General features: G+C 39.2%; 6 protein-coding genes and 1 long non-coding RNA gene across 16 annotated transcripts; 3 read left to right on the top strand and 4 right to left on the bottom strand.

Moving 5' to 3' along the window:
* Positions 1–9,112: 9,112 nt before the first annotated feature.
* Positions 9,113–18,262, bottom strand: LOC116728351 (YTH domain-containing family protein 1-like). The gene is made up of 6 exons (XM_032576402.1): positions 17,824–18,262; positions 17,041–17,065; positions 14,970–15,049; positions 12,729–14,378; positions 12,542–12,586; positions 9,113–11,579 (listed from the first exon to the last, which is right to left on the bottom strand). The coding sequence occupies exons 1-6, from the start codon at positions 17,848–17,850 to the stop codon at positions 11,553–11,555; spliced, it is 1,854 nt and encodes a 617-aa protein (XP_032432293.1). The 5' UTR covers positions 17,851–18,262; the 3' UTR covers positions 9,113–11,552.
* A 917-nt stretch (positions 18,263–19,179) lies between these two features.
* On the top strand, positions 19,180–24,465 carry birc7 (baculoviral IAP repeat containing 7). The gene is made up of 7 exons (XM_032576390.1): positions 19,180–20,696; positions 21,231–21,330; positions 21,993–22,074; positions 22,225–22,270; positions 23,007–23,216; positions 23,924–23,989; positions 24,128–24,465. The coding sequence occupies exons 1-7, from the start codon at positions 20,204–20,206 to the stop codon at positions 24,325–24,327; spliced, it is 1,197 nt and encodes a 398-aa protein (XP_032432281.1). The 5' UTR covers positions 19,180–20,203; the 3' UTR covers positions 24,328–24,465.
* A 3,140-nt stretch (positions 24,466–27,605) lies between these two features.
* On the bottom strand, positions 27,606–79,222 carry nkain4 (sodium/potassium transporting ATPase interacting 4). Of its 2 annotated transcripts, XM_032576370.1 has the most exons (7): positions 78,909–79,222; positions 60,761–60,898; positions 57,174–57,254; positions 51,528–51,728; positions 38,527–38,587; positions 29,432–29,516; positions 27,606–28,423 (listed from the first exon to the last, which is right to left on the bottom strand). In XM_032576370.1, exons 1-7 carry the CDS (start codon positions 78,960–78,962, stop codon positions 28,414–28,416), a joined length of 630 nt encoding a protein of 209 aa, XP_032432261.1. In that variant the 5' UTR covers positions 78,963–79,222; the 3' UTR covers positions 27,606–28,413. The 2 variants fall into 2 exon arrangements, with proteins under 2 accessions (XP_032432261.1, XP_032432269.1); XM_032576378.1 differs by lacking the exon at positions 29,432–29,516.
* Positions 79,223–84,139: 4,917 nt separating this feature from the next.
* On the top strand, positions 84,140–138,844 carry LOC116728311 (uncharacterized). 3 transcript variants are annotated; one of them, XM_032576340.1, is made up of 9 exons: positions 84,140–84,636; positions 116,900–117,099; positions 121,442–121,496; positions 121,677–121,764; positions 121,899–122,344; positions 123,972–124,136; positions 124,581–124,742; positions 129,453–129,590; positions 134,627–138,844. In XM_032576340.1, the coding sequence occupies exons 2-9, from the start codon at positions 116,972–116,974 to the stop codon at positions 135,134–135,136; spliced, it is 1,692 nt and encodes a 563-aa protein (XP_032432231.1). In that variant the 5' UTR covers positions 84,140–84,636; positions 116,900–116,971; the 3' UTR covers positions 135,137–138,844. The 3 variants fall into 3 exon arrangements, with proteins under 3 accessions (XP_032432231.1, XP_032432222.1, XP_032432236.1); XM_032576331.1 differs by having other exon boundaries at positions 84,143–84,636; positions 121,674–121,764; XM_032576345.1 differs by lacking the exon at positions 84,140–84,636 and adding an exon at positions 117,750–117,807 and having other exon boundaries at positions 116,989–117,099; positions 121,674–121,764.
* On the bottom strand, positions 124,692–134,752 carry LOC116728322 (uncharacterized). 2 transcript variants are annotated; one of them, XR_004340980.1, is made up of 3 exons: positions 134,642–134,752; positions 132,313–132,400; positions 124,692–124,731 (listed from the first exon to the last, which is right to left on the bottom strand). It is a non-coding gene; the product is annotated as an uncharacterized LOC116728322 (long non-coding RNA). The 2 variants fall into 2 exon arrangements; XR_004340978.1 differs by lacking the exon at positions 124,692–124,731 and adding an exon at positions 128,582–129,579.
* A 2,542-nt stretch (positions 138,845–141,386) lies between the features above and the next one.
* Positions 141,387–186,893, top strand: slc2a4rg (SLC2A4 regulator). 4 transcript variants are annotated; one of them, XM_032576289.1, is made up of 9 exons: positions 141,387–141,860; positions 143,378–143,613; positions 166,400–166,500; positions 169,014–169,246; positions 174,724–174,824; positions 177,168–177,441; positions 178,154–178,303; positions 179,425–179,552; positions 180,357–186,893. In XM_032576289.1, the coding sequence occupies exons 1-9, from the start codon at positions 141,609–141,611 to the stop codon at positions 180,466–180,468; spliced, it is 1,587 nt and encodes a 528-aa protein (XP_032432180.1). In that variant the 5' UTR covers positions 141,387–141,608; the 3' UTR covers positions 180,469–186,893. The 4 variants fall into 4 exon arrangements, with proteins under 4 accessions (XP_032432180.1, XP_032432191.1, XP_032432198.1 ...); XM_032576307.1 differs by having other exon boundaries at positions 141,747–141,864; XM_032576300.1 differs by lacking the exon at positions 178,154–178,303.
* Positions 186,894–187,984: 1,091 nt separating this feature from the next.
* On the bottom strand, positions 187,985–277,118 carry zbtb46 (zinc finger and BTB domain containing 46). Of its 3 annotated transcripts, XM_032576276.1 has the most exons (9): positions 276,839–277,108; positions 250,340–250,560; positions 249,300–250,233; positions 213,363–213,644; positions 202,627–202,955; positions 197,887–197,929; positions 197,678–197,803; positions 193,069–193,244; positions 187,985–192,151 (listed from the first exon to the last, which is right to left on the bottom strand). In XM_032576276.1, the coding sequence occupies exons 2-9, from the start codon at positions 250,523–250,525 to the stop codon at positions 191,711–191,713; spliced, it is 2,517 nt and encodes an 838-aa protein (XP_032432167.1). In that variant the 5' UTR covers positions 250,526–250,560; positions 276,839–277,108; the 3' UTR covers positions 187,985–191,710. The 3 variants fall into 3 exon arrangements, with proteins under 3 accessions (XP_032432167.1, XP_032432157.1, XP_032432148.1); XM_032576257.1 differs by lacking the exons at positions 187,985–192,151; positions 193,069–193,244 and having other exon boundaries at positions 193,905–197,803; positions 276,839–277,118; XM_032576266.1 differs by lacking the exons at positions 197,678–197,803; positions 197,887–197,929; positions 202,627–202,955 and having other exon boundaries at positions 276,839–277,099.
* Between the last annotated feature and the right edge of the window lie 11,240 nt (positions 277,119–288,358).

The raw sequence follows: 288,358 nt of genomic DNA, 5'->3' as shown, positions 1-288,358 counted from the left end.
ATTCAAGAAACCATCACTGTTTGACTATGTCTATTAATGAGATGTGTGTCTATTAGTGCAAGAAATTAAACCCTCTAAGCCAAGTTTTTCAAATTGTTTATTGTTTAATCTTTTTTTTTTATTATTTTTAAATGGCATTAAAATTTTTCATTTTTAAAATATATTTTCAAATCTCTATCAGCTGCCAGTGTGGCTACCCCGTGTTTGAATACAGCTGTATGCAAAACCTCTCTGATGCTCCCAACGTCCAAACCTCCCAGTCTGCAAAATAAAGTGTGGGGGGGATGGGAGAGGTCATGGGGTGATGCTATATGGTTATTGTAGATTAATCATCCTCTATCAAAGAAATGCATCAGGAATAATTAAGATATATGTACAATGCAGAACGCTTGACACAGCAGGAAAGGTAAAAGATTGATTGGTGCATGGAATAAAAAGTAAAAGTTCAAAGCAATAAAAATAAACAAACTTGTTGTATTTTTGCAATTTGCTATGAGTCATCGTTAATTTCCGAGACATGCATGTCACTGTTTCCCACTCTTCCTTCTTATCTTTGTAAATCTCCATCTCTGTTTCGCTTCCTTTCGCTCCCTAATGATGTTTGGCTGAGGTGTGGGTTAATTGTGGGGTTAACTGACAGCGATGAGGAGCGGTGTGCTGTGAACATGAGACCAAAGTGAGGTTTAGCCTGTGGAAGGGAAAGGCTGCACATAACTTTATTGAACTGTTTGCAGCTTTACATGTTGTGCGTGTGTTAGCGTGGGTGTGTGTGTGTGTGTCATCCGATGGGCACAAATGAGCATCAGTAAGAGCAACGCTTTGAACGGAGGTTAAGCGTGTGCCTTTGTTTTCATGTGAATGCCTGACGCTAAAGATTTGTGTAAAACTCACCTCAGTTCTGGTATTACTTCTCTCCTCTATGCCAGAAGAACACACACACACACACACACACACACTCAAAGTCTGTGCAGCTACTGTGATCACGCACTGGGATTTGATTTGTTATACAGCATTCAGTAATGAATGTCCACAAAAGTGTGTCCTGGTACATTTCCTCTCTAGCTGGGGGTGGAGCACAAGACCAAGACAAATAATATGTATAAAGTGAGAGCAACTATACATTTTAAAGCCTTTATTCATTTGAAAATAAAATAGTGCAGTATTTTTGTTAATCTGTAAAAGCATCACAAAACCTGTCTGAATCTTAATAAAATAAAAAATCTTACAGCCTTTTAGCCAGAGATTGTAACATGTGTACCCACTGACACACCTTCAAGGGATGTTTCAATATTCAGTTGCTGTACAAACGTACAATAATTGTACAGAAACAGACAGGATAATGACTCTTTTTCTGCAGGTTGCATGACAAGCAGATCAATGCAAACAGCTCATGACATTTATCAGATAGAGTCAAGGACCTCTACATCAGTACTGACGCTGACCTCAACCAGTGGAAGTCGGCCCGGCATTATTGATAGTGAGTGCGCAAAGCCAGGGACAAATAGCAATTCATTATTCTGCCAAAAAAACAGTGGAATGGATATTTAATGGAATAAGGGGGGGGAAAAACGTGTTTTTGAGTCATTGTAGCACAGCATTGGAAGTTAGGATATGCTTCTAATAATGCTGAACAAATGTTCAAAGATGTTTTGTTTTTGTTTTTATTAAGCAATAAAAACAGGAACCTGCACACTGGACTGTGAGTCTTGAGGTTCACAAAAATTTGAAAGTTTTTCCAGTTTTCTATTTTTGTGCTTAAATTATATACATATATAATTAACTATTTTTTCACAATAACAATCTTTGAGCAGGTGTTACATGTAAATTTCAATAAGCCCACATTATTTTTCTAATGCTCTCATTTTCTATATTACATATCAGTATATTGTATTTCATTTTGTCCGTACAGCACACTTCTAAAGTCATTAATAGGAGCACACCTGAGTACAAGGGCTGGAATAAAAAAATAATTATTTGGTGATAAATTTACTGCAAAACGTGTGACACACACAAGCACTACAGAGGCTGTAAAAATTAATAATGATTACTCCTGTGAGCAGGTGTAACATGCTCCATCTAAAGCACATTGACGATTCCTGCATGTCTAGACTCACCTCTCTGCGTGTGTCCACTGAGTGTGTGTGTACAGATGCTTGCGGGCTTTAATACAGACCAGTGTTTGCGGTATATCTCGCCGTATATTACAATTTCTCCTCAGAGTGGCCCCTTGCATTCAGATCAGCGGCCGGCTGCCTGATCGCAGAGGACAGCTTACTAGGCCCCTTGAATTGTTCACCGGGAACAATGGCTTCCTTTGTCAACGTGTTTCTCTTTCTCCTGGTGGACAATGCTGGAGGGTCCTTCTGGCTCTCTACACTTAAGAAATGTTTGCAAAGTTACACCTCTCCCTACGCCTCTCAAAACATGTAGCAGCGCCGGTATAAAAGTGTGGGAGTTTGTTTTTTTTTTTCAAAAAATGCGCCAGTGATTTGCTCTTTGATAAACTTCGTCTACTGTTTTAAATCCTGGAGAATTAAAAGTTTGTTTTGTTTTTTGCTGCTGTCCTCACCTGAGGCCTATATACAATATATATATATATATATATATATATATATATATATATATATATATATATATATATATATATATATATATATAAGTGATTTCTCCAGACTCAGACTACGCTTTCTCTGTGTAATGTGGGTTTGGTTATAGAGTATATAGGTTGTGTATCTGCTCTGCATAACGAGCACATGGTGCAGAGCTGCCCACTCGGCTGCAGCCCTGACCCTCTCTCCTCCTGATGAATGGCCCCATGAGCAGATGCCCAGCTGTGCCTATTCGGGCCTTCAACAACATTTCAGAAATCCGTATGATTTTTCTGGGAAACATGTCTCCCCAGATCGGGGCACTTTTTCCAGTGGTATAACTTGACTATGGTAAAAGTTCGACTTGTATTATTTATTTATTTATTTATTTATTTATTTATTTATTTATTTATTTTTACCAATAATATGTTTTGAAAAAGTTCAATGTTAAATGAAAACAAATAACTACGTTTGAAAATTTAAAAATCCTAATTTTAAAATACAATCGCTCAGATTACACTATTGTACTGTTTTGGATACATTGATGAAGTCTATATTGAAAAAGGGAGACTTATTGCAATTAACTTTCCAGTAGATATATTAAGATATATTGATTATTGCCCAGATTATCTCCTGCAAGTTAGAGTCAAAAAATTATTTCCTTCCTTTAGCACCAACTTTTATAACTTTTGTTAAAGGTGAAGATGTCGAGACTGAGGAAGCATACAACTACGATAATAAATTTATTACGAAAAGCTTGTGTTGAAACTGAACGTTTCTGGATATAATTCAGACGCGCAGGGGGGAAAAAATGTTCCCAACATTCCTCAAAAGTCCAGGGGCCGCAGCTCGCACAACTGGGGCCGACTCTCCTCTCGTCTTTTGTTGAGGCTTTTGTGGGGGGCTGCGTGTTGGGACTGGGGGTGTAATGAGGGGGCTGAGACCCCCCGATGGGGGTGCATTTGCTGTCCAAAGACCGTTAGACAGTGGCTGAATGAATGGGCCCTGAATGTCATTGTAATGCACAGGGACAACTCCCCCTTCATTCAGCCTGAGATGTGGAGGCCGCTCAGCTCCGCAGAGGGAGAGGCGAGAAGAGAGGAAAAGCTGCAACTGCAATCCACTTGCACGGTCTCTCTTCGGCTCGTCGTGCAGGTGGAAGGACGCGGACCAACGTCTGGCTCAGGTTTAGGCGTTTTGCTTCTGCGTTTGCATGCAGTTTTTTTTTTTTTCCTTCGGTTGCAAAAAAAAGTGGAGCAGAAGCCAGCAGCAGCCTATGGCGCAGAGTTGGACGGCAGTAAGACGCTGAACAAAGGATAACGATTCCAAGCCGATGTGGATTTATCAGTATAGACATTTTTTGGTAAAGAAGACGCCTCTTCTGCAGCAGTTGGCAGCTGTGCCGCTTCGGGCTATTGTATTTTTTCCATATATTTTGGCAGCAGGAACCAACAGACTTTTAGGCCAAACACTGAATTAGTGGATTGCTTTTGCAATAACGTAAATGCAACAAGGGGCGTTTTGAGATGCAGATTGTGGTGCAGGCTTAAGTACGGCAATATGCACATTTAAAAAAAAAAAAAAAAAAAAAGTTAAGTGTTTGAAAGAGAGGGAAGCCGCATTTACGATTCTATGGCCTCAGTTAGCGAGAAACAACGAGCAGAGGAATCACTCTCAACACGGGCTGACAGTCCTTCCTCTCCGTTTCTTTGTTCAGCCAACAGTGGGAGGTATAGACGCAAGCCAAGAGAAACATTTGAAAATCCACTGACATTTTCTTCCGGGACAGAAATCGATGGGATTTAATTGGAACTGTGTTTAAACACGCAATGCAAATATGGAGCAGTTTTAAGAGCTTCTGTTTATTCAAGAAACGCGTCCTCTAGACAGTCAGAATAATTGGTCCTTTTATTTTATTTTTTTAATTGAAAACAAAAGTGGCGTTTAAAAAAAAAAAAAAACATTGACGTGCTTTGTATAAAAACTATGTGATGTTATTATTTTTAATGCAAAATGCCCTCAATTTGATTTATATGAACAAATAAAAATGTAACTATTTTAAAAATAATTCATTTGGGACTTTAAACCTAACCAAAGAACAATTTTAGTGGAAAGGTTAAAGATAAAGCCTTAAAAAATACATTTCCTTGAAACAGACACTCATGGCATAACTATGCAGTATATTATATTGCATATTCTGCATCTGAAATACATATTTTTATTTATTTCCCTGTTGTTCAAATTATTAGCTAGTGTCATATACTTTGTAGCATCACGTGATTGTGGTCCCGACGCTCTGGTGTCACAGGCCTGAGAGGAACAACTTTGACTTTGAGCATTTGAGAACTTGACATGTGGGCAAGATTTCAAGCAGCAATTAACGATTAATCGAAAGATAAACAAACAAAAAAAAAAAAAAACAACAACAACTGCTTGCGTTAACACACCTAAACAGGTCAGTTGTGGATTTACTTCTCAAAGCAAAAGCCATCCACTGGTTCAACCCACATATTGTTTAAATGGAAATGATAATGGAGGCGCTTTGTTCAGCTTTTTCAATTATCAAACATATTCACCGAATGCGAAAAATGCACGAAAAAAGGCAAACGAAAACAACAGCAACAACAAAAATAACCCATTAAGACGCGCAGGTGCACAAAAGCGATGGCGGTATTTTCTTCTTCTTCTTCTTCTCCTTTCTTCTTCTTTTTCTTCTTCTTCTACGTTACATTAAACTGCCGGCTGCACCACGCTGATTACAGGCAGCCGGCACCGACGCATGTTCGCATGTCGCGCTGCAGAAAGTCAGGTAGGTGGTTTCAAGGACGTTTGAGGTTGATGAGGATTTGGGTCTAATGGGGGGTGGTGGTGGTGATTGGGATGGGGGATGGCTTGGGCCCCGGGCCATGACGTCACTGTGCGCCCATGTAATCCTCTTGCGCTGAAGCCCAATCAGCAGAGACTCGCAATTGTCTAGGATGGGAAGAGAGGGGGCTCTAATCTGGGAGACAGTGGATCACACAGCCCGCAAGAGATGAGAACGAGTGAGAGAGAGAGGGAGGGGGAGAGGGGAAGGGGAGTGGAGAGCAGAGGAGGGGGGGATGCGACCAGGGCTGGATTTTTTACTCGAAATGGGTCAGATTAAAGAGCCGAATCCGAACGGAAGCGACTGACATCTTGGTTGGCGAAAGGATGTTTTTTTTTTTTTTGTTTTGTTTTTTTTTTTTGGCAGATGGAGGAGCTGTTTCTCCGACCTTGAAGAAAGAAAGAATAAAACAGCTTCAGCCTCCACCGGCTGTAGGGACATGCTTGAAGATTTATACTGTAGCATAATGTAAGAATAGCACTCTGTAGTGTCAGGTGCTCGAGAGGAGAAAGGAGGCACCGTGCGTGTGTGTCCGAGGGCGTTGATCGTGGACAAGGCAAGGAACTGCATTCAAGCCAAGTTCAATGGAACATACAGTTCTCTTCGCAGTGGGATGTATGGCTTCAGACTAATAACGCACCGCCGCTTGCGCTGCTGTCTTTAACAGTTTTCTCTTTGTGTTTCTGGACCATGTTGTGCATTTTTTATTGGGAAGGAGGAAATCGGGAGATTAAATAGCTTTCAGCTGTCATTCCATGTCAGGTAGCGTGCCAAGAGATGCGTAAAGACGCACACCTGCATATGTGCCCGGCTTTTTCCTCTGCCGCTAGCTTTGTAATGCAACGATTCAGACGTGGGGAGGCTTGCCTGCGCGTTGTGGCGCAGTGATCTTCAATATCAATTTTCCCTCACGTGAACCCTGCAGTGTTGCAGGAGACCAGCGCGTCCGTTAGTTTTGTAAATCCGCTTTAAATCCGAGTGTCTAAATGAGCGTCTTGCGTGCGTGGCGCGCGTGATTGCGCTGCAAATCGGCTTTAGTTTCGTGTGTATGTGTCTGTAAAGCCTATATAGTTCAGCACGCACACGGGACCTGGAGCTGTTCTTTAAATCTCCGGCATGATGGTCTTGCATCCTCCTTAGGGGGAAGATGTTGCAGGGGGAGGCGGGGGAGGGAAGTGGAGTTTGAGAGGAGGCTCGCTTGGCTTCATCCTGCGCCCATCAGCGGGGTCCTAAAAGGGGTTGTCACTCTGCGTGTTCACAGCGGACCTTGATTTAATGTCCATACAATTAAGGCACGCGGTGAATGCCAAGAGAGGAATCTACACAGCATCCTTTCCATGTTTTATTCCTTAGAATAATAATAATAATAATAATAATAATAATAATAATAATAATGCTAGTATTACAAAAATAATAAATAAATAAACATCCCAGGCCGCAGGGTAACTGACCCTTCATCCCTCAGAAACAGGCCCGCAACTGCCAATCAAAGCGGCTCGCGTGGATGTGCTTACGGGGAAAGCAATTTGCGCGTGCAGATCCGGTCACTCGCGTGTGTGCGTGTGCGTGTGGGGGTGTGGGTGAGTGTGTGTATGTGTGCTACCCGGGCTGGATGGGCGCAATGCGCAGATTTAAAAAGCGTGATATATGACCAGTTTGGTCAACCTTTATATTCCCCATAAAATCAATTAAAAGTGTTTTACTGGTGATTTTTAGTAGCCGTTCTCCACCGCTGGATTCTGGACAACGGTTTTCCAAAACAAATGGACCTTCAGGTGTGGTCAACTGCTCATATTAGGTTTACATATTTAAGACTCGAAGGAAGGTATTTGTAAGAGTTGCAGACGTGCCACTTATTTCTTAAGCTTAACATAAAAAGCATTTTATTGCTAGTAGAGAATGGGCCAAAAGCTCAGTTTTCACTGCAGACCAGATATAGGAAAGGATCATGGTTCTAGTTTAACAATAAAGAAAACGTAAATTAAATTTGTAACATTGGCGATTCATCTTTACTTGTGCAGATCAGACGCACGTAAAGTTGCAAGATATCGCTTTTTAAAAGGTTCTGCTTGTTTTTATAGTTCGCACTCGGCCATTGGCATAAGCCTGCTGAGTGTGTAGCGCATCTTCTAGCTGTTTCATTCCTTCACATCCTCAGTGTGTGGCTCAGAGCTCAGGCCCACAGCAGAAGCCGAGGAGACTATATGAAAGATACAAACCGACAACGGCTGCAGTGTTTATTCGGATGGAGTCAACATGCATCACAATAAGTGATTTAATGCCATCTACAGGCGCCTCTCTCACAGTGCATGTACATTGGTACACCGCTGAAAAGGAGCAATAAATGGCGCCTAGGAAAAGTCTTAATTAATTTGTCAAAACATTCAAGTCGTTTTGTTCTGTTGAGTATAAGACCTGGCTAAATTTGTAATATTTTACGCAAGCGTGATTAACTTCGTAAGTGTGCGTACAAAAACAAAAAGCCAAAGAAAGGTCTTGCCTTTTGAGAAATGCTGCAGTGATGAATGTTTTAGCTAGAAGCCGGTTATTTGCGCACCTTATTCCTTAAAAACAGGATGGCAGCTAAAATGTATGCTCAAATAATATGCATCAAATTTTGGTCTCAGGAATCTATTGAAGACGACTCAATTAATTATTGACATAAAAGCCAAGCAAAAATAATTAATGCAACCTTGGATGTAACATTACATTATAAAGGTTTCTGAACCAAACGCAAGACAACAGAGCCCCTAATCTTCACAGTGACAGATTTGACATTGAAAGTCACACTTCCATAACCTTTCACTGCTTTTTTTTGGTGTTGTTTTTCCTGCGTTAGATTTCAAACAGAAAATAATGACACGTATTTCCTTTGGTCAGTAGTTTTGACGTATTACTTCGGCTGATGTCTAGATTATGTGGGTTGTAATTCCTGCATACATAATTTGATATATTTTTATTATGTTAATATGTCTTGTAATAACATGTCAAAAATAAAGAGTGAGATATGCCACATTTGCTACTTGTCATTATTGTTCTAAACTTGTGCATGCACCAGTTTGACTTTCTACAGAGATGCTCAACCTTGGATCATTTGCACCAGATAGTTCCCTCGCCTTAACCTTATGATGGTTCAATTAGGGCAGAAAATCTCACCTACATGTAAAATACCACAACACATTTTCAGTCTGAACAGCTGTCTTTAGTTTATTTTGTGACAGGAGAATGCTAACTGCTCTTTCTCTAAATCAGGACCATGGAGAGTGCCAGTTAAGCAAAGTGAAGGGGGGGGGGGGGGGGGGGGGGGGGGGGGGAAGGCATTATGAAACAATTTTTTACATTTGAGAATCTAAAACAAAACCGTGCAAAAAATGCATCGACTATTTTCTTCTTTATGTTACAAACATATATGTTTAATAAATTTAATCAAATCTGAAATCTCTTTTAACTGTAAGTAACATACCGGGTTCGATGACAACTGTCTACACAGAATCTTGAGCGAAGCCAACGGGGATTAATAGACAGGCAAAGTAAGGAAATTATTTCTAGCTCGACAACCTTTGAGGGTCATTTCAGCACAGAGGCTGGCCTGCGAAGCGAGTCTTTAGATAAGGTCACTGTAAGAATTTCTCAAGGAACTCACAGAGGACTCACGAGATCAAGACAAAGTGATTTCTGAACTAACAGTTTATTAAGGCTTGAATTCTTCTATAAAGAAAAACCAAGATAGATCCTTTTGAACAGGTTGTGTCCACTACAGCTGTGGCCTTTTAGATAAATCAGAGGTTTAGCATTTCATATAATGGATCCTTCTGCAGTGCTGAAATCTGTGGCCGACCCGACAACCCCCTTACATCAAACATCTTACAATTATCCTTAATATACATGTAAGCCCTGTACTTTAATCCCAACCAGCTACCAACTCCAGAGGCAATAAAAGTCCTCGGTGACATCCTTTAGCGTCTCACCTCTGCCCTCCTCTGCATGTCAGAGTGGTGCTGGTGAGGGAGCGCGCATGTCCCCTATATTGATTCAATCAACCTAGCTATCGGTTAGTGCAAGTACAACGATAATGAAGATTAGAGGCTATGAGAGGTGATTACACTGGCAGGGTAAGAACACAATGCAGCATCACAAATTTACTTCCTCTCTGAAACTTACAGTTCATACTCGGGCGACTTCTGTAAAGTGCATTACTTGAGCCATTTCACTTTTATAATAAGGTAAAGACAAAAAAAAACAAACAAACAAAAAAACAGGATTGAAGAATATACATCATCTATAACCTAAATATGCAAACATCTACTTTTGGCCACAGTTATCCACACAGGTGACAATATTATCCGTATCATCTTCAATAATAAAGAAAAAAAAAAGAAAATTTTCAATAGAATCTGAAAAGTGAGTTTTAGTTCATTTGAGGCTACATCAGGATTAGAAAATACACAAAAGATGGAAAATGAAAGAAGCAGCAGATCTGTTTTCGGGGGCTTCTCTCTGCATCACAGCGGCCAAAGAGATACTTCGATAAATCACATGATCAAAGGGAAGAAAATCTGTGATTTCTTTTTTTAAAATGACTGTGTTCTTATTTAAAATGTGCTAAAGAGGGCGGGGGAGAAACAGCACTGTCACCTTTAGACGCAAGCCACATGGAGGACCTTCTTTTCAGACATCTTCAGCAGACCCACTGTATTTCAGCTTGCCATGCATCGGCACACACATCTCAATATTTTTTTAGTTCCCAAATGGTTTTTTTTTAAACATAATTTAGAACTTGCTGTATCAGGATCAGTAGATCCCAGCTAAAACAAACTATATTTGAAACAACCAAAAAACACACAGAAACCACATTTCATTCTTATTTTTTTTTCTTAGTTGATAGTAAATCAGTTACATTAATTTTTAGGTTATACATTTTTAGGCTTTCTCCATGAATATATAGACTCCTACGTTAAAGCTTAGCATTACGACCAACATGAAAGAATTAGCAAAACCCAAATTCAAGGAAACAGAGAAAAAAAAATACAAAGGATTAAGACAGAATGACGGTGAATGGACAAATATTTGAACCCTCTCCCCTGTTTTGTGGAACAAAAAACACAAGAGCATAAAATTCATTAAACTTAGCAGTTACATCATTATGTAATTCTAACAAAGCAATTCAAGATGGTGAATTTGACAAATTGCTCAGGTTGACCAGGTTGTGGAGACAAGCGGAATCTGTTGTTGAAACACAAAAAGACAACGCTCTCAGGACAAACATCAAAAGAAATTTTACAAAAGAAAAAAAAGAAAAAAAGAGGGCTGTGAAAGTGTCATTAGTACAATTTTTGATTTAAATGGTGAGAGTTCTGGTTGTGAAGGACATATTTGTTGTTTCTTTCCAAAAGCCCTTCCTCTTCTGAAATGTCTTAAGTCCTGTGTGACTTCACACTTTCCCTGATTTCTCCAGCAGTGTCACTGTTTGAGCAGTTCTTTTGACAAGTCACTGATAATTAAAAACAAAAATAAGGCTCCAGAGAAAAAGTTTCTGAAATGAAAATTGTCAGTAGTAAGCCAAAAAATAGAGATTTTGTTGATCTGAATGAAAAATAGTTAAACCACTTAAGTTTTGTCATCCCAGTTCCAAGTCCCAACATTGCCTTAAGGATCCTTCAACCCTGTTGGCACAGATAAACCTATAAAGCATGGCAATGCTGCCCCCAAATGGAGACAGAGGGGCATGACACGTCTGTTCCTGATTGTACTGAAATATAAAGTGGCAGTCAAACCCTGATTCAATTGGAGAGAGGAGGGGGCGGGAGCAAGAGAGAGAAAAAAAAAACATCCAGTAAGAGAAAAGAACGTGATGGAACAAGAATAAAAACATGTTTTAAAAAATTAGAGTGTGGTGGCTGCTAGGTAACATTTAATCAGCTTATTATTGTCGCACAAGAATCGATGGTTGGTGGGACAAAAAAATAAAAAAATAAAACAAAGAAACGTTCACCAGGATTAAATAGAAAACAGAAATGAGGGGCTTCGTTGCATTTTCATATTCTTCTGTCTTTAAATCGAGTCCTATTGTAAATGATCAAGCCGAGGATAAATGTCTTCTATTGTTTATTCCTGTTTTGGCGCTCCTGTTTGAGAGGAAAAAAATACATTAGACAAACAAATGGTAAATATTACTACAGTAGAGTTCAGGATATCATAAAACCCTAAATAAAAGACCCTTAAGAGAGCTTTATTTTTCTTTTCACACTACAGGCATAAACTTCAATGTATTTTAGTCAGGATTTTATGTGATAGACAAAAATGCATATTAGTGATGTCAAAGAGAAGTGTGTGTGTGGTGTGCTTTTATTATAAGCTTGACAAAAATCAATACCTTGTAAAACTAACTTTGGCTGCAGTCAGCCTCAAACTCTTTTGGGGTCTCTGTGCCAGGTTGGCACATCAATGTAAGGGACTTTCTGAAATGCTAATTCATTTTAGTAGGTTAAAAAGGTTCATTTTGCTCTCATCTAACTAGACCACTTTATTCCATGTTTGGTGTCACCCTAGTTTCGCTCCAGCCGCTTCAGGAAAGCTGGACTTCCAATGACTATCATCATCCATAAAGACTAGATTGGTGAACTGCAGAAGTAATAGCTACATCCAAAGTCACCGTGTCCAGCTTGTTTTTTTAAGTTTCCAGTTTTAGCACACCTGAACTGAAGAAATGGCCTCTGTAGATCTTGATGAACTACTGAGGAGGCAATTGAGCCATTTAATTCATGTGTGTCGGACATCCAACACAAAACTATGAGAATGTTGGATTCCCATGCATTAAGCATATTCTTCCACTTCCTAATTAGTTTGGACTATCACATAAAATCTCAATAAAATACACAGATGTTTGTGGTTGGAAAAGGACAAAATGTTAAAGTATTCAAGGGTCAAGAACATTATGGTAAAACAACGTTTTTTAAAAGGCAACATATATCTATTCAAAACACAAAAACGTTTTTTAAAGAGGTGTTTCTTTCTCCCTTTAAAATATGTATTCAATTAAAAATTCTTGGGATTTTAAAAGACCCTGTTAAGAAATCCAGATGTTTACCTGATCCAACCGAGAGCGGTTCTGTATCTGAGCAGGTTCAAAAGTCTGTCAAACAAACAACAAAAAAAAGAAAGATAAAAACAGAAAAATATTAGCCTCTTAGAAACCAGCATCTCTATAAAGAGCATGGTTGCACATCATCTTCAAGCAGCCGAGTTTTTATAAACAGTTAGAAGGCTTTACCCACCTTGCGCACTTCCTCTTCCTCCTCCTGCCTCTTCTCATAATGAGAAAAATCGTCAAAGATGGAGGTGGTGTGTTTGTAGGTGGCGATGATCTTCAGCACCTGCTTGGCCTTCTCCAGAGGAACCTCCTGGGTATCGCGGGAGTTGGTCACTGGCTTGTTGTCGTTGTTCTCCAAGCGGATGTGGCGCAGCTGGCTGTTAGGCACGTCCTTAACGAACAACCAGTCCACGTCAAACTTGCCTTTCCACTTGTCCTGCGCCCAAACACCAGCGCTGGTCCCGTAGTCCACTGGCGAGCGCATTTCTGCCACGCCACAGAAATGACCGCTGCCGTTGACGCTGAACAGCAGGTACACTGGACCCTTACCATTCATTGCACGGAAGGCTGAGTCCAGCCGCTTGTTGCCATGCTCCGTGCTACACCAGATGGAATACTTGATGGAGCGATGAATATCATCCTCAGAGTAGCTCTTAATGATGAAAACGCGGCCATTCTTCAGGTTCCAGTCAAAGTCCTTGGGGTTGTAGCTATGGGAGGCACGCAGCTTTTCCAGCACTGGGTGGGATTCTCCACCAGGTCCCTGACTAGTAGACGTTAAGGGGCCATTGTTCCCACCACCAACAACTCCCATCATGCCACTCCCATCTTGGCCGAGGCCACCCTGCCCGTAGCCTTGGTTACGATTGCGTGGCGCGATCCAGCGGGTCTGGGGCTGAGGTGGCTGGGTGTGGTTTTGGTAGGGTTGAGGTGGTGGCTGATGGTGCTGGTGGTGTGGCGGCTGAGGCTGTAAGGCCATAGGCTGCATCTGGGGTTGCACTAATGACTGGGGAGGTGGGGGCTGCATGGGTCCTTGCTGTATGGGGCCTTGAGGTGGCATGCCATGGGGCAGCCCAAGAGGCTGCTGCTGCTGCAGTGGGGCTGTGGCTACTTTAGTGACTGGGCCCTTGTCCCAGGTCCCAATATTCATGTTGTGTTTAATAGGTGGTGGGGGCAGAGCCCCCCCTGGATTGGGCATCCCTGGCTTCACCTTCAATTTTAACTGCTGCGGTTTGGCAGGCTTGCTGGCAATGGCAGCCCAGGAGGTGGGCTTAGGTGGAGGCATTCCTATCGGTGTGGCTCCATTCCCTGTGGCTGTCACTGCAGGCCCACCAATCACAGACCCCACTGCCTTGACTCCTGACCCCTGACCAGTGACATCCCCTCCAATCTTCAGCCCAACCATCCCCTGTTCTAGGCTGTTCATACCAGGAGCTTTGTTCAGGGTGTCGCTGTGAAACCCTGTCTGACCGTCAGGCACCAGAGTGCCCCCCAGGGAGCTGGGAGGATAGCTATAGCTGCCACCATAAGCTGAACTTTGAGTCTGCTGGCCCTGGGAGCCACTTGTGCCCCAAGCAGAGAAGGCAGGGTTTTCAGGAAAAAAGTTAAACCTGTGGGGGTAGATACTGCTTCCCAGTCCTCCTGGCTGGCCAAACACGGTGTCCGGCATAAAGTGGTGGTCTCCATTGCTCAGAGGTCCATAGGGTGTGAGGTAAGGAATTGGAGGGTCCCCACCTGTGGACCAGGGAGCCTCACTCAGTGGGTAAGGAAATCCAATGGAGGGAGCATAGTAGCTGGACATGTAGGGATCGGTGATGGACTGGTAGCTGTTGTTCTGAAATAAGATGGAATAAACAAAGAAGTGACACTGAAGCTCAATTTAAAACTGGCAAAACATGGTACAGGGTTTCCCCCAGTGTATTATAAGCCTGGTGGGCCAACAGGCTGTAATTGCCCCCCACCCCCGTCCCCTCTCCACCACCAGGAATAAGCGTTGTTTGTTTATTTTAAATAGGATTTTTTTTTTTTTTACATAAGAGTAAAGGTGTGACAGTGGACGGATTAAGTTCGGTTTAAAGATGGTGCAATGAACTGGGCGTGGGGGTGAGAAACCAATTTCGCCATCTCTGTACCTGCCCTTTGGCCTCACACATTATTATTTCAAATTATGATGTCTGCTCGTGCATCTCTGATTGTTAATAACCAAATGTTCCCCTACCACTCGGCTTAGCAGAGTTTCCAGGGGGAAACCTTGTGGTGTCTCTTAGTTTTGACATGTAAGCAAAATGACTGTTTTGGATAATTCTTAAAAGCAGAACACTTTAATCAGGTATCTGCTCGCAGTTATTATGCTGTGAGATTTCATAATGAAAATAACCAGAAAAAAAAAAACAACAACAACAACAACACTGAAAGTATGATTTACCTGAGTAGATTGACCAGGAAGGTATGGCTCAAAGTCATTGTCATGGACAGTCTCCTTCTGATGCAGTGAACCATTTTGCACTGCAAATATAACAAAAATACAAAAAAGAAGCAAATTTGAATTTACAATGATGGCAGATGGAGTGATGTTTTAAAGGGGGTATGGTAGAGAAGGTTATTTAGGTATGAAGACATGGGGCGCTACTAACAAAGCATGCAGCACATGAATGATTTCTTTGTTTCTTTGCAGCTGAAATAACCACATCACATTACTACTAGCTGAAACTATTTCTGATATATTATAAACAACATGTTTTCTTTACCAAAAGACAAAAAAATATAAATTTTAAAGGTATCACACAGACTTGTGATGCTATAAAATTACAGAAAATCTGCATCCTAAACCTCCAAAACAAACAATTTTGCAAAAGCAAAAACAGATATAAATATTACACATAAATATCAAGATACATCTAACAATGACTTAATTCTCAGATGTTTTAGCCTATTATGAGTTAAAATACACAATGTCAAATTAACTAACCCTCTACTACATTAACAACAGATAAACAATGATAAAACTCAAATACTTATTATAATAATGAAGAGCAACAAATTATTGGTTGTAATTTAGCCCATGAAGAGATATGCCACACATAATCAGATTGAACGCTTTGCTTCAGTAGGACACATTTATACTGAATAATCCTAATAATAAAATGCTGTAAAATATGACATCCTACAAAGCATGTGAACAAAAAGTGACTAACGTTTTAACTAGAATCTAAGCTAACATCTTGTTTCTGAGAAGAAAAATACAAAATATAAAACTAAATTAAAATTGACATATCTATTTACTCTGTGGTTGTGCATTGTAATACTATATTTATCTACAACAGCCCTCTTACCACTCTCTGTCCACGTAACAAACTCATAAATAATTATAATATAATTAATTAAAATAGTTTAACAAAAGAGTTTCCGTTAACAACTATTAACACTTGAAGTCTTCACTGGAATACTACAATAAAGACCATAAATATTCAATTTCTTTGATCAAACAAAAAAAAACTTGCATTAGAATAAGTCTTATAATATATGACAAAATACCAATATAAGGTAAATATTTTACATATGCATCTAATAAAATATGTTCTGTGGCTGCTGTTTGTGCTCCAATCGCTTGGCTGCTGTTTGCGTTACTGGCTTCACGCCCCCTCAAAAACAATTTGTTATTGCAAGTTGTAGCTTGGAGATTTTTCAGTGAAAACAGAAATGCCCAGAATGTAATTTGTTTTCCCCCCCTCACCTCCCATTTCTGATAATAAAAGCCATGGTATATGCAGGATCTGCCTTAAGATTTGTATCATTTTTAAAAATCAATAAAACACATTTCATTTGATAGATGAGCAGATGCGTAATTAACCCGGGCCAGATCCAGATTCCCTCAAATAATTTATGGTTTCATTTTAGCTTAACTCATTATGTTTTTTGGAAAGGAATGTATTTTTGATTTTAGGTAGAATGCTCTCTATTACTGTTTTTAGGACCAAATTACATTCCACAGTAGCAAATTTGATCTTTGAGCAGAATAAAATGTGTTGAAGTCAATTAATCATGTGATTAACTACTAAAAACACAAACATTTAACAAAAAATGTCTGTTAAATGTCTGATGAAAAGCTGCTTTGAAACAAAAAAGAAAAAATTAAGCATTTTCTTTTATTTTTGAGTGACAATTTATCACATGTTGGAATAGAAATTAAGGGGCATAAATCACCCTAAAATTTCAGCTTTTCAGATACATGATCTTGGTATAATTGAAGAACTTATTTTTGCTTTTAGATTAATTTCTGTAGACAACTCCAAATGCTGTCAACATACTAATTTAAAAGATTTTTTATTTTCCTTTGGTAAATTTGTACTTTCATACAGAAAATATGTCCATCACACTTTGACAAATTTTAAATACATTATCATAACTAAAAAGAACAACAAAAATACTTGTATTCTTTGACAAACTAAGTAGGACTGCCACATTAATACCATAAAAATATAATTGTGCCATCGTACCTTTAGACGCTTGTCCCTTTGATCTCTGCGTTTGGGTTGATCCAGAAAAACAAAACAAGAAACAATGTTATTTTTAGTAATTAAGACTTTATATTAAGAATATGTACTATTTATATATATAATCAATATTCATGACATCAGTCTGCCAATTTCATTAAAGAGACTATGCAGGATATTTATAAAACGTAGTCCTGTAGTGGACAAACACGATGCTTAGGGTGAGTTACTGTCGGCTGTATTGAATATTATATAATTTTCTGAACATCTCAAGTCAACTAGCCAGCTAATGCTAGTCAGACTTCAGTAACAACTTCTACATCACAGCAACCTTAAAATGGCTTTCTAAACGCCAGTGGTTCTTAAAGCAACACGAATACATGTTTTCCAGAAGGTATTTCTCTCGGTAAAGACACAGAAACACATTCCACTAAAAGTTACTGTTCAAAGAGCAAGTTACCTTGTGCCATTATGTAAATCTGTTTACGTTAACTAGCTTTAGGTTTTACCAAATCAAGTGGTGGGATTTTTGCAGCTATGTAGCTTGCAAAACACTCGATTTCTGTAAAAGATACATCCGACAACGTGATGCATGCAGAGCTACAGATGTCATCCCTCTTAAACGTCAATAAAACCCTTGATCATTTTCACGGAATGCAGCCAACTCGCTAGCTACATGCCAACGCTAATGGCTAGCTAGCACTTCCGAGGAATAGCCATAGCCTAATAAATCGATAACGTTAGCAGGTAGTTAGCTCGCAAGCTCTCAACTGGCGTCATTCATACCTGAGGGTCAATGCTTGTGGTAGACATAATTCATTAAGCAAGTCCCTGGTTTTCTCACGGAGCCTGAGCCTGTGACTGAATTTCAACCCCCGTGATTTGCAAGCAAGTTCACAGCTCAGTTGGAGTTAGCTTCGGGGCTAACAGCGCCGCTTAGCTTATGGCTAGTAGTTGTAGCGCAGGCTCAGCTGAGTATTCTCCCAACTTCCACAGTTCAAGTCAGACGCCTCGGATTCTGTATCCCAAAGGTTTCCAGTCCGAGTTCAGGTTTTCCGAGGTTAAGCGCGTATCGTCGTGTGGCACCCTGTGGATCTTGGATATTTATGACTCTGTGTTCGCCTCTCACTTAGTCTCTTTTTTTAATTCCACAGAGAGAGCACTCCTCGGTTACGTTAAAGCCCCGCACACTTCCCCAATGGCTGCTCCATCCGGGCTCTGAGCTGTCGCTGTAATTCACGTCCTCCCCCGCGGGGTGGCAAAACATTCAGCATCTTCTCCAATAACCATAGAAGCCCGAGATAATAAAAATCCAAGTGCGTATCAATAAACTAGAATATCTTCGGACAGGTATTCTTCTTTACATTTTGCGTCATATATTCACTTTGATCATTACAGCCAATGACGAACCCAAAATCCAGAGATTAACATTTTTTTAACAGATTACTTTTTCTTTGTTAATTTTGTTTGTGTTATTAAAACATGCCCCCCACTGTTGCTCTTAGCAGAGGTGGGGAGAGTACCCAAAAATTGTACTCAAGTAAGAGTAGCACTACTTGAACATATTTTGCTCAAGTAAAGGTAAAAAGTAGTCCTCCAAAAAATTACAATTAAGAGTAAAAAAGTATTTGGTAAAAAGTCTACTCAAGTACTGAGTAAATGATCAAATTATCAGTCATTTAATATTTACAAATTGCACCATCAAATGGACCAATATCTAAAGTTAAGAGGAAATGTGGGTATTTTAAGGACCAAAATGACAATTCATATAAGTAACAAAAAATAACAAAATCAGGCAAAATATATATTTTTATCCAAATCAGTTTCTTTCAACACAAAAATTATGGAACTTTAATAAAAACCGCAGGTGTGTGTCTTTGACTGGTGAATTTTGGGTTAAAAAAATGTTTGTTTCTCATTCAGTGGATAGAGAATCCAGACATTTTACTCAAGTAAGAGTAGAGATACTTCATAATAAATTTGCTCAAATAAAAGCAAAAAGCACAGCGTAGTAAAAGTTCTCCCAAAAGCATAAAAAAGTACCAGAACTAAAAAAAACTAGTAAATAAAAGCTACTCAAGTAAATGCAACAGAGTAAATGTAACTAGTTGCTATCCAACTCTAGCTTTTAGCAACTTTGTCAATACAACATAAAGAACTGAGCAATATTTTTAAAATGTAAAGGTAATAAATTTTATGATAGTTTCAGAAGTGTTGCACGAGTAGTGTTAAAAATATTTTTTGTGAAGTCTATTCCTACTCGTCACTTTAGTTTTGTGCTTTTCTATTTTAATGCACACAGTTGAGCTGCTGCTCAACCGTGTTTTTTTTCTGCAGTATCTGTGAGTGCAAGTGAGGCCAGGAGATGTCAGCAGACTGGTTTCCTGCAGGCCCTCTTATATCAGAAAGATCAGCTCATGTGAGACTAGTGTGGACAATGACACGTGGTAAAATATGGCCACAGTGATCATCTTATGTGCAATTATCAGATCTGGATGCAATTTTTGAGTAGATACATTTTATACATATGCACGATATGCATAATTGCAAATCACATGAAGTCTTTGGTTGTAAGCGCAGTTGAAGGCAGAATAATTCTGAAGTTGAGTTAAATGTCAAATGATAGTAATCAGGGGGTGAGAAGTTATCTAAGTCTAAACCTATATCATCAAGACCCATGAGGTCCTTATTTTATTTGTCTCATAAAAACTGTGTAATTGAGCCAAAACCACACAGATTCACATTTAAACAGGAGAACTACCCTGAACATACGTAGCTACACTGAAAAAGGGCCCTGTTTTTGATAAACAATTGTTCATGTTTATCAGATTTTTATTTACCACTTTTGAAAAACATATTTTCTTTTCCTTCCTCTTTACAATTATGAACTAATTTGTGTTAGTTTACTGTGTTATTTTCCCCATGAGGTGCAGCCATAGGACAGGCATGGCGTGTCATTCAATCAAGGATCAATGAGCATACATTCTGGCAGTTGGAGGATTTTCTAGAAAACTTTCTCCTGTAGGCCGCTGCACAGCGCCCCGCTGCTCATCATATTATTTCAGCTGTTGTTCTGCACTCACCTTCAGTGTGTGTTCCACTATGGACCGCGAAAGGGCTGACTGGCACAGGACAAAACGAGAGAGAAAAGCTCACATGCTGCAGAATGTCGGATGACAGGAGTACTATGCTGCGCATCCTTGAGGAGCCTCGGATGAGGGAAGAAGTGGAGAGACTTCGGACCTTCCAGAACTGGCCTGCAGATGCACCCGTGGCTTCAGGAGACCTGGCTAAGGCGGGCTTCTTCTTCCTGGGTTCTGGGGACAAAGTTCAGTGTTTCTGCTGTGGAGGGGTTTTAAGGTTCTGGGAGCAGGGTGACAGCCCAGCCGTTGAGCATAAGCGTCATTTCCCTACTTGCAGCTTCATACTGGGTCAAACTGTAGGGAATATTCCACTGACGGTGGGCTCCTCAGACTCTGTGGATGGCCAGCTGTTGAGTCAGCTCCAGAGGATGACTATGGATGATCAGGGAACAGCTGGACAAGCAGTATACCCCGAGATGGAGACAGAGGACTCTCGACTTACCACTTTCCACAACTGGCCCACTGAAGCCTCGGTGCAGCCAGATGTTCTGGCCCAAGCAGGGTTTTTCTACACAGGTACTTACTATCAATTCCCTATCAGAAGTACTAAAATATAACATTTTCAATGAGCTCCTTTCCTTAGCAGTTTTTAGGCAAAACCTGAGCATCCACTAGAATGTTTCAGTAGACGTTGACTGCTGTAGTGACCTCCTCTGTGTGAGAGTTCATGCTACAATAGTTCCAGCTGAGTCAGGATGTTGTGAACAGAATAAACTGGACAAAACAGGAGCTGCTAGGCAACATGCAGTGAGAACTCAAATTTATAAAATACCATTAACAAACATTTCAAACAAACAAACCTGTCATTACTATTACTGTCTTCTAGATTGGGAGAGGTAGGGTCAGAAATTTTAAGCTCATTTTTATTTATGTATTAAATGCAGCCGTTTGTTCTTGAGATAAATTTCTTTGACCATCTGAACCAGAAAGCAGTTGTATTCGGATTGTATTTGAAATATAGATAACATAAGAGGCTTGTCCATCAAGCTTGAAAGTCTAGCGAGTCTTTATTCAATCAAACTCTGTCTAAAGAATTTTTTTTAATCTCAGGTCATGGTGACAATGTCAAATGCTTCTTCTGTGATGGAGGACTGAGGAACTGGGAGCCAGGGGATGACCCCTGGCAGGAACATGCCAAGTGGTTTCCAAGGTAACAAGAGGGCTGTAATAGTTATATTAAAAAATATCAGCTAAAAACAAAATTGTATTTTTATTATACACAATGACATCCATAAGATTTAGCCACTACTTATAAATCAATAATTCTCGTGTCATTGTGTGTGTTCAGTGTTATGTCCACTGTAAGATTTGCTCCACATGTCGTATTGCATTTTAGCCAAAAACATTCTGATCTCATGTAACCACAGCACATTTTTACACATTTGCCGTGTCCCCTACATGACTTGTGGCATAAAATGAGACGTCATATCAGTTTCTTCCATCTTCTTGGCCCATAAAGCCTGGATTTAAGGAGGGAACAACTTACAGTTGTTCTGTCATCAAAATCTCCCATCTGAACGGCAGATCTCTGAAATCTCTCCGGGGATAAGACAGGGCTTTTGGCTGAATTAGTGATTAATCCTCTTCTTTCCCAGCCTTACAATTTAGTTGGACAGTCATGTTTTGGTACATATGCATTTATTTGATTTAGGAATATCCGAATGAAAGGGAATGAATACAATATCATATCACATTTAGTTTTTTAAAAATGTACTATTTCCCTTTGACTTAAAAATTAAGCCTCCCGCTGGGATTTTGTTAAGGGATCATACCTGTTGCCTATCTTAAAAGCGGCCTTCTTACGTTCCTCAGATGTGAGTTTTTAATCCAGTCACGAGGGCAGGAGTACATCAGCAACATTCAGGATGCTCATTTCCACCTGGGTGATACTATGGTAAGAGTCCTATTCCTTTAATTAATAATGACATATACTACATGGATAAATGAAAGCATTAGACTTGTGTATAAATGCCGGTTTGTTATTTATTGACTTAAATAATTCATTTAATTCACTGTAATTGAAAAACAAAACCTTGGTTTCCAGGGAGGATCTCAGACTTCCACAGGTAGAGACGTTGGTGAGAGAAATGGTAAGTCTTACCAAGATTGAAAATGGCACAAAAATCATGTATTAATAGAGAGATGAGAAACAAAATGGTGGTCCTACTGTCTGATCCCAGATTCAAAGTATCAATATGTCTTTTTGATTTAAACTTCTTGATTATTTCTGTCCAACTTTGCAGATTATTGCTTTTCTGGCTGACAAAAAGTATTGCACAATCTCTGTTTTAAGCCCCAAATTAACTTTAAAGTAAAATTTCTTTCTCATAAAGCAGGTTCATTTTCTTTATGTTGCTTTCAGAAACATGATAAAAAAAAATAACCTGACATGCATTCAAATCTTTATTTAATCAACTCTTTACAATTCACATGTCTTTTATGAAAGTGAACAGGCCAGGACTGGTAGCAGCACAGAACTGACTGAAATTATCTAAGCATGTTTTTCTTCAGGGACTGTGGCCACTGCTAAATGCATTTCAGGGTGTTTAACTGAGTGTAGTCACACAGTGAATGTAACACAGTAGTTATTGCGTGAAATGTTGGAAGAACCATAGCAATCAGATTTTCTGCAGGCATACAGAAAAGTACTGCAGCTAAAAATGTTTACTATGTTGCTATACAAAAAGTAAGGTGAATGTTTTCTGTTTTTCTCTTCCAGTTTTGTGTGATATCGTAGCATCTGAGGCCTCAGGTCGTGTGTAAAGCCAGTATGGTATTCTGTCTCTAGTTTGAAGTCATCTTCCTCTCTTCTCCCACTGTCTTCAGATATGGTCGGAGGTCTGGGAGCTTCATCAGCCATGCTCTCTCCTGTTGTGCAGACTGTGCTGCAGATGGGGTTTGAAGCCGGAGTGGTGGAGAGTCTGGTCCAGACCAAGTACCTGCTGACAGGCCAGTACTACACCTCAGTGTCTGAGCTGGTTACTGATGTTCTGCGAGCAGAAGAGGAGGAGAGGCAGGCAGGGCCAAACAGCAGAGGTAACAGAGATGGAAACAAACTTAAATATTCACCAGACTACTGTGCTTTTGGAGATTTGTCCATGTTTTATATGAGTAATAGATTTTTTTTTTCAGCTTATTCCTACCTCCCTGTTGAACAGAGACATGTTACTATTTATAGAAAATACTTTTTTTTATCAGTAATTAAGGGAGTGATTTTCTCACTTTTTGCATAATAAATAAGGTTTTCTGTTGTACTTGGATGTATTTTTCACAGTTTTACAAATTCACTGCTGATTTTGTAGAAATCCCAGCTTTATGAGCAAAACAATATATTCTAAAAAATCTATGTTCCTCCTTCAAATTGCAACTTCCGACATTTTTTTCTGTTGACCCGTGCCATCAGAACTAATACAAATAAAATTTCCAGATAACCTTTTGGGAAAGAAATACAGAGCATCAGCTCAAACTTTTGCAACAAGCTAAACATTAAAATCTCACAACTTTTGGTTTTTAAAATGAAGTCTGTTGAGCATAAACATTATTACAAATATATCACTTTTGATTTTGCATCAAATTTACTTGAAAATAAGTGGACATTTGGAAAAGAGGACTTCAACTTTGGAAGTATTTTAAAACGAGTAAATATAATGTAAAAACTCAACTTTGACCAACTGCAGAATTAAAACACTCAATTTTAATTAAAGCCAAGTGTTTATGTTCCATCTTAAATTTGTTCAATTTAGAGCAAGAGAGGAGCCTGGGATCCAGTGCAGGAAACGTGAGGACTGAGACACCCGTCCCAAAGAGAGGTCTGCGTGCGTGTGAAATCCAATTATAATGAATTGGCATTTAATTTTTTTGCTTTTTCACTATTTTATCTATCTTGATGTTTTAGTCACAGAGCCTACCCCAACCAATTGAACTTTTTTGTTTGTGTTTTCCACCAGTAAAGGATCAAAGTCCTGAGGAGCTGCTCAGGCAGCTGCAGGAAGAGAGAACCTGTAAAGTCTGCATGGACAAGTTGGTATCCATCGTCTTCATCCCCTGCGGTCACCTGGTGGTCTGTGGCGATTGTGCCACCAGCCTGCGTCACTGCCCCATCTGCAGAGCTGTCATCAGAGGCAGTGTTCGTGCTTTTATGTCTTAAGGCTGTAGTTAAAAACTGCCACTGCACTGGTGTTCCACAGGTTCCCCTTGAATTTGCACTGCCTGCAATCTTCAGTGAATTTATAAAAATAAGGAGTGCTGGTTTTATAATGTTATACAATAAAATTTTTAGGTTTAACTTGTGCACTGTCATCATTACATTCCTAAAATCACTCCCAAGACTTTTAAAAGAGCATGGTTTTTCTTTTTATTAACAAACACTTACCATATTTACATGAACAAAAAGTACAGTTCTGGATAAACAGGGTTACACAATCAGGTCACATGAGGTTGGAGCAACACAAGACAGAAAACAGGAGAACATAATTTACCACCTTTTAACACAAAGAAAAAAGAAATATTTACAAAGAAATGGACACATTTTCAGTTTGGACCAGCACAAGCAGAACCATAACTACAACCAGGACTTTGGGAAAAGTCTGTATTGCACCCAGAGGAAGACTAGCTTTGACATCTTAGAAGTATTTTTTTTTTTCTACTAAGACTGATAATGTTACAATATTAGACCCTTTGTTTTCCTAATCCACTGAGCGAACAATGAGTGCAGCTTAAATTACAGGAATGAGATCTGAATTATTGCAAAGTCAACCAACAGAAGTGTTTAGATGTTTTTCAGGATCGTAACATTTACATTCTGTTTGTCTGGCAGTGAAGAACTCTTCATATCACAGATAAATCTAATGCTTGCCATAAGTACCTGTACGGCTGCTGGCAGTACAGGAAAATTGTAAAAATGAACACTAGTCAAGATTTTTGTTTATACAGTGCTCTGCAAAAGAATTCAGAGTCCTTGAACTTTTTCAAGTCAAAACCACAGATGGAAGTTGCGACCTTATGCAAAAGAACAACACAAAGTTAGTCACAACGACAACAGCAAGCCTTTCAAAATGTAGCTACATCAACAGAAAAAAAGCACTAACGAGAGAAACCATCAAGAGGGCCTTAGAAACTGTGGCTCGGGTGGAAGAATCTGTCAACACAGATAATGATTCTAATTAGTCAGCCACACCACAAATCTGGCCTTTATGAAAGAGTGCTGAAGTTCGCTACATATAGTGGAGACAGCAAACGCATGGAAGAAGGTGCTTTGGCCTAAATGCCACACTAAATGTGGTGGAAAACTTTCTCTGCCCCAATCCCCCTGAATAGAACAACTCTACTATGAAGCATGATGGTAGGAACACTATGCTGTGGAGATGCTATATTTCAGCAGGGTCAGGGAAGCTGATCAGAGTTTACCGTATTTTCCGCACTATAAGGCGCACCACATTATAAGGAGCACCTTCAATGAATGGCCAATTTCAAAACTTTTTTCATATATAAGGCGCACCGCATTATAAGGTGCATAGAATTGACGCTACAGTAAAGGCTGGGGTTACGTTATGCATCCATTAGATGGAACTGTGCTAAAGGGAATGTCAACAAAATAGTCAGATAGGTCAGTCAAACTTTATTAATAGATTACAAACCAGCGTTCTGACAACTCCGTTCATTCCCAAAATGAATAAACAGCTGTTTTATTATTTTCCCCGAGGTAAAGTAAGTGACGTGGTATTTTCATGACACAGTTTATCTTTTAACAACAGCAAGGTATAACATGTAGTGGAGGGGAACTTTTCCTCGATTCAATAAACACGTAAAAAACAGTCTGTTACTGCTACGGTAAATCAAACGTTAGTGCAATCACAATATATGTCCACTTCCGCACCATTGATTCGTTCATGTTAAATTCTCTCGCTGCTGCTCTATTCCCGTGTTCTACTGCGTGACTGATCGCCTTGAGCTTAAACTCTGCATCGTAAGCGTGTCTCTTAATAGGAGCCATTTTGGGGTCTTTACACAAAACCCAGCGTGCACCACGCGCTTCTTCTTCTACGGGGGAAAATGAAGTCGGCGGCTGCTTACCGTAGTTGCGAGACCTCTTGTGGCTCAATATTGGTCCATATATAAGGCGCACTGGATTATACGGCGCACTCACGGCTTTTGAGAAAATTGAAGGTTTTTAGGTGCGGAAAATACGGTAAATGGAAGATGGATGGAGCTAAATGCAGTGACATCATGGAAGAAAAACTACTAGAGGCTGCAAGAGACTTTAGACTTCACCATCCAGTAACAATGAAATGTTTTTAATTCAAATATATCCATATTTGACAGTGACCAAGAGAAAATCCAGGCCTAAATCCAATTGAGAATATGTGATAACTCTTAAAACTTGATACTGCTGGGCTGTAAATGTGCAAACCCCAAGACTTAAAGCTGTGTTTGTTGCAACAGGTGGTTGTACTTATTCAGGGAGACTGGACAGAGATGACTTTACAGATTTTTATATTTAAGCATTTCCAAACTGATGCACCAATTTGTGTTGGTCTATCACATTAAACAGCAATAAAATCCATTACATTTTAAAGTTCTGATAACATGAAAAGGTTTAAGGGGTAATAATACTTTGCAAGGCACTGTAATTCTTTGTTAAAGCATACTAAAACTAAACAAATGAGAAGCTGAAGTTTAAATTCAGTTGGTATCCAACCTGAGTCATGTGGAATGGAATGTATGTTGACTGAGAAAACACACTTTTAAACTCTTCTACCTTCTACAGTTGACTATTTTCTGTTTTCCAAACAGAAACATGCCATTTCTGGAGGAGATATGAAAGCTTCTCACTATGCACATGATCCATTTGAAAACCAGAGGGCAGTAGTGATTCACATAACATTAAGGCAAAGGAAGCTCTGACAATACAAGACTGGTGGGTAAACTGATGGATATGTTCTAAAAAGTGCTGAAGTGAGTAATGTTAATTATGTGTGCTCAGTTTTGTTAGTAAAAAGTTAAAATGAAGCTGATTCAGAATAAAAGCCAAACGGGCGGAGACACGAGTCTTAGTAACTGGTTAACCAACTTCAATCAGTTGTAATTACATACAATGCAAACTTTGATAAATCCTACAACTGATCACAGCTCAGGCTTCCACCGTGTACAGACAGAATATAAGTGTTGAACTGACAGAGAACGAAGCCCCCTGATCTATTCAGGTAGAGATTTAATTCATCCACACATAACATCCATATCCAAACAGCTCAAGCTCCGCTGTTTGCAATATGAAAAGGTATAACAATCTCGGTTGTTTGCGCCAAGTTAAAAATATGCCTTGCAACTTTTGAAGGATTGTTTGTAATGAACGCCCTACCCAGACCTGTCTGCTGCTAGGGGAGAAGAGTTGAAGTCAGAACAAACGCTTTCAGGTCTTTGGCAAACACAACACCTGGCACTTCAGAAATACTGACTCAGAAAAACTGTTGTAATAAAATGCTTCAGATATAAAAGTAATACTTGCATGCCATTTATTGTGTTTGAGCACCTCTTTGCAAGGCGAACACTCTTTTCCAGTTCTTTGAAACTTTGAATTTCCTTATTTACATTTTCTATTTTTGGCAGATGTGCCTGTTGTACTGGTGCTTTTGTTGTTTCCCCGAGCCTTCACTTCTCCGCTCCCTTGGCTCTTCCTGCTTTGCTTCTGTATTTATGCATACAGATCCTAAAGTAAACAGGCAGCAGCACAATGGTTCATTCTGCAAACTCTGCCATAATTCAGCCCAATGGTCAAGATCTCAGCCAAACCAGCAGTAATATGCTAAATCACCATCCTCTGTGACACACAGCTACAGACTGGGAATGCTGGTTGCTCCATCATCCTATGTAGTGTTTTCATCTGCTGAAATATGTCCTATACAGTAGAGTTAGCTCATAGTGAAAGCTGACAGAAAGAAAATAAATGATACTTTTATATAAACACAAATACCACTAATAGTAATTCCCAAATCTTGTAACAATGGACTGTTATTGTGAAACTGACTTTTCAGGGCCACACACAAGTAAATTACATGTTAAGAACTGAAACCCAGAAGGAGACGCCTGGTGCTATGAGAAGCTGTGGGATGTGTGCGTGAGTTGGGGTTGGCATGGGGGCGTGTGTGTGTGTGTGTGTGTGTGTGTGTGTGAAGTCAGCCATTTTGGCTCCATGGGAATTTGCTGTATCACCTCCCTCGGTGGATGCCTTTCCTATTTACGTAGACCTGGAAGAGCAGGAAACATGGAAAGAGGGAAAAGAGGATTAGCACTTCTTGGGTTTCCTACTTACACACACACACGCATATATGCACAAGTGTGCACATGCAAAACCAGCCCTGGATGAATTCATTCAGAACATTACTCCCTGTAGATTGGAGAGAGGAAAACGTCCTCCCTCCCATTAGAGACGGAGTTGATTAAACTGTCAGGAAGCTCATTAAATATTCATGTCATGTTGGCTGAGAATTATTACATGAGTTCTGTGGCTTATTGTCATGAACTTCTTTGCAACATTTAATTAATTAATCCAATTTTTGGACAGAAATGTGTATGTGGTTAATGTGCTTCTCTTAGCTGCTTGTGACATGGACGGACACACACACACACACACGCCCCCACGCCCATACACACACGTATGCACGCAATCAAGTCACAACTGTGCCATGGTAGGGCTTTGTATAAAGTACTACAACAGAACGTAGCATGTTTCAGACTGTGGTTAATTAATAAATTCAGGTATTATTTAAGTTTTGAAGAACAAGGAATGTTAATAATTTGTAGTGCCATTAAGACACTATTTATTTTAGAACTTCAGTTCAGACTTTGAAACTAAAATTTATAACTTATAGAGTTATACATTTCAATAGATGTATTCCAGGTAATTTAGATGATTATGGTTGACAGCTAATAAAAAAGAAAATAAGTCGTTTTATCAGAAAAAAAAATATTGCAGAACATATTGTGATGAGAAGCATGTACAGTACATACACTGAATACCAGCTCCAGGCTCTTATTGCATCAGTTACTGCAACAATGCAGCATAGAGATGATCCGCCTGTTCATCTCTATGCTCTCTACTGAATTAATATTTCAGTGATATTCCAATTTATTGAGATGGACCGGCACAAAGCTTTTTATTTTAATACTTTGAAGAACATAGAATTATTGGCGTGAACAGTTAAGTTGTAGACATTGTAGATGTAGATGCAATGCCTTTTGGGTGACATACTTACAGGTGCATGGGCTTTAACAGGAGATGAGATGATTTTTCATTGACATGGTAGAGTGGAAATGGATCAAATCCACCAATAAAATCAACTGAAAATAAAAGATCAAACATATGATTTATGGAGCAAATAAAAAGACAGAACAACAGAAAACAACAGAAAACAAAATAAAAGCACATCAAAGTAACATAACGTCACGGATGACAACAAAGATAAGTCACTATATGAACATGGAATAAAATGTAAAAGAAAATGGATCCACTGGTGGCATTTTAAGAGAAAAGCTACCTAGTTATTTTATTTTTGACCAAGTTAGAAAAAAAAAACCCATCTTGCTGAAACTTTTTTTAATCTGTGCATCTGCCTGCGGCCAACAGGAAAGCTTAGGAACAGGTGAAAGCTTGCCAGCTGTTAAAATAACCTCAGCCTTTTTATCGCATAGAAACAGAAGCAGCCTTCAGCCACCAAATAAATAGCCTTTTTTGCTTATCCTCCTTTTAAAGAGTTCAGATTGTAGATCAACTGGCGATTGCCATGTAATGCAAGGAACAGAAGAGCATGCTTGTTGCAAAGTGCGGTGAACCTTTCACCAATGGGAAGAAGTGTTGAGATGGTGGAAGAAAATCCTCTTGAGACTGGTTACAATGGCAGAGGAAAGAAAGCGGAGGCAGGGGTGCGTCACGCCTGTCGGTCTGACTGACGGGCTGAAAAGATTACGTTAAAGGAGTGCGTGTAAAAGAGGACAGCATGTCCAGGAACTGTGAGTCGTGTGTAAACTGCAGGGGAAGAAACTGAGACTGAATTTGATTCAGTTCAGAAAGGCACCAAACAAATAGTGCTCTAATAAAAGAGGAGAAATGGAAAGATCTGTTACATTCCACAAATGAACAGCCGCTAAGAAAAAACGCACATGGGAAAACCTACTGGGAATCAGCCCTATCCTGATAAGTGGAGACAGAGGTGGTCTGCTGGACACTGATAGGTGGTCAGGGTGGGAACCAGGGGGCCGGTTGGGGTTATGCTGGCCTATGCTTTTCCTGTGACCCTGCCCTGCGTCCCAGGGATTTACCATTTCATCTGCAAACCAGATACAGACACACACCTGCCTCAAGCGGACATCTCCCCTGGTATTTCTACACAAATAGCTCTCTCATTATAAGTGGGTGGGGATCTACCCCCCACTATGATGAGCTATGCTGTGCAATATAGTTAACTGATAATTATATTTGCCATTTTTAGACACAATAACACCTCTTGGGACTTTATGGTCAGGTTAACATATTCGTCAGTCAGACAAAGACTATAGTTTAGAGAGAATTATAGGATGCATTAAATATGAACATGAGATAATGTACTTGGGATCTGGTGCTAATCATATTTTTCCCAACAATCTAAGTCTAATTTATGTCTGTCAATCTATTTGTTTCACCACAGAGCCTGTGTGATATAGATCCTATTATTTGTAAGCTTTCTCTTTCCACCAGGATTCTTTGTGAATATTGCATGCAGCCCAAATTTTTGTGACTGTGCATATTCACTCAAAAAATAGCTTAAACACACAGCTGGTAAAGAAAATCATGGTCAGATCACAAGCAGAAAAAGAAAACAGTATTTATGTTTTTAAGAAATATATGTTCTTTCTTCTTTTCAGTTGTGTTTTCCTTTGGTTCTGAGCAAACGTTGCACAAAACAAAGCATTATGATCCCTATGAGGCTCAATCAGAAAACTGCATACCATGCTCATTCAGTTCATCAGAACCAAAACTAGAATGAATACAGGTGAGTGCTTGTCAGTGACATCCAAGCCACTCGCCAGAATTAACCATAAGGCGTAATGGTTTCTCACCTTTGTGGAGATAAGCAAAGTGAAAAAGACAGTCTTGGATGCTACAGTCTACCGTTTCTCAGACAGCTGCCAGCCTGTTGCTGTGCTGAACAGAATGTACCTGAAACACTAGTAACTGAACTTCACATTGCTTAAATCAAACAGCTATAGCTATGAAGAACCAAGACAACTTTTTCTGAACATTTTGTTCAAACACAATTAACAGGAACACCATTGTCCCTCCTGCATAGAACAGTATGTTGTTAAAATCCACTGTTTTGAAAAAAAATCGCCTTTGTTCATTATTTATTCTGCTCCATTGGATCACCATTAAGAAGGACAACCAACCTGAAAAGTTTTGAAATACATAAAGGCACTATCAGCTGAGAATAACATTTGCTCTCTATGGACTATTTAGTTTGCCTTCTAGTTCTGTCTTGAACCCTGTCTTCTTTTTTCTTGTGTCTCTGTCCTGTCTCACATTCACAGTTGAATATGAAAAGTATGGATATGAAACAGATCTGTTTATCCTTTAAACATGAAGCATGTATTCATTTTCTGCAATGTTCAGAATGAAGAAATCTGTGTAAAGAAATCTTAATCCTTTTTTTTTTTTTTTTTAAAAAGACATGCGGCAAACCTCGCCGGGTCCGGGAGTCGAACCCGCGACAGCCGCGTCGAGGACTTCAGGCCTCCAAATGTGGGTCGCGCTAACCGCTACGCCACCACGGCATGCCCAATCTTAATCCTTTTTGAAGCACTTTTGTTATTATAAGTTCTAGGAGTCTTAACCCTATTGCCAAAAATGTCAACATGAAATAAAGGCATTAGTATTTACAGATGATTGGCAGATGTGTATTTTTTATTTTTTTGACAGGGCAAATGGCTAAGGTGATCTCTTCCTAGCAGATTTTTTACTTGTTCAGGCATATGCAAGAATTGACAGGTATGCGGGTCAGAAATGCGGTTCAGGGTGTAATGTAAGACGGAAATGTTTTAGTTCAAATGAAAACTTCTGCAATCTCCTGACAAGTGTGTAAAATGTTTGGTTATTTGTGCTGAATTCAAAGAGAAAATGAGACAAAAGAGCAGGAGGGTAAAAATAAGGTTGGTGGGAAAAAGGCAAAGTGTGGGGAAGATCAAGAAAAACATGCAAGGGACAGCAGAGACTAAAACAGACCAGACGGATAAGGTCGGTACTTCAAAGGCTGTCTGCTACACTGGCTCTCCATCTGTCACTGTCCACACAGACCACTACACAACCATTGCTGCTATAAATTTACTGTAATGACCAGCTTAGCAGTTTTGTTATGTTTGCACGAGACTTGATGTGATGCATTTGTTTGAAGTTAATTATCAATGAAAGCATGAAAAGATACTTCCATGAATGATGGCTTGAATGTTTTATATTTTTGGTGGACTTGTGTTTTACCTGAGGTTGAACAAAGTATATTTTTTTTGGGGTGTATGATTGGGTCTGCTTCAACATTTATCAGATGCCCTCCTTGCACGACTGCTTGATGGACGAGACTGCACTCAGCATTACAGAGACTGCTGATCCATACTACATTTCTCACTAAATTTGCATAAATTCATCCCCAAACTTGAAATGAATCTCCATGATGCGTTATTGCTGCCTACCGACACTCAAACATTTTATAACTCTTCAGCAATAAAACTGTCTTCTGTGAGAGTTATTTGTATTTCGGTTCCACACCAGCTGTTGCTTCCTTTTTTTATATAATATCTTTTACTTGCAGCAGCACCTCTGTTTCTTTGTGCATCTGCAGAAATGGCTAGCCAGAAAATCTGGAAGCAGCCATTCTCTGTATTCTCTACCTTGGCAGATGCAGGAGAAGCAGGCATTTATTTTAAGTGGTCGGCAAACAACTGGTCTCCACTTAGTTTTTAAATAAAACTGCCAGCTCTTCAGCAGCTTCAACTATTTCAGTATGGCTGCCTTCTAGTGTCTAGTTTCCCTCTAATGAGGATTTACTGCTTTTCACAGGCTCTTTTGTGCATCATTTGTGTTTTTATTTGCAAAATGTTTCATATTGCTGCATTTAAGGCTATTGTTGAGCAATAATACATGCACATTTAGAGGAGCGTGCTTCTTCAAATTTTGACACCAGTTTGATGACATTTAGAAAATAAAGTAAATGGTTTGTTTTACTAAGAGCTCAATGTGGTGTCCTTGTGCTCCGTTCGGAGGTGGACAATTCCTGTCAACTGAGAGGCTTTAGGAAAAAGTTACGCTATTTCAGGTAGAAATTTTCCTTGAAGACACACATGGTTGTCTGCTGTGGTGCAGCCTGGTTAGGTGATAACCCCTCCACCTGCCCCACCTGTGTACTTCTATCATCATCAATAAAGTAGCTCTAACTTTATCTATTCAGCCAGTTGCTAAAGACTTGTCAGCTGCGCATTCTTGATGTAAATCTAATATTTATTAAAAATGTGCGAGATTAGGTGACTGTGGAGGTCATTAAAGTACACTGAGTTTATTGTGTTATTTGGGAAACCAGTCTGAAATGATCTGAGCTCTGTGACATGGTGCATTATCCTGTTGGAAGACGCCAACAGAAGACGAGAATGCAACGGTCATAAACGGATGGAGATGGTCAGCAACATTAGACTTTTATCTTTCAGCGGTGATCTGGGAAACTAAGAGGCCCAAAGTGTGTCCCTTTAAAAATATCTTCCACACCTTCACTAATGTGAACTGTTCAAGGCAGGAGTCTTCCATGTTTTTATGTTTACTCCGATATGCTGTCCTAGTTTCCAGTTCTTAGATGACGACAGTGAAGCGTGGCGTGGTCCTCCATTTCTTTAGCCCATCTGTTTCAAACTTCGATATCTTTTTCAGACCCTTATCTGTAAACTCATGAAACGGATGTTAAGATCCCAGAAAATCAGCAGTTTCTAAAACTGCTGATCAACAACTATCCCAAGTTTAAAGTAATTTAAAACTCATCCCTATTCTGACACTTGGTGTGAATTAAGTTGTCTTCACAATGCCATGAATGAACTGAATTCATGCCATTTGATTGATTGACAACCTATTTTTGTTAAGGAGGATTTGAACAATGTACTTAATAAAGTGGATGTTGTGTAAGTATTTGTGTCAAAGTTGAATTAAAATTCTGGCAGAAAGAATCCATCATAGTTTTTTCGACATTGTGAGTTTCTTAAACTTGGAAAGTGTGTTTTTGTGTAAAGAACAGGTATTTAAATTATATATTTTCATGTGGGAGAAATAGCGGCATACAAAACTGATTGGAGTAGAAGTTGTAAGAATCAGTGTTCCTTAAAAAAAACTTAGCTTAAAAAAACTACAAAGCCATCCATCCATCCATCCATCCATCCATGATCTGCTGCTGATGTGACTCAGCATGAAGGGCGGCATCATAATTAGATGAAGTGAGCTTATCCCAGCACTAGGCAGCTAACTCCATGACCTACTTTGCAAAGAGGATTTTACCCACTACTCACTCTGCCGGTGTGCCTGCATGCCGCTGATAACTGGAGAACAAATTCATACATAGAAATGCTCAACAAATCAGCCAACGAGTCAAAGTCTGCTAAACATACAGGAATACAAGCAGAACATCAGTATGAGTGAGTGCAGATATGCAGCCTCTCTCTAAGTTATGGGGGAAGAGAGAATTTGGGACATCACAAACACACTCACACCCTTATTATTATTAATAAAGTCTGAAAGTCTGGTTAAGCCCTCAGCTGATGGTATATGATGCTTGTTATTGCATCGTGTGTTTCATTGCAATCTTTTTACCCAAGTCTGAGCACTCAGATATAACTCTGTCTTCTCCCTGGAGAGCGTACAGCGTGAGAAGAATTCCTGTTTTATCTCCCTCTTCGTGACAAGCTCATCTTGTTTTCTGTTTCGCTCTTTTTTTTTTTTTTTGCTGAATGTTGCCTCATCTCCTTTTTCTCATTTCTGCTAAACACCTCCCTCAGCTCCTCTCATGCACTCCTCCTTTCATCCTTCCATTTATTTTCTGTTTTCCAGGGGATTCTCCCTACCTTCCTTCGTCTCAATTGGGTGCAATCAGCTGTGGGATTTATCGACTGGCGAGGTGCTTAATAAGGCTGATATAACGAGTGACCAGAGACCGGCAACTTTATACAAGCGCACCTCATTAAGGATCGGAAGACTGAGATTGAAAAACAGGCTGAGAGAGACGGGCTCCTTAAACAAACCAGAATTAGATGTAGACGTGAGGATATTGCATCTACCTGTGAAGCACTCAGGAATTGGAACTGACACAAACGAGGGAGCGGCGCATAGAGGAGGAGGAGAGATGCCGAGGCAGTCAGTGAGCTCAGTGAGGAGATTTGCTTTAATGTGCACATCAAATACGAAGAGAAAAAGAGAGCAGAAAAGTGCAAGAGCTGGTCTTTGTGCTGTGTGTGTTGTGCACCTGTGTCTGTGTGAGCAAATATTGTTGTGCACACACAGGCAAAGGGCTGATTACAATAACAAAGAGCTGGGAAGCAATGCTGCAGCCTTTCACTTTGACAAAGCCTAGATCAGAGAACAACTGCGGGATAATTAAAACTAATAAAAATCACTCCATGTTCTTTTTCTTAACTCTGTGCTTTTGTTGTCACTTCCTTGTTATTTTTGTTCCTGTTTTTTTGAGAGCGGATATGATTTTCAACAAACCCAAGTAAACAGCGCTCAACAAAATGTATGAATTACAAAGAAAAAAAAGAGAGACAAGGAGAAGTTTTTGTACTGAAAGTTTTTTTTTCTCTCTGTTAACTAAAGCTGCATTTCTGTGGAAAGATTATTTAGGGGTGACTGGTGATTAAATGGTACTTCCCAGAGTTGAGGGGCGGGGCAGCTGGGTGGTGATACTAACCACTCACAGCCTGTGGGTTTCTGGAATGTGACCACCGCTGAACAGCTTGTAACACTGGTCTGCATGTCACACACTAAAACCACATCAGGGTTCTTCATATTACAAGAATTTTCTGTTTTAGCACATAAAGACTTTAATTTGGAGAAGTTCAGTTCATTTGCAAAATCAAAATGTTATTCATACCTTGTGAAGTTTTTCTGTTTGTTACATTACAAGCATAAATTCTGGTGTTTTTACTGGGATTTTATGTTACACACCAACATAAAAAGCACAAAATCTTGAATTTGAAGGACAAATTCTTTTTTCTCCCCAAATAAAACTCAAAAAACATGGTATGCGTTTGTATTCACCTTGGCGAACCACTTTTTACTAATTTTATGGCTGAAATTCTGTGGCTGAGACTGAATTTTTTGCCTACTCTTCTTCACTAAACAGCTCAAGCTCAATCAGCCTGGACTGACGTCTGTGAACGTCAATTTTTCAGTCTTGCCACAGATTCACAATTGAATCTGGATTTTAACTGAGCCATTCTAATACCTAAATGTATTTTGATATAAAACATTCCACTGAAGTTCTGGTTTTGTGTTTATGATCATGTCCTGGTTGAAGTTACACCTCAACTTCTGTTGCAAGCATCTAGCAAACTCCAAGATCATCTTCATTCATCTTCCCATTAGTGTCAGTTCTGACAGCACTTTTTAATTTAGTTTTAGACAGTGCTTTGATCAAAAATGTGATTTAGTTCTAGGAACAATTGATCAGTTTGAAGTAATTTTAGTCAACTAAGTAGATTTAGCTCACTAATTCTGACGCTATGGAGGAATTTTTCAGACTTCACTGGAAAACTTTAGATGACACAATGGCCTGCTTCCTGCTCCAAGCTCATCATGTCCTCCCTATTTATTGTTGCTCCATATTCTTAGAAAAAAGTGTTGTAAATTTGATCAAATATGAATGGTCCCATTCACTCTTTTTTTTCTTCCCAGTGTCAACATTATTGGGATACTTAGTACAAGAACCATTCTCATTGGCTACTTTCTAACTTTTTCTACCTTTCCACACCAAAACCTTATTTTTTAATTTTTGAAAGAAAATGTAAAGTCATTTTTGACATAATTCAAGCCATTTTGGATTAGTTTTCTCATTTTTATTTTCATTTTGTTTTCAAAAAACAGCATGGCAAGTTAGTTAATAAAGAAAGAAAACTGTGAAATGCAAATTCAGGTCAACAATAATCCAGTTCAAATAAATTATTTCAGCAGTTAGAAAATGCCAAAAGGCTATCCAGTTAATAAAATCAGTGAACTGCATCGAACCCTTTAGAGTCAACTGAATCAGCAACAGCTCAATTCAAACAATGATTCAAACAATCCTAACAAATCCTCATAAATCACCTCTGTAGACCTTGTTTATTCAATTACTTTACACCCACAATCTCCTTCTCCATGCCCATTTCCAAAATATCTCTAAAAGCAGATTCTTATACATGAGAAAAATGCAGCCTGGTGTCGCTGCAGAACAAATCAGATATTTATGACCACCACTGGTCCCAAGATTAAATGTTTCCTGACCTATGATCAACTAACCTCAGGCAGGACCCCTGACCCGCTCTCTGTAAGGTCACAGCAGCTTGGCAATTTATCACAAGCTTCCATTTCTGGTTCCCAATCTTCCCATGACTTATTTAGTGCCACCTCCTCATCATTTCCCACACCCTTCCCTCGTTCTTTCTGCCTGTTACTGCATGACAGGGCAAGAATAAGACTGAACCAATATTTGACGTACAAAAGGAGATTGCTTTGCATGGTGAGAACTTCAGGACAAAGACATAGATCTAACAAGAGGAAAGTGATCAAAAGTGGTCACACGCATGACCACGCATGAGGTGTAGTCGTGGCACCTATAAATATACAACAGATCTGCTTAGTCTTCAGAAAGCTAGAGTGAAAAAACAAGGGCACATGGGGAGAAAAGAGACAAAAAATCCTAATTGAAGACTCAAAAGGACAAAAAGTAACAAAGACATGATGCAGACAGACAAAGCAATGACTGCACGTGTGAAACTGAAACTGAAAAAAAAAAACAGACTAGACTGAGAAGTAACAAATGGGCCCTTTAGTACTGAAGGAAAAAAAGAGTGAGAGGCCTCAGCTGGTGTGGGGGAGGAAAGAGGAGGGTGACAAGGAGAAACTGAAGCTGTGAGACAGAGGGGTGTGACTGGAAATGGGTGAGGAAGATGCAACTCAACTGTTTTAAGCTCCGGCGTTTATTGTGTCTGGGGCTGAATCTGGGTGTGATCCAATTTTTGCTGCAAAGTTCCTTCTCAGTACTGTTTCTGTGTGAATGTATGTGCATGTAGGCGTGTGTGCGCGTGTGTGTGTATCACTCACAACTGTCCTCCTCCTCAGTGATGGCGCTGACAACATAGCAGGCGTACACGAAGCCCAGGAGCTGTGAACACACACAGAAATGAGAGGTTACTCTCCATAGAGCTGACAGTTAGAAACCTGCATGATTCCCAAAGAAAGACAAACCAATATAGAACATAAAAAAAAAAACCTTCCAGTGGGGAAATGGTAAAACTCATAAAACTATAGCTTATTTATTGGTAATTCCAGGACTGTCCTGTATTTAACACCATAATCCAAATTTAGCTTCTTACCTCAAATTAATGCTGATTCCCATAAATTAGGACCAGTTTTTTATATAAAGCATTCGCACAGAATGATGCTGCCGACACCATGTTTCACCATCGCAGTGGTGTGCTGGGGATGATGTGCATGCCAGATAAAAGTTCAATTTGTGTCTCTTCGGACCAGAAAGCCTTCTGCTGCATGTTTGCTCTGCCTCCTCTCTGCTCTATGTGGCTTGTGAAAACATTTCAAGCACGACTTTTAAAAACTAATCTTGCAAACCTCTGGACTGAATAGTGTTTTGTAAGATGTTCAAATTTTGGTGTTTCATGTTTGTACATTAAAGTTCTCAAACAAACTTCTGAGGATTTTCATAGCCACTTCTCCTGCCTGGATGTAATTGTTGATACTGTGTATTATGTTAACAAAGCATTAAAATTATAAATTAATTTATAATAATTATATTAATTATAGACTATAAATTATAGTCTATTATTTTATGCAACACTTATGAATTATTTTCCCTTGACTTTGTTTTGAATTTCTTTGACTTGTACCGTATTTTCCGCACTATAAGGCGCACCACATTATAAGGCGCACCTTCAATGAATGGCCTATTTTAAAACTTTTTTCATATATAAGGCACACCGCATTATAAGGCGCATAGAATAGACGCTACAGTAGAGGATGGGGTTACGTTATGCATCCATTAGATGGAGCTGCGCTAAAGGGAATGTCAACAAAATAGTCATGTAGGTCAGTCAAACTTTATTAATAGATTACAAACCAGCGTTCTGAAAACTCCGTTCATTCCCAAAATGAACAGCTGTTGCTTCCTCCACTTCCGCACCATTGATTCGTTCATGTTAAATTCTCTCGCTGCTGCTCTATTCCCGTGTTCTACTGCGTGACTGGTCGCCTAGAGCTTAAACTCTGCGTCGTAAGCGTGTCTCATAATAGGAGCCATTTTAGGGTCTTTACACAAAACCCAGCGTGCACCGCTGGCTGCATCGGCGGCTGATTTCCCCCCGTTTCTTCTTCTACGGGGGAAAATGAAGTCGGCGTCTGCTTTTCCCCGTTTCTTCTTCTACGGGGGAAAATGAAGTCGGCATCTGCTTTCCTCCGTTTCTTCTTCTACGGGGAAAATGAAGTCGGCATCTGCTTTCCCCGTTTCTTCTACGGGGGAAAATGAAGTTGGCGGCTGCTTACAGTAGTTGCGAGACCTGTTGTGGTTCAATATTGGTCCATATATAAGGCGCACCGGATTATATGGCGCACTGTCGGCTTTTGAGAAAATTGAAGGTTTTTAGGTGAGCCTTATAGTGCGGAAAATACGGTAGTTGGAGTATTGATTAACTGTAACGACTATTATTATTATGGATGTGTCTGAGTGTTTCAGATAGAATAACCTAAAACTATCAACCATCCTTATATTAATATTAAAATATACATAAGATTTTGTTTTGGTGATTGGTGAAAAATTGGTGATTCTTACTTATTAGGTGAAGGCAATTGGTTCTACTGAATTTTGTTTTGGGATATCAGAATAAAAAATGTCACAACTGTGCTCTACTTTGTGTTGGTCTATCAAATTAAATCTCAATAAAATATATAGAAGTTTGTGATTGAAATGAGGAAAAAATGCACAAAAAAGTGTTAATATTTTTCCAGGGCACTATTGTAAAAACAGCTGACAAATATCAGTTATAGATCATATGAACATTTTCACATCTCTTATCACTGTTGGAGTAGGTATTGTTTTCTTTTGTGTCTAAATCGCCTTACATATAGAGACAGCTGTGGCTCAAGTGACTAAGAAATACAGCATTTTCATTTCCTAATTTAAGCTAATCATCAACATTCATGCAAAAATAAATAAATTGTCATTTATTTCATATTGATGCATGATGGCAGATTTGGACTAAAGCAATTCTGGTCTTATAACAAAGTCAGAAGTGAACTGAAACAGAAAAGCCAAAAAAAAAAAAGCCTTTCTGTCGGGGAAGGCAACAAATTTTACGAAGGTGTGGAAAAGAAACGAGCAAAACGTAAAATCCTTACAATACATAAAGCTCAGAGGGAGGGATAATTCTCCAGTGCCACTATATTCCAGAGCTGCAACCAACTCGGTGTGAACAGAAGGTGTTAAGTGCTCAGAGGAATTGCCAGAGTAAAGAAAGCTGAAAGACAATCTTCCCTGAATATAATTCTGGGGCTTTAGAGTGAAGACTGGGCCAAAAAACACACAAACGCCAGAAGACAGATACAGATTTTTTGGCAGATAAAATGGGTGTGAGCTTTGAAGGAGGACATGGGTGGGCCTGAGATAGTCAACTTTCTTCCAGACTCAATGTGAACTGACAAAAAATTTCCCAAACTATCAGACAAAAGAGAATATTTTTTGTAGAATTAATTAATCAGAATAGAAGAATCATTGGCAGATGATCTGACTGAGGCGGCACCTCTGAATGTGACATTGTTATTGGTATAAAATGTGTTGAAAGATCAACAGAATGACTCAGGATAGGTTAGCTATAGGTTTATTGATCATTAAAATTTTAAAGTGGCAAAAACTTTTAGTAAAATAATTGTAATTTGGCCAATTAGTTACATCTAAACTTAATGTTGGTTAACTAAAAAAGTTTGGTCAAGAGTAAAGTAGTCTCATAACCATCTTTTCAGTCAACATATTTTACCAACAAATAAAATAAACCATTGTCTTTGGTCATACATCCGTCATGAGAAAAATTTTTTTGAAAGGCAAAAATTAATGATAAACGGCAACTACTTAAGGCAGAGTACTATTTAAATCTAAGTATGGGAATATTAGTGTTAAAAAGTTATCATTAGGAAACAGAGATGCATCAGTCAGGCGTTAACTGGATAAAAACGTTTTTTTTTTTTTTTTTTCTTTAAAGTATGAGCTGCCAATTCAGATGTTGGTCGATTCTAATTTTCTTGCAAAGTACTTTAACATAAAGAATCTCATTTGTGTAAATTTTGTTTTAATTCAATAATTAAGTGTAACAAATATTGGACATAAAAGGGAACAAGTCTAAAGAATTTGTCAATCAATGAGTCAAAGATTGTATCTAACTTTTTTATGATGGTTTACTGATCCCCAGAAAAAAGTACTTTAAAGAACATATTGTTTGTTCATGTATTTACAGATTTTGAAAACTGTAAGTTTTTAGTTTTGCTGTATTTAATGAACAAGGAAATCATTAAAACCTTTCAGTATTTGACCTCAAGGTTAGCGATCAGAGCCAACTGGCAGAAGAAAACGGGAAACTTGTCAGTTTTGATCACTTACCGCTGCATCACTATTACAAAAAAACAAAACAAAGAATCACACAGAGAGAGCAATCCAGGCTTCATTGCAATCATAAAACTAATTTGTGCTCCAAAGTTTCTGAGGGTTGGCTGCCTCAGTCGCTGCACGTCTGCATAAACACACAAGAAAGCACAAAGCAGGAGGACTCATGTGTGGACAAACACACAGCCTTGAGAATAGCCCATGGCACCGGCAGATGGCCGCCATCAACTCTGAAGCAGACACATTGAGTCTCTCCACCAAACCATCCATCCATCATTTGGCACCGAGCCATGCCAATTAAAAGAGCGACAGGCACGCTGCCCTCCTCACAAACACAAACCAAGAAGGGGTTATAGCTGCACCTTATTATTCCCACTTATGTAAAACGTACAGAAGTTGAAACCTACTTAGAATGACAGGAACTCCTGTTTCAATCATTTGAATTTTGGTCTATATTAATTAATTTATTTATTTATTGAAGCTTAACTGATGTTTTATTTCTGAATGAAATACGTGTCATACCCAATAAATAAAAAGAAAACACAGAGAACAATTTGCACATCTTCTGCAGCTTCCCTCACAACCACATTTGCGCTCTCCAGTATATAATTGCTGGTCTCACCCCATCCATTACAGTGGTGGTGAAATGGAGGTGAATTAGCATATGTATAAAGCTAGTGTCAAACACAAGATGGTGTTAACAGCATGGGGCGTGCACGTTTAGTGTGCGTGTTCGTGTGGGGTTCCTCTGCAAGTGGCTGCTTGCATGGGTTTTTATTGAGCACACTTTTGTTTTGCCTGGGGTTGAGATAAACAATGTGCAGTTAAAAAATGCTTCAGCAACTTATTCATGTAATATAAACATACAGTGAAATAGAGGAGATAATAAAAGTCAACATTCTGTGTTTAATTAAGGTGTTGGGAACTACAAACCACCAAGTGGGCCTCACAGGGCCGTTTCTCTGCTGCTGCTCTGCATCTGTGATCTGCAATGTTCTTCCAAGGGCTGCTCTAATCTCAGCCAAAAGAGGTTTTAGAAAATCTGGCTGTTTGTGGTAGATTATACTGAAATAATTGCAACAAAATCTTGTCTTCAGAGAGGATTGATCTTGCAGTGTTAAAACTCCTGAATATTCCTCATCAAAGAGAAATTTGTGTCACAAAGAGCTGCCCAGTTGCTGTCAGCATGTGACTTGTTTAAATAGACATAAGGCGTCATTATGGGCTCCAGAAAGAGGTTGAGTGCTTTATGTTGGACACCGTATGTATCTGTGTAAGACAGTTATCTTTGAAAGAAAGGAAGGAAGTTTTGAGATACAACTAGTCAAAGCTTCTCATTGGACTGCTGTGTTGTTAACTTTGTCACAATACTTAGCTAGAATTTAGAGTTCTATTGAAACTATTCTTTAAAAAACCAGCAACAACTTTACTGAATTTTATTGCTGTTACAGGGGACTTTTGGAGACTAAAACATGACTATTCTGCTAGATTTCTTTCTTAGATGAAAATACTAAAAGAGCCACTGCTTCCATAAAAGTATATTTTTCTACGACATAGAAAGTTGTCCTGGACCACTGCTTCTCTGTTTTTGGGTTTTTCATTTGTCTGCTCTGTCCTATTTAATCCACAGTCGCTCATAGCAAATGGCGGCTTACACTCAGCCTGGCTCTGCTGGAGGGGTCTTCCTATTAAAACATTCCTCTCCACTGTTGCTTTCTGTGGAAGAAGGACTCCTGCAAAGACGGTGACTCAATGAAACTGGCTAAACAACAAAACTTTTAAAAACACTGTTGGCCTTCTGGTCAGACACACAATCCTTCAGGCCCACAAACTGTGGTGTATTTGTCATGTAACATTAGTCTAGGTGATTATTGAGGCCTCCACTTGTGACTTTTGGAGTGTCTGTCAAAGTAAATCAGGCTGAATTATATTAAACGTGCGAGAAAAATAAAAGAACATGATATTCACAGTGCGAGCCCGTTTTATCCAGATGACTGTGGGTTGAAGCCAAGGAGGTGTATGATGGGGGTCCTGAGAGTTTTTTTTTTTGCTTACTGAAATGGAAAAACAGGAGTCTCTTCAGTTTGAAGGAATCCCACAGAACCTGAGGGATCAGAACCTGACCAAGACTGAAGCTTGGTCGCCTTCAGTCTCTCCAGCTACCTCTACACCTAAACAGACGTTGCTCCTTTTGTCCCAGAGACAAGAATAGCATTGGCATCTTCCTTTGAAGGCAACAATGAAGCAACAGCAGGATTTGTTCTCCAGAAGAGAGATGAAGCATCAGAGGTGTGACACGGACAAGGTCTGTTTGACTGGGGTGTGGAGAGGATGCTGCGCTTGCTCCTGACTGAACCTGCTGTTCAGTTTATTGGCTTTATCCAGACATCTGTCTCTCTGATCCTCCTTCTTGAAATCTGTGATGTTCTTCATCCCTGATTATAAATCTCTCTGGGATTTATAATTTATAAACAACTATAACCAAAAAAAAAGCTCTATTCTTAGTTATCTCTTAAATAATGTAAGAACTGATCTTGCTTTAATCTCCTCAACACAATCTCATGTTTTTTTGTCAAGAGCTGGGTGTAATACACTCATAGCCTTTACCATTTATAGAAATGTATATTTTTGTATCAGAAGCTGATTTGAATATTTTAGAGCTGCAAGATGAGATCACCTTCTCTGCTTGGGACCAACAGGAACACAAATAAATATACCATTTACTAAAGCACAGCAAAGATTCAAGAGCACAAAACAAAATGCCAAAACAAGAATACCAGGGCTTTTTTGAAGCTCTAAATCACCATAGTATCTTAATCCCAAATGTTCCAAAACTCTACTATCTGTTCTTTTAATGAGGGAAAACTTCCCTGAGTACCAGTGTGCCTGAAAAAGCTCAGCTATAAGAAACCCTTCTCCATCTCTCATTCGTCCATTTATGACTGCTGACAGCTTGCTAGTTAGTGTCATCCACACAGAGCTAACAAGATCAGAGGAGTGTCCATTAGGTGGTATACTGCCATAGGGCGAAGCTAATACAGGTCACTGTTCTCAACAACAAGTGACAAGTCCACAGGCTGATTGCTTGGTAAGAGTCCGCGAAAGCGAATAATTAAACTGGTGTCTCATCGTCTCTCTCAAACAAAAATACACGTTTTCATCAGCTTCTATCGCTGATGTACCGTACTCCTTTCACAGTGGGAGCACAGAGATCATTTTAGAAATTAATGTCATATTAATTAAGCTCATAAAACCTTTTCATGTCCCCCGTGACTCTCTGTAACACTGAAGCCAAATCATTTTACTGCCAATCAGTTACTTTTTTCTCTTGCTCTCTGCAGCTCCTCCTGTTTTATTAACAGAGGCGTTTCTTTGACCCCACGACCCATTAATCCTCCCTGTTATCTTTCTATTCAGCTGTTTCTGCTTCCTGATCTTACTTGGCGAAACACTATAAGCACAACTCTCTTTCCTGGTCTTACAGAATTTTATAATGGCAATTTTATGAAAATGAGAGAAAAAAACCCTTTAAGAAATCACTTTTTGTTTCTCTGCTTTTGCAAAAATGTCTGAGCAAAGGAAAATCTAATGCAAGATTAAAATTACATTAGCTTCTTCTGTGTTTCTGCCTTCAGAAAGGAAAATGAAGTCTGTAGCGTTGTCTTTGTGAGGGAGTGGGAATTGAACCAGCTGCTGAGTGAGGAAAAAAAAAGGTTACATGTATTTGCATAGGCTAATGAAGATCAGGCTCACAGCGACAGCGCCGGTCCAAAAAGATATATAACTACCTTTAAAAACCCACATTCAGTAAAAAGTGTTAATCCATTGGGTGTGTCACTACCTTATGATCATTTATGTTAGCTTTAAATATTTAATTTCATTAGTAAAGGATTAAAAACATCTGATTGAAGTCCAAATGACTATTATCTGCTGTGTTAACTTGATAATAATTTCAGCATTATGTCTGTGAGCGTTTGTTATATGGCCAACAGTAAGTGTCAAAAATGTGAGTCGAGCTACAAGCTAATTACTGCACTATTGATCGGGGCTCTGGTGTCAGAAGAGAACTCTGCATGTAATGTAATGAAAGAAATTTGCAGATAAAACACATCACATTTCAGAGCAGAGGAATGGCCCTTTACAGAGAGGGGTGGTGCAGATGGCCTGTAGGTTAATTACACAAGACTTTCCTGCCTGAAAATAAGGCAGCAAGCGTCTATAGAAAATTAGAAGTGTGTGCTTGTGTCTGGGCAGCTGCATGTTTAATGACAACCCTTGATGAGGTAGGGACTGCAGAGACCACATCCACCTGTTCTCCTCATCCTCCTCCCAAATCAAAGCAGGCTCACACACAAGCTACAGAGAGTCATGTATGTTGAGGGTTTTGGTATTAATTAGCATTTCCCACATTAGATAAAGTGCAACTGGCATACAAATTCTGATTAAAAAAAGCACAACTACGACTTGGTAAAAATAAGCTTTGATAAAAAGACAAGGGGAAATTAAAGCTCCCTGTTCTTAAAACCTACGAGGCTGAATGAGAAGCAACAAACTCAAGATGCACTTCTTGTCTTGGAGGCTGCTTGTTTTATAACTTTATGGTTCCCTTTCTATTCTGATTGCTCTCTGGTTTCTCTCAGAGGTTTAAGAAATTACAAATATTAAAACTAAACTAATCTGAGCCAAAACAGATAAACAAATACAGGACCAATCCAGGTCACTATCAGCATCTTTTGATACTGAAATCGTTCTTGGATCAGTTATCAGATGGAGACCGACACTGTGTCCACTGGTTCCAATTCATGTTAGCTGCTGCAACTAACATGAATTGGACCAGAAATTTAGGGGAGGACTGGATTTTATTAGTGAAAATTCTGCCAAAAATATTGGGGAAAAAAAGGCTAAAAAATGAGTTAGCAGAAGGAGGGCTAAACGGGTTGCAGAAAAGTATTTCATTCCATTCAGCTGTCAATAATAATTACCACAATATGTAGAATCTGGAAGTGTTTTGGAAGTCACGGACAGAAGGATCTGGAAAATACATAAATAAACTGTTACAGTTACTGATAATTTGTGTGACACCTTGTTTAAGCTAAGGTATAACGAACGAAGGCAGCAGAGAATTCAAAGCAATGTCCAATCTAATACCAGCACGTTATACCTAATGAAGTGACCATGAGTCTACACCATAATCAAAAATGACTCTAAATGATCAGGTAGAAGTTTCTGCATATAAACTATACTGACAGATGTTTAAATTCAGATATAAGATCTAAATCTCAAAGAAATTGCATCAGACCATCTCTAAATAAATTATTTTGGTCAAGAAAATTCTTGAAATATAACGTTAGTTCTCTGTATTAGGAACCGTGTCTCAATCTCTGTGCTTCTGCAAACAGCCCAAATAATTTTTTACGGCTGCATCCTTATTTCCTCCATCACTGGATCTGGGAATCCTTTGAAGTAGATGCTGTAAAATGTAAGCATAAATGCTGAAATGTTATAGTTGTGCTTTATTCTTCTATAGTACTAGAGGCGAATGACTAGTTCCTGACAGATGCTGGGTGAAAATTATTTTTCTTTTTCAAAATAGGAACATCAAAGATCAACATAGATGGCTCACAATGCAGTGATGTTGGTTCCTCAGCACGAACGCTCCAAAACAACAGGGACTAATGGACTCATCAAAGGGAGAACCCTGACCTCTGAAACGGATGATAAGATGGGTGGGGTGATCATGCTGTTTTCATGCTGCTGAACCACAGTGACCACAAAATGCACAGTGACCCTTTCACACTCTGTGATTAACCAATGGGGCATTCCCCCCCAACAGCAGAAGACACATAACAGAGAGCTACTTAAACTGAGAAATACAGTAAAAGTGAGAGCGAACTAGTTAAAAAAAGAACTGAACTGTCACTTTTGTTAGTTGAGTGGGTGGAAATTCGACAGGGATGACGGGGTCAAAAAGACTGGGATGCAGAGAGGAAAGAGGAGACAGGAAGACACTGAGCAGAGAGATTGTGATGAGGGGAGAAAAAAACATGCAAACAGAGGAAATGAGTAATGGAATGAGAGAGTGATGGAGGCTGTCGTTTTTTGTTTTTTTTTTCCTTAACTTTCAGCCAATGCAGGTTTTTCAGGAAATAGAACTGCTGCAGTATAAAGCACAGCCTCTGGCAGCTACACCCAGAGTTAAATGATACAATAATCTAAATGTATTAGAGCACCTTCTCCAACTGCTTGCTGGGAAAAACAAGCAGCCCTGACAACTCTCGCGCATGTTTCCCTGCTCCCATCAGTGTCTCTGAGTAATGTCTACAGATGTAAGCTGAATCTCATCTCTTGCACTGCTTCTGTTCCTTCCCTCAAACTGTCCTTCCCTCCATCTCATTGGAAATGTTACCTCACACTCAGCTGTTTTACTTAGCTTTGAAGAAGAGAAAACCATGATTGGAGGAAGGTTGATTTTGTGTGTGTGGGTGTGTGTGTGTGTTTGGATTCAGTAAAAGCAACAAAGAATAAAAGCAGTGATGGAGGAAAATATTCCCTTCTGTGATAAATAATTCAGTATCTAAGTTAGAAAACGATGCTTCTACTTCATGCTCATCCTTCTAGATTATGAAGTTACTTTGCCTGAGCGTTGCCCGCGGCACGGCAAAGCAACAAAACAGTTCTGAATTCAAGTCTTCACGTAGGAATCTCTTTCTTCTGGATTGCAAACCTGGGGTAGACGGATGAGAAAACTCCCACCATTACTGGCTAACGTATTCACATTTTTCAGCCTAATGAAACATACTCCTTGGAGTCCAAACTAAATATTTTATGGCCTTTCCATGTGACCTTGAAAAATCTAAAGGAACAACTCCCTTTTTCTTCAGAATCTTATCCTAATATGCTCTGTTGTGACTTTCTGATATCTTCTCTTATTCCATAGGCACAAAACAACCATGTAGTTCACTTAAAAATAAAATGTATAATATTTGCATACTCTACAGAGCTGAGACCTGTGACTTTTCATCGTCTGCATCAGTTCCCGAGGTCCCCCAGGTTCCACTGCAGTCAAATGCACGAACATTTGTATGTTAACTAAACGTAGATCTGTATCGCCCAGGCAAAGAGAAGATAAAGCAGGCGCAAAACAGAGGAGCAACACAGCGCTTTAAAGGCAACAGGAAGGCTATGTGGCAGCATCTTGTGATGGTGCTGCAAACAAACAGCTGTTGTGACTGGATGATTCTGACACCCTTCAAAGAACAGTGTGGTGTGAAGGTGAATCAAACCAAATCAAGATATGATATTTTTCAGCAATTGCCACCCAATCAAATCAAGTCTCCTGACCTGCTGTTGTGTGATCTACCAAGAAAGGGCGCATTAGCTGTTTGAGACAGAAGTAAAAAAAAAAAAGAGAGAGAGAAACATTTTCCATCTATAAAACACACAGGCTGCGTTTGGTTGTAGCCGATGTTCTAAAGCATTAATCCCTTTTTAAACCTGTTTGACTGTCTAACAGATTGACTATCCAATACTGGAGTCCAGTCTCTGCACACCTCAGTGTGTGTCAAAGGTACCAAATGACCTGCATTGACTGGCAAGAGGTATCAAGGTGTTCCCTATGTGCTTTGGGACTAATGTTCCTCAGTGAGAGTTGTAGTCCACAGATGGAGAAAAAACAACACATTTATGCTGATAATGATCAGCTAACTCAACATGCTTTAGTAAGAAGGACTAAACTGTCATGAGCACAACTGATATAAAGTAAGATTTTTTTAAGAAGAAATCTTAATTGAAAAAACAGATAAACGTATGACTTTAGTAAAAAGCACTATATATATCTAGCAGAGTTCTGAAAGGCTTCACGTTTGAATTCCTGACGTCTCTCCACCGATTAATTGTCTGCCAGAGTAGTTCACATGTTTTGACTATGACATAAGCAAAAATGAAAGCCTAACTTTTTACCAAGCCTTATTGTGCACCCCCATGCACAGCATCATGGAGTTTTGATGCATTGTTTACACTCTCTGCTGTTTTCTGTTTGTTTGATGCTTTATTTATGTAACGGAGCTATTTTGCCAACCAGACGGATTCAGAGAGTAAAGCAGGGGCTTGTTACATCATGCTGCCATGGATCTATAAAGGATATCAATTTACAATCAATTTCCCAGCTATTCAGTCGTAAAGATAGCAGACTTCTTTTGTCTGACAATCTGCTGGTGATTTATTGGAGCGTTTGATTTGTTGTAGGCATTGTAACTTGGATTTGGGAATGATCTCACATTCATCAGTTGAGCTAAATCCATTATTGAGCTTTCCTAATTGTTGTGATGCTAACTGCTATAAGCAAAATCACTTAACAACAATGTATTTTAGAATTCACATAGTGGAAACTGGGAAATCTGATTTCTGAGAACAAACAGAATGTATTATTTGTTTTTCAGTCTGACAAAAAAAGACAAACTAAAACCTTAATGATTAATTTAACATATTAAATATACTTTATATTTGACTTGTTTAGGAAATTGGCAAACCAGAAAAATAACACTACATACACACTGAAGGACTACAGTCTCAATTTGCCTGCTCTTCCCAGTATGAGCCCTCCTCAAGTTTGAGGTGATTGCTTGGCTCAACAATAACCTGTGAGTCACCAGCTAAATGGTGCAGCCATCCCCTCAGAAACAAAGCTTTTAGTCCAAGAGTGGGAACAAACAAGTTCAAAGCCAGTAAGCTAAACAGTTAATGAGGCTTTTTTTTCATAGGGATGATGGAATGAAGATACAATTCAGTGATTTTTATTATTTGGTGCCTCTCCCAGTAGACCTTCCCAGTGCTCTCTAAAGCTTAAATTATACCAAGATTGCATGGGAAGAGTAAAAACCAACTTCACACCAAAACCAGCTGATGTCTGTCTTTTTTTTTGCCATCTTGTGCAGTTATATGGCAGATACATTTACATCTCTGTCTCTAAAACTAAAGCAATCTGAGTTCTGCTAACTGAAAGTGCTTTGGCACCAAAAGAATGGGTCTAATTGTACATACAGTACATGCACATGGGTGTGTGCAGATAAAAATGTTGGCAGGATGAGAGCTTCTGTTGTATTGACAGTGGGATGTAAATCGAGGACAATAACAGCCTTTCTATTGTTGGTAAAAACCTGCTAGCTGTTGGCAGGTCTGAGCGTGAGCCAGACATAACAACTGTTCACTTTCCCATTTACTGACCAGAGCACAGGAAGGAAGGCTGGTGCTCTGACCAGAGAAGTTTTAAAGGTTTGTGTCCTTTCCAAAGAACTTGTTGGAAAATCATCCCCACCCTTTCTATTATGTTCACCTGTTATGCTCATAAATCCATCTGCATGTGACACGATCCAATAACACGGAGCCATGTCCTTGGTGTACTCCCATGAGTGTTTGTGCTGTTCTGTAGGGCTACTGTACTCACAGCAACAAAGATCTGCACGCTGCTATGCATGACCTCGATGTACTGGTAGTCCATGAAGCAGCCCATGACAGAGATGTAGGAGTGGCTCTCTGTGGTGCGGACTCCGGGGGCCTGTGGCATCTCTCTCCTCACACAGCCGGGACCGTGCTCGCTCCACCAGGAGTGATGAGCTGATATGTTAAATGTCAGCAGATCGCTCTCCTAGAAGAAAAGAAACACATTAACCTTTTTGTGTGGTTTCTATTATTTATGAGGCATATTCACATCATCTTTATCTAGAATGCACGCCAAGTTGTTCATGAAGGGATGTTAAGTGTATGACCATTAAAAAAGTTTGTGATCATGCAAGACAAGTCTAAGCAATTGCATATATTTACCTAATTATTACACTTTATTTAATTTATCAGTTGACATTCAAGGTCCTAATTGCCTTGACATACACGGCAGATTCCAGTTATTTACATACACGTCATAAACTTTTGTTTTCTCTGTCGGACATTAATTCAGACTAAAGTTTTTCTGTATTAGTTCGGTTAGGATAGCTAATACTTCTATTTGCTAAATGGCAGAAAAAAACTAAATTATTTTAGTACTTTCTACAAATTTATAACTTTACATACACCAAGATTCCCAAGGACACAACAGCAAAGATGGGTGGAGCGGGGATCAAACCAGCAATCCGCCAATTGCAGGGCAAAGTCCTACCACCGTTGCCACCATCGTCTCATTATACTTTGCACTTCTGCCACTGATTTGTATACCTAAGCTGTAACAAGGAAAGCTTAGCCAGGAGCAGAGCTGCACAATTTATTAAGCTGCAGTATCATGGTGCATGATAACAAAACAGCAAAGGATTGTTTGGATCTAATAATTGTTAGGCCATTATATTTCAAATTCTCTGCATGAAAAATGAAATATACACACAATGGTGTAAACTCTTCATTGTCTTTACACCAAAAGTCTACTATAGGGTATTGTGACATTAGAATATAATACAGGCCCATGAATTGAACTTATATTCATTCCTTATTGAATGAGAGGTAGCTAGCGGTGGTTATTGATACGGCCCAATATGTGCTGTTGCCCAGGGTGGCATAGGAGAACCCAATTATCCATATTATAAAATACAAAATATCTATCAGTTGTGACCTGAGCAAGTTTTCACTTGTGTTTATGCATGTACAACGAGTAGGGAACAGAGACCCCTGTGTGGACTGTGGGTTACTTTCTGTGAGACCGCAATGCATCCCATTTCAGAATGTCAAATAATTTTATGTATTTTAATGGGTAGACGGGATGGCTGAAGGAGCAGGCCCCCCAAAGGGTGCCATTAATGTGAGAACCACAGCTCTTAATGTGAATAGAGAACTACTTAGACCTTTGCCCCAAAAAGAGAAATAAAAAAGAGCAGTACAGTTAGACAAGTAACTGTGACAAGTAATTAAAAATATAAATAGTTAATATATATAGTTAATAAAATTAATGGGATATGACATGCTCTGAACAGACCAGTTGTGTACGATTGAGGTTTAATAAGTAATGTGGCTACGACACAAATGTGATACAAGTATTAGGGCCAGCTTTTTAAACATATTAGTTCCCCTTGTACACAATGGTGAGATTCATTTTGAAGAAGCCACATGAGCCCATGTGCACAGACCGTCAGAAACTGATGCTGATCAATATCCCAATACAGCAATCTAAACCCACATCTGCTCCTCAGTGACAAGACATGCATTATTAAAAGAACAGAGGTCTGTCAAGAATCAGCCCTGATTCCTATCGGCCCACAAATAGGCATCAACAGTATACTAAATGATAAAGGTTGAAACAACTTTCAAAAATGGCTCTGAGCAAGAAGTTAAAAAATGAAATCTAACATTTGTCAAGTGTGATACCACATATTCTCCTCTTTCTGTTAATGACCTATCATCATTCTTTGTCTTTTACTTGCTTCCTTTTGCCCTTTGGTCATTTGTCTCTCCGTCACAATCTACAAGGACGACTTAAGGTCAGAGTAGCCCAGAGAGGCCTAATGACTTGACAGATATCATTGATTGATACTGTGAGGCTGGGAAATCATCTCTATGGAAGGTACACTCATGAGTGCAGTGCATCAGCAGTCGATATTGAGAAGGGTTTTGGCAACTCACTGCCAGGAGTGGCAGCACTCGCCTCCGCCCACAAGCGCAAATCAATTCTTCAATATCATAGACTCAAGGTGAGTCTGGTAAACTAATTATTTTAAATTCATTCATATTTCAAGAAGTTGCTAAAGATATCACCACTTAAATATTTGTTTCCAACTCTGAACATCTAATGACAAGGAATTATATTTACAAAGTTGTTTGGTGTAAAGATATAATAAATCGAGTTCTGTTTCATTGCAGGGAGAAGAAACCACCTGTGGACCTAAATGGATGTTAAAGTCTCATCTGATTCTGCCTACAGCTTCAAATGTAATTACATTTCATAAATAACTTACTTAACTATGCTGTTCCTAAAAAAGGGCGAGTGAAGCCGGAGGTTGTTTCAGACTAAATCTAATGACATTTGCAGTCGTTCCTAAGGAGGATTAGGAAGCGCCTAAATTTAATATAAGCAGGTTATAGCCTTACAAAAACTAGAAATGTGACACAAAACTATTGATCAGAGTATGTCTAATGTGCATCATTGTATCATACTTGTATGCAATATACTGGGTTATTTTATACTTAGCTTAACAGTATTATAAGTAGGCTCTATAACTAAAGTTGTAAACAACAAACTATCTAAAATACAGAAGAAAATGAGAGAACTGGGTGCTTAGCTAAATGCATCCACATTTTTTCTCTGTAGAGAAGAAAAAGAAAGAAAAAAGAATTATACAGATTATTTTTATGCAGAGTTTTTGGAATATATACCATTATGAAAACAAGCAGTAAGGTTAAAGCATCCTTTTCCAAGAATCAGTATAAAAAAACAGTAGTGACGGCTGCGGTCAAATTAGTTTTATATACAATGACTACAAGAGGTCGATGGATGGAGCCTGTTTAAATCAAAGGTGTGTGTGGAGCAGCAAGGTTCTATTTGTCTTGCACTGTGGGGGAAGGTATAAGAGATCAATAGGAGGTGACAGCGAATGTGGCATATGACTCTGTGACAACCTGTCCCCCAACTCTGCAGGCCGGGCCAGCACACAAAGCTCACACACACACACAGGTACATACACCGCCTCTGGTCTCTTCTGTCAACATCAGTCAAGGTGATCCAGAAAGAATTAGCTCACTTGTTTTGTGATATAATGTGTTGGGGGATCCTCTCCTAAGGACTGTCAAGTGTCGAGTTTGATTTTTCTACGCGGATGGGCTGTGTGCCTTGGTGTGTGCGTGTGTGTGTGTTTGCGTGGTGGTGCACTCCATTAGCCAGCTTTCCTCCTGGCCACCATATGCAGAGCTCTGAGCCCAAGCTGGCTCCATCTGTCGGGTTAATGCTCAGTCTTGGCCCCAAGCAGCTGGCCCCTACAAGCATCATTATTCTAGTAGGAACACACACATACACACCCCCCCATAGATATGAGTGGAGAAAGACAGACAGACACACTCGATGAAGCCAAGGATCATCACGCAATGACAAACTCCACGTAACCCGGGAAGGTGTTTCTGAAACTCATTTTGGCTGTCTGAGCAGGTGTCAGATGAATGTTGCCAACATGAATTTATTATTCTCAGTGGTCAGCAGGTTGTTGGGTGAGATACTCATCAGTGTGAAGGACAGGAGAGGAGTAGTGAACAGAATGACTAAGGAAAAAAAGAAGGAGGGAAACCGAATAAAATTAGCCACTTGCCTATATCTGAGTATGTAGTATTTTGCTCATCAAAAGTATTTATGCTCCCTTAACGTTTTACACATTTACTCACAATAAAACTAAATATTTAATGCTTTTTATTGAAACTTAATTTAATAGGCCAATTCCTACCCCTTGAATCAATACTTTGTAGAATCATCATTTGCCACAACTTCTGCTGCACGTCTTTTGAGTTATATATCCACCAGCTGAGCACATGTGGAGGCCCACATCTTATTATCTAAATCATCCAAGTTTAGTTATTTTGAGTTTGTCTGTAGAGATAAGTTTTCAAGTCTTGCCACAGATTCTCAAGTGGATTTATGTCAGGACTTTGACTAGGCAATTCAAACATATAAGTTTTGATATAAACCGTTTCATTGTAGCTCTAGATACATGTCATATGTTTCAGTTTATTTTTATGTATAAAAATATTGTGTCTGTCTTTAACAAAAACAAAAAAATGAAATAGATTTAAGTTTGTAGTTTTAACAGGACAAAAACGTCAAAATACTTTTGCATTGTATGTGCAATTAACAGTGTGTTAAGAGAGCTTTGGAGACAGGATATTTGTTTCTAGTTAAATGTTCCTCCATTATAAATCTAGTAGGGGGTATATGTATCCCATCCTCCAATCTGGAACAAAACACACCAGAAAACATAAAAGAAGCAGAGATATTTCATTTCTGGCTGCTCCATAATTTCCAAAGTAATTTATTGTCTGCTGTTTGGACTCCTAAGACTTACTGGTGTCACACTTTCATTATGCTGTACACTGCATATAATTGTGTTTGCTTTGACTGCACTTATACTCATGGTCATTCCTTCAGGCATAATGGAAGCTAAAAAAACTCTGTGGCAGAGAATCGTATTTAATTATAACTACGGTTTATATTCAGTGAGAATAAATCTGAATTATATCTCAGCTTGTTTTTGGAAGTGAAACTTTATTTTTGCCTTGAAGCAATCGAACAAATAACTACTGTGTCATAAAGTCAGGGTTATTCTGAGTATTTTCCAAGAAAAAAAATCCTGTTACTTTGGCTTTTTTCCTTTTTTAAAAGTAAATTCACAGGAACTTCTCCTTCGACAGCAATGTTGTTTAATCCTCGTCTCCAAGCCTCTTGCAGAAGCTGTTTATAGTAACAACCATCAGTGGATATATTTTTATTAGAAACTTTGTAGTTCAAGGCTTGATAAAACTTTCAGGAAGGTGTGCTTACTTAATCTGATTCTTAAAAAGATATTTGCGCTTATCTTTTCAACACATTCTGACTGCAAAGTTGTGGTGATATGATGACCTAGATCACTTTGCTTAATTTTAAGCAAAGTCAGAGGTTTAAAAAGTCTCTGCTGAAAGCTAAATTGAGGGTGTGGTTTTTGCACAATCAAGAATTTGTTTCTTAAGAATAACAGATGATTTGTAAAGCTTAAGACATTGTCTGTAGGAATTATTATTTAATGCTGGTTAATAACAAGCAAAAATTAAATAAGTTGTGGCTTTTCAAAGTGATTTGCAAAGTTGTGAAATCATTAATGAAATTGTTCATTAATGTTTAAATGTGTTTCTTTTTCAGCAGATCAGAATTTCAGTTCGGAAATATCAGAATTTGTGTAAGACTGAGGCCTAAAAGCTTTAGTCAAAGCTCTTCAAAATAGCGAGATACATCATGCTTACCCCACTGCCCCTCATCCCCACTCACTGAGCTTGCAGTCATGATGTCAAGGAAACAGACACACAGTACAGATTGCACCAAGAGGACCTATTCATGACCTAATATGATGAGATAAAAGCCTTACAGAAATGTTAGAAATCTCACCTTTGACAGACCTCCAACGTCCAGATAAAAGCAGATAATGAAGACGTTCCAGGCTACCCAAAGTGCGGCCCAAACAGTGTACTGCAGAAGAGACGCAACAATTAGTTGACAGCACATTTAGCAGAAGCAGTAGACAGAAACTAAGTGAACCTAAACCAAAATGACATGTTGAATCAATTAGGTTCTTAACAAAAGGTGGAGGAGAGAATCCATCCAAAGCAACATGTTATATAGTTAAATCTCTATCAAAATCATTATTATAAAAATTTGAGACCACAATAAGTCATTTAAAAACTTTCTACACAAGTGAAATGCAAAAAAAGTGTAATGTAGTGATAAAATCAAAGAGTAGACATCTGTAGCAGCAGAGATTAAAATACCTTATTTCAAGTTGATCAGATGTACAGTTCATGTTGGTTGTAAACCCCCCATAAGACTGAATGCTCAAATTAAATAAAAAATATAAATTAGTTTTAATTTAATGGAGTTAACACTTTTAAAAGCAGATTATTCTATCTTTCTTCACATGTCTTCTCATAATAGTTTATTTTCTAGTTCAACTTAAAAGGATATACTGTATGTCTAATCAAAGGTGGAAAATGTTTCAAAATAATTTATTATGGTTCTATTTTTTGACATCACAAAAAGAACAGTTTTTCAGAGGCACCTGTGCACATTTGGGACCTAATGTATACAGACAGAAACCTGCCATTTGCATATACATGACCTGACTTTTCTGATGTTGCCAGTAAGTTTAGCCATTCTGTGTCAATCCTGTGGGAGTTGTGGCTTTTTAAACTGCTGAGGCCAACTGAAGTTCACGACTCAACCATTTAGAAAATTGTACAGTCAGACAGCCAAGTGCTGACAGATACAGAGTGGTACTGGGTGGTATTCACTGACAGAGTCGTCAGAGGCAAGGTTGTGAAATCCTCTGACTCATGATGAAATATGTACTTAAAGTGTCAAAGTGAGAGCAAAGGACAAAGCTGCAGCACCATAAAAACATGCGTGTTGATTCACAAAGCCCCTTAGCTCAAGTTCTCCCATTTTCCACTTGACATGAGAGAAAAGCTTCGACTTTCCCTCCTTCCGCTCCTCCTTTCACCTCATGCTTCCTCTGATTCTGCAGTTTATCCGGTGCAGCTTCACTGTACGCTTCTTTATCTTTCCTGCCTCTCTTTATTTACTCTCCTCTCCCTTGTTCCAATATTTTCCTGTTATTAGAATCGCCATCTGTGCTCAAAATATGCGTTTAATGCCTATTATAAATAGAAAAGTGTCAAATAAAAGTAAAAGCTCTTTCCTAATAATTCACAGTATATCCTAAACACTCCTGTGCCTTTTTTTTTTTTTTTAAGAATGACCTTTTCTGATTAGGAACTCAAAGCAAAGTTTAAATCAGATTAACTCCTGAGTCCCCCAACCAAGGTTTCGCCTGCTTTAATTAGCCCAAACTACCAGGGGATTACAGTCACTTAATAGCATTTCACAATCCACAAAACATTTCACCACAGTCTGCAGTTTCACAGGAAAGTGACAAAACCTACAGAACTCTGTGCACACAGACTGAGAGCTTAGTACTAACGCAGCACTGTTTGAAAAACACAAAGAAAAACATGAATAAAAAACATCAGGAAAACACTCAGGCCACTTGTTATGTGCACTTGTTCAACTGCTGTTTAAACACAAATATTGAAAAAGCCGATTACAATGGCAGCGGCTTCTTTTATTAAGGAATCGCGACATGATGAATTTGACTGAAATTCAAGTTGAGCCTCAAAATGTGGAAGACAACATTCTGACACGATTGTTGATGCCAAACTGAACTAGTACTTCTGGAACAGTTGGTCTACTGAACTTGACCATTTCAAAGGTTTATATTGTGGTCAGAAAAAGAGATAATGTCCAGGAAGTGGCAGTTGTGTAGAGGAAAATGCCTTGTTGGTGTCAGAGAGCTGACATCAACAACCGGGTGCCACTCCTGTCGGCGAAAAACAGGAAACTGAGCCTCCCTTTCGGACAAGATCATGAAAACAGTTTGGGAAAAATGTTGCCTGTTCCCTTGATTTCAACTGCAACATTCAAATGGTAACAGCAAAATTTGGCATAAACAACAGGAAGACCCCAATCTATTCTGCCTTGTATTATCAAGTCAGGCTGGTGGTTGTGTAATGAGGTGGGGAATATTTCTTGGCACACTTTGAGCTCCCTACCAGCTAACCATTATTTAAATGCCACAGCGAGTATTGCTGCTGAGCATGTTCATCCCTTCATGACCATAACAATGTTCTGTTCCATATCATAGTTAGTCACAGATTGGTTTCTTGAACATGAGTGAGTGTCATGGCCTCCAAATTTCCCAAATTTAAATCTAATTGGCATAAATCTTTAGATGACAAATCTGCATGATGCAATCATGTCAATATAACTGAATTAACATCTAGCTGCATGTAAAGAAGCCAATAAATGTACAAACCAAAAAAAAACAACATGCACCCCTTTTTGATTATTAATCTTTTTTTGTCGCTTTTACAAATCGATCAAGATTTTTTTTTCAAATTGGCTTTTATGACAAAAATAGTTACAAAACTAAAACCTTTAACGTCAAAGTGAAAACTGATTTCTACAAAATAAATAAAAATATTTAATATAGAATATGTGATTGCATAAATATCCACATTCTTCAAGTCAGTATTTAGTATGGCTGTAACACAGCATGGACTCCGTGTGGACAGGTCTCAGTCAGGCATGCATATCCGAACACTGCAGCTTAACTCCATTCTTTCTTTGCTAAAACTGTTCAAGCTCCGTTAGACTGCGTGGGGATTGGCTCTAAACAGCCCTTTCTAACTCCTGCCACAAATTTCCTGTCAGATTGATATCTGGGCTTAGAATAGGCCACTACAAAACATCCACCTTGTTGTCTTCAAACCATTTCTGTGTAGCTTTAGCTGGATGTTTTATGTCAAAAATAAATGTTCTCTGAAGACGTAATTCTCTTGTACATGAAAACAAAATGTTCCCCAGTAATTCTACATTTTTACTGCTTTGATTTTGCTTCCTAACTTGAAAAGCTTTGCAGGGCATGCTGCTGAGAAGTATCTCCACAGCATGATGCTGCCACCACCGTACGTCACAGGACATACAGAACTTTCTTCCACTTGACCATGGAGTCTCCCAGACATATTCCACATATTCCTTCTGTTTATTGATGATGTATTTAACTGAACTCCAGGGGATGTTTAGAACCATAAAGATTTTTATGTATTTATCCCCTGGCTTACACTTCTCAATAACCTTTTCTCTGATTTTCTTGGAGTGTTCTTCTGTTTTAATGGTGTAATTGGAGCCAGGAATACTGAATAAGGTCAATTCACTGAATAACCAGTGAATTGACCTTCCAGACACAGGTGTTGAATCTGCTGCACACTGATTTCAATGGGGTGAATATTTAGCAATCTGTCTTTACTTTGAAATTAAGAGGTTTATTGGCCATTTATTTTATTAATCAGGAGTGATTTGAAAGATTAAAATGGTAAACTTCTTTTATTAGGCACTGTAGGGTTCCAGTTTGCTTTACTCACCACAACAATGTATCGTGGCCGGTACTGGATGGTTCCAAAGAGGCCCAAGATTACAATGATGATATGGAAAAAGTTTGCAAGAATGGGAGCCCATTGGTAGCCAAGGAAGTCAAACACCTGTCTCTCCAAGGCCAGCACCTGAAGAAAACAAAGACATAAGATTATTAGATAATATATGTATACATACTGTATATATGATGGCCTACGATTTTTTGTTTTGTTTATGGTCTGACATCCGAGGCCGTTTGTTCTAATGTTTGAGGGTGTTTCCTAAGGATGTCCTAAAGTGTACACCGTACATGCCAGACAAGCTACAAAAAAATTTGTCAACACTTTTAAAAATAAATTGTTTCTTGAGGATGGAGATGCCAAAACTCAAAGGTATAAATGTTTCTTCATTCCACAAACAATTACTGCAATCATTATGCAAAATTTTCAGTTCACACTTTGAAAGAATAAAGCATTATTTGACGTTTGTAATGGTTTTAATTCAAATGAGGTTGTCTATGTCTATGTTTTGATGTATTTTGCTGCGTCTGCTTCTTCAGTCCAACTGTTTTCAGTGGTTATGCCTCAATTTTGTTTTACTGTCAGTCAAGAGTTATTTCCTCTTCAGAGAAAAATAAAGTCCCTCAAAATCTAAAAATAAATCTGAATTGAATAAGTAGTTGATACACTTTATTTGTTCAACCATAGACACTTCACAATATGTCTGTCAGGTACTACCAGAAATTACTTGTTGCTTTTTTATAGTTTAGGAAAAAATCCAAACTGAATGAGTTCAACAAAATTTGATGCATTGCTGAAAACTATTTGGTTTATGGTATTAAATTAAATTAAGTGTCAACTGGTCAAAATGAGTGAGTGAGCATATATAAATATTTCTCCACATAACATTGTTAAATGTCAATTCAAGAAATTATGTGTTTCTCCGAACAAACCAAGAATCTTGTTCAGACAGACTTAACAACAACAGCCCAATTGTTAAGCTCCCAATGATGGGAGCAGCCAAAGGGGAGTTTTGTAAAACCAATAACGACAGACTTATTGATGCAAGTCTGAGCTAAAGAAGAGATCCTCATTTCTAACCTTTCTGTCAATGGCTCCGAGCAATGGAAATACTCTGGGAACTTTATAGGACATGAAGTTCATAATAACCTGCATCGACTTCAGGCCTTTATAAAAAAAAAAAGACAACATGTACACATTTACGCTGTACACACAAGCAATAGCAGAATGAAAAAGTTCACAGTGGAACTCATAGCTGCAGAGTTGCCTGTTTTAGCTTAGTTTTTGTTTCTGCCATCAGAAAAAAAAACTGCAAGTTACTTTTTCCTTAGCCATGCACAAGATAATTTCCCATCTTTATTCATTTTTATTTGAATCCACATCTAAGTGCAAATTATTTTGTACAACAGAAATCAAACACATAAGAAAAACAAAATCTATCAGCATACCATTTAGGGAAAATACATAAAGGGGTTATATAGCATTTAATTAAAATTCCTGTTCCGATCCAATTCCATTTCATTCCGAGAGTGTGTGTTGTTGTTTGTGCACCAGTGTGCTCAAAGAAACGGTGTCTTTCATCGCATCCTGACATGTCACTTACAGCCAAACGTTTGAAGATGGATGAGGGAGGAAAGAAATGTCGTCTCTGCTGATACAAGAAGGAACACACGCCACTGAACACACACACACACAGCACTCCCTGCTCATCCTCATGTAGCAGAGCAGGTGACAGCAATTCGAATGCAGTGATATTGGAGGGAGATGATTGAATCCGGAGTGATAATTAAAAAATATTTATACAGGTAGGGAGCGAAGGAGCAGAGGATGAAGTGATTGAGCCATAATGCGCATTTAGCTGAATAAAGTGAAGGAATGCCTTTGCTGTAAAACTGAGATAAAGCATAGCTGCTTCTGCAAGAAACCATAAGATAAAATGACAGAAAAAAAGGAAAAACAAGGGAGGAAAAACAAGAAAACTATGGTTCCAAAAAAATACAGCTAACTTAAACGACAAAGGTCATCTCCACTTTCTGAATGTCACAGAGTACGACCATATGGGCAGGAGTAGCTCATGCCTACGGTGAGATCCAGGTATGGGGATTATCATTTTCTTTGAATGTTAGGTCAGTTTCCCCCACTATTAGGGGAAATTGTTTCCCAGAAATACTTAAAAAGAAAAACTATGATAATTTCTTATTCAATTTTATTCTTATTTATTTGTCTTAGGTTGGTCTTGCAACTCGCTCTGACTCTTGACAGAAATCATCCAAAAACAGTTTCAAAATTTAAAGATTTCACCATCGGGGTTTGGAGTTTCATCACGGAATATTTCAAATATTCATCACAAAATATTTAACATAGGATGAGTGATTGCTAAATATTCACCCCGTTCAAATCACAAATCAGTGTTTAGCAGATTCAACGCCTGTGTCTGGAAGGTCAATTCACTGAATAACCAATAACCTTATTCAGTATTCCTGGCTCCAATTACACTATTGAAACAGTAGAACACTCCAAGAAAATCAGAAAAAAGGTTATTGAGAAGTGTAAGCCAGGGGATAAATACATAAAAATCTTTATGGCTCTAAACATCCCCTGGAGTTCAGTTAAATACATCATCAATAAACAGAAGGAATATGTGGAATATGTCTGGGAGACTCCATGGTCAAGTGGAAGAAAGTTCTGTATGTTTTTTGGGCCATCAGAAAAAAAAATGCTATGCCCACTGTGACGTACGGTGGTGGCAGCATCATGCTGTGGAAATACTTCTCAGCAGCATGCCCTGCAAAGCTTTTCAAGTGAAGTCATTCCACTCATTGTTTTAAGATAAAACGTAACATGATATTAGGACTTATGAAAGCAATATAAGAGTATTCTGAAATACTGTCTTCCACCAAACACAAGTCAAAACTGGGTTTGGAAATGTTAAAACATAAAGCTTCAGTAGTGGCCCTGACCTCAGTACTACTGAAAATTTATTGGCTATATTTAAAGCAGGATCCATGCCAGGACACTCTCCAAAACAAACAAGCTCTACAAAATCTTCCAGGAAGTGTGGTTGACTGATAAAGCAAGATAGCATTAATCTGGTGGAACGGCCGAATCTCAACTTATTGAAAATGTAAATAACATGCTTAAAATTGAGTTTCTTGCCAATAAAATGCCTCAAGTATGTAGATCCTGAGAGAATTTGAGAAAATCTGAACATTAAAATTCAATCACATGGTCCTAATTTCTGTTTTTAACTTGCAGTGTATGCTGAACTCAACACACACATATCTATTCCTTCCTCTGAAATATTTCCACCAGCTATTGAATTAAAGATGTGTGTAGGCCTAAGAAATGTTAGCATGTGTGGTCTCCCCTAAGACATGCTGCAGTAAGCCCATCACATACGCAGCTAACTCAATAATCCACCGAGATGACAACAATCAATCAAAGAAAAAAAAAAAGGGCTTCTGCCCGCCCAGACACACAATCAGGCATGCACAATCACACGAAACCCATACGGCACAATTAGTCCACAATTCATGGGAAGTACGCTGCTGGAGAGTGGGGCGGAATTTGATCAAAAGATACCAATGCTCTTCCAGGAATAAAGCGCGGGCTACATAACCGGCCCGTAAAAGCCTTCCACCGACCTCCGGCGAGCACAAATCACTCCCTATGGAGCGACGGAATCCCTTTCTGTGCATTTTGGGTTTGAGTGTGTGTCTGTGTGGAGAAGCAAGCTGCCCACATAAATGACTACTCCCAAGATAAATACTCAGGGCAAGAGTATAGCAGGATGCAACAAGCCTCTTCCACCCTTTCGCTACATTCATCGTCATCTCTGCTCTCACTTTAGCTGTTTTCTTAATCTATTTATAACTCTCCCAAAACCCATCACTCACTCAGTTCTTGAGCCACGTGATGCCAGATTAGGATCACAGAGCTCAATCCTGCTCTTTCTGTCAGATTATATTAGCCGGCGCGTAGACTCAGGTGTGCATAAAGTGGCAAGCAGAGCAGAAACAGAAATTCGAGTCGACAGTTTTTCTCACCATAATCCCCAAAACATTTCAGGCATCACCGCCTTCTTTGACATGAAACGAAGGAGAAGAAGAAGAGAGGGAAGTAAGAATGATGAGCGGATCAGAGCCAGTGGAAGAGAGAAAAATAGGAAAACAGGAGGAAAAAACACTTGATCTGCATACTTGGAAAGCTAATTAAGACATGCATGTGTAAGATAAGCAGCTGAAATCCTAAAAGAAATAAATAAATAATCCAGCTTGGGTTCCAATCAGACCTAAGCACATTGCAGTCTTTGTTCACAACAGGTAGGAGACGTTGTAAATGAGACTGCATTGCTCCCTCAGAGCGAGAGAGGACACCTGTGACTGGTGACCCCTCTCATTTCCACACCTCTCCACCTTAGCCCGCAGATATTATGAATCCCATCAGTGCCTCTCTTTCTCTGGGAGTCTTCTGTGAAATGTCCTCAGGTAACGTGTTACTGGCTGTGTCATCAGGAAGTGTGAGCGTGTGCCTGCCTATGTGACTTCAGGCAGCATGACTCGGTTTCCTCCTTGTTCAAGGGTATGATGCTGATACAGAGGGGATGTCAGTGAGCGAGTCGAGACAGATGTGAGGGGCTGCTCTTAGGACAGATAATTATTTAGGGTCTCTTTTTTTTTTTTCCTCTCTAGCTTTAACAAACGGTTGATTTTGTTTACGTTCAACAGATTAGCCGAACTGGCCAAGCCTGAAAAACTAAAACACAAGGGTAAATGATCTGTAATTCCCAAATGATTACGGTCGTTTCATGGTCGCCTTTCCCTCCAACTGGTAATTTATGCGCTGCCTCTAGTCACTGAATAAAGATTTTAAAAAATGCACACCATGGTACATTTAAAAAAGCCAGTTATGCTCAGATTCATCCTTTTCTTCACCACTGCTTGAGTTTAAAAAAAAAAGAATCCTTTTATGCGAGAAAAGGAACATTCTTCTTTAGTGAAGCTTCCTCAGCAATCAATGCTTCTGAATTTTGGAAGATAAAATCACCCCGAGGAGGCAAACAAGGTCGAAGGTTCACATCTAAGTTAATAAAGTTGTTAATATTAACTCATTCTGGTTGGCAAAAACTGGAAACCTTGATTTCATGTGAAAAGGGCACATTTTTGGTGAAAAAGGAGATCTAAGAAAGCAGAATAAAAGGACAAAACCTGCAGAATTTTGTACAACCACCATATCGCAGCCAGTTACAAAGTAAAGCGTTACTGACGTCAGACCACTTTTTTCAGTAACGAGTAATCTAACGCGTTACTATTTCAAATCCAGTAATCAGATTAAAGTTACTTACCCAAATCACTGTGTGTCACTGCGCTACTATTGCGCTACTAATTTGTACAACCACCATATCACAGCCCCACCATTAACCCTTAGACACCAACGTTGCAAAGGGTGGGACTGTGATTCCCAAATAAAAGACTAAATTTACTAGGATTCCATAAGATAACATAAACACATGGCTGTTGCAAAATAACTGGGTGCAGGATTCATTGCTTAGACAACAATAAATATTAACTAATTATTCTTCAATTTTCTTGAAGCTCTGACTCCAGACAGCCCATTCTGGAATCTTCCCCAGACTTAAATATTTGCTTCACAATATTTAAGTCTGTCATTGCTTGTGGTTTGTCACATATTTTTACTGCATGTTTTCCTTCCATTTAAACTTTCCAGTAATACGCTTAGAAATATTACACTATGAAAAGTCAGCTTCTTTAGCAATAATGCTGTGACTTACCCTCCCTGTGGATGATCTTAGTCACCATTTACTGGACAACTGTGAAGTCATCGGTCTTCCCCATTACTGATCAGGCCACACCATGGCCATTATAATATATTTCTGAATTAAAATGCAGTATGCATTATTGTTACATAATATTAAAATTCCAAAAATCACTATGTGTGATTAATAAATTTGTTTTCTTACACAAACTGATTGCTATTCTGAACAAGTTACAACATTCTGGTAAAACTTATGCATGCTTTAATAAACTTCTATATTATACTATGCTTAAGGTAAGGTATTAAGAGTCAAAAAGTTTTGAACAAATGCAATTTTTATATGTACATGGTCATAATTTAATTTGTACAGTAATCCATAAAAAAACCAATTCTGATTTACATTTTTGCCGCTAAAACAAAGTTAAAAAATTTAAACACATCTTTAAAAAGAATTGCAACATTTTAGGCAGAAAAAAGATTTGGTGGTACTCTAAATTTGAAAAAAAAAAGAAGTCATCATGAAAAAGATATTCATCAAATTCTAAAGATTTTGTATTTATAACAAACATGCAGTATAAACCCCTGAGCTATGCTGTTTACATTGATGTTAAATAGAAAACACACCCTCTCCTAATTCTAATGTTTCATGTATAAATAATCTGGTTTTAACTGGGTTTTATATTTATGTGACTTTGTATGCTTTCTTTCATCTTTATTACTGAACACTCCACTTAGCACCTATGACTATTACTGCCATTACCTACAAGGTAACTTTAGCAGAAGATCTACTAATATGCCTCTGTACTTTCACTCCTTAGGTTCAGGTTAAAACAGTTAAAAAAGGGCATTAGGAAGCAGCTGCCCTGCTCTGAAGACAAAAACAGGCTGCAGTCATATGCCACATTGGTGCCCAACACTTTTCAAATGTCCCCTACGTTGGCAAGGCTTTTTTGTGCTTTTTCTCCTCCAGAAGACACTAAGGCACTTCTTTAAAACTTTCTCGAATCTAATTTTTCACCTCCTGCCAGGGTAAAGTTATTAGGCCTCGGTGACTGCCTGGGCCCAATGAAAGTGTGTGACTAATGGTGTCAATCTCAGTTTGTGTGTTTGGGTGTATGTGCGTGTATGTGCGGCTTTCAATGGACACATGGTGAGCTGGATAGATGGATAGCCCTCGGTGACGCTTGGCCTACCAGAGAGACACAGAGATTAACAGGCAGGGTGCTTTCATAAGCCACTTTCTTCTTTTCTGTTTGAAATATGGTCTTCACGGTGAAACACAAATCACCAACTCCCTTTAAGTACCTCTCACTTTAGATGTTGACACTAAAAACACTTTAATAACAGGGGTGGGTTATTTTCAATAAAAGTAAAGTGAATTAATTTAACAGCACGTTTTTAGGATGAAATTTGTCCAGTACTCCTCCTGTTAGTAACAAGCTAGTATTATATCTCTGCCAATATAGGAACATAAAAGAATCCAGCCTCAGAAGACAATACACACTTTGAAGTAAATCGCCCTCGGGACTTTAACTACCTTTACCTTTTACCTTTGTGTTGCCTGACTTGTGCTGTAAAGCAGCCTGAAGTTTATGATTTAAGCTAATAGATTTGGTCATTTTAGATCATTTTAACAGAAGGGGAATTTTAGTGAACTTTAACTGAGTGATGCAGCATCGCTGAAAAATCAATTTCAGTCACAGTTTGAATTTTGGCTGTGTGAAGTAGTTAGTTCAAATGGAGCATCAGAAAAAGAAGAAGAAACAGAATTTAAGTGTGTTTGAATGTGGTACAGCTGTAGATGATCTACTAGGAGTTTGCCGCACAACCATCTCTTGGGTTTACAGTGAGTGGCCCAAAAGAACAACTAATGCAGTGACCTTGTTGATGTCAGAGGTCAGAAAATTATGAACAGACTGATTTGAGATGATACATAGGCAACAACAGACCAAATACCAACTTCTTACAACCCAGATTTCTTGAAGAGGTTGGGCTGCAGCAGAAGAAGCCCATACAGGTGCCACTTCTATCAACTTGGAACAGAAAACTGAGGCTAAAATTCATACAGGTTCACCATAATTGGACAATCAAGTACTGGAAAACCATTGCCTGATTCGAAAAGTTTCAATTCCAGCAGAGCCAGTTGAAGGTTGTTAAAACTGAGCATTAAAACAATATTGTATGGATACATGTACCATTCTACCAATGGTTCTGGCTCGTCGTGGATGTGTAATGGCTTGGGGCATATCTTCTGACACATTTTGGACTGTTAAAATCAAAGCATCAATCAAAGAGCACAGTGAGTATTGTTGCTGAGAGTGTCCAACCCTTTTTGACCACAGTGTACCCATCCTTACTTTCAGCAGGACAACGCACCATGTCACAAAGCTCAAATCACAAACTGGTTTCCAGAACATGACAATCAGTTCACATTATGATACTAGATCTCAGTTCAAAAGGGCACGATTGGTATGTAGTAGAGCAGGAAATATGCAGCACATATTGGCAGCTGATAAATCTGTAGCATCCCTTCATGGCATCATTTCCATATTAACACAAATATCTGAGAAACATTTGTGATGCCCATTTTTGTCTATAAAGATAGGGTCTCCAGACAGATCCTACAGCAGTATATCTTATAAAGTAGCTGGTCAGTGCATGGTGAGGTTGTGTCATCAGTTTCTGCTGCATGTGTTAGATTCAGTCTTAAACTGCAGAAGTTTTGTTTCTCTGCCTAATTAGATTCAGTCTTAAATTACCTGTGACTTGAAATTCAAATCAATTCAGTCTTATTCAATTTAGATTATGAAAGAAATATGCTAAAGGAAAATTAAATATTGTAACAACACAAACTGAAAGCGTCAGTTAATTGCTACAGTTTCAAAGCCTGAGCCCGAACTTGTTCTCAGTCTGACTCAACACCTCCCTGCTCAGGTTTTGACAAGAGGCTGTATCCCAGCAGTAATAATTAGCAATGCTTGTTGTTTTGAGTAAGGGCATCCATGTGTTAAATCTCTCACCGGATTAACAGGATTGTGCATGTTGCTTATGCTGCAGTGTTACACGCTTAGGAAGGCGATGTTGGAGAATTGTTCTGACAGAATTATGGCTTTCAATTCTATTGAAACAAAAGGCTCATACACAATAGTCTGACAGGGGTATTAGTCTTAGTTAGTGCTGATATTTAGATAAAGATACGCCCTAAGTACAATGTACAGCAACAGCAGATGTTGTGATTTCTTTTGTGACTCAGATAATCCACACATCTCTCTTTTTGACCAACATGTTTGTTTAAAAGTTTGTAGCTCGGATCTCCCTACATATTTACCGCACAAAAAAAGAAGTGAGAATTCATTAGTCGCTTGTGAAACAAGGACTAAAACCCCAAAGTTGAGGAGGAAAATTTGATGGAGACAAATATGCATTCAGCTGAGTGTGATCTGTCAAGATAGTCATCACAGCTGTGGAACTCCCAAAGCAATTTATTCAGTGCCACACTATAACAAATGACACCAATGGAACCATTGGAATGGAAAGAGAGAAATGGGCTCTCAAACAGTCCCACTTTTATCTCCATTATGCCTGAATATTGCAGCGTCACCGATGTGGAACACACACACAGACGCGCCACCGTGAGCCGGCGCCTGGATGGGAGCGTCGACAAGCTCGCATCTGCCAGCCCAGTGTTTTCACTATAACCACAACATTAATGATGTGTTAAATTGAACACATTAAAATGGAGACTGGTTGTAATAAAGGTCACTTGGGAATGAGAGGAAGGGGGTTTGCCACAAGCACACACATATTATTAAAACTAACATGCTGAGAGCATGAATGCTGATTCAAAACTGCAGCCATGACTGAAGAAGAAGTTAGCACTGATAAGGAACAAGGAAGGCTTAATTTATTTCAACATGTGATTAGGTTTTAAACTGAGGTTGTAAAAAGAGGGAGCTGGAAATGAAAAATCCCCAGCTGGATGTGACTAAAGGATAGGGATCAAAATAGACATCTTTGGAGTGACAGCTGCTCTAAGAGAAGGATGTATAACCCCTTAAGTTTTCAGCAAGCTAACCCACAGATGTTGTCTGCATTCATCTCTCTTCTAAGGGTGCCAACTTGATTTAAATCAAGTTGTCTTCTTCTCTTCGTCATATGTTTAATGTTGCAGGCCATAAAAACGGGTGAATGAAGAAAAGTAGAACTTTAAATTTAAAAAAAAGGTAAGTGAAAAGAAAACATTGGAGACCAGATATCTGGGGTCAAACATCTTATTAGCTCAAATAGAGAGGTTGAACCTTCTCCCATCCCCCAGTTCCTTTCTACCTCTCGCCTTTTACACACCTTTCTATCTAGCCAAAATCTCCAGAGGCTTTCTTAAATCAAATGGCAATCAATAATTCAAACATATTCCAACCTCTAATCTCAGCAGGGGGCGATGTGCGGGGGGTCCAGTGGGGGTAGTGCCGTAAAATGGGAGGGAAAAGGAGATATCAGACAGCTTTGTTAGCTTTTTGCATTCATTAAACATTCAAGCAGAGCTTCACCTCAAAAAAAAACAAAAAACGCAGGTGAGATGATGACATACTGAAGCTCCAGGGGTAGGGGATGTGTGTGTGAATGTGTTAAGGAGTCACCTTGCCCTGTGACTCAGTGGAAGCCTCTGTTTAATCAACGTCTTTTGATGGGGCTTTTTTTTTTTTCAGCTAAGGCCAGACATGACCTGTCAAGATCTGCTCTTCCGTGGATGAGGGCTGTTCTAGCGAAGCAATCAAGGCAACCTGGGCCAAGACCACAATCAGCGCTGAACACCAGGGGTCCGACTGACAGCAAGCTCACCACTAAACACACACATACTGAGGCTAATTATGGCAACCTGTCTGACCTTCAAAAAGAAAATAGTAAATACCCAGAGACAATGTAAGACAAGCTTGGGACTTAATGCAGTTTCTCTGGTCAACAGTCTATTGGAGAAGTCTGCATTTAAAATAAGTGACATTTTTATACAAGGCCCAAACAAGCAGTATTTTACAATTTGCACTGAGATAACGGAGCAGCATTTCAGCAGAATTGGAAGAATTTAGCTTTTTTTCTTTGCTTTGAATCTCATCTCATCTGCCACAATAGTTGGACGGTTCAACCTTTGGTGGATTGTTGGTGCAAAAGCAGCCACAAAGAAGCTCCAAAATCATTGCTGATCAGAAAGATGAGTTGTTGTTTTTTTTTTTCCTCGGTAATTGAAGTTCTTACTCTAGATCTATCAATTGTTGACAGAAAACAACCTGCAGTTTTCCTGGAGCCATGTGCCAGACACAGCACACATGTTGATGAGAGATGTTTAAGCCTCTACTTTTTGGCTTAAAATTATATGTTTGGTGGAAAACAATCCAAACACAGAAATATGATGATGGCAGCATCATGCTGTGGGGTGGCCTTTTCTTAGGCAGGGACAGGGAAGCTGGCCAGAGATGGATTTAGTGCATACAGGAATTCTTTTGGAAAACCTATTAGAGGCCACAAAATACTTGAAACTGGAGCAGTCTTAACTTCCAGAACAACAATGCATCTAAAGATACATCTAAATCTACAATAAGGTTTAGATCTGCAATATACGGATCAGTTCCAGTACAGAACTTAAAATTCTATTGAGACGTGAAATTTGCCGTTTATTGCAACTCTGAATCCCATCTGACTGAGCTTTGCTATTTTGTTGAGCAGTACAGAGAAAAGTTTCAGCCTTTTGATGTGCAAAGTTGGTAGAGAGACACCCTAAAAGACTTGCGGTATAACTGCAGCAAAAGTTGGTTTTAACAAAGTATTGACTTGGTGGTGAATACAAATGCATACCACACTTCTTAGATCTCTAAGAAGTATCTATTATAAGTGACAGGAAAGTCACATATCAAGAAGCAATATGAGAATACAAACACTGCTTGGATTTCATTTGCAGTGTGGCCAATATGGTAATCAATGTAGATAGATGCTTGCATTTTTAAAAATCATACCCTGCTCAAACTAAATTAGACCAAAAGTTTCCCATAAAAAATGGAAATGACTAAAGAAGCCATTGGGTCTCAGAGAATTCTCTCTATATACCTGCTCCGTCCAACACAAAGAGAGAAAATTTATTCCCACAAGGATAAATCAGATAGCAATCCTTTCTTTGTTTGCCACTATCTCCGAGAACTAAAGCAAACACCAAACAAATGGGTTGTTGCCCCTGACAGTATGAATCACAGCCTGGAAAAGGGTTATAAAAACTCAGTAGAAACCCCAGGAAGGCAAAGACAACGAAGAAAATAGAGAGATAAAAGAGCTGTGAGCATTTAATCTCCTACTACCAGTATATCTCTTCTATCAACCTGGGGTTGCTGAAGAAATACAGTTGATTAACATTAATCACACTACACTCCAGCACAGGCGTGATAAAGAAGTTACACACTCTCTGCAAAACACCCAACCAACAAGTTACCCTGAACAGATGTCTGCATCTGTAACCAGTTAAACTGAAATACTGTTGCACTTCCCAGCAGCATCTTTCATATTTCTAATCCCACCATGTTATGATCTATCACTTCTGGTGGGAGCAGGTGAGGAACGACAGGATTATCCAACAGCGCTAACCGTGACTCCCTGCTCTGCAGGCCTGACAGCGTATAGTGTTTTACTGCCACGCAGTTTGTTTCAGCTCTAGTAATAACCCTTAATTACAACAGGGTGACAAAGTAATATATGAAGTGAGGCCAGGGCATTTTGTGTGCACACACTTAAATTCAAGCTGAATGTCGATACAAATTGATGTGTATCAAATTGTACTGATATATATCAATGGCATACATGCATCAGGAAATTTGCATTTTACTGCTCTTGTGAAGCAAATGATCCAAGTCCTTGCATATGTAGGAAAAACAATGACACAATCCAGATAAAACTGATTTGTTCTTTTGCTAAATAAATCAAACAATAGAGGAAAGGAAGCCAAGTGACATCACCTAACCCAGTGGGCAAATGCATGCAAGAATTGTTGGTGAAAAACACTCAAATGGTTTAAAAAGAAAAAAAAAAGATGGGCTTGTGTCACTGAAACTTACATATATTATTATTACTTAATATGTTCTTTGGGGGATTTATTGATCCCCACACAAAAATCAGAGGCTGATGATCAGTGTTTAGGGCTAAGCTCATTTACAAATATCAAATTCCTTCTGGTTGCCAGTCTGAGAAAGAATGAGTGCTCTTTGCGCTATATTATGTTCAAAAGTCAAAACCTAGGACCTTAAAACAATTGCTTAGTTTATCTCACATTCTGTTTTAAATTTCACATTTTATCAAAAAAGTCCATTCTTTAACCCAAAGGACTCTCTAATTATTTTAATGCTTACATTTTCAACAGTTCAATAAAAAATACCCCAAACCTACCTGTTAGCTACAGCTAAGTAGTAAACAGGTAGACTTTAAAACATAAACTTTAAAATGAAGTCAATATTAACCCTCTACTCATTTTGTACTGCTATAATAACACTTTTCTCAAAAGCAAACATAACTTTTGAAATGTGGATCTCTGCTGTGGAACATGTTTTCTGACATGCTAGGCTAATGTTAGCTTGCTTTGTTCTAGTTCAATACGACTCGTTGATAAAAGCAGCTCATAGCTTGTCTTCCTTGCACTTTTGATTTACCAGGTGTGGCAAAAACTTACAGAAAGAGGTCCTTCCACAAGCTAAGTGACTTCTGCAAAAATTGTAATTATTGATGACTAATGGGTTATAGCTGCAAGCTGTGCTGTGTTCATGTGTCTGTTGGTTTAGAGTGCCGCTCTAAAAGAAGATGTGAACTGACTTTTGATTGACTCTGTTCAGTCCAATTCTGGAACCAAGTTTGTGCCTTAAGAATCACTTCTGGAGTCATAAATCTAGTCAGTTACTATAAATCTTTTCTGGAGCTCAGAATAGAAACAGCTGCTCTTTCAACTGATCTCAATCTCCCACAAGGAAAATCATTTCCAAAAAATGTTTCCGTCTGCTTTATGAACAACAACAACTACAAAAACACCTTAAACAAGGACAAAGCCTTCTTATGAGGAACTTTTTAAGACTTTTTCTGCCAAACCTTTCCAATTCAACAAGCCTCTGCAGCATCTGTTTTTTCTCACAAGAGATCAAATGAAACTTCTATTTTAACTTGTCTTCCAAAATCTCTCAAAAGCTGCTTGTGCATCTTTTACACAAAGGCTTTAATCTTCACCCAACATCAGACCTTCTAACCTTTCCCTCACAGTGAGGAATGTGCAGCTGTAATTCTGGGCGTGTCTGAGAATGAGAAACGGTTCATGCTGGTTTATGTGTTCTGTCTATCAGAGCAATTAGTTCATTCCGGGAAAACAGAGTGCCGATCTGGGAGAGGGTGTTTGTCTGCCCTGGGAGTGTACCTATATGAAATTCTCACCAAATGATAACTTTGAGTGAATATGTCCCATTTTTGAGGTACGGACAAAAAGATTTACAAAAAATAAAATAAAATGTACAGTTGAATTGTTTAAAAACAGGTAGCCAACAGTCTTTCAAAATGTCTTTGCCCACTAAAACAGCAGATTTAAGAATGTGACAATCATTCCCAACAGCATGGAAAAGGATAACTCAAACTATTATTTAGGTTAATTTTTTGCCAGCACAGACTTCAACTTGCTATTGGAGCAAGAGGAAAGGACGGGGAAGTTCTCTTTGGGATTAAAACCCAGTGTTCTACATTCACAACATCACATTTTGAAATGTGGCTCCATGTTGAAAATGAATTTAAACCACTTGTAACTCTAAAGAGGTTTTTAGATAATAAAAAAAAACCATTGCAACACATTTTCTAGAGGAACAGCAGCCACTTGCAATCCATTCTTTTAACCTTAACAATAAACACCTCCGGGGGTTATCAATGTTCTTATTCTCTCAAAACATAAACAACATAAAATCTTGTAACATTTACATTTACATGACTTTGATGAGGACATTAATCTGATCTGCCTCTGGCTTCTGCAGTGGAAACAACAAAAGCTCCTGGAAAAGTTTCCTGCAACAGAAAAGCTCCTTCAAGGCATATTTCTAGTACAAGAACCGCTTCCAACAACAAGGATAGTTTATCTGTCATGTTTGATTAAAGTAAAAATGTTATTGATTTATTGATTTTCAACTGTAACATTTAAAAAAAATAGTTATCTGTTTATGGGTACAAATAAAACCAATCACAACAACTGTGGATCAAAAAACATATTTTTCAGAAAAGATGTGATGCTGCTGCTCTGTCTGTGAAAAACATGTTTCTCTTTTTTCTTTTCTGTGAATGTTACAAACTTCCTCTGAAAGTATTACATCTCTCTTTCTAATTATAAATGCTGCGAAATGTTGAGAACTTTATAGTTATGCGGAAGGTTTTAATCCTGAAGAAGCTGTTGCTCATTTTCTCACCTCAGAGCACAGAAGTCTGTGAAAACCCCATCAAAATTTGCTTCTGTGACATTTACAGTGACTGCAAATAAGCCTGAGAAAAAGCGTTCAGTGTTTCACAGTCAAAACAAACCCGGAGTCTTGAATTCCTTTAGTTTCCACACTTTGACTGTCAGCGTTTTATATCTTAAACAGCTCAGTTTGTCTTTCTTGTAAGTTCAGGACAATTGTACCTTCTATCCAAGGAGCCACAAGATTAATTTACAACCACATCCTTGTCATGTCCAGCGGCTGACATTTACAATAGTCCTGTTTTTTTGTTTTTTTTAACCAATTGAAACCCTTCCACTCTGGGTCAACTTCAGGGCAACACCTTAACCTACCAACCCACTGAGACAAAAAAAAAAAAAAAAAGACAGAAAAAAACTGAGCTTACTTGTGTCTCTGAGTACAAACAAATCATTACAGAGACAGGGCTTCCAGCCAGTACTTGCTACTCTCCAGGGCTGATCAGGATCCTGACAACCATCCAGCACTGCTGTCTGCAACAGTTAGGCAGCAAAGGGAAAAAGGAACTGAGGCATTTCGATCAATATAGGCTCATTATCTGCTGCCTTCTGTCCCAGAGAGATGAGTCCCAGCGCTCGGCCGGCCTGTTGATGAGCAGAGCGCACCACAATTCAATTAGGGTATGGCCAAGATGCCAAAAGAGGTTTGATCAAAGCACTCTGTTGAGCTAATTAGCTCACGCTGTGGTTTATGAGGGCTATTTTTACATCTGAGGAGAAGACTGCTCTGTTTTGTTAATGGCAGTTTTTCTTTTTTACTGTGAATTGGGTAGGGAATAACCTGGCTCATTGTGGATTCATAGGTATAAGCCAGGAGATAGCAGGGTGTCCCTGGTGCTGCTCAGAGCACATGCCCACATGTATATTCATGCAGACAAAACACATACACAACCAGAGGGTCCTTCAAAGGGTCACCAAAAGGGTTTAACACCACCCCCTTTTTCACAGATTACACTTGTCAGCACAGAGGTGTGTGTGTGTTTGTGGTGTTGTGTGGCTCCACGACAGGAAATGTGAGGTTATCAAGAAACAGCGGCGAGGAGAAAACGAAGCCGTCCGCAGAAATCTTCAGGGGCTTTTTAAGGAACCAGCTGACGTCTATATAAATCACGTTAAAAATGGTTGACCTCCTTCTTTATGGTGAGACGAAACGACCTGAGGCTTGCAAAGGAAAAACAGGTGTGTTGCTCGAGGTATATTACTTAAGAGACTTAGACACAATTTTAAGAGTTGATAATCGAGTTCCTTGTGTCTAATTCTGTCATATGTCACTATAATGTCATAAGTCTTCTATCCCTATCTATTTAACTTATTTTAACAATGAAGGTATGGTCATATGAGCTCAGTTATGCTGAGGAGATTTTAGTAACTGACTGGATTTTTAAAATATCCTTTAATATGATCATCCCTGTGATTTTTCTGTCATAATGCAAAATGTCACATCACATTTATAAGTGATTTAATGATTACATTTAAGGTAATATTTGTGAAAACCTAAAAAATAGACATCATGGTAGAGCTGTATTATTTGTCTTTGTGGATGAAGCATGGCTGGTATACCTGTTCTTAAAACAAAGAGAGAAAAAAGGGCTTCAATTAAACTCATGCAAATACGTGTCTCTGATATAAAAGTTATCAAGCAAAATATTCTAGCAAATGAAAAATAAGCCCCCTTGTCAAAAAACAATAACTTAAACCAGGGGTGTCAAACTCCAGTCCTCAAGGGCCGGTGTCCTGCAACTTTTAGGTGTGCCTCTGCTGCACCACACCTGAATCGAATAATTAGGTCATTAGCAAGGCTCTGGAGAACTTATCTACACAAGGAGGAAGTCATTAAGCCATTTCATTCTAGCGGTTTGTACCTGTGGCACATCTAAAAACTGCAGGACACCGGTCCTGGAGGACTGGAGTTTGACACCTGTGACTTAAACAGTTCCACTTTCTTAAGATACAGCAGTATTTGGGCAGTATGAAGCAGAAATAATGCATTAGCTTGTCAGCGTCATAGTTCTAAATAAATAACTTCAGGCACAGCAGCATCCAGAAACTTAATTTAACCCACAGAAAAGCTAGAAGTGATGGTATGGTTAATTGTTAAATAAGATATTGGATGAAAAGAAAAGCTCCATTGTATTAGTGCATGCCCCTTTGTCTACACTCAGTTTCTGTTTTGAATTACTTCATGCATGATACAATATATCAAAACCTCCCTGTTTGTCTCTTTGAAAGGAGCATTTTATTGCTTCCTCAGATGTTGAGAGTGGCGTTTTACTCGATGGCATGACCGAGCTCACTTTTAATGCCACTATAAATTACACTGTCACGCTCCGTCAAGTAAACTCTGCTCCATCAGTGATGGAGAGAAAGGCGAGCCTGAGGAGCATCATTTGAGACTTCACTACAATCTTTTTGATATCACTTTCGGTGACTTTGTGAACTTGAAAAGCTGAGTGATGTTTCATTGGTTTCACATGCTTCAGTATATGATGTTTCCTGATGAACACAACTCCCAAACACTAAGATCATCCCATAAATGCAGGTTTCACCTTTATTTACATAGAAAGGTGGCAGCATCAGGGGGTCATGCTGGGTGAGGTTTACTGTGAGTAGCAAACCTTGAATGTGTGTGGTGCACTCTCACAAAGAGTGGGATCTTAATCACATTATTCAGAGTGCAGTTCATGAATGTTCTTCAGACCAGCATGTTTTCTTTCCATTAAGAGGACTTCAAACAAAAAAAAACTGCACTTTAAAAATAACTTTAAAAAAGCTAAACCACAAAATCGAGAAATTTCAGTCTGTTCTCACATTAAGGCTGTTTTCCCATTTTCAAAAGTAGCAAAAACAAGTGCACAAACTTACCAGCTGTAAAGTGCAAATAAAAATGAGAGTGCATCGTCCGCTGCAGCAGCCCATTGTGTCAGCGGAGGGAAACGCGGTGACTCTATGAAGGACTTGGTATCGAGCTCTCGGCGTGCCGTCCAGACTCAGTCTTGATCCAAACACCGGCTTTGTCCCATCCTCCTCCGGCGTCTTTTTAACTGAGCCCTGGGAACAGCGACCAGAGTCGGCTGGGTTGCTCCGGACGTGTCTGTTTACCTCCGCTCTGGCCGACCGGTCGCACTGGAGGTGACTGGCTGGGAGACAGGGAGCAAGCCGGTGTGTGTGTAAAAAAAAAAAAAAAAAAAAAAAAAAAAAAAAGAGGAGGAGGGGCAGGGAGGAGGTGGGAGGTGGTCGCAGTGGCGCTGGTGGGGCAGACACACTGAAAGACTGACTGAGGGCGTCATCGAGCAGCGATTTATGGCAGCATCAAGAAATAACAATGATAATAATATTAATAATAATAGTTACCATTATTATATCAGTATTTTTAAAAATATGCATTAGTAAGAAGAGTATTGTTAATAATCACATTTTCACTCATTTTTATTTTTTTTTTAAATGAACAGACTGTTGAATAGATGTTTTCATGTCTGTGTGTAACAGGGCTAGTGTTGTTAATTAAGCGTTTAATAATGACTTTAGTTCCTCGGGGTCAGGACATTACCTAACCCCTTCAAAAAAATGTGGAGAAGTGGCGCCATCTGGTGTCTAATAAGAGAGAATAAGAAGCACACAGGGGATTATATTCAGTGTACTACCGGATTGCTTTTGGACGCCTTCGGACTTGGGGGACCGAGTTCAAATGGTTTCCTTGATAAGGAAGCCATTTGGAGTTTGAATGGTACATTCAACATATGGAGACACATAGTTTTTCTGTAGTATTAGCTTTATCGAGGAGATTTGTAATACACATTGTACATTTCTTCTGGTATAATAGGAATATTTAAGGACACTGATCATTACATATTTATATCTATAATTATGAACTGCAAATCAGTTTGTTTTAATGTGTAGTTCCTTGGATCAACTCTTTCTGTAAACATTGTTTTGTCCCTATCGTTTTTTTCAAAGTGTAATTTTGTAACTTTTTCTGATGGAAAAATTACTAGGATAAGAATATTCGTTTGACATTTGAATGTAACTTAAAATAAAAACGCCTTTAAACACCTCTCCCTGTTAACCTCATGTTCTTCACAACCAAGGTGGCTCCCACTACTTTCCTCAACAGATTCATAAATGTTTCAGACTTTTGAGGGATGACCGGGGAAAGACTTCGGATCTAATTTCATCACACACTCCTCCGTTCTATTCCTTTTAAAGCTCCGCTCCTCTTCTTTTGGCATCCTTCAGCTACACTGCCCACCTGCATTCGCCCTGGCCCAGAAGGAACTCCCCCCTTTCAACATTGCCAAAAATAAACAATTGGGTAGTCTCTATGGAAGTCGACAGAAGGGAGTTACTTTATGTTTTAGGAACTTTAAGTCTATGCACCTGTGACAGTGTGATTTTTTTAATTTATTGAATAATCACTGTTTAATAGGTACACTTAATTTTATGTAAGGATCCACATACAAATGTTCACCTTCATCTAAAATTCCTTTTTAAATACTAGCGAATGATATATTTAAATATTTTGACACTGCATAGCTTTTTTTTATCTCATCGGTCTAACTTTCCTGTAACATTTGCATCTGATGTGCTTCGCTGGCTACATTTATTGCCATTGTTGTGTTAAAAGAGTTCAAACAAATTCAGCTTTTATTGCAGGAGCATAAATTCACACTGAAAACCTGAAAATTCCTGGAAAAATCTGAGGTCCCAAATCCACTATTGTTGCTGGAGTAAATAATAATAATAATAATAATAATAATAATTTATTTATGGGTTCTAATGAAGCAAAGACCAACATGCATATACAACTCATCTCTAGCTGTTGTTGCTTTGTAACTTTTTATGATTCCTTTGTTGATTTGCCAATATGCTATGGGTCTTTATCCTGGATCATCTGAGACATTTCCGTTTTCTAGCTAAGTCCTCAATTTATTTTTAGATATTTGACTAGTTACACATTTAAACAGTGGGTTAAACTATGTCTTCTAAAAAGGTTTGTAAGGTCAGGCCTTTCCAACAACAAGCACTGAAGATTTAGTTTTACCTTGGCTGACATCTGTTGGAGTTTTGACAGTTCAATTTTTCAAAGTTTTTTATTATTAGTTTATTACTTTTTTTTTTTTTTTTTTTTACAGGGTTTTATACTTATTTACCAGAACTGCTAATAAATATTAGTGGCACTGTGATGATTTCAGTTACTCAGAAACTGGATGTCTTTTGAAATTGCATTTACAGTCTTTATTGCATCAGCTGGATTAAAAAATATAAACACTCCTTAAATAAGGGTTGTCAGTTTATATGAATCAGTATTCAAATAATGAATATTCTTAGGTCTTCATAAGACTTTAAGATTTTAATACACGTTACTTTAAATAAGTCAGAGCAGGAAGTAGGCTTACAACCAGAACACAACCGTTCCTTGCATGCACAATATTCACAGCTGCATTTCTTATGAGAACATCTAAGTGTGTACCAGAAGATTGTGTGTGTGCGTGCGTGGGCGTGGGTGTGTGTGTGATTGGTGATAGCTGAAATAAGGTCAATGTTATAGTTCTGACTATTTGAAAGCCTGTTTGAGGCTCTACTGTGTGTTCCCATTTTGCCCGACACCTCCTTTTCTCCTTACTCTTTGTTCGTGTGTGTGTCTGTGGGGGGGGGGGGGGGGGGGGCGTGTGTGTGTGTTTCTCGACCATTTCTTTCATGACAAGTGCGGCCCTCCGGGGCTGCTGTTCTCCACCAAGACGTTAATATGAAGTGACAGGACAGCCAGTGGCGTTCTGCTTGGAGGGGACTTGCTTTGTGGAGGAGACCTGAGAGTCTGTCTCATAGTGGACAACAATAGAAAAAAAGACCTTCGAAGGACAGAGTTTTTTCTTCTTTCTGAAAGCATCTTAGTGTTGTCATTTTTGTCTCCACTCTGATTGTCTGTTTCTCATTTTCTTTCTCTTTTTTTCACACAATTTAGAGATTAGAATAGAATAGAATAGAAGTACTTTATTCATCCCAGCAGGGAAATTACTTCGCAGTTACAGCATAGAGACAAGACACAATAACAACTACCACTGAGTAGTAGTTGTAGATAAAATAAAAATAAAAAATAAAATATAAAATGCTGTTAATATAAGAAACAACATAAGAGCAGACCTTCATGATTTCTCATGCAGACACACTCAAGACAAGTATGTTTGCTGGTGATTAAACATCCAGTTCATCCTTTCTAAGGTAGATATGAGAGCAGAGTTGATTGTATCCACTCTCATACGTAGGAGTTTGAACAAATCAATTTCCAAAATGACTATAGTGACCTAGAATTAATCTTAGACTGAAATGATTGTATAATTCATGCTGAAATACTGTGAGTCTCACGAGGGCCTGGTTTGGGTGACAGAAACAGGTCAATTTTCATTGGCTGAAGTCTGCTTTATTACTAAATCGGAACTAAAACAAGCTGCTCTGTTTGGCGTTTCAAACATCAGCATCAACACAAATTTGCTGACTTGCCTCAAAATTGTTGCCTTTGCTGGTTGTTGAACAAGCACATGAATGCTTTCTTTATTTAGGTCCATCTAATGAAACTTTAATATCGTACATGTGGCACTGGATGTAACAAGGAGACAGATTCTGTTCTGATTTTTTCCTTTTTGTTCCACCAACATCCCAGACTTAATGAAGAATAAATACAAAGGACGATATGAGGAGGATGTCAATAATTCATGAATGGATTATGCTTTGCTGAGGAAATATTGGTGGAATCCTTTTAACATCTGGTGTTGTTCTAATGTTTGCCGCTTGGGGGCCTTCTTTCTGGGGCCGTTTTAAATTGAACGGTGGTGAGTCAAAGGAAACACAAGCTAAAGAAAACAGGACATTGGGAGGTTTTACTTCAAAATAAAAGAAACATGAGCTGTGGTGGCCTTAAGGTGGATTTATAACACAAAACGAGATGAATCCCACTGGTGCAAATATTTAAAGTACTCCTATTAGATGGTGATTTATTAAATTCACATATACAGACAAGGACAAATTTGTACTGTAAAAGCTCCTTAACATATTGTCTTATTTCTCCTTAACTTTGAGCTGCTTTTCATGAGCCATTCCGTTGATTTAAAGGGAGATAACACCATACTGTGTATTTTGACATCACTGTCTTCATCATATTAAAGTTACAAAAAAAAGATGTCTAAGGAGTTCAGATATATTATACAAGTCCATCTACAAACATCTGTGACCAGAGATGAAAATATTATTTTAATAATAATATGAGGATGAGGATACAAGAAGAAATGCAACCCCACATTTTCAGATTAATCACATAATAGAAAAAGAGCCAAAGAATACAGTAATACATATCAATACCCATTAACAAGTCCCAAGGTTTGAAGAATATCTTTTAGCCAGAGAAGATTAAACTAGATCTTTTTGGTCATTCACATCCACTCTGCTAGCCCTTAAAATCTGAGACATTTTGTGCAGTTTGCTCAAAAAGAATAACAAGTTGGCAAAGAACAAAGTGAGGAAAAGTGGTCAGTTTTGTTATGTTAACCAGTTAGTTTGCAGTTATAAGTTGATGTCACAGTTCAGCTTTGCCCAATTCATCAGACCTCTTTTAAGGGTCATCTATCATAATGTGATTTTTGTGTGTGGGTGTGTGTGTGTTTTATTTTAATTATTGGGTAAATAAGCACACATATAGAACAAATAAGCAAAAGTATTACTTATCGAAACATCCGAGAGTGCAAGAATTAATGAACTTAAGTCAAACCTGAGCTATAAAATTTTAATCCAATATAAGAAATTAAATAAATCACACATCACATCTAATCCTTTTGAATCAGACAGCAGTTCCAGACCTTATATAAGGACGTACTTCCACCTGAACATGTGTTTTAAAAATTACAATACATGTTCAGTGTTGTAATTTTTGTGAGATTATTTTATTTTATTTTTTTTCCACAAAAAGTACATTTTTAAATAAGGTGCTCAGTTTGTTAATACTCTTACACAGTCACTGCAACAGTTAAACGTTTCCATAAAACAACATTAGAATATGTATATTAGTCTTTTATAAAAATTAAATAAACAAATACAGTAAAACATGCTTGTAAAATACAAACTAAACGGTTGCGGCTATTTAGATTTATACCATAATGCTTACATCTTTTTATTTTGAAAGTCTCAACAGGAAATTAAAGCAGCTCCTGGATGAGCCTTGACAGCGATGTAAGTCACATGGTGTTCTTAACGGAGAGCTGATGGAGCCAGATGAAAGAGGCAGGAGGCGAGCCCCTCCGCTTGCGCGTCAGCATCCCCTCAAATAGAAATCCGCTGCTGTCACTTCAGCCCTGCTCGCATAGAGACTGACGGCTGCAAACGATAATTAAAGGCTGATCCCGTCTGGGTATGCAACGGTTTATTATTTTGTTGAATTTTTTAAACATTTTTTTTAAACGTGATGCAAGAGGAGGAGAGTAAAGGGAGGCTGTGAGGAGCGTTACGGAGAATGGTAGTGAGGATCAAGGCGCGCTGTCCCAGGAGAACTCATCCGAAGAGCTGTCCGTGAAAGACCGGGATGCTCCTCTAACACCACCCGGGGCGGGTGAGTAGCCGATATCGCATCTCTTAATATAAGAGTTAACACGAGAGTTTAAGGCTTCTTGTTTCCTCTAATCGCTCGACATTACTGCCAACTACATCGATTCCACCTGTCTGATCAATCCTTGATATGCTTCTTTTTTTTTTTAAGTGCACGCAATCGGTAGATCAACCGCGAGTAAAAGCGGCTGCTAAATGGAAGAAATAGTGCGCTCAGCCCATGGGCACGCCGGTACTTCACCGTGGTGCGCGCACACATCCTCGGGGTTGAACGCCATGCAGGGCGCTTCAGCGGGGGGTTTGCGGGGTCCGTCGTGTCTCTTTAAAGTTTTGATTAGAGTGAACATGTGTTCCACACAGCGGCCTCAGTGGCCAATTAATACAGCCTTTGTAAGGGGGCTTCTCCTATCACAGACACTCATCATTAATCCAATGATGGCCCGGAGGGCGTGGGTTGGTGTCCGCGCTGATAAGAGGAAGCCACCAGTCCTGCTCTCACACTTGGGCTGATTAATTATGGACTCTGGCTGTGATGCCTGCAGAAATGATGCACACATCTCAAAGAGTCATAGCAGTTCATGTTAAATTTTTACCATTTTATATGTGACATTTTGGATTATTACCCCAAAATCTACCCAAATTACCAACACTGGGTTTAAATTTAGGTCGTCCTTCTGTCCTGATGTTGATCTGGATGATTTTCTTTTCTTATTTTTGGTGAAAATCATACAATGCACACTGTTTTGCTAAAAATGTAGGTGTGGGTGTAAGAAGAACTTCCACATGAGCCCCAGTGCATGCAGATGAATAAAAATCCACTTACTATGCTGCAAGGGTCTCCTTCTGCTGTGTAGGGGTGCGTGTGTGTGTGTGTGTGGGTAGGGGTGGGTGTGTGTGTGTAGCTCACCTCATTACACTCATTGTGTTGACTTAAGCAGTAGGGTCACCCCTGAGGCCTGTTCACCTGCCTTACTGAGGAGCGATGCCCAGAATTACACCACACACCGAGGTGGGAGAGGCTTTTCAGCTTACATGATCAAGTTCAGCACCGGTACTCCAGACTGAAGCGTCATGTATTAATCTGATGCGCCGTAAATATTCTGGCTGAACTGGATTAGGCTGCTCCCCAATCCTGACAAATGTGTTTTGACGAGAGGTGCTTAACTCTTTTATCTTGTCTTAAAAAATAAAAAAAAATTGTGAAAGAGCTCCAGGTCCTGTTTGACTCCTGAGAAATTATGTTTGCAGCCTGCCCACCCACACATTGCACTCGATTTCTCCACAAAGTGACAAAACTAAACCATCTCCACTTTACAGCTGTATATTTACAGATCATTTCTGATATTAAACATCAAGCAAAATCAAACTGAAAAGCCTGGGGGACGAGGAACTACTTTTTAAGATGGAGTCGGGCCTTCAGTTGAGGGTGATAGAACAGGTAGTTATATTTCATCAGGCGAAGTACAAATGCTGATGCACTCAAGGTGACGAGCCAGGAGTGCTCCTTCCTCCTCGTCTTATTCAGCTTCCATCTTTACAACGTTTCATCCTACAGAAATACTCTGTAGTTCATTTGTGCATCTTTGCTGCGATGTGTTTTCCACATTTTCGTTCCTGACCTGTCTGCTGGGCTCCTTGATCGCTGTGATGCTGTTTACTAGCTAACGACTAATACTGAGATTAAGTAACACACAGGTGGACTCTATTTGATAAGTAGGTGGCTTCTGGAGGTAATTGATTAGATTTATTTTATTTGGGAATATCAAAGGAAAAATAGCCAAATAAAAATGCATGCCACACTTTTAAGAATTTTTGGTATTTATTTACATTTTTATAGAAGCTTGGAGTCAGACAAAAAAACCTTTTCCTTCAATGTGATAAACCATAAACTGAGTGATAATAGTTCAACCCGTTACAGTTGCTACATACTGTAAAACTCTTGTTGCTCTCTCTGTGATGACCGGAATTGTACCGTTTATTTGCCAGATTTGTTTTGATTCGTCTGCATAAGACTTTAGAGCCAAACTAACAGAGGCGTTGTTTTCCATTCCTGTCCCCTGCCCTGTTTAATGGCATCAACTATTCATCTCAAGGTGCACAACGTCTGAACCCTGGCCAACTCCAGATCCTATGTCTGTTAAAAACGGACCGACTTGCAAAGCCAACAACTTCTGGGCACTTGGGACTCGGAGCAGGCGACCTGTCAGACGAGATCCAAAAGATTTTTTGAAAAAATAAAATTGCTAATTCATTCACTATCTTTCCCTATCAGCCTTAAGCTCTTCAGGTTTGTGGGAAGCTGGAGCTTATCTCAGCAGACAATGCATTGCAAGGTGAACGTAGAGATGTTGCTAAACATCAATTAAGAGTGACTAATTAGCGCAGCACGCTTGTTTAAAACTGCAGAAGGAGCCGGAGAAAAGCCAAGCAAACACAGAGATAACACGCAAACAGGAAGGCTCCAGCTGCGAGCCGCTGGAACCAGCCACACATAAATCATACTCTGTTAATTCTCCTTTCAAGGTTAAAGGGATAGTTCAGATATTTTGAAACATGGTTCTCTGGAGTAATTATCCGTTTTGGCTCCCTTATTTGTTGTAGACAGATGTCATGTTGCTCTGAGTTTGCATGAAAATGATGTAATTCACAACTCCAGTGGCACTGTGCTCAAAAACCTGTTCATTTGTGTTGCATGTGAGGAACCCGCTGCGTGCAGGGGTCAAAGTTGAACAAATCCCAACTTTGATTGTGATACACGGCCAGTCAACATAAAATATATCTATGAAACTGCTCTTGATCGAGCAGAAAGTAGCAATTAAGTGTGAAAATGAAGCTCCTTCCTATTACAAATTGTAAGACGAGACAAACTCATTTTCATAACATAACATAAATAAATCATAGCCATAATACACTACTGTTATTCTCATGTGCTACATGGAACTATACTGGAGAAATCAAGGTTCACTGAGTCCTACATCAAGTTCAGCAGGGCATGCTGCTTTGGGTGTGAAAGCCACATAGCAACTAACCAAACAGACCACATTTTAACTGTTAGCAAAGCCACTTAAACTACTACAATATAACATTTTATCTGAGGGATACAATACTATACTAGCAAATATTAACTGTCTACACTTCCACTGTAAGCAGTTGCTAGGTTTATGTCATTGGAGGTCGACACTCAGCTGTATCAAGCTGGGACTTGCCAGTCTGCTTTTTGGTAGCCAAGAGTAAGAAAATCTTTTAAATTTGTCATCAAGCTGTAATTTGTGCAACTGAATCAAAGATCACTTGCTTCACTGTTGTGATTGTTTGCAAATTATCTTTACAGGATCTATAATTGGTCAACCATAACCTCTGCAACTTTGAACAATAACACAGTTCAGATGAGAAAATGTAAAAAAAAAAAAAAAAAAAAAAAGTAACAATAGGTGTTAAATATGCTAATATAACATTGTATCCCATGTATATGAACATTTTGAGTGTGAGTTGCTATAAATAGTTAAAATAACTCAAAGCAGGGCCACCTTTCAAACTAAATGTTAGCCTTTCTTCTCTCTGAGGATTTCTTCTCTTTCCTACTAACACACAGATATAATACTAGGTTACTGCACAATATCACTTCAAAGCATGAAAACTATTCTTTTTAAGCAAATCAATCTTTTTTTTCTGTTAAGACAGCTCCACTCAGTAGGATGGACTATCCCTGGTTGTCACATTGCTTGTTGTGGCCACATTATAATTAACATCTGTCAACATCACATGGTTGATCTGAAAGTCTGTCAACTTTGCAGTAGTCACTGTGTAAAAACACTTGCAAAACTGAGTAAGGAAGTGTTTTGTATTTTTTAAGCTCATGACTCTTGTTAAGATAGTGATAGTAACAACTTTGTTTTGGTTTGTTCTTCCTAGGTGGTCCACAGCCCTGAAATGTGAAATAACAAAGGAACTGGTTCATTTCTCTAACAGTTTTGAAAGATATTTATGTGTTTCAAGTTGTTCCTAAATGTGTCAAGATGAATAAACTTCTTTTAAATGTAAATGTTTCTTGAAAGTACATGCTTGAAAGCACCACGTTTTTTCCCAAAAACGTGGTGAGCTAATCAGAAACTGAGAATGCATCTTTCCTTTCCAGGAAGCACTCCCCTACACTCCGATACTCCCCTCCCTGTGCACAATCATCTTTTTTTTCACATCGTACTAATTTCTAATGCAGCCAAAACACTATTGTAGCCTTCTGCTCACACTTCTGTTGCATGCAGATTGCCAGTTTCATTCACTCTCACGTTATTCTTCTTTAAATAATACATCATCTCTGAATTGTCATCGGGTTGCCAAACAGAGAAGAGTAAAGTGCACGTTGAGCACATTGAGGGTTTTGAAAATGTCAGCAATTGTCCATGGCCTTTGGTTCTTTGTAAAAGGTGCAAAATTGTGATGTGAGCTTCACAGATCACAGAGTAAATGGTCCATGAATCCTTGCAGTGTGCACGTTCACATGCTTGTGTACGTGTCAGCTGTCTATTTGTGAACGTGGGATAGCGCAGAGACCACAGGGCGATGTAAATTGGCCAGTCAGCCGGACAGATGTGCCCTGGCCCGGGCTTGGGAGTGCGGAGCTTCAAACTGGCCTGCCATCCAGCATTAGTGCCATGGATCTGTTAACAAGGGGTTAAAGACTGCAAAACTCAGTTTTGTTAAAATACTCTCTGTTAAAGACTGCAAAACTCAGTTTGTTAAAATACTCTCTGTTCTTTATTTCTGTGTACCAATCAACAAAAAAGAAGAAACATTGAAGCATAAAAAATAAAGAATTATTCCTGTTTCTTCAACATGTGAAAATGTAAAAAAATCTCTAGTTTTATACTCTGACAGCTGTTGCTTTGAATGCTTCTTTCTAATTGTCGGGTTCTGTGTCAGTTCACTATCTGTCTCGATCTGAGCTAAATACGTTTCAGGCTCAGAGTGGCAATCGGTTGCCATAAAAGCAGTAGCACTGTAATTCATAACTATTGATTGGTGTCTGAGCGGCGTTTCAGCAAAACGACTCTGAACACAACTCCATACAGAAGCGAGTGGAGTAAATAAAGCAAAGTGGTGGCGATGATTTACATAGTTATGCTGTTATCTCCCCCACCCCTTTTTCTTAATTTGGGATGCACTTGTGGTGTAGGAACATTAAATAATTCTTCCTCTGAACATTGCTGTTGTACTTAAGGTAGCACAGATGATGCTGCACGTCTTCTGCTGCCTAACCCTAAACTATTGAAGCTCTGTGGCTTCAATAGTTTTAGCCTCAGAGCTAAAACTACTGAAGCAATAGTTCAATATTGCTTCACCTGGCTACTGGTTTGTAAACCCTACTAGCTTCAAAAACATAGACAGCTTTTGAGCATTGAGCAGTGACTTTGCATTTAGGCAGAAAAGGTGTAGCTGTAATTACAGTTTTTTTTATATATATATATTTCTATGATTGGGGTGTAACAAACTGACAAGATTTCAGAAAGTGAGGTAAAGATCAGCTGGGACTCTGAAGGTATTTCCAAAATGTGCTCAAGGTTTTTCCAAAAATGTTGCAGGTTTAGGCAAACACTTTAAATCAAATATCCAGAAAATTTGATCACTTTAATTCTCAATTTGAAGTGTTACTTTACAGGGCAGCTGAATAGTTCAGAAAGTCCTCTTAGCATTTTGTTGAAAATATAATTTGTATCACTGATAGCTTGTATGTCAACATGAAACTAAACATACATATAGCATTTTCTTTAGAAAAAGAGACCAAAACCCATAGTGGGGGCTTGATATGTCAAAAAAGTCAAACTCAAAAAGCATTTTTTTTTTCCCTCTTAGTGGGCTGGATCTTGATTATAATTTCTGACATTTGTTTAGTTCTGCAGGATGGAGTGTGCAAAATCTCTATTTTAAGCAAATCTATTTTGTACATATAAGCCTTAGGATATTTGACTTGCCTTGACCTCGGCACTGTGAATCCATGACACTCTGTTCACGTCACTCTTGGTTTCGTAGCTGAATTTGCTCCATTCAGTGTTCGGAGCATGCTAGCAAAAGGTTCACAGACACAGCTCAGCAAGTGGGGACGAATGTTTTCAGAGCGGCGTACTCATACTCGAAGTTTGTCACTCACTGTGGGTGGAGAAGTGTTTTTCCCCAAAACAGTTTAATCTGCGCAATCAGAGCAAACCTTCGGGATCTCATTAGCAGGGAGGGATGTTCCTCTCAATTGCTGCTTCTTTTTTTATCCTTTATGTCACATCCGCATTCTCCTCAAAAAGAAAAAAAAAAGAAAAAAAAAGTTGCGCGCTCTCTCTTCAAGACAAGGAAGCATGTTACAAAACCAGTCTAAATCACTCATTTAAGAGTGCCAGTGTGTTTCAGCATATTTCCTCCATCCATTATCTAAACACACTAGAGTGGTCATTGGGTGAGAGTCAGGGTACACCCTGGAAGGGTCACCAGTCCATTGCAATGTTTCAGCATTATTTTACACTTTATAACATTTAGGGTAATACACATAGCCTTAACAAATGCCAACAGTGGCTTTCACAACTGTTTTTGACCTTGTAGAATTCAGCAAAATACTTCGAATCTTTTTATATTTAATTTGACATATAGCTTGTTCAATTCAGGAGAAAAATAAAGAAATCTGTTTGAAGGATACAAACACAAAAAAGCTGCAACAACTTGGTTGCATAAAAGGGCAGACTCTTGTACTAGTACTTTGTTGAAGAACCTTTTCATTCAATTTTAGCATTCAGTCTTCTTCGGTAGGAATCTATCAGCATCCCACATCTTCACTTACTTGTATTTTCCTACTTTATTTGAAAAGAGTTTAAATAAATGAAAATGAGAGAACACCTCTCGTTTGAAGCCCTCTTCAGGTGATACCACAGACATTTTGTCGTATTTAGCCCTGGACTATGGCTATTCCACTCCCAAACTTAAGTTTCCCTCTTATGAATTTATTCTTCTGTGAATTTGGTCAAAGCTTGGGGAGATTGTAGCCAGACAGGCATGTTTTTTGATGAACAACAAAAGCCTTGTGTCTTATAGCCCTACTCCTTAGCTTAGTCATATAGCAAATACATACATGTAGAACAGAACCAGTACCTTGTTCCTACAGGTCCTTCAGTGTTGTTGTCAACACTGGAAAAAGAAAGAAAAGAAACTGGATAAGACCAGTTTCTTTTTGGTCTTATCCATAATTTGTGATGTTCCTGCTGTCCTATACTTTATTCCAGTATCCATCACTCTTTCAGTATACTCAGGAGAATGGAGACGCAGGGGGGGAGGGGGATTGTCTCATCAGACCAGGTAGGATCTAGTAGCTATTCTGTTGTAATAGTGGTAAGGAGTGTGATCTTTTGTAGAGCAAAGATTGCTCAACAAAAGGTCTTTGCAAAAGTACATCAGCTAACTCCCTGTCTGCCTCGCTGTACAACAGAACAGAGTAATAACCAGGCACTGCTGTTGAAATGAAAGAAAAATTAAGCTTCTGAATTGCTGTAAATTATGGCAATCAAAGACAAAGATATGAGATGAAAAATGCTATAATTTATTGGTCGTAATCAGAAATCAAGATGAGTAAACAGAGGAGTTATCAAAACAAAAATGTTGTGGTTGTCCTAAAATAGCATGGGATGATTTACATGATTCAGCTGGACACCATGCCCATGTCTGCTCATATTATTTATCATTAATGTTTGTTGCTTTTAATGTTATATTGCCTGAAAGAACAGTGGATCATTGATTTTGAACATCACCAAGCTGGTGCTTGGCTTAGATAAAGGTAGCTTATTGATTTGTTGTAGGTTTTCAAAATAAAAGCCGGTGGCCAGAAGCCTTTGTCAGTAGTTAAATAAAGAAAGTTAAAGTGTTACTCTGTTGGTTATAAAACTGCTGTAAAATATTCAGCAAACTAAAACTATCTTTCTCCAATATTCCTGCATGTGTTATCGTTTTTTTTGTTCTCCAAGATGCCTGGTGGGTAATTTGTATGACATCGTTGCAAATATCCTAGGTGTGTGTTTGATTGGCTAATTTAGGATTACTTTATAGAATTTGAGATATTCTGACAAATTCATATTGTAGAATATAAACCGTAGGTTTATGTTTCTGCACATTTCTGAGCGTTTTGTCCAAGACGGTTTAAATGTATAAACTTTTGTTTCTGTTGGAGGCACAGAAGCTGGTTGTCTAGTTCACCTTTCCAACCTTAACTGTTTTATCGATTCCTCTGACAGTCACACAGGTGTTGCTGATGCAGGATCAGCTTCTGCACTCAAAGATGACAGTGGAGCAGTCATGCTGAATGCTCCCTTTATTTATTCATTATAACGTGGCTCGCCGCTATGCTCTGCACTCTCAGAGGACTCGTCTCACCTGTTTCACCTCATGAGGTGTCTGGGACGGTGAGGCGTTTGGTATCAGATCTGTCTTGGGTTTATTTGATCAAAGAGTGCTCGCCAAAAAGTCTCAGCCCCAGCTTGAGCTCACCATGAATGAGAGAAGCTGCGGGGACAGAGAAAGTTAAAGGAAGAATGGAGGGTGGAGTCCAGGGCTCGGGGGATGACGGCAAGGCAGATCCCGTATTGATTGGTTTAGTAAGAGAATCCTCAGGCTTTTAGTGGTACTCCTTAATAAGAGGAGCTTGTGGAAAGAGAGATCACATCATCTGAACTCCACTCCAGAGGCTGTCTTCAGCTTTAAAAATAATTTACCGCGGTAACAAAACAAAAACAACAGAAAGGTCAATTCAATTCACTATGTGAGATTGGAAATATAGTAGAGAGAAAATGCTTTGCCATTTTTTCTTTGCAAAACAGCTTAAATTCAATCAGATCCGCAGAAGAACAGGAATGATCAAGTCTTGACGGATTCTCAACTGAATTCAGGTTTAGACTTTGTCTGTTCCATTTGTACTAATGAATGTGTTTTGACTCCATTGTAGCTCTACCTGCTTGTCTAGCATTATTTTCCTCCTGGAAATTTCTCCATCTCAGTTTCAAGACTTTTGCAACCTCCAGCAGATTTTCTACCTGGATTGCTCTGTGATTAGCTCCATTCATTTTCCTGTCAAAATGAATGTCCTGCTAAAGTAAGACATCCCCACAGCACGATGCTGTCACCACCATGTCTAACTCTGGGAATGGTGTGTTCATTGCAGTGTGACGCACAAAAGGTTTTACATTCAACCCGATAACTTTCATGTCAAGATTTGTATTTGTAAAAAAAAAAAAATGAAAACAATTTATTATTTTCCTTTTACTTTACAAACATGCACCATTATGTGTCGGTCTATCAGATAAACACCCAAATAAAATATACTGAACTTTGTGCCTGTAATGTGATAAAGTTTCCATGGTGTGAACATTTTGTGCAAGGCACTAAAATCATCACCAGTCTTCTCCACATTTTGCAGCTGGTTTCTTGTGGTTTGTTTGCACTGATGTATAGTTTCCTCTTTTTTTACTCCGTCTCTCCTTCTGCACCCATGCTCTCCGTGTACCTTTGTGTTAAGTCAAGAGCCTGGTGTCAGAGAAACCCTGAGCTATTTTAGGAGGTAGCTGAATATATTGAGCGAGAAAGCGAGGTGACACAACTGGAGTTGAGATTGCTCGGTGTCTGAAAACCTTGAAAATGTCTTGCTTTAGAGCCGTGCAACCCCCCACCCCACTCAACACCTTGCAGGTTGCTCGAAGCCACCATCAGATAATAGCTGTGGAAGCAAGCTGCACATCAAAAGCCTGAAGATAGCAACCATTTCACAGACAACTGCTTTTCCACATTGCATTGTGGAACACTGTATGTGGTTCATTTATATTTTGGGGCATCCCATACAAGATTGTGCATATTTATGTTATCATACATCTATACCTATACTATACATATGAGAACAGTCATTGTGTAAAAAAAAGAAATACTGAAGAACATGAAGCATCCTCTATTTTTGTACAAAAATATTAGTGAGTTAGGAGCTATTTTTAAGGCTATTTTTGATTATTTAATTTTATTCTGTATGTATTCACCTCTACATGAAAGAACTGCAGTCCCAAGCGATTTCTGTCTTTTTTTTCTTCTCGCACACTTTTCTTCTTTTCATGTGCTCTCATGAAAGCAGATTGGTGTTTTTGTAAAAAAAAAAAAAAACTATCACATTTTGCCCTTGATTTGATGGCCAAACTGCACACCTCTGTCTCCGCTGAACAGATTCACTTAGTCTTTATGTAAATTAACAGACTTGTGCACATATGCACTGCTTGTTTTTGTTTTTTTTTGCTTTTTTACAGTATGTGCTTGCACTTGTTTAATAAAATCATCATTCCCGAACAGACACTCGGCCTTCTTTCGCTCCTCTGATCAATAGCAAACTGAATCTCTCATTATGGTCACTGTCGTGAAATCTTTGCAAACCCAATTAACCAAATTGTGCACTAACTAAATTAGCAGCACCCTCTTGACCTTTATAAACCCAACTGACAGTGGAAAACATGTAGCTCATCAAACCAGCAAGGCCAGCAGGTCAGAGTCTGGAACCACTACTCATTTCATTAACTTCTTCCATGGTGAACATCGATGTCTCTAAAAAATTATATGTGATGTCGTGTTTTCACACTCTACACAGGATATCGTTTTTATTGGTTCTAATGTTGTGAGTGCTTAAAATAAGTCAGGGAGCAAAAACAGCTGCCCTTAGAATGATTTTGTGTGGCCCCCATACATATATTTTTTTTAATTACGGAAATTTGGTTAGTCAACTCAGGCAGTGTATACACATATGCATGTATTAAACATGTTAGGGTGAAATTTTCACTAATCTGAGCCCTTTCAGAAAAAATATTAGGAAATTAAAATCTTCTTAAGATGTAAATGTAAATTCTTAATTACATTTTTTGCTTTTAATTGAATTTGATAGTAAGTACAGCTTCAATTCGAATTCAGATACAAAAAAAAAAAAATCAACTCTTTGGACCAGGAGCCAGTTCAAGTTCATGTGGTTCAGGTGACATTTTCACTGATAAATTGAAATCTGCTTACAGTGGAAAATAGAGACTACAACATATAGTATTCATATTTTATTTACCACATTTTTTGGCTTTAATTTGATACCATATTAAGTCAAACCTTCCAGCGACTTCTACTCAAAATCAGACTTGGGTACTTTGATTTACTATACTTAGCTGAATATAGAGACTGAAGTTTTTTTTCTGACACAAAAAACAGAACAATCCATCCCTAAATTAGGAAACAGTTTGCCTTTTCTTTTAATAAGACAATGAGACAATTTTGTTTCCAGTCTACAATAATTTACAGATACTTTTAGGCTTTAACAGCTACGTTAGATGGTTTGTACATTGTTGAGAAATTAAGGAAAAAAATTATCTGAAAGTAATCATGTTTCCATTTTTAATTATGAAAGAAACTGCACTTTCAAACATGGCAAAACGTTTATACACTTCTGCATCAGCATCTTGGACACGCACTTCATTAGCATGAAAAGATTTGTAGTGTACAAATTGACACTACATGCTGTCAATTTGTACACAGATTGTGCAAGTTGCTTTGTGGACCATCAGGGTGCTGGTACACCTGGCAACTATGCAACTTTATTTTGTGGTGCCAAGAAAAAAATATACACTGCTGTATATACTGTATATATATATAAAACTACGCCTTTCTTTCTGTGTTGCCACTGTATATGACTGACAAAACATCCATCCATCCATTTTCTGTTCACCCTTGTCCCCAATGGGGTCAGGAGGGTTGCTGGTGCCTATCTCCAGCTACATTCCGGGTGAGAGACGGGGTACACCCTGGACAGGTCGCCAGTCTGTCGCAGGGCAACACAAAGACATACAGGACAAACAACCATTCACACACACACACCCCTAGGGAGAATTTAGATAGACCAATTAACCTAACAGTCATGGTTTTTTGGACTGTGGGAGGAAGCCGGAGTACCCGGAGAGAACCCACGCATGCACAGGGAGAACATCCAAACTCCATGCAGAAAGACCCCGGGCCGGGAATCGAACCCAGGACCTTCTTGCTGCAAGGCAACAGTGCTACCAACTGCGCCACTGTGCAGCCCTCTGACAAAACATTATAACATAAAACAGATGTTAATGATACTGTAGCTCTGCTTGCCTTTCAGTTCATATGAAATGAAGGATTTTCCTATTTTTGCTTGGTGACTGTGATCAAGAAGTCACTCATTGTATTTTCTCATTGACATACAAGCAGAAAACCTAAATTGCTGTAACAAGAATAGTTCATTCTCAATATTACATTACTTGACAAAGACAACTGACATGACATAATGATATCCCAACTAACATTTATGGGTTACAGCTTTAAGGAGCTACAGGTAATGTCATTTTTTACTATAGCAACAAGCACTTCAGCATGGTGAGATTTGTTATCTGTGACTTTTCTGCTGTTTCTGAGGTTGTGAGTGGATGAGAATGCGTAGTAACTTGGCAGCAGCTGTGCCGGAGTGGAGGTGTATGGTAGGTGGCCTTGGACAAGAAGTGTAAAGAAAGGCAGAGTGACTCACCAAGAGAGGAGCCTTCAGAGTCCATTGACAAGCAGCCCACAGAGCTTTCTCCATCTGTGCTGTTGTGTAGGATAGTCAGAGAGGCAGGAGAGTGATGGGGAAACATGTATGTAGGTTAACGTTTCAGAATTCACCAGGGGTAATGGTTTTTCCATAAGCCGCCATTGTTGAGGCTGACCTGGCTTTTAAGACTGAATCAAATCGATGGCTTCTCCGTCTTCGACTGGGGAGGAGCAGTAGAGGCTCTCTGTGTCTGCAGAGCCACGATAACGTTGCTCAATGGGCACTAACCACCTTTCAAATGGAAATGGAGCATCCAGTGAAATTAGACACAGCCATCTGGATGATACTAAGAACAAGGCGGTGAATGGAAGATGGTAGTGTGGCGGTTGAGGGTGTGTCAAGCTTTGAGACTTTGTTGTGTCAGAGCTCAGTTTCTGCTGAACATTTGAGGTCTGTTTTGCTTTGACTAGGGTTTGTTAAAATGTGTAACACCCGAAAACAAACTTACAGTGCCTTCATAGCCCAACCATAAATTTATATTGAGACGCAAATGTGATAAATCGACTAAAGCTAGTGCATTACAGAGCATGTGGGATGAAAAGAATGCAGGCTTTTCAAAATTTATTACAAATAAAGATCTGAAAAATGTGGAAAACACTGATATTTAGCCCTTTTAATTCTGATACCTAATATGCTTTACTACAAACCGTGAATTGGATCTTTTGGAAGAAGATGCCATGATCAGATAAAAACGAAACTGAACTATTTGGCGTACAATCAACACGACACATGGCAAAAAATTAAGACTGGACATCACCCTGAACATACCATTACTATAATAAAGCATGGTGATAGCAGCAAAATACTGTTGGTATGCTTTTCTTTAGCAGATACATGGAAACTAGTCAGAACTGATGATAAGAATAATGGAGTTAAATACCAGACAAAATCTGTTAGATGCTTTTTTGCTTGAGACTGTGGCAGAGGTTCACATTCTTGTTGGGTCCTAAACATCCAGCCAAGACTTTAATGAAATGGTTTAGATCAAAGCATGTACACATATTGAAATGGCCCAGTCAAAGTCCTTATATAAAGCCAAGAATCTATGGCAAGACTTAAAATACTGTTCACAGACACTCATCATCCAATTGGACAAAGTTGAGCTATTTTGCTAAACAAAAGTGCAAAGATTTTTAGTCCATTTGTACAAAGCCGACAGATATGCACCCGTAAAGAATTGCATCTGTAATTGCTGCTAACAGTGGTTCATACAAAATATCATCTCAAGAGGGCTGAATATATATCCTGCACATATAAAAATAAGTGCAGGACACACATTTTTAATTAAAAATACATTCAAATCCATTAAAGTTTGTCATCATACGGTGACTTAATTTGAAAAAAAAAAATCATGAATACTTTTGCAAGTCAGTTTAGCATAAGTTGCGCTACATTTATAGAGCCATTTCAGAATGGATGCATGCTTGCAAGTGCAGAGAGTGATTCACCCTAAACCACAGCGTTGTGTTCAGCAGACAGGATGCTGACTTACAGTACACACTCATCACAGTGCCAGTTTGTTCTTCCCATGTCCCCCCCTCTTTCCTCATAAGTCAACATCTATCGCTCTCTCTGTCCCTCACTAGGCTGCTTGCAAGCACACATGTGCGGTCAGTCAAATTTCAGCCAGGGGGGTGGGTTTGTAATTTGCTGACACAGAAAGCGAGTGGTATGATCATGCTGAGCACCGGCTCGATCCTCTAAGAGCCCGCAGTGAATCGTTCAAAATAAATCACTCACAGATACTGCTGGCCCTAAAGATTAAAGTGCATATGTGTGTGGCATCTCTGTAAATTAAGTCTGTCTGCGTGTGTATTAGATGTTTTTATACAGTAAATGCCTTAACCTAAAGTCGCAATGTTTGTGAGCTTTGCATAATGTGAAAGCGATGCAAAGAGCCTCTGGGTCAGTGCTGCTGCCGTAAACAGTTGCATGGAAGTGTCTACACATGTACCAGCACCAATTGGCTCACAAAAGCTGTCCCCAGGGAAATAAGGGCAGCCCGCAGGGAATCGTTCAAAATAAATCACTCACATATACTGCTGGCCCTAAAGATTAAAGATTGTGTATCTTTGAGAGATACACAACAACTGTATTAGAGTTTTGTGTTGGTCTAGTATGTGCATTATTTTGTGTTCTTTCATTAGTGAGAGAATGCGGGGAATGCTTAAATTATGCAGACGGTGTTGTGTGTGAATTTATTTTGTCTGTGCATAATCCTGTCTCTATTGTTTGTTTGGGTTTGCATGTACAATATGTATGTGCATATGTTGACATAATGTCTCTGCCTAAAGGCCATTTTTATGCAGTGTGCTTTCTGATGACTTTTTTTTTAGCTCCATATGGTGTCAGAGGTGATAAATTGGCTCCAGGGGCAGCACTGAGCAGCTGTGAACTTAATGCTGAACGTCGGCCTTTACACTCTACGGTCCAACGGTCTGTGGCTAAGTGAGTGGTAATAAACCCGACATTCGGTTTGCTGTATTGATGTGAGAATAAATCCACACATCTTACTGCCTCAGCCATTGTCTTTTATGTATTGAATTTCTCTTGTTGTGGAAACTATAGAGTTGGTTTGGGTTGCATGGTGGCACACTTCCTTTCTGGTGTAAATTTCATCCAGGGGATGCATGGAGTTTGCATGTTTTCCCCATGCATGTGTATATTTCCCCAAGGTGTTGTTTCTTCATTTTGCCTTATAAAAATGTGGTTCTTTTTGTTACTGTGTTCCCCTGTGTAACCCTGCAAAACCAGGCAGCCATAGAAAATGAATTAATTAATAGTGATGTTGCTGTTTCATTAGTTTTAGGATTAGTTGAACCTGTAGAAACAACTGAAATGCTTGAGGCTAACCACAGTTGTGTCATCAGTTTATAAGATGTTCACTTAAAAAATTACCCATGTTGATTGACTTCAGGGACTTGAGGACTGAATTTTGTCTTCCAATTAACACAATGTACAGGGACAGGCTCACTTTAGTCAATAAAAGTGCATTAATCAACACTTAGGCTCGACCTAGGCCTTTTTAAGACAAGAAGCAATCTTCCATACATTAACCTGATTTTGACCTACAAACACTGTGAAAAAAATGCCCTCTTACAGATTTCTTTCTTTTTCTTTTTTCAGTCCCACTTGCAATGTAATACTAATGCCTGTATTACATTTGTCAAAAGGGCATCTTAATGGTAAATGCCCTGTCCTTGTATATTGCTTTGTCAAGTCCAGAGGACCCCAAAGCGCTTTACGCTATATTCAGTCATTCGCTTATTCACACACACACATTCACACACTGATACTGACAAGCTACTAAATTGTAGCCACAGCTGCCCTGGCAGTCTAACAAAAGCGATGATCCCCAAAAATATTCTGTGGACTATTGGTGGAATTGAAGGAACTACTCTTTAAAAAGTTTTGTATTAAACTGCCTAAGTTTAATGCAGCCAAGCAATGATCATAAATCACACCACATGACCTAGTCAAAGTCTGCAACCAATCCATTTAAGATGCTGTGACATGACTTTAAATAAGTTGTCTATGCCTGAAACCCCTTCAATGTGGTGAGCAGTTAAGTTTATCTTTGTAAACTTAACTTTACAAAGATAAAAACCAAAAAAAAAAAGAAAAATAAGCCTGCCAAAACTTCAGTAATGAAAGTAAATGTATGAATTCACAGAAGGACATATATTACTTGCGCCATGTGATATTAGCAGCTGTTCAGCTCATCTGTGCTTGTGTTTTATGGGTTCTGACTTTGACTCCATTCTAATATTTGGTAAATAAACTTAACCAAACAGCAATTAGGGCATGCACCTGAGAGATTTTCTGATATGCATCAATAAAATACTGAGGGTATTCACAGCATTCATGATGGCACCAATGATGCCAACCTTCAAATAACTGCTTGGGCCAGAATGATCATGTGGCGTTAATATCAGTATCAAAAAATTATTCCTTAAGATTCCACAAGGTGTCTATAAAACCTTCCCATGCATAAAGGTTTAACTCTATCAAATTTAGTTTTTTTTTCTTGAATGTAAAAAGTCTTTTTCTTTCTAACTGTTGATTGAGCTCAAGAGGATTGGAAGTTGCACAGATGGCTTTGAGAGAAGATAAGGGAACTAATTCCTCGCCTTCTCTCCTCTCTCTCTTTGATCCTCACCTCCCGCTTCATATCCCTTTGATTGCCATGTTTATGACAGCTCCTTCTTCCTTTTCTCCCCTTCCCTCTTTGCGTTCTCACTGTGTGGCATTGGCGCGTCAGCAGTTCGAAGTGAGCTGCTCTCTCCAACGCACAAACACAGTGTCAGCCGCACATACTCAGAGCAAGACACACCCCGCCTCCATTCTTACAGAGGTAAAGCGAGTGCGCCAGCATCCGTGATGAATAATTGAGTTATCTGGCTCCATGCAGAAATAGCAATCTCTCACATAAGTGTGAAAACATTACTTGCCACCAGAGACCTGGGAACTGGTGCTGCCACGTGGGTCTACACGTGTACAATGCGTGTGATCCTGTTTGCATGACATTTGTAAGGAATTGTTCCTATGAATGTGAACATTTTGAAGTAGCGGGATTCTAGAGTCATCAGCTTCATGACGTAATTATCCACCTGTCATAAGTCCGAGCTGTTATTCGTGTCATGGATAAGGTTTTGAACTATATAGAAAAAGAAAAAAATTGTGTGACAAAAACTTTTTTAACATACGAGTTATTTTATACATTGTAATTATTTAATGGAATCACCACAATTCAATTTATGTACTTAGAATGTGATGCATGACATCCAATTCAATTAAAATTATCATTCAAAAACTAAATGACCAATAATGCCCAAAGTACCCCTAGATAAAAAGACAGATTGGTTAAAAAAAAAGTGATCTAAGAAATCTAGTTGACTTCATCTAATCATTGACATAGCAACAATCTTTCAGCTGTGAGAAACAATTTTGACACTTCGGCCTGACCATTTAGAAAATGTGGTGAAAATGGTAGAAAAAATTAGCACCAAGAGCAGCAAAAGGATAGGTGGTCTGTGCTCTGGAAGGCTGCAGGCATCCCAGCCACACAGCTCCTCCCCCAAATGCCCAAATCCTCATGCAGTCTCCACAGGCCCCCTGACTAAACTTGCCGTTTTACATTTTCATGACATCCTTCTCTCTGCTTGAAATGGAGTCCCATATCGCCTCATCACCAACCCTTCAACTTACCCTCCCTTGGCCTAGCCTTCGAGGTCATAAGGGTCAGCACTCCCAAGGATACAGCCTCTGAACTGGGACAGAGTTAATTTTGAAGCAGATTGACTTTGCTTATAGGTTCTTCTACAATTATAACATTGTATATGTTCATTTTTAAGTAAAGTTAACATTTATTGAAGTGATTTATTGTAAGTTGTTTGCACACCAAGGTATTAATGGACATAGTTGAAGCATTTTTGACAAATTCACCTTTAACGCTAAATAAGCTACAGTGTCAGTGCAACATAGAGTTTGATTGTTGTGACAACATCGTTGCATCTTTAATTCTAGCTATTTAAATAATCATCTCTATCATTTAGATTAGGTAGAGCCTAGGCATCCCATCTGTCTTGGAGAAGACTGACCTGATGTTGATCAGCTCCGAGGCCTGCCATATACTCTCCGTGTTAGCAGCTCCCAGGAGCCCTCTGAAGCAATCCGACTGGTGACACAACAAAGCTGAGGGAGTGGAATCACAGGAAACTGACAAATAAGGCCAAATCTGACAGGCGAATCCTCCGAGCAGCTCCGGAGTCTGACAGATCCTTCAGCAGAGCAGCCAACGCCCCTTGCAGCAGCAACAGCAGAGGCATTCATTACCATGGTTTCATAACACTACAGTAGAAATGATAGTGTTGATGAGAAAGGCACGAAATGGTGATAATCATGTCACAGGTTTGAGATAAAGTAGTTTGAGATGAGTGTGCAGGTGGGGTTTAGTGGTGATGGTTGGTGTCCACAGCAATAATAATGAAAACTGGTATTTAGAGAGGTGCAGCAGCTACAAGGGGCTGCGGGGAGGGGGTGGGGTTAAACCAACCAGCTGTTAGGTCTAAAAGCTCTGAGCCTCGTTGTGGGGAGACGGTGGCAGATTAAACGGCAATCCTGCTGATCCAGCCCACACATATACTCTCCCCACTGCCACACACACACAAAAGAGGAGGTGTTGCTACGAGTGCTCAACTTATTTTTAGCTCTGCCGTAATGTTTTTAAGAGATCTAGTCCAAGTGTGTGACAGACCGCTGCCATAACAGGTAACAAACCTGGACAGGACAGATGCTGGACGTTAGTGGGGTTAAATCTGGGGCAGGCCGCCCCAGCGTGGATGGCTTCAGCAGCTGCTGATGTAGTGGGGGTCGATTGGGAGAGATGCAGGGACGAAGGTGATGTAATGCTGACTCTGGAGATAGCTGTGAAGAACAAAAGAAATGTTGGTGTTGGGATGTAGTTCTAAAAGCGCACTGCCCTGTGTTTGGTAGTGTTTGTCCAGCAACACGTCAAATTAAGACTGGGTCAGCATATATTCTTCAGCTCTATTCTCCTGGACTCTTCTTTACTTTGAAAACATTCCTTAATCTGCCCTATGGAGACACATTTAGACCAACCCAGGAATATCATTACACGGAAAAATATCCCTGGATCATTTGAAATCCTGTTTAAATGTTTCGCTACATTGCAACTTTAAAGTCAGCCATTCCTGCTTCTGCTATTCACTCACACTCATACTTTTGTTCTGGTCTTCCCACTCTCCCTCTTTCTCTCTCATTCCTTTTCTCCCTTGACGTTTTTGCTGTGACTTCTGGTTCTGCCGTCTGCCTGTCTCCCTCTCGATTTTTTTTTTTTTTTTTTTGGTGCCAAATGGGGGATTGGGAGGGCTCCTCCAAATTGGCACACAGATGAATAATGCATCTGAAGCAAAAGCAGAGAGCTGGGGTTGGGTACAGCTATCTTGTCAGACTCTTTTCCAGTGTGTTACAGTTAGGTAGGGAGTTCATCCGATACTTCAGTGGAGGAAAACTGCTTTTCTTCAGATTGCTTTCCATTCACATTCAATTTTGCAACTGAATGTTTAATTGTATCCATTATGCAGTAAGAAGACTTGACACATGCTATGAAAAATTTTGGTGATTTTTTTGGCATGTTCTTGACAAGACCCCCTGTTTTTCTCAACAACACACATGCATAATGCATGCTTTCGTTTGATTCTGTGTGTCTGCATGCATGAGTTTGTATTTTGCCCGGCATTCCCAAACTGCAGTCGAAAAGCTAACCGCACTCGCGAGCATAAACTCACAGTAGAAGCATCATTAAAGTAATGAGGAGGAAGTTAGCACTGAAGTCAACCATAAACAGAGAGGAAGAGCGGCATCAAGGGAGAGAGACAGAGAAAGGGAATAATTCCTAATCCCATAAGGATAAATCTTAATCCTGAATGTTGCTTCTGACTCATTCTGGTTAATTAAGTCGAGTCAAGTGAGAGGAAAATGGGGTCTTGCCTTCTCTAAGTCTGTAGGATCAGCACAATACTCTACGTGGAGCTTATGAGGTCTCTCATTGGAAGTGTCCTCTGTGTTCTCCAAAAGCAGAGATGGAACAAATTGTATCCAGGCTGTTTTCATAAGCTCACTCTAAGCAGCTCTTTTATTTTACAGGAATTTCACTCTGGCTTCCCATCAGGTCTCATATTTACATACATATCACTAGTTCGTACCCTCATTCAGTGTTGGGTTGCAGGCTGTGTATGCTAACAGTTTCATTTATCACACTTTATCATTTAGCCCCCATTTATGGTAGATGTTATTGCGCTGCACATCCGGCACTCAGCAGTTAAAACATGCACACACACACGCAGACAAACACACACGCTGCCTGAAACTCAGAGAAAACAAAGAAATCTGTTGAGCAACCGATGGGAATTTTCTTTTGTTGTATTATGGTGGAAAGATTTCGCCATGCGACAAAAGGATGAGGCAAACAACTGAAATGTCAAGATCCTGTGTAACTCTAAAAATAAAAGACCTAAGGGCTGCCATTTGAGTACATCTTAGCCACGCCGTAGTGCATGGAACAGAGGAAACAAACATTTCTCTGCACCCAGCAGCAGCATCTGAAGTAGAGGTGCCAACAGTTCTCTCCTAAAAATAGAAGAAAGTGTATTTTGAAAATGTTTATCTACTTAACATTTAGTGCCCTTAAGAATATAAATATATATGTTTCCAGCATGTCATCATGACATATAAATGTGTAAAATGAGTATTTTCAAAGAACAGGCAACCTAGTATGTTCAACAGCATTATGTAATTCATAGTAAAACTCTCACTATGCAATACAAAGTCCTGTTATAAAGTTTTCTTTTCTCTTATTCTACTTATTAATTTATAAAATGCTAACAATGTAATAAAAATTCTGTGAAAAAAATTACGCAAAAAAAAATATATATATGTGTTCAAAATAAGTACAAATGAAACAACAATTTATAAACTATAACAAGTGGGCGAGGCCAATGCTTTATTAGTCTCTGGTTTAACAGTAGGAGATTCTTCATATGATAACTCTTTGAAAGGATTTTATACTTTGGGAACGCTATGATAAAGAAATCGTAGGCTATTAAAATGTTGCCATACATTTATACTGGAAACCAACCTAAAAAGTAACCTTCATTGTTTTTTTCTAGAACAATCTTTGGAGAAGAGAAGAGATGAAACACTTGAGTAAAAATAGAAATGTATGCTTGTTATTAAGAGGTAACCCTTTACTTGCCACATCAATACTTACTCATTAAGAGACGGATACTGCCTAAAGCTTTTAGCAGATTCCAAATCATATTTGTTCTGCTTATGAGATTAGAGCTTTAGTGCGGGACAAATAGATCCGCAGGTTAAGTTCATTGGATGTGACCGCTGGTAGCAAGTCATTTAGGGGAAAGCAATAAATTACAATCTGAATTTCCAAGTGTCTGTACAAAGTTTTTCTACCCCATGTGTAGGTATCTGAGGCTTTGAGATATGGGCCTGGAGCTGATAGCAGAAATGTCACAGGGTTAAGCTGCAGCCCATCTTACCTCAGGTTTTCTCCTTTTCTATCTCCCCTACTCCTTCATTTCATCTTGTTATGCTGTGGACACAATGAGATTTCTTGTTCCCTCTTATGTGCTGATGAACTTGAGATATTTCCCCCCACAATTGCCCTCTGTCAACCTTTTATTTTTGCCCAAAAGATTATGTGCACATCACTGACTGTTAGCGTGATTGATTGACTCAGAAGTGGAGCGTAAAAAGGGCGCAACTGTTTTACAGGTTGATTTTACTCACAGATCAGTGGTGGGAAGGTGATGTGTGCAAATTTTTCACACAGGGAGGTCAGAGCTGTTGGCCTTTTAATGGTTTCTTGGCACGATGGGCACAGGCAGTACACAAACTCCTCGGTAGCTGGAGTGAAATTCACTTAAATGGACTTTTAATGTGATGATAGAGACTGAGCTCAGAATGGTTTCAGCCAGGTCAAAGTCTGTTTACAATTATGAAAATTGCAGAGATGCAGGCTTTTTAATCCAGTGTGAACCCAAAGGAACAATGTTTGCGGTTGGTTTTTAAATGATGAGTGAAGGTGATGAGAAAATCAGGAGATAGTGTTGAGTAAAATGGCAAATCTAATGAAAGAAAAAAAAACAGGTGAAGCTACATTTGAATTTCATGGCAATTTACATATCATTTATCTATCAAGACAAATGAAAATATGAGTAAATAGGCTAAAATGCTAACGGTTCCACATTCCACAGTGATAAATATTCTGTGCACAGCTCACAACATGCCTCAATATGTCAGTTAAAGAAGCTGACTTCTCAGACTGCTGTATCAGAAACATAAATCAGAACACTGATTGGAAGGAAAACCTAAATAGATGCATAACTGCAGCAATGTGAGTCTTGAAAAGAAAGAGATCGTGAGAGGTTCAAAAGACACTTACTGCAGCTGGAGGCAGCGTTTCAAGAGCCACCACAAACAGACTACAACTGTGGCATTTATTGTGTAAGCAACTTCTGAACCAGAATATCAAAAGTTGTGAAAACTCTACAGAGCCACTACGGAGTATTGTCAAAAGAAAAATGAGTGATCAATCCAACAACACAAACAAGCTGAAGGTCACACTATTAATGCACTAATTTATTCAAAAGGAGCCCCTCACAAGTATTAAGTGCATATGCTGTACAATGAATAGATTTTTTTTTAGAAGAAGAAGAAACTGTCATTGGAGTGTTGTGATGTTAAATTCTCATTTGCATTACAAGAAAGTAAGCCATAATCATCAAAATTAACAGAAATAAATGTTTGAAATAAACAAATGAGTATCAGTAGTAAATGCACAATAATATTCAAATATACTGAAATTCATCTGTACATGCACTTTATTTCAGGCTCTGGGATTACCTGAGGGAATTAGATCCAACTAAATAATGAAGGTTGTCATATAATCTGACCACATTGAGAGGTGAGATAAAAGGAACATTTCCCGTACTTCATGAAAACACATGATTGTAAATGCTATAAATAGATTTCTGAGAAGCAGATGTGTGCGTTGGTGTTATATGAATGTATTACTTTATTTATAGCAACACTACATGCCTGTTTTAATGCAGATCTTACTAACCTAGAAAGCGATCTTACCTCAGTGAAAAAAAATATTTCATGAGATTTTGAGATATCATCTTTGAAAGTTTTGGGATGAATGTAAAAATATATTCCACTGGCTCTAAATAGTGTCTTGATGTTGTGGTTGGGAGATTTGTTTCAGGGACAAATTAATTTCATTTTGCCTTCATTATATAGTCAGCTTTGACAATAATAGCGCAAATAAATACCAGCAAGTTTACAGCAAAACCTAGAAAGAATTGTATTAATAACTGCGAAAAATTGTTCAAATAAAATGAGGAAAAATGCATATGTCTACTTAATTACTGCATTTTAATTTGTCAGGATCTCTAGCTTCACCAGTGAATGGAAACAGTAGTATTTAGCATTAGATCTTAACATGATAATGGTGTTCTCTTTCACCTGACACCAAGTAGCTACACTTCCTGAACCTAACCATAAGATTGAGTTGCTTAAGTGAAACCAAACTTTGCAAACCTAAAGTCTACAGTGTGCCAGAAAGCAAAGGACAGATAAACAGCAAAGAAGAAAAATCACGAAAACCGAACTGTTCAAAAGTTACATCAATCCAAGTTTGTTGGTCAACTCAATGAGGACACCCTAAATCATCAAGATAACCATCATACCTTTTTTTTTTTTGCTTCTCAGATTCCTGAAACATATTCATGCTGAGCATGTGTCAGGAATGGAAAATCTTTAGTATCTTGGTTAGCTTTGCAAAAACTGCAAGGGGTGTATTTAATTGAATAAGGATGAACAACATGAACCTCTGAAGAGCAATGTGTTGAAAACTCATTTAAAAAATAAACAAAGGCAGTACGATGCACTTGTACATCTGCTCGCGCTTTCTATATTTTCAAGGACAAATAACAATTCTAAATATTCTTCCCAATGTTTGATTTTCCAATTAAAACAATTACAAAAGTGTTGAGAGTCTTACTGAAGCCAAATAAACCTCATATTTCATTCTGATCCTCAGTCATAAGCTCTACTAAAATTTTGTTTTCTCTGCTATACAACAGATCTTGGCATTTTCTAATGACTTATTACGTGACAAACTTATTACCCAATAATGAGAGCAAATCATCTGAATATTATGTTGTCACTATTGTGTTGCTTTTCCAGTCTTAAAGTGGGTTTACTGAAAACCTCTGTGGTTGATTTAGGTTCTGCCTCAAGTTGAAGTAAATACAATGGCATTGTTAAAAAAAAAGATAGACAGATCAATATTCAAGAGAAAATGTGAAAGAGAGGTTAAACAATTCAATTTTAATGAACACTTGTTTACATTCAGGATGCTATAATATGCCGTGATACACAGATGTTAAAAGGGTAAAAAAGCTGCTATAACAGCCAGCTTGCTGATATGTCAGGCTAACTGCGTTGACAGTTGTCAGCGTAGCAGGTCACATGATACAGACAGACAAGATGTGACAAGTGCCAGTGCAGTCTTTCTTTAACTGTGATCATCGCACTTAGAAATCTTTTCTTGTTGGGGAAAACCCAGACTTCTTAAATCAGCAAAATAATGTACAGATTGGCAAGTTGAGCACACAAAAGTAGGCTGTGGTTTTAATATGTAGCGGCATTGCTTGCTCGCTAACAATATGGCTGAGACTGACAAAAAAATTACAGCTAGAACACAAACATCAGAGATTGGTTATCAAGTTTGTTAGAGGTTTTAATAACTGTCTTTTACAAAGTTCCTTGATAAGGACAATACACTGGATCAGTTTGGGACACCCTGACTTCCAACGTGTTTACTGACTATCTCCTGACCATGTTGTGCATCAGTACAGACTGTCTGATGTGAATTTCAGCATTTCAAAGACTGTTTCTTCTCCCAACATTGCCAAGCAAATGTGTGTGTGCACCAGATAAGCCAGATTTGCCTCCACAACATAGTTTTTCTTTACCTCTATTTCCAAATTTGACAAAACCTCCCGATGAATTCCATTTTGAGAAGCTTGTCAATCATAAATCAGGAAGGGGAAAGGAGAGCCTCGCAGCGAACAAAATCAGTTCTAAGAGTTCATAAATTTTGCATTACTTTAGGGAAACACCTGTAAAAAGCTTAAGTTAACCTTAACATGCTTCTGTACTCACCACTGTGCAGAGCTGCCCCCTTTTTGCTTTTTTTTTCCTTTTGGCTAGACCTGAAGTCACTGCTGTTTGGATGCTTTGCCTTTCCAGTAATTGCTTTTCTGAAACAAGAAGCTGAGCCAACGATTTCCTGACGACTGAAAGTTCTCATGGAAACACAATGTAAATACAAAAGTTAATGTCATCCTAGAAACGCAGCTTAATCAGGTTAGTCCTATTTTTAAACCTTTAAAAAGAATGTCCCACTTTGAGAGGAGTCCTGCTTGCCGCCAGTGCTGTTATTCATAATTTAAAAAACTGTTTAGGGAACTATTGTTTAATCAACACAGTTTTTTAATATTCACACATCATATTTGTTTTTGCTTTTTGAATAATTGTAATATTTTTTGGTGTATTTACAGTTTTTCTCTGTCACTTTGGTAAATTTCTGAAATCATACTCGACAAAACAGTAAGTGCATTTCTCAAAAAAATTATACAAATACCAAAGCACCATGGACTGATTACATGCAAACTCCAGTCTCTTGTTCAAACGCCTTAGTTCATCTCTCAAAAGTAAATATCTGTGTCAATAATATGCAATACTTCATGTCAAATACTTGAGGCAACACTGAGTAACTGTAATAGCTATTGTTTTCACAGAATAACAATATTTTATGTAAAAAAAAAGAAGCTAACTACAAAACTGACAAAGGTGTAATTCTCCTTTAATGCTGTGTCTCTTTGAACCAGACTGTATGACTGGTTCATACAGTCATTGCTTACTCACCAAATGTGATAATAATATGGTTTTGCAATAACCTATAAAGAAATGTCTATTTTACTAATAAAGACACCAAAACAATGCATTTTGTGTGAGAACCATTTCAAAAAGTCCAAAACACAATAAGTTCAAAGTGAATTCAACAGTCATTCAGCTGTTTCTCAGCTAGCTCAACACACTTGTACAAAGTCCACTAGCATTAGCATTAATTAGTCTCCAGAAATATGTCCCGTTTTCTACACACTAATCTCAAATTACTTAATGTGACTTTAGTTGACTGTCGATTCAATAACCTCAACATTTGAAGGTAACCAATATACATCAACATACATTTTTACTGACCTGTGATAAGACGAGATAGACACGTTAAGCTTTCTTTAACATCTAACAGGAAGGTTTATTCTTCTTCTGCGTGCCCAACCTTCTCTATGTCACAGGCGCCCTCTAGCGTTTGTATGTGGAATCACACTGAATAAATGAATTAACTTAGAATGACAAATTAAGGATCGAAAAAGAAAAATAACATTGAGATGGATTTTTTTTATATATATTTTGTGTTTTCATTTACTCATAACAGGGCTGCACTGTGGAGCAGTTGGTAGCACTGTTGCCTTGCAGCAAGAAGGTCCTGGGTTCGATTCCCGGCCCGGGGTCTTTCTGCATGGAGTTTGCATGTTCTCCCTGTGCTCTCTGATGTGTTCTCTCTGGGTACTCCGGCTTCCTCCCACAGTCCAAAAACATGACTGTCAGGTTAATTGGTCTCTCTAAATTCTCCCTAGGTGTGAGTGTGTGTGCATGGTTGTCTGTCCTGTATGTCTCTGTGCTGCCCTGTGACAGACTGGCGACCTGTCCAGGGTGTACCCCGCCTCTTGCCCGGAACGTAGCTGGAGATAAGCACCAGCAACCCTCCCGACCCCGTTAGGGACAAGGGTGAACAGAGAATGGATGGATGGATTTACTTATAACTTGTTATAAGTACACAAAAGTATACAATAAAGTATACAAAAACAATGCATGAAGATCCATAGAATTTGCAGTGCAATATTCCTACACTTTTTAACATTCTTGCTTGTTATCTTGCAGTGTAGTGTGGAAAGAATCTCTTAGAGTGTGATATCCAGCCTCTTCAGGCATCTGCTGTGAAGTTATCACATGCCTCCATCCATGGCAGCCAGAAGGGTCATCTGTGTGTATGGCTGGCAATCACATATTTTCCATCTCCATGCTGAGAAAAGAATTCTCAATGGGGTTAAGGAATGAGGACTAGGGTGAGAAGAACTCCATCAGCATCTTGTTGTGGGTCGCAAACCGATGATGGCATATGTTCTCGGCCTCTTCTGCCTCTTGTTCTGTTTTACCTCCTATCTCCTCTGTCACAGCTTAGCTCCTCTTCCTCTTCCTTTTCTCTCTGGCTGTTGACCCCATCCAAATACATGTCCTTTTATTGTCAGAAATGCAACATCAAGTTGCGCTGCGACTATATATACCATACTACCAGTTGATGGTTCATGAGACATACCTCTGATCTGTTTCAGAAAGTTGGTTGATCATTGGTTGATGAACCAGTTTGACAAGCATTATATGTTTGACATATTATGACAAACTGTTTAAGCATTGGATGGATGGATGAGATGTTTGCTAAAGTGAAAAGTGACAATTATTCAAGGTTCCAAGGCCATCTTTTCAGATGAAAGTAAATTTCGTCTGATTGTAGGGCCTAGAGAAAGGTGTTCAACGTCCTATATGGAGTTATTGCTATCAATGGTGATTTGCAGAGCTTTGTCATCTTTAGTAAATCCAAAGTCATCACAGTTGTCAACCAGTGAGTCTTAGAGCACTTCTTGCTTCCCTCTGCTGACAAGCTGTGTGGAGAAGGTTATTTCATTACATCCAACAGGACTTTGCACCTCCTCACACTGTCAAAAGTAAGAAGACCTGATTTAATAACCTTAGTATTAGCACTATGCTTCATCTGTCAGCAAATATGCTCATCAGACTCTCTGTAGAGAATAATATTTTTAAGATAAAGGCTTGAAAGATCAGACTCAACAATTATTTGTATCAAAACTATATTTTATAGCCAAAAGTTTAAGTTTAATGATGTGTTGCAGCTGAGTATTTTTTGTTTCTCTGTCTTTCTGTATGCTGCCATTCTTGGACAAGTGTCTCTTGTAAAAAAAAGATCTTTTGATCTCAGTGGGACAAACCTGGTTAAATAAGGTTATTAACATAGACTAGAAACTCAAATTAACTTATATTAGACAGATATTGATAAATAACAATAATCAGCCTGCAGCAGCCTCTCCTCCTTCACAGTCAAGGTAAGTCGGTAAAAGTGGTTGCGAAACAGGACGATTTCTGTTAGATTGGCAGCGGCACCATGTATCATTTTATGCTGTGTGCGTTTTGTGCGCGTTTGTTCTGGTTTGTGCTAGGCGTGTGTGATCTCAGAGGAAACCTTCCACCCTGTGGTTGAGCTGCACTGCTGCATCCTCTTTTCTTCTGCTGCTTGCATCCGTCCCGCAGTGTGTCTACGCAGCGCTCACTTTGACCTCATTATCACCCTCATTTCCATCAGTATTAGCAGCTGCACCCTTCTTCATCACCATCATCATCGTCACCATCATTGACATCTTTATCATAATCGCCCCCAGCAGGCATCACTAGTGCCATCACCGCCCCTGCCATCACTCTCAATATGCTGCCGTTACCACTGTCATCATTTTTGCTGGTAACATTGTGAAATGAAGACAGATGCTGGAATAAACACTGTTGCACCTTGACCGTGTTACACTGTTGAGCGTGCAGCTGCAGGGGCGTCATGCAGAAGCCGTCTCCCCTCGTCCTCGGTCCTTTTCGCTACTTGTGAGGGTTGCATGCTGTAACGACATGTGCTCCCATCTCGCATCACGCTTGCCGGAAAGGCAACCCTCGTATGTGTTTCTCCTCTGAATTTTTCAGGAGAAGGCTGACAAATCGCACACAGAAACATACCAGTGATGACCTCCTTCTCATTTCCTCCTCTTTTTTTTTCTCACATTCTCCCATGGCTTGCCCGCTTTCTTTTTCCTCTTACACTGTCTTTAGAGTCTCCTCGCTATCTTTCTTCTTCTCCCTCCCCCACTGTTTATGATCCCCTCTCCTCCTCTCTCCTCCTTCATGTTTTAAGGGAGCTCCCCTCTTCCCTGTCCTCCTTGCATCTCTACCAACTTTCATCCCACTCACTCACTCCTGTCTGATTACCTCTCCCTTTCTCTCCCCATTTCATTCACCATTTTTCCCCATCTTTCCTCTGTGGTGTATTCCCTCTGCTTGCCTGCCTGTCTGTCTGTGGCATAAAGGACTGTCTAAGGCCACTGCTCTGTTAATTCATTCGCTGTGCATCGCCTCACATATCTGCAGGGTCAGGCAGACAGACAGAGAGGAAGAGGAGGAGAGGGTATCTGGAAAAAGAGAGAGAACGTAGAGGGATCAAAAGGAGAAGAAATAAAAGAAAGATGGAGTTTTATCTGCAAAAACAGAAACCCAGAGTCAGAACCAGTTGTTGTGTATCCCACAGTCTCTCCCCCACAAACTTGCAGTAGTGTATGAGTTATGTCATGACCTGCTTATGCACACTATGTCCGTCTCATTGTAAGTCAGAAATGTAAACATGCTTGAATATAAATATGTTCTCATTTGTATAAGCAAATTCACTGGTTGGCTCTCAGTCACCTGTAGTAAACATATATTTTAATATCATTGAAGGAAATATGTCTCTTATTATTTCACCACAATCTTAGTTAAATTTTGACATATCAGTTGGGGAATTAATATGACCTGAATAAGATATTCTTCAAAGTGGGAAAAATAAGCACACACGGGATTCAAGTAAGGCAGATGAGTGTTAGTCTTCAGAAATCAGTAAATAGCTTCAAAAAATAGCTACTGGGCTAAAACAATTCTGGAATAATCAAAATACTTACCTGTATTGTTACACTGACTTTTTCTCTTCTTTTGGGTCATTATTATTAATGTTTCTCTTTACTAAAAACCAAAGACATGAGAAGGCTATTTGTTTTCCTCCGTTCAAAATACATACATACCTTCGTATGTCTTTAAAAAATTTTGTAAGGTATGGTGATACGTTTTTGTATGCTTCTGTTAATTCTAAACACAACACACTGCTTCTCTGTGTGACCTCATAGGAAAATAGAAAGAACTCAGATTAGATAAAAAAGCAGATTAAAAACACACAGAAAAGAGTCCTGTACTGACTTGAAATGATAAGTTTAGAAAAGAATGTCAACATTAATATCGGTGACTAAAATGGTAAAAGCGCAGTTTGCTTTTGATAGTGATGCCATATTTCTGTTGCTGAATGAAAAAAAAGGTATAAATGTCTGTTTATTACAAATTTACCTGCAATATGAAGACCATCATTATTGTAACTGAATAAACAGACTCTGTGAAGTTGGGGCTCTTCTTTAACTTCATCCATAAGCAAACATAACAAAGTAAAAACCTACTTTATGTGTGTTACTACACATATAAAGTTTTCAGTCTAAATGACAATAAAGGGAATACAAGATCATCCCTGTTTATATATATATATATATATATATATATATATATATATATATATATATATATATATATATATATATATATTTTTAACCCTTATCTAATTTTTATTAATCTGTGCATCAAAATGCATGTTGTTGGTTTATGTATTTTTAGATTGAAAATAATGACAGTTCTTAGTTTTGAAGGATTTAATAGTTGAGTGATAAGAGAGAGAAAAAAAAAATCACATTTACTATTTGACCTACTGATTACCGATTAGAACCAAGCAAGAAAAAATAGTGGCCAATTTCAACCTCTGGCCCATTGATCAGTGTATCTCTAGCAAAATCACTTGTTTTTTTCAGCTACAACTAAAAAACAACTAACATTCCTGGAGCTAAAGCTTAAACTTAAAAGTCAATGCAGTCAGGCCACTGAAAGGAGTTGGCAAATGTAATTTTTTGGTAGAAAAATTGTTTTGTAGCCCTATTAAATGAACCCACTTAACTCTGGGAGAATGTGATGAACCAACAGCCGACTGTCTATTCATCTGCAGGAACTCTGCTGCTCCGCTTGTGCTCTAGAAAATTTTGATGCTAAAACATTATGCTTGCTTTGTCACACTACTCGTGTATGTTTGCGATTCAACATGTATCACTAAAGCGCCCTGCTTTTGTTTTACTTCCTTTAATCTGTGATTATGGAAGCACTGACTGCATGAGCGCAGTAGGTCGCTGGAATAATGACGGCTTGTTAGCGCAGCTGGGTAAACCTGAGCTGCTTTTAAAGAAGGTTTAGGGATAACAGGAAGCTACTGCAGATATAACCTGGTTTAGATGCTGTTTCTTTTCAATACTTTGTTAAGAAAATATACTGTGAATGTGCTTGAATAAAATCATATATTCGATTTTTACATTTTTCATTGTAGTAGTCAAATCTATCTTCACTAATCCAGTCGTGTAGGACCAGCATGTAAATCTGTCCAGAGTTAATCTTGTCTGACATGAATGAGAATTGTGTATGTTCGTGGAATAGGTTTTTGCGTCAGAAAGCTAAACAGACTTGGAGTAAACATGCTCTCCTATCTTCTGTGCAGCAATATTACTATGATGCATAATCTTGTCTTCTGTGCTTAAGCCTGCTGTGACTCGATTCATACCCCCAGCTGAAGTACAGCCGCAGAGCATGCGGTCCCACTATTGCTGCCTATAAGGAGCTCAGTTGCGTCTTCATTCCCCTGTTAAACTAACACAAGGTTCTCTCAGGCTTCGAGAAAGGATGATCAAAGTGTTTTTGGCATGCTAGCTGCTTCCTTGCAAGGTGTTCTATTTTCTGTGCATTATTCGAGAAAGTCAAAAATAGAAACTGATATGTCAGAAAAAGACAGTGATAAAAAGCCAGAGGCAAGTGTGTCCATGCTCACGCACACGCATACACACACGCAAAGACACCATCTTTCTCTGTAGTTCATGCTGTGATTTTTTTTTCTTCTGTTTCCTTTTATCTCCCATGTCACTCATGTGTTCTCTTTTTCTTTTTCCTTGTGTCCCTGCAGGTTTTCCTGATCACAAGGTCCGATTTGCAGAACTGGCGCTTGACTGAAAGTGAGCAAGACAGAGTTTGTGTCATGGCTGACAAGGAAGACCCAGGTTCAGAGCTCCCCTATAAAAGCCTGCTGGTTCTGGGAGCAATCGCAGCAGCCTCAGCCTTTGTGGTCACTATCCTTATCGTCCTCGTCTGTGTGGGTTGCCAAAGGTAAGGCTGTTAATTTTAGTGAGGAAAAAGCCTTTCAAAAGTGCATTAACAGATCACATTGTGCATATTAATTGTTGTTATCATTATAAAAGTTAACAGAAACTGATTAAAAACTGATGTTAGTAACATAAAATCAATAAACTTACAATACTGAGCTCCCCCTTTGAAAGCCTGTATGGGTTTTTTTTACATATCCATAAACTAATATTTCTAAGATAATAGTGTTATCTTAGAAATATTAGTCCTAATAACTGAACAAGATCAAGGCTACAATGCAAAAAAGAAAATACCTTTTGAAGTTTTCTTAAAAATAAAAAAAGGTCAAATTCTGGTTAGTGTCTTAGGTTGCTTTATGTATCAGTGCAATGGGAAATAGCGCCCCCTCTCTGTGTGGCTGGCTATATGCTGCTGCCTCCTGTAATCAGTGCCAATCTGTGAAAGTCACGCGGTAGGTGAGTTGCGTTTTTCAGCACACCGTGTAGAAAAGCGTTAGCAATACATAAATAATATTTTTTATGAACTTATGTACATGGAGTGTGATGAATATTTACTGGATGTGTGCCTAGCACCAGCTTTTGTACTTTCAATTTGTTTAATGTTGCAAAAACACTCATACTAAAGCGAAATGCTAATGTAATGCTCTGTTGTAGAGTGCTGCGTGAAACAGAGCCGATTGTACTGAGCCGAGCCCGATATGTTCTCATTCAGGTACATCATTTTTTATTGTGTTCTTCATTGTGCATTGAAAATATTGTTACAGTGAACTTGGCCAGTCTGTGAAAGCTGCACGAGAGTGTGCTGGGTGAAGCTGAGCCGATTGCACGGATCCAAATCCGATATGTTCTCAGTCAGGAAATAAATGCCCGATTGAAGTTTTCTTAAAAATAATTTTTAAAAAGGGTCAAATTCTGGTTAGTGTGTTAGATCCCCCAGAAACTCGTCTTCCTTAAAAACATCAACACAACACAGAGTCATTGTGTTGTTTGGACTGGCCTGTTACAGTTCAGTGAAGCAGAACTCGCTGTACATTAGGACACCATCACATTTCTATTTAAAGTTGTTAATATCACAAACAGAGTGATCACAACATCACTACTTCATTTTAAGGAGGTTTGTCCTGTTTAAGCTTAGGGCATTTAGTTTGGTTTGCTCCTCTCTGTTAAAATTAGAATAAACAACATGGTAACTGGAAAAGAACTGTGTGAGGCCTTCAGAAAGAAGATTGCAGCAGCTTATGAGTTTGGTGAGGGATTTAGAGTAGTCTCCAATGAATCTGAAATCAGCCGTTCCGCTGTAGGGAAAATAGTCTGAAACCGGAGGACATTCAAAACAACTACCATCACTCCCGGGTCTGGTTGTCCAAACAGGCAAGCTCTAAAAGCAGGCGGTAATTTGATAAAAGAAGTCTCCATTAGGAAACATACATAAGGTTTGTGGTACTGTTGATATGGAAGTCCATGCCTGTAGAACCAAAATGAGACAGAAGTTTAAATGTTGTGGGGGATGTGCAAGGGCAATGAGACCGATGGACAGCATAGAGGTGGAAGTGTTATGGTTATGGTTTGAGAATCTTTTACTGCAGCAGGGCGTGGCTGGCTCACCACCATAAAACTCTCAATGACTTCTACTGTTTGACACGGGCGAATTAGGAAAACGTGAGACCATCTGTAAAAAGTAAAGCTGAAGCAGATCGGACATGACAGTGACCCAACACTTACTAATAAATCCAGTAAGGACTGACTAAGTAAAGCATTTCACTGAAATTACTTCAACAAGAGAGGGTAGGGCCGGCTATTTGGGTGTAGAGTGTGCATGGTGCGTGGTGTGCCGTCTCAGCTAGTGAATGTACAGTATAGTATCACCAAAAAATATTTCTGTTTCATTTAAGTTAGAAAAGAGGAAAGGTTTACAAAGTGTTGACGCTTTTCCACAGCGCAGGAAAAGAAAGAGATAACAGCCAAAGTTTTAGCAAATTTGCTGAACTCTTCCCTTGCACCCTCAGATCCCTCTGATCATCCACTCCTTCTCTTTGTTTCCCTACTTCTTCTGAACTCCCCTGCTCCATTATTTCCTTTCCCTCTGTCCATTTACTCTCCATCTCTTTCATCCCCTACTTTGAGCACAGTGGCAGTAATGAATGTTAATGGCTGTTAGTGTCAGATGAGATGAACCAATGCTTACAGGACAGTGAGGGGGAGGCAAGCCAGAGTAAGAGTTGCCCGAAGTCACTTCTCTCCAGCAAACTCCACAGCAGGCACGCTCACTGGGACACCCCACGGTTTAAAGAGGATCAGACGCAAGGGAGGAGCTTTTTTTTTTTTTTTTTTTCAAACTCCTCAGGGACCAATCAGCAGCTGCATTGTGCCTGTGTTGCCATGGGAAATGCATATTTGGATGTAGAGAAATGTCCAACCATCTTATGTCATCTAAAGAATACTTAGCCTCCCTGCTGGATGGTATTGGATATTCAGTAGTTTTCTTGTGCATAACCAGTTTGTCACAGTCAAGTGCTGATTCAGATCCAGATTGGTTTGTTATATCCACGTTAAAACACAGTCAGCAATGCAATGAAATGAGAACAACCTTTCAACTTGCTGTAAAATCCAGAAGTCCTAATAGCATGCAGTTGAAGTACAAAAAATATATATATTTACAAAGTACAAAAAAAATATAGTAAAATATTCTCTGATCTATTGATGTTTTCTGCAAAATATTCTTCTAAGTTCCATGGAAATTATAATTTTTTTTCCCATTTTGTCATATTTCAGCCACAAACTTCAACATAGTTTATTGCGATTTTATCAGATAGGCCAAGTGTAACATAACTGAGAAGGGGGAAGAAACTGAAACATGGTTCAGCTTTTCTTTTACAAGTTATAAAACTAAAAGTGAAGTATGCATTTTTATTCATTGCCTTTATTTTTGTAAATAAAATAGATTGCAGCTACATACCTTGAACACTTTCCAGCACAGCTATTAGTCGCACATTCAAAAGAAAGCTGATGTTAATATAAAGCAAGACGAAGTCATGTTTGAAATTTGGGGAAACACAGTAAACATGTGGAAGAGAGCCTGGGCCATATGAGACCAAAATTAAACGTTTTGACCTACATAAAAAAGCGTTTGAAAATTATCACTTCACGTTACTCTGAATTCACAATCCCCATAATGGCAGGATCACGCTATGGGGATCCATGTCTGCAGGGACATGGATGATTGACAGACTTGAGGGAATATTGGAGGAATCTAAATCAAGGGATATACTGGAAGAATACACTTCAGCATCACAATTACCCTCTGTTCCCAAAATTGCAATGGGATCAGAGCATGTTTATGTATTAGAATTCGAAGTATTTAAACTCCAGAACAAAATCCAATTTAAAGTCCTTGACAAGACTTAAAATTGGATGTTCACGGACTATCCCCTTCTAGTCTGACTGAGTTCGACTTACTTTGCAAAGAAAATAAGCAAAAATTGAATTCTGTAAATGAGCAAAGTTGTTGGAGAGTTTTGTTTTGATATAATAATCGTGCCTGTTCTCCGACTTTGTGCTTCACTGTCATCATTTCCTGTAAACCCCCTCCTTCGAATTATTATGAAAATCACCAGGGGAGCTCTCTTCACCTTCCCAGGATCCCCCTGGGGGCATGATGACCATATGTTTGTACAAAATGGTTGCAGTTCGCCGGACGAGACAATATCGTGCTCCAGTAACATGGATCTGACACAGTCTTTGCAGCGACTTGCATAATAGGATGACGCAGCAGGGACTCTGCACCTGTTTGCAAACCTGAAATTCTATTTATTGCTTCACTGTGCTTTTGCAGCACAGCAGTAGGATCTCTTGTGTTATGTGATGCACTCACCCTCCAAAGAGAAGAGGCAGAGGGAGGAGCGCTGTTCACAGTCACACCTGCACAGCAGAGTTTTTTTTTCCTCTTCTTCTTCTTTGACTTTGTCTTGTTGCTTTGGCTCCATATCAACTGTTTCCTGTAGTTACAGCCACCTCCAGGGATCTGCTCGCATGCATAACACTTATCGGAATACATTTGTTTTACAAGTCGTCAACCTGAAGGCAGAATAGAGCAAAGTACAAAAGAACATTTGTGAATTTTATCTGATTTTATCTACGTGTAGAAAATGAAGGTCGTCTTTGCCTCAATAAAAAGCCAGAGTCATGCTCCATTCACTGTTCGACTGGGCTCTTGTTATCAACCAAGGACTTCTATGCCCTGACCACAGTTAGATGCTGATGGTATCGTATCTTCTCTCTGTGTGTGTGTGTCTTCTCTTTCTGTCCACGGGCCTCTGGTGACCTTCCTCACTTTGATGCCATGTCAGAAAAAGCAAGAGCAAGCACCCCCCGGCCGGAGACAAAGGGACATCTGTAAATATGGTGAGACGTGTTTTCATTTTACAGCCCCCCCCCCCATCCCTCCCAAAACCACCCCCCTATGCCTGTCACCATCCACTTCTACTGTTTTACTTCTAACCTCCCTTCTAACAGATGCACATGCATGTGTTTGCATGTTTTATGCCTCCATTAACAAGTCTATGTGTGTGTGTGCGACAGCAGGGTACGCTTCGGCATCCAAAACTGAACTCCATGAGTAAATCTGACACCAGGCTGCATGAGATCAATCGCTTTCCCTGCAATGGAAACTGTAAGTGCTAACTAACAGGTTCTGTGTGATAATAAATAATATACACATCCGAGCTGTTACACGTTCTCAGCAGTGCATATTCAAACATTTTCTCTCCCTTTTCCTCCTTCTTCTTCTTCCCTGTCTCCGTGCAGCTGTTAGCAAGAGCCGCCCGGCCAGTATGGACCTCCTGCTCCTCCACAGTCGACGCTCCCAGACGGACCTGAGGCCCTCCCATGGCCGCCAGCTCCCCCAGATCCCCACCAGTCCCCAGGCGTCTGGCCAGGGAGGCGGAGGGGGCGGTGGTGGAGGGGAAGCGGGAGGTGAAGGAGGAGGCGGAGGCGGGAGTGGAGGTGGAGGTGGCGGAGCGGAGGCCAGAGACCACACCTACACTGAGGTCGGCCTGCGCAATAACCCAACGCCCACCCGTTACCTGGACGATGGTCTGTACGAAAGCGTTGGTATCCGGGAAGGCGAAGCGGCTCCCAGAGTGCCCTCTGCTCCGCTGACGTCATCAAGCAGCACGCCATCGACGATCAGAGCCGCTCAGAGCCCCCCGCCTCTCTCAGGAGGAGCTCGTAGTGGGAACGGGCAAGGAAACGTATGTACACACAGACATTAAGCAGTGATACATTTATAGTCTGTAACTTAAGAGGAAAGAAATGTTGCTCACTGACTGTGAAACCTTAAACTGGATTTGTTTTAAGTAGGTTTTCTGTATGTATAAATTGGATGTAGTACAGCACACATAAGCACACTAGATATACAAATTGAATTGAATCAACGTTTTATTGCAGTTACAAAATATACAAAACTGAAAAAAAATCATAAAAATTCAACCTTAAATTCAAGTTGATTTTTTTTCAGTCACTGGCACAACTCCTGGCACACTAACAATGTCTACAAAATAAATGTAGCGGAAGTTTTAGTTAAAACGCATTTATAATTTATTTATTCTTATTAAAAGTTCCAAGTTTCTTTTTACTTTTAATTATTAACCCATGACTTTGTTGTTCCCTGGTCTATGAAAACAACTTTTCTCTTTTCCACTGCCGTTTCAGTTAGACAAGGAGCCATATTAATATCACCACCACACAAAATAAAAATGAAGATGAGGGAGATTAAGAAAAAAATCTCCAAATCTCCCTTTTGGAGTACTGCTGCAAAAAGTGCCATCTCGAGGGAAACCAGGTCTCCATAGTAACAATTAGACACTGTCTATGTGCAAACTGGTATTTTGGAAGTCATGCCAGAGCAAAGCCTTTTGCTGCCATTACAAACATAAATATGTAGAGTTTGATTCACTGGGGTATCAACTGGGGCCAACTTATGTTAAAATTAATCAAAGACCGAACTCTTTTAGTAACAAATAGATTTGGCAGTTTTGTCATTAAACATAGAATGACAATGTGGAAAAGCAACTCCCCCCCACTATTAAGTAGGATGGAGGTTTTGTGTAGATGTGAGTTTGAGTATCCCCACAGGAGTGCATTTCCTGATAAACGTTTTAAAATAATTTGATATTTTAAATAGAAGCCTTGTGGACCATATGAGAACACATTTAAAATGGTTGGCCATCGGGTTATTTACTTTCATATTGACCGAAAGCATGACCGAACCAAGACAAACAAGTTTATCAGAAACAAAATAAACCTTCTTCCATGGCCATGTTGACACCCAGATCCTCATTCTGTAGAAAACCTGCGGGTTGACGCAAAGAGAAGAGAAAAGATGAGCAAACTAAAGAAACTGACCAAGATCCCTCTACTTGCAAGCTTCATCCTACTGAAAGGTTGTTGCAGAAGAATAAACGCTAGCCTATTGGCATAAGGAAATTTTACAGACAACAGTGTGCCAAAAAGTTTGGTTCCAATGATTTTGTTAAAAGAAAAGAAAAAAAAACATCTTGACAACATATTTATTTAGAAACTAGAAAAATTAAAGTTAAACTCTTGTGATTAAGTAAGTATTTAATTAAGGGCTTTTTACTCATCTTAACAATGGTTCTAATAAGTTAGAATGGTGCTGTAACTGCTGCTAATAATACCAAAAAAATAAAGTAAAATTAGTTCTAAACATATTGGAGCTGCCACTCCCAGCAGATTCTATTTGTTCGAAGATAAATGGGATTGCTGCTCATTCAGGATGCATTGCATCGGTTGTCTTTCTCTGTTTACGTTTGAGACAAATGATCAGTGAGAGACTAACCTGTGTGTTTTTGTTTTCAGGCTGGTAGAGGGAACGGCAGAGGAAACGGCGTCACTAATGGAACCATGGCAGGGAGAGGAAACGGAGCGAGCGGTGTTAGCAGATCTCCTCTGTCCTCTGTGAATTCCCTGGTCAATCAAGATCCAGCTGCAGCTGAATATGCTTCCATACGGAAGTTTAAAAAGGTAGATCTTATACAATTTCTTATCTATGGTTAGAAAACAAAAGAAACCCGAAAAGAAAAAGCCGGGGGATTTAACTGATTTAGCTGGATATTGTCATCAGTGTTTCATCCTTGAACTTAGCAAAAGTGTTAAAGACTGTCGTAATACATCTTATGTAACTGTATTAGATTTCACTTCTGAAAAAGAAATATTAACATCAGGTTTATGTGAAGGTGTCACAGTTGCTGTATTATCTCTAGAGAGTTTGAAGAGCTGCAAAAGCTGTCTACAAACTCCAGTTTACTTTTGGGTAAAATATTTTGAAAAAGAAATTGAAACCAACCTATATTGTTCAAACAACATCACTTAATACTTACTGCTTGTACAATAAAAATGAAATGTTTTATGATATTTTTCAATAAAATAATTGACTATAATTTTGTCAATCACAATACAAATTTCTAGGTAGACAAGTTAAGTCGGAAGGAGAATAATGGAGCTGACAGCATGTCAGACAGCCAGTCGAGCGTGAGCGACTCCCCCTCCGCTGGTCCTCTTCCCCTACATCGCAGTCAGGAGTTTCCACACAAGCCGCTGGAGCCGTTCCATCTGCACTCTTTCCCGAAGGTACAAAAAAAAAAAAAAATCATGTCTTCTTCAAATACGTAATCTGTTACACTCCTCAACCAGCCACATTCTGACAGCTGTAGGAGGGCCTCATGGCCACAAGAGGGCAGTGTCCACAAACAAACATGTTAAGCCATGCAGATTAATATGATTTAACTGGTTTGGTCTTGGCTTGTTCTCAGTTTTCATAGCTTTAAAGCACAAATATATTTAGTGTAGGCTAGATGTGGTTATCCCATTAAGTTTTATTCTCTTTAAGAAGATTCGAATGATGTACATAAGATAAAAACTATTGTTTTGCTCTGTCACATACTTCATATATTCAGATATCGATAAATTACATTATCATTGAAAACGTTCTTTACTTCAGCAATTCCGTTCAAAAATAAAACTTATATTAAATTTGTTGCTTACAGAGTGATGTATTTCAAGCACTTCAATTAATTTAGCTGATTATGGATTGCAGCTAATGAAAATCAGATTCAGTTTCCAGAAAATTGTATAACACAATTTTAAAAAAGTATTTTAATGTAGAAATGTAATTTTGTGATCTACACAATTGTGAGGAAGTCTGTACTAACTTGACTGTTATTCTGACGTCTCAATTCTCTTAAGTGAAAAAGCTCTCTGTTCACAAACTGCTGTATACAAGCATTTTATTGGCATATTAAGTTGAAGGGAAAAATATGTCATGTGAATATGTTCAAAACACAGAGATAACTGAAGACTAAAGAGGGTTGTGAAGCAAAGCCTAGTTTGGTGAGATTTGCATGATTGGCAAGGACTGGAACCAGTACTTCACTGATTGCCACTAGAAAAACTCATATCCAGGACATCGTCTACAACCGTCACATCCCATCTATAAAGCCTCTTCTAAGCCAGAATCAACAGTGTGTCTCTCCTGGGCCAAGTAGAAAAAAGAATGAACTGTTGCTCAGTGGTTTAAATTCCCCTTTTAGTGGCTTAAATTTCCCCCTTTTTCATCTTTAAGAGGAAGATGAGAGACACCAGAAACAACAATACAGACAAACTGAAGGCCGCTATTAGAGCAAACCGTGTTTCCTCAACATCTCAGTTATGTCTCAGGCTAAACGCCGTCATGCCACGCCACTTTGATGCAGTAATTCATGCAAAATGAACCCAATTCAAATATTGAGTGCATGTCTTTTACTGTACATAAACAACTTTTAAGTGAGGCAAAATTTGTGTTGTAAAAATATTTTTTATGCGTTAGGGATCCATTTTATTTACATTTTCTGCAAAACTGGATGTGGTCTTTTTATTAGCTGTTAGGCCTGTCACGATAGCAAATTTTGCTCAGCGATTAATTGTCTCAAAAATTATTGCGATAAACGATAATATTGTTTGAAGACCTTTTTACACTGATTTAATGGAAATGACGTAATAATCCATGCGATTTCTTGCCAAAGATAGATACACTTTATTTTCAAAAGAACACTTAACACTTGAGCTGATAAACAAAATAAACAAAACAACCAAAAACAAAAATAAAATGGATTCTCAGTCTCCATTAACAAAAAACTCACTTGAAAAAAAAACAACTAAACAACATAAAGCCAAAGTGGAAATAAATACTGCATTCAACCTAAAGAGTGCAGATTATGAAGTCTGTATATTATGTTGCCCTTCAGTAATAATTAGATTTAAATAGAGAAGATGGGCACATCGACTACCTGATGCAATAGTTCACACTACATGATTTTTTGCTGCTATTTTTCCCCTTACAACAATCTTGGATCGTTGGTCTTTCTAAGATTGTGTGGTGTGTTACGGTAGATCGTCGTTGCCGCTCCGATCCAAATCAGGGGTTTTCCCCGACTGGGAGCTTAACGCAGCCTGTTGAATGTGACAGGTAGCCAATCAGAAAGCGCGGATTCTCCTCGTGCTTTCTGAGGGGAAATTACGTCGGGGAATCCTAAACAGCTGACACGACGCAACACGAAGTCCAGCGGACATTGGAGATGATATGTGGAAACAACATTAATGTTTATTCAACATGCAAAGAATATAGAAATGACAAGAGGAGGAGTTGGAGCGAAATTGCTACCGCAGTTGATAAACCCGGTAACTTTTCAGCTGTTCTTCGTTAACGTGACGTAAATAGGTTATAATGATTTTCATTCAGTCAGGACTTTACGCTGACACTAGCCACATGCATTGCAGGTAGATTGTAGTAAAGCATTGATTAATGCCTGGTTTTAAAATTAGTTCACTGGACTTGTAGCCATTATTCTGTGCCCATTGTTGGACACCACACGGCAGGAACGAACCCGATGGAACAGTTATACCTAGGATTTCTGTCGGCTAATGTGTGGTCTGTCAGGTTTTGAAAATGGGCCGACAATCGGCCGACAGCTCGTGTGCGATGGGCTTTACACTAAGTAAAATGAGGATGGGGGGGTCAGTGGAGAGCACCGGAGTTGAGCCTTTTTTCATTCAGTGTCATCAACAGAAAGAGAAAAAGGCCGGAAGAGACGATAATGCCGATAATTAAAATGACGTCGATAGTTTTAATTTATCGTACGATTAATCGATTTACCGTTTATCGCGACAGGCCTATTAGCTGTAAGTAATTATCGTAAGAATGAAAAGAAATCAATACAATTATGATGAATCTGTGTTAATATGTTAAGCAAAACCAAAACTTTCTCTTAAGATGAAGGATAAAATCACTGCTGATGTGATTTGTTACTGACCTGAGCTTTTAATGAGTGTGACAAACCTTTAATGTGTGTGTTTTTTTTCCATGTGTGTGTGTGCTTGTCTTCTGCCCGCTTTGCATCATGCAGTGCAGCACGCTATTAGAGCAAAGTGTGGAAGCATGGATTATCTAAGAGTTTGGCAGGCTGCCTGGTTGCCGGCGTGTGTGTGTGTGTGTGTGTGTGTGTGTGTGTCTGTCGGTGGGATTGCTCTTGTTGAATCCATCAGCAAGTCTATCTAGAAACAGCTAACAGGTAGCCAGCAGCCTGAATGAGAATAGATATTGTGCACATATTGAAGCCATTTGCTATTTTAACTCAGTCAGGCTGCGTGGGGGGCAGGCATATAAAAGTTTAATCATCCTCAGTCGCATGTGTGTTCACCAATTTGTGGTTCCTAATTGGTTACTAATTCCTCTTAAGACCTGTAGTTATAAAAAGTTTTGCAAGAGAAGTGTCATGTTGAGTCATTCTTTTATGACATCTAGGTTTGTCTTAAGCCACCCAGGCACAGTACTATTTTCCAGATAATGTTAGAGGTATTGAAAAGAGTAAGTCAACTTTTGCCTGTCAGTCAGGATTTGCTAAGTGCAGCAGTTAAACTCTATAAAAGGTCCAATCATGTCTCCTGAATACAGATTCCTATCTGACCTCTACCTCTCCTCAAGTCTCTCAGAAATCACCACCACCAGCAGAGTTAAATGGAGGTTCTGTTTTGGCAGCACTGTCTGTGTGCCACTAGGTCTGCTTGTCTGTCATCAAGACATATTTGAGTTTGCAGATTTGCATAAAATGTCTTTGGAACGGTTGGTCGCAGAGCAAGGAGGAACTGAGAAAAAAACAACAAAAAACCCACACATTTAAGCACGAAGCACAGAAAAAGTGATTCAATAATTTAATTTTGTTTTTATGACTACACAGAGCTTACTCTGAAATCTCCATCTGAAGAGCCACGAAGTAGAGGACAGCTAATTTCAGGTTTTAACTGATGTCAGAGCACCTGCTTGTTGTCAAAAAGAGTTGTCAATTTGTTTTGTTATTTGTTTGATCGTCATTTAAATAACCAACCTTTTGTCCAAAAGGCCATTATTTCATGGCATTTGAGATTATGTCATAGTGTATGTTTAGCCTGTGATGGACTGGCCATCTGACCAGGGTGTACCCTTCCTCTCGCCCATTGTTCTCAGGAGATAGTTACCAGGACCCTTTTTAACCCCAATAGGGCTGAGCGTGTAAAATGATGGATGGATGAATGTATATTTAGCTAAAAAGTTATGATTTCACTATTTCTTCAAAGCTTTCCAGTCAAAATGATCCTGCAGGGCAAGTGAAGCCTGGAACTGAGTTTCAAAGTGTTGTTTTTAGAGTACTGTGGTTATATCAGCAAAAATTCAAAATAATATTGCATAAACGTCTGGTTTTTAGAAAGAACAAGAAATGTTCCTGCTGCTAAGAGAAACATGTTGCTAGTTGTTATATTGTTGTCTATAACATTTATGTTATTTTTGAGTTTAATGCAAAGAATTAAGCAAAATATAGACTAAACCTGAATTCAGTCGTAGTTTTTAAATCAAGGTTCTTATTGCACAGAATATTTTACCTTCTTGATTTTCTAATTTTAATAGAATAATAGACTTTACCTATCTTTATTTCCAATTATCAATCTTCATATTTACAATGTTAAATGTCCAATCCATAAACATCCAAATCCAGATGATACAAAATGGGAACTAGTCATAGTCTGAGGTTTCCCTGATCCAATCCAACTTTGGGTCCATACAATCCAGGACTGACTCCTGGAAACTGGCCCATTCCTTGGAAACACACATGAATAATTCACTTATTTTTGTTCATCTGCTTTTAACTCATACAGGGGGAAATATTAAAACATTTGAGCTTTTATTTGCATGAGTACCTTTGCACAATGGCTCACAGATTCTAACCTCACAGCAGCACTTTATGAAGCTCATCATTTGACTTTGTTTATCAGGAAACGGTGTTCATAGGCAATGGAGAGCAGTACATATGGAAGCCTCCGGAGGACGACGACATCATCACCTTGCACCCACCTCCACTCCGGGGAGAGAACGGACAGCCGGGGCATCCATCACCTCCAACTGCAAAGGAGGTAGTTTACCTACAGTATTTGTATTTGTGAATGGATACATGTGATTTTAGTGACAACTGGGAGAAGAAAGAATCAATACAAGGCTGGCCGGAAAAACTCCAAGCAGGCAGGAGATGCAGTCTCTGATTTCTGCTGTGTTTACCGACGCCGGCACCCTTTTGATTGGGTATGTCGTCGTAACACGGCTGCCTGAGGACCTTCCTGCCATATGTGGTTTCTGCTTACAGAAAGAGGTTATGTTACATGGATCCACAACCCCCACCGCCTGCCTGAACCTTGACCTCATTCGCCCAACCCCCCATTCATCTGTTGGCCTTCAGTATATAACTGCACAGACCAGGGCTGCCTGTCACCTGCTGTCCAGTATTAATCATAGCTCAGAATAGATACAGCTATGTTTAAATAGGGCATCTGTTTATATACTATGTGTGTGTGTATATATGTAAATATATGCACACATCTGTTTATGTTTTAGACAAACTATGCAATTAGAATAGAAAATTCCAACTGAAATTCAATGTAAGTGAAGTCTTAGTTTGAGTGCAGCTTTTCTGCAAACTCCTGGGATGGTTCTTTACCAAGCAACCAGCGTTATAATAAAGTTGTGCAGTAGTTTAAACCAGTCTTACATTAGTAGTTAATAGACTCATGATAACTCTAGAGGAGCTGCAAAGATACACAGTCTAAATGAGAGAATCTGTGAAGAGGATAATTATACACATATTTTTGGGTTGGAAAAGCCTTACACGGGGTCTGCAAATTTAACAATCTAAATAGGCTTTTTCGCCCCCAATTCTACTAAATTCAAACTTGTTTAGAGCCAAAATTGTTAAATGAATGTGTCAGTATTTTGTGTATATGAAGTTGGACCAAAATGGAAGCTGGAATCCTGGGGTAAATGATAAAATAAGTTCTACTAAAGAACTCAAAAAAACAACTTACAAAAGCAGAGGGCAAACAGAGGGAGGAGTAAGTGAAAGAGAGGTGGTTAATTACTGAGGTGTTTGATTTCTGGAATAATGGAGCAAAACTAATTACAAACTGAATGCAGCTGTGAGGGATGATCAGAACGCAAGCTGAGAGAGAAAAATGACTCAGGGGAGTGAGAAGACATTAACCGCAACAAAGACTGACTAAACACAATAAATAAATAATAAACGTGACCTAACTAAATTACCAAGGACAAACTGAACGAGACTATAATAGACACAAGGCTGATCTACTCAAAGCAAAAAATAACTAAGGTGAAACACAGATAACAAAACAATAATGGACAATAAAACAATAATTATAATAATGGCATATTATAATGGAGTATTATCCATCATCCATTTATGGATAATATTGGAGCCAAAGGTTGCAGACCCCTGGCCTAACACATGACCTAAATCCAGTTGGGAATTTTGAAAACTGATGTTCACAGTCACTCTAGATTTAATCTGACTAAGATTGAACTCATTTGCAAAGACGTACTGGACTAAAGTTTTGGATCTAGATGTGCAAAGATGGAAGAAATAACGTTAAAACACTTGTTGGTGTCTCTATATAAACCCTGCTTTTCAGATTTAAGATTTTGCTTCTTTTTTTTTCCCCACTTAACAATTATGCTCTAGTCTGTCTTTGTCTTTCACGTGAAATCCCATTGAGAAATACATCAAAGTTTCTGGTTGTAAATTGACAAAATATTAAAAATGATAAAGAGGTGTGATTACTTTTCCATGGCACTATATATGTTTGAGTCAGTGAGCTGTAAACAGTCTGCCTACAGGTCAGAGACAGTCAGTCTAAATAGTACAGGGCTCCCTAAAATAGACAAGTGTTTATTTTTACTTCATCACCACACTTCTCCATGCGTCCCAGTCTCAGTTTAAACACTAAACATTTTATGATTAAAAAGGCATGTTATAACAAAGCAGTAGTTCTAAAGGGTGTTATAGTGTTAGTGAGCTTATCAAAGGCATTGGTGAGTTTAACAAAAAAAAAAAAGAGATGATTTTTGTGGAAATTAAAGGGTTAAGTCTCTGCGCTTTACTGCCAGGAGCACATCTATGTTGCATGTCAAAATGCACCACGGAGCAACTGGTCTTGACAGCGTTTTGCAGTCTCTCACAATTTCTTTTTTTTACTTCTTTCTCTCGCTGTATTAATGTTTTCCCCACTCGTTGTTTTGTTTTCTCGCTTCAGATCTTGTTGTTGCCCTAACATGCCCCTATACTCTGGAGTTTGTCAGTTGCAGCCGTCAAAAGGTGTTGAGTTTCCACTCCCAACCAAGTCTCCTCCTCTCCTCGGTGCTCACTCCTTCTGCTCCACTCCCTTTGTGGCTATTAGGAGGCCCTGCCCTCCCCAACCAGTCACGTTGCATCAAGCGTGTCCCAGCAGATGAATATCTGCTGCTGCAAGATCCTTTAGAAAACTCTGCAGTCCTTGCAACTCATAGAATCGCGACCAGATGCGTGAGTGGCGCAGATAGCCACTGTATGCAGAAAGTGTTGCTTATCGAAGCCTTGCTCAGAGCTGGAAGCTAAAAACAACATAAAGAAGTACAGTCTGCTGAGAAGAGAACAGAAAGCATACAATGGCAGGCTTCCTCACCAGCTGTAGCTCAGTTTTGAAATCCCCATCATCTTGTGACTTCCTTCCTTCCTCTGTGCAGAGTTGCACACTCTGTCCACATAAATACATGCACTTGCACACACACAGCACGTTGTCTGCACACACTTACAGCTTATGCCGGGGTCTTTGTTTATCCAAAAAGGTCACACCAGAAAATTGTGGGGGCAGGGTGTGTGCGTGCTTCACTTCAGCTCTGCCTGTAACACAAGGAGCGAAGAGAAACGGCAAGAGATACTCACAGAGGAAGTCTCAGTCACATGCACTTTATTTACTTTCCCCCAGCACGACCAATCGAAGTGACATATAGTGCAAGGTGAGCACACATAATGAAAGGGAGTCCTGTCATGATTTTGGAGGCAGGACAAAAACAAGGTTAATCTGTATGTGCGGTGGAAAAAGAGAGTCTGCATAGGCAGCGTTTCTCAGGCCCAGCAGAGCAGAGCTACTGGTGTGGGTGTGAACCATGAGGGTAAACATCACCACGGCCCACAATCCTTTGCGCTTTTTCACCACTTGTGGAATTTTGACACAGAAATGCCAGAGGTCGTGGAGCTGGTTTATCAGAATTCCTCATGCATGCTTTTCAGTTGTGAACCCCAGTTATCGCTGCAAACCAAACACGTATGCACACACGCTGTGCAAAAGCCCCGCATTTATGAATGAGGACATGCAGTCATAACACCTGCAGTGCATGCACAGCAAATCTTATACCTACAAAGGTCATTCAGGAAAACAAAACTTGTTGGCCCTTTTTTTTGTAACTTGGCTCTCGTCCAGATAATTCAGTCCATGCTTTGCCGCCCTGTTACCAAAGCAGTGGTGTGGAAATTTTTACAGGTTCATCCACTGCACAACTAACTCTGTTGTTGACTAGAAATCCAACGGACTGATAACAGAGTTTACACTGTCTTATCCTGCTCGGTTAAATTAGGTCAGGTTACAGCAAAGAGCAAGAGCTGTTAATGCATGTGCAAACCTCTGTGCATAAACACACACACAATCCATGCTCAGGCAGTTATTTGCATATTCCATTTTAGCAACAGTATACTTTTACACTTGTTATTACATGTTGCATGCCAGTGATATTTAAGCTGTAATAGCTAACTAAGGAACATGAGACTTGCGATATATAACAGAAAATGTTTAATTTAAGTCTGACTCCAGTGTAGCATGTGCATTCTGCAGTGCTCTGAAAAAGTATTCTCACCCCTTGAACTTTGTAACATTCTGCCCTGTTGGAACTGCAAATTAAGATGATTTTAGTGCGATTTTACATCAGCAAAAACTAGTTCACAACTATGAAGTGGAAAAATATAGGACATTGTTTAAATTTCTTTTATAAATAAAAATCTGTAAACTGTAGCATATATTTGTGTTCAACCCCTTATCCTCTGACATCAAACCAAGGGCAGCTAATTTCATTTAAATTGGATCTTATTACTTAATAGAGTTTACCTGTGTGCAATTTAATCTGAAACAGTTGTTTTGTGAAGGCTGCAAACTTTTTTTTTATTTTGCAGAGCATTATAATGAAGATCAAGCAACACACTGGAAGGGTCAGAGATACAGTTGCACAAAAATTTAAGTTGCAGAGTTAAATAATACTGCAATATCCAAACATCTCATGAACCACTCTCCAGTTTGCCATATAACAATTGAAAGAGCATGGCTCAAATGCAAACCTACCAAGACATAACAGTCTACCTGAACTGACAAGGCAAGCCAGCTATTTAGCTAAGAAGCGGCTAATGAGCCCATGGAATCTCTGGAGGGGTTACCAAGATCTAGAAATAAAATCATTGTTGAAAAAACTATAAAAAGTTTGCAGTTTGCCACTAGCTAACACCATGCAGTGAACATGGTGAAAAAAGGTGCTCTTGTCAGATGAGACCACAATAAAAATTTGCAAAGCAGTGATTAATAGGAGCTGATTACAAATGCATGCCACACTGATTTTACTTTTCAAGCAAAAATGTGTGTGATTTTCCTACGACCCACCACAATTTTTTATGCAGCCTTCTAGGCTCTAGAGGGACACTTTAATAGACCCTATTAGATAACGGTGGTGTGCATGAATATTATTTAATCAAATGGGAGCCGTTTTTATCTGTATTCTGACAAATTACATCAATGTAAAAAGATTTTCAGTATTGTTGAATTTTAAGAAGTGAATGCAGAGGCAGCTAATTATAAATGTTTCAGCAGTTTGTTAATGGGTTTTTTTTTCTCTACTGGCACAAGTGATTTGAGGCACTGTACATATTAGTAGGTGGAGACGTTGGCCCTTATGTACACGGCAGTGAAATTTTATCACAGGATATGTCACCAGTAAACAACAGGACAGGCTTTGACTGTAGTTCTGTGTTATTAACTCATTAACTGACACCATGCTGTGTTCTCGTCCTGTGTGTATGTGCCATCAGATTGCAGACACTTACTCCATCGTGTGCAAAACCCAGAAAAAAAAACCTCCCATGGAGCACAACGGAGCAAAGACCCTTCCGCGCTCCTTCGGAGGGGACAGGGGAAACCGAGGCCGAGGAGTCCAGGGGCAGGCCCGTTCTCAAGAGGAGCCCTGCTACGAGCCTGTGGGGGACCGGTCCTGGTCTTCTGCTGTGGCTGACTCAGACCCTGCATACGCGAGTATCGACGCCCACAGGAAACGTGAGCAGGGAGCAACCAATAACAGCACAGGTGGGGGTAGCGCCACTCTGAAGAGGAAGAAGCAGACCCCTCAGCAGCAGCAGCAACATCAGGCAGCACCAGCAGCACTACAAGGCTCAGGGCCCATTGCTCCTCCAGTCAGAGGCCTCCCTGGTGGGGAAAACTTCTATGAAACCATCAGCGATGTAAAACAGGGAGGCAACACTTCTGGCACTACCACCATCTTCACCTTCAACGATGGGATGGAGATGTACGTCACCGGCCTGTAGCATCCTCATAGAATCCACTAGCCCAGATTTCATGGATCTTCAAGCAGGTTGCTGTACATACACACAGGCCCTCTACAATCAATGAGGATCCATTTTGTGTTGACATCAGGTACAAACAGGGTCTTAATCCAGGTTCAGACTTCCTTCGATTGGTCTGCATTTCAGAACCAGCCTAAGCCTAGTCCAGCCCAAAAATGGACCAAATACATTTGAGCAAAAACAAAAAAATATATATAAATATATATATATGTAACTGTGTCACTGGCCATACTCACCCACTTGTGCATCATTTTTCATTATATCTTTATTTTTATATGAACACTGTACTCTTGAAAGAGTATGTGTTTCAACTCACAACCTGAGAAGAACACTCTTAAAATATATATGGGAAAAAAAAAAAGTTAAATGTGCATGCATTGTGCAAACTCACACAATAGTAGACATGAAAATAGACATTAGTAGCAATGAAAGTGGATGTTTACGGAGTATAAGGTAAGCAATTCCAGTCACCGGTGCACAGATATCCCTCATCTTGGGGTGGAGAATAAGCACATTAGAGGCACAGTTATTTGTGGTGCTCCACTCTACCTACGCAAACATAAAACAGGTTCTGACGCTCACTGACCTGTCATCAGGAGGAGTGTGTTTGCGGTGCTTTGTTCAAACACAGGCCTGTAATTTGCAGGCCCGCTCAAATGCACAGGAGTAAATTACGGTCATTGTCTTCATTCCGCAAATTGTCATCAGTGTCAGGTGTTAGTAAGAGCCCTCGTGATAAAATTAGAAAGTGAGCTTTTGCTCAATAAGGCTTAGATTAAGACAAAAGTTGAAAATGTACCGTCACGTTTGGCAAACGGTTGCTGGAGGCATGTTGACACCACCCTCCACCCAGATGCGCACATATTTGGCAAAGTCATGCAAGGTGAAGTGATCAGGTCGAGGGCAGCAAATGGGTTGTGCAAGAATTTCCCCAGTGTGATAATTTCCCAATAAGAGAGCTTTACTGTACTGCAGGGATACATGAGATTAGTGTTTTTAAAAGAAAATAGAGAAGTGAAAGAGTTTCAATACCAATCAATGCAGGATGCTTCAGTCTGTTCAGTTTGTGTTATTTCTTATGCGGATTGTAAACATCTTATTTCATGGTCTCTGTATTTTTGCACAGGACAACTGCCTGACTGCTGAGCCAAGCTGTACCCCTGAAGGGAATATTAAAGCACAGTTTTGATTTGCTCTGCGCACTCAAAAAAAAAAAAAAAAAAAAAACTAGAGCTCCACGTAGCTCACCAGACTTGAGTCCTGTGGTTGAAATAGTAACAGAGGGATCTGGACTCCAAAGAAAATATAAAGCTGGACACAAATATTACCATTTAGTGTCTTTTTGAAAAGTTGTTCATCTCTTTCTTTCCGGTCTCGTTTCCAGTTTCTGTGCTGGGTTCTCTTCCATCATAAACAGTCTTTCCCATGTAGCTTCGGGAACCATTAAAAAAAGAATGCAGGAAGAAAGACTTTTAGGGCTTGATGCAGTGTTGGGAGAATGTATTTGCCCCTTTATAGATGTGTCCTCTTTTTTTCTTTTTTAGTTTTGACAAACTTCAATCTTTAAAATTTTGAAGCAAGTTTTAAACAAATCTACCTACTGTAAATACAAAATTCAGTTTTCAAATGATATTAAATATTAAAGAAAATAAAACATCTAAAACTATCTTGGTCTATTATGAAGACATATTAAGTCTTAAACCTTATAGTTTTGCTACTGTAATCTGTCAGTCTTTTACACCACTACAGATGAATTTAGAATGCTCTTCTTTGCCGAATTGTCTTAACTCACCAACATTGGAGGATTTTTGAGCATTAAGGGCCCACTATGTTCACCACCGTTCTTGGCCAATGTTTTCCCCACTTAAGGATAATGGCTGTTGGTGAGACTACCTGGTCCCAAAGTCCCAGCTTTGTATTGCTTTCCAGACTAGTAGGTGTAAGGACCTTAATTTTTTTTTGTTTAGATCATTTAGCCTACTTCATGGTGTTTGACAGGTTCTATTTAAGTGATTTTCTTATTGTCTTGGTTCTCGCAGTAATCAGGTCATGCTGTGTAAAGTGAAAAAAGACCCAAAGGAATGTGACTAATCACAAATATTTAATAATATAAGAAGGGGCGAAATTTTGTCTTCATGCATGGTTAGGTTGTTTTGTCCCCCTAAATAATCGAAATCAACATTAGAAAACTGCTTTTGTATTTACTCAGGTTGTCATTGTCTGATATTAACATTTTGATAATTTGTGTGTGACAAAGAAACTAAAATAACTTTGTTTAGGGGGGTAAATACTTCTTTGCAGTACTGTAAAGGGAGACTTGGTTAAGTTTATATTCTATTTACTTGCTGTGCGACAAGAACGGGTTTAAAGAGGTTTTAAGAGAAATATATAAATGCTACTGTGTCAGAAAGTATGTAAAAACAAATGCTCACTGTATTTTGAAGCACTGTTTAATTTTTAACCTAACTAATGACAATACATTTGGTTAAATAGCTCACACCACTGCCATGAAAAGAGTATATTTATGTTGTTGATGCTACTTTTCTTTTCTGCTTGAGCAAGTAAGTGCATGCCTTGATATATGGAGATGAAAACAAATAGTGTGTTACTTATCTCTCGTTTCTATTTTATGTTGTACTTTTTGCCATGTAATGTAAAAGCAGCATTTTGTTTAGCCAAAGCAACAACTTTAACGAGCAAAAGAGAGAGGAAGGGATAGAGAGGAGCCATTGGGAGAAAATGGAAGAGTTGTTTATTCTTTTCCCCAGAGGGAGCAGGAAAGCGGGATAGAGTGGGGTTGGGGGTGGGGGAGAGATGCACAGCTAGTGTAAAGCCAGATGAGCGTCAGTGCAAATGGACACGGACCCCAGAGGGCTTGCCCCCTTCCTGATTTGTTTTTGTTTTTCACATTGAAGACACTCCCTCTTTCTCCTGCTGTACAGAGGAGGGCCCTTTGATGTCCTGTTCTGAGGGTCTCCAAGTAATACAGAGATCGAGGAGGGGGGCAGGCAGGCCCCCAACCTCGCATCAGCAATGCACCAACGGCTCGTCTGTCTGACTCATGAGAAATGACCAACAGCTGAGAAGTGATCTCTCAAACAAAATCGACTGGAAATTGCTGTCACGCTCCATGATTTCCCCGTGTGGTTATCACCTTATGTGTTGCATTTTACCCTGAGAGAATGGACTGATCTGAAATACATTGTTGAACAATGTTATTCACTGACAGAGACAAATGTTCATTGCACAAACAGTACGATGATGTAAATGTGTAAAATACTCTGTTGCTGTTCTAATGTTGTTCCAATGTAACATGCAGTATACAGTATATTTGTTGCCGAAAAAAGAAAAAAAAAGATGGCTATCACAGACACGTAGTACTTTGTGTATGAAAAAAAAGAGAAAACATTTCATGCTTTCCAATCAAATACAGATGCTGTTTATTAATTGTCTTAAAATATAAATATGGGCCAGTACTGCTGTGACAGCTGTAGCCAATGTTGTATGTTCTTAAAGCACAGGGTTTAATAAAAAAAAAGAAGTAAAATTAATAAATATAATATAGCGTGACAGTGCAAATATGCAAAAGATTGTAATGTTTTATATTACCCTTCATAAAATATTAAAGTGAGTTTTTACTTTTCTAATAAAGTGGCACATTATAACATGCTTGTGTTACCTGCATTTTCTTGTTTTGCAGAGGGAATCCAGCTGAGCAGAGATTTTCCCTCTTTGCTACAGCCTGACATTAATAACTCAATCTTGCAATAATGCAGGATGCAATAAAATGTGTTTGTGAGGGATTAGGCAATAAAGCAGTAACCACTGGTGTGTACATTCTGGATCATTGAGCAACAGGTGTGATTTTATTTTCACTAACAAATATACAATGACAATACAAACACAGTTGGATAATAAAGTAGTAGCATTACATCATGGAGTGAGAGTAGGGATGGAGATTACACTCTAGCTTAAAATGTCTTACTGATGAGATATATTTATTTCTTCTTCCTGTTGGGGTTAACCACAGTAATACTGAGGCAAGTGGTTTTTAAACTTTCCAGTTTTTGACCCAGAAAACATTGCTCTGCTCCTACAGTTTAAATCACAATTTGTCTCACGATGATAGCAAAATACATTTCACAGTGAAATCTGTCTTTGTTTGCATGTGTCTTTTTGCCAATTTGCCTTAAACTTTAATAAAATTGATGAAGTCGTCACACAGAAAACTCAAATGTTTCGCTGCAGTTATACAGAATACAAGTAAACGTATTTAAGGGTACGTTTTCTTAAAAGTAAAAAAAATAATTAAAAAAAGCTTAACTGTAACCTCCAAAACACAAGTAAGCCAACAGGTCCATGAGGACATCACTGTCTTTATAACAGTTAAGCGGTTTTAAATAAGACGCTAATGAAAACAAAAAGAACTGCATTATGTTCAATGTGATGTGATGTGACTAAAGGACTGCAGAAAACATATCTATTGTAGTTCAACAACAATTTTTAATTTGGAGCATTATAGTGAAAACCGTAGTGCCGCACTTGTGAAAGTAGTAAGTCTGTTGGGCTACTCTTTGGCACTCAGACAACAATTCTGAGAGTAACACTGCTGGACAGGGCATGTTTTTGTTTTTTAAAAAAGAACAGTTTTTTTTAAGCCAATAGAAACCATGGCATCCTGTTCTATAAGTTCCAAAACTATGACTATTGTTTGGAAAATATATGAGTAAGTAATAGCTTTAAAATGATTGATTTCCAGAGGTATGTTATGATGATTGTTGTTTGAAAAGAGCTGGAGATTTTATAAAATATTTTCTAATCAAACCATTTACTTTACTTTTAGGGGTAAAGGGTATTGTAAAGTTAATAAAACTTTAGGGGCCCCTGAGATTGCATTGAACTCAAAGATGTTTTATTGATTGATTGATTTGCCAATTTTAAATTCATAAGCCAGTTTGTTGTGTCTTGTTTAAACTCATTAGGTAAGAATTTGAAGCTTCACAGCTGTAACTACTACACCCTTTACTCATGCACCAGAGGAAACTTGCAATTTTCTGCAGAGCTACAGTGCATCCAGAAAGTATTCACATTGCTACACTTTTTCCACAATTTGTTATGTTACAACATTATTCAAAATTGCATTAAATTAATCTCTTTCCTGAAAACTACACACAAATACGGCATTATGACACTGTGGAAAAAAGGTTTTAGAAATTTTAGCAAATTTATTATATAAATCTATATTAGGTCCAACAGTTGACAGGGCAGGTCAAAGGTCAAACACCAAGAATGAAATCAAAGAAATTGTCTGCAGACCTCTGAGACAGGGTTGTCTTGAAGCATGAATCTGGGAAAGGAAATTAAAATATTCTGCTGATTTGGAGGTCCCAATGAGCTCAGTTGAATCTCATTGAACATCTCTGGAAAGATTTGAAAATGGCTCACAAGCATCTCCATCCAGCATGATGAAACTTGAGAATCAAGGATAGGTGCACTAAGCTTGTGGCATCATAAAAGACTTGAGAATGTAACTACTGCTAAAAGTGGATCAAGGTGTAAACTGTGGCTTAAATGTGATTCTTTGGTTTCCCATTTTAATACATTTGCAAAAATCCTACATTTTTCTCCACATTGCCATAATGAGGTATTTCTGTGTAGAATTTCCAAGAAAGATTTTAATTTAATACAATTTATTATAAAGGTGTGGCATAACAAAATGTGTTAAAAGTGAAGTGCTGCGAATACTTTCCAGATCCACAGGACTTCCTTACAATGTGCCCCACACTATTTTTGTTATTGTGCCTAACTACTTCACGACCTTACGTGAGGAGAAAAAAAAAGCATAGTAGTTTGAATCAACAGTTAAAATAAACTTTATCCACCATGATTTTAGATCCACTATGTCACCGGTTAATTTGCATAAGCGTTACTGCGCAGTTTGCTTCTGGGGCTGAAGGCTGTTTTGCCCCTGCTCAACACCGGCTCTTCGTCGACAAACACCGGCCGGTAAACTGCTGCTCACGCCCCCTTTTCTTTTCCTCCCGCATTACTTAGACTTAAAAAAACGTGATTGACACGAGCAAAACAACCAATCACAGGCAGTCTCGATGTGGACGCGTGCCAAAGTGACATGTTTATGTACGAGTCGGACCAATGGGAGCTTAGATGAGGGGGCGTGGCATTGGTTTGGAGGAAAGAGGCAAAACAATCTTTTTATCCTCCTAACCGGGCGGCTTTTTGGATATCTTGGGCTGCGGCGGTGACGGCAGCGGTGGAAAAAACTTCACATGTAGACTAGAATAGAAGTTAGGACTCAAATAGCTCCTATCAAACTGCGACAATCCCAATAAATGTATCTAATTCCCGCAATTTGCACTAAAACCCTACAGAAAGCCGACATTCTTCCTTTAGTCTCCTCTCTCCTTGACTAAATATGGAGTCCAAATGCATTTTGGAAAAGTCGTCGGTCGGGACAAGCGTCGGTGGAGTCGTGGACTTCAACTACCGGCCGGGTCGCTACAACAGCCGGGTCCCAGCGGTGGCAAAAAGCAGCTTCACACCGGGGCCCATCTTTTACAAATGCGTAACGGACGGAGGCTCGACGGCGGCGGTTAAAAACGAGCGAACTTCGTCCGTCGGTAGCGGGCACTCACCGGGCGTTGGAATATTACAAAACGTGGAAAAAGTGAGTTCTTTCTCTAAGCTTTCAAAGTCACATATATACCCACGTAGCCACGCAGATATCACAGAGTCAGACTGGGTTAACATGAGGGTATAGTTTGACATATGCCGCTAATGGCTTGTAACGGTGACGACCACGATGCTCGCATGAGACAGCTACAACTGTTGGCTTGTTTTTACATGTTTTTTATTGGATAAAGTGGTTTTTTTAAAGGGCCAGTTTCACTAAAGCGTCAATTAAAGTGTTTATCTTGGGTTTTAACCGCTTTAAATGGCTGCTTATTCTGTGAGCAAAGTTTACAGCATAAAGGGGGGCAGGGATTCTAAACTACATGATTTACCCCCTCCCCCATGTCTTAAGGGTGGAGCTACAGTGAGCTTCCTGGCTGCGCAGGCCCGGTTCCTTCACGCAAACTCTCCAAAAATACTAATTTGATTTTATATGATTATTTTGTATTTGTTTACTTTGTCCTTTGCTTCTGCTTTTTATTTGCATCACGTTTGGATTTAAATAACATTTTCAGCCGTTAGTTGCTTTCTGAAAAGAACAAAATAAATACATATGTTTTTTTAGCAGTATAGAATAAATTAATTTTATTAATGTATCAGTCAGGTTTTTACGGAGGTAAGACCGTTGCCTTGCCGCGTGTTTATGTCAGTGGTTCTTACTGGGGGCGGGCCCCCTGGAGGTATATAGTTACTGTAGGAGGGGGTGGGGAAGAGCAAAAGACCGATGGCTGGAGGGGGGTATTAAACGAAACTGGGTTAAATCAATATGATTTATTCTATGGTCTGACCATTTTCATATGCCATATGCTGAGCTTGATTGTCTGTGCTAAAATCCACCTAAAACACACAGTTCCATCACAGTTGTTAATGATTGATTGGGAGAAAAAATGAGCGAGCTACAGTACTGTTTGGGGTGGAGTGAACTTTTTATGGCTTCTGGAAGAGAGAGAAGGGAGGGGGGGCAGTCAGTCTGCCAAAGTTTTGAAAACGTTGGTTTATATTAACATATCTTTTTGGCATTAACTCAGAGGGATAGTTTGGATTTTCTGAAGTGAGGTTCTGTGAAAATATAAGTGATAGTTCTACCAGTACTGTAATAGAAAAAAAGTGACTTGCAGTGAGTTTGTGGAAAAATGAAGAAGTCTTCAGAGTGGCAAAATGCCAACAGCTAGTCAGGCAGACCAAGTGTTTAGCTGTTTTGGGGATTTTGTAACAAGTCAAACTGAAAATGTTTAAGTGGAAAATTGGGCAATAATAGCAGATATTAAGCACCAATATTTTCATGAGAGACAGTTGCTAGGTTTGTGATTTTTCTCAGCCAAGCAGCATGCAAGTGACTATGCTACTGTTTTATTGCCATTGCTTGCTATGGGTATAAATCCACCTAATCAGCTGTTCCACCTGATCAACATCCTCAGGAGACCTGGGAAAACACAGGGATGTACAATTCTTTAACTACTTGGAATGATAAAGGGAAGTTCAGTTTCTTTTTCTTTCTGCTTCATTTTCCAGACAGTCGTCAGAGACCAAAAAGACATTGGTTCCACTGGGATCCTGAAGAGGGCCAGTCCTACCCTCTGCCTTGGCATGGGCAGGCAGTTGCCAGGCAGCTCCATAAGTTTGGACATCAGAAACCCAGGAAAACAGGCAGAGCTGGCCAACAGCTTCAGGCCAGCACAGGGGCAAAATGTCCCACAGGCAGAGATACAACCCTTTCCCTCCTCCCACATCCCAGTCCCCAGAAACAGGTAGGAAAACTGAGGCCAGCAACAGTTGTGGGCCCATTTATTTTTGGTTTTGTTTGTGGACCGCATCGTTTAACTTGTAGACAAAGCCCCATTTTGCATTTTTGCACAAACACACTCCTTCTGCCAGCTCATAGGATTCTGAGGCACAGAGGTATTTTGCTGTGTGTGGCTCTTGTGCCCGAGGCTAATTTGGCTGTGACTTTGTTGTCATAAAAGCAATTGGCTCTGGCAGTTTGTGCATTGAGCTCTGACTTGTGTTCATAAGGTCTTAAGAGAAGTGAAATACACCATCTGCCTATAACCGTCCAGTGGTTTTGGTCTGAATGGTGTGGGAGTGTACTGGTTAACTGACCGCATGTTTAGTGCTCCATCCAGAATAGTTTCGAAATACTATTCCTTTGGAGAGCCAGAGTTTGCAGTCAGAGCCAGAATTGCTCAATCTGCTTGACCGAAGGAGGGGAAAAACAAGGAGGCAGGCTACTGATAAGTCAGTTTAACTGCTTTTGGGGAAGTTTTTTATTAGTCCAAAGTCATCATATTGACTGTTTTAAGTTATATTCCTCTTCAGAGTCCATTTAATGTGTTAGCTGCTTTCTTCATCTAGATGGGAAGATAAACTTTATTGTTTCTGCTTGTATGTGGTGGCATTGTTGTTTCCTCTGTTTTAGCTGTTTCACTTCATTTTCCAATACAGTTGTATCCACAGCCTTCTTGGTGTAAGCTACACACACATGCAGACTGTTGTCTGAAAAACAAACAGAACGAGCTCGCAGCGATAAGCTTAATGCACTGATAAGTGATTATGTAATATGAAAGAGGACTGGGAGTTGAGATATTGGTTGCTCTTTGTGTCTATCGGTTGCTCTTTGTGTCAAGTCCCTACCTGTTTGTCAGATGACTCTTGGAGATTATTAAAATGCCTGGAGGGCGTACAGTGTAAAAACTAAACAACTTAATTTTTTTCCCTGTCTGTTAGCTCAGTGTAGTAGATATATTCCAAAGTAACTTAAAAAAACTGATTGCTGCTGCACTGAACAAACATAATATTTGAGAAAGGGTGTGTATGGTTAAGGGGCTTTCAACACCACACTCATTTACTTCCATCTCAACATGTGAATTTCACGTGTCAGTGATCATTTATACTATGTTGTGAGTGAAAATCTCTTGGGAGCCTGCAAGACTGACTCTACTTTTAAATCAGAACAAACTGCTTGAATTCAATATAGTGCCTATGATGGCCAAGAAAGCATCTATTTTTGTCTCTTATGTACACATGCTGACCAGATGTAAAGCTTCAGTACGATCATAGCAATCTCACTGAGCACACTGCTACCACATTAACAAATTCAGCGTTGACATTATTCAGACTGTAAGAGAGATTGCATAACATTATATAACGGTGTGGTCATAAAAGTGAAGTCTGTTTGTTGCACTGTTGACCTTTTCTAATATTGCAGGGAGTTTGCCAGACTAAGATTTGTGTTTGTTTTGCATTCATTGTCAAGGAACTATGTTTTTTACAATTAAATCATGTCATGATTATACATATCCCTCAACCCTTTGCTGCTTCTAATCAAAATCTATAAAGTTTGTTATAACTGGATACGTTTTCATGGATTCTGCTAGTTTATCTTTAAGTTTTTTTAAATTCCTGAAAAGAATGACAATCCGGATAAATGTATCTAACATCTGTCAAACACTGGGGCATCGCTTCCTGCCAGCTGAACAATGCATTTATTTTGGATTTTTGTTTAATTTAGCATGAACTCAGATACGTTTTTGTCCTTGATACCAGTAATTGAAGAAAAAACTATTTTGATGCTACTTGATCCCAATATTGCAATAAAATGAATTCCCTGGAAATCCTTCAAAACTCAGTAGTTTGAAGGAAAGTATGGTAACACATTTGATTTTTTTGTAGTACAAGGTCTACTGTGATTGTGTTTTTCTTCTTTTGTTCACCACTGACTTTTCAGACTGTACGATATCCATTTTTCTTGATGGTGAAAAATATTTTGTCACAACAAGAGTTTCTAGCGGAACAGCCTTTTGTTCTATTTATATTCAAGTAAATCTAGCTACAGTCTGCAACAAAGTGTGTTTTACTTTTGTTAACAGAGTTTTTATGCAGGGTTGTTTTTGGAAGTGCTAAGCTAATGCTAGCATTTTTACTTCCTGTTTTGATATGACTTGTTGAGAATTTAGCTCCTAAGTTATTTAAATGGGGTTCCATCAGGAAATTACCCTGCTTCATAAACTCAGTGATTTCTTTTGATCATCAAAACATTGGTGAATAGTTTTTAATAGTTTTTCATTGTAGATGTAACTCTAGTGGGTTTGAATCTGTCATTTTGATAAGACAAACCACAGTAGTTTCAATAGTCAAAATAATTCTCACACAAACAGACTGATTTAAAAAGAAATATTCGCATAAATTGCGGGAATCTGATATCGATCATTTAAAACGCTTTGATTTGGACATCTTATATATTGGAAAACAAGCAAAAGTTTATCAACAAAATAGCAGCCTGTTTTAAAAACTTGTCAGTTCATTTAAAGGTATTACTTTGGATTTGGTGTATCGGGTGAATAAAATGTACCTTAAATGGACCAGTCTTCATCTAATTCTGACTCTATTTGTTAACCAGATGAGTATGTGGCATTAATCACAATTTATTAGAGATCCACTGGTCAGGCTTTTCCTGGATGATAAAAATTTCTAGTTTTGTTAGAAATGTGACCTGATTCTGATGTTATGAGATGTATGAGAAACATGAAACGTCTTTTTTTTTTTTTATTGAGAAAGAATTTTTAAATCCATCAGAAAATGAAAGAAAAAAAAATTGAATCATCCCCCATGTATTCATCAGTAATATACCCTGTATGTAGCTATTAAAAAAGTGCTTCACAAAAATCAGATTTTGAAAAATTTCACCTAAAGACAAAAATAATTTAATTGTAACGATGGGGAGGGGGTGTATGAAATATCAATCCTGTTAAGTTTGCATTAGTGGGTGTAACCAGGAGTGTGTTTGCTGCACTCTGTACCCTGTTTCAGATAACGTCAACAAAACCATTCATCTTCATTTGTTTCCCAACAGCTTAGTTAATACTATTTCTGTGTCACAGGATTATGTGTGCTTAAGAAGACTTTTTGCTGGGAAGACGTGGCTCACCCCTCTGTGTGTTTTGTATTGGTTCAGTTTTCTGCATTTTGTATCTTGTGCAAAACTCTTCACTTTCATGGTTTGTCTTGTTGGTTTGCAAACTCTGCAAAGTAGGTCACTATCCCTTCGGCAAGTCTGGACAAAAACCCTCAGAATGAGAGAGAAAGAGCCAATGCACCTACTCACATGTGTGCTTATTTGATTAACAAAACTAAAACCCCCTGAACATCTTTCAAAACTCCCACCCGTTTTGTCAACTGCACCCCCTCCTAAGAGAGTCCTGTGTCTGATTAAGTCTCTCTTGCACTCACACCCTAAAGCAAAGCGTGTTCGACCTGTCAATTCTCATCAGCATGGGATCCAGTACCCTAATATTGAACAGAGACTAGTTGAAATGAGCAAGAAAAAAAATACAGTAAGGCCTGATGAGATGAACAGGGGAGGGGTTACTTTATTTTGATGAGAAGAGTTTGTCTCTCTTATCTGTCCTTGGTCAGGTACACGGTCGGCTAGCATGAATGGAAAACACTGAGTTGGCATAAACACGACACCCAAGCAACCGGCAGTGAAGGGAGGGGGCAGTGGATAGGATTTGTGGTGTATCTCTTCTATATTTACTGATATTCTGTTTGGATAAGAGTCAATGGGACTTTTTGGGCAGGAGGGAGTGAAGTTCACCTCTCAAATTCACCTGACCATGACCATTACACCTACCGATTCTCCACTCCTAGAGGAGACATTTCAGCTGGTTGTTGAACGTCAGAGTCGGTGAAACAGCACCCCATCCCCCAATCTAGTCTGGGATGACTAACCCACATTCAAACCCCTGACATTGCCTCCTGAGAAACACAATCCACTGCTTTTTAGGTGACTGTTTTCTTACATTTCAGTAGTTTGAACTTGTCAGTGTTATCTTTAGTTTTAAAAGAATTCCTTCTGAACCTGATGATCCGTTTTCACATGTCGCGTCAGCCCCTTTTTTCCTCTCTCACTCTCAAACCGCAAGAGGTTGAAGCTTTTGCACTGACAGGCAAGGGTGAAAGGTCACCCCTCAATGAATGGAGTTATGCAGGAGGGGCGGGCCTAGATCAGGACGCAAACAGGCATCTGGCACGTCTGGTAGGTCAACTTCAGGATCTGGGTCGCAGAGCTGCGCCAGCAATTTAAAACCACAGATGATAAGTGACATCTCATCATTTAACACTGCAGCTTTATTATCTCCAGATTGAGAGGCGGGTGGACAAATGAGAAGCTTGTACATAGTACATATTTTGACAATGTAGTATCATGTTTGTGGCTCATCAACCACTAAATAAACCGACTGATAGAAGTTCAATTTAAATTATTGTATTTAAAACGACAAGCAAATTTTTACTTGTGTGTGAGCACAGTCATCAAATTAGTAAACGGCTGGAGTTGTTTTAGCTAATTGATGTAAATAAGGAAAATTCTAGGTCCAGTTCAGCTTGTTTTGTTGCAAAAGTATTTTTAAATGGAGAAAATCTAACCTTCACATAACCTATGAGACTGTACATTGGTGTAAATGAATGCTTAAGCACTGTGTATCTTTTCTTTAGTGCAGCACCTCTTAAGGACCAACAGGAGAGGAACTTCTTTTTGAACAATCCCTGCAGTAAAATGCTTCATCTCTTGTTCACCCACACTAATAGTCACTCACATAAGGTCTCCTGTTCTGCCACAGCAGCGTTTAGAAACAACTCAGTCGACTGTCATTCCTTTTTCTCAGTAGATCTCTCTGTCCCTCTACCCAACAAAGTCTCCATACCAACCAGCAGCTGTTGTGCGCCGCTCCTCCTCCCCTTTTCCACCAGCATCAGCTGCATCTAATTTTTTGCCTTCTCTCAACTTTACAGTATCTTTCACACAACCGTTGTCATTCTTTTAACAGCTCTGGGGCCTCAATCATAAAGCTTGCATGCGCACAAAAAATGTGCGGCGCCATATTTTACGCACAAGTCGGCTTGTATAAAAATTAACTTTGCGTCAAAGTTTGGGTAAACATACACGCCCTTTTGGCAGCCACGCAAACTTTTTCTGTGGACAATATCAAACTACAAAGCGTCAAAACTCATCCAAATACACTGAAGTCTGACTACATTCTGTGTCATTTAGACCAAGAAGCACCAAACCTGATGTTTTTCTTGATTTTAATATTTTATTGTTTAAAGGTAAACGATGAAACTGAACCGCATTTATCCTCAGACAATAAGCTAACACGCACACAAAATAAAGAAAATAAAAGTATGTGAAAACCTCGCTCGAATATAAATAGTACTTTTCCTCAGTTTTTGTCTCATAAAGGTGTAACATCATTCTCACTAAAAGAAGAAAACAGGGTTGGATCAGCAGATTAACTCAAACCTGCTGATTAAAAATAATCAACAGGTTTGACTATTTTTAAGGTGATCAAGGTGTGTATGCAATCACACGTAAGTAGCTGCGCAAAGGCAGTGTTGTATAGTAACGAAGTAAAAATACTTCACTACTTTACTTAAGTACATTTTGGAGTACTTCATACTTTCCTGGAGTATGAAAATGTTTGATGACTTTCACTTTTACTTCACTATATTTCCGAACTCAATTGCGTACTTTTACTCCGATACATTTTCAATGTGTGGTTTAGTTACTCGTTACAAAAAAGCGAGAGAGAGAAACGAAGTGTTTTGACCCCACCTACTGATTAGCAAGCAGGCTACCGAACAAAGTCGTAGCCTGCTTGCCTGGCTTGTTCATCACCTCCAATAGGATACACCTGTTTCGCTTCTCCCATTGTTGGGGAAATCAGAAATCAACAGAGAAGAGTGCTGCCCGCACTGACGCGGCTCAGGGATTACGTGACACGCAGCGCCGTGCCCTATAATCCACTGTAAGCTATGTAATGTGTTTTGAGGCAATTGACCAAAATCCCGGACAATTTTTAAATTCCCCCCGGACATCTTTTTAGGTCTGAAAAGTAGGACATGTCCGGGAAAAAGAGGACGTCTGGTCACCCTAGTTCAATGGGGGACAGAAGCCATAGCGATAGCAATTTAGACTAAATTTAACGAATATAGGAAAGGCATGCAAGTTCAAAACCACAAACCATTAACATGTGCTACTCTTTAAAACTGGAACAATTTATTAGCAGGTTTCATTTTGCCTGCACTTGGTTGGGTACATTATTTTAAGTTTATTTGACAAGTTTACCAAGATATAAGAAATGTCATTCAAACTTGCCTTGTTTTACTTTTTACTTGTACTTTTCATTACATTACTTGAGTACATCCATTTTTACAGTAATTTCCATACTTAAGTACAAGAAGTTTCAGATACTTTAAGACTTTTACTCAAGTAACATTTCAGTCAGTGACTTCGACTTTTACCAAAGTCGTATTTTGGAGAGGTACTTGTACTTTTACTTGACTCTGAGATTCCAGTACTTTATACAACACTGCGCAAAGGTGTGCCGCGTAATTGTAGAGCTCTTTGGCTCCGGTGGAGAACATCGCCAATGGAATAATTCAGAGGGAGCGTTTGTTCAGAGATCATATTGATCTGCTGGGAAATGTTGATGATGGTTTATGAGCGTCTAGATTGCTCACACTGATCATCCTGGATCTCTGAGCAAAACTTAAAGAAGGAGCCGTGCGGTACCGGTACCGGTCCAGCTGCAGTCATCCTTCAGTCGAGCCATGCCCGCTTTGTGAATGCGCCTTATGCATAAAGCATCTTTATTCTGTAAATGTACAACTTATGCACATGATTCTACTATTTAGAATAAACGTCCACATTCCCCACTCAAAGGACTCTGACATGCTGTCATTCTTTAAATCCCTGCTGGACGCGCTACTGTTCTAACAGGCATTTGCACGATATTAATTTGGATTTTTTGTTTTTTTAAATGTATTTTTGCTTTTGTGAGGTGACATTGTGTGCCCTCAAAGCACCTTTTAAATAAAACATTTTATTATTATTATTACAAATACTTATACTGCTTCACACAAGGACGTTGCCATGGTTATTGCTTTATGTGGTGGCAGACTTCCGAGTATTTATACTAATTTACATATGTATTTGTGGGTGGCGACAGGGCGGACCAGCAGCTGCGCTCTATTTCCCGCAAATTAGGATTTATAAAGGAAGGTGCGCGGCCACGTGCGTGCGCACGGCTTTATGCATCCGATTTTTTTTTGTGAGCCGCACTTTAAATTTTTCCATACGCCAAGTTTTAGTGTGAAAACTGCGCACTCTTTTATGCGTGAGGCCCCTGGTTTCCTATGACTGACGTGCATGCAAACAAACAATAAAAATAGGTGCAAACAGGTTTATTTAACTTTTTTTTTTCTGTTACACGTTATTCGTAAAAATGAACAAAATTGGTTCAACACTTTTCATTTGCCTTTTATAACAATACATCCTACTTTGTTTCTCTTGCGCTCTTTTTTCTGAAAGGTAGCGTAAATCCTCTTGAAATCCAAAGGAGATGAAGGCAGTATCTCATCTTCTTGTCTTAGCTGTCAGAAAGTTTTTTTTAATTTTTTTATTCCTTATTAAAATTTACAGTGAGGATAACGACTGTATTCACTGGAACCTAGGAGACAGGAGCTCCTCTGCATTAATGTATTGTTATCCTCCATCGAAACCTCTATATTAAAATTCTTATGTAAATTAAAGACATCTGTGTTATTTCTACTGTACTTATCAGTACAGTAGTCAGAGACAAAAAGGTAAGAAGTGAAAGAATGTAGTAAGATCCCCCCCAAAAAATGCAAACTAGGGAGCAAAAATAACTTGGGTTAATCATTGCTTTTGATGTTGAGGGTCAGAGACCTCAAAATAAATAAAGTTTAAAGTAACGGGAGGGACGTACTAACAATATGTATGTTACAGCCTGAAACATGCCCACGCTCAGACATGCACACATGTCTTTATGGAGAATGTTGCAATATTCATCTGCATAAAAAGCTAAAATGTGTTCGTTTATAGCTTTCTAGAAAATATAGGGTAATTTTAATGGCTCCATGCATTTCTTCCCTCTGTTGTCTGTCATGTAAAAATAAGTTTGAAGAACTAAAAGTTAATGCGCAATGCTCAGTTACCTTTTTTTTTCTTTGTGCATGAGATGACTGGTATTATATCCCATATATGAGCTTGTAATTTAGACACTGTATCCTGTTTTATTTTGTAGATTTGAGTAATTATTTAATTTTATTTGTGTCTCCTCAAATATGTCAACTATACCAGCACCTCACTAAAGCAGCATTTAGAAAGAGAAAGACTCACTGTAGAGGTTTCTTTCTACATGCTGAGAAACTTCAGCTGTCCGTGACCTCAGTTCCACCTGAAGGATTATTGACATTACTGTCTTTTGCTTTATTGCGGAAGAGAGCAGTAGTGAACTTCTGCCATTTCAATCGATTTTGTGGTGTAAAGTTAAACATTGTGGACAGTGATTTGTCAAAATGCCAGGGCCTCAGAGGGAGTAAGTAAATCAAAGAGTGAAGAAACAACTCAAGGGGAGTGTGTAGATTAAATATCTTCTGTTGTGCTTGAAATAACTTCACCAATACTCCACTTTGAAGATTAAAGCTTAAATCAACATATTTAAAAAAAATACATACATGCCACACCCAAGCTGTGAAAACCAGCAAGCCCAGTTTCTTTTAAGCTCCTAGAACCCCCTTGTGCTTTGTGGAAGTTTCTTCAAGTGTGTGTTTAGACATGCACATCTTTAACAATAGGGCTTTGTTGGATTGGATAATGAATTATAACCGTGCCCTCCGACAACTAGTACTGACAGACGGGCAATCAGTTCTACAAATGAAAGCGGTTGTGTGTTTTCCAATTTTATCTGATATTACGCATCAGAAGCACAATGCTAAGATAGGAATTCATGCACAGAGTGACATAGTTAGGCTTCATTATCACATATCTGCTAGTGTTGCTGTTGTCTTCTAAACTCTTGGCCATTGCATCATTGGAGTGTGCTTGCTATGTCCTGCTGAACCAGCCCAGTAGCTCACCTGTTATCATATGGGGCCTGACACATTTGTATGGTTCTTCAAAACATTTCAGTGTAGATCGTGACTGAGGTGACTAAATCCAGTTTTAATTTAAGGGGTTTACCAAAAATATAGCATTTGTAAAGAGTGGGTTGAAAAAAAATCTTCAAACGCTTTAAATAGGTATTTTCCATGAAAGAACCCTCAATCTTGAACTGGTTCTAATAGGGTGCCTTCAAACTTTCGTGCCTTGTTGAGAGCTGACACCTGTTTTTATCAGTTTGGGGAGCCAGATAAGTGTTGTCAACAGTGGGTATTCTACAGCATAGTAGAGAGTGTTGTAGCAAGATGGCAGCGCTGGCTGAGTTGTGCGTATTAGTTCTTTGTTCACATATCGTCCTTTAGTTTAACAATTCACAGACATTTCAGCTGATCACCAATACAGCGTTTACTCTTAACGTAGATGGCCTATCTACAGCCCTATTGTCCACGCTCAAAATAAAATCAGCTGCTTGGTTTCCTCAACAGATAAGTGCACATTCTTCGTTCCTATGATTTATTTTGGTTGTTTCTTTGTTCAGTTGACTAGGCTTTTTCTCCAGGTGTTGACCAGTGCGTGGGTGATGTAATGGTTCACACAGAAAAATCAGTTGAACCATAGTTAGCGCTGTGAAACTTCCTTTTTTGCTGTTAAAACACAGGACAATAATTCAAAACTTTATTTGAGAACCGTAATGGACCCTAAACTGTGTAAATGTGGAAAAGTCCTAACATTTAAAAGTAAAATGTCTTAAAACTATTTAATATTTGATCAATTTAAATTAAAATAAATGTTAAATGCCAGAGGAAAACAAAAAAACGACACTGAAGATCAGTTGAAAATGGAGATCTTGGAACTGTCTGATGGATATGCTGTTTTTGAAAGTTTGGTAACATGCTTAGTACTCATACACATTTGTGTTCAGGGGCTGTGAGCTCTGACTGGAATATATATTTATACATATAATATTCCAGGTTTTTAATCTCAGAGAGGGGACATTTATCTTAGTACATGAGGAAGTCCAGAAAAATTGTGGAATATCTTCTAACATTTCCATGCATCCCAGAGTTAAAAAATACTTTTAAATGTCTGTTTAAAGACTCTGTAGAAATCTGTTTATTGGTTCTTGGGTATTTGTGGAGAAAACCTCAGCCAAAAGTCAAAATGACAACATACAGACAACAAATTAGAACTCTAATCAAGATGAAAACCATTTTTATCACGGCTTTAAAAAAAAAAAGAGGCCTATTGCACAATTCAGATTTTTCACTCCTCTGTCTTTCAGTTCATGCTCTTCTAACTTACAGGCTAGAACTTAGTTCTAAAAGAGTTTACATAGTTTACATAGAGTTTTGTTGGTAGTACATACAGTATATTGTACTACCGACAAATAGTAATATTAGTATTTCTTTACCAATATTTCCTAGACTAAGATGATAAACTTTCTAAATCTGCTTTTGTTTGTCCAATTTGTGATTTGTTTTTCTAAAACTATGGTGGTCTAATTTAGGAAACCATTTTGTTAAACCATTTTTAATAAATATGTTTGTGGTAAATCAAATTGCTTCATTTGAAACTTTATGGTTGATTAAAAATAAACACCACAATACAAAAACTGCACAACAGTTCAAATATTTGTATATCCCGTATATGTTTTAGATGAGCAACACTATTAAACAACCTGAACTCTTATTATTGCCTTGATAAGGTAGAGTGGTTTGTCACTTGGAGAGTTCATAAGGTTGTGCTCAAACCCAACATAAACATAAATTATGTTGGGTTTGAGCACAAACATGCCACTACACAGAGCTGAAATGTATGAAGCTTTTCTCTCAGATGCAGAGTAAGGTATGGATCAGTGTTCAAATAACCTCTAGAAGTCACAGCTCTTCTGTGGTGAAGCAATACTGAGAGGTTTTACATACTGTATACTCTAACTGTTTCCTCATTAGCTGCTGTTCCACCCACAGTGGGCTTTAATACAAAACTCCAAAAGTCTATTGTTTGGCTTTGATGGAGCAATAAACACTGTTGCAGTGATTCCCAGTTTAGAGTAATTGAAGGAAGTTTCTCTTGTTTGTAATTTGGAATCAGAGCAGAAGAATGATGATCCAGTAAGATGTTCAGCTGCTTCAGTTTTTCCTCGCTCTTGCTCAATCTGCTCCAATCCGGTTTGAACCCAGAATCAACACCACCGTCTCAGTTGGTTGGATTTACACTATGTTTTACTCACCATAATTGCACCATAAGGAAAAGATGGAAAGAATGAAACTGGGAGAGACAGGAGTAAGGGAATAGCTCAAAAGTTTGGTGTCAGTTTTTGGACACTTAGAGAAAGAAATAGATATATCATCCTTGAATGTGAACCATTAAATTATGTTCTTTATTTGGCATTCATAGCTTAGCTTAATTTCCCTCAGTAAATTGCTGAATGATGAACTGGCAATCTCTCCAAGTAAACCACACCCCAGTGACCGCTGTAGATGCCACTGCAGCCTCCACCCCGCGGTGACCCTGCAGGGATTAGCGGATACAGGCGAGATTATGTCTTGTGAATACTTCAGTGTATTCGCAGAGTAAAGATGTCTTGAAGTATTCATGGTTAAGAAGTTCAGCGTTAAGTTAATGAAGACCATTGCTAGGAAAATTTTATCAATAAATTTGAGTGATTTGTCTAAATTTAAAAGTGGAGTTGCCAGGGCAGCCTGAACTGAAGAGTTGCTTACACTTTAAGCGCAAAGCTTTTTTTTTTTTTTTTTTTTTTTTTTTTTACAAAAAAGCATTTTGATTCTTTTTAATTTAAATAAAAAATTTAAATTAAAAAGAATCATTTACCTTGTATGTTTAAGTCTGAGAGAGTAGAGATTTGGCAGGGAAAAACCTGACTGTTCAACAGACGGGACTCTTCAGCCATTTACAAAACATGACTTTTTCTCTGGGCCAGAGCTGAGCCTGGCAAGCTCTCCCATCTGGCTGTCAGTTGGAATTTGGCTGCACGAAAATGCACAAATGTAGACTCACCAGTTGCGTCCAGCTTGCAATTATTTTTTTCCATTTTTATGAAAGTAAGTAGTCATATTTCAGCTTTTCTTGCAACAAAGAATAAAGAATATGTTCATAAACAATGGGTTGTAATGCCCTCCCAGTCATTTACAAGCAATTTTCTTGTAAAATAGTAAAAATGAGCAAGGATATGCTCATTTTATGATCATTGTGACTTTAGTGTTTTCATAATATGCTCTTATTGCTTCCATTCATCTTAATAACTATCCCTTTGTTGGCACAGAGGGTAGAAATTGAGAACCTATTGCTTTATATATTCCGAACAATCAAAATGTTCAGTGCAACATTGACCCAGCGATAAGTTAAGCTAGTGTTTGGGACCAGTCTTTATAAGTTGCTGCTTACTGTAGTAAGGGATAGCCAGGGCTTTATCTTATAGAAATTATGTCACATGTAAAAAACAAATCAATAAATAAATAAAAATAAAAAAGATGTCAAACAAATAGTTACATATATCTTAATCTTTTAAAAAGTTAGCATGAGGGAGGAAGTGCTATAAGCTGAAATTTTTTCAACTTTCTTGTATTGCATTTTACTGACTAAACCGGCAACTTGTACAAAAAAAATTATAAATATTAGTTTAGTTGAATAAAAAATAAAATAGCATACATTTTGGTAATTTAAAATCCATGCCAATATCAAAAATAATCCACACCTGTACAAGTAATCAGTCACCTTAAATGTGTATGTATATGTTGTATAAATGCAGTCATTTCTCCACTAACTGTGATTGATTTAACTAACTGACGGAAACAGCTGCTCAGATTTTCTCTGTGACTCTCGCTTAGACCCGGAAATCTTACAAGGTTTAGTCTTCTGTCACCACAAAAATGTTGGCAAAACGCTTCAGATATAGAGTATGTTCTCAGACATCCTAATAATTTCTTACTTGGCCAACATAGACAAATTACTGTACAAATTTACTATCAAGCATGTGAAAAAAAAGAGTCATTTTAAACTCCAAAAGGCTAATAGTTGACTAAACTAAAGTAAATGTTGTGTTTCTGGCATACCATCTGAATATTTAAAGAAAAAAACACAATAATATGCACTAATACATGTTCCGTTTGGAAGTTATCGCCACCCTGTGGTTGAAGCAATGCTTTGCAGTCAGGTGCTGGCCTTGCAAAGTAAGCTGTCCTCTTACTGGAAACGTCATAAAACATTGTCCACCCTTGGTATTAGCTGCAGCACATTACAGGCAGCTTCCATCATAAGCAAAATTGTGAGGCTCAAATGTTACAAATTTAATTATTCAAATTTGCAATATCATATCCAAAGTTTTGGAAATCAGCTGCCTTTTAGAACAAATGTTTAAGGTTCACTCTCTTCAACATTTTAGTTGGTTTTTATATATGAGTTATATTATAAAACAACTAAGCAATCATGGATTTGTCTTTGGTTTAGAAATGTATATAGAACAACATGAGCTATTCTTGATGAAAATAATGCAAGTAAAATCCACTTTACAGTATGTACCAGTTTGCTGTGTCAGGCTCGATTGTGCCGTTTTCCTTAAAGGAAATGCAAACATTTCATAATGTGCTGTGCTATCAAACAGAATGTAACTTCCTAGCTGTTTAGCTGGTGGCTTTTATGCTTACTTTTTGTGGGTCTCCACCTTCCTAGCTTTCACTGTCTATAAAAAAGATTGTAATCATTTTTTTAATGACTAGAGACTTTCTCTATCTGACACTCGCCTGTGGATATTTGGCTTTGTCGGAGAGGGGGGGAGCAGAATGGATTGCTAACAGCAACAACGATGGTTTCCTTTCACAACACACAGGAAACCAGGCAAGAACCTGTGCTGGCTTGTGGTGGCAGCAGGGCAAATCTCAGAAGTAGGCATAAGTGGAGTGGGATGTGAGGATTGAGAAACAAAGTTGGAGTATGAGTGGAGAAAGACAGCTGACCGCAGTTGAGGGTCTCCAGCGTTTACATTCCTTTCTGTTTCAATTAATCCTCCCTGTCCTATTTCTAGCTTGTATTTCTAAGTCAGTGATCTGTCATTTTCCATCTTTTCTCCCACCTATTTGAATTCTAAAACACGGAAAAGGGGATGGCATTTTTTAAACTATGATTTAGTTTTTCTACTCTGTTCATAAATAAATCCAGTTTTTCCATTGCTGGTGCAACCAAGGATGGTTTGGTTTGTTTAGATACATGAACAGTTAACTTGAATGGATGTCAAAATAAGGAAAAGAAAACAGCAATTTGGCAAGGTTGTGTGGCTTGCCTCAACAGAAATGAAGAATGACATGCTGCAAGATAAGGAAGCGGTGTTATTGTAGACAGAAGGCCCTATCTTTTTTTGTGGGCCTCAGACATAAATAGGAAAATCAGGCTAGAAAAACTAAGACCCCTGGTCAAAACAAATTCCCTGCATTCCCTTAGTAATGGATATGCTGGCAGAGAGGAGTGCCTGAAGTTAAGAGGACATTTGTTTAATCTACTTTTTGATATCATAGCATTGAATGTATAAGACATTGGTTCAATGTCTTCTGTCCGGCAAAATGATCACAAATGGTGTCTTCTGAACAAGTTACTTGTACAGTAGATGCCTTCATTTACTCCCTGCATTTGGAGGCAAAGTTCTAACTTAAGTTATTATTGGATGAGAACGGCACTTTAAAATCGCCTTAATTAGCAGCTTGCATTGTAACAATCATCAATTCTATTGATTTGAACTGTACAATTCAGAAATGTTATGTCCATTTTCCAATTTCTATAGCTTATTTTTTTTTTAAGTTTCAAGTTGCTTCCACCAATACTGATCAGCTGATTCCAAATTGTGTTTAAGGATAAGAACACGACACCTGTGAAGTTTTTTTTCCCCCTGATCTTTTTGCTATAAACAGTAATTAATTACTTCAGGTTAGTTATATTACAGGTTAGTTTTTCAGACACATCATACAAATGCCTTTTTAAATTGAAATAACTTATTAGGTACTGACTTTCTTACTGACTTTATTTTAAACATCCTACTGATACCGCAAATTGCTAACTTTGAGTCTTCTTAACTCGGTAACACCATCCAAACCCAAGACTGTGGTTGTTAGCGTGACGTGGAAAGTATGATGCATTAACTAAAATTGGATTTTTAAGTTTCCAGCTGACAGATAATCAGTAAGGGCAGATTAAGCTAAAAATGATCTGATCCAGTTCTCAGCGTATCTTCAGAAATATATGCAGTTATATTGTGTATATGTATATATGTGAGCCAGCCAGAATATGTCTCTTATGGACAGAGATCATTGTTGCCAGAATAGCATCTGCCTCCATTGTGCTTTTAATGTATCAAATTTTCCTGAAGAACCATTGATTTAAAAATAATATTATGGAATGTCCAAGTCGAAACATAGATGTATTTACTTTTAGAAGGGAATTTGCTTTCACATTAAATTGTTTGCATCTATACATTTGCATCTATATGTGTAGTTTATACATCTAATAAGATAGAATTGAAGGAATCACGCTTTTTGCTCCATGTGTGTCCTATATTTAAATTTTTTTGCCAATACAAAGCTGTTTGTGTGCATGTCCTGAAGGATACAGATTGCATTCTAGGATCAAGAGAGAGAAAGAGAGGCCTTTTTGTGTTGAGACTGAATAGCCTCCACAGTGAGAGGCCACATTAAAGAGAGACAGCTCCTGCCCAACAGCCCTTCCCTCTCCGGGGGTTCACCGCCTGTGGGCTTACGTAAGGCCTGACATGTGCGTGGACTGCAATGAAATGGAAAAGTTGTAAAAGTAGGAAAGACCGACAATAAAATTCTTATGCATTTTTAGACATGAATTTCTGTTTGTTATATTTTTCCAATATTTTCTAGTATACAGTAGAAATGCAAAGGATCGCTGATGTAGACATGGGTTCTTGTGTTGAGTCACTGGCAGACTGTTTACTGTCAATCATTACGACCTCCTGCAGCTAGCCAGCGACCGGGGCTCCTGGGGGTCAGATGACATTATATAATGCTATTGGGGTCCAGGCAGAATGATGGGGCACAGAGGCGGTTGCAGGATTGAGAGCAGTGTGTGTTCTATAAATAGTGGGTTTGAATGAGGCGATACGCAGACGATCACCAACACCAGCCTTGTCAGACCTGGTAGACTCCCAACATTTCCCTATTATGATATTCCAGTTTGACAACAGCTTATCTCTTTCTGACACCACTTCTCCACTTTACATGTCCAGTTTTCCTAGAATCCTCGTCTACATCATCATCTGTGGGTTGTTATGATTTAAATAACGTGCGGTGTCTCAACTTTATAAACAAGCTATAGACAACCAAGATCCTCAAAGCTTTGAGTTTGAGCGAGCTGAGAGGAAAAGGACTGGGATGCATATCCTGGCATATAAGAGACAATATTTTGTGGCTTTGGGGGTAGCATTCCTGTCAGCCTTTTTAACTCTTAAGAGGTCATAACTATGAGTGATACAAAACAAAGAAAAAAATTCACCAGATCAAAAGTGTAACTGGAAACATGCCCGTGTTTATAATCTGCGATGCTCTGGCCTGGTGTGTATTTGCATTTGTTTGTGTTCATGAAAGATAAAAAGGAAGCGCAGTGGATGTAAATTTCACCATGACTCCAACAGAGAGGTGTTTGATTGCTGATTTTAGTCATGAGTTTGTGAGACAGTGTTTTTAAACTTTAACTATAAAGGTCAAACACCAGCTGCCTCGTCACTGTTAGGCACATGCAGCTGCTATGGATATTAGGAAGCTTCTACACACACACTGGGAAGGCATACAAACACTACATTATGATGTTGGTGTGGATGGGCGCCGCGTTGATCACATGATCAGACTGGATGAATAAGTGATATTTAAAGCAACTACAACTAAGCTTATAAGAAGACAGAGATCATTGTGGCCATTTTGTTGCAACAATGAGATCTAGACCGTCCATGTTCAGCAGATATTCCAAACAATAAAGCTGCCCACCAGCCTTCCATCTGTCTCTTCTTTTCTGTTGACCTTTAAACTAACCGTCATGCAAGCAGCCTATGGGATTCAGCACTGTTTCCTGGAAAACAAGATACACATCTAAGTCTTGTCTGTGGTTTTCAACTTTATTGCACCATAAAAAGAAAAAAAAAAATGGTAAGAGGAAGGCGCTCAAAGTCTTGCTATGGAAAGCAGAGCAGAGGCTTTGCCAGAAAGGTGCAACACGCAAATGAGTGTTACAACTCTATTTGGTGGAGGAAAAAAGTTGTTAAATTCACTCAGGGTTGATGAGCTATCAAATAAAAAGCAGATTTCTTCACAAGTCTCTATAAAAAGAAATAAATGCATGAAATGTCCCGTTTTCATTTTGTTTGTCTCTTCGTAAGATGAACTATGTAGGTAAGAGAAAAGCAAAGACCTTCAGAATACCAGCTGTATAGGTTAAAAGAATGTGCAGAGTTCCCTGAGTGGAGCAGCTGGAGGAAAGTCGCAGTGCCCAGAGATATGGTTTTTCAGGATATGAGTTCATGACAGTCCAAACATCCCCACAATGATTAGCTTTGTTTTTTAACAGCTTAGGTCTAATGAAGAGGAGAAAACAACTTAAAAGCGTTAGAGCTGCTGGTAAAACTTCTGCTTTCTGTCTGATAGGGTAACAATATCATCACCACCCGCTTGATAATATCTGTAGTGGTACTGTAATGCAATTGAATCCCCATGAGCATAAAACTGTTCAGTAAACTGCAGCATGTACAGTGGAACACTCAGTGGAAAAACTCTGTAGCTTCAGGATTTTATTTTTTTCCTCCATAAATGTTACCTAAGCGCTGCAAGTTAACTTAATCTGCTGTGAGATGTTCCATTCAGACAAACTTCATCCAACTATTCCAGGATGTTTTCCTCTCATCATTAAAACATGCTGTGACAAATTTTATTATTTTATGTTGAGCTTAGGGTTAAAAAGTTTTGTATTCATGATCAAAATCTCACCATAATGTTGGTTCACCTCTCTATATCTCCAATTTTTGTTCTCCAAAATATGATTTAGAGCATATTTAAATACTTGATTTGCTCTAAATACTTGATTTAGAGCAAGTATTTTAAATTGTTAACCATTTTTGTGATCTTTCAATTTAGTGTGTGGGGAGAAAGCTGGAGTGGGCCTGAGCAGTTGTTGGACAGCATTGCAGTTATTATTTGTAGTTTCCAACATTTCATTTTTGGAAAATTTAGTGTGACTGGACAAATTGTTGTACTGGACCCTGGAAAGATAAAAACATAAGAATCTTGTAAAAAGATTTTGCGACATAGTAATATTATACTAATCTGCAGCTCTTATCTTCTCAGTGGATACAGTACTTGAATGCAGGATGGATCGGCCAGTGGTTTCTTCTTTTTGAACTCTGATCTTGTTTTTGCTGCTTCTTGTCTTGGCTCAGAGCAGAAGTCTCCATATGTGCCTGAACCTGGCATGTTGACTTTAGCCGGCCCATGTGTTGTGCTGCTGCCAAAGAGGTGTGTTCTTGGCTCAGCTAAGGCCAATCCAAATTGAAGGTGTAAGGAAGGTAAAAGTGTGTTTTGAGTGTGTGGGTGTGTGTGAGAAACCGACTGTATGGTTCTGTTTGTGCATGCACTTAAATGGGCCAAATGTCACACATACAGGGCCTTGCAAATGCAATCCTACTACTTGAACCTTTTCACATTTTTCTGCAGCATGCATGCATGTATTTTATTAGGATTTTGTGCAAAGGACCAACACAACATAGTACACAACTATTGCACTGAGTGAAAACGTTGCATGGTTTTCAGATTTTGCTGTCACAAATATTTTATAGCCTCTAAAATTTTGAAAAAAGGTATTTTTCAGCTGACAGCTTTCTTGACCCCACTAAAGAAAACCATCTCCACAACATAGTGCTGCCATCACCTCGTTTCACCCTGAGATTTGTGTACTCAGGGTTAGGTTCAGATATACTCAGATATACTGTTAGGTTTTGTGTAGCATTTTCAATGCAGGCAAAAGGTCCCATATTTGTTTCAGTCTCCCACATGAGCTGAGGATCTCTGGAGCTCCTCCAGAGTTGGCATCTTAGTATTAGTCCTTAGGCATTAGTCCTTAGGGATGCACCACTTGCAGTTTTCTGGCCAATAACCAATTACCAACCTTTAAAAATCCGATTCCACTTTTGGCCGATTCCAATTTTTTTGTCTGAAATGTTGCTAAATATAGTATGAAAGTTGCTGAGTTGGCAACAGGGTGGTGACTTTTGTTAACTGCAAACATGTAGAGATGACCGGGTGGGCCGATCTGTCAGTCAAACCTCTCTCACAGGAGAGCAGAAGAGGACAGTGGTGTTGATTTTTAGACCTTTGTAGAGAAGATCGGTGGATAATATCAGCTTCACATGTAAGTATCGGTTGATCACCTCCTCCCAGATCTCCCAAAATTAAGGAAATTTTTCTGAACCCAGAACTTTTTTGCTTCAAGACAACAGTGCCACGTATTGCATCACTGTGCAGAGATTACATTTTAAAATCACTCATTAGTTAGACTTATAAAGCAGTTAGTTGGCCTGAGCTTTATTCAAAGGTGGCCTAGAAAAAATAGTAATGCCTAGTTTTCAAGTTTTTATTTTTATTTTTAAAGACAATTTCAAAAACATAATTTCTTTCCCATTGCTTTACAATAATGTACTTTTTATGCACAAATTTTTCTATCATATAAAGTACAGTAGTGATTAATTTAGTTCAGTTTAAGTTCTAATGGCTGCATAAATTTGAAAGGCACTACGTGTTGCATAAATACACATGTACTAAAATGGGATTAAGCCTTCTCACTTAAAGTAACTGGCACCTCATGAAACACTTGTCATTGATGGAGTTAAATTTAACATCTGCCATGAATGGCTTCTTTACACCCAGCAGAATAACATAGTAACCACAGGCTATTTATGTAAGTTCATTAAAATGAGTGTAAAATTTATCATATTATCTTTGAATGAACTGTGCTTACAAACATCCAAATTTGAAAAAGCAAGAAAACCCAAAAACCTAACCTCATCACCCTCTTAACCGCATGTATAAGTACCACACAGAGACAACATTTGTCTAAAGCAATATCTGCTTTCCCTAAAAACAGAAATTGCAGGAAGCCTAAATAAAACTATGTTCAGTTTAACTTGCTTTAAAATAAATCCTGCTATTAGAAGATGTAAACAGATTTTTAAAGACCTTGTTGCAGTTTTTGTGCCCTCGTTCTGCTCTGCTCTCCCACAAGCTTTAAATATTTCATAGTTATTCCACAGACAGATGAGACGAGGGACTGTGTCATTTAGGGTCGCACGTCCATCGAAGTGAGCGATAAGCGGCGATGGGGGAGCAGTTATTTGTCAGAGTGGATTTTTATGATCAGAGTTGGTGTTTATGATGGCAGAATGTGGCAGCCATCTGCTGTAAACACTGATATCAAAATCAGTAGAAGAGCAAATTAGGTCATCTGTTTATAAAAAATAAAAAAAAGATCATCAGTTGGCTTCGTGTAAAAAGATGTCTAAAACATGTCCATGTGTTGTTTTGCTCATCACATCCATACAGAGAAATGTGCACCAGATGTAAAAGCTGTGGTGACTGTGAGGGATCATGGTTGTTCTGGGAAGCAGAGGAAGGAAAGTGCTCAATGTCAGGAAATCAGGCTGGGGATGGAAGGTGGGTGGTAATAGTTGTGTCTTGGTATCTGTGTTTGCAGGCATACGTGCATGAGAGGGAGGAATAATAAAATTTGGATTAACTCTGGTTTTAACCAAAAGGCTAGCTATACTTTTTGCTTGTTTGCTTCCTTCTCCCCTCTAAATGATATGCACATGTAGGTCCCAGAAAACAAACTCAAGCAGGCTTAATTCTCACTTTTAAGTCTAATTTTACTTCCATGTTCAAACTGATAACATGTTGCCTGTGTTGATGATGAAATGGAAACAAACAACAGAGAAATGAGCTCCATAAGTCATAACCGTGTCCCTGGCTGGCCCTGTTTAGTACTGAAAACATGGCTAATGACTGAAACAGGACACAGCTAATCTTGTTATCTCTTTATCTCTTGGCCAGACTGTATGTGTGTGTGCGCCTACATGTATTTGTCTGTACTGTTTATACATATTGCGTTTACTCATTTTTGTGTAGTTCTGGTGTCCTTTTCAGCAGTATTATTATACTCTGAATTTTCTTCAATGACTGTGAGCACTTAGGTTCTATTTGACAATGTAGAGGAGTAAAACTAACATATCTTAACACTTTTCTTTCTGTGTGGCGTGTGGTGGAGTGCACAGGCTTTCTTTCTGAGAGATATCTGGTACATTCCGTTGGGATGTGTTTGCTCCCTATCCAGCAAATTCTCATCAGCGTGGGAGCTCAGCCACTTACAAACTTTTTTCTGTGCTTCTGCAAAATTCTTTAGAAAGTAAACTTTTATTACACAAAGTGCTGTTTGTGCAGGTAGATGGAGGGTTGATCACTTGAAGCGCACTTCTAGACATGTTTGTAGAAGTTTTTTTTTAATTGATTGTGTGTATTTGTGTGCGCGAGCTTGCATTAAAACTCACTGTGGAGCTTAGCCAGGGCTTAGGGCTTGGCTGAGAGAATGCCTCAAACCAGTTTACTCTGGTTGAGTAGTGGAGAAGTCAGGGGGGCGGGACAAGAACCACTTAAAGCTCCAGGCTTCCTTTCTCTTCACATAAGAGTTGGAGATTTCTGCCCATTTTTATTGGTCTATATCACAAATTTACAGTTCTAGAATGTGCCCACTTGACTACATTCACTTGGAGAGCTTGCTATTCTACCTAACATAACCTGAAAAAACAAATCCTGTTATGTGTATGTGTGCAAATGTGCGCAAGTGTGTGGGTGAGTTCTTGGACCGGCCTTAAACAATTTTCCCCACATTTCTTTTTCAAGGACGGCAGGAACCGCGGCAGAGATTGCCAAATACAAGCAATAGAGAGAAATAGTGTGTGTGAGGCAGATAAGTTTGTTAATGTTTGCAGGAAGCTTTTCAGTGACTGTTCTGCAACATTTTTCTGAAATTGCCACATGTTAAAAACCTCCACTCTGGAGCCGTGTTGCACATGCATTTGTCGTGGTTCCACTGTGTAGCATAAAGGTTTAGAATGAGGCAGGCTCTCTCAGTATTGAGCTTAGTGGAGAGGAGGAGGAGAAGGCATCTCTCTTTAGCTTCACCAGCTAGGTTTCACAGGCAGTGTAAAAAGCACACTATAAGGCACTTTCACCCTAGAGGCTTTCCATTAGAGTCTCATGTATAGCCACACGCAGCAAGTTGTTCAAGGCTCACTGAACGTCTGTTAACGCTCTTTTTGTTTGCTTTATTTATTTTTGCTTCATGGTTATTTTTGGCTATGAGGGTTGTTATTTTGTTTAGCAACCAATATTTGCCATTTTTACAGAATTTAATGTTGTGCTGTTGTGTTTTCAAATACACAATTGTATAACTTTTTCAAACATGAAGTGAGTGTTTATTTTTTCACATATTGTCATTGTTTGTGTGTTTTTCAGGAATCCTTCAGGTCATGCCGATAAGGAGGTGATGGCTGCCACCGTCTTGACCTCACTGTCCACATCCCCCTTGGTGCTCTATCCTTCCTCTGTGCCCACAGGTAACACCACAAGTCTTTAGGTTTCCTTTCCACCCTGCAGCTACAGCTCCCTCAGTAGGAGCTGCATGATCAAACAGTGACTCACCCTCCATGTTAAATAAATCAAGTACATTTACTTTAAAACCTGCCAAAGAGTGCTAACTCTAAGCTCTGAGAGGCTGGGGAGAGTGCTCACCTCAAAACGCTTGATGTTCCTTTACCCTGAATCAAGTTGATCTGCTGAATGTGTATCCAAGGGAAGTTAGAACCTTGTAATGTTATCAGCAATATTTCGTTATCTTCTGATGCATTCATGTTCTATTAAATTTTGACCCTCTAAACACAGCTCCTCTCACAACGTCTAGCACGGCTGTTGTTGCCCTTATCATGCCAGCTTAGCCAGACGGTCAAAGTCCTGGGAGCATTTCATTTAGGTTGGCGGTAGTTTCTTTTCTCCTTTTCAATAAGAGAGAGTGGATAATTTTAAATTAGAATGGCAAGAAATCTAAAGAAATTGATATTTTGAGGTCCTGAGCTGTCATTTTCTTATCTGTAGTATACAGTATAACTCATTGATCAACTTCAGTTTGGCTAAAAGAAGATTAAGTTTACCTCCAGAAGCAAAGTAGTCAAAGCTGGTCAAGTGAAATCATGTCAAGACAAAACCTGTTAGACTTTCCCTGTTGCGTAACTATTCAAAGCCTTAAGGCTTATTTAGTGTTAAGTAATGATAATAAATTAAGATAAAAAGAATTTATAGCATACCAAAATGCAATAACATTTTAAAATTAGAGCTGCTCTTCTCTCTTTTTCATCTGCACAATGTCTTTGCCACTCATCCTTCTCACAAAGAATTAGATCTGCTCTGCACACAAGGACACCAGATCTGGCCAAGTATTTTATGGCTATTTAATGTTTGAATTTATCTATCAGCAAGTCATTACAGACCCATATCCAGTCTACAGTTTCTGACACATAATTGAAAAAATAGTATATGAACAAATTTAAGATAAAATGAGAGAAATAATTTCTTTATCGCTGTAGGCAGACTTTTGATCACACTACAGAACCGAGACACCAGTGGTAAAAGTTTTGATCAGTATACGTCTTAACAACGATGGGTCTAGAACTTTCCGTCTTGGTATTACTTAACCTCAGTATTGCCTTTGATGCAGTTGCTCATAATGTAATGATGGATATGCTGGAAAAATGTGTGGAATTGTCCGGTTGTTATTTTTTTTTACAGACAGGAAATTTATGTTTGATCATTTTAAATCTGGGAGAACAAAAATCAATTTTTGCGATTCCTCAAAGGTTCATTTTCAGACCACTTTTTTCACCATCTACAGTCGACTATAGAGTACTATATCTACTGCTCTATGTATGCTGCTGACGACAAGCAACTTTATATGTCCATGTCACCACAGGACCCTTGTCCACTACATTCACTGAGTCAAGGTGACCATATTATAAATGAATATAAATGAGGCAATGGGTTGATATTTAACCCAGGTTAATATAGATGAGACAGACACCAAGGTTTTTGGTCCCAAAAATGGGAAGGTTGAGATTAGCATTTAAACCCAAAAGCATGTGAGAATCCCCGATTATGTTTTGGACTCAAATATGAATTTTAACAAACATAACGTTTGTTGCAAAATTAGCTTACTGATACTGGCTCCCTGTATATCTAATAATAGATTTTAAAATCCTGTCAATTTCGAACTATGCGGACCCCTCAGGTGTTCAATACCTGCTCACTCAGTGTTTGTTGGACCACAATCATACAAGGTGAGGCAGCATTTAGTTTCTCTGCTTCTCAGTTCAAGACCCAACTCCATGAAAACCTGAAATGTACAAAGCTGAGATGTACTAAAAACATTTTTGTTTACAGCATTTTTTGGTAAAATAATCTAATTACCCGCATGAAAATTTTTTCTTTTCTTATTTCAGTCACTATATGTCACTTTTTAAGCACGTACATAGCTTAACGTATGAATGGTTCTATGTTAATAAAACATAGAACCTTGGATTGCTCATAGCACTCCTATTCAAAGAATCTGAACTATCCCTTTAAGGTTTTGTTGTGGTATTCAGCTTTCATTCCCCTCAGAGGACAGTTAAGTTAGGAGGAGCTATGTTTTATGAAATGCTTACATAACTCACCACATTGCAGAAGCACAGGAATGATAGTTGATCACAGTTTTAGTGAAGTTTTATAAACTGTTAATGTGAATCTGTTATCTGTATATTGTCTGATATTGTCTTAACACCTAGTGTTTGTTTTATTTTTTTGCTTCTTGGGAGTTAATACATTTGGTCTGTGATTCAGCTCCATGTTGTATTTGGAAGTGGACTGTATTCTATATCTGTCAATCCCATTCTATATTTATAAGCTTGGATACATGTTTTGATCTGTTTCCATAAATGAAAAATTAGTAATTACTCCAGGATATATTTAGGGAAAAGAAACATTTGGTTATAAGTTTGGTTTTGGAAGATCTTAAACTCTGCTGTTTATTTTGTGCATCCAGAGCCAGCCAGCAAAACATGGAAAGAGGTGCTTTCTACGAGTTACAGCAGCTCGACGAGCGGCAACTGGAGCTGGGATGCCAGTGACCAATCAGTGCCCTCCACACCGTCCCCACCACTTTCCAAAGATGCCAACACGGGCTTCCTGCACTCGGCCCAGGGAGATGATGCCAGTGAGGATGTTTCGGAGAGCACACATTTTATGTTTGAGGACCCCATCCCTCGAAAGCGAAAGGTAAAAATGATCAGCATCTGACACAATGAAGATTAATTTTGTTCAAATTTGGGTTTGAATCGTGAGGGAGTTTTTTTGTTTCCCAAAGACAGTTTTGTTTTTAAAAACAGCAGAAAAGTTCCAGAAATGTCAGCACTGTGCAGTTTACAGCTTCTGACATAAAGCCTGTTGCATTCTTCTTGTGTGAATAATAGATTAACTTCACTCTTTCACTTCCCTTCATCTTGTTTTTGTTCTATTAAGACAGTCGAGAATGTGGAAGTGTTTTCACTATAAATAAGCTTCCCAACTGTTTGTAGGCCTATCAGGGGAAAAGAAGCTTTAGCAAGAACGAAGAAGATGATTTAGATTTTTGTGGAGGGATAAAGCATGTGTTAAAGAAAAACTTTAAAAATACAGGAGCAGTTGGAGTGTGTTATGGAGGAGGACAAATTAATATACATTTCCTCCACACTTACAGTGGCTGAAGAGGGTTAATATACAGTTTGTGTGGGAGTTTCTCTTTTCAGTTTCCAAGGACTAGCAGGAGAGATTATATATATATATATAAATATACAGTATATCTTTGCAATACAGTAAAGGTTTCTGAGGTTTCTGCAAAGCTATGCCTTTCCTTTGATAACCAGTCATGATATTAGATAGGATGGCGCTTGAAGGGATAAATGCAAACATACCTATTGATTAAAAATAGATGCCGCTTCTCATTCTGTAAGCCACTTTCACTGTAGCCTCTATGACCCACAAAACATGAAGGTAATCAAACAAAAAAATCATTTTTAAATGTAAATGGTTAGAGACCTTGGCTAGTGGAATCTTGTAGACAGATTTACACACAAGAGAGCCAGACATTCTCACTATTTCAGCTTCCTGATAGAATATTATGATGATCAAAATTTGTTTAGTTTTGTTTAGGTTAAGCAAAAATATTTATTTAATTATTTTTGATCCTTTCAAATTGTTTCTAAAATAATACCCACTCTTAGGTTGATTATTTTGGGAAAGCATGAAAAATATGAACAATGAGGAAAAATCATATGCGTGTCTCGTCACAGGGTACAATTTTGCACCTACAATCATTGATATACATGCACAGGTCTCCTCTACCTGAGCAGTGCACTCTGCAAAGCAGAACTCATTACACTCATCAGCTTATGGTGAAGTGATGTTGCCATTGTTGGGCATTGACAGTTTTAATCGGTGTTCATATTTTCCATAGACGTTGATTCAAACAAGTTGGTGTCAAATATCAAACATGTAGGGAGTGGCTCTCCTTCTTTCAACATTGAACAATGATCTATTTCATTTTGAGCAGCTGATGTTAGGTGAGGACAACATGCTCATTGTTCTGTGATTAACAGATTTAAATTTACCTACTTGTCAGAGATTTTCTCTCATTCATCCCCATAGAGGTTAAAATCAACAAATTAAGCACATTTTTGGACATAGTTGTGCCAATATTTTCTCTCAAGTACAAGTGTTGCATACATTATACTTATCTCTGAAAAGGCTTTGCTTTAATCTTGGCCGTCAAAAAATGTACCAAGTGTGCCAAGTTATCACTTCCCAGTAGGATCAAATGTAAAGCACAAAGGGGAGTGCAAAGGAAAAATAGAGAACTCATTAAATATGTATGATACTATACGACTAGTGGCTATTGTTTAGTTGAGCCTACCTATCTTACTCATAACAAAGCAAGCAATGAAAGGTGAACTCATTTATTTTTAGACATTTCCAAATCTATCATGTTACATGACAGGGCTCAAACAGCCAAAACTATTGTTTTATATGTTTTATTGCTTCTGTAGGCAGCAGTCAGACAGGAAACAGGCAAAGAGAAATATGGGGAGGAATGGGAGGGAGACATCCAGCAAAGGTCTTAAGATGGAAATCAAACTGCTGGGAGCTGCTCTTTCACTACAACACATGCCACCCAAAAGCAATGCAACTTTGCTGTAATATGTGTAGCCTTCCTGTTGTCTGTGGAAAATATTTCTCTCTCTCTCGCTCTTCTCTTCTGCAGTCCAAATAAACTTCAAATATCTAAAAAAATAAATACAGACTTCAGTAACAACTACCACATCTGAAAGTGTTGTCAGTGCACATCATGTTACACGTCACATAGGCCTGTCACGATAGCAAATTTTGCTGAGCGATTAATTGTCTCAAAAATTATTGCGATAAACGATAATATTGTTTGAAGACCTTTTTACACTGATTTAATGGAAATGATGTAATAACGCATGCGATTTCTTGCCAAAGATAGATACACTTTATTTTCAAAAAAACACTTAACACTGGAGCTGATAAACAAAATAAACAAAACAACCAAAAACAAAAATAAAATGGATTCTCAGTCTCCATTAACAAAAAACTCACTTGGAAAAAAAAAACTAAACAACATAAAGCCAAAGTGGAAATAAATACTGCATTCAACCAAAAGAGTGCAGATTATGAAGTCTGTATATTATGTTGCCCTTCAGTAATAATTAGATTTAAATAGAGAAGATGGGCACATCGACTACCTGATGCAATAGTTCACACTACACGATTTTTTGCTCCTATTTTTCCCCATACAACAATCTTAGAAGTTGGTCTTTCTAAGATTGTGTGGTGTGTTACGGTAGATTGTCGTTGCCGCTCCGATCTAAATCAGGGGTTTTCCCCGACTGGGCGCTTTAACGCAGCCTGTTGAATGTGACAGGTAGCCAATCAGAAAGCGCGGATTCTCCTCTGAGCTTTTTGAGGGGAAATTACGTCGGGGAATCCCAAACAGCTGACACGACGCAACCCGAAGTCCAGCGGACATTGGAGATGATATGTGGAAACAACATTAATGTTTATTCAACATGCAAAGAATATAGAAATGACAAGAGGAGGAGTTGGAGCGAAATTGCTACCGCAGTTGATAAACCCGGTAACTTTTCAGCTGTTCTTCGTTAACGTGACGTAAATAGGTTATAATGATTTTCATTCAGTCAGGACTTTACGCTGACACTAGCAACATGCATTGCAGGTAGATTGTAGTAAAGCACTGATTAATGCCTGGTTTTAAAATTAGTTCACTGGACTTGTAGCCATTATTTTGTGCCCGTTGTTGGACACCACACGGCAGGAACGAACCCGATCGAACCGTTATACCTAGGATTTCTGTCGGCTAATGTGTGGTCTGTCAGGTTTTGAAAATGAGCCGACAATCGGCTGACAGCTCTAAGATCGTGCAGTGTGCGCTGGGCTTTACATTAAGGAAATGAGGAAGGGAGGGTCAGTGGAGAGCACTGGAGTTGAGCCCTTTTTCATTCAGTCTTATTAGCTGAAAGAGAAAAAGGTCGGAAGAGACGATAGTGCCGATAATTAAAATGACGTCGATAGCTTTAATTTATCGTACGATTAATCGATTTATCGTTTATCGCGACAGGCCTAACGTCACATATGGTGGGGTTTGCTAAATGGGGGAAAAAAAGTAGATCAGACATCTGGATTTCCAACTGGCTGATAACCAAGCTGAAAATTATCTGATTCTGATCAACAGCTGATGTTTTGGTGCGTTCCTCTTTACTACAGAACTTTTAACTGGCTCTTTGGAGTGTTACACATAAGTACAGCATTTCTGTGCTCCTATAGGGTATTTTAGATTTCCCAGTACTGCACCTGGAATCTTATCTTAATCCCCCAATTTCTCTGTGATTGGATTATACTCTAAAGCAGATTTTGTAGAGGAACAGCCACATGTCCTAACAGAGTCAGCTTAAAGACCTGTCTTAAGTCTCTATTTATTATCTTCTTTGTAATGCATAATATCATTCTAAACAACCCCCTGAAAGCAGTGGCATCCATTGCTTCCATCCGTATTGAGCCATGCGAACACTGATGGACAGGGTCAAGGTCATGAATAGTAGCCTGGTCATTCCAGACCACTTGTTGTTCCAGCTACTCTTTCTTGTTTGTTCTCTTGTTTTGATTCCACCAAGTGAAACTGTCCTCAAGCACAACTATAAAATGTTTTGCTTCTCTTTCAGGGATTTATTGAACCAGCAGTTTAGCTCTAAAGGTTTAGAACATTTGCATGGCCAACAACTGTACACTGGATTGTAGGATGTCTGATTTTGGCAATGACTTAAGAGGATAAATTAACAACAATCCCAAGTCCTACTGTAAATGTGTTAAAAATACTGTATTAAAAGGAAAATCTCTTAAGGAATTAAGTGATTTGTGATTGTTAGTGGGATTAAACACTCGCTTTGCTGTTTCCTTTTTTCTTTGAACAGCAGGATAGCAAACACTATTCAATATAGTGCGTGTTCCTGGTAAACAAGAGAGGGGAAGACATTTCAGGAAAAAATTAACAGAAGTGTTCATTAAAAACATGTTCCATTGCTCTTTTTCCTTTTTTTTGCATCATTTGTTTTCTTCTTCATGGGCTGTTTGAGAGCAATGGGACTACACACACCCACCATCTTTCATTAGCACAGATGCAGGTCTCTGCCTGCTTAAGGGACTGCTGCCAGCACTGGCATGTGGATAAGAAAATGAAATAAAATCAGACCACATGTATACTATCTCTCCATAAAGGTTTGCTTAAGAGTCAAGTAGGAGTATTGTGTGTTTTGTGATAAATCTGATGTGAAGAGAACTGGACATGATTAATTTCTGAGGGAGTTATTTAATGGTTTGCTCAATGATATACATGTCATCCTGGAGGTTAAATTTATCAGCAAATCTTTTCCAGTTTTGTCAGTCTCAGAGCATGTGCGGATATTTATGTTCTGTCATCTCTCATGTTTATCTGTCATATTTATCTTTTATTTTATGTGTTCTAAGTTATCACATGATGTACAACTTCTGTTTTTACAGTATTACTACTCTGAAAGCAGAGATGAACCGATCAGACTTTTATTGGCCAATACCTAGACTTTGATGGGTATGGTAGTTTTACATCCAATAGAAAGTGAAGGAAAACAAGATTATCCCCATTTATGCACCTAAGCATATGTTCATAATCTTTATCAGATTTTTATTCAACTAAATAAATAGTACTGCTTGTTATTGGACTTACAGATTCAAAATAATGTGAGTTCTCACTTTGATGCAAATGGGGGAAACAGAGTTTTTCAAATTTGATCTGCTTATCACCAATCATGCTGAATCAAGGGAAAGCAGGGAAAACTCTTTACGATTAACTGATGCATCTTTATATAAAATGTGTGATGAGGATTGCTTTCCTTTTTTCTTTTTTTTTTGAGAAAAAAAAAGAATGAAAGCTAGACTCCAATTAGACATAAATAGCTCAAACTGCATAAAATCCAAATCTAAAAGCCTTATAGAAATGCAAAGCAGTGTGTTTGTTCGATTATGAGATGGTTTCACGTTTTTTATCTTGGTTAACTCTTATCCAATCAATAATGTGCAGATGGCACAGGGCCTTATTTTTAATATTGCTAAAGGTACTTCTATTAAAATAAAAATTCTTATCTCTTCAGAACTCCATGAAGGTGATGTTTAAGTGCTTGTGGAAGAACTGTGAAAAGGTCCTCAGCACCTCCTCAGGGATCCAGCGACATATCCGCACCGTCCACCTGGGGTAAGTTTTTATAATCATCACAGGAATGCTGAGAATTTCTGTCTTCCTCCAGCTCCTACTCTCATTAAACCAACAAAAGCAAAACTATTTCAGATGCAGGATAAAAAATAATTTTATACATTAGATAATAACTAGTCATTGTTTCTCTTCTCACCGTATGATGTATATATATCTTGCAATTCTGTTTTTATTCTCACTTCATTTCTGCACACACACACACACACGCATGCACCACCACCACCACCAGGCAATAATTTAAGTAATTTGATTCGCACAAAAAGCTTTGATGTGACATAGTTGTAAATTTCTACTTGTCCTCACAGTTTTACTAAATGTAAACATGATCATTATATTTGACAGGAATTTTGAGTTTTTGCTATACATTGCTATTTATTCTACCACATGAAACACTTTGAAGAAGAAAAATAATACATGTTCATGTGAAACAAAATAAACTGCAAGAAGCATGATGTTTGTTTTTTGATGTTAAGAGTGAACTGCATCTTTTCCTGTACCATCTGCAGTTAAAAGGAATACCTTTATACTCTGAAAAACAAATAACCTTCAGAGAAGAAAATATCTCTGCAAAAAGGTTAAGTGGCCATAACAGTTTCTGGATATTTTGGCATAGAAATTAAATTTAGGTTTGGATCTTAGGTTTTGGCATATGATCAAACTAGCTAGTGAAACAGGGCGTTGATTACTTTTGAAACATTGGCTGCCATCTATCATGCAATCTGGCATTTAGCATAGTAAGATTAGGGTTAATTTTCCAGTCCCACAGTGTACGAACTGTAAAAGCCTGCTTACCCCGAAGGCATACTGCACTGGGCACGGTCTGCATTGCTCTGAACCCGACTCCTCTGGGTGAGAACAATGAGGATAACTAGTTGGCACAACAGTCTGTCAGCTTGTAAGGGTTAAACATGCACATTTTGTGAAATGGACCCAAATTGATTTCAGTCACAGTCAATAAAACATGTCTGAATGTTTGGAGCCAAATCTGGATGCAGTTATGTTGCATTAACAGGTCCAACTACAAACATGTTTTTCCAACAGCTAATTAAAGAGAGAGTACAGCAATAAAACAATTGTCACCCATCTCTGTTGACCCATTTCTTAACTCTTTCTTATCCTTTAAAGTTTTATCAATGGCAAACAAGAAACTGGTGCACTACTGCCATTCTTAAACTGTCACTCTCTCAAGTGTGTGTTTCAGCTGGCTTCAGTTGGTTTCATAAATCATGTAGTGTATGAGCCTGCATTATACACAGTTAAGTGTTACTCAGTCTATCAGTTGTCATAAAATAATCTGCTGAAACCAGTCTGTTGGTGTGTGCATCAAGCTTTTTCAAAATCTCTAAAGACTGTGAAAGTCGCATAGTCTATTCCCAACTTAACCTTTGTGGAAGCACTGATTCTTTTGCAAACCTTTAAAAATGATATACTGTACTTACCCTAGAGACACACAGACTAAGCTTTTCCTTGAACATTCATATCTCTGCTTGTATTTAAGGCTTGACTCATCAATTCCAATTTTTTCTAACCAAAAGACGATAAAAGTGGAAAATTTACTACAGGATCTTTTATAAAGTTGTTAGTTTTAAATTCAACAAAAAATTAAAAAAAATAGAAGTTCATCATAGTATATGTCCCTAAGTTTGACAATATAACAAATATATCATTTCCACAATATAAGTGTTTATAATATTAATCTTGCAAAGGAGCATTAGTTATGGAGTTATTGTTTTGTAATGTATCCTAAGTGTCACAGTTTCATGGCAATAAAATATTTATCCTTATGGAGTCTGGCATGGATGAGAGGCCTGAAGATGCTAACACTCACAGAAAGTCCTGGAAGCATAACTGTAAAAGAGAGGAGAGAGGAAACACGATCTATTGCAACATATGTTGTCATTTTCACAGTCAATATTGCCCTCATATGATCTGCTGATATCATTTGCCCCTAATCTTTATATGATTTCTTTTTTTTCACATACCTGTCATATACTGTATGTTGCTGTGTAGACTCTTAGAGATGTAATACTATTGTAACAATGTTTGTTACAACATTAATTCCTTGTTAAAACCTATAAGAAAGAAGCTTTTCTAGCCCACGTTTTAGGGTTACATTCAGTAGTAAAAGTTTGTCTTTCAATCCCATATTGAAAGATAAAGCACACTGACAGGATTGTAGAATTTTGCTGCCCCCTCCTGTTAAGAAAATGTTTTTTTTTTTTATTATACACAATTTTTCAACACCAAGGTGTTGGGTTCAGGATAAAAAAACAATTTTATAATATATTTAAGTTTCTGAGAAAATCTTAATTCTTTTCTCTGCAGGCGAAACAGCGACTCAGATTACAGCGATGGAGAGGAGGATTTTTATTACTCAGAGATTGAAGTCAACATGGACAGCCTGACGGAGGGTTTGTCCAGCCTCACACCTACCTCCCCCACCACGGCCGGCCCTCCGCCCATCTTCCCCCCGCCGCTGAGCGACGTGTCCCGCTCTGAGTACGTCGGCGTGAACGGTTCACAGAGCCACACCTCGTCGCTGCTCAGTCAGTCGGCTCCCTCCACACTCTGCCACATCCGCACTGACCATGCCTACCAGGTAATGCACACACACATACACCCGTACAACAAGAGTTGAAAAGGTTTTAATTCATGATGTCAATGCTGCAGCTGTTCCAATTATTAGGTTCAGATTTCGAGATCAGCAGGTAAAACCAAGAAAGAAAATCTGCTCCAGCATAGATGCGGGAGGTTAGCAGTGACCGAAAGAACAGTTTTTAGTTTTATGTTATTGTTATATAAGATTTTTATGTTAAAGTGAAGCAAAATATCATTATGATTTTGCTATTTGCTTTTATACCTTCTTCCTCTTCTTCTCCACATCACTCTGCTTTTTCTTCCTTTTCATTTTACTGCAACATTCCTTTATATATAAACAGAGGTCAAATTAAATTATTTAAACTGCATTTGTTGAACTCTGTCCTTTTATGTTTCCATGATAATAAAAAATACACATAAAATACTTATTTTATTAGTTATCTAACTGCTTCACTGGTTTTCTTTTTGTCCTACATTGCACAATTTGTGTATAGTCTTCTGATACCTTTCAATGCATTTTTGATAATCTTTGAGACATCTTTAAAAAATCACAAGTAAAGAGCAAAGCTGGAATGAATGCCTTCCCACTAATTGTACAATCTGTTTCCACTCTGTTCTCCTCTCATCTGTTTTTCCCCCTGCACATTTCTTGTCCCTCCTTGTTTCTTTGGTGTTCCTGTCCTGTCTGCGTGGGGTGGTTGTCCATGTTCCAGGCCACCGCTCCAGTGAGTATCCCAGTGGGTCCTGAGCTGGCTGGGATAGGCAGTGGTAATGGGATCGGGCCTGGAACTGGAACAGGGACTGGGAATGGCATCAGTGTGTCTTGGCAGCAGCCCCCTCCTGTCATTTTTAAAGGCGCCCTGGTGAGTGAGGCTTTGTCTCACGCATTTTTATCTCAATTTTCACTCCTTCCCTCCAGTGTCCACTTACAGCCATTTGATTTTTTTTGTATACGTTTTTATTGGTCCTTGCTGCACTAAAGTAGCTGTATTTGTCTACTTTCACAACATTAGGTTTTTTTCTACCACTCCTGTTTGCAATGGCTTTGTACTCATTTAGAGATGGAAATATTTTCAAGGAACTTGATGTTAAGTATTTGAATTCATATGTTGAATGTGATTTAAAACATGTAGGTAGTTAAATCAAGCTGAAGGCAGGCTTACAATGAACCAGTCTGTGCTCATTAAATGCAGGCCAACATATCAGAGCTTAAACATCCTCAGGCACAGACTTGTTTAAGATCTGCAAAAACACAAAATGTAGTTATAAAACACACATATGTTTGCTTTCTAATAACGTAACACTTGTGTTAACCATGCAGTTTTGCAGAAAACAGTAGGGTAAACAATGAGCTAATGTCAGAAGCGCAGCTGTGCAAAGTTGGATGACATGTGACTAGCGACTGCAGAAGACGCTTCTAGATGTTGCTCAGTTCAGAGTTCAGGAAGGTGACATTGTGGCTTGAAGAAATTCAGAAAAAAAAGGAGGAAAAAAGTATAAATATCTGCAAGGTTGCAAAATGCTGTGGAAACATTTTTTAATAATGCATAAATATTTAAGTAAAACTTGATGAAATAAAATGCTGTGAACCAGTCCCCTTGCAAAATAGGCTTATTGTTTTTTCTTCACAAGTTGTTTTTGCTTCTTTTAAGCTTAGAAATAAATCATATTTCTGTTTTAATTAAGGTGGACAATGTGGGAAATTGAGAAACTAAAAATCCAGATTTGTATTTCACAGGTTCACAAGTAATTAGTCAGGTCATTGTTAGAATATCAGTAAGATCTCTGACATAACCATTTTAATGTTGTCATTATTTATGACAACATAAATAATTAGGCTTCAGTAATTAAAGGGATGTATAGCATGTATAGCAATTAATTATTCTTTTTTTTTCATATGTCTTTTTCTCATTAAACCTGACTCTGTGAGTCCTCTTTGTTTTAGTGCATCACTGAGTCAGTAAATGTTTTACAATTTCTGCAGGGCCCTGTGACACATGTTCGCACTGTTTGCATTGGTGAAAAGCGGCAGCCGGCGATCGGCACGCACGCCACCGTTAACAAGAACCATTCTTTAGTAACGCCAGCAACTAAATCAGCAGCAGGAACCAGGTATGTACATTCCCCTCACAACCTATTGTTGTCATCAGAGTCTGTATAATTCTTACCAAGATAAAATGGTTACAGATTCTTACTTTGAAGCACCTGCCATATTGCAATTGTTTCTTTGTTCTCTGGACTCAGCAGTAAGCGTTTTTGCTCGAAGGTCAGCAACAGATATTTTGACCCAACAAGAGTTTCTGCAGAACAGACAGCATTACATCTAAGCTACATCTAAGATGAAACGTACCTTTCCAGAATTGTCCATGTTAACGCTATTTTGTTCATTCTGTGACCTGTTGATAATTCTGCTTCTAACATACTACAGTACAGTTGCATTTACTTGTGTGTGCTTAAAAGAATGTTGTTCTCATCTTCTTAAACTTAAACTTTTTTTGCATTGAATGTCTTAGAATTTAGAGACCAGTGCTGCAGTAGCTCACCCCCACACAGACAACAAAGTCATATGACACAGACAGATAGGAAACAAATTTAGACATGTTTTCACTGTGAATGTCATTTTAACAGGCGAAAAACACTTTGTAAAGGTAACAAAAATAATGCCAATGACCAATGGGTCATTGATATTATTATTATTATATTATATCTTTTATCCAATGGGGTAAAAAAATAGTTAGGGTTGTATTCTCAACTAATTGAAAATTATTTTTTAAATTCTTTTTGGATTCATGCAGATGTAGTTTAATTTCAGAAGACTGAATGTGCATGTTTTTTTGTTGTTTTTTTGTGTCTGTGTGAGAAGCTGGATGACGTCTTTGTGCATGTCCTTACACTGTCACATCTGCTGTTTCCAAGGAAACCCCGTGGGGAAGCTAAGAAGTGCCGAAAGGTATACGGCATGGAGAAGAGAGACATGTGGTGCACAGCCTGTCGATGGAAAAAAGCCTGTCAGAGATTCACCGACTAATCCAGTTGCCTTCCCCTGCTTGTGGGAGACGAGCTCCTCCTCGCTCGGAGTGACAGCGAGGTTGACATTTTTTTCCACGAAGAGATGAGGGCAAGGTTCTCAATGCTGCTTCCTCTGGGCCAGCAGGGGGAAAGGGTTGCCTTATCTCTTTTCAGTTTCCAAACACAATGAGAATATCAAAACAAAACACAAAGAGAAAAAAATAACTTTATCCAGATCCGGAGACTTTTTAAGACTGAGACATTTTCACTTACAGCTAAATAAGGAAAACAAAACAAATTGGATGCTGATCAGATTCTTTTATTTCCCACTTGCTTCAAATCAAAGCAATGTTTGAAGAGTACAGATAAGCTTTTTGTTATACCCTGTTGTTCATTGTAAGAGCACTATGTAAGCTACTTTTTGTTTGGTGGGTCGTGGCTCTTTTCCGAGGTTAAACGGTTAAAATCACATGTGCTCAGTGAAATCACTGTTGCAGATCAGTTTCTCATGGCCACCTTTTAGGGGTCTTCATCAAATCTGCCAAATTCTCAACTTACAGTCATAGGTTTTAGATTAAGATGTAACAACACTGTGTTCTGCCTTTTTACTGGAAATATAGACTGCAAATCTGAATACATGTAATTTTAGGATCAAACAACTTTGTTACTCTAATTAAAGACAACTTTTTTAAGTTCTGCAAAACTGCACTAAATCATTCACAAGTGGTACAAAATGTTCTCATTTAATGTCCCAAAATATTTTAGAAAAATGCACAGTTTATAAAGTATATATATATATGCCCATATCTTGTTATGCACCCTTCAGAGATAAGTTGTCTTTTAAAGTAGCACTGTAACCCGAGTTTGCCTGAGAGAGTTGATATCTATTTCCTGTATAGTTTATTTTCAGCAGTAAGCTGCTGAATCAACTTGCAATTGCATTGTGCAATCAGAGGAATGACAGCATTTAATAATTTTTTTTTCTCTGTGGTTATCAGTCCCAATTGAAGCAAAAAGGCTATTTTTTAACAGCTGATGTTCTTAAAGATATTGTTTACCATGCTATGTGAACTGTAGCCACCATTTAACATTTTGAACTTGATAGTTTGACTGATGATGATAATTGTGGATGCAGGGAGAACACATAGAGACTGCATTCTCTCAATCTTAACTTAAATACATCTATCTCTCGTAGTTTTCTAAGACAAATTGCCTTGCAAGTTTTAAAATAATGACGCACTGATGTAAGGTTTAGACTCTAAACTTCAGTTTTTGTAAAGCTTTGACCTGTCGATACAAATTTTAGATTTCAATTCCCTCTAATGACTTTAATTAAGAAACATGGAAGATATGTCTATGCTTATTGCTGTAAGCTGTCTTTAGAGTCGTACTAATTTAAAGCAAAGTTAAACTGATTTGACATTGGCATTCATACGTTTTTTTTTTGCATATTATATTAATGATAATCAGTCTCTTTGTGTATTTCCTTGAAAATGGAGACCATTACCTTAACTCTGCGATTTTCTAACATTTTTAACATTTTTAAAGCCATCACATTATCATCATGTCATCAGCGCAACATGGTTGCAGTTGCATAAATTTTATGTTCAGTGATAAAAGCAAAGACTGAAGTCCTGACTCAAATCACCAGTCGAGGCTGGTCAAACTGGAAATTGTCAAATTTCAGTAATCACCAGCTTCTTAGTGCATCTATGATAATACCTGTTAATGAGCATTTAATCAGTTGTAAATACCAAACTGAACTTAGCAGGTGGCCAAGGCTGTCCTGTGTTTTAAAAAAATATATATTTAATCTTTGAAGAAAGCAAGTACAAAGAATCTATTGAGTCTTTGCAAATCAGGGAACCCTTGATTTATGTGGAAGCGAATCTAGCAAGAATCTTTCTTTTTTTTTTTTGGAGGCCAAAATGGAGTCTTACTTATTTAGAATAAACATATTGAAGTCAGACTGAGGCCACAAGAATAAGGGCAGGGATAAAAAGACTGTATGTCTGCTACAGATGGTGGAAGTACTTGTACTCTGTACCTATAAAAATAGTTGACTTTAGTGCCCATTTTGTTACCTGGTTAATTTTTTAATAAGAAATACAAGGCAAAGAAAAAAGTAATTTTCTAATATTAAAAATTAAATGCTGTCCACCTCTTTAAAATGTAGTTTTTTCAAATTTTACATTTCCAAAGTAAAAGAGAAAAAAAGCACTTACGATTGGTGTATTTACATAGATAGAAAATCTTTTAATGAGAGAAAATTCAAACAACAAAAGTTGGTTGCCACTCAGATCTTTCCAGAGTATACGTCCATTGTTAGTAAATTTTGTAAATTTCCTCAGTTGACTCAATCAGTTTTCAACTTGTGCATAAAAAAATCTATACCTTTTTATTTTTATTTTCTTTTAAATGATTTGTTAATTCTGAGGAAAAAGTTAGCTGAACTATTTATTCCTATTGTCCTAAAACTCAAAGTAGCCCCATACGGCTTTAAAGTCTAGAAATTTCTGACTACCTTCCCCACTCATCTTTTGACCTTTGATTTAGACATGAAATGATAAAAACAAACCCTTTCTTTGTGTGATTTTTTTTTTTCCTTTTTCACATTTGCAGAGATATAGTTATGTCAGTAGGTGTAAATTCATAAAGACATGTATGCTGTACATTGGCCTCCTTCTTCTCACAAATTCTGCTGCACGTTTTTTATTTGTCAATCTGATCAGATTTCACAGAGGACGTGTTCTTTGTTTGGCACGTATTTGAGTCGACAGCGTCAAACCTCTTGTCTCCGTGAAAACATTTGTGTTGTTTTCTAGCATCGGCAGGTCAGATGTGCTACAAGAAAAAAAATAAAGACCTGCAATAATTTTTTGATGAGAGCTAAAGAAAACATTAAGCAGACATTGTCACCATCACAGTTCAAGCCTTCACGATGCTCCGTTTAAATTTTTTATATATCAGTGTGTTCCAGATAAGCTAGGTCAGCAGGCCTCTTCCAGTCACCAAATTCACCAAGTGCCAATAAAAGTTAAAGCATAAAGGAAAGGGTATTACGACCTTTAAAGAAATTGCACTACGCTGTACTGCGCATAGACATGTTTTTTATACATGAACGTTTTGTATTTACAGATTTTTAAGTGAAAAGGTCGTTTTTTTTTTTTTGTTTGTTTTCCCCCGATGGGTCTGGAGGGATCCATTCACAGGCTGACAGTGGGAAAATAAAGGGGGCCGAGCACCCCTCCCAGATGGTTTCCCCATTAATGGCAAGTGATCTTGACAGCTACAGTCTTGTGCTTGGTGTCAGATGTTGTACCTAACACTGTAGTACTGACAGTTGGAGATGTGTGGTACTGGAAGTACAGTGTGGTACTCGGCGGTCGTCGATCTCTTTGCCTTTCCTAGGATGAGCGCCATGGGCTGAAAGCGGTTCCAGACTTATTGCAGTGACGGGGAAACACCAGTTTCAGTACATAGCCACACGTTATCATCTCGATAACAGAAGATGCTTTAAAGTGTTCATTGCCTGGAGGGTTTTTTTTCCCCTCGCATTGTTCACATGCTTTTTAAACACACTGCTGCAAATTTGCTCTTCCTTTCATTAAAAAAAAAGCTCCTGCTTCTTAACATTTTACTAAGATAATGTATTTCATGTATGTACATACAATTATTAGTGCTGGATACCACTTTTTTTGTTCAGTACATTTGGTTTGGTTGTCGATAAGAGTATGAAAAGCCACCCATTAGGTCTCTCCATCCCGTATGTAAACACCAGCAGGTCCATGTACCGAGAGCTTCAGTTGGCAGAGAATGGGACCCATTTAGAGGAAACTGGGCTTTTCTCCCCACTGTTCCACTTAGTGGCGGTTTTTGTTATGAGCAATGTGGCTCACTGCCCAGGGCACCACAGCTTAGGGCCAGCCTGAAGATTTTATTTTATTTTTTTAATTTGTGCTCCAAACAAGTTTTTAGTTGCGTTCAAAGTTGTAAATATGGCTGAACACTGCAGCAGGCTGAAGTTGCTCTTTGATTTACAACCTCTACTGTGGTGCTGTTGAAAAGGGCTATTTCACAGGGTTGTTTTTTTTTTTTTTTTTTTTTTAGAAATTGGGACTACATTTGATTATCACTTGTTTAATAACTAAGTTTCTTAGACTGGACTGAATTATGCTATACTGCACAGAAATTCTTAAAAAATAAATGTTGAGATCTTTGAAACCTTTACTCTATTTGTTAAAGCACACAAGAGAACTCTTATTGCTCTGTTGGCATTAGGACCACCTAAAGCTATTGTTGGGTGCCATTTAAGCAAAAGCTGCCACTGGATCCTCCGCTGTTGAAATTGTCCCCATTAGCTCTGCATTTAACAATGGAGCTTGGAACTCTATTTTTAATAACCTTTTTAGCCTCAAAGATCACTCGCTCTTAAACTAGAGATGCACCAATCAAATAGCCAGAGATAGTAATGTACTAATTTTCGCTTAATTGGCTGTGATACATCTATTTTATTCCACATTTTTAAAATGTTTTAAGAACTCCCATCATTTCTTGGCTATGAATGAATATCATCTTGTAATCCACTGATTTTCTATTTAAAACTACAACTTCTGTCAAAAAACATGCACCACATTTTTTATGTGCGGTGAAAAAACAGTTTTGATCAAAATCGTATTCAGCAGGTCCGATCCTCAAAAAAAAAAAAAAAAAAAAATCGGACAAGAAATAACTGATTGGTGCACCTCTAGTTTAAATTCCAGTTTACTTTCAACAACGTATTCTCCCTAGAAACCAGTGGATGGAGATTGACACTAACTGCTGACGGGTGTGCGGGAAACAGCAAAGTTCACACACAACATGCGGTAACATTTGCAGTTTCAGGGCCTTGTTGTACATAAAGCAAGATAAAGAGTTCTGTGAGGCTTTGTCACATGTTTTGTTGTATCTTTGTTATACGAAAAGGAAACTTTCTTCTTTTTTTTTACATTACAGTTGCTCAGAATATATGTTTTTTCTTTCACTTTTAAAGGCAAATGCAAACCTATAGTGAACTGATTCAATGTATATTGTAGCTTAGTGGCAAAGGGGAGAAAAAAATGACAACCTGTTGAATGTACAACTTATAGAAATTCATTTTGTTGTTTTCGTGTAGTCGCTGGCTAGCTTAGCCATTTTGAGAAATTGTTGTGCGTCCTTATTTTGTTTTAACGCCTAAAAAACATCTGTCGCCACACTGATGAATCATATGGAATAACACAACCATGCAGTATTGCTTTACTATCTTTGTGCAATGACCATTTACAGCGGAACAAAAATTTTCATGCCTTTTGGTGACATTTATGATCCACTTTTATCATTTTGTCCTCTATATTCAGCCAGCTGGGTCATTTCGTGTGAGTTTGTGTACTTTTTGTTGTCATGAATGTTGTTTGTGGTTGTGACATGAAGTTGTCCTCAAGTCAGGATCGCTTTCAACCTTTTTGGTCACAATGGAAATTGTTACCTTTTGGGGCATCTTTATCCTGCCCTGCGCATTCCAACAGACAGCATGCTGTTAGTGTCTTTCCCCGCTTCTCCTTTCACCGCAGCAATTCCTTTTTGTGTGCTATTCAGCTTCACTGTGGTTCCACCCAAGCCTTTAGCCAGTACATTAAGCTAAACTAAACCCTTGAAATGTGCATAAAAAAAAAAAAGCCTTCTTGTTCTCTTACCAAATACGTCAAAATTGATGTGCTGCTTTCCTGAATGTCAGTTTTCATTTTGTTCACTAAAGAGCAGCAGCAAAAAACAATATATATATTTGTTCAAAATCACATGTATTTCATTGCAATGGCAGCTCCACACCTCCCTCTCCTGTGCTTGTATTGTCTGTCCAGGCGTTTGTCAAACCCCATCCTCTAATGACCATTTTTTTCAGTGCTGTTGTGTTTTTACTGAGCCTTACGCTTTTATTTTTCTCCCATCGATTGTCTGATTGAGTTTGACGACGTTGTGCATGTCTAGCATTGCTCATTCTTTTGATATTCTTTATTTTTGTGTGTATGTTAGGAGATACAACACTGAAGGGTTTTGTGTTAGATTTCCCCTCTCAGTATCCAGGAACTCAAGGCTGATGGTGGAAGCAAACATACTAGGAGCGCCCTGACTACGCTCAGTGCTGGAAGAGTTTTTGGTGGAAATGTGACGTCAGCCTTTGGGTCTTCACTGGAGGCCACGATTTCTCCTGTTTTTGGGTGGGCTCTGCTTCTGGTCTTCATCAGCAGGCCCACACACACACACGGAGAAAGCACTTTCTGAGCAGTGGTGCACTCAAGGAGTACTCGTATGAATGTCAAGCCTTTGACTAGTGCTTGAAAAGATGGATGAACATGTATGATGCTTATAATGTGATCTGTGTGATGTAATGTGACGGTAAAGAAAAATAAACCTGAATGGAAGACGTCTGGCATCAGATTTAATTTTTTTGACATCCTAGGCAAAGATGTGTGAAAATCTTTTGATAGTACTTGACATAGAAATACTTAACCAAATCCATGTTGCAAGAAAAAACCAAATGCAACCAAAAGTAACAAACGTGCATAAATTGTACGTATGTGTTTTGGATCTCAAGTACTTTCGAGAGCCCTTGTGTTTGCCCTGTTAAACCTTTATGTTTAGATGTCTAACACATAATCAAAATTCCATTATTATTACAATGCATTTTTCCAAGTTTATAAAGATGTATTGCTATATTTAAAAAAAAACAACAAATTTTCATTTATTAAGATTTATTATTGAAGAAATATAAAATGTTTGCTAATAATGTGACTAGCATCTTGCAATAGTGCAATCTAGACTTTGGAACAACACATGTTTATTTATATACTTCTTTAAAAGACTTTTGTTGGCTCTAGATGCCTTTATTTGACAGTCGTTCGACAGGAAGGTGGGTTGTGAGAGAGAGGGAAGACATGCAGCAAAGGTCATCGGGTCGGAACTCAAATCGGTGACGGCCACTTCAGTGGGTCCATGGGTCATGCTACCCCTACCAGGACATTTAACAAGATATATATGGTGGTCTGCCAGAAAATTGAAAAGGGTTTGTCTGCAGTGTGTGTTTCAGCAGGATAATGATACAAAACCTTTGAGCAAATTTAGACAAAAATATTGATGATTTAGAAAAATGGACAGAGATCACTTCGTCCTGAAACCTTGTGTGGAAGGTTTAATAAAAGTGCTGTCCAGTGGACAAAAACAAGGTTTTCAAATTTTAATACCAGGTGTCACTTTTTGAAATGAAAAAGAAATTAAAGTAGAATCTGATTTAAGGATTTTTTCACAACTTTTCCTGGAGTGCAACATGTCTGGATCCTTATATGTACAGTAAGATCTTTATATATACAGTGTGGATCTTTATATATACAGTATACGTTGGGAACATTTGACAAAAATGTTCCCAGCGGATTCTTTTTTTTTTCTTTTTCTAAATTGTCTATTGCGCCCCTCAGTGGACAAAAAGAAGCAAAAGAAGAAAAAAAAACAGTAGACACTGCTCATGTCTTTACAGCAGCAATTTCAAAATTTATTGAGACTGATTGGATTTTGCAAATAATAGTCAAGCTAATTCTTCCACTAAACATGAAGTTAGAAAGAGGCTTGGACAACTCGCGGGCTCGACCCAACATCGAAACAGAAGGCTTATGGTTGACCGTAAAAATGTTCTGTGATCAGTACTATCAACCAAAAACAAAAAGAAATAAAATCAGCACAAGAGCACTTAAATCTGCCCAAAAAACAAAACAGGAGTAAAAACAGGACAGTTTTTCTTTTTTTCTGATTATTTACCACATTTTGTTACAAACACAGGATTATAATAATAATCATTATAAAGTCAGTATCATATTGAACAAATATCCCCAACAAAAATAAACAAACCTCAAGCTTCAAGTGTGACCTTTTACAAATGAAAGACCCTTTGAAACTTGAAAGAGTAAATAAATAATATATAATAGTAATATAAATTCAGATATATGAAGGTATACACACATCACTCTTAGTAGAAGAACAAAATCTAAAGTAAAAAGCGCCAATTTTTTTTATTTTTTAAATATAGTAGAATATAGATATACCCATATCTATGGCTTCATGATTTTCACGTGTGAGTCAAGCTATACAGGCTGAATGAGGATTGCAGTTTGTACACGTCAAAGAATACCCATATTCATCTGCAAAAAGAGCAAACAGTTCCAGTTTTGCATTGTGTGGAATGAGACCGCCGTGCGCAGATGCCGTAGATGTCGCTTTGGTATGACAAAAATGAACACAGGCATGCAAGTTAAGACCACAGAATCAGGGCACGAAAGGTCAAGGAAAGGAGGGAGGATCTAGTTGCCCCGTTATGATTTGTCTTCTCAGGAGAAAAAAAACCCAACACATCTCCGTAATCTCTATCCACACACACAAATATTCATCTCATCTCTCCACGCAGACGCTCTCGCAAGTACGCAGGTGAAAGAAAATGTCATTGAGGCACATATTGAGGGGTCGATGGCGGACGTTTTCCTGAAGTACAACCCGGAATGAGGAAGAGGACATACAGCACAGGTCGTGAGAAGAGAGTAAAGTGTGGGGTAGGAAGGGTCCAGGGGAATCAAACATACATCCAGATGTCTCTCAGTGGCCATAACAGCACCGCAGGACAGAGATTTGTCACTGATCATGGGCTCCTTCCACACCCATTACTAACATTCATCAAAATTTCTTCCCCATTGTCTTTTTTTTAAACCCCAGAAATAAAGAACAGTTTGATAAATGGATCAAAAACACATTGGACAGCAGAGCTGCTAGAAATGAAGAAAGCATCACAAGTTGTGCTGAGGGTTTTTTTTTCTTTTTGATGAGAAGTACAGTCCATGGCACTGGCAGCAGAGCAGAGAGCCTGATGTGTGCAACCATCACAGGCAACATGTTTTCCACAACATGTTACAGCTGCAGCACTTCTTTTCCACTTTTTTTTTTTTTTAAGATTGAGATCCAAACTGCAGACTCAACACACTTGCGTTAGAGAGGAGTGTTTAGTCTGCAAGCTGCCTTACTGTGTATCACTTTAACAGTGAAGAAATAAAATAAAAATCAAATCTGCTTGCAGTCTTCAAAAAACTAGCTGTTCCCTCTCACGCAGCCCTTCATTTATAACAACAATAATAAAAAAAACAAAAAACAAAAACAAAACATGTGCACTTCTTTAATTCAATTGTGATGAATAGCGACAGGCCCGTGGGAAAACCCCCCAAAATGAAATAAAAACAACCCAACAACGAACCGTTTACCACGACTATAAAGGCAAAAAGCACTCGTTAAAACACTGACTGCAAAACAAAAGCACTTCATGTATACAAAAGTACTAGATTGGTATATTTTGCTCTCTTTTTTTGGTTCCATAATAATCAATTAGTGTATATTAGTGGTGTAAAAAGCATAAGCTGAATAAATGTTTCAATCAATATTCAACAGAGGAGCAGGACAGTGAATGTGTTTTTCCCCTCAGTAGTACAAAAAAAAAAGAAGTAAATACGACAGAAAAAAGCGTAAACTGACACAATAAAAGGTTGATAAAAAGCCCCATGGCTTGCTATCCACAACAAGGCAAAGTATAAAAGCTTTCTTTTTGTACAAGATATAAAATATCAAAAAAAAGAAACACACACAGTAAAGCTTAGCATCCCGCACTTAATAAGAATAATTAATAATAGTAACATCAACAACAATAATCATAGTTATTCATAATAATAAGACATGTCATCGGCCTCACTTGAATTGTCAATACCTTTTGCCAAAAAATTCAGAAATAATCTTAAAAATCAGTGTAGACTCTTTCTAAACGCCAAACCCTCATTCAAACGTACACACACACACACACATAGACACAGAGAGGGGAAAAAAATGGTTCTCAATAAATAACAAATCAATATTACACTCTCTACAAATACTGAAATCTCTGAATTTCAAGCACAACGTTGATCCTTTTTCTTTACACCTCACAAAGCAGGAGGAACTGGAGCACGCAAAAGAGTTACCGCGAAAAGTGTCTGCATATTCTGTGTGGAGAAACTGGAATTTACACGTCTGAGTGAGGAGGAAATCAAACAAAATAGAATAAAACCAGGGAGAAAAAAAAGGTGTGAGAGACTTGGCTCACAGGTCCTATCTTCACAAACTTCAGCCAGAGAGACAAGCGAGAGAGACAAAGAGTGTTTGTTAGTGTAAGGTAGGTCCACTGTGCGCTCATATCGACTGTCAGAGCAGAAACGTTTTGTTTTAAACTCCCCAATTTGTAAAAGCAAAGTTCATTCTCTGTCTCTCTCTGTCTCACACAGCCTTTATTTTCCCTTTCTTTTACATCTTTATGTACAAATCTCCAGCTTCTGTTGGAATGGATCAATAGAAACCAGGTGGTGAACTTAACAGAAGAAAAGATTAAGAACCCCACTGAAAAGGCATAGGCTCTATGATCAGCAATCTGCACAAAGATTCAGTGATTTCTATCTGGCGATAACAGTCAGAGAAGACATAAGGTACATCCTTAAAGGTAGGTGCGGTCACCGAGTTGTTCAGGTAAGTAAAGATCAGATTAAAAATGTAAACCATGGGTTCAGGACTTTGATAGGAGTCAGTTGTCATTAAAGTGCAAGTCTGTGGCAGTAGGACTCAAAAAAGAAAATGTGTCACTTGGGGCTTCGCAGTCCCCCAACCCTGACACTCGATCTTTGCAATAGATTTAGACTCTCGCTTTGAGACACCCTCCTTCCTGGCTGTCCCCCCTTACTCTGCCTGTGATCCTTGGTTTCTGCAATGATTGTGATGGCAAACATACAAAGTTGCAGTCTAGCGCCGGCTGCGTCCTTGGCAGCCTGATACCTGTTGTGACAGAGCAGAAAACAGCTGGACTCCAGCCTGAACCCTCGAGAAGAAGAAGAAACACAAAAACACTGCATCTGAAGTGGAGGAGGTAAGCGGAAAAAAGCCTTGCACTCAAGCCATCTCTTGATTACTCTTCTTCTATGGCGGTCAAGCTTGAGAAGGGGTGTATGTGTGTGTGTGTGGAGTGTTTGAGTGTTTCGATCATTGTCGTGCATCACCCTACAGCATCTCCGTACAAAGGAAGGCCTGCCCACAGTGGGTGGGCGAGTGGGTAAAGTGAGCAGAGGAATCTGCCTGAGAGATCAGAGGAGATCTCCAGAGATTGGTTGACGAGCCACAAGCAGGAGGCTTGACGGGTTCTACGAGATCCAAGCAAAGTCCTTCTCACTCCCATTATGCTGCTCCCCCTCCTGAGCCGAGGAGTCACTCTCCTCCTTCTCATTGTCCAGTGCTCTGTGTGCCTCGGCGGCCATCCCTGAGTCCTTCCACTTCCCCGCCTCTTCCTCCCCTTCTCCCAAAATCTCACCGTCCCCTTCCACCATCATTTCCTCCTCCCCCTCCCCATCCCCATCGCACTCCGCCTGGTCGTCGTGAAACCGGTCCCCAGGATAAAGCTCCTCCTCGGGGGAGATGTCCCCGCCCGTCTCCCCGTTGTGGTCCAGCAGCGCGGCCATGCCCCTGCCCGAGCAGTCGGCGCAGACCCCATGCCTCCGAGAACCGTGTTTGATCCCAACACTCGCGGCGGACATGAAGACCCGGCTGCACACCTTGCACACATACTTCTTGTCCTTGCTGTGGACCTGTGGGACGGAGACACACCATTCCATGTTTTTCAGTGACATTTTCGATTACAATTATTTTTTTAAAAGTTTCAGTAATTCAGTTCTAAAAGTGAAGCTCATTTAAATAGATGCATGATACGCCATGATTATGCATGGCGTTTCATGAAAATGTATTTCAAGTATTTAATTTTTGTTCATTTTGATATTTATGGCTCAGAGGTAATAAAATGCACATTTTCTAAGAAAATTTGAAGATTACATAAGTCCATTTTAAAAACTTATTTTTAACGGAAATGTCATTTTATGGCCCATACAATTATGGGGAAGATGTCTAGTAGATCACTGATCAATGAGAAGGGTAAGACACACGGTCATTGCTAAAGAAGCTGCCAGTTTGCAGGATGCGGGTGAAGGCACCAAATCCTAAATGTGTGGGGTCCAGAGTGAAGTTTACACACTCAATGATAATGATTGGGGACTTACTGAGTCACCTGCGAGTGTTGGTCCAATGTGTTTTATCAAAGATAAAATCAGCACAGTTATCAACCTGAAAAATTTAGGAAGCTCCATGGCTCCCTCTGCTGACAAGCTTTATGAGGACGCTGATTTCATCTCATCTTCCAGCAGGACTTGACACCTGCCCACACCATCAAAAGTATCAAAACTCAGCTTAATGACCACATATGAGTGGCTTTAACTTCTCTATCAATTTTTATTGGGCTGATGTAATATTAAAACTATCTAAGAATTAAAATTTGGAGTTTTCATAACTGTAAGCCATAATCATCAAACAGAACAGAAAATATCAATTTTGTTTTTTTAAATTGAATAACAGATTTTTTTTCTTTCTTTCTTTCTTTTTTTTTTTTTTGATGACACATACACACTTGTAACAGGACACCCCTAGGGGGCAACGGCTGCAAGACAGCACTCACCAGCGTGTGCCTCTTCATGTGTTCCCGTCTGGTGAACTTCTTGCCACAAATTTCACATGGGTATGGCCTCTCACCGGTGTGGGATCGCATGTGCCTCTTAAGGATGCACTGGTGCATAGCAGAGAAACTGCAGTATGGGCACTTGAACTTTTTACGGATCACTGTGAAGTCGTTCACTGCAAGGACAGAAAGGAGGGAGGAGAAAAAGAAAAGGAAGGAGCAAAAGATTAGCTTTGAAAGCAAAAAAAAACATGACTTCTCTTTTCAGTTATTGCTTTTAATTATCAGCATGGGCTAGAAATGTAACATCAATTCCCATGGTCATCCCAATCCCAGGCAAAGCTACAGTTGCCCTGGAAACAAGCTCTTCCTCCATGCTAAAGCAATAAAGGCATAGCGATACTATAAACACATGACACTACATTGAGTCTGCCTAAGGTGCTCTAGAAAGTCTCTGGTGTGGACTGCGAGAACACAGACAGAAAGGCAAACACAGACAGCGACAAGAAAATCAGCAACACGATGGAGGGGAAACTGTATTTTACAGTGATGGGGGTTTAAAAGGCACAACACACACTGTGCACATCTACTGTATATACAAAGGAGGGGGTCATCGCTTGTAATTACCTCCATCGGCTTCGGCTCTCGTTAAACATTTGACAGCACATCAAAAAAAAAAGAAAAAAGGAAAGAAAATAGAAGAAAAAACATGCAAGGACAAATAAACCGCACAACAGATTCAGGCTTTCAAATTCTGAAGTAGACGAATTCTCGTGAATGTCAGTGTGCATGTGTGCAAAACACAAATATGGGGGAAAAAAGGAGCTGCAACAAAATTTCAGTTTTCAACCATAATTTAATCACAGCATGAATTCTACATTTTTTTTTATTTTAAAAAAACATACAGATGTCTGAACAGTACATGGGTTTCAAAGATACATTATTCAGCCTAAATCTTCCTGTACTTACAACACTTATTCAAACGCATAGATACCACAACATAACAACTACCTCAGCAGATTTCCCATTCAGTTCCTGAGTTCCATCAACCTGTGACTCCGTTCAGCTGCAAAATGTGCTACCTGGAGATGGGATTTCATAAAGCATTTGGCAGTTGGGAGTTTTCTGTACATTTGCAACAGAAACAGGACAAATTCTCCCATGGGCTCAAGTTTTGCTTTAATAAAGAGCACCTAAAAAGACAATAGCAGGTGAATACCTGAATAATGGGTATCTTATTCAAAGTATGGGTGTATTTAAGAAACCTTTGTTGTAACAAGACAATATGGCAGGAAAAATAGGAAGTGAACACAGTTTTTCTCAGTATATTTGTTTCTAATGCTTCCATAGACATAAAGTTTCAAAGCAGATGTTGATAAAAGTCCTAAGTAATCCACTACCACAAAGAAATACGTCTATGAATTATGTTATAGGAAATAAAGTGAAATAACGCAGGGTAGTTATGATGAAAATAAGCTTTAACAATACACAAAAACCCAAGAAAATAACTAAAACCTCCCATTATTTAGAAAGCAAAAATCCTGCCTATCATTGTCAGAAAATATCAGTTGTTTTGGTCCTAAATGATGACTTATAAAAGGGTTTCTCATTACCAAGGTATCACACAACAAGCTCCAAGACATTACTCTTTCTAAATCTCCTAAAGTTTCAATGTGTACTGTATGGGTTAAAAATCTGGGCGTGGAAAGATTATGACTTTACTGTATTCAAGCCGCATCCTGGTGCTCATTGCAAGACAAAATCATTGCAAGACAAAATCAGAAGAACAATCAGAATTGTCTAAGGGCCAGGAGTCACTTACAGGGAACTTTAGAAAGACCAAAAACAAAAAGGCAAGCACACTACCAAATGGCCACTGTGCACACTCACTGACACTCACTGCACAAGACTCCATTGTTGGAGAAAAAACAATTCAAAGCTCTATCAAAATTAGCAGCAGAACATGTGGACAAGCTAATGAAATAATATAGTTTGGTCATATGGGACTAAAATGACCCTCTTTGGATGTCACTGCACCCAGTGTGTTTGGAGATGGAATGATGCTAAACTTCACCACAAAAACTCTGCACCAACAGTGATGTTTAAAGGTGCGTATGTCATGTGATGGTTTTCAAAATACAGCAGACTTCTTACAGTTGAAGGAAGGATAGATTACCGAGACATCCTTTGTAAGGATGTCTCACTTCAGAATCCTGAAGTGAGTGGGTTTTTATGTCCTACAATGTTCCCAAACACACAACAATAATAACTTAAAATCCACAGAGAGCTTCTAGATTGGTCCAGTTAATTACTTGACTTGTATACAATTTATCTGTGGACAGAACTAAAGTGCATAAAAACCTCCTGAAGATTTGAAGCCAGCTTTTGTTGAACTAAGGGTCAAAATTACACCAGAGTGACACGTGCCACTAGTTTTTCTAAAAAGATGTCCTCAAGATGTTATTACCAAAAACGTTTTCATAGTAAATACTCGATGCATTTCAGTAAACATGTCTTTGTACTTATAGTAATTCTTTGTCAATCCACTTTATCACACACACATTTTTAAATTCATTTGTGATTCTTTGTATGTGTGTATTGCTTAGGTTGTTACCAACATCTGACATGAATTTCATCTCAATAGCCCAGTGACAAATACATTTACTGAGAAATCAATACTGGGTTTTACTATATTTTGCTGCTCAACTATCGTAAACTCAAAACAAAAGTGTTTTGGCAGAAACTGGTGCGAATTCGCATTAGCAATGATTGTCAAGCTCTTGTTCAGTCCAACTGCTGCTCACCAACACAGCCCTCACTGTCTGCCTTATTATTATTCATATGCGTTTTTCCACTTGTCTCACTTGATTCCCCATTTTCTGCCCCGAGCACACCACAGCGCCATTATCGCTCTGCATCCGTGACATCACTGAGCTCCACTGGTTTAACAGGCCTCTGCCCCTCGGCCCTCACTTCCACTTCAGATGTGGGGGTCAAGAGGTCAAGAGGGGGCCGAAGCCGTGGAGGACCGATTACTGCCCAGGTCCTGCCCTGTTCGGCCACTACGGCACTCACAGATCTGGTTCTAAGAAGGTGGCCGGAATGAAGAGAGAAAATGACACCAACCAACCCCCATCCAAGCTGCTGCTGGCCTATTGTTTTAGCAGGCTTTGTCTTCTTCGGCACATCCTCTCCATCTGTGCTCATCTGACAGCTTCTGACTCAATATAGTCACGTCAGAGCGACTGCTGTGAGTCCATCTTAACTGGACCTATCACAGGATTTTTAGAAATTATCTTCCTATTCTATATAATAGTGACTCAGGTGCAAAACGTCTTATTTTCTTCTCTTTTTGCAATCCTGTAAAGTTCCTGCAGGTGGTGTGGTTGTTTGGGCTTCAACCCACTATGCCTGACAGGTATGGGTTCTGTTTTAACGTCTTTGTGCTGTAATGCATGGGTGGACACAAAGATTGAGATCTCTCTGCCTAAAAAGGAGATGAAAGCGCAGTCACAGTGGTGACTGGCGACGGAGAACCAGACAAGTGGTTAAAGTTGAGGAAGTGAAAATACACCCCCTGTCTCTTGGCTCGGCACAGAAGTGAAAAGTTATTCACCTGGTTTATGGGTTCAGATAGTTCTTACTAAAACTATTCAAACATTGCATAAATTATGGGTCAAAAGTTTAATGGGTGTTCCATTGGATTCATTTTGCATAGCAATTGTGCACTTCTGACAAATTGTCATAAGTTTAAATGGGTTATTATTACATAATACTAATGGCATGATATTTAACAAGGTGTAAAAAAAGTGCTCCACACTTTTGATCATAAGGAATTCTTCCATTCTGAGAGAATAACACCACAAAGCATTTTTGGCATGAATGTGAAATGCAAGTGAAGGTATAATTCTAACTACAAATGGGTATGAGTGACTCTACAGGCCTTCCACGTCGATACTGCCATTGTAATTGTCAACTTTCAGGTGTTGGTTTAGCCGCCACAGCGGGTCTGTAAGCCCACCCTGAGACATTTCCATTCCAGTGCTGCCTCCCAGTATGGCTCCTGGCACTAAGGCCACCTGGCAGCACACTTTAACGTGCGTTGCCAGGTTCTTCTGGGTGCTAAAAGCCTTGGCACAGGCTGGGCAGGTGTGCCCTCTCTCTTTGGAGTGCACAGAGGACAGGTGCCGGTGCAGGTCTGTGCGATCCCGAAAGTGCTTCAGGCAGTACACGCATTGCATCAGCTTCTTCTTAAAGTGGATGGTCTTCTCGTGACGGTCCGCATTGGATTTGAGGGTGAAGCTGGCGGGGCAGTGGGAGCAGAAGTAGCGGGCTGGAACGGGCTCACCCACTCCGGGGCGGTAGAGAGACTGGCCGAAGAGGGGAGGCTGGGGCTGCGAATGGTGGCGAGGCTGGATTGGCTGGTGGAGAGGACCCGGCATGCCTGGCCAGTCCAGGGACAGGGCCATCAGAGACAGGGTGTGGTGGTACTCGTGTTCCCTGAGATGCTCCAGGCTGCTGAACAGCCGTTTGCACAGGGAGCAGGCGAGTCCCTGTGAGAAGCCACCGTGCTCTGGCAGGACTTTTTCCCCTGATCCAGCCTCCTCACCCAGCGCGAGCGGCCCTTTAGATCCCGTGCCAGGTACGGACACTGACGCAGGCACTGACGAGCCACCAGCACAACTCCCCTCGCCCATCTGATCCCTCTCGACAGGGGACTGGTCACCTTCCAAAGCTGAAATAGCAATGAGTTTAAGTAAGAAACAAAAATGAAACTCCAATTTTGATACATTCTCTATACTAAGTTTTGAACTTTACCTGGGCTGTAGTCTTTCATGTCTTCTCTCTCCTTTATCCTCTCCTGTAAGCACAAAGTATTCCGTTATGCGACACACATTTATGCAATCTGTAAGGAATGTTGTCTGGGCATGCAGAAGGCAGGAAGGGGGTAAAGCTGTGAAAGCAAACCCTTTTTTAAACATGAATAAACCAGATATAAAGAAATGAAAAGTTCAAAAAAGGAAAACATGGTCATAATTATGCAAAAACAGCTTAGTAGAGAGAGAAACAGAGACAGAGCATACAAAAACTGCAGTCATAAAAGAGTTTAAGATACTACGTCATTCTAGGCAGTGACACTGATAAGTAGTGATGTTATTAATGGGAACACTAAGGACTTTTTAAATTAGGTTTGTTGAAAGGCTACCTACAGTCGCTTATTTTAGCATGAGTGTATTACTTGTCCATGAGGTTAAAGCCAACAGCTAGCCAGCGAGGGTCAAAGACGAGGGTTCTAAATATTTTTATATTTCTAAATCAAACACTTTCCAGATTCAAATTTCTCAATTTTTCTGTCAGTTTTGACAACATTCTCAACATTTCATTGCAAAACCTTTAGCTCAGTTATTATTATTTGTACATTTTACAAATTACGAAACAACATGATGACATTTAATTTGACAATGTGGTAAAAGACAATTTAAGTGTCACTGATTTGCTTTGCCCTCTGCAGGTTAAGTTTAAAATCCTCAAGAAAGAAGGTTTAGAGGGAATTTTAAAATTCTGAATGAGTGGGAATTTATTGGTTGATTCTATCAGTAAGTCAAACCCACAACAGCAGTCTATGATTTTGACGAAACATGAGCTTTGGCAAGTCAAACACAAAATAAGCCACTACATATAAATTAATTTTCAAGGCCCTTAATTTTACATACAATTTGGAATTTGATGGGAAGAATAAACCACGGAACATCAAAGTGTCTATGTAAACACTGTTTTATGAACTTAAAAAACTGTGTTCACACAGTTGTTGTGTGTGTAGATTTACATATAAGCTGAGGATTATTTACACATAAAACAGAGACAGGTGGTGGTGCAGCACCAATGATCTTCCTGTGTGAAACACAGAACAAAGCATGTAAAGAGTTTCTGGTCAGAGCAGCGACCTTGCAGAAAAGCACAACCGTGTAAAAATCAATAAAACAGTGTTACCTTAAAGCACAAGAATAATTTAGTTTTTCACCTTTACATTATACAGTTACTCTGACTGACAATGCTTTACATGTTCTGCTCTTTCTAAAGTTGCAGCTATTGAATATTTTAATAATCAAACACTCAAGTAACTGAGCAATCAAATATGCTTGTAGTACACCCGGTGTCCAGATTTTTGTAGATCTTTTGTGGAGTTTGCCTATTTATATTTATGATGACAAAAGAAAAATCAGCAAAAGCTGTGTTCTTGCTTCCCCCCCATCAGAACTGAATCTATATTTAAGATTGGGTGGGATTTGATTACACACTTTTGTCTTTTTGTCTTGTAAAGTGGATTAAAATTAAACTTCTTTTGAATTGATTCTGTGTAAACAAAATGGAATTAACTCAGTAAAATGGTGCACAATCCCATGTACATTCAAATCCACCATCTGCAGTCCAATTAGAAATGTATAATCTTGGTTTTATGTCTTTGTTCAAAGATGAGTCGTGAGGATGTCTTGAACATCAACTAACAGGTTTTTGTACTTTCTCACAAAATCTTCCCCAACAGGTATTTAGAGAGTGAACAACCTAAAATTGTTCGATTGTTCCCAATATTTTCGTCCGTGTTGTTTTGGAAAAATATTTGACAACAAAAAAAAACTAACGGCAGGTATGATAATCATAGGATCATAGGAATTTGAAATATAGAGGTGCATCAGCTTGAGATTCTGGTTTTCTCTCGGGTTGGTAGAAAATCTGTATTTACAGGCGCTTAGAGGCACCGGACTGTTCAATCTGAGGGACAGGGAATCTGGGAAACTGTGATAGTTTCCCAGAGTGGGGAAAGCAGTGAATTTAAAACGCTTCCCTCAGTATTTTTAGAAATTGAATCATTTGAGGTATAGTTTCAGAAGGATATTTCCATGCATATTTCTCACAGGAAGATCACTTTTGGCACCCCACCTGCCACCTTCATTAACCATGCAAAAGAGTTATTGGTTCTGGTGAAGATCATCATCAAATGATTTTACCACATTACCACAGCTTAACAGTTCAATATACAGTATATCATTTTCATTAAACCTCTGGGATGTTTTTTTTTTTTTTTTTTAAAGACTAGAATTATTTAAGATATTAAAAATTAGCTTTGGTTTTGCATCCCTTGTGCAAGTCATTAGCTTTAGGCCGCAGGACCAAATAAAATTGACACTTAATGAACTTTCCGAGAGAGGTATCTACTGCAGGTCACCTACATCTCACTTCAAAAGTCCAAAACTCTCCATTTAATCCAGGGATGGGAAACTACAATCCTCAAGTGTCGAGGTTCTGCGTGATTTCTATCCATGCTTCAAACGATTAAATTACTTCCATGCATGTCTTTAAGTTCTAAAGAAGCCTTGTAATGAACCATTTGATTCTGATGTGTTGAAACAAGAAGAACTAGAAAAGATGCAGGATAACAACACTTAAGAACTGATTTTTTAATACCATCTAACTAAAGCTCACAGATCTTTTGAGGTCTCAGTAAGGTGCAGCCAAAACCCATCTCATCCCTTCTGCACCAGAGTAAAACTCTACCCCCGTCTATCCACACCATACCCGTGCCATTCCTTCACCCCCGCCTATTTACTCAGCTCCTTCACTCTTCCTCCTCCTCCTCCTCCTCTCTAAGAACAGAACACCATGCACTGGGCAAACAGATGGCTTGTCCGTAGAGATAGGAAGGCTTGTTGGGAGGCAGGTCCACTGAAATCAAATGCTGCTCCTAAATGCTTGCACGCACGCACACAAACTGGCACAACACACACACACACGCCCACCCCTCTCCACATACACACAGAAACACTCACACACACCTACACACACACACAGCAGAACAAACAATTTCCTGAGCCACAAGACCAAACCTCTCTTTGTCTTCTAGTATTGATTCTACTCGGTCTCATCACACTACCTTTGCCCGTTATCTGCTATCTCTGGGCGCATGCTGCCATTGTGACTAAAGGTGTCATCTCTGATGTAACCACTATAAACTGCATTATCTCTAATGCCATGCAAAGACTCCTTGCTTCAAGGCAAACTTGGGTCTAGCTATATTAAAAGACTGCCTGAGAAAGGAGACTAGAGGGAAGGGTGACAGGGATCTGAAAGAAACTGAGAGTAAAAAGCATAAAAGAAAGGCGAAAAAAACAGGCAGCTTTGTTAACTTCAGTGCAGCAGGAAATGTAGCATATTCACACAAGAAAGACAGACAGAAAAGGGCTGAATGAGATATAGAGATGCAACATGATGAAAAATTACCCCACATCAACTTTCATTTTTTTTGCACCTCTCAACGAGGCATGGGCCGGTAAGAGATTCTCATGGTATGATAACCTGACGTTAAAGAGCCACTAATTCACAGTTCTGTTGTACTGACACAAAAATACTGTAATTGTTTTTGTTATGGACAGAAAACTACAATGTTACCTAATGGACTGTTTATATCTACGCATAGCTCAGTGTTCTGCTGGTAAAGATTGAGTTGCAGGTTTTACAGGTTTAGGAAGGGAACCTGGACATTCCTCTCCATCTTGATTTGGTGGGATCCCGAGGCGTCCCAGGGAAACATGGTATCTCTAATGAGTTCTTTGTGTGCCACGTGGTTTCCTCCCAGTACGACGTCTCAAGATAACCTCCAAAGGGAGGCATCCTGATTAGATACCTGAATCACCTCAAGTGACTCCTTTCAGTGTGCAGCTCAGAACACTTCACCCTATTGCGAAGTCTGAGATCAGCAACCTAGTGGGGAAACTTTATTCAACCACTTTTTTCCTGGGTCTCATTTGTCTGCATCTCATGTCTATAGGTGCGTGCCAAAAAGTAGACAAACAGGAAATTAGAGAGCTTTGCTTTATCGCTCCTCCCTCTTTCCACCCTGACAGACTGGGACCTCAGTAATGTAAAATCGTCACCAATGCTCCTGCTCCACCCAATCTTCTTCCAAAGACAAGATACTCCTCACCTTGAAGCTTCAGTTAGTAACTTTTCCATCAGCCCTTTTCAAGTGTTTATTGTGCAAAATATTATGCTGTTCTTCTCTTTGATGTGACTATAACAAGCATTATGTCAAATTAATAGGCAGCTAAAGCTCCTTTAGTGTTCACGCCATCACTAACTGTTCTTAAAAAATATTTCTTTGCTGAGTTTGTCTTTGTTGTAGCTAAGAAAAAAGTGTGATATGCTTCTTTCAGCCAGCTTACAGGCAGTGTGTGAAAACAGGTGGAGAACAGGGGAACATGGCACTACTTAATGTTCCATAGGAAGGCAATATTTAGCTTGCTTTGGCACTCTTTCTGTAGCATCTAATTTCACTCTAAATCCAAGTAAATATGACAAAAAATGTTCTGAAAAGATATTTAAAAAAAAATACTTATCATACCTTCCCACCAGTAACCGGCCCATGCCTAGTCTCAACCCCCTTGAGTGTGTAGAAGCAGGCTGAAGTTGCCCCCTGGGTGCTAAACTCCTTGTTTCAAACTTTTATCTATCAGGTGGAGTGGCACCCAGTGAGCAGCCTGACCCTTAGCTCGGTGTGCTTACCTCCGGCAAGACGGAGGGCTCTGTGCCCTCGGGAGCCTCTTCTACTTCCATGTCCAGTCCTTCTGAGTGGAGGGGTGTTGCCCCGGCCCGCAGCCCAGGGGCCTCCAGGGGCCGAGGCTCGGGTAGATGCAGTGGTGTGGGCGGAGAGGGTGGGCAGTATGCTGATGTTGATGATGGCAGATGGGGTGGTGGTGGTGGTGGTGGTGATGGTGGTAGATGAGGAGGAAGAAGAGGAAGAGGAGGAGAGGAACCAGCGCCCTGTTTGTTATGAACAGCGGCCCCCGTGGCCCCTGGCCGGAGTGCGCTGCAGTAGTTGTTGGAGCGGAGCCCTGAGGAGCACAGGAAACGAGTCTCACCCACCCACTCACGTACAACTGCAACCCTGCTAGCAGCTGGGCCACCAGAACACAACGGGAGAGAGTGGGCAGGGGGGCACACAGAGGCTGCCAGTGCTACACTATCAAACACTGCAGAGAGGGGGAGGAAGAAAAACTCAAAAGTTTCACTTTCCACCATCTGAGGGGAAAGGGTTAGGACTTTTCTTCTCTCTTTCTCTCTCCCTTTTTTTTTCCTTTGCTCCTCTGCTCTCCTTCTCCTTCCACCCACATGTGTGCACAGAGGATGGCAGCATGTGTGTGTTTTGGGAGAGCATGTGCATGTGTTTGTGTGCGGCAGTGAAATGCTTATAAGGAGAGAGGGCTTGAGGATCCTCTGTAGCGTGGAGGGAAATAGTTTTGGAGAGGAGCCATCTTGCAGCTCAGTTGAACACTTTTTGTACAAGCTGGGCAAAGGATGACTACAAGAAGCATGTAAGATGTTTACCAGCAACAAGTGAAGGCACGCTGGTTGGAGAATTTGAAATTTCAGTTCACACACATGCGTTTCTGCTACATTAATATCACCGTTAGCTCACAGCACAAGTGAAACTCTTTCTTTCTCTTGTAACAAGATAATCTGTTGCAAGTTGTCTTACAGTATGTTTGTGTTTGGGGGGAACGTCTCCAGAGTTATGCAGTGGGTTAGCCATTCACTGCCCTCCTCTGCACAATGGATAGAATCACACATACATGAGGTTTGATTCCTGGAATGTTAAACTACCACGCCTGACACTCCCCACTCCCACTGAATGAGAACACACACAAGAGTTGAAATCCCTGTCCTCCTCCTCGCCCACCCCAGCAGAGGCAGAGGGAAAAACCTTAGGAGCGTGAAAGAGGAAGTGGAGGCGGAGAGTAAACGAATGAGCTACAGGTGAGGCAGAGCAGCTCATTAACTAATGGCGTTCTGGCAGAAGACACCTGTCAGACGCGTTATTATGGAATAACTCTGTTAGCTGGCTCTAACGGCGTCTGAGTTTTACTGAGTTAAGACAAACTTAGGTTGTGGCGTGACCATCTAATTGGACTGCTGTCCTGGTATAAATATACAAGCATTTCAGGGGAATCCATTTATTGACAGAAGTGTGTCAGCTACATTAGTTAGTAGCACGCCGTCCTTTTATCTTTCTATTCCATCTTCCTTAGTTTCCCAGTGTATGGTTGTTGATTTTTTTTTTTTCAGGTGAACTACATTGTTTATATTTGCTTTTAAATTTTCCAACACACTAGGCTTTTCTAATATCACTTAACATTCAAGAAGATTTGGATAAGCATCTTTAATTGAAGTTAGAGGTACTGACAGACATAAAACCATACAATAAGATATAGTCCAAATGTAAATATAGTAAAACTCACATTTCTATTTTCATTTATTTAAATATACATTTAACCACAAGTTTACATAAGGTTTCAAATTTATTAATGTTTACAAATATTTTTTTTTTCCCTCACTGTGACATCAGACCAAACTGTTCTTGTTTTAGGTTAGTAATGATACCATAATTATTACTATTTGCCAAATGCCAGAATAAATAGATGGTTTTAAGGGCAGTCTGTGTTAATTTCTGTACCCTGCTGTACACTACGTATTCTGTCTTTAAAAAATACTGCTATTGTTTAAAGACAGAATATTTGTGAAAACTTAGATCATGGTAATATCATGGCATTTGAAGTTTCTGATGAGCTCATTAACAACATTTGAGTAAAACAATGACACCACTGTGGATGAATGCTGAGTCAAAACCAAAAACATATTTGAGATATTTGGATACTTGTTGTCCTTTACAAATCTGGTAAACCCTCGGGTGTTTTTAATGCCTGAAAGTTAAATATTCATTTGTTCAAACACTTATAGCAAGTATAAACAGTGTGGGAATGTCCAGCTGTCATATTGTATCCAGGAGATGGGCATGTTGTGGTGTGAAAAGTGCATCTAAAACCCAGAACAAAAGCAAAATACATTGTAAAGAGGTTGGCTGAAGTTGGTGTCATTATCCACAAGGAAACATTGAGTTTTGTACCAAAATGGGTTGAAAGCCCACTCGGGGAGGAAGAAGTCATGACCCCAACAGCAACATAAAAAAGCCAGATTTCAGCTTGCAAAGGCGCACAACAATGGATACCTTTAATTTGTGGCCTCTGGTATTTGGCCACTATGACAATTATTACATTTGGAAGAAAAAGGAAGTTCTCAAGCTGAAGAACACCATCCTAAGTGACAAATACAAGGGCGGCAGCATTAAGTTGTGTTGTTTTTTGTTTTTTTTAAGGTTTTATTGGCTCTAGTGGCCTTTATTTGATAGTGAATTGACAGGAAGGTGGGTAATGGGAGACGGGGGAAGACATGCGGCAAAGGCCACCTGGCCAGGAATCAAACTTGCGACAGCCGCGCTGAGGACTAAGAACTTCACACGTGGGCTGTTCTTAACCCCTGTGCCACCACAGCACCCCCATGTTGTGTTGATTTTTTTTTTATTGCAAGTGCGCTTCATTGAATAGATGGCATCATAAGGAAAGAACATTTTGTGTAAATATTAAGGCAATATCACAAGACATCAGTCAAGCGACGCTACGAGTTACAGCTTTTCACAAATAGACATGTAAATGGATAACTAGCCTAAGTATACAAGCAAGGTAACTACAAAGCAGCTTATGGCCAATAAAGTTAATATTTTGGAGTATACATGCCAATGCCCTGATGTCTTTTCCATTTGTTGAAATATCTTCAGGATGTTTTTTTGAGGGCAAAAAAATATATTTTCCTTGGATTTTACTATTGTTATGTACATCATTCAATTTAGCCCTTTGCTGATTATTTATAATCTTAGGGTTCATTTTTATCAGGTCAATGCAACTTTGGCTTTTTATGTCTACATCCAGCATCTGCCCATCAACATAACAATCACTGTTTCCTTTAACCCAGTTTAGGTAATCAGTACTTTTTTTCTCTAAATAGTGCTTGTCCATTTGTTTGTTTGACAATGCCTCCTGTTTGAACTTTGTGTTAATCACTTTGTTTTGAACTTCACCATGTGTGAGGTCCATCAGTCTTTTAAAAAGACTGATGGATTTCTCACAAATTTCAGATTTTTCAGAAATCTGGCAAGCTTTAAAGAATAGTGATCACACCAAAGTGACTTACTGCATGGAAAAATAGAGGTGATAACAAAAAAAAATCTATTCCATGTGACTATAGGCTGAAGGAGCAAGCTGACCTTGTAAGAACCTGTTTCCTTTACTCCATCTGCCACTAAAATGGGGTCAAGACTTATACGGTTCTAAGCTTTAGAAAAGCAGCTCCCTTAAGTTGAATATCCTAACTAATTACCTAAAACTTCATAAGTTTGTTAGTAGAAAAAAGGCTTAATGACATCTTGTTAGCAATGACCCTTTTGAAAGTTTATTCTCTTTCAGAGTTTTGAAAATTAATGTAAAGTAACTAAAACTGTGCAGTTTGGAGGTACATTTCCGTTCTGATGTCATGCTACTTTCCAATTCATCAACTTTCTACTTCATTTATGTGAGCACTTCAAAGATTTGTTACTGTTACCTGATTTTTGATTTTGTTTAGAACACAACAGTGGATCACATTATGGCATAAATCATTATTATGTCGAACGAAATTCTATTGCTATTTTCAAGCATCTTTACAAAAACCCAGATAACAAAAGTCATTTGAATGTTGAGTAGCCAGGAAGCATAGGCTACCACATTTCAAACCACTCTTTGGATAATCAACTGAGCACCAACAGCTCCACACATCAGAGTTAACTTAAAGCATAGTATAATGCTTTAAGCTCTGAAGCAGAAAAATGAGGACCAACCACACAAAGTAATACGTTTGGTTTTGTTGTTAAGTGATCATTATTAAAATAAGTCGGCACATTATTAGTAACTGTCAGTTACTTAAAACCAGTATGTTTTTTAGCTCATGTGGGTCAGCAAGCCCTAACCTTTAGCTAACTATGATATGTGAAGGGTAGCTTTTATGTTATGTCCCAGGCTACATCCCTGTAGCCCCAGAATTTGGACACATCCACTGTAACTAGGCTGCAGCAAGGCTTTTGTTTTAGATGAGCAACCTGAATTTCTCCACCTGAATTTTGATCTCCTTTGAATTTTCATTACAACGGCTATAGAAAGAACTGGCAATCACAATTGAGATACTACAGTTATGTGAATGAGAATCAGTTGTGCAAACTATCTTTATTACTAGTCTTAATTAAATTCACACAAGCAAAGATCAAATCTCTCTAAATGTTATAACTAGAGGTCAGGTACAATTTCTTCTAAAAGCATATTTGTTCTCTTCATGTTACCTTTACTGGGATATTGTCACTTCTTTGTAAATTAAGGCATAACCGTTTTCTCACCTTTGCTTTGAAAAAATACCTCTTATCATTACTAATATTATAAAGAACTTTTGCTGTGAATCATTTGCCTGGGAAGTGGAAACTCAGATACGGAGTGATATTTCACCCAACACTGAATTTTTTCAGTCATTGTACTAGTGGGCTTAATGTTAGAAATACCAATCAACAAGGATATAGTTCTCTGCATTTTCATGTATATCTGTCTGTGAATATGTTCCCAAATAATTATAAGTCTGATTGATTAAGTGAGATACAAGCTGTGAAAAGTGAAAATAAGAATCTAATGACTAAAATGTTTACAAAGTCTTTATTGTGGGATACATACACTTTATAATGGATTTTGGGGTTGAGATGGGTGAGAAACCTCCCCAAATCTAGATAGTTTCAGGTAATTATTCTGACCAATTCTGACTTCCTGTAACTGCAGCCAAGTCCCAGAACCTTTGAAAAGTTTAAATAAAAAGCACAGAACTTAAAACATATCCAAGACTTTTCAGAATCAATATCTTCCTACTGGTATCAAAACTAAAAGCTACAGCTCCTCCTGTCGGTTTGCATTTAAAAAGAGGATAGGAAGGTGTGACTCAGAAGGTGGAGCAAAATTTTATTCACCAAAATACATTCAGAAAATCTTCGTGAAAGCACCTGCTTTACAGGCAACATTGTCCGTGCTGAGTCAATTTGAAAAAGTTGATGTGAAATGATGAGAGTTGACAGTTTAGAGAAAAGTTCAATATTGTCAGTATGATCTCTGCAGTTAATTGGATGTTCTTTGCAGCCTGTACACAGTGGCAGTGTGGACAGGTGCTCCGGGATGGTCCGACACGATCCATTGTTAGACATTGACTGCCTGACACACAGACGGGTAGTGGGGCTAAATCCCAATGATCCTAATTGGATTTTAGAGACTGATTGACATGCAGTCCGGTTCCACTGTATTTTTGGCATTCCACATGCAAGGAGGATCTAGTCCATGTCCCATGCAAAGAATAGTAAATACAAGGGGCTTTGTGTCGGAATCCCATGTAATGTCAACAAGGTGGCGGCTGGCTCAGATTAGAAAGAATTAAATGGAACACAAACTGTTTTTGTCAAATTTTGTGTGTTTTTGTATATATTTAGTGCATGAACCACACAAGAAGGTGACTTTATGGAAAAATAAGAGCAACAGAAGCTCTGCATCAAGGCCTTTTGCAAAATTTCCTGGTCTCTCTTGAATCGGCGCAAGTGACCTTGCTGTACCTCCACTCTGCCCAGATCAATACTTTCCCAGGATTTTACAGCAACATGCTTTGATGTTCCCTAGCAGAAGTAAAAAGTGGGGGAAAGGGCCAGAAGCAAATAAAATGAGAAAATGCAGGCTGGGAAGGAGAGTGCAAGGAATGAGTGTTAAGGTGGGGTGAAGGAGAAATGTATGGAGGGGAAGAAGGAGAGAAACAGCATGAGAGGGATAAGATGTACATCGGGGGCGAAAGAAGAGAAGACAGGCGAAGGGGCGAATGGAGCTGAATGGATAGAAAGAGGGAGGGAGCAAAGATGGGAATAGTGATCTGTCAAAGCAGGCAGACTTCTCCTCCGCCCAGTAATCTGAGGTACAGTGTTTGTTTATCCTCTGTCCTCATTTAGACACAGGGACAGACCTGGGGTGGGAGGGGAGGCTGTTGGCCATCTCAGCAAGCCCATTTCCCCAACCCCTATTGTGCAGTGAATACAAAATAGTATTTGGCTAACCAAAAAACCCTCCCTGAGGTTTCTTTGGTGACAACTGAAATACAGATACAGGGCTCATTCAGGACACTTTCCCATGCAGGGAACAAATGATTAACATTCTCAGAATTCTCCAAATCTTTTATTCAGATAGTCAAGGCTGACTGTATCTGTAAAGTCTGAAAGCATATCCAAAAGCCTCTACTTGTGTTTTCTGAGGCTGTCTGTGCTGCGACAGCATCTGATTCTCCTCTGTGAGCCAACAGAAACATCTCAATCCCACACACTTAACACTCACACAAAAGAGGTGATGCGAAGGGACACGAGCGCGCGAGCGTGCACGATGACGAGTATGTGTTTTGGTCTATTCAGGCTTGGCCCAGTCTTTTATAGCTTAGGTGAGTGGGGCTCAGCTCAATAGATGCGACTGGGCTCAGAGTTGTACCCTTTCTCATCTTTTCTTCCACTCACAAAAAACAGGGAGAACTCAGGACAAAAGATCCAATTACATGGCAGTAAAAGCAAAAGAAACAAATCCAGAAGTTGAGCTCACAAAATGTGCCCACGCGGACCTGGACTCTAGCAAATACAAGCTCACACCATCATGCACCCACACACACACACACACACACGCCGACAGTTTTATACGCTCCACGAGTAGCAAAGAAAATGGCAAAATAAAGAAAATCTCTTGTTACAGACAAATTACACAGTCTTTCTGCAGGGCATTAATGTATTATTAACACAGATAAATATAAAACGCTTTAGTCAACAATGACTTAAGGAACTAAATTCAACCTTATTACTGATGCAGTATGAAAAGTTAAAAGGAAAAATTTGATTAGTTTATTTTTGATTCAATGTTTTTTCAGTAACAATTTTTAGACGTTTGGAAAGGTTTATTTTTCCTTTTAAATGGTGTGACATTGGTGAGGAAGACGTGTTTGTGAGTCGAGCTGCAGAGTTAACTATGTGGGCTGCATTCATAAAAAACTTGCCAAATCCTCTCTGCCAATGCCAAAATGCTTATTCAGCTATTGACTTTTGTTTGGTGTAATTTAGAACGAGGCAAAAAGACAACTTCAATAATTCATAGAAAAACAGAAAATGTAAAATTCAATAAGACAGTAAATACAGGAGGGTTAACAGGCAAAATGTGGGGCATCATGATTTAAGAATTTTTGTAAGACGGAGTAGAGATTGCAAACAGTTGTGTGAACTTGATTTGCATTATTTTCTGATTATAGTCATATATGCATTTGTAAACAGCACTTTAAATGGTATTTGTGCATTTTTATAGCCGACATTGTCATTATTAATTCACTAAGTCACATTTTTTAAGAGAATTTAGTGCACAGTTTGACAATTTAATCTTACTAGTTATTAATGTGTATTTTAAGTTTGCATTTAAATCAATTCAATCTTAGAAGCAAGCCATTTAATCTGAAAACATATTGTGATAATTACTGAAACCATTCAGTACAGAAAGAAAATGTCATGGTAAAATTTGTTTGTCCGCATCAATCATTTATTGACTAAATAATTAAAGTTTGTAGAAATGAGACATATTGGTAATTTACAACCATATCCACGTGGCAAACATGGGTCTTAGTGATGCATGGGAAAACCATATAAAAATGACAAAAGCCTGGCCCCTCCTTCCCATGCTAATCACTAGCTTGGTCACCAACTGTTGTGGGATGGCATCCTATTCAACCAGCATTTCCCACAAGTCACTCGGCATACTTGTGTTGCTCTGTCACAAAGAACACACCCAAAAAGATCCCACAACTGTTTAATGGCATTGAGAACATGTTATTCCATTCTCTCCACTCCTGGTATACTCTGATATGATCACACCGTCACACTAACTTCATTAATTTGTATTGGCAAAGAGGATTTACCAAGAAAACCACCAACTGAACTCTCCTGCTCAACCCACAAATGCGTTTTCCTTTCAAATACGCCACTGAAAAGGAAATAAACCAGGTTTCGTGATAATTGTCAAGAAGCGTGATACAATGTAGATAATACTAAGTAAATATAAAGATTCTTACATTTTGTGTAAATTATGTATCTAAAATAACTAAAAATAAACTTATTGTACAACTCTACAAAAAACAGATTTAAACTGGTAAGACATACGTGAAGTTGAAATATGTATTTCAAGGACATTTGTCAAGAACAACTTTTTGAAATTACAACATGAGACATGTTTGTGTTTGAAAGATTTTTTTGGATGCATGCAAAAGTTGATGTTTTTAAACATGGCTAAGTGGAGCAATATGAGCTTATGTCAGTCTGAGTGGTTGTTCTGCTGGTTTATTTTGCCTCTGTGAAATTCAGTGGCAGACCCACAGACTGACTACAAAAAAAAACTGTCTCAGAAAATAAAAACACGAAAATTTTCTCGAGACAGCCTTGCAAAATGTTCTCTCACTTAGTCACTGCCGTGTAGCCATGGCATCACACACACACACACGCCAGCACACACATTAAAAACACACATGCATTGAGGTCTAACCTAGTAAACTGGCTCATAGACATTTAGTGCTATTAAGGACAGAAACCACTACATACAATGCCTTGCAACAGTACCATGTCAGTTGTATTTGTTTTTTGTTTTGTCATGTTACAATGGAGCAATTAAAGGAAAAGGAACATGGTGTTCAATTGCTTTTTTTTTCTTCCATAAAACCTTGCAAAGTGTCTCTTGCATTTGTATTCAGTCATCCTGAGTCAATACTTTGTAGTCACCATTCAAGAGTTTTCTCACGTATCATAGGGTTTTTTCCATAACATGTTTGCAATATTCTGAATTTTCTAAGAAGCACATCATTACATTTTAATTTATTGTTTCAGTTGTATTAAATACTGATTTAATAAATAAATATGTGTTGTTTTATTTTCCCACACCTAATACGTTGCTGAATAGAGAAAAAGAGGAAAAGAATAGAATATATATAACATTTAATCCAAATAGAAAACCATCATTTAAGTTAAGGACTAACTCAAAAACAAACTATAAAAAAGAAAAAAAAATTTAAATATCCCTGGGAGGGTTAGAATACAAACAAGAGGACTGGTAACTGCACATTATGCAAAAACACTAACAGGCTTCTTGTTATAGTGCGCCTCTAAATGGGCGCTTATTGTTGTTCTCAAAGAAACGTTAAAAATGAGCTCCATAAAGAAGTCAAGAAAGCTCTTACCATCAACCGTGGTCATTGGTACTACGTCTTTATCTATGATGTTAAAACGTCTCTCTTTTTTTTTTTTTTTTGCTTAATGCCCTCTGATTTATGCAGCCTCAGCACTAATTTTTGGTTGAGATGTTGATGCTGTCTGCAATGCAGTTAGGCTGAATGAGCTGCTATGATAACTTAAGAAGATTTTTCAAGTGTTTATATTTCAAAGCATCACCACATACAGTGAATTTTGCGTCTGTGTCATCATTAACTGGAGTACAGTAATTCCACACCTGACTCCGTTTGGACGGTTTCACTTTCCTCCGTAGGATACCTCTGCCACGATTGTTTCTCTTACAACCATTAACTGGCTCAGCTTAAGAATGAGCAGTAGTGCCCTCTTCTGGATGGTGGCCACACTACAATCCTGAAAGGACGTCTATCTAAGCGAACATTATTTGTTAATGAAATAGAAAAAATTTTTAACCTAATAAACCAATATATACAGTATATGCACTTATACACAACAGGTATATATCCAACAAACATGCATGTGCACACAAATCCATTCACATGACCCCCTCCCCCCAAAAAACATTAGATGCCTATAGTCAACACTCACAAGTTAACACACCCCTAAATCCTTCCAAGAATTAATAGTGTTTAGCTCAATCTACCTTCTAATCAACTTCAATATCTCTGCCAGGGGAAAAAAAGCATTCTAATGTCATGATGCTACTGCCACTATGTATCACTGTGGGAATAGGGTGTTAGGGTGATTTGTTTACGCAAAATTTTATTTAGGAGTGTCAAAGTAAAGGGGGGTAAATACATATGCATGCCACACTTCTTCAAAAAGTTGAAAACCATGTATTCTTTTCCTTCCATGTGACAGGTACTCACTAGTTTGTTTTGGAGTGTCACAGTAAACTTTGCTAATGTAGTAAAAAGCAAAGTAAAGTTTAAAGGATTTTGCAAGGCACTGTATGCTGCATCTGGGGGAACAACATATGCATATACTGAGTTAGACGGTGTGTCTCAGATGTGCGAAACAAGCAGAGTGAGCACAGCTTCTGTAAATAGATACTTACAGGACAGGGAGTGTCCTCCTTTGGGCAGGTACTCATACAGCAAGGGGTTATCATCTCCCATCATCTCAGCCCGCAGCGACAGCAGGCTGTTCTTACTCATCAGCGCTGCCTTCAGATTGGCTACGGATGAGATGCCTCCGCCTCCCCCACCTCCGCTGGCCTCCTCCGATTCGTTGGCGCCCAGGAAGCCCGACTCTGTGGCGAGAGTCTCTTCCTGCTTGAGGAAGAAATCGAGGCGCTCACCGCGGCTGTCTGAGCTGTTGGGTTCGGTCACGTCTGCCCCTGAACAGAAAAAAAGGGAGGTAACAAAGGATGAGTATGCAGATCTGACTCAGTGACTCAAAATGTTTTTAGTGTCTGAAAAAGAAATTTAATAATGTTTGATGTCTCCCAGAGAACACTGATAATTAATTTCAGGGATTACATGCTTCTCTACAGGCTGCAAATCCTGTCACTCTTGACAAAGCGGATGAAAAAGGCATGTTAAAACCCCCAAAACTCTTACAATGTGCTCATGAAGTTGTCACTTTGGCAGTTTAAGGGCTTTGACCTGATGATGGAAAAAACAGCTGAAGTGCAAAATGCAAAATGCAAAAAAAAAAAGAAAAAAGAATAAAATCAACATTTACACAACAGAGGTTTCAGAAGCAAGTACCAAAGCGTCACAGCTCTGATTCATCTCCCTCTCTGCTTGACTCCCTAACATATCTCATCATTACCAGTCAACACTAAAAACAAGGAGATCATAAAGAGACAGTAAGAGAGAGAGAGAGAGAAAAGGCAGACACAGCGTGTCTTGTGTGTTTGTTTCGTCTGCATGTGCGCATTTAACGGCTAACGGCATGTGCGCTGTCAGCCGTAGACATTTTGCTGTAGATCTACGAGGCTGTCAGACAACACTGCTGACAACAGCGCACCAAACACACATGCACACACAAATCTACAGACATACACCGTCTCCTAATTGACATTTACCTGATGCAAGGTTGCTTTCTCTTAGAGGGAGAAAAATACAGAAGACACATCGCTAGCTTAGAGACTTTGAAGGAAAAGATTGTCTACATCTAAAGCAAACAGACATCTGAGCGATAATGCAGATTTGCCTTAAAGGGGGTGGGAAGTGGTGCATAATGATGTGTGACTGCTCCTAACACAAAGCTTCAGAAATCCTGGTATGCAGTGACTTGCAAAAGTATACATACCCCATTGTTTTTAGCATTATAACCACAAACTTTTTCAGTTTTAAAGAAGTGTTTTGGATGAAAGGTGAAATGCCTTCTGCAAAAAAAAAAAGAAAAGAAAACAAGCAATCCAGTTACCCTCTACTTAAGCACTTAGAAAAGTCTGAAAAGTGTGGTGTGCATTTATGTTCAGCACCATTTATTCAATACCTCTGTGTAAAATCCAATTCAAGCAATTGCTTTCAGGGTCCATCTGCTGAAAATAGAAATAGAAAAAAAACAACCTAAGATATGACTGTTTACCTAAATTTACCGCAAATATCCACAGCTCAGGTGGGTTAATCTGTCAAAAGGACAACTATTAGTCATACAAGAGAGGGAAGAAGAAAGACATTGACAGATGTTTGCTGCCATACATAGGACAGAATTGGAAATAGGAGACCGAAATGTTGATCTACATGCACAAATTTAAGTGTAGAGAAACCACACAGTGAAAAAGGTGGTGGTAGCAGCATCATTCTGTGGCGAATGGGAAGCTGGGTGGAGTAAAAATACAGGACAATGCTGGAAGAAAAGCTGCTAGAGGCTGTAAAGCAATTCAAACTCAGGCAGTGATAGTCAGAGCTAAAATGGAACATTTTCATCAATGTGTTAGAATAAAATTCAAACTTAAATCCAACTCAAAATCTGTGGCGAACTTGGAGGCTGATGTGCACAGATGATCTCCTTCCAATCTGAGTTTGAGATTTTTTTTTTTGAGAAGAAGAAGGGCAAACATTTCCGCCTTTAGATGTGTAAAGCTGTTAGAGAATTACAGCCCAAAACGACCTGTGGCTGCAATAGTAGCAGAAGGTGGTTCTTCAAAGTATTAACTCTGGCCTGCTGAATAAAAATACTTCCCACTGTTTTTTAGATTTTTATTGGAGAGCATGTCTAAAATCCTGTGCGATTTTCTCTCGACTGCACAATTATGCATTACTTTTTGCTGGTCTATCACACACAATCCCATTTAAATAAATTGAAATGTGCGGTTGTCACATAACAGACAATTGAAATTTCACTTGCAGCAAACGAGGAATAAATAAAGCGAAGGAAAACACCAGTTTGATGAAGGAGCATGCAAAACAGAAATGAGCAGTGAAGAAAATGAAAACTGTCTCTTCCAACTACGTCGAGCTCGGGCAAAAGTGTCTGCTGTGCAGCTCAGAGCTGCTGTCTACTGCAGGGGGAATCAAGGTGGTCAAGGTGACAGAAACAGTAGTTTGCCTGCACGTCTGGAATACCGATGGGTCTACAGTGTTCACACACACACACACAAAATCTGACATTTTTCATGACACTCAGATCAGTCCTGAGGATGGATATCCTTTCTGTACATAGATTTGAGCAATCTTGAGATCACAATTAGATATAGTCGCTAGAAGAAGAAGATGAGCTGTGACAAATAAGAGTGACATCCATATAAAGTTGTCTGTTCCCCCATTCTACTATCAGACTCATCAGATGATAGGAAAAAAGGAGATGCAGAGCTAAAGCAGAGGAATAGAGAGAAGGCAGATAAAGCAAAAAAAAAATGTAGGGGAGAGAAGAAAGCGGGGGAGTATAGCTAGGGAGGAGGCACAAACAAACATACTTGCATGCATCCACGCACACACACACACACACCCACACACACGCCCGCGCACGCCCACACACACACACACACACACACACACCCCCACCCACACACACACACCCACCCCCACACACGCCCACACACACAACCATCCCACCTGCACTCACACCCACACAAACACACAAAGTTAATTAAGAAGGGGGTGTAGGGGTTGGCGCAAGGGGCACGAGGTGCAGGAATTCATTAGAGCTCTGCCCCCTCCTTCAGTGGGCAGCCCAGCAGCCAAAGGAGTCAATCAATAACATAGATCTGCTGTTGGCCAACAACAACAATACACACACAGAGAGAGCAAAGGGAGGATGACAATTGGAGGGAGAAGATGGGAAGGAGGCAGAGAAAAGAGCATCATCTCTGACCCCCATGTGTCCCACCACTCATCTGTTTATTGGACGACTAAATGAACCCTGACCAGTTTTCTAGCATCTTCGGAAGACGAACATCCACAGATGGAACATGTCGGCCCTCCTCGCAGCCCTGCAGTAACAATGAATCAATCACGAGACGCTCGATTTAGTCTTATGGAATATGGGTCACGTCAGGAATGTCAAACTTGTTTTAAAAAAAGGTGTAAATTTGCAGGTGTTTTACGCAAGAGTGACTGGAAGGGGTCTGTTCTGCAGAAGAATTTATGTTTTTTTAAGAATGCAGGTGAATCTCAATGAAAAAATGCTCTTATTTCAGTTATTTAGTTTAGATGAATCACATACAGAGATGTATGTTTCAATCACAGAAGGTCATCACTTGAAGCTGGATGTTCACAGAATGCTGGATCCAAAGGTTTTAATGGGAAGTTGAATGGAAGAAAAAAGCGTGGTTGGAAAATATATTTATCAAGAGTTTTATGCACAATCACAAGATGTGGACTACAGCATGGAGTCAATGCTCCAAGAGCCCCTACACACATAAATATCCAGGACATGGGCTCCTTGTGTTAACACATTCCTGAACCACAGACACCATCACAAACACCTTAACCTAAGGAGGAAACAGACTGGGCTGCTGCTAGGTTGCCATTTTTCATTCATTTTTAATGTCGCAGAGTGGAGAGGCACACAGTCCAAACTGATTGAGGCTCAATATGAAGTTTCTAGAGTCAGTGATGATTGGGGAGGCGAGGCCTCTGCTGGTTTTGGTTCATGTGAAAAGTCAGCACAGCCAGCTACTGAGATATTTTAGAACACTTTATGAGAAGATTTACTGAATTAATTTACCAGCACACACTGCAAAAAGTACCAATTTATGCAATAATGACCAAGGTATGACTTTACTGGACAGCAAACTCACCTGAGCTACAATGAACAAATCTATGGAGTATTGTCGAGAGAAGGACACCAGAGCAAACTAAAGAAGTTCCAACCAAGTATTGAGTGCATGCACTGTACAGTACATGAACATGCTTTCATGTTTCATGTAAGTGGACATATGTGTGAAGTAAAACATATATTTTATTGGCATGGTGCAATATTCTATTATTCTGAGAACAGAAATTTCTTTTGTATTGGCTATAAGTGTAAGTATGTCACTCTTTGTGTAATAAATCTACATATCAGCCTTTAAACAAACTTTTCAAAGATATTCTAATTTATTGATGTATACCTATAAATAGATACCCACACATCCAAGACTTAGGGTATAATGAAAAAAGATAATTCAGCCAAATGCAAACAGACTTTAAAAACACTTAATCAAAATGTGCCCCGTAATCCCCACTTATTGAGCTTTGACTGGCCTATGCTGATGGTGTTATCCTGAAACAGCCCTCTGCTCAGATAGATAATATCATTTATGGCACCAGAAACAAGTTGCAACTAATCCCGAGGTTCCATCCTATGGATTTCATCATTCCTGCGCCTGGTTTGGTTTTCATCGAGGATTTGCAGACACACAAAATGTGGCGCCTTTCAAACGCAATAGGTTTATCTCGTGTTGTAGAGACACTACGGTTACATCATTCCTTCATGCACAATATGCTCAGTGTCATGAGACAACCTATGAATTTCAATAGCCAGAGATATGCCTTTGAACTACATGGTCAGATCCCCCCCCCAAAAAACAAAGACATTTTCTTCATCATTTTCTTCCCGCTCTCAGTTCCTTTCTTCTGCTTTTACACTGAAGCGGTTTCTGTACAGTGGAAAGAATTTTCATTTTCCCCTTCATAAAAGAGTCCGAATAATTTAGATTTCTGCTTTCTGAAGAGATCCTCCGTTTAATTTGGTTGCCATGGCAGCCCGGCACCCTTGGCTTCAACATTTATGCTAAATAAAACCCCCTTTTTTTAAAAAAAAAAAAAAAAAGGAAAGACAAATATGTAGAAATGGTGGTTCTCTTTGTTAATGCGAGCGACGCTGTAAGCTATGCCAGAGCCGAGCATGAAAAAAAAGGACTGAGACTCGGAATAAAAGATGTGCGTTTGACTGTACTTTATACGTGTTGTGAGGAATACTGAGTTATGGCTAATGGATAGAGGATGCAGTTTTATATGCTGTGGTTGGAAGCTGCACTGTATTTCTCATTGATGTGTGTGTGTGTGGGGGGGGGGGGTGTGAAGGGGTGTGTGTGTCAGGGGTGGTGTGTTGTTACAGTGAGACACTTTGAGGCAGTAAAGAGGAGGTGAGGAAGGCCTGAAAGGGGAGGAATAGGTCAGCTGGCCCAGTTTGACCTCTGATCTTCTGTTCTGATTATGTGATCTGAACGCTGTCGGGCGAGAGAGTTTCTATTTTAACAAAAATACACCCGCTGACGGATCGACCCCCGAACACACATGCATATCTACTACTTTCCCACAAAAACAGGCACTCGTGTCCTGGCTGTTTATGGACAAGCATTTTAACACCTCAAAAGACAGCAGAGAGAATCACTATTAATCTAGTTAATGTTATCAGTAGATACATTTATGATGAAGTCATTCAAATGAAATACACACTAAACATTTGCAACACTCAGTAATGCACACACAAAACAAAATTAAAACAATGGGATTTTAACTCTCTTACACTAACTGTTACCTCTTTTATGCAGTTTGATCTTCAGTTCTTTCCATAAATTCTCAATTGGGTTCAAGTGAAAAGATTCCGATTCTTTTTGAGGCCGTCTCAAAAATTTCTCCATTCATCCTCCCTTGAACTTTCGGAAATCTGCCGGTACTGTGTTATGCTGACAAACAGCTTCAAACCCTGATGTTCCCACCTCTAAACATCATTGTAACTCTGGTAATTTTTGAGGGTGATATGTCTTCAATACTTATTTCTTGAGTTATTCCACTTTTTGAACTGTTATGCTTAGATTATTTTTACCATGTGGATTACTTACTGACTGTCTGAATGACTTGCTACTGGTATGATATTTATATTTCCAATAACTGCAGCGTATGATATTTCCAGTGCTATTTCTACTTCTAATAACTGCAGAGTGTTTTCATGTTCTAGTCGTGTACAGCATATTATTATTATTGTTATTGTTAATATTGTTTTTTCACTTTTGGAACTTTTGTGTAAACCTACATAGTCTTGATCCTGCTGCTGCATCTGAATTTCCTCTCTGTGGGATAATAATTACTTTTTCCTACTATATTATATTAGAAATATATTTACTGAGAAATACATTGGTGCATTCAATACTTATTTTACCAGTACAAAAAAAAAAGAAACGGTTCACGCCATCAAATCAACAGAGACAGTAGCCAAACACAATGGAGAGAAAAAAGTCTAGGGTGGTTAGGCAACGAGTTACTGAGGCTTGTCGACCACAAGAGAGCTGTCAGAGAAGAAAGCAGGGCCCTGTGTGCATGTTTGCAGGGTGAGTGCAAACAAAGGAGAAAGACTCTCACTGAGTATATTTGTAAGTAAATGTGTGTGACGGTGAAAGACAGAGAAAGAAGCCTTGCCTCAAGTTGTGTGGGTTAATGGCTTGGGCAGCCAAGAGTTAGAACGAGGACAGGGCACTACAAGAATCCACTGTGTTGCACGTGCGACATCACAACATCTCGTCTCCACGCTTTTATTGCGACGGACGTGCGGCCGAGGTGCGTTTGTTCTCAAGTGGAAGAGGAGGAGAGGGGAGGGAAGGTGAAACTTGCTTCCTCAGCATGCCAGAGTTTGAGAGGGTAAAAAAGTAATTTCAGCTGAGAAGGGGGAGTGAGGCACTAAAACAGCTCAAGAATTCAGAGGCAATTTAAAAAGCAGTGTGGGAGAGGGGAATGAAAAAAATGCTGGGTTAAAAAGGAGGGAGGATGGAAAGTAAAAAAGAAGGCTGTTATTCTCTTCTCCCTCTGTTGTTTTTAGGGACTAGTCGGGCCACAACCTCCTGGAGAGATAGGGAAGGGTGGGTGGTGGTGATGGTGGTGGTGGTAGGGAGGGCGAGCATAAATCAAGCATGGCCTGAAGGCTTTAGAGAGAGGGAGGGACAGAGGGAAGAAAGTGGTAAAGGACAGTGGAGAGGGATACGGTGGTGCTGGTAGTGATGGTGGTACTGCTGCTGGGGGCTCTGAGGAAAAAAGGAAAAGAGAGTGTGGGTGGAGGGGAGAAGAGGAGAAGAGAGGAGCACGATTGCAAAAGTGGTGGGGCGAGAGGTGAGCGGTGGGGTGATGGAGTGTGGGTGGATGGGTAAGTGAAGGGGAGGCAAGGAGAGGTGAGGGGGAGGTTACAGAGGCTGTGGGAGGGAGGGCAGTGTGTGAAAGGACTTTTACAGTACACGCAGCAACTAAATATGAAAACGTCTTTCATCTCTGTGTTTAATTCTATGTCTATATTAATGTGGTAAAGCATGTTATGAATATGTAAGACAAAGCCTTGGCAAAGTATTCATACACTTTGAACTTTTTTTTTTTTTTTTTGCATTTGTTATGCCAGAACCACAAATACATTTTGTTACATACATTACATACATCCCCCCAAAAAATACATTTTGGGGGGGGATTTTATGAGTCAGACTCACACCAACTGGTATACAATTATTAAATAGAACAAAATTAACAATGATTTCTAGTTTTTATCTATATATAGAAACCCAACAAGTGTGGCTTGGATTATTCTTCTGTACCCTGACACACCTAGATAAAATCAGTTCATACTTTCAAGTTATCAAACAGGTGAATAGAGTCCATGTTTGTAAGAAGAAATTCTGTTGGATCAGTAACACAGCAAACAAGTACATGTGCTAAAAGGTGTTCTGCTCAGATGAGACCAAGATTTAACTTTACAACCTACATGCAAAATATTATGCGTGTCTAAAAACAAATACAAAACATAATCCAGAACTCATCATGCCTGAAGGGAATTGTGTTGGTGTTAGGGTCATGGTATGTGAAAGATGCATACTTAAAATGACTTTCAGCTTTATTAGCCGACAAAGGTGTTACTACAAAGTCTTAGGTTTACCTAGTCCTAATTCTCAGAGCAGATAAATGCGAATGCATGGCATACTTTTAAAGGTGATACTCCACTTCTAAATGATGCAATTATTTGTGTTTGTCTATCAACTAACATCCCAGTGATATATGCTGAAGTTAATAGTTTTAACATGACAAATGAGAAAAAAATGAGGAGATAAAAATTCTTTACTAAACAAAAAAAGTAACAGACTCATTTTGTTCCACCTTGATTTTATTCACATGTTTATCTTTAGTCGCATTGATTACTGCAACTGCGTCCTCACAGGCATGCCTAACAAATCAATCAAACAGCTGCAGCTGATCCAGAACGCTGCTTCTCGCGTTCTCACTAAAACCAGGAAGATAGAGCACATAACACTAGTTTATGTGACAAGTCCCTGCACTGGCTCCCTGTAGCTCAAATAATAGATTTTGAAACATCTCACTGACAGCTGAAACACTGAGTTCCTTTAAATCTCGACTAAAACCCCACCTGTTTAGAGTTGTATCTGAAACATAATCAATTACGAATTTAATGATGGCACTTGTGCTTGTTATGATATAAATCACTTTGAAATGCCTTGTTGCTGAAATGTGCTGTACAATTAAAATTTGATTGATTTATTGACATATCAATCAATCAATATTATTTTCATATTTGAAAATAATTTTAAGATCATTTTTACCTACTGATCAAGGAGAAACGTTTAGTCCTCAGTTAAATCAGCTGGATGAGTACTTTGCTGTGACCGGTTGATGTTAGCAATGTCTGCAAGTATGAATTAGCTTACATATGTAATCTGGTACAGTGAATTATTTATGTTTGAGCTGTTTTTGTCCCAAAAAACATAAAGCTTTAGATATAGTTGAGTCAGATCATGTGCAAAATATGTTAAATAATTGGTTGCAATATGAGCATAGAAATAAAAACCACACTTTTCTTTATTTTAAAAACATTGAATTACTCAGTGATTTTAGACAATTGGTTGTTCACACAAAGAAAGTTCAGTGGTTGAATAACTTTGAACTCTTAAAAATCTTTTCTCAGTTTAGAAACTACCTCTTTGTACTGTAGCCACAGTTCATGTTTGTTTTCAGTCAGGGAGTAATGTTCACGCATTTTAAACAAAACAACCAATCACAGCCACAAAGCAAACACAGAGAGGAGATTGAGCTGCAGGTTTCATATTTCACACCTGCAAACTGTAAAAAGGATTTGTAGAATTTTCTGACTCAAATGCAGGTCTTTTGTAGGTTAATAGGTTAATTATGAACCTCTTAGCTGACCAGCTTTCTCTAATTCACCTAATCAGTCAGAACCCTCAATGAGTCTTGTACATCCTGCTGGTTCACTGGACTCTGTGTGCTATAATCCACTCTGATAACAGTGTTCGAAATAAAGTTCTTCAACTACAAGCAAAATGCAGACTCTATGCCATGTCTGTTTAAAAAAAACATCCCCATGTTGTTGTACAGCGGAGATTTTCTAGGAACATTATTCGGGCGGTACGTCATGCTAACTTGTAAATATAGACAGGAGCTCCATCTTATCAGGAATAATCTGTAAGAAAGAAAGAACCAAAGGGTTACCGCTCTGTATAAGTGCTGGAGTTCCCAAACTGTAGCAGTCTGTTTCATTTTCCTTCAGAATCAACTTAGTGTTTTTGAGTTGAATTGAATTTTCTCTATTCTGCTGTAATTTTAGAGTGATTTCGCCTCGCCTGAAGATAACCAATTTCCCTTTTACAAACTGAGCTATGCCCAAGGAGAGTACTGGAAATGTGTGAAAGCTTGAGGGGAAAATGCAAACTCCTTCTTGTCGCGAAGCAACTGTGTTAAGTGTGATGCAAACATCCCACCAGGATTTTAAACAACTGCGATTTGATTCAACGTCCATCTTCATGCTGAAGATGCTTGTTTACTTTTCATGAGTTTTTTTTTTAAATTAATTAATTACCTCATACTTTTTGCTCACACAATTTGCTGTTTCTTTCTGTCCCCTTTGCTTGGACCGAATTGAGCAAGAAGGCTTTCATTCACTGTTCCCTCTTCATATAACGTGTTACAAGAAACTTTAAGATTGACTGAACTCATCTCGTTTAAAATCTAAATGGCTGATTCTATGACATGTACCTCTTTTTTTATAGCTTGACATTTTCTTTTAACTGTGTATTTTTATGTGCTGTATTTGTTGCTGCCTCTTGGAATACCTTGAAAAAGAGGTTTTTAATCTCAGTGGGGTTTTTTAATCTGGTAAAATAAAGGTTAAAAAATAAAATGAGCACAGAAGAGACGAATGAATAAGAAGCACGTGGTTGTCTGCTTGTTGTTTTGAGGGGGAAGACCTGCAAAGACAAAAACCATGACCAGGAAAATTTCTTCTTAACCTGAAGGCGCACGCAAAATTTTTTCCGTGTCTATAGGTGTATTGAAAAACATGGTGGGTCATAACGTGTGGTAATACAGGGGATTTTGTAGAACATCAAGTTTATTCTCACTTAGGCTGAGCACCTGTTTTGAATAGTGAATATTTAAAACAGGTGCTCACTGTTTCAATGAATCAATGGAGTGGATCCAGTGTTCTGCGGCACCATGAACTAGAATTTCAAATCACTTTGATTAAATTGTTTCTATAGTGTCTGCATGCGAGTTAGTGATGTCATTGCTGTGATATCTTAGGTGCAATTGGACCGGTTCTGTCGAAGTGGTGCACATGTGTGGTTTACGTCTTGGTAAAAAAGCTGGTATGGAATTCTTGAAAATGTCCACAAAATCTGTGGTTGTCTGGCTCATCTACAGATCAAAATGAATGTTACAGTGTTGAATCTTGAGTGTTGAGTTCCAATCCTCAATGGCCTGGTGTCCTGAAAGTTTTAGTTGTGTCTCTGGCCCAGCAGAGCTGCTGTAAATGGTCCATCTACCTCCCCAGTTGTGTTGTTTTCAGCATCTCCCACCAGTTATTAGCATGCTTCAGTTTGGTAGCATTACAAAACAGCGTTACAGTGTGTATTTCCTAGACAATGTAGTCTGCTCTTGAGCACTGGTGTGCTGTAACTTTTAGATGTCTCCCTGTTTCAGCCTACCTGGCATAAATACCTGACTTGACCCCTCAGGATGCAATAAGGGTCTGTAGAGACACCAAAAGTTGCAGAACAGCGGCCCTTGAGGACTGGAGTTTGAAACCCCTGAAAAAGACCCTTAACTTACCAAACTATCAAGCTGAAATCACTCAATCATCCGATTTCCTGATAGGCTACATCTCTTCATATTGATTTATTTGATGACTGAAATAAAACATCACTGTTCACAGAGTTAAACACTAGCCTCCATGGCCTATGAACAGGTTTATTATCCATAAGGTGAACTGAACCAGTAAAATATCTAGCTGAAATGAACTTATCAGAGTGTTAGAGGGGCGATTAAAGAGCTGACAGGACTCAGGAAATTAATTTGACTACCTGAGTCACTTCACAGATGCTTGAAGTGATATAATAACTCTGTTGAGGCCATGAAGCACGCAAGAATTTCTTTTTACAGTTTAGCTGTTTAAGTCTCAATGACGTGACATAAAAACAAAAACCCTATACACATTTTCACAATTAACCACCCTGCTGTGGACGGGGGGGGGTTAACGTGAGCAAGTGAATGAGTGAATGAAGGGAGGGGTGGAAGAGTGGGTGAGTGCGTGGGGGATGGAGGATTGCAGGGCTCAAGGTAATCTGGGGAGTTAATGCAGCTTAGAGGGACTGAGAGGAGTGGGAGGGAGGCAGAGAGAGGCAGAGAGGGGGAGTGATGGCAGTTAGAGAGAACGAATATAAAAATAATAGGGTCAGCAGGGAAAGAGCGGGAGCGAGGAATAAATGAAGATGTATCAGAAACAAAAGCCAAAGCAACTAAGGGGGGAGAGAAGGAGGAGAAAAGAGAGAGGCAAACATTAAAAGCTAGAGAGATAGGAACATGAGGCAGGAGGTGGGGGGGCACAGAGAGGCAGCAGAGTGAGTGTGTGAGATAAAGAGTGGGCTAATGAAAGGTAGGGTGAGGCTGAGCAGCGAGTTGGTGGGTAGGAGGGAAGTCAAAGGAGAGAAAACGACACAGAGCGGGGGAGAGGTCTGCATGGGGAAAGAATGCTGGGTGGGGAAGGAAGGCAGACACGCTGGGCTTTGTGCAGAGAGCAAAGAGAGACAGATTGAGAGATTGAGAGAGAAAAAGTGAAGTTATTTTCTGGCTTCTAGTGCAGGGGAGGACCCAGCGAATGAGCCCGAAAGCCCCGTCCGACTCAGTCCAGGGTCGTTTTGAGGGTGAGGTTGGACACAAAGAGACAAAGAGGACAGATAATGGAAAGTAGATGAGGAAATCAACAAAGACTCTGGGTCTGATTGTTGCTTTGAGCCTGTGATGCGTGTCTTCATACACTGTTCAACTCACACTGACCATCTAAATAGCTTAGCTTTAGTTGAAATTGCAGCTCAGAGGGAAATTAACAGGAGAAGAGAGACAGCAAATTTACAAAACACTAAATCAGTTAAATCAAGACAAACTTTACTACTTGTTTAAATTATTATTGTTAATAAAAATGCACGCAAGTAATGACTGAGTGTAACTGCACCCCTGTTCCATATGTTGGCTGCAATTAACTGTGCTAACCAATAAGAGTTAGGAAGAAGAAGAGGTAGTGAAGGTAGTCCTCCTCCACAACTCTTATCCTGGAACCTGGGATGACCTCTCTAAACAACTGCAGCAACTTTCTGCTTAGGTAGCTACAACTACTGTGAGTGTGTAAGGCTAATATTACTTCCAGCACAGGCTCTCAAAAAACATTCTTCTTTCTGGGTTTGTATACCTTAAAATTCTTAGAGAGATAATGTGCATATTCCCATGAATGGGGGAAAAGAGATCCTATCTTCTGTTTGGCATCAGTATGTTGGAATTAACAGCACAGCTCAAAGTTTTCAAAACAAATAAAACCTATAAAAGCAGCATGTACAAGGCACAGCACCCAGTCTGATGTGCCTCATAATAGTATAAAAGACTGTTACATTTTGTTGCATTAAAACAATTTGCTTCAATGTATTTTTAGGGATTTTATGCGACACACCCTGCCAAATAAAAGTGCCCTCCAAAGACTCATACTCCCACCTCACCAATAGTGTCTCTACTTGATTCGCAGGGCTAATGTTCCACCAAACAGCACGTTTTCCCTGTGTGGCTGGAGCTGAGCTGTGGATTGCTGCAGCTCCTCCAGAGGTACCACGGACATCTCTTTGACCATACTTTGTTTTGGTCTAACACATCCAATCAAGGTAAAATACTATAAAGGTAGAAGGTGGATTGAGATTGCAACTAGCTATGGAAACTTAATATATGCATGTAACTATTGAGCTTTAAACATGAAACTGTTGTGACAATGCCTTAAAGAGCAAGAAACACTCCAAAATCCTTAAAATCTTATCAGCATTTTCGAATTTTGTTCAGCTGAGAGATTGATGAAATAAAAAATTTTAACAATGCTTTCTTTCATCATATTTGTCTGTGTGTTTTTTCGCTATGCGAGACATTCTGTGCAAGTATTTTTTACAGGTGCTTCTTTTTAAATCCAGATTGGGTTGAAAAAAAAAAAAAACATACAATGTAATCTAATTGAAATTCATAAAACATTGTGTGAGAACCGGTATGATTATCCATGTCTGATTCTTGCAGGTTTTATGACTCCCATCGACAGCAGCCACTGGGCATCCTTTCACTTGACAAAAAAAAAAAAAACATAACCTACTGAGATGTTTACTGAATTCAAGTTTAAACGCCTGTATTTGGTCAAATAAAACCCCACACAGAACTCAAACGTGACTTTTCTCTTTTTCTCATTTTATTTCTGCAGATATTCTTAAGAGTAGAACAGCTCCTCCACCAATAGGGCTGCCTGTCAAATGTGCAAAAACACAACACATGAAGACTTTTCACTGCACTCTTACACTTCAGTCACAACAGGTGAGCGGAAAGTAGGCAACTAGTACAAAAGGTTCTCCCACAAGCAGTCAGTGTCATTCTGCTCCATCCACTTAGGGACACACGTTAGTAAGCAGGGGTTTATTACGTGTTCTCAGGAGAGCCTGAGCGTGCTGGTGGGGCTGCCTGGTGGCCAGATAAGCTACTTCCTCCCTTCTCTTTGCTCATCTCTCCCATCTCTTAACATTAAGATTGTGCCTCTGTGTGCTTGTATCCCTGGCAACCTGCCTCCAACAATGGAGAGAGCTCTGGCCTCAGCATGGGAGGAGTACAGTGCCATTTAGAGGAAAACCGAGGGGTGAGGGAGATGGAAAACTGGCAGAGCAAAGGGACGGGTCGCACCGTTCGTCGTGCACACAAGTGTGGGGCACGAGGACGGAGCAGCGGGTTCAACAGGCGGGGGAAGTGAGAGAGATGAGATGTAGATGAGCTTGCTTGTGCTTGGTGTGTGCTAACTGGTTATAGATCAGAGGAGACCTGTATGAATCTTGAGCTGAACAGATCTCAAGATGAAGCGGGGGAAACTGGGCTTTAACCCTCAAACAAGTCGGCAATCCTCTCAAAGGTCTCAAGCCAACAAAACAGAAGGTCTCTCCACATGCAACCCATGTTGCATAATCTGACTTTATTGTAACTCCAGGTTGTCAAAAAAAAAAGGAAAAAAAAGCTCATTACAGGCACTGATTAAGTAAATCTTCTTCATCAAGTGACTTATTTTTATTTCCGCTAGATTTTGATTCAACATATGATTATCTGTCTCTCATGGCACCTTGACTCAATAACACCTATACATTATAAGATTTTGATGAAGAACGGTACAAAATCACAACATGTGCACAGAGGGAGTCATCTTTACCTCCTCGACGCAGCCGAGCTGGGCTACTGAGATTAATTGCTAATGATCAAATCAGCAGAAACTATGCAAATTAAGGAGTGGACCACCACCCCTTCTCCTCCTCTCTCACCTACACAACATCCCCCCTCCTCCCCTCTCCAGCTTTCCCCCGGAGCCAGGTCCCGTGGGTAGTGCTTGTGTGTGTGACGAGCTCATTCAAGGGTACAAATGTGTCATTTCCTCTTTCCCCAGAGTGGAGCACGGAGCACAGACAGGCCTCGAAATGGAGCAAGGGGTCAGTCGAACAGCACAGGCATGTGCACAAAGCACACACACCTCTACACACCCAGTCAGCGCTGTAAGCAGAATCGCTGATATCTCACCCAGCTTCTCCAGACTGCTTCTCTCTCTGTTTCCTTCTCCCTCTCCAACTCTCTCATTAAGAAACCATTTGAGAGAGGGGCAGCAAGAGAACGCATGACCCCCTGTTGACCTCTGTAACACATCCTCAAGAGCGAGAGAAAGGGGGGCATGCTGGGACAGAAAGTAAGGGTGAAAATGTTATGGGAGTTAAAAAGGAGCATAAGGATTAAAAGCAGAAATATCAAGTTAAACAGAAGATTTTAAAAAATGAGCAGCAAAAATATTTTTTTCAAACTTTCACACTGTCAAAAAAAATGACATCACTAAATCACCTAACTGCTATAGTGAAACATTTCAGATACGTAGAGATGCTGTTTATGGTTGAGCGATCCTGAAGAAAAAAAAAAGAAAAGTAGACGGAGGAGGTCCGTGGGTGTAATATTGGATGAGAGAGGTAGAAGGGTGTGCGATAAGTATGCAGTGACTTTAGGAGAAGGGGATAATTTGGGAGTGGAGGGGAAGACGGCTGGGCTGCTTCCTTAGCCGGACACAGGAATGTGGAGCGGGCGGATCCCAGCGAGGGTGCGTGCTTGTTTCTGTGTGCTGGTGCGACTGTGCCAGACAGGAATCCCTAACCCCCACAGACCACGGCTCCTCTTATCAGGGCCCGAACAGAGGGGTATGAAGGAGGAGAGCGGGAAGAGGGGTGCTATCAAACCCACCTCACACCACCCTGTTGCTGTCTCACTCCTCTCTCTAATAAAAATACGCAAGGAGACACACAAAAACTACACACCGAGACTGGATCTTTCAAGGCCAGATGAACTATGGGGAAGCTATTAAAAAAATGAGAAAAATACTGCCAGGGCCACAATTACAGCCACCATGAAACCATGTTGTCTATGTCTCCATACTCAGCCCAAACAAACACACACACACGCACGCCCCCGCACGCACACACGCTCATCACATGCGCTGTATATCTGCCATGGTGTTATTGGAAGCAGTGTGGACTCTGAACCTTCTGTGGAACCTGATCTTCTTCTGCTACTAGATGAACTCTATCTGTATGAGTTGCTCACCGAAAACTAAGCAAGGAGCAAGCTGAAAGGTTTGGAAATGAAATTTTAGTGCTAGATTTGGTGCAGTTGTGGTTCACCAACAAAATGCTCTTCGTTGAATGTAGCCTTCCTTTATGAGTATGTCAGTATATCGCTCCCTACGTGTATCAGTGAGGAAATAACAGGAAAGGTTGTAGTCTGACAGGTGATATCAGGTAAATGGGCTGGGGAAGAAAAGAAGTGAAGTGGAACAGTGTGAGGACTGGAAAAGTCGCACTTTCAACTTCAACTATGTGAAGAAACCATACTTCCTCTTTACAGTTAGGAAAATATGTATATATTTTTCTCTTCAAAATCATTAGTTAATTGTTCCTCGTCTAATTATCATTAATGAAGGCCACTAGTACTAAAAGATTTTTAAAAAAGAAAAATTGCCTAAAACTTATTGCTTAGAGAAGAGGTGTGAATTATGCTTAAATATAAACTACTTGTCGTCTGTATGTGATAATTTAATTTGTCGAAGAAGTTCGACTTCGACTTAGTTTAGTTTTAGTTTAGACCCACTTTCAGATCATAATATTAGCAACAAGGTTGAAGAAGGGGTGGTGCTTAAAGTAAAATCTGATTCAGTTCTTGTGATCTCTAACACAATGGTTACTATAATGTGTTGAGCTGAACCAATAACTGGAAGTTCCACTTTTAAAAGCAAATAAAGGGGTAGAAAACTACTGATGGATGGGAGGGAGTTGAACCCACCCACAGTCCTGCCCTTTATTTGTAGTCAATGTTAAACTTCAATTATGTGAAGAAACCATACTTCCTCTTTACAGTTAGGAAAATATGTATAAATTTTTCTCTTCAAAATCATTAGTTAATTGTTCCTCAATGCAGCCGTCGAATCAGAAGAGTTTCGAGCACCCGGATCAAATCTCTTCTGACCGTTTCCCATCTAATTACCATTAATGAAAATCACTGAAAGATTTTTGAAATAAAAAAATTGACTAAAACTTATTGTTTAGAGAAGAGGTGTGAATTATGCTTAAATATAAACTGCTTGTTGTCTGTATGTGATAATTTAATTTGTTGAAGAAGTTGCTTTTTTTTTTTTTTTTTAGAAATTGTACCAATATGTGAAAAAATATCTTAAAATTTCTCTTTTAAATTGGTTTAAAGGGTGAGATCACAAAATACTTGAACTACAGTAAGTTCAATTGAAAAGTCACTGAAGATTTTTCTTTGGACCTAAAGAGAAACGATCAACACTCAGGATGTAGCTTCAGTTAGTGATCTGCCCTGAAATCTTGATGTAGACATGGACTCGGACCTGAACATTCAAAAACACGTAAAAACAATTACTGTCGGCCTTCTGTCATCTAAAGAGCATTTCTAGGACTAAAGAACTAATGTCCCAGCAAGATCTAGAGAAACTCATTCATGCGTTTTTGTTTAGTTGAATACTGCAACAATATCTTCACAGGTCTGCCTAAAAAGTCAATTAGACAGCTGGAACCAGAATCAACAAAGAGAAGCAGCATTCTGTGCTCCACTAATCTGGAACAAAATTCCAGAAAACCACAAAACAGCTGAAACACTGAGTTCCTTTAAATCAAGGCTAAAACAGACTCGTTTAGAGTTGCCTTTGATTAAAAACAACTGGAATATGGATTAATATATTTGATGATGATTATTCTTTATATGATGATGACATATGACAAAATGTAATGTTTGCTGTTTGTTTTGTGTTTAGTTAGTGTATTATATTTTTAGAATGTAAAGCATTTAAACTAGAATCTTGTTGCTGAAATAAACTTGACTTGACTAGATCAAAACATATTTATGTCTTTAAAGGGCCCAGTCAAAGTCTGAACATAGATTTAGTTCATAATCTACAGATCTAAAAAAAAAATGATGCTGAAAGACATTCTCCATCCAATTTGAATAAGCTTGAATTATTTTGTGAGAAGATTGAGCCTCTAGCAGTGCAAAGTTGGTAAAGATAAAGTATTGGCATGACACGATCTTTAGCTTTTCACTTACAAAAACATTTTTAAATCGTGAATCAGTTTTTATTTTCACTTCACAATTAAATGCTACCATAAGACAGTCTATTGCATAAAATAATAATAAATTACCATATACTTCATCTATTGAAATATCCCAATAACTTCAACGTCTTAGTTTAGACCCACTTTCAGATCATAATATTAGCAACAAGGTTGAAGAAGGGGTGACGTAAGTCATCTTGATGCTTAAAGTAAAATCTGATTCAGTTCTTGTGATCTCTAACACAATGGTTACTATAATGTGTTGAGCTGAACCAATACCTGTAAGTTCCACTTTTAAAAGCAAATAAAGGGGTAGAAAACTACTGATGGATGGGAGGAGAGTTTAACCCACCCACAGTCCTGCCCTTTATTTCTAGTCAATGTTAAACCATAAGCAGACACACACACACGCACCCACACATTGCATTGAAGAAGTGGCTATAGCTTCAGTGTATGAAATGAGTGGAAACAGAAGTGACAGAGTGAACTGACAGGACGATAAAGAAGGTCCAAAGAGACTGAGGGAAGGAGGGATAGAGGAGAGAACGAGGGGATACATTGCTACTAAGGACAGATAGTGGCTTCCAGGACTGTCTTCAGCATCTCTGGAACCATCAAACCCAGAAAAGAACCACACACAAATACACACACACACATACACAACCCAAGCCATAATTGTTCCCTGTGGTGATTTTGGCCTCTCCCTCTTAGATTCTCATTCCTGTTGGCCAACTCTTCTGTATCTTTAACACTTTCTTTTTTTCTCCTTCTTGGACAAAGAGGAAGAGCGGTGGGGGCTGTCACAATGGAAGGAATGAGGGATGAAGGAGCGAGAGAAAGAGAGGTTTGAGGGAAGGAGGTGTGGAGGGGTGTGATGGCTGGCGGAAAGGGGGAATGAAGGGAGAAGAGAGGATGAATGTGTAAGAGGAAGGGAGACTTTGCCCTCCAGCAGGAACACTCCCACAATTGTGTGCACATATGTGTGCGTATGTGTGAGCTTTGTGACGGCCAAACTGACACACCCATGGGCTGTAGACCTCTATATCCTGTTCGGGCTGTTCGTTTGTCCAAACATCACGACCCCCCCCCCCCCCCCCCCCCCCCACCCCAACCCCTCTTTCAACCACCTCTTCTCCTCTTCCTCCTTCTCGCTCCCCCTTTTCTAACTGGTCCGACAAGGAGGGGAGGCCTCCGAGGGAGTGGGTACAGTAAATAGAACAAAGCCACCTTTCTAAAATAAACAAATCGGGGGAAGAGGAACTTCAGGTTGACTGAAACTGAGAGAGAAACAGAGAACAGACTGAGTGAGCTTCCTATAAAGCACTCTAAGATTAAACTTTTCCCTGCCAGGCGGCCTGCCGATGTGTGCAGTAGGTTTGCAGTTTGTTCTCAGCAAACTTGGTGAATGTTGGCTGAAGTGTGTTGTTCGCGTCTGCAGTGAGCTGGTAGATGTTTAAGCCTATCTGACCGTTACAGAACAGAAAAAGAAGCTTCTTAGGTCACATCACAGCACTTCTCTTATCTCCACAAGACAAAGTCAATCATTGATCCACTCTGAAGAGGGAATAAAGCTTACTGGGTCTATTACAACCATTAGGATCTTTAAACTCACTAGGCATAGAAGATTTGATAGTATTCCTATACCTAAAAAAACTGACCACCAAAGGGTTCAAAAACAAAGATGAGTCACTCAAAATTTAAATTTTGGCAGTTTTGTGCTCTTATTTCTTCTAATTACCGCAGACTTTTTCAGATTTGTCACATAACCCTTTGACTCCAACAGTTGCTCAGAAGGAACCAGATCAAAGGACTGGTTACCCTGATGATGTTTTTTATCCCTATCTATGAGCAGATTTTGCAAATTTTAGCTGAAAATGCTTTTAGGTTTGTGCCCGTAAAATCTGTGCTTTAATAAGCACTATAGCTGCACCTGATTGCTTAATAAAGCATTTATTTAGGATCATCCACAAAGATATGTTCTTAAATGATTTGTTTATGTTGATAATCAAAGTGATTTTCTAGATTTTTCCTGCCTATTTTTTTAAAAAAAAGATTCTGACATTTGAGTGCAACACCTTGCAACACCTCTTGCACAGGACTAAAAGCTTATAATCTGTGTGTTTAAAAAACTGTAAAATAACCTGAGACTGAATTTAGCTTCTAACTTGGTAGTGTGACAAAAAGCTATTTTACTACTTTATCTAGCAACTAGGCCAATTTAGCTCAGCTCTGTTTCATATCCATAATACTTAAATTTGTCAAATGAAGACTTGATTGTCCTTCATTAAACACAGATCACTTAAAGTGCTGTTTGTGAATATTAACCCATTTATTTGGTTTTTAGGAACAGAATGCCAGTTTGAATATTTCATGTGGCATCTGAACCAGACTCCTCTCAAGAAAAACAGCTCCAGTTTAAAACACTAAAGAGGTTGACAAGAGGTCAAAGTGTTGTGAACTTATCCATTTTTTAGTTTAAGATTGGCATTTTATGGCAATTTAAAACCAACAGGTGTCCTTTAAGCATAGATCAATTTCAAAATAAATTGGAAAAAGGAATAAAGTCTGCAAACTGACCCATATTTCATTTTCTCATTTTAGTTTTGCTATTTTTCACAATGAACTAGAGATGTAAATTGTACAAAAATGTTTTATCAAAGTCAATCAGAGCAGGGTGGGCTGCCATCAACTGGAGCCAATTGAAACATTTACCTTGCTAAGGTAAGTACTGCCGTGTGTGATTTGTCTCAGACGTCAACACTCAGACTTTTGAATGACAACACTCCCAAATGGAGTGTTATTGTAGTAAAGTATGTAAGATAGAAAATATTGAGATTTTCTATTTGTTTTGCTGCTGCAGTTCACTGTATTTACTTTAAAACATCAAGTAGGCACGTTTCAGGACAAGGTGTGTCAGTAGCTAATTGAAATACACATAGTCAGAAATGCAAGTAAATAGTTCATACCAGCAACTTTTAAGAAGTTCTGCAATTGCACAATCATTGCAGATACTGAACTCGGGGATTTTCAGTGAACTCTTACTTTTGTCAGACCTTAAACTTCAAGGTTTGTTATTTTTCCAGAAATCTAAAAAAAAAAAAAAACTAATTCAAATAGAACACACTAAAATCTTCATCAGCCCAGGTAAAGCATCTGCATAATGTAAAATGACTTTATATATTGGCCAAATTATGCTACATTTCAGCTCTTGCATCATTGTCCAGTGTGTAGCAAACCGTTTCAGGGTTGTGACGCTCATGGCGCAGAATTTTTTGAACACACCTAAAAAAAATCCATGGAAACTTTCCTAAGCTGAATTGTTCATGCGATAATGTCAAATGCGTGGGAAGGCAATGCTGGAGCATTATTTATTTAAGAAAAGTCATCTTCCTACGCCACTGTAAAGGCATCGCAGATACACAATAGTGTGAAAAGGGGTATTACCAATCAGAGATTGAAAATTCCACTCTGCATTGCAAAGATCACTCAAGCAAACCAGGTGTTGTTTAAAACTACATTCACAAGCAATAGATAAAAGAACTATGTTTGAACTGTAAAGGAATTCAGAATACATCTGTGGGAGGATCAAACATTTACTGGAAGTAATGTCTTAAGCAGTGACTCTGAGGTGACTCTGTGGCTCTGGAAAAGCAAGCTGGTTGTTTGCGGGTTTTTAAAAAAAAAAATCAAACCACTTAGCTCTACAGCAATACCTGTCTAAAACTTTAATAAAAAAAAACAAACTATTTGTATATTATAGTTTTCTGAAATCCACTGCTGAAGGTCAATGCTCTTGTAGCTCAAAGTACTGGCTTAGTGGCAATTCCTATACCATATATAGACTTTAATAGTCATTCAAGTTCCAATACAATTATTTCAGCAATATTTTTGCATGATGCACCTAAAATAGCTTGACCTTATAATAGAGAGGTTTCAGGGGACAAAATTATGTTCATTTTATCCAGGGTGGGGATTTCCAGTTTCCAGTATCAGACTCTGAAAACCCCTGGGTTAGAGGATCCCACCAGTAACAGAGCCAAAACACAACAGGGGGAAACATATTAATAAAGCGAACACAGTAATAGTTTTTGTTTGTTTGCAAAAGCATCGGCTTCTTTGGAAATGTTAAAAATATTGTTTGACTCAGATGCTGTCATGATAAAACTTTCAAGTTCTAAAATAACTAGGACATGTCCCCTACATCATCAACGTGAAAGGAAAAGAGTGTTTTAGAAAATAGGTCTGTGATCAAAAGCTAGGTGTTACTTAACTTTTTTTTATTTTTATGAGAATATAACAAAATTACAATTTATGTTGTGCATGCAATTCAGATAAAACAGTGCGTGCTGATGTGCTGGGGGCCAGGCCATAGCTGTGGGGATACTGCTGTGAATGTTCAACCACAAAAACCTCCTGACCCACCCACTCTATATTGTGCCAACAGGACATCCTGTCAGATTGCATTGTGGGTATTTTAATCCTCAGACCTGAGTGTTCGAAGGTTAGAAGTGTGTGTGTGAATAGAGTTGAACCACTTAGACTTTAGCATGGAAATTGGGGAATTTGCAACATGCATGGGATATCTGTAAAGATGCTAGGATCTGAGAGCACGCAGTGGTGGAAGGCTGAATGAGGCACACAAAAGAGCCCGACTCAGATTCATTCAGGATGGGATGGCTAATCTTTAACTCCATGCACATGCTCCCATTCTTCTGTTCTTTCTTGCCTTGGTTATCCATTTAGAAAGCCTTCTCTTGTCTGTTCCAAGGCCAGGAGGTGTGGGTAGTAGGGGGTTCTGACGTTTTGGAAAAAAGCCATGGTCAAGAACAGGGAGGGGGCAGCTTCCTGTCCAAAAATGATTCTTTTCAAGCCAAATACTTATAAATAGAGCAGGTGTCAGTATTGAGAACTGCTGCGAGGCAAAAAAGACTGACAGCAAGAGTGTGAAAAATTGTGTGAATGGGTGTGTGGTGTGATGCCATCGTGGAGTGGGAGAAGGGGCTTTTTTAACTGGTGGGCTACCCATAATGTCCAGCAGGATGTGAGGTCATAATGCAAAGATGGCTGGTGGGTGGTGAGAAATTATTGCTTTCCAAAGAAATAATGCAACATTTTTTGAGAGAGAGAGGAAAAAAGGGGAGAAAGAACAGAATTATGCTCTTTCTCAATTCCCCAGAGGATAAATTGTGCATGGTGCTATTCAAAATATGTTACTTGGATTTTTCCCTATTAAATAACATAACTCCCAGACATTTCAGTGTATTGTATATTTGTATATTGGGAGGAAATGCACTTCACTGGTTTTAAGAGTGAAAATCCTAAAACTGTAATGTACACTTGTCTTCCTCTTGAGTCAGTAATTTGTCAAACCACCTTTCGCTGCAGTTAGAGCTGAAGTTACTTTTGGGAATTTGTCTCTACCACTTTTGCACACCAAGACAATGCAGGTGTTGCTCATTCTTGTTCGCAAGATAGATGAAGATCAGTCGGACTGGATGGCATCATCAACATGAAACTCTGCAACATTGATAAGTCTTTTGACTTAGCTTCTTCAATGTCCCTACTGAAGAAAAGGGTCTTAAATAGCCTGATGTTGCTACTACTCACTATGGTTTTGTCTAGTGACCAAAAAGGTTTCATCTTTCCAAAAATGATCTTATTACCTAGATGGGGTATGGCAACCTTAAAGTGAGACTCTAAGTCAGTGGTGTCCAAAGTTGGTCCTGGAGGGCCGGCATCCTGCATGTTTTAGTTCTCTCCCTGGTTTATCGCAGCTGGATCAAATGATGGCACATTAGAAGGCCTAAGAAGAACATTGAGATGCTGAAAAGGTCTCAATGTTCTCAACCACATGTAACCACCAGGTCTCAACCACTCTTCCTGGTGGTTGTTGCTACCACCAGGAAGAGAACTAAAACATGCAGGGTGCCGGCCCTTGAGGGCACCACTGCCCTAAGTGAAATTCTTGTAATGATTTTATTATCACCACTATTCTCCAAAAGCCAGATTTGTGGAGCACCCAACAAAATGTTATCTTGTCAACACATATCTCCACCTGAGCAGTGAATCTTTGTAGCTTCTCCAGAGTTACCGAAAGCCTTTTGGTTGCTCCACTGATTAACGCTCTACTTGCCAGTCTTATCAATTTCATAACCTGTTTTTTGGCTTCACCATGCTTCTGCCGTCTCCCCAACTTTATCTGATAACTGTTTGGCTTGTTCATCAGTCTTCATGATGTTTACTTTACAGTAACTTTCTCCAACAAACCTCAAAGGCCTTTGCTGAGCAGCTGTATTTAATTATACAGCATTGACAAAAGGCGAACTGCACTTACTTATTGAGTGACTGCTGAAGGAACATAAAGGGTAAAGACGACTGAACACAACTGCATTCCACAAAAACTCTGTTTCTGTTTTCTTCAACTTTATGCCACTTTGTGTTGACCTATTACATAAAATCCAAACAAAATGTGTGGAGGTTTATGGTTGTAATGTTACAAATTGTGGGTAAAACATTGACCATATGAACCCCAAGTGAATTATGTTTACTAATAATATGAATTCTGGAGGCAGAAAGGGTTTTAATCTACATTATATTTTGGTGTATTTTGCCATGCATACTTTTATGAAAATTGGTTGAAAACTTTTCTCCTTGTTCTACAACTATTTTGTTTTGTCTATTATGCAAAATCCCATCTGAAATTGACGTTTGTGGTTGTAATGGGACAAAATGTGTAAAAGGTGGGTGTGAATACTGTTTCTGAGGCAGCAGGTGACAAAAAGCGTAAGAAGTTGAAGGAAGTGGAGTTAGAAGGATACAAAAGTCAACAGGGAGGAAAGGGCAGAAACCATCTAGTCAGTCAGAGGACAAAAAGGGAAAGCAAACAGGGGGTGGAGGGACAGCGTGAGCCAGAGAGGCTGGCAGTTCAATGATGGTGAGAGACAGAACTGATAATAGACCCATGGTGGAGAAAGTGAGATGGATGAGCCACAGAAAAATCCAGAGAGTGAAAAAGGCAAAGAGAGGAAAAGTCTTAACATGATGTAGCTATCTAACTCATCGTGTGTCAGACACCAAGCCTTGAAGACAGGGGTTAAAAAATTAAGTCCACACTCTGAAATATTAAATCTATTTTGGCTTTTAATGAAGGAGAAGTGCATTAAGGAGGAAATAAGGGAGTAGATTATTAAAGAGCGAGGAGAAAAGGAGAAGAAAAGTGGAGAGGTGTGAGCGGGTTGAAATCTGTTCACGGTGTTTTAAATATTAAACCTATTTCAAGTTTAATGAAGTGCAAATACTATGGGGAGAGTCTTAACTGGAATACAGAAAGGAAAGGGGCGAAAGGGGGATCCGATTCATTATTTCAAGTGTTCACCTTTATAGACAGCAGAGACTTGGGGAGAGGAGCACAGGGAGTGAAGGAGAGAAAGTTTAGGCAGAAAATAGAGGGCAGCTTTTCAAGCACCTGTCTGCAGGCCTTGGGCAAGTCCAGGAGACTCTGCAGCTCAGGAGGACCAGGATCTGAGCTTGAACAAGTCAAAACATGCAGCGTTAACTGCAGCGCTCCTGAGATCACATGCAGGAACAGGACACGATTCTACGGAAAAATGATTTCATGTTGTTGTTGTTTTTTTTTTTTTCTTCAATGTGCGTCCGTGGGTAGGTGTGAGTTTGTGAGATGTTGTTTTGCATCAGTGGTTGGGGAGGGGAACTCTGAGGCCACAGAGCAGAGAGGAAGAGAGTCAGATAAAGATGTTGGATTTCAAAAAAGATTCTCGATGTAATCAATGTGCAACAGCTAGAGGGAAATGGAAAGAACAGCCCACGTGTGATTAACTGTTCACGTCTACATAATCAGATGCTCTAAGCTTTGTGTATGTGTGGATGTGTATCACACTGGCCATGTACCGGATTGCCAAAATCCCCCAAGCTGCTGGTAAAGGTCACTGTATGCATGTGTGTGTGTGTGTGTGTGCGTGTGCGTCTGGGTGTGTGTATGCGTGTGTTTTAATATCAGAAAACAACACAAACAAAAAGTATTTCCAGTGCTGTTATGATGTGGGATACAGATCAAGTTTGGTGTTTGCCCACAGAAGAACAGCAGGAGGGGAGAAATCAATTTTTAACTCATGTTTTTGTCTACATGATTTCTCAATCTTACAGCAAAATTTTAGGTCTGCCTCCAAAAAGACAAAAAATCTGTTTGAAGAATGGACAGGTGACTCTTTAAAATTAGAAAAAGCACTTAATTTTAAAATAGAAAAAATAAGAATTTGGCTATGCTCATAAGTTTTCTTGGCACTTATCAATTAAAACCTTGTGATGATGTCTTGAGAAATTACTAAAAAAAAAAAGGATACATATATCAAAAGTTGGCCACATTTTTAACAAATGAGGTTATTTTTATATTTTGAGTATTTGTCTTGCTGTGGGAACCTGTATTATAATTCTGAATTAGCAGCTTCCTGTGAGAAACTAAGGTTCAGTTTAACTTTCATAAGAGAAATCCTCACAGGAGAGATTTCATCTGCACTGATATTGTTTGGATAATGTCACTAAAACAGAGAATGATTACTTTAGTTTCTTCTACCTAGAAACTGAAGATTAGAAACTAAACTTAAAGAATGAAAAAACTCAGAACAAAAAAGCTTTTCAAGCAGCCTTGGAAGGTATATTCTTACATACAATGATGTAGAAAGCCTACAGCGTGTTTCATAGGAAATGATCAGTTCGTACTGATGATCTTAGACATTTACATTCTTTACAACTTTAAGAGGCTTTAAAACAGGACAAAGATTCAAGTAGAGAATTTCTCTCACATCTGGATAATCTGTGAAATATGCATAACAATTATGTTAGTAAATGTAAATCCTTTTCTACCCCAGTGATGTGGCAAATATACTTTGATAAACCTTCTTAAAGCTGCAGAAGGTACGATTTTGTATTTGTTAAAACAGCAAAAAATGAGACAGAAAATCTGTGAAAAAATTAAGCTCCTCTGCCTCCTACCTGCAGTACTCTCAGCCAATAAAAGTCAGGAGGAGATCGCATCACTTGTCAATCATCACTCTGCCCACACACTCCCCACTGCTCTCCGCTATGCTACAGCTCCTTCCCCACAATCGGTATGGCCGTGAATGTGCAGGCTAGTTAGCATGACGATGGACAAACATTTTTGTTTAGCAGTAAGTTGTCTCTCCATTATTAGTATGGCTGCAGGGTGTACAGGTCTGTGATTAACAGCGCTAAGACCCTCCTCCTGACTCTGATTGGTAGTTCCAGGAGTAATGCATTTCTGCAGATAGCAGTTGGACCACAGGGTGGAGCCAAAGGAGACTGATGACATAGTGACAGTTTTTACAAATATGTGCAAAACATGTTTTTCAGAAAAGCTACCTGCTGCAGCTTTAATTTCGGCTGCTCTGTTTTGCAAGCTTTCTTCATGCTCTTTCATTGTGGCTGCTTCTCACAATTCAAATCTAACCATTACACACACACCTCACTTCCTGAGTGGACCAGCAGCTCTATGTGCAACCATAAGAGTTGTTGTATGCCCTGGATTTGTTAAACCTTCTTCAAAGAACTGAGTTCTTAGATTTTTTTTTTCATTTTTGGATCACATGTCAAAGAGCAGAGAAGTATAACCTGAACATCTCAAAGCATCTCAGTAAGGAGTGCAAAAATGACTAAACAGCTTCTTTATCTCACTCAATGGAAAAACCAACACCCTGTTTTTGCTAACGTTTTAAGATGTTTCAGATAACGAGATCAATATCAGATTGGTAGCAACACCTCATGCCACAAGATATGGGGTAAAGAAACACCAGTATTTCTTGTAAAAGTGAAACCTGTATCATGAATGTAGTTGTAGTCAGCTTGACTTTGGTAAAATGTAAGCTATTGTAAGCAAGTCAAGCTCGGCATCAAAAGGTTGACAACCATACTTCTGTTTTGAAGTATTAATTTTTTCTGGCAAGTTTTTTTTTTGCCACCCTATAAAAAAACTGTGACAAAGTGAAAGACAAGATACAAATGATTTGCAAACATTGTAAGGATAGCATGACTACACCATAGGATAGTTTGGACACGATAAGCATGAACTACAGTATTTTACACTCATTTCTGATTCCAGATTTGAGATTTATGAAACATTTCATCTGTTTGTAAAAACAAAAAAAATATGCATTCTTTTTTTCCCCCCAAAATCAATCTTTGCAATTTTTTCTCATTTTGTTCTTATGAAACCATCGTCATGTATCATCTCGTGTTTGATGTATTGTTCCTAATGTAATTAACAAAACAGCAACAAACTGTCACTTAGATGTTGAAAGGTAGGAAACCATTGCTACATCGAAATGAGTTTTCCCTTAGGCAAAAGACGCATAGGAAACTTTCTGGTTGTAAACCATACCGTCTGTGTATGGTGTAGGGTAATTACTGACTCTTTGCTTCAATGATTATAGTGATGCGTCAGCACAACCATTTCCAAAGGCATGAAAAAAATGCTTCACAAAAAGTAAACAAAGTATGAAATCTTTGACACCTTTATTTGGTTGTCTTATGGTAACGGGAGCTATTTCATCAAGATCTTTGGAGAGCTTGTTACAAACAGACTTTATATCATGCAGTAAAGTCTGTTATTGTACAGTAAAACTCATCAGGAGTCCAGCTGTTAATAAATGGAAAGCTCTTAGCAGCTAAATGTAGCAATTAGCCACTGAATTTTAATGGGCAAAATTGTATTTTGCTGTTGTTTTCTTACTTATTTGTTAAACTTGACAGGAAAATGTAAATTTCCCTGTGTTTTGTAAATGAACTGCTAAATTAGTTTAAACTGCAGCGATGCCAGCAGGAGGAAAACACAGCATATTTAAAGCTGAGATCTTTAGCCGCGAATAAATTTGAAATACACCATAAAATAATGAAATTGTTAATTAATTTTAGAAATTACTAATAATTTATTTGAGCACCACGTAGATCAGAAAAATCTGAAATAAAAATGAAATTTAAAATAAAACTAATGTAGAAAATAAATGAATAAAAATGATTAAACAAGAAATAAAAGTTTCACATGAGCCACCAGTAACTCTTGAAATTCAAAATGTTTGCCTTAGATGTGCAGAAATGTTTTTCTTGAGGTCTTAGAGAAGCAGCCGAAGCAGCAGGGGCCAAACTAAAAATAATATCAGGTAATTATTTAAAGGATCGGGAAGAAAAAGCAGTCAGAGCAGAGACTATTTAAAGCTCTCTTAGTCAAAATATGTCACCTACAATAATTTACTTGGGAGGAAAATATACACATGAGCATTTTGTATGAAACGATGATTTCCTCACATGTAATATTTCAAACATGTGTCTCAGTAGGCAAGGTGAGCCTAAGAAATAAGGAGATCAAACGTTAGCAAGCCAGAGAAAAGGCAGCTGGACGCTTAGAGGCCTTAATAATGACATCCAATAACCACAGCAGATGTTAGTGGGAGAAGAGGATCCGAAGAAAACAAATCCTAATTCCTGCAGCTGTTTATGTCAACATGGCCACATTTTCATACAGATGCATTAAAGCCTGTGTGCTAATATTCCAAGCCTTTACACAGACATGCTTTAATGGTGGATTGGAGTAAACTAGTTAAACCCTCGACCAAGCCGCCCCGCATTGTGTGTCACATGGTCATTTCTAACAGCAGAGCATGGACACTGATTACAGATGAATGAGAGGGAGGGAGAAAGACAGTGTGTAGGCACTTTTCATCAATAAAGAATGAAGCAATTAAGCTAATCTCAGACCGAAGGTGCCCTTTCTCCCCCAGACGAGCCCTTCATGGAAACTAACAACCGGACTCCATGGAACATGTTTTCCTCCCCAATCTAAATGTCTCTGAATGTGAAGATTAGGCAGAGCTTCTTCTAAACCATCAGAGAATAAAAAAGTTGACATTATTAGTTAACTGACCGGTTAGTTGCCTATCTAAACTTTTGCCTTGTCTTGAAGCAAGCAAACTCAGAGGCAGTCCACATTTCAGTTAAGTAGATTTTGATGTACAATGACTGTGAAAAACTGAATCGTTTTCATTTATTGTAACCTCACTTTCCTGTATTGTCCGATGTTCTTAGAACAACTTTATGTGTCAGTTGCAGAGAAATACTCTGATTGCACCATCTTTAGATTATGAGCTATAGGACTAAGGCCAGCATTTGGTGCTTAGGTGCTCAGTAACCTGCCAAGCTGTGAGTCAGAGTGAAACTGAAGACAAAATGTTTTGATGAAAATCAGATCAAGCGAAAAGAAAAAAACATCTTTCATCTCAGACAGAAGTACTGGAAAAAAATGTTCATATTATCTTTTAATGTCAACTTTGAGGATCATTTATAAACCAGTGTTTTAAATCAAACTTTTGTGATGTTATTCCTTTACACTAAACCAAATCTTGTTCATGTCTCAAGAACACTACGAAATTATTTGAGCCCCTAAGATTAGGCCACTGAGTGTTTTTTAAATGCTGTTATGACTTAACTGGAAGACAAAATAAAGATTCATTAATACTCTAATCTTGCTGTTGGCCAGATATAGGACAACTAAAAAGTAATAGGCCTCATTTTTTGTCATTATTACCTTTAATTTCACCAGTAAAATCTCATTGAAATTAAAAAAAATCTCTTTAACAAGAGACTATATAGCCAAGACTGGCAGCACACAGAGTTTACATAACTTTCACAATAAAACAAAACATAAAGTTTAAGCAAAAAAAGTGATTACTGCCTGAAGGGTAGAATTAACTATCCACAAGTGGCCTGTATAAAGTTTGATGTTAAATCTGATTGCGATGCTGTGGCATGACCTTAAAAAGGCTTTTCATTTTCAATAACCTTCAATGTGACTGAATTAAAACAGTTCTGCAAAGAGAAACTGGCCAAACTTTCTCCCCAGAGCTATATGGTTGTTTTTAAAAAGGTTTTGTTGGCTCTGTGGCCTTTATTTAACAGTTGTCAGAGAGGAAAGAGGGTTGTGAGAGACAAGCGGCAAAGGTCATCAGGTCGGGACTCAAACCTGTGACCGCCGCAACGAGGATTTACACCTCAATACATGGGTTGCACTTTAACCCCGCAACAGTGCCGTACCCTAGGACAGGTTGTTTAACTATGATTTTTGTTAAATCAATGAAAGCATCATTGAAAAAAAGTGCATTTTATGCTTTGCTTAAGATTAAAATTTGTTTCATAATCTGAAACATTGTGACAAAGTAGCAAAAAAAAGAAGAAATTTGTAGGTGAGATTAGTGGATTTATTTTTCACATTGTATATAAAGTTGTGTAAAACTGTCTTATTCCTGTGACTGAAAGGTGAATAATTTACTGAAAATTAATTTCTACACTCATTAGAAATGAGCGTAGAAGGGGGAGGGATGAATGCAGTGCCACCCTTCCCCCACCCGTTGCTGCACACTGCTGGACAGCTGTGTGACAAAAGGCAACCATATTTATCCATCCAGATAATAGAGACAAACTCTTCTGATCATGAAAAATACTGACAGCCACTGTGTGGAAATCATCTGTCTTAAAGAAACAGATAACACGATGTGTTATATTAATACATCGTTAATATAACAATGTATTATAACTGTAGTTGACAAGCTACAAGCAGAATTTATTTAGCAGCTGACTGTAGGCTCACTACCTCAGCAGATTGCCTGAATAAATAAAACACCTAATAAGTTCAACACCCACAAACACTATTAGCTTCTTAATTATTTGAACCACAGCAACCCATAAATAGGTAAAATCCACAAATACTTGAGACCCATCTAAAAAGACTTTGAATTGTTTATTGAAATAGTTCAAACACTAAATATACCTTAATGTGCATTTATACTCACAGTGGAAACAGTCTTTGCACTACCATAGAAGCTTACGTGTGCAGTCTGTCTTATCTCCGCTATTGTAGGTAGAGCTAATTAGAACCAAGGAAAATAAATGGCACTCCTAGACTGGCTGCTTTGCAAATGTCCGTGAACTGAGTGTCCAGTAGCATTGCGCCAAAGTATTTCAGCTTCCCAAGCTGCATTTCCTTTCAAATATTTTAAATAAAATCCACAAATAGGCTTATTTTCCACAAAAAAATTGGAGTTACATTCCACAGAAGAATCCACAAATAAGTGAATTCATGAATACTGAGCCACAAGAAACAGAGGGCCTCTGTATCAGCTTGTCCTACTGATGGAATTGAATAATTTACTAAAATATTCCAGATAAAGTTCTAATTTACTGAAAAGGAAAAAGCAGATTTCATTTTCATTTTTAATCATAAATTTATTTTTCGCTTACGTCATAGTGAAGTTGTTACCAAGCATTTTTCTTCATCAACATCAATCCACATTCTGCTGCTACCAGAACAAATTGTTTCAGTTCTCTTGCCAACTGCATCTTGCAAATCTCAGCAATATATTAATCCACAAAATCTGATCACTTTCTAATGCTTTGGCCCTTTAACATGCATCTACATCTCATTTAGATCGTTGACTGGAGGTGACAAAATCCTGGGCTTAAGGAGACTTAAGACTTAAGGACTCTAACGCTCATAAGCCCACCAGAGCCACTGTTTGTACTTTTGACCCACAGTTATTTAGAGTTGTAGACCAATTGGACTCTAGGCTGTAAAACTAAAATTAAAACCAGGATTGCTTGCCAATATGTACAGACACAAACTACAGCCTCAAAGCTCAACAGTGAAACTATGAAACCTTGAGTGGTAACAAGATGTTTGCTCTTAAATATCAAGTCCATCACTCTGAAGGAGACTGGATTGTCTGAGTCTTTACCCAGATCTTGGCCAGTAGCACTCAAGAATGATTGGTTGCCTTTTGGCAAACACCAGGTGAGTCTACACCAGCAGCAACTCTACACTTCCTCTAACCTTAAGGTGGGCAAACACAGCTCTCATTAAACACTTCTTCACCACAGCCAGACTTTAACTCTACCTTCTACTAGAACCATGGCACTGGGAAACCGCCTTATTTGTACCATTTACCTGTGTGTCTGTGTGTGATTATGCATTGATGTCTGGCAATCTGCGACTCAAGACAAGTTGTACTCGAGCAAAGTAATAAGGTTCAACTGCGGGTCATAAAATCAGGGACTGAAGACACGTCAACTAGAGAAGACAAACACTTCATAACCCACAAGCATGGACCGTTCAATTCCCATTTCCTTCTTGCTCCTCTGTATTTTTGTTCTCTCTAATTACCCCTCCAATCTAACGCTCTCTCTTTCTGTTCCATCTTCTCGCCCTTTCCAGAAGGTCCTTCCCTAAACCCCAGAGAGAGGGGGAGGAGCCCGGGATGGTGAGGACGCGCTGGTAATCCGTGCAGTGACCCAGGTCAATTCAATTATCCTGTTTTCTTTCACTGCGCGACGTGTGTGCCCATTTCACAGCCAACTCCCTTAATGCGCCCAGGATTAGCTTCTCTTACTTTTAATAATCTACCTATTGACGCCGTGGGCCCACAATGTTGTGGATGATGTTGTGCATGTGCACACAGACGCACAAACACACATAGGTAACTTTATCATGTATAAGTTTTGGAGAAGAAGAACTCACTAAACAGCTCTGCAAGGCCTAGGATCAAGGAAGAAATCTCAAAATAAATATGCATTCACCATTGTGTTTGTGTACACATTTTCTCGTCTGTGTAAGTGGGAGTGTGGCTTAAATAAACTGCAGTAAAGAAAGGATTGTATTATCCATCTGCATTTACCCAGGCTTCACCTCACACCTTCAAGATCTGAGATAATCATCTTAGGCCTGACACGTTAGTGTATAAGCTCACTAATCACAATGCCGGAGGAGAGAGAAAAAAGAAAAGAGGTCAATTTCTACAAACTGTGCAATGAGATGATTTTCTCTGGGTTTCTGATGAAGCACTACAGGATGCAGATAGTATCATGGACGTGAGATCAGCAGAAGCCAGCGGAACTAAACAGCAGAAGTTCAGTTACTTCCAGCCATTGACCAGTTGGTTAAACAGTCTTAAAGATAAATTAGATTTTGCCACAGTTAGGTGTTGAGACAACAGTTTCACCGAATTATCTACCCTAATCTTGTAAACTCACCAGACAACCGGCAATTACATTCAATGAAAACAAACTTATAGTCCACAAGATTAAAAAAAAAGTAAAATTGTAGCACCGCCTCCTCGAAGTCATCAAATCAGCGCCCCACACCCAGAGATAAAAAGCTTTTCTTTTGACCTTCATTCATCCTTTCAAGTCCTTTCCGCTCAATGTTGAGACCTTTAACTGTTAATCTGAGCACACGATTAGCCACTAAACACCTGGTTTGTTTTGCCTATTGCTTAAATCACTTTTCTAAAAATAGAAAGATGCTCCACTCCAGTTAATTCTCGGAAGTCAGATCTTGTAATAAACCTATGTAATTGTCTCGGCTGCAGGTTAGAAAAGCAGGACTTGCTAATGACCAAACTACCTGTTACCAACACAAGCTATCAAAATGTGTGAAGTCATACACTGTAGCAAAATATTCAACCATAGAAATTCACCAGTAATATGTATGTGACTGATTTAATTTATGCACCAAAATTGGACCATTTTGAGGTTGGCCAGCCAGTCACACACTCAAAAATATAATTATTTTCTCATTAGTGAAGGCACCATACATGTTAGCACTTCTGGATTGCAATAACAACACTCTCCAGTGTGGAACCTGAAGTAGAAGATTAAAGTAGAAATTTTCAGCGTTGCCGGATGTCATGTGAACACAAAATCTGCAAAAAGATATTTTAAATAAAAAAAATGACACTGGGACATGGTACCTTTGTCAAATTGGCGAAGGAACAAACTGACCTCTTGTGTGGCTAAAAGGGAATCTCTCTTTTGGTCTTGTAATCTTTCAGCCTCTGATTGCATTTGTTCAGAAAAGACAGTCCAAACTTTTTTTTACCAAAGTTTTAAATGAGTAAACCCTTGTTTTACAGTAGCTGCTCTCTGTCACAAGCAGTGACAGAAAGACCGTGTCTCCTACTATAAATAGTATTTGACCAGTCAATGTTGAAAGGCAATAAAATTGTATTTTGACTATTTATTTTTTAATGTCTTGTAAAGAGAATTTGAAATCAGCTAAAATCAATACCAGTAAGCCAGAGCTTAAACCCGAGATTGGAAGTCAGTCATAAGTCTCACAAACTGAAGGAAGTGGGAAGAGTTTATGTCGGCTTTGACCACAAACCAACTACATTGGATTTTAAGGAAAAAGTTAAGAAACCTCTGATTTTCTAAGGTGGAGCTCTGATTTCAGTGTCATTTAAATTAAATTTTCAACCTGTAACTTGAAAATATTTAATTCCAACATTACAGCTGGTGCACACTGACCATTTTAGGAAGGGTTGGTCTTACCTGGGATGTCCTGGCCGTTGTAGTTCCAAGCAGTGACAGCTAGCATGGAGGGCAGAGGTGATCCAGGTCTACTGTCCCTCTCTCTGTCCCTGTCCCGCTGCCGATCCCAGGTTCTTTCAGACTGCTGGGTAATATGTCTGACTGTGTCCTTGTTCTTCCGGTTCTTCCTCCGCCCGGACCCTGATAGGGGCTGCCAGGGCCCTTCGGCACCTCCACCACTAGCTCCCCCTGCCCCTTGTTCTACTTGGCTTTGGGTTGACCCCTTGGGAGTGTCCCTTGGATGAGAAGAGGAGGCAGGGGAAACCTGTTCTTCTTTGACATTGACCGGCCTATAGTCATGAGGCCAGGCAGGTTGAGAGTCATGGCATGCTTCCTCCTGGCTCTCATGGCTCTTAGGGGGTTCTTGGTCCTCCTTCCCATACGTGCTGCCTCCCTCATGGCAACTGGCAATGGCTGAATCTCCGGAGGAGTTGGCTGGACTAGTTCGGCGTGCCAGCCAGGGAGAGGTGCTGCGACCAGAAATGATGGACGCCAAAGCTTCAGAGGCTATACCTACTATCCCACCCCCTCGTCCCAAACTAGCTCCTGGAACACCCCCTGCTCCAGCTAAACCGACCCCACCTCCATTCCCGGGGACTCCACCTCCTCCTCCTAAACCTGCAGCAACAGCTCCCATTTCAAAGTCAGCCAGCTCATCGGCCATCTCCGAGCGGATGCTGATGTCAAGAGCAGCCTTGATGAAGCTGTGGCAGGCCTGGACGATGTCCGTCATCTGCAGGTAGCTGGCGGCCGACATGACCTCGATCACGTTCTTACTGGTAAGGGCAAGGTGCGCTGAGTACATGAAATCCAAGATGGCTTTGAAGCCGGTCGCCGTCACGATGTCGAGGTGCGTAACAGTAGTCTGATGGGGAGGCTCGGCTCCTTTCTTAACCTGCAGGATGTAAAACGGACCCCTTTACTTTTTATTGTAATGAGAAAGTGATGGAAAAATAAACATATATTCCCCCTGAATTGTTTTATAAAATGCAGTCCCTCACCTGGCAGTAAAGAGTCTTGAAGTAGCGTGAGGAGCCCAGAAGGACGTTCTTATGGGCCTTGAAGATCTTTCCGTCCACGATGACACAGGCATCACAGAGGATGCCATGCTGCCTCTGCTCATTGAGCTCTCTGAGGAGCTGACGGTAGTGAGATGAGATCTCCATGTCCTCCTTCCTGTTGTTCATCTGTGTAGCTGAACAAAAGCCTCTCCTCAAAACATCTGTATGAAGATAAAAGAAGACATACAAGCAATAAGCAAAGGATCTGGTGTGCCTCAAAATATTTTCTTTCACAAATTCTACAAGATGAAATATCAAAAGTGTACGTTAGCAGAAATGCATAGCAAGGAGGAAAATGGATCTAAAACTTTTAGGGCATTTATGGAGAAGGAAACAAGATCTGTATAATTCATTTCTTCAAAATATGCATCAAAATCAATAAAATATCAGTACTGGACTGATATTAATTGATATTTTGGTAACTTATATGCACTCAAACAGTGTTAACACATACGGTGCTGATGACGCCCCCCACTAACGTCACTTCTTTCAGTAGTTTGTATCCAGTTTTAGCAGTTTTATAGCTGACAAGAAGGTGTGTGCTGGGTCAAGGGTCATTCTTCCATGTTTTATTCATGGCTTTATGTCACGGAGATAAAAACACCAACTGCTAAAGTAAAATCTTTTTGGTTCAGTAAACATCTGTACCAGCAGATATTCAAATGTGGACACAACAGCAGCACAATATGTTGAACTGCATCATCATTGCATCACCAATGTTTGCAATATGACTTTTTTCATACACTATTTGGTGGGGTATTATGTTTCAAATGAAATGCATACAAATTTGGGATACTAGTGATATATTTAGTCTGTTGGTCAGACTTACTGATTTTATTACCCACGCCTAATGTGCACTTTCCATGTTCAGATGGAAATATATTTAAATTCAATACATTCATATAGTTTATAGTTTTAGGCAAAGCCTAAATGATTTTCTTTTTATGCAAAATAAGAGGAGAAAAAATATTTAACTGAGGTAGTCTCTAAAGATGAGGATATGTGAGCAATGACTGTGACATAAAAACAAAGACATCAATAGAAACCACATCTCCACTACTTGAGTTTGATGTCTAAAAAAAGCCTGGGATCGAATAATCAAATATTTCTGTTTATGAAGTGCTTCTGACAGGTTTGTGTGTGTGTGTGGGCGTGGGTGTGTGTGGGTGTGTGCATGAGAGAGTGAAACAGAGTGCATACACTCATTAGAAATGCCAGTTAAAAAGTGAAGCATACACGCAAAGGAATTTCTGAGGAAAAAGAAAGACGTTTTGTACAGATTGCATTACAATTAATCTCACCAATAAAAAAAAATTGTCTAAGTTGTTTCTTTAATCTCATTTTGACACAAAACCTGCTGTGTGCACTCCTAAACCTTCACATTAGTGCTTCTGTTGTCCAACACCTTTGTGTCCTTGCTTCAGTCCGAGCAATGAAAACAAATGCTTTATGCCTGGAAAAAGAGGAAACTGACCCTTAATGATTTAGGCCCTTAATTTGCAGAGGTGCTGAATGGTCAGAGAACAGATGATGAAGAAAAAATGGCAGGAAAAAAAAACACACTGATAAAAGACTGCAAAAAGGAGACAAATAAAGATGTGAACATCACCATGTCAACCCATGCAGAAGGTGGCAGAAAAGTACGTAAATCCCAGCAAAGGCAAACCTGCACCCACGTTCACAGAGGTGAAAACAGACACAAACACACTCACGCACACACATCAAGGTAGTGCATTAGCTGGAGCATTAACAGCCGCCGCTCCCGCTCTTGTCTCAGCGAGGGCTAAATCGCGCGGACGCAGGGTGTTACCAAACGCAGCAGTGATTTGTTTTGGGAACGCTACAGCTGTCAGCTCTCATGGGCCGTTCTGAGAGATGACAGCTCGGGCTGGCCAAGGTGACAGCAGCGTTTGCTCGGGGGCCGGCACACTTCAGGTCATGTTTAGCAAAGCTCTGCTCAACCTGATGGCTTGTAAGATCAGATAAATCCACATTGTCTCCCACGTCCACTTGGACAAACACACCTCCTATGAACAGCAGTGGACATGCCGACCGCGTGATTGTGACAGCAGCTGAAGCCTTCTCTATCAATGCATGAAACCTTTTGCTTTGACTGGTGATTCTTGAAGTTATAGAGAGACAAAAAAAAACGACAGAAAGAAAAAGGAAAGTTGGATGCGAGTGCAGAAAAACAGCGTCCCTGACAGACTTAAAAGGGAGGTTTTCACACAAACATTTTTTTTTTTATCCTAGGGCTCACATATTTCTTTGGAAAAAAAAATCAGGCTAACCTTGAGATATTCTTTCTTTTCTGTATTGCTCTGACAGAGGTATTGAGAGTCTTCACCTCTCACCTTTGGAGACAAACCGAGAGGCTTTAAAAAGACCGTGGTTGTGCTTGTCCTCTCTCAGGGCCACTTGTGCATTCAACTGCAAAGCCTGCTGTATATGTGAGCTACATTAAACACAGAAGAAATCACTTATTCAAAAGAAGTCACTGATCCACACAGACATATTCCTCCTTTTTTCTAATTTTTTTCTGATCAAAATGAATGGTGTAGCCAAAGGTCAGTGTGCATCATAGAGGATTATGCATCTAGACTAATCATTTAGATCCACCCACCTGTCCGTTTCTCAGTATTACTCTTAAAATCTCAAATCAATAATGGAAAATTCTTAAACAAAGAAAGTAAGGGCTAATCATAGCTAAATGAAAATGTTTTTTAAAGGAACTCAAGTATTCTGTCAACCAGGTAACAAAAAAGCAAGAGCATCAGGAGATAAATTAATTTATAAAATCCTTGTCTCCACACAAACACTGCCATTTAAGTCAACTGAATTTAATCTGAAGCCTCCAAAAGCACCAAAAAATTTGTATGAAAGAAATTATCTGAGGTAATCAGTGTTACAGTCTCTCTTAATGTGAAAATTTCTCTTTTTCATTGACAATGGTACCATCAATGTTCAAGGTTTTGGTAGGTTAGTGGGGAGAAAAAAAGACATTTGAAGAGTTTAATTCTGACGTAGGAAAAGTCAGTATTCTTTTTAACTTATTTTTTCACATTTTAAGCAAATATTACAAATATCCTTTCGCAAAGAACTTTATTTCAGAGAATAATAACCCAGTCCACGCTTAGAAAGCTGTTTTACAAGATGTAATGTTAAAAATGTGTGCATTTGAAAACATACCTTTTTACACTTTATGATTTACATTACTGCCATATTTCCTGTTTTTATTTGTCTGAAATGATTAATGGAGAGTGAAAACATCCATCTGAAGTACACAGTAATCTAAAGGGTGATTGTTTTTGTCATTTTGGGGGACTTTGACTTATCTTTATGTTTTGTCATAACTGCAGCCACACATAGTATTGTATACAAACCTTTACTTTTCACTTTGTGATGTTGCTTCAGGTTCAAACCTGACTTTTGTTGCAAAGTGGTGATGAAAATTTTGCTAGGCACCTACAGTATGTTGCAGGCTTACCGTCAGATAAAACAAAAACACACAAAACCCTATTCTCTTAACAAATTTATATATTTGTAAAACAAGGTAAAAGAGTTTTACTGTCTTTATTAAATATATTACTATTATGATTGGGCTCCATTGATAAAGACTTGCACCCCTCCACATTCGTAGTGCTAAATGTGGTTGACGTTTAGCCCCGTCTTTTGTTTAATTTAGTAAATAGCTACTTGTCCGCTTATTTTTTTTCCCTGTTAAAAATAGTCCACTAATTATCACCGTTGCTTCTTTTTGCATTTGATCCCGAGAAGTTTTGCGATATTTCCTTTCAGAATACCATCAAAATTTTCAGAGTGAAATCTGTCCGTGTGTGGCATGTTGTCTTTGCTATGTGACTGGACACCATACACTGTAGGACCAAACCTGTTATATAAAACTTATACAATCTATGATGGTTTTAGCGTCAAGAGTGTGGAGTCTCTCAGGTTCTGAAAATTGGCAGGCATTAAACCTCCAGTCCAAGATGGTCAAGTGATCACTGTGAGACTGTGAGATCACTGTCAATTTAAAATGGGGATCAAACCCAGTGCTACCAAGGATTGCCTAACAAAGTGCACAGGAAACATATATCACTTAAAGATCAGGGCCTGGTTTCCTGTATCATGTGCATCTGCTTCAGCTCACCTGAGTCAATAGTTAGCATGACTCCTTGGAATTTGACTGCATGCTGAGTAGCTCAGTCAGCCATTTAATTCAGGTGTGTTGGACTACGGATGAATCTAATAGTAAAAGGGAACTGGATTTTGAAACCTCTTATTTAAACCAATAAGGGAGCACAGGCCTTAAACACAGAAGAAACTTTTTCTTAAACACTATCTTTAGTAGAGATGGTAATACAGATTTCTCAAGGTGCAGACGAATACTTCAGTCAATGATCCAATGCTATGTTTGTGTGAATTTGTGCACCCATGTTCAATGGTGCCTCAAATTTCACAAAAGCAGTGATCAGCAGAGGGCAACACAACAGCAGGGACCTGAGAGAGAAAGCCAAGGAGATTTAATCAGATTTATTGCTTCAGCAGACTAAGAGCCAGACTGAATTAGAAGTTAGGTTGAGAAGAGGAGCTTTAATGGGGCATGCTTTGACCTCTAAACTCTTTGCTTCCCTAATTGGCTCGTTTAATTTCAGCATATCCAATTCCCTCCAGTCAGAAACCCCTTTTGCAGAGGGACCCATCCCAAGTTCCCCCCATTATATGATACAAAAACACCCATCCAGTAATTTCTTCTTTTCAAGACTTCATCTTAACCCATGAGCTACAGAACCAAAGCAGGCACCTTTCACTAGTACAGCCTTGATTCAAAGCACACGTTTTTGTGGAAATGTACACTTGACACAAGATGGAAAAGTAAGGTAAAATGAACTTGTCAAACAATCAGCTATGGAGAGGGAGAGAGAGGCAGAGATATTTATGTCTAAAGCATTAGCAGTCTCACCAAGGTTACAGAAACTAAAGCCTGCTTTCAGCATGTCACACAGCACAAAAAAGCTTTTCATCCCTCTATGAAATCTTAGCGCTAACAAAAAAAAGTAAGGAAGAAGTCATCAGGAGGGAAACTGACAGTCTGCGGTGCTTGTTTGTGGTCAGAAACGACTGTTTTAGTACAGAATTCCACCAGAGGTCCTTAACCCTTGCAATACCAAATCAAAAGTGACCGCCCTTCTTTAACTCCTCCTTTTCCAAATACACAGAATCAAGATGATATTCTCCCTCAAACAGGCACACAGAGTTCCCACCTACAAACACACAAACACAAGCCACAGCTAAAAACATCCACATTCGCACGCTTACCAGAGCCGTCATGGCATCACTAGCTGTTTGTCCTGGTCACATCACGGCAAAGTCACTTTAGGCCCCGGACACAGAGACAGCTAAAGAGATGAGACGTGTGATGGAGCGAGAGAATGGGGCTCCATCCTTCCTGCGTTTCCTTTTAATGCAGCCTGTCCCTCCGAGCCACTTCTCTGCCTCCTTGACCGCACAGGACCGAGGGGAGACGGAGCACAAGGTCCTTCTGGATCAAATACGAAGCAGTACTTTGTTTGATAGGAAGGCTTTTGGAGTCGTGTAAACCTAAGCTTTCAGAAGGTGATCTCACACTGTGCTCATTGTTAATGTCACAGCACTCAAGGCTCTTTTAAATGGGATTTTAAATGAATTTGGCAATGAAAACTCACTTAAGGCATAGTGATTCTTCTGTAGTTGTTAACGGAGTCTGTATTAATCAATAGGTACAAAGTTTATTTTCTCATTTCCAAGGAGTTAATAGGTAGTCAAAGAATATTTTTGAAGCTCATGTCAAACAAGACCTAAAGTAACAATTATCACAATCATTAGGGTTCACTCCAGTCGCAGTTCCTAAAAAAGTTATTTATTTGCAGATTTTGGAAAAGCAACTGGTCAAATCCATTCCAAGCCTTCCCATTAGATGCTGGTCATTTTGTTCCTTTGTCATTTTGTACTTTTGATCATTTCATGTTTGATTCCTTGGGCTATGAAAAAGAGCCTTCTTCCAGGGGGCATGTTGTACTGACCATGCTTCAATTTTTAGTCACCTCAGGGAGATTTTCTACAGATGATTATTTAAAGTAAGTGTGGCTATGTGAATCCAGTGATGGCATGTACCAGCTCAGAGCTATTTAGGTTGGAGCGGTGCTTTCAATCTTAAAAAAAAATAAAATCAACTGCCAGAAAAATGTATCTTAACCAGAAGCAATTGAAAAAGGGTGCAATGTAAGATCTTCACAAAATGTTATGCAGTTATATTTATTTAGTTAACTACCAAGAGAAATAGACTACTTCGCTGCAAGGTAAAGCACAAGGGCATGAAATGGTTTGCCTAAAAGAACTAAGACCTGGTTCATATCCTGCTCTAGTGTGTCTTCAGTGATCAGATCATGTCCTGGTGGCTCCTAAAGCAGGTATGAACATGATCAAAATGCACTGAAGACGTTTTCCTTCAGACCACCTTCAAAGGCAGCCTGAGACACTTGTATCAGTTTCGTTTGGCAGCCTTAATGAAATCCTTCCTGGGACACATTGTGGAAACGCCCACTGAACTGACTCTCCTCAAGCAGCAGAAATACCTGCACAGCTCTTTACCAAAATCAGAGCAGATGTCAACTATAAGTCAGTAAAACAGCTACCTGGAAGGATGTAAAAAAAATATATAAAAAAAAAAATACACTGTAGGCAAAAGTTTCACTCATCATTCTCTTGATTGAAACTCTGTTGATATCAAGATATTGCATAAATCACGTATTTATTTATCATGTCAGCAAGAAATAAAATTGATTCATGCAATGTCCAAAGTCCTTCTATTTAAAATGAGCAGGAACTTTTATGCAGCTTAACGTGCATGAACAAATAACGGTGTGCAAGCGATTTACTGTTTTTCTACAAAATGTGCTGATTTACACAAATATGCTTATAAAGTGTTTGTAGGTGAAATACCAACACATTACAGATGAATCTCAGCAATGCTAATGTCTGATTAATAACATAGCTGAAGTTATTGAATGAATATGTGCTCTTACATGAACATCAGCGGATCAAGCATTAACTGTGATCTGATCACTGGATGGTTTTTATTTGTCAGGTGTAAATGGTCGTTGCTATTTTTTTTTTTTTTTTACAACAGGATCAGCCAAAATGGCCTTTAATACCAGGTCTGGTCTTAATTTAAGCACCCAACTACAAAATAGAGGCATAAATTATTAAAGGGACAAGTTGGCTTGAAACCACTGCAATAAAATTCACTTTATTAATTAATTTCACACATAGAAAGTAAGCGTTTTTACAAACTGGGTCCCCAGGACTAATATTTGAAAATAAATTTTAGTGTAGATGTTTTGAAAAGTGTCTGCTTTCAAAGTAAACATGTTACTGCTCACATTCGAGTTCCATAAGTCTCATTTATTCTCACCTACACTAATTGTTATGAATGGTGAAAATGACAGCAGTGGTGAGTGGTCAATTGGGAAACATTCAAGCAATGGTAGAGTCCGTGGACTCTGTGAGCTAAAAGAGGCATTTAAAAAGTGGCGAGCAAACACTTGCTGATTTAACAGGAACTGATTTGTCAAAAGCCTATAATAGCCTCAGTGGTCCACAAGAGACTACAACATGTCTATTAAAGCAATGAACTTTCCTCAATCTGAGTCAGAAAAGACAATAGTTTGAAATCGCTCTCTTTACAAGACAGGGAAATGACATGGAGGGATCTGTTTTTGGCCAAGGCAAGACCCACAATTATGTAGTTTAGAGCCCACAAACCCAGAGTGTAGATTAAATTAAAAACAAGGAGAGACGATTTCTAAAACGTTGCCCTGCAGAGTCAAGTCAACACATATTGAACTGCATCAAACTTGGGACGGAAAAGCTATATAAATGCAATATTTTTTCTAAAAGAAAATTTATTTAAAGAAAGTTTTTCAGTAATGTTATGGTGTCAGAACAACTAAAACTGTTACAAAGGTGGAAAGTTATTTTGATGAAACACTCAAATAATTGTCAGAGTGACAAAGTGAGGGAGTTATTTCTGATTGTATTAAGTACGGGGCAACAAATCTCTACCCCTCCCCCACCTGTTGTTGCGCTCTGCCGATTTGCGAGCCGAGAAAGGGTGCTACATGTTTACATTAGTTACAAGAAAAACAAATTAAGTTAGTTGTAAGTTAGAGCAAACTAAAACATGCACGCATCACTTTTATTGAGGTAACACTGTTGTTGGTAAACGTTACAGAAACATATTATTTTAAATGTAGTATAAATATGTAGTATTACATATTATAAGGAGTAGGAATAACTGGGTTTATGTTTTAAAATAAAAGTGGTTAGATGATGTTATATATTTTTATACATTTTTTTAAGTAAGTACTGCAACATGTTAATCCAATTCATAATATAGCAAAATTCTTACAACACATTTTGTTCAGTTTAACATGATGTTACTTCAACTCAGAGCTCAAATTGTTTGAAAAAAACTAGCCCTTGCCTACATTGGTTCTAGCATTTTCAGGTATTAAAAACGTGATTAGTTAATCTAATTCTCCACAAAAGTCTGTCTGACTTATGATGGAATGATTTATTTGAGCTGGAAAAGTGCAATAAAATCTGGTTTTAAGAATATGAGGGCAAATGGAGGTCAAGGCAAGGTAGAATAGCTAGGGGCTATAAAATAAAACAAATACAGTCAGGACTCCATGCATGCGTCTGTCCTCATATGTGGCATAACGAGCCACAGTTGTCAAATATCTTCATCTTCATGCCCAAGATTTAAAAATTATAAAGTAGGATAAAAAAAAAAATCAACATCTTTCATTTTTAGTATATTTTGAAGTCTTTGATTAAGGTTTATACAGCAGCAAATTACAAAAGAATATTGAACTAAGCAAAAAAAGAGAGTTTGGCTGAGGGCAACCATCTCTTCCCAAAGTAAAATCAAGTCCCTTAACTTCAACAAGTCACTTTTATTAGACTTCATACTGTTCACCTATTATTTTCAATTAAAGTTGAATAAGTGATGGAAAATACACTGATGTTTGCTAAGTACGAGCACAGTGGTTGCTCTTGAACTGCTCCTATTAAGGCAGGATGAGTATTCACAGAAGAGCTTCTTTTCTATTTGAGAAAAGAATAAAACCTCAGAGAGATAAAGACGAGCAGAAAACACGAGCACAATCAGATGCAGAAGGGACAGAGTGAAACTGGGGAAGACAGGAAGAGAGGAGAGAGTGACTCAGGCAGCCAATATTTTTTAAACAGCTTTGCTTCCACTCAACTGGGCATCAAGGCCATTATCCCGGGGTTAATCCCCAATCCGACGGAGCTGGCAGCCTTCCGGGACAAGCCAGGGTGGCAGTCCATCAACAAGGCAGGCGTGGACAAAAATAACACACACTCAAGCACATGCACATGACAGACACAGGCAGGCATGCAAGCTGCAATTAGAGCAAAACAACCCAAAAAGCTATTAGATGTAAATGGCTTGTTTTTTTTTTAGACGCTTTGTCGTCTTCTTTTCTGTTGAAAATAAACTATTGTTCACGTCTGTCTCTGACTTTTTTTTTTAATATCTCCCTGCACGTTTTTGTGTTGTCAGTCTCCCTTGCTTCTTTTATCACACACCCTCCATCTGTCCTACCTCCTGAACGGCTCCAATCATGCCCACATTTTGCAACTCCACCTCTACAACACTCTCCCTTTTCCCTGTCCTCTCGCTGTTACCCTGGACAGTGTCCAAGAAGGCAAGGTGGAAGAAGAGATTGACTCAAAGAAGGATAGCCATGTCATGTGGAGAGGGACCAAAGAGGATCTAAGAGGCTTTGAGAGACTTAACACTATTCCCTTCATCCCCTGCTCCACCCTCCTAGGGTCTTACCCTGCACCCGCTGTCCCTGAAACAATACCTCCACCCCTCCTCATTTACACCTGAGGATGTCGGCACGGTTGGGTTTTCACCACGTAAACATTCATTGGACTTCGGAAAAGCTCTCTCTCTACAAACACATCCGCCCAAGCTTATAACACCAATGTGTCACTTCTGTAGCGCCGTGTCTTCTCGCCTTCAGCCACACAGGTGTTAAACCCTATAGTGATCTAATGGAAATCCAGGATGGAAAGGGATCATCCCAGAGTGACCAGAAAGGAGGTGTGACATTGCTATAGATGTCGTTCAGGCCAGAGTTTCGCCTCACCTTTGATTTCCTGAAGCCGCTCACAAACTACTAGCAAGTTTGTTTTTTGTTTCCCCGAGAGTGGTGAAACTGCATCCTACCATCTCTCAGACGTCGTTGGTTCTGCATTTTCTTTCTTTGCCCTCATGGAAGAGTGCGGGAGTGCATATAAATGTGTGGTTTCTGGGCTATCTTTCTCTCTAGGCCCCCTAAGCCTCCTATGTCTCCCGTGGTAACTCCCTGCCTGACGACCCGGGGCTTAGCCTAAATTCTCTCTCTATTAAAAGCTGTGAAACGCAAATAATGAAACATCTCATTACCACTGTCGGAGAACCCAAAATGAAAGGAGGGGGCGAGAGGGAGAGTAAGAGAGAGGGGAATAATGATAAAACAACCAGAGAGGGCTGTAGGTGAGAGGATGGGGATAAATGAGCTGCAGCAGAAAAGAAAGGAGCAGAGCCAGGGGAGGAAAGAAGGGAGGATGCAAGGATGGGAGCAGGTAGCCCCTCAGTGAGTCTTCTGTTTGATGCATGTTGCCGTTACACTGAGCATATACATGAGTTACCACCAATGCAGAGACAGAGTTGGAGTCCTGATGGAGGATGGCAGTCACTCGGGTTTATCTATTCCCTACTTCAATTCTAAAACACCTCATTAGCTATCCATTGCTGTTATGAATGATCAGATCCAATGCGTTTCTGCTTATCTATATAAGGATTATTAGTTGCTTCTTCATATTTCTCCTCGCTCGGTCCAGGGAAAAAAAGACAGGGCATCTCTCTCACTGTCTTAATTATGTTTAAGAATAATTTGTAGAAATGCATAGAAAAAAAGTTGGCTTTTCAAAAGAATCTGATTATCTTCATCTCAATCAGTGATCAGCTTATCAAATAAGAATATTTGATATTTTTCTGATCTACCAAACTGTGTTTAACACTCTTAGGTGTGCAGGTTGTTACTGAGTGAATAAGACTCAAATTAAGTTACTTTCTCCCTCAGTAAAGAATTAAAAACTTAAGTCAAAAGGTGCAAAGATATGTAGAAAGCTACTGAGAAGGAAACTGTATTTCCTACATGTCCAAACCTGTTTGCGGTTCATTTAGGCTTTGAGGGAGCAATAATTGTATATATGAATGTATTACAGAAAAGTTGCTCTGTTTTAACCTTTGAAGCTATTGACCTCTGTCTGTCTGTCAGAAAACATGATGAACAAATGCTACCTATGGAAGCTGTGCAAACTGCAAACATAAAATCATGTTTAACATTTTAGATCAAAGCTAGATAAAAACAGAAGATCATAAATTATCCATAAAATCATAATCAGTGTAGCTCAAATAAGCCGTAGATCTAACTCTTTTCATTATAGATAACTTTTTCCACATACAAACAAACAAAAAAAAACAACAACAGAATTTGAGCATTTCTGGTAAGAGGAGGCTGAAGGCGTCGAAGGGGATAGGCTCATGTGACAACACTACATCACTTCATGCAAAACCCCCATTTGAATCATTGCAACAGACTCATCGACTGATGGTCTAGCTAACTTAAAATGAAGTCATGGTAAGGGGAGTTTTAAGGCACGATATTGTAAAATACCAAGATGAATTCATGACTTCGAAGTCATGAACTATATATATAAAGTATATATATATATATATATATACTGTAATTCTGAAATATTGCTATGATATCAATTAGGAATAACTCAGCCTTTTATCAATTTTCAGCTTTTCTTTCCATCGTCATAATATCTCTATGACTCTCTGTGAACTTTAGGGTTAGTGTGTCTACAAAAATCTGTCACGTATGCATTATTGGCATTATCGGGGAATCAAAATTATAGCTGCACAACATACAGAATTGTAATCATCAATGGAATATCAGTCTGCTCTCAACTGTAAATGACTGCTTGGTTCCAATACCAAGCAGTCATTTGCAATGCATCCAGAGCTGCATGTTAATAATGACGTTGACCTGTTGGATAGACTGACATTGCCCTCAATGCCAACACACTAGAACTTACAAAATTAGGTAACAACATTATGATGAGGAAAAAGAAAGAAAGATCACAGCTAGAAGATGTTGGATCATTATTATTGTGGCAGAATTCAAAAATGCTATCACAATTAAATATTTTTCTGTTATAGTGTAGTATTTAAAATACTTGACAATGAAGAAAGATAAATGGACATACTCTGTGGTTCAGTATTATGATGTGTGTATAAAAGTAAGGCAGGTGTGAATAGATCAGTTGCTCTGGAGCCAATTTATGTTCATCACAGCTTGCAAAGCAGCAATGCTACATAGCACTGCTTTTGGACAATTACAACAAAAACATGCATGTCTTATGCCCCCTAAAGTACATCAAATCAATCTATGAAATATTTTTTCCATCCACATGTGAAAAAGTGTAGGCTTGATATTCCCTTAGAGATGTTCTTTCCTGTTTCTGTTTGACAAATTTCAGCTCTGTCTTCTAAAACCACACAAAAAATGGCTTTGTCGTTAAAAGTAACAATAAAAAGTCTGCGGACAGGCAAGAACTTTAGCACCTTCCCAATTTTTCCTCCCCTCTTCCAGCGAGCTGCTCAGCGTCTCTGTGCGTGCCTTGTGTGTCAGCAAGTGTGTGTGGACGTCCAGAGCCTCTTGTAGGTCTCATCACAAAACCTGTCACAGCAAAAAAGCAACCTGTCACGACTCAGCCAGACACGACTGTACATGACTGTACCACAAAGAACACAAGCAGCCTGTTCCCAAGCTGTTAAAACAGTCACCAGCTCCAAAGGTCTCAGACAAAGAAACACACACACCAAAAGAAAGAGAAAGACTAAACAGTACAGAGAAAGGTTGGAGAAGGAAAATAAAAAGGTGACAGAGTGTGTAAATAAATAAAAAAAGATCATATGGTACAAAAATACCAGTCCTCTGGGAATAAATGTCTGAAGCGTCTGATGACTGAGAGCTAATTGTTGTTTGTTAAAATGTGTGGCTTCTGAATGACTGAACGATGGTGACTCACTGCTGGTGGCCAGTCGCTCTCTGGTGCCGAGGCGGGTGTCCGGGGAGTGTGCGTGCGTGTGGGGGTGCGCGTGTGTGTGTGCATGCAGGGGTAACTTGGTGTGACTGTCACTCTGTCAGACAGCAAACAGAGGCGGCTCTCTCAAATCCACACTGAGCACCAGATTACAATGAACTCATGCACAGAGGGAAGCAAAGAACCAGGGGCTTAAGTGTACACTTGCAAGTTCAACAGGCACGCCCTGCATCCACCAGCCCCCCCGTCCCGCCTTCCCTGGAGCAAATATTAAGGGAGACTTTACTCCCAGCTAATCTAATCCATACACACTCCAAAACCTGCACAGTGTGAGGCGAACTTTATTCCACCGGTTTATTCTAATAAACAAACAAGATTCACTTATACCTGTTTTCACTGTGCACAAAGCAACAACAACTAAGCAGGAAAGATTTACATATAGATAGAAAAGCATTTATAAAAGCACACTTGTATATAATAGCTTGAGGCTGTGTTGTCAGTCATCAAGCTGATCAAAAAGCAGCTACAATGCAACACTGATAAATCTTGGAGCGCGTCTGCGTATCTGTCCTTCAACGACAGCAGAAAGGAAAAAAAGGAGGTGAGATAAAGGAAGAGGAATCAAGGGGAGAGGAGAAGAGCATCTAAATATAGAGAGGCTTGCATTTTGGACTCAGAGAAGAGACACTGAAGGGTGAGGGAGAAAGAAGATGGGATGGAAGGAAAGGAATGGGATGAATGTGGAAGAAAAGGGATGCAAGCGCAAGACGGAAAGACTAGTTCAGTGGACTTCTGGAGAACAGGGCACAGGCATGGTGGAGTTCAATAAGCTGCTCAGTGTATTACTTCAGGTGCTCATCAATGCATAGAGTCAATACTGAAGGTCTGGCCTTTGTATGGGCTCTTCAACAGTTTCAACAAACTGTCCGCGGTCCTTAATATGCTGAGTGGAACCCAGCAGCAATCAGCAAAGATGCAAAATCATTATAGGTCTCTGTCTCTATTGTCTCTGTGCTGTGCCCTGATTGGCTATTTTGCGTGGGACCAGTCCTGCAATTTGTGGCTAGATATTGTAAATCTACAGTATCTTGCAGAAATATGTATCCCCTCTTGGAATCTAACACATTTTGTCTTATTAAATACACAAACTACAATGTACATTGTTAGAGCAACAGAAAGTAACGCAAAAATTGTCAATTTAAAGAAAATACTACATGATTCTTTTTTTTTATCTAAATGGTGTGGTGTGCATTGTGTTCAGTCCCTATTAGTCTGATAGCTCTAAAACAAAATCTAGTGACACCATTTGTCTACAGAAGTCATTCAAATACAGAGAGAGTACAGCATAACTGCAAACCTAGAAAAACACAGTTATCATCTTGAAAGGCTGGTTAAAGGCAGACAACAAAAGGGTCTATGGCAACTCTAAAGGAGCTCCAGTGTTACAGAGATCAGGTGGAACAATGCACTGATAGGACAACTGTTAATCATGAGGTCCAGAAATCTAGTCTATATGGAAGAAAGACAAGAAGAAAGACAGTGTCTTATGAAGAGAGTCATAAGAAGTTCTGTCTATAGTTTTCAATAAGCCATGTAGTATCACTGCAGATATGTGGAAGAAGGTCTTGTGCTTACATGGAATCAAAACTGAGCTTTTTGGACAACATGCAGGATGCTAAGTCACTATTCAAATGATGAAATATGGTGATAGCAGCGTCATGTTCTTGAAATGCTTTTCTTTAGCAGGTACTAGCTAAAGTCGGTAGGAAAATACAGTTAAACATCCATGGGGCAATCCTGCAAGGAAACCTGCCGGAAGAAGAGGTTTACCTTTCAGCAGGACATAGATGGAACCCTTTTAGATCAAAACATATTTGTTTCTTAGATTATCCTTGTAAAACTACAGGGGTAAATCAAATTTTGAATCTGCAGCGAGACTTTAAAAATGTTGCTTAGACATTTCCATCCAATCTCACTTCGCAAAGAAGAATGTGCAAAAACTTTCTACAAAGATACTAGTATCACAATGTTTTGTCTCTAGATGTGCAGACACCAAGATTTGCATTAGCAATTCAATTAAGACCTAGCGCTACTTTTACAATTCTAAGTTTGCCAAAGAATTAAAATAAGACCATTCATAATTTTCTTTCCATTTTTCAATTCTATGCTTTCTCATAAAATCCCAGCAAAATATATTGAAATTTGTGATTGTTACTTGACAAAATACAGAAAAACATTGTAAATACTTTTACAAGACAATGTACATGAAAAGAGCTGCATTAAGACTACACAGCAAAGTATCTTGTGCTAAAACGAAATTCCTTGAAAGTAACTGTGGACAGCACATTTGCATGTCTGCCTTGGCCGGACAGCTCCAGGCTACTTTTCTGACTGTGACTGACGAAGAGCAAGCTTTGATCGGACAAATGCCTCACCTGGATCCACGGGTTTCTTTTAAGATCTTCTTTTTTTGTCACCTCAGTACCTATCCACCTATTTTCCACATCTGTCAATCTGCCTTTTACTCTGGCAGCGTTTATTTAAATGCGCTTTGACGTTTGACTGTCACCTGTTGACTAGCATTAGTGACTGCCATGGCTCGCAGGCTTTTTGAGCAATTACTGCTCCACCCACTCTCCTGCCAGTCACAAAAAAAAAACCTTCACGGGTACACCTACAGAAAATGTTACACTTCCCATCCCTAAAGACAACTCCCAATGAAGAAACATGATTTTGAAGAAGTCCTACATTCCCCACATTGTGAGGCATCATCAGCTGTCCTGTAAAAAAAACAAATCATCTACTACTGGCCTTTTTGTGACAGACACCAGGGCACACAGCAACACAACCCTGAGATGGAAGACAGGATGGAACAGGGGGGTGAAAAGAGAAAGTAAAACGTAGAGGGCACAGGAAAGAGGCAGTAAGAGACAAAGGCAGGCAGAATGACAATGAGTGAAAAGAGGAAGAGTTGGGTGGGAGAAAAACGGAAAGGAGAGAGGACAAGAGGTGACAAGCATGCTCTCTCTTCCCTGTGAAAACATACAGAGCAGAAGAAGGGCAAGAAGACAGTGATAAAGATACTTTCATTCATGTGCATGTGTGAATGAATGCATGTACTCATGCATGTGGGAGTGTGCGTGTGCGAGCTTGTAGGGGTGTGTGCATCTGTGTGTGTACACATAGAGTTGAAGAGAAGTGCCACAGGACCGTTGGGGAAATTTGCCCCTTGCCATTGAAAAGGGGATGTGAACCTACTCACTTCTGTTCCCACTTGGATCTCCTGTTTTTTTTTTAAAGGAACTAAACTAAAAAAAAAAAATCTTCTCAAACACCTAGTAACAAGCTCTCAATTGTCACTGAAAACATGTTTTATTTCAGTTATTCCGTTTTAAAAAGTGAAACTACTACAATACATAGATTAACTACAGAATGAGTCATTTAAAAATGTTTCAAGGTGATTTTGTGTTCTGATCATTATGGCTTGCAGCTGATGAAAAATCAACAATTCAGATTCTATTAAAATTAAAATAGTACACAAGACCAGTAAAAGACCTTGTTATGGTCTACCAAATCATAAGGAAACTTACTGATTTAAGAGTTTTAGCAGGTGGACAGTCACTGACACCCTACACAAGGAGGGCAAGGCACAAAAGCTAATTGTGCTGTATTCAAATATATTAATGGAAAGTTAAGTGGAAGGAAAAAGTGTGTTTGAAATAGATGCATAAGCAACATAGATTACCACAGACTTGAGAGGGTTGAGAAGAAAAGCCTATTCAAGAAAATCACAGAAATATTAAGGAGCCACCGCATAGAAAGGTACTGGTGTCGCAAGAGGGAGGCGACAGACAAACAACAACAGATATGAGCTAAAGGTCACTATCAAAGCAACAGAGTTCCTGTTTTTTCTTCTTTTTAATATATTAAAAATTTTATTAGAAATTGCTTTGGGTTTATAGCAAATGAACATGGATATCGTTACTACCTCATTACCCAAAGGCTGATTACTTCCATGTTATGCTGCACTGATGCAGTAAATCATGCAAAAGGAGCCCCAACCAAGTAATTTGCTTATAGTGCACACCACAACACTCCTTTTCTATTGGTTTTTACATAATATTCACATTCAGCATCTGAACAATAGCCATAGCCTATACTTATCAAAATGAACAGAAGTTAACACTTGAACTATATAAATGTGTTAATAAATCTATATGATTTTACTTTACTGAAGTGAATTCCCCAAAAAATAAACTTTTTGTTAATTCTAATTTCTTAAGATTCACAGGTACAGTCCTATTGAAACACAAGCTAAATTAAGTTCCTCAAAGAAACATGTTTGAACTGAACAGACTGCAACAGCAAGACATTTTTTTTTCTTTTTTGGGGGGTGAGGGGAGGGTTGCACCGGTTGTTAGCCGCTGCTTTAACAGGATGTATAAATATGAGCCGTAGGGTCAAGGGGAAGGATAAAAATGAGAAAGGGAGCAGAGAAGGTAAAAATGAGAAAAAAAGGAGTAGAGGAAGGGTAAAATGAGAAATGGAGTAGGGGAGGCCACAGGAGGCACCTGGCCCACTTAGAGCAGAGGAGGGGGTGGTGAAGAAGGAGAGGTGGAAGATTAAGGAGTAGAAGGGAAAAAAGAAAAGGAGGCGGAGGAGATATACCAAGCCGAAGTAAAAGATGAGGAGGCCTAGAGAAAAATTAAAAAAGAAAAGCAAATGAAACTGAATGGAGGGGTTAGGGTGAAGGAAAAGGTAAGAAGAGAAAATAAGTGAATGGTGAAGGCAAAAGCAGAATAAAAGATAAAATAATGGAAACACGGAGACAGAGAGAGATGGGGTGGGGGCTGGAAAAAAAAAGGTGGCCTTGTGACGCCGAGGAGGGAGGTGGTGTGTGCGTGAACGGCATGAATGTGTGTCTCTCTGTGCGTGTGGGTGTCTCGAATCATGACGAAAAACTAACACCTCTCCCAAAGTATGAATAACCGACCACAACAGGCCAACGTAAGTTCAGTCTCTTCCCCCGGTACGCTTGAGCAGCCTGCCCGTACCACTAATATCCCACTAATACCACCCACAGTCCTCACTCCACCTCACATCAATGAATATTTCATGTCCTGATGGCACTTTTAAAGCAAAAAACTAATTAGCAAATCCAAGTTGATCTGGCATTAGTCATATCAGGCCAATTAAAAGCCCAGTCCTACTGTACATGTTAATGGCAGCGAAGTGGAATAATTGTATGTTGAGCAGGGGAGAGAATGTTAAACAGGCCTTGTTAGCAGCACTTTAGCACTCTAGCCTGAGTCCATGGCTGGATTACAAAACTCTACAAAGCGGACTAATGTTCAGCACACACACACCCCTGCACGCGCACACACCCATACACGCATACACGCACAGACACATCTTTAAAAACTCTATCCATTAATTAGTGTGCCACCATCATTTCCATGAGGTCAGCTCTGATACTTATGGCTAAAGAAGAGAACTAGTTCCAGGGAAAATTATGGTTTTATGCTTCTGTATCAATATTAAACAGGGATCCAAATATTGGCAGAGGCTGGCAGGTCAGATGTTACACACTGTTAAAAGGAGAAAGCCCCCCTCTGCTACACTGGGCGTCTCTGTGGTCAGACTAGAGGCAATATTTGTGGTGTATTTGATTCGGGTAAAGGTGCGCGTATGAGTTCCCTTCGCGCCGCGTGTGTGTTTTTGTAAAGCGGGGAGTTTAGATTGAGACAGACAGCGCTGACACACACAGACTAAACTGTGCTGCACAAAGGAGCGACACAATAACAAGGGATGGAGATCTTTTTGGAGTAGATGTCTGTTTCATCAAACCCCAGACCCCCTGCTTACTTCTCCTGCCTCCCTCTGCCTCCCCAGTCTCGTTCCCTCACCTGGGCTTTGATATGGAAATCTCTCAACAGCCAGAGCCCGAGGCCAGTTGACTGTTTCTAAAGATGTATTTGCTCAAAGACGTTCAATTTCTCATCAAATGCTCCCACTGCGTGCATGAAAGACAAACTTGTTCACTAGGAAAATAACAACTAACAACCTGGTACTCTCTGCTAACCACACACTTCAGCCAAGAAGCTCAAACTCTCAGCTTCTTAGCAGCTCATATTAATTTGGCTAAAAGGCAGGTGACATTTGTGCAAAGTGCAAAGCTGAGGAGTGTCGTCATATTACTGATGGAGTTTTTAAAGAGAGCTCCTTCCCACCGGTTTACTTCTCTTTTCCTGTCAGATCATTACATTGCATTAAAAGACTTCTAACTAGCATGTCTCCAACTCTGAGTCAAACAGAGAGACATTTTCAACAGTTTAATGGTACGAAAACGTTTTAAAATTAGGTAGAAATTAAATGAATATACAGGAGACAGAAAAATGAGTCTGAGAGGATTAAATTGTTCAAGAAGTCAAATCTTCTGAACAGCAGTAAACAGTCCCAGTACAGGAGAGTGATAATATCAGTAGTTAATGTGTAAAATGGTGTGAATCATAGCTTTGCTCATCAGTGTGATCTTTCAAATACTTTTGTTTGTTGTTTTTTTTTTTTACAACAGGGAAAAAAACGGTAACGATGGGCTTATGTTTGGAAGGCTTACTTCTTCTTTTTGCTAACACTAATAAACCAAAACCTCCCCCACTGCTCGGGAGGCTTGGTGAGCTTTTTCAGTAAACATGTATGATTAAATTTGTTGGAGAATATGGTGACGGCAAAAATCTAAAGGGTACCCCCCCCTTCCCATCTTTAAAAGATTTTATTTTAACTTGTACTTTTTTTTTGTCTTTCCAAAGAAATTAACATGAGTTTTGTATCCAGTTCTCAGAGGACAGTAATGTCACTTTTGTTTTTCTTACTCCATCAGCTGTTCCTATTAACAGCTGTTATGTGAAGTACATAAATATGGTAATCATATTTATGATTACAGGGGGGTCCAGTATAATCAGATACACTGGAGCCCCGGTATTTGTGGGGGTTAGGCAACACAACAATATCTAAAATCTGCAAATAATTCAAATCTCATCTAAAAATGCTAATAAAAGATGCACATTTTAATAGTTCAAACACAAAATATACCATACCAGTGGAAACTGCCATAGCACTACACAAAAATTTACATCTACAGTCTTTCTTATTTAGACAGGGAACAGCCAATCAGCGGCAAGGAAAATAAATGGCACTCCTGGATTGGCTGCTTTGCAAAGGCCAGTCAGTATTGTGTCAAGCAGAATGGTGCCTAAATAAGAGTGAATGTCCTTTTTATGTTAAATATTATCCACCAGTAACGCAACTGTATTTACTTAAAGACTTTAAAAGCTACTTGAAGTTAACTGTCAAAACAAAGGTATGAATGGAAGCACTTTCACTACAAGGTTTACCTCAAAATTCAGTTATGATAGGATGAAAAATGCACTAGTGAAGGATTAAAATGACCAGCACACATAGGTCACATTACAACCACATATGTGCAAAAAACCCGCAGTCATCACTTTGAATCTTGCAGATTTGTTTGAAAAAAATAAACAATTATAAAGTATCTCTGATTGGCTCATGATGGCATGAGCTTTGCATGATGACAAGAAGATAGGATAGCAGCTGGGAAAAAAAATTCCCTGCTCCACATTCCTTAAGAAAAACGAAAAACACACAACCTGTGAAAAATACACAAAGTTAAATCCCACATCTGTTTTCTGAGGAATGTGCAATCGAAAAGGTGTTTTGCAATATCAACAACTCCTCAAATAAGATAAGAAAGGCAACAATAAAAAAAAAACATTCCTTGTCAACTATTCTCTTTTACTATCACATGTTTGAGTGTGGAATTTGAAAAAGAAAAGGCAGCTGAAAAATTACATTTTAATGCAAAACGTGAGGACAAAACAAGAAAGGAACAGAAGAGCAGGATTATTATTGTCACTCTCATTATTTTGTATAGATGAGTACGGGAATAAAAACACACACATACACAAAATGCTATGAAATATTCATTCAAGGGAAGCGGGTGGTGGAGAGTATCTGCAGATGCGGTCTGCAGAGGAAGGGGCGGGGGTTGCTTAAAGACTCACCTGCTCTCTCTGCTGGGGGAGGATGAGCATGTCAGATAGGTGAACACACACACACACACATCCCCCACATCACCCATGTAACCCCATGGCGATTAGTAACACCTGTATTCAGCACTGCACAATGAGCTATAGCAGCAGTTAAGCCTGGGGAGTTATTGGGCAGGTGGGGGATGGACAACGTTTAGACCCGGGGGTTAACATGTATCGCGAAACAAATACCTGGAACGCAACGGAGAGACGGAGTTGTTAGAAAGCTCCAGAGAGAGGCGGTGTGTCTTGTAAGATGAGTGTAAATGGTTTATTTTGTAGAGTGTTAGCCAAACAGGTGTTCTCATTAACAAGTGAGCCCTGAGGGGTGATCCAGATGAGAGAGCCGACAGAAACACAGAGGTGAACACAGGTTGTTTATTGGAAAAAAAGGGGGGCTCTGTAGAGCTTTTTTTATTTTGCGGATTAGGTAAAGTGTCTTAAAAAAGTTAATACATCTCAAACTGTGTTTTCTTGGGATATTCTGTGTGATCAACCATTGTATAATGCAGAATTTTTTGATTAAAAAAGAAAATAGTAAGTACTTGATTTTCTTCTTTGGGAACAAGTAAAAATCTGTGTTCAGAATCACTGAGTCAATACTTTGAGGAACCACAATTTATTGCTTTAACAGCTGCAAGGTGTTTATTGGGAATAGACTTTGACTAGGCCATTCTAGCAAAATATGCTTCATGCTACGCCTTTTTCTTGAAGCTCAAGCTATACTGTATGTTTATTGCTGTTGTACTTAAACAAGTTTTCCTCCAGTGCTGCTCTGTATTTAACACATTCATCCCATCAACTATGACCCTGTCCCTACTAAGGGCAAGCACTCCTTCAGCATGATACTGCCACCACCATACTTCACCATAAATAGGGTGTATTCAAAGTACTTTTCACCATAGCAAAAAAGTTTAATTTTCATTTCATCTGAACTTCTTCCAAATAGTTTCCGTGTGTTCCCTAACTTGCTTGTGACCGACAGTGAATCGTGTTTCTTCATAGAACAATGTTTTTTCTACTTTCAGTTCTTCACAAAAAGGGCCCAACCAATGAAGTGAGATTAAATTAAACATGGGTAGCCTAAATTTGCTATTTGGTTGAATTGTATTTTATTTTGGCATATCAGGGAGGTGAATACAAATGCACAACAGATTAGATTTTAACTTGTAGAAACTGCTGAATACTAAATAATTTTCTTTTCACTGCACAACTATGAGGTGCGAATGGTTTTGCAGGGCACTGTATTTGCTGGATTGAGACACACACATGCAGCGGGGGCGCTGCAACCCCCGGGTTTGCGTGGCTGAAGGCTAAAGCCAACTAACCTGCAACCACACAGTTCAGCTTACAACCTGCATGGGATCACTGAGCACCACCTACACATCAACAAGCTCACACACTCACACAGTGAGAAACAGGTGTCGAGCTTCAAGCCTGTCCACCACTGAAACCAAGCCCCTACTTCTCAATTCCTCAGTGCCTTTACTTCACTGTCACCACACTACCGTTGCTTCCCACAAACTTCATAAAGTCAACGGATAAAGTCCAGCACATCTACTCCTCGACGCTTTCAAGAAACACAGCGTACAACTTTGGCTTTGGCAATACAAAAAGAGATCAGAGAGATTTTCACCAGCGCACATCGCTTAATCAACTTCAAAAGTCCATTCATGATGGATAAGACAAGAGCAGAACGCTTCCATTCCTGCTTTGCAATCCCACGAGCACACGTGCAGCTAATTTTTTTTCCCCCCATCTTTTGGCCGATCTCGCCTACACTCCTCCTCCACTCATCCTTGAAGCTGTTGTCTTGGTCTGTGTTGCATTTTTTTTTTCTATGTGGAACACACAGATGGAGGTGCAGACACAGATGCACACACATACACCACTGTTCTCCTCTAAAAAGACAGCACTACATGACCCCACCTGGGAGAGCAACCTCCAAGGAGCAGCAAGGGAGTGGATGGGGGGAGAAGGCGGGCAGAGCCAAAGAAACAAAGCACTCTGAAAGATGTTAGGTCTTTAAGTTGACAGCGTGCCATGAGAGTTTAGTTGTTCTAATGCTATTTGGATTCTAAGCATTAAAAGCAGATAATTGAGCTTTATCCTGCTCATGACGACACACACGCACATACACACTCTCAAAGGGGCATGCACAGGGAAACAAGCCGATGGTAATTGAATAACAGAATAAAGGACTTTGGAGGGTTTATCATATCAAGTGCCAACCCTTAACTCAGTAGTTGGAAGGACAAAACAACCAGACAAATCCACAGAGGGCTAAGACAATTTGGAAAAATGGCTTGATGGTCTACTAATCCCGGAGATCTAGTTAGCAACTGTCCAACAAAAGGAAAAGGCCTATATCTTACAGCTGTACACTAGTTGCGGCTGCCAAAAGAGTGCACGTTAAACCGCGGCAGAAAAAAACAGCTCAGTGGGACCGTACAAACGCTTCAGAATAACTGGAAATCTATTTACAGCACAGGGGAGATAAAAAGTTCTCAGTGTTTTAAGCTCACGTATACAGTGTTCAAAATCCATCCATACATTAAGTTCCATAAAAATATCATTTAAAAAGAGTTTAGATAAAAAAATAAATAAATAAAAAGGTGGCACCACATGTGCAGTTTCCAATTCTCACTCTTTAAGAGTGAGACTCGAGCTTTTTCTTTATTTTCCACACAGTGCCTTCTCTGATTGCTCACTCTAAACACAGTGGCTATATCTTTCTGTAACAGGTAGGCAGGTAGGTCTCCCAATCTACGAACCATCTTTTTTTAATCACAAGGTGTGCAACCTAGTAGCAAAAAGCGCAATTTAACGCAATGGACAATCAAGGAAAGTTGCCTTTTACAAGAAACAGAAGAACCCTAAAGGTTGGGTTGTAAAACTCCAAATTAATAAAGCGTGTTTTGTCAGGATTATATTAATCTGTGGATTAACAAGGTGTACAACAGGTTTTTAAAGTAGTTTTATGGGGTTTTTTTATGTTTGAAACTTCTATACCCTGTTGCGTGTAAGATATGACAAGAATCAAAACTTTCCAAAAAGAAGAGAGCAGAGATGTTTTGTCCATTAACTGGCATAAATTTAAAAAAGATAAAATCTTCTTGGTACTTCACTCCTCTGATGCTTAAGGTTATGACTTCTTTCATAAATCCTGGAGAGAAAGAGATTGTTGATTCCACATGACTATCACAAGCGCAAAAAAAAATGTAGTTATCTCTAGATTTTTTTTTTTAGGATCATGTTTGCTCATTTAATAAAGTAAACTTACTGTAAAAAAAAAAAACAAAGCTTAGTAATAAACCATATACTTCCATAGCGACCTTTCACAAAAACATAGTCCTAAAAGTGGGCTAAAGATAAACACTGCTAGTTCTGTAGTTATATGAAACACACAGAAAGTAAATATTTTCACTGCAGTTCTACCAAATTCATAAAGGCCTTTGTAAGGGACTTTGACCCAAAAAGTAAGACAAAACAAACGGAAAATAGCCATTTTCACTTTCCTTATGTCCTTTGTCATGTTACTAGAGGTGTGTGTGTGAAAGCTTGCTTTTAAGACAGGGTATTTAATAATGATTGAATACCAATTTATGCAAAACAGGCCAACAAATGTATATACAACAACCCCATCTTGGGCAAACTATATAATGAGTTTGATTGATTTCATCCATATGTCAAGCAAATAAAAAGATATTGCTTACAGAAAACTTTTTCATAGTTACTCCCAGCTCCGCTCAAAACTTGGCAGCCCTGCTGCTATTAATCTGTCGCCTCCTTATACATTTTGGTGAGCATCCACCTGACTGTGGTTAAGTCAGTGCATGACAGCCAGGCGCTCTGACGTCCATATGCACAGCTTTTCAAACGAAGTGGGGTTGTTCCCCCGCTGTCACATGGTAGAAAATGGAGGAAGACGGAACTGACCGGTTAGATAGGACAGATGTTGGCAGGAGACGCTTTCAGAAAAAAACAAAACAAAACAAAAAAAAAAAAAACACTTGACGCGGGTGCTATTCAACTCTCATCTAGGATCAGATGATGAGCCTAGTCAAATACTTCTACCTTCTACAAATGATTAAAAATAAATCGCGCGACAGCTCTATATATTCAAAATAAAAAAAGCCTCCCTTCATCTTTATGTCTTGTCTGACAAGTCTACGGGGCTTGTCGTTGACGCAGCAAAACAGAAAAAAAAAAAACCCAGCTGGAGAAATCCCCCTTTCTGGGGTTAATCGCGGTGAAAAGGGAGGAGGGTTCAACCCCCCTCTGTCTTTCAGACGCAAAGCGCTTTCATTCTGAATCCCCTCTAGGCGTCTATAGCGCATCCCCCGTTTTCTTCTGTGGTACGATCACGATCATGTGTGCACTTCAAGTTTGTATCCCAACCCCTTTCTCAGCAAATGTGGAAAGCAAAAGTTTGCAACGATCGCCCCACTGGTTCTATCAAACACATCCAGCTCTCTACGACAGCAAACATAAACGTGTCTAAAAAAGATTATTGAGGATTTATAACTCACATTTTCAAATTCAAATAGAAATTTAATTTAAAACAGTTTGTTATCTTAAATCAGTTTACTAAACGTGTGACATGAAGTAGTCTGCGATCAATAATCTGAAATAATCCAGGCAAAAAGCTTGGACAGCTTCTTCAAAATATCAACACGCGCAGTAAGGCAGCTGGCTGTCACGTATGGAACAGGTAGGCGTACTTTAAGACTGCCGCCTGCTCGATAACCCGTCTGCGTTACTGTCGAAATATTCACTCAAGCTCTTCATTAACATGATTCTAATGGCAATGTTAAATTTAAAAAAAATCCAAATAGGCCTTTGTAAGAGTAGCCACAGCAGCCAAGAGTTGTATTGTGTCATGTCTCCAACCTGTGCGCAGCGGCAGCAGCAACTATATCAGCTGTAGACGCGGCGGCTCCGTGAGGCAGAAAACTAATTGTTGACATGACAGGGAGGTGGGGGGGGGGGAAACCTCACGGTGTCTAGATGAAATCTCCACTCCCGATGATGCCCCGTTGATGGGCAGCGTGGCTCCTGGTGGTGGCTATAGGTAGGAAGTCAGACATACCTGTTACCCCATGGGGTCTGGGGTGGCCGCCGTGTCGGTCCTTCGGAGTACAATCTGCTCTGACAGCCTGAGGGAAGAAAGCTGGGGATGTCCAACGCGCCGGGTGCCGTCCCTCCTCTTCTCTGTGCGCTTTTTGTTAAGTGTTATTCCCCGATTTCTCCAACTCCCCTCTCCTCTTCCTCCACCAGCCCCTTGTTCTTTCTCTCTTTCCCTCCCCTGCTTTTCCGTGTCTTGGTATCAGGAGCCTCCCCCTCCTCTCCCTCCTCCTTCTCTCTCTCCTCCTCTGTGCATGTCTATCTCTCTCTTCCTTTTTCCCTCTGTCTCTCTCGATCTCACCCCCCAGCACCCCCCTACACACACACACACACACTTTCTCTTAGAGTCAGGAAATGAGACAACGTAAACCCACACACCATGCGTAGACTGGGATATATCATTTCATCTCAGATAAGAAGCTCTCATATCAGACCAGAATATGACACAACAGCAATAATAATAATAATAATAATAATAATAATAATAATAATAATAATAATAATAGAAACTGAATCTTGAATGGCTTTTCCAATTTCTGCATCTGTTGCCATAGGACTCCTTAATGACCAGTTCTGTACTGTAACTTGCCCCCTCTTGTGGCAGTAATTGGAAAACACTTTCAATAGGAAAAAAGTCTTACTCTTACAATGACAGTGGCTGGAAAACACCTCTTAGGCCATGTGATGTGCAACACACAAGCCATTTTTAAAGAATCTTTGCCAGAAGTTCTGGGGTAATTCCACTTTGGCCTGACCCTTTCCTTTGAACGAGAGAAGGATTTTTTTTTCAAGGTATGTGTCTGTGTTTGGGGGGGTTGGCACATACGTAAGTGAATCCTGTGTGACTTTTACACTTCCTGTTGTTATTGTTCGATAGTTAGAGTCAACACGAACCTAAATGATCACATTTCTACTGGTGGAGGTAAACAGATCAAACTCTTTCACTTAACTACAGCACTTCTTTCACATGTTCACTCTATAATCACTTTCTTTCTTGGTTGCACACATTGATAGTGCTAGGTCATATTCTGAACTGCCTTAATTCTTCATCTGTCTGTGAAGAAAATCTCCTGTTTCACCACATCCCATATGGAATATAGTGAATTTACTGTCATGTTCCAGAAACTAGTTAGAGATGATTTGAGCAATGTGACACCATGCATTATCCTGCTGGAAGTAGTCATCAGAAAAGGGGCACACTGTGGTCATAAAGACAAGGACAAGGTCAGTAATAATTCTTATTGAGGCTGTGGCATTTTAACGATACAGTTGCTGCTAAGAGGTCCAAAAAGTGCCAAGAAACTATGTCCCACAGCATTACATCCCCACCACATGCCTGAACCACTGATAGAAGGCCGAATGGACCCTCTATCAGTGGAATTAACCACTTTGATGTAGCTTAATTCTTACCCTACCTTTTAAATGTTGCAGTTGAAATTGAGACTCAGTGAGCCAGACAACATTTTTCTATTCCTTGTGTGATTTTGTAAAGCTAATTTTGTAGTGAAAATTCTAGCTATTAAAGGGATTTACGATTAGTTCAACATATTGGTCTAAATATTTTAATTTTACTATTAACTAAAGAAAATTGCTGTTTGTGAAAACTCACAATTACTTCAAAAAATGTATATCTTGAAGGTCACCATCTTTTTCATACTTTCATTTTTTGAACGCATGAAAGAAATGCGTTTTGGGTTGATGATGGGTTTTGGTCCATTTTTTACTGGAATCTACAGTGCAAACACAGGAAGGTTTACTTTACCTGAATTGTTTTTATTATATTGCTTTTCACTGGTGTGAATTTAGATAATGCCACACTGTGTCGCTGTTGGTTGTAATTTAAGAATAAAACATAAAAAAGGGAAGTTTTCCCACATGAAAAAAAAAGAAGAGCGCAATGGGAAAGAGCCGAACACAACTTCCACAGGATCTACATTTTCTCTCAACATTTCTCTCCCGAAGACTCGGTCATTTGTACAAGCGAAACTGATGAGGGCCTTCACAAGCCCTGCCGACAGTTTTTATCCTCAAGGCGCCAAATCCCGCTGCCTGTGCTAGTGAATGTGAAGCGGTCCCGACACCAGACTGAAGACCGCACCGGACCGAAGAGCTACAGAACTACTTACCAGCTAAAAAGGTCCAACCAGAGGTACGAGTCATTCACGAAGGCTGGATGTGGCAGCAGCAGCAAAACATCAGCTTCTTCGCCCAACTCTGTCCTCTTCCTCCTTTTTTCCTCCTCATCTTCATTACTGCTTGTGATTTCTACTTTCCCATCAATTTAATGAAGTTACTCATTGCTGTTTTGACTGGACAGAACTAGGGCAATCGGACTAAGCATACCTCATTTACCCAGAATGCATTACAGCGTAAAAAACATGGTGCCCTCCATGTGACAATACTGTATTGTTTTTACATCTAAAATAAATATTTTCAAATAATGTATATTGTTACAACTAATTGTGGATCTCTTAAACACAGGGTGCCATCTGAAATGTCATACCTGTTTGCTGTTGTAGCCAATCTCCTTTAACATTCAATGTGTTGTGTATTCAGAGAAAGTATTCTGGAAAACCTGCTTATGATGAGTGGCTACTGGAGTTATTGTTGCATTTCTATAATCTTGAACCAGTCTCCTCATTGTCCTCTGATGTCTGACATTGACAACACATTCATCTATACGACGGCCGGTTATTGTATATTTTCTCTTTTTTAGAGCATTCTCTGTAAACCTGAGTGAATGTTTTGTGTGATAACTCCAGTAGATAAGAAGCTTTGGAAAGAATCAGACCTGTTTATGTTGACACCAACAACCATGTCCTGTTTAAAGTCACATAAATCTTCTCTCTTCCCCTCTTCCCCATTCTGATGCTCAGTCAGAACTTCAGCAACAGTCCATGTACACAGTCAATTGAACCAACTTAAGGTTACTAGTATATATATATATATATATATATATATATACCTGACAAGAAAATTGTAGCAACCTTGAAAACAGTTCAAAGAAAAAAAAACAATTCTGAAATCTTAGTATAAAAATCAAAATTCAGACACAGTTTCACGTCAAAATATTTACGAAGGAATTGCAAAAATTGTTGTACCAGCCACATATAAATTTGTTAAAAATGTTTAAATTAGGCTGTGTAAAAGTTGTGGTATAAATTGCCACATTAACCAATTGAACAAATTTAATGTTGCTAGTGTTTAGTAACATTAAACACTAGTAACACTGAGATCAACTCATATAATTGATCTCAACTCAATTATGTGAGTTGAGATCACATAATTCATCACAGCTCATAACTAATAGTTTTTCCAGACTGTGCAAACTTTTAATTTACTTCTGAAGGCTAAAGCGGAGTTATAACAGCTATAGCTATAAGAGTTTGTTTGTGTCTCAGAGTCAGTGCATACAGTGAACTTGGTGTGTTAATGGGTTCAGTAATGAGGAACTGTGGACAAGCTTGTTTCTTGGGAAATAAGAATATATGTGCTGTAACCAGGAATCGTTGGAGGTTTGAGGAAGTGGGAAACATTTATGGGGAAGAAACCGGGTGGCATTTTAGAACATGTACTATGTGTGTCTCTGCTGCATGTGGGTGTTTTGTGTGTGTGTGTGGGGGGGGAGACAGTGATGTGTAGCCTAACACAGCAGGGGGTTGAGCTCTGCCTCTATTAGGCCGGGTTGTTGGCAGCCGAGGGGCAGATAACAGAGAGTGTCAGGCCATGTGGATTACGGCTGCCGGGCTGCAATGCCCCTCTCTCACTCATGCACACACAAGCCCACTTCCAAGCAGGGTCTGCAAACACAATCCCTTCCTGAAACAAGCTGCTTTACTCAAAGCTGTGGTCCCTTGTGCCAACAGGGCTTTCCAATCCGCCTGACACGAAAAGCACGACCCTAGTGCCTCCTCCTCCATGCCACTCCTCCCTGACTGTCGCGCTCTCCCGTTCTGCCAGCTCAAGGATGGATTTAGGCAACATTAGACCACTTACACATGTATTTCCCCCCAGGAACCCTCATTGTAGAAATCCACACTGAGTACCAGGGTGAGGGAAAAAAAAACTGGATTTTTGTATTAGAGTGCTTTTGCCCTGCGTGTGTGTGGTGTTTAAACTCAGGAGCAACATGTGGGTGTGGTGTGGACCTACTGTACAATTCTGGTTCGACATTTACCAACACTTCTCTGGAGCAGAAACAATTATGTGATTTACACTTGTTAACCTAAAGCTGTTTCCCATTTCCCCCTGCTTTTTGAGATGCTTAAACCTACTTTTTTGGGGGATAGTGAGTAATTGTATTTCACTTAGAAAGGTGCTGGTTTGATTCTGGCTTCCTCCTTTACTACGTAGCGATATGCCCTTAGGCAAGGCAGTTAGCTAAAAGTTACCCCTGGTTATGCATTCTGTGTAGGGGTTTGTGTGTGTGTGTTTGAGAGGGCGTCCGGGTGAATGTGTCTCCAGTGTAAAGTGGTTTGAGTGATGTTACATTTAATAATTGTCCAAGGAAGTGCTCACAATAAGGGATCGTACTACTGACAAAAAACAGCGCTTTAACAACATTTATGTGCATAATAATTCTCATTAGGTTCAATTATTGCAGAAATACTTACAAATTAACATTATTCAATAACTTAGTTTTTATTTCATGTATTTTAGTTTTAAGTTATTGCTGGCCTATTAGCTGTCATAAAATAGCAGAATACATTTTTAGTACCTTTATGTGTTTCACATAAAACAAACTTAATTAAAAAATAGCTTTGCATTTGGCCTGATATAACTAAAGGTCATAAAGTTACATTTGAAATGTAAAATCCAAAATAGTGACTTCAGATTGGCATTTAGTACATTTTGTAGCACTAGTTCCCATCAAATGTCAGTTCATGGTACTTTCCAAGACAAACAGGTCAAATTTACATACAGCCATATGTAATAATAATATATTATGAAATACATTAGTCAAGTTGTGAAAGAAGTTACTTTGGTCACTCAAGACCAAAATGTTTGGTCTATCTGCAAAATGTGTGTTTTGTCTATAGGCTGCCATAAATATATATTAATCCTAGTCCTTTGTGAAGGAGGTTCCTCAGTTTTTCTGACTATTAAAACACTTTTCCAAAAAAAGTGGCTGCTAAGTCATCAAGCACTTGGTTAGCTTCTGATATTGAAATGTTCATTTGTTAAAGAATGGCTCAAAAATGTTGTAAGTCCACATTACGTTGGTCAATCCAGTGAGTGCTGTCAAATAATTTTCTTGTATGCTGGCATCGAGGAGTCACCAGCTGTAGTCAGTCATGTTCACGGACAGGAAGCTAAAAGGCTCTTGGTAAGTTGACAGACATTTTGGAAATTTTGCTGGGTGAATAATTTGAGTGGGTGTCTGAATGTTTTTGGAGCTAATATGTAAACATTCAACCATATGCTCATTTCAGAAAATCATCAGCATATAAAACTTTGTTTTATTTCTCACTAAAACTTCAGTTGCAGCTGTGGCTGAATTGTGTTTGCTTTGAGGGAGAGGGGTGATGGAGTCAGACTGGATTGTTGTCTTTTTTAAGAATTCTCTTGTATTTGCTGTGTTTGCTTAAATTTGAATTTTAAATAATGAAACAAGGCTGAAAGAAGTATAATGAACAGAACATAATTTTTTTTTTTTTAAATCGCTGTTTTAGTGAAAACTTCACAACAGTGGGAAGATCATTAACAAACTTTTAAGAAACTTTGTCTTGCCGCACACAAACAGAGCATTTTTAAAGACTGAATTAAACAAGAAATGTACAAGTGTCATAAAACATAAAATAGGGTATTTTCAAAGCCCCATCCACAACCCTCCACTATCAATTTAGCAAGGAGAACAGCTGTGTGCGGCTTGTGCCATCCCAGGCCTGCTTTTATAGACAGAGAAGCCTCCGGCTGGATGAACACTATCTCTACCAGGTGCAGGCGGAGGATGGGGGAAGGCTTCACAAAGGAGCATTTGGCACAAGGTGAGAGGCATCAACATGTGTGAAGGTGCAGCTCAGTGATACTCAAATCAGTATTGAAGAACGACAAGGCTTTTTATAAAGAGCCCTCCCTCGAGGAGAAGGAGACCAAATAAAGGGTCCTGGAACAAAGTTCACTCGAAGTAGGAGCTAGGAAAGGAAGGGCACAAGAGTGTGAGGAAAGGGAGGAGAATAATATAATTTCACCAAGACAGTGGAAATGAATGAAGGTGCATTGAAGAATGACACCGGGAAAAGCAGAATGAATGGAGGTTATTGGATTTAAGGGCTGTATAATCATCTGGAGGATACAGAGAATGTGTTTGTGCTCGCTGCCCACACATTCTGTTCCTGTGTGAAGGCAACGTGCAGAAAGGGAAGGTGGAGGGGGGCGACTGGAGCTGTTCACACCACTGCTTGTCCTTGTGTCACCCACAGGACTTTGTGTCCTCCCCAGACCTGCAGGTCTTTACATCTACTTTATATATTTATATACGATATAGAGGAGCCTCTGGACATGGCTGCAGAGGTGTTCTTTGATAGGAACTACTTCTTGCTGACCTCTGTGCATCCATTGGTATATGCGGATACCAAAGAAGAATCTTTAAGATAGTTCAGGGCAGAGAAAGTAAAATAGGAAGAGTTATTTTGGTAGATTTACCTCCTGGCTGCCTCAGTCTAACCCTCCGTTTCTCTTTACTTCAGGGGAATTCAGATCTTTGCTGTTTATCATATTCAGCTTTTCTGTTTTATGAATTCTACATTAAGCTGCCCTCTCTCCATCTGCATCTTGCCATCTCTCTCCGTCTGCATGTCTACCCTCTTGATCCCTTCCTGCACTCTTCTATCCCCTCCAAATCTCATTTACTCCACTGGAAGTAGCAGGAGGAGAAAAAACTGAGAGACAGAGAGAGATAGAGAAACAGAGAGAGAGAGGAGGAGGAGGAGTACAAAACGACCTTCTCTTCCCCGAAGCAAGAACATCTTCTTATTGTGGAGGTCACCGTCTCAGTTCAGCCCCACGCTCTGAACACTACTCTGCTTGTTTTAATGATGCACAGAGCGGAGGGAGAAGGAGGGAGGAAGAGATCCAGATAGGCAAACTAACATAGTATCAGAGAAGAAGAGAAAAGGGAAAAGAAAAGAAGGGGGAGTGCATGAAGACAGGAGGTTTGGGCTATTTTTTTCCACCACTCACCCCCCACGCTCCCCATCTTCTCCTACCTTCCCTCCCCCTCTTCAAGCTCAGGAAGTATACCTCTCTTTCCACATTCATCTTGAAAGGTCCTTCTAAGCTGTCTAACCTCTCAGCAATATTATATATATTGTTGCTCGCCTCAACCCACACTGAAACCTGGGTTGCTATGCTACAATAATATGACCTCTCGTCTTTTCTCCTCCACTACGTTTCCTTTTGCTCTGCTTCCTCTCGTTTTACATGGGAGGCAGGGGAAGGGGTTAACAGCAGCATCCCCCTTTCACTGTCTCCTCCATCAGGACTGCGTGCCTCTTTAATGGCCTTCTTCAGCTTTGTCCCACTGCTTGATTTGACCCTGCTGACCTTGTATGGTCACGACCCCCATTCCACACTACAACAACTGTCTGTCTATGTATCTATCTATCCAAGCTCCCTTCCTACCATGGTTCACCTCTCCTCATTCTTCCTTCCTAGTTTCCCTTTTTTTTCATGGCCATACACCTTTCCATCCCTTGGACTTCATTCTATGTTCCATCCATTTCTCCCTCTCTTCATCCGTACATCTGTCGTGTCGTCCTTCATTCTCTGTCTTCTATTCTCTTCTTTATGTATTTATTCCATATTTTTCTATCAGTCCTTATAATATGTTTTCATCAGTCAAGGATTTCATGTATCTTTCCATCCTTCTATTGTTTTAGTCATTCTTTTATGCATTTCTCTAAGGCATTATGATTATCTTTATCTTCCCTTTCCTTTCTTCATCCAATCTATCTATCTATCTATCTATCTATCTATCTATCTATCTATCTATCTATCTATCTATCTATCTATCTATCTATCTATCTATCTATCTATCTATCTATCTATCTATCTATCTATCTATCTATCTATCGGGCTGAATCAATTCATTGAATTGTTGAATTGAATTGTATTTAAATTAAAGCCATTTTTAATATGCACATTCTGAATTATGATGTTTTCTTTTTTGAAAAAACAGAAACCTGCGGCACATTTCTCAATATACTTAGTTCTTTTGTACCACACTGATACTGTCGATGGATACTGACACGCTTTGGTGAAAACTGCTGTTCCTGAAATACTCAACCCAAATCATAACACAAAGCCAAAATTCTTTGTTACATCATCCATCTCCAATCCCTTCCTCCTCCTCCTCCTCGTTCGCTCCCTCTGCCATCCTCTTCTTTCTTATCTCTGCTGGCCCCGTCTCATGGGGGTCGTTCGTTTTTGTCATAATCACCTTGGAGATTGGGGACCGGTGCCCATGGCAGAGCTAAGCTGAGCTGAGGAGAGGAAGTGGAAGGAGGATGAGGGAGAGAGAAAGAGAGAGAGAGAGGAAAAATAGGAGGGGTGTCAAGATGAGCAGTGGAGGACAGTGTTGCAGGGGAGTTGGTGGTGGTGGAGGGGGTGACGGCTTGTCGGGCTCAGCCCCAGCTAATGTGAGGGGACAGCCTTGGCTTTGCCTTAACCGTGCTCGCACCGTCAGTGCCAGGCAAAGCAGGGAACAGAGAATAGACGAATGAAATGCTCTCCTTTTCAGCGCTGCCTGCTCTGACTGCGTTTGGAGGCGCGTGGGGCCCCGATGTCACACCCTGTAGGTGTTTAAGCTGCTTACTTACACCAATGAGAGAAAGAGAGATGAGGCAATGAAAGAGGCAGAACAGGGAGAAGAAACTGGAGGGAGCAGGAGAGAGGAAGAATGGGGAAGTTAGAAGAAGATGAGGGTGGAGGTCACGGTTGTAGGAGGCTGCGATGTGTAAGTATTCAAGTTATTCTAGTCTAAGTTTCTTTACAGCTAAAGGGTATTTCTGGGGGATACTAATCAAGGAAATCACCAGTGCAGTTTGCGTGTTTCCAGGGGTGACAATCCGATCCAAAACTGGCAAAGAAGAATAAGAAGAGGCAGAGTTATATCAGGACTGTATGCTAAGTATTCTTCTTCAGCCCACAAGACATATACACTCTTCGATAAGCAGAGGCTGACTGGGAAGACGTGGGATGCTCCAGTCAAGAGATCGAGGAGCGGTTTGAGAATTAAAAAAAAAAAAAATCCTACAACTGTGACTGTCTCTGCGGTTTGACGGGAATGACAGTCACATGTAGTGGGGGGTAAAGCTGCTTCAAGACTACACACTTGCTCAGATAACAAAGGGGTCAAAGGGCAACAGCTGGACAAAGGCACCCCACAGCAACAAACTTGTTTGACAGGGAAAGAGTTGCTCTCCCACTCTTTTCCACTCTGAGCTACTTTCACTCTTGTACCTTGCATTTCTGCCCTCTCAGCAGCCTCTTTGTTGATGCACGCTCCTTACGTTCTCAGACATTCCCTCCTCAGGTCACTGGCTCTGTTTGTCTTGGTCCTCCTCTTCCTCTCTTCCCCTCCAACTCCTCTCTCTCTCTCCTCCTCGCCTGACCAGCTCTTCTAATTTAGTTTCTAATTTTTTTTCCCTTCGTACCACATCTCTCCTCTCCCTTCGGCTATGCGGGAGTAAAGTACAACCACTCCCATGGGCTGTGTTTGGATTTGATCTGTGAACATGTGCATGTGTAGTGTGTAATGCGTATCCACCCGTTTGAATGTAAATTCCCCTAAGTATCCAACCCATGCAGTCCCTCCTCAAAATGATGGAAATTCTGAATCATGTGGCATTCATATGTATTTAGTCACGTTTAATTGAATATTCTTAATAAAATCCAGTGCAGTTAATGGCTTATAAACAGTGCCTAAAGAAAAACGCTACAACAACAAGACGGCATATTGGAGAGAAAGTTGCATAGGGTAGGATACAACAGTCTAAGATTTGAACATGTTGTGGAGCACTACGTGAGTATGTTCCGAACAAACCTAACAAGAGACAGGAGATCACTGGGTTTTGAAAGAGACTGCTGATCCAAGAAGCAACAAATCCAGCATTAGTGGGAGAGTGGCAGGAATAAAGTCAATGTGTAAGAAAAGCCGACACAGCAAACATCGAGTAAAGTGCCCTGGCCAGATCAGACCAAAATTGAAATTTTTAGCCTGTTGTACAGTGCTTTGTGTGGCAGAGGACTAATTTTCCATCATATCCTGAACGCAACATCCCTACTGTGAAACATGGTGGTGGCAGCAATATTCTGTGGGGATGCTGATTTTTTCAGCAGGGAAAGGCAAACTGGTCAGAGTTTACAGGAATATAGATGGAGGAAAATTTAGGGTAATAAGAAAAGGAAATCTGATAGAACCAGGAAAAATACTTGAATTGGTAATGGAGGTGAACTTCTAGAAGAGTGACCATAAACAGGCAGATATTTTTGCAAATATAGCCAATATTGTGTCAAGTGGCATTGCACCGAGGTATCTCAGCTTCCCAAGCTGGATTTTCTTTTGAATATTTTACATATTCTCTACAAAAAAAAAACCTGAATAGGCAAAGCTTCTATAAATAATTAGGAGTTACGTTCCACTGAAAAATCCCCAAGTAAGCAAATCCACAAATACTGAAGCGCAAATAGGCGTGGTCCACTGGACGTGGAAATAAAGTTGCAAAATGTATAAAAGTTCAAATAGTTTTGCAAGACACTGTAAGACTTTCATGTCACAGAAACTTGTGGGTCTATGTGATTCGTGCAAAGTACAAACACACAGCAATGGAAAAGGATGAGCAGACCAGACAGGAGTGTACAAGACTGCAGTCAGACTGCTGTCTTATTTTTTACATATCAATTTCTCACATCAACCTGCCAGTGTGTATAATACGATATCTGTGTTTCATGTGTGCGTGCATGTGTTGTGTGTGTGCGTGTGTTTTTCTGCGTTGCAGCCCGAGAGCTGGAAAGAAACTGAGCGCTGCACGGAGGTAAAGCTCACAGCAAATGGAGACATTTAGGAAAGCAGCAGACAGACAGATGCAAACACATGAATCAAAGAGGTTTGAGCATTACAGTACACTGGGGAACAAAAAAAGACTGGAGGGAGTGTATAGGATGTTAGTGGAGGCAAATAGAAACCCCAATCAATATGCCAACCAAGAGCAGCTTAAGCCAGCGGAGCAGTTCAAGCACTGGAACAGAGAAAGTAGGGGGAAAGTCTGTGAAATAATGAGGCAAGAAATTTTGAGTGTTTAAACTGAAGAGAAAGAGATGAAGGGGAAAAGAGAAACATGGATGAAGGCGTGAGGTCAGCAAAAAAGAGGAACGAGCTTGTATGAGGGAGTCATGAGCTCCTGACCCACGTTGACCCCTGAACAAGCAGAATCTGAGGAGATCAGGCCAGGGGAAGGGTGAAGTCTTGTGGGAGTTTTGAAAA

This window comes from Xiphophorus hellerii, chromosome 1 (assembly GCF_003331165.1).
Source record: "Xiphophorus hellerii strain 12219 chromosome 1, Xiphophorus_hellerii-4.1, whole genome shotgun sequence".
NCBI lineage: Eukaryota > Metazoa > Chordata > Actinopteri > Cyprinodontiformes > Poeciliidae > Xiphophorus > Xiphophorus hellerii.
Note: the sequence above shows the minus strand (reverse complement) of the source record. Positions and strands in the feature narration are given on the sequence as shown.

What these genes read in the sequence shown, in the direction of transcription:
- zbtb46 (XM_032576257.1), bottom strand. Translation starts at nt 250,525, where the DNA reads ATGAACAACAGGAAGGAGGACATGGAGATCTCATCTCACTACCGTCAG. An exon ending in TCAAGACTCTTTACTGCCAG is followed by an intron (nt 250,234 to 250,339) that starts GTGAGGGACTGC and finishes TACATCCTGCAG; the next exon opens with GTTAAGAAAGGAGCCGAGCC. An exon ending in CATGAAAGACTACAGCCCAG is followed by an intron (nt 197,804 to 197,886) that starts GTAAAGTTCAAA and finishes TTGCTATTTCAG; the next exon opens with CTTTGGAAGGTGACCAGTCC.
- LOC116728311 (XM_032576331.1), top strand. Translation starts at nt 116,972, where the DNA reads ATGGCTGACAAGGAAGACCCAGGTTCAGAGCTCCCCTATAAAAGCCTG. An exon ending in GTCTGTGTGGGTTGCCAAAG is followed by an intron (nt 117,100 to 121,441) that starts GTAAGGCTGTTA and finishes ATGCCATGTCAG; the next exon opens with AAAAAGCAAGAGCAAGCACC. An exon ending in GTGGGAACGGGCAAGGAAAC is followed by an intron (nt 122,345 to 123,971) that starts GTATGTACACAC and finishes TTTTGTTTTCAG; the next exon opens with GCTGGTAGAGGGAACGGCAG.
- nkain4 (XM_032576370.1), bottom strand. Translation starts at nt 78,962, where the DNA reads ATGGGCTGCTGCAGCGGACGATGCACTCTCATTTTTATTTGCACTTTA. An exon ending in GGCCACGATACATTGTTGTG is followed by an intron (nt 57,255 to 60,760) that starts GTGAGTAAAGCA and finishes TCTCTTCTGCAG; the next exon opens with TACACTGTTTGGGCCGCACT. An exon ending in CACTGAGGAGGAGGACAGTT is followed by an intron (nt 29,517 to 38,526) that starts GTGAGTGATACA and finishes TTTTATTTTCAG; the next exon opens with TTGATTTTATTGGTGGATTT.
- birc7 (XM_032576390.1), top strand. Translation starts at nt 20,204, where the DNA reads ATGTCGGATGACAGGAGTACTATGCTGCGCATCCTTGAGGAGCCTCGG. An exon ending in CATGCCAAGTGGTTTCCAAG is followed by an intron (nt 21,331 to 21,992) that starts GTAACAAGAGGG and finishes TACGTTCCTCAG; the next exon opens with ATGTGAGTTTTTAATCCAGT. An exon ending in GGCAGGGCCAAACAGCAGAG is followed by an intron (nt 23,217 to 23,923) that starts GTAACAGAGATG and finishes TGTTCAATTTAG; the next exon opens with AGCAAGAGAGGAGCCTGGGA.
- slc2a4rg (XM_032576289.1), top strand. Translation starts at nt 141,609, where the DNA reads ATGGAGTCCAAATGCATTTTGGAAAAGTCGTCGGTCGGGACAAGCGTC. An exon ending in ATCCGCACCGTCCACCTGGG is followed by an intron (nt 174,825 to 177,167) that starts GTAAGTTTTTAT and finishes TTTTCTCTGCAG; the next exon opens with GCGAAACAGCGACTCAGATT. An exon ending in AAATCAGCAGCAGGAACCAG is followed by an intron (nt 179,553 to 180,356) that starts GTATGTACATTC and finishes GCTGTTTCCAAG; the next exon opens with GAAACCCCGTGGGGAAGCTA.
- LOC116728351 (XM_032576402.1), bottom strand. Translation starts at nt 17,850, where the DNA reads ATGTCTACCACAAGCATTGACCCTCAG. An exon ending in CCACAAGCATTGACCCTCAG is followed by an intron (nt 17,066 to 17,823) that starts GTATGAATGACG and finishes ACCCAAACGCAG; the next exon opens with AGATCAAAGGGACAAGCGTC. An exon ending in AAAGGGACAAGCGTCTAAAG is followed by an intron (nt 15,050 to 17,040) that starts GTACGATGGCAC and finishes TTATATTTGCAG; the next exon opens with TGCAAAATGGTTCACTGCAT.